Here is a 241,612-nt window from a genome sequence, read left to right as displayed (position 1 = left end):
AAAACAAACTTTTCAAACATTTATGATAATATATTACTAACCATAGTTGTAAAATAAACTATGGCATGCTGAAATTTGCAATTTTTAAATCAATTAATTAATTAAAAAAAAAAAGAACATTTAAGAAAGTCAACAAATGTGAACACAATTGCCAATAAAAAGGGTTTAATAATCCTTGCATGCATATTTCATGTTGTCACTAAAATTTAAATATTGTTATATAATAATGTAAAATAAATTTAGGGTTTTAGTTACTATGTAAATTCAATAGGGTAAATATATATTATATGTATTTCAATAAATAATAAAAATATTATATAATTAATAAGATGATACTTAAATTTATACATTCTCAATATTATTAAATTATGTTGACCAAGTAATAATAAGTATTCCCTCCGTCTCAAAGACGGTGCAATATTTCTTTTTTGATATGTTTCAAACACTTGCAATATTTTCAAAATAGAAAATAATTAATTATACTTAATCGCTGTCCACACTTTATCCTATCACATTACTCAAATAAAAAAATAAAATATACATTTCTCTCTTCCTCGCATCACTTAATTTTTAAATTATCCTACTTAATACTATCCACCTAAAAATACGTGTCCAAAATAAATATTGCAGCTGTTTGAAACGGAGGGAGTAAGATATAAAATTCTTGTCAAAAATATTTGTGGAGACCTCAATTACTTAGAAAAAAAAAAAGGATGTGTAGTATATTAATTATTTGGAAAAAATATGTTAAAAAGAACAAAACCTAAGAAAATAATTGCTTATGTACTAATTTATTATATATTTATATAAATTAGGTAATACTGTCTCAGTCTTTTTTTTTTTTTTTTTTTTTTACGTCTCACAAAAGATGATTTTTTTTATTTTTTATAAGTTTATCAATCTTAAACATACTTAATAAATATAAATTAATTTAATTAAATTTCTAATTTTTTAGACGCAGTTTTCACTCAAAAATCCCTTTATTTCTATCTTTGTCCTCCTTTAATAAATATTTTTATTTACCTTTAAAATTTTTTATTTTTTATAAAACTAATTTATGATAATGATAAATAAATAAATATATTATTTTATTTATTTGTATTATATAAAATTTTATCGTCTACAAAATAATATATATATTGCATATATTTTATTGAGATATAATTTTAAAAATATTTAAAATACCAACAACATTATACGTATAAAAAATAATAAATATTATCTTAACTTATTATTAATAACTTAATAACCTACGCTACCTATAAAATACCTTAAGTTTGAAGCTGGACGGAGGGAGTACGTGTGTGTATATATCTTATCCTACTTATATTAGGAACACATTATCCTATCTTTTTTTTATATTTTTATTTTTTCCTTTTCTTTGTGAATAAAATGTGTACATAATTTTTTACTTTATGAAATAATATGTATAATAATTATTTTATTTTATTTTGCATGTGGGGACAATATAAAATTCACACTATTTTTAAACCTTATCTTTTAGCTTATCCCTTCACCATACCACATGTACCATCCATCAATTAATTTAGAACCATAATATTTAATTTTTCAGACATATATATATATATATTTTGTTTGGTAGACTTTTTTCTGCCATTCAATTTATTTGCATCAAATAATTTTATATAATATTTTAATACTCCTTTAGTTCTTTATTTATATATTTTATCTTAGACACGAGAATTTAAAAGAAATATAACTAATAAATAATTAAAAATATATTAATAAAAATAATTATTATATAATAAAAATAATTATAAATTAAAATTATGATAACTTAGTATAATTAAAATTTAAAAGATTATAAATTAAATTTTTTAAAATAAACTTAAAGTATATAATTCTTTTCCAAAAAAAATGAAATGACAAAATAAGTGAGACGGACGAAAATAGAAAGATGGACATTGAAAGTGAGACGGATGGAGTATTTTAGATTGTTCAAAGTAGTATATTAGTTTTTTTTTTATTATTATTATTTAGTAAATATGATTTCGATATATTAATAAAAATATATATTATATTTTTTTTTTTTAAATTTCATCTAAAATTACAAGAATATCATACTATTTTATGACAATTATATTTTTTGAAAGCATTTTAATCAATATATTGTTACAACTATCTATAGAATGAAATTTTATTATTTAACAATTTAATGTATATTTACACTATAGTAAAATGGTGTATTTGAATCTGAAATTTAGTTTAAACAATAATTAAATATATTATTCGATAAAATAATTTTTTTAAGTTTTGATGTGGGTTTTAAAATTTTGATTTAAATAATATTATGGCTTTTTCTTTTTAAAAAATAATATTTTTTTGCTCGGGAGTAAAATTTTTATTTTGCCATTTTATTCAAATCAAGTTTTTTTTTTTTAATAAAAGTAATTTACATTTAAATACTAAAATAATCGTGTTTTTTACTTTTTAATATTACTTTTCAATAGTCAAATAGACATTATACTCCCTCCGTCCCATAACAAGGTATTCATTTTTTCATTTTAATCTGTCTCGTAACAAAATACCTATTTTTTCATTTTAGTTTGTCTCATAACAAAGTATCTATTTCTTTTTTAGTAATTGTACTATCTACTTAACATTATAAGTACACTTACAACTTCCAATATATTACACAAATGTCATTACATTTATATCACACATACTAATAAAGTTATTTTAGTAATTTCTATTTTATTCCTACTAAATCTCAATATAATACTAATATTTCTAAAATTACATGTAAAAAGCAAATAGATATTTAGTTATAAGACGGAGAGTATTATTTTATTATACTATACATTTATAAAATTTTAATTTACCTTCATCCGAATATAAAGGTCAAATAAAAATATATTAGTGGACCGAGAGTATATATTTTTATTTAAAATTATACTCCTTCCGTCACATTTATATTTTGTGTCATTATACTTAACATTAGAAATATTTTTATGTTTGTATAATTTTTTTGTACAAATGTTTTTCTATTAGTATTACAAGACACTAATGGAAATATTTTGCAATTTTTTTCTTAGTTTTACTATATTTTGATATAATAATTAATATTCAAATATCAATATGCAAAAAGTAAATGAGACCCATAGAACCGGACGGAGATAATATATATTAAATAATATTGATTTACATTTGAAACACCAACCAAACACACCCCTTGTATATGATAGTTACCATTAATACTTGCCATACTTTAAAAATAATTAAATAAATAAATAAAATTATTACAAACTGTTATGCCTAATCATGTTCCAAACCCCAAAGATAATCTTAATTAATTAAATAATTGTCAAGACAGCACTATGAGTTTATTAATTAAATTATTTAATTAAAAAATTATTATAGCCCATTTGCGCTAATTCATGTGATTCTATAATAATAATTATTATCATTATTATTCCTTAATAAACACAATTAGTTGTCCCTAATTTGTGATTATTTATTAATCACATCGTACCCTATTGTAATTATTAATAGTATTAATTATTTTTCTGATTGTGCAATTCTGACCGTCCGATTGCGTACTTTCTCGTTTTATTGGGATGCTGATTGCTGCTTTACACGCCTTTATTGCACTTTGGTCCTTGAGTGAAATTGAAGGATTAGTCCCCCGAGATATCTGAAATTATAAAATGCATTAAATCATTAGGGTGTGTTTGTTATGGGTTTTTTTTTTTTTTGGCTAAATTGTACAAAACCGACTGTGGTTTCACGAAATTGCGTCAATTTATTTATACTTCTAAAATTGCATCAAATTCCCTCGTGGTTTCAAAAGCTCTGCGTCTAACCTTTGGTGGTTCTTATTTAATGGTATTTGACGTAAATGCGTCCAAACTGTGAAAGAATTTTTTAATATCAATTTTTAAATCCCTAAAATTATAAATATATTCATTTTTCTTATATTTACACTAAAAGAATAGCAAATATACTACAAAATTGTTAATTTTCTCATATTTTAAGATTTTATTTTTACTGTTTTTTCAAGCTAAATATAAAAAAATAAATATATTTATAATTTTAGGGATTTATAAATTGATATTCTAAAATTTATTCGCAATTTGAGTGCATTTAGATCAAATATCGTTAAATAAGGATTGTCAAAGTAGTTAGACGCAGAATTTATGAAACCACAATAGAGTTTGATGCAGTTATAGAAGTACGAGGATTTGACATAATTTCTTGAAACCACATGTGGATTTTGTATAATTTAGCCTTTTTTTTTTTCGTATTTATTACTGACTTGTCTCTTAAATTTGTGCTTATATTTTAGTACCTCCGTACGGCTCGAATGGTCTCATTTACTTTTTGTTGATTTTTTAGTATTAATTATTATATTACAATGTAATACAAAAGAAAAAATTGAAAAAATACTTTCATTAATGTCTTATAATATTAATAGAAAGATAAAAAAAAAAATTATACAAATATAAATATATTTTTAATATTAAGTACAATCACGCAAAAAATAAATGTGACTCCCAGAGGCGGACCAATGAAGTATTTATTTTTTTTTAAGGCATATAATTATAATTTGGATAATATTTGCATTTATTTAATAAATATATTTTTTTATTAAAAACTTTCTTATAATTATTTTGTAGAATTTTGTAATACATGGAATGTATAATTAATAACCATCATTTTTAATTAATGTTTATAAATAAAAATTATGTTTGGTAACCTTAATTATAAAATGTACCAATTATTGTGTTTATTTATTTATTTTAAGAATAAAAATATGATAAGACGAATGTGTTTGTTCGAATAGTATTTGAATTCAAATTTTTTATTTTAATTTTAATTTAAATATTCTTTTTATTAAACATAATTTATCAATATTTTATATTTTTGTGTGTACTACCTAATTTGCTTTTACATATTCTTTGTATCAAATAATATTGTAATAAAATATTTATTTATTAAAAAAAGTAAAAATAAAAAGATTTTTAAACAGTTCAATATAATATATGATATTATATATTATAAAATTTAATCTATATTATATTAGTAAAATTTATCAAATATATAAAAAAAATATCATTTATTATAAAACGGAGGAAGTACATCAACTTATAAAAATCAACAATTCAACCCAAAATATTATGTCTTATATAAAATTCTTCATATCTAACATAAAAAAATATATTTATTTAAAATTATTATATAATATAATATTTAAATTACACACCTCTCCCAATTCAAAGTAACAGTTTTACCATTTTTATTTGTATCATTTCAAAGTAAATAATTTTACACTAGTATTAAAATACTCTTAAGACTTTGACAAAAATATTAAAATCTCTTACACATTTTCACTAATTAATAAAATATTACCTATGTCCGGCTCTAAGGATCTCATTTACTTTTTGTCGTGTTGATATTTGAATATTAATTATTATATCAAAATCCAAAACAAATAAAATGATATTTGTACAAAAAAGTAAATAAGACTCTTAAAAAAATTACAAAAAATACTTCAATCAGTGTCTTATATACTAATAAAATGATATTTATATAAAATTTTTTTTATATAAATATAAAAATATTTTTATTATTATATACAATGATGTAAAATATAAATATAACCCTTAAAAAACTACAGAAAGAGTACTATAATTTTTTAATCTAGTACAAAATCCCAAAAAGTGTTGCAGGAAATATACAAAAGTAAAGATTGTTCAAATCTCCATTGCCAAACAGCGTCCTGGTCACCTTATCCCCAATATTATTTTATTCAATAAAAATATAATTAAATAATGAAAGTCCAGCACAGCATCGTACGGCCACCACGTTTCACAAAGCCTTTTCATTTTTATTTTTCATTTTTTTAATTTTATTTTTTTGGCTGTTCATAATATATATATATATATATAATGCAGTAGGACTCCCCCCACACACGTTGATCCATTCATCCATTTCTTCACTCAATCCGCATCCATTCCGTTGTGTTCGAGGAGAGCTTCTCTCGGAAAATGGGCAGAATTTCTTCTCCACACTGTAGCCAGGGCCGTTCCGACGCGGCGGCGGGCGGCGGCGGAGCCGGAGCCGCCGAGATCATGTTGTTCGGAGTGAGAGTCAACGTTGATCCGATGAGGAAAAGCGTCAGTATGAACAATCTCTCTGATTACGAGCCTGCTGATAGCAAAATCGATCCGACCAATCTCGCTGCGGAGATTCCGAAAAGCGTTGCGCCGGAAGAAGGAATCGGCGCCAGCGCCGGCGGTGGTGGTGGTGGATACGCCTCCGCGGATGACGCCGCCTTGCCGCAGGCGTCGAACGGTAGCCGCGAGCGGAAACGAGGTTAGATCTTTGATTTATTGGTTTTTGAAGGTTCTGTTTGTGTTTTGTTCGTAGAGTATGCAAGAATTTGTTGTTGGAGTTGCTTCGATTGCTTTTGATTGACCTGATTATGCTGAATTTGTGCCTAATCTGCTTCGGTTTTGTGTGAGATTTGATTTTGTGTAACTAGAAACTGTATGAACATGACTGAGTTTCGATTGATTTGTTGAAGCAGCCTCTGGAAGGATTCTCTCCGTTAGTATATCATTTAGCTTCGGAAACTAAAATAAGAACAAATTAAAGAAATCTATATTCTCTGCTTTAGAAAATTGAGGGAAAGGAAAACTGGAAATCATATATTTGAAGTGATGAAATGTAGAAGAAGCAACAAATCAATATTTCATAGCATTTGAATCTTCCTCTGTTTAGATTTATGTCCTGATATCTGATCCACAAGCAATTGGTTTGGATTTATCCTCAGGAGTTCCATGGACCGAGGAAGAACACAAATTGTTCCTAATCGGATTACAGAAGGTTGGAAGGGGTGATTGGAGAGGAATCTCCCGGAACTATGTTAAGACTAGAACGCCAACACAAGTTGCTAGTCATGCCCAGAAATACTTCCTCCGCCGGAGCAATCTGACTCGCCGGCGCCGCCGTACAAGCCTCTTTGACATCACCACTGATTCGGTAAATTCTTTTACGCGATTGCTTGAGCAAATAGGCTAATATATGTTTGTTTATTCCATGATTTGGCATGAGCCTATGGGCATCTTCTTTGTTAAAGTATGGAGAACAGCAGAATACATTTCTTTTCAGAAAAAGATAACTTTTTGAAGTGGTAAACAAAGTTGATTTGCTTATATTGTGTTTTCATTCTCGAACTAAAAAATGTTAAAGCATTAATTTAATAATATCCCTACTGTATTATATTGAAGTATGCATAAAATACCTTTCTTCACATTGCAAGTAGTGTCTAATTATGTAATTCTTTTGCAAATAAACGACGTGAAATGTCTTAAACATCTTTCTTTGAATAAACTAAATAAATGAAAGATGAGGGCTGATCAATTTTTCAAAAAAGTTTTGTTCAAGACATTTCACCTCGTTGATTTGTATAATACTAGCAAAATTAGATGTGTATTTACAACAGAGAATGTATTTTGTGCGTACTTTAATATAATAAAACACAGTTGAGTTTTATGTAGTTTTACCTAATGTTAAATGATTCAATTCTTGCCTATATACATATCAAAGATTTTGGATCTGAATTTTTCGAAAACGTGCATAAATCTTTTGGATCTTGTGGTTTTCTGATTAGGTCACTGCTGTCTCTATTGAAGAGAACAAGAACCATCAAGAGAGCATGACCCACCCCATAGTGTCCCAACCCACACACCCTCTACCTGTCGGCGGATTCCCGATCACACCTTTCTGTGCTCCGGGCGCACCCGTTTTATTCTCAATGCAAGGCGGGAATTCGATGGATAATTCAAGAGTTCTTCCCCCGGCCCCGATTCTACCCACAATTCCAACATCCTCACCAATGCTGGATCTCAACCTAAACCTCGGATCAACCGGTCAAAACCGATCGTCGTCGACAGCTTTCTTTGGCTTGAAAAATGGAGGTAACAGCATAAGTGTTGCTTGAGGAAAATGAAATAAAAATGAAGAAGAAAAAAAAGTTAAGTATTAATTAAAAGGTAAGTAGGAAAAGAACATGATCCATGTAATAATAATACTTTGGAATGGGTGAATCATTTGAAGAAGACATAGAGATTCTAGCAGATAATTAATACTGTTTTTTTGGGTAGAAAAAAACCAATGTTTTTTTTTTTTTTTCCATTGTACAGACCTGAGTAAAAACTACCTCATGTTTGTATTTGTGTTGGTTTCTTGGCTGCCTTTGTTTGGTGTTTGTTTATGATTATAGTTTTTTTTCTTGTTTGATTCTTTGCTTTTTCTTTTGTTTTGTTTCTTTATGTGATGGATTTGTCGAATAGTAGTGTATGGATGTCCTTTTTTGCCATTTCTTGTTGGGCCTTATCTTTGACTAGTGGTGGATTGATTCATTATGTGGGGTGGGGTGGGGTGGGGGATAATCTTGAAGATATCTTTGGTTGCTTTTTGAAAGTGTGATTTTGGATAGGAAAATTAGGTTGGTGTCTTCTATGAAATTGAATAGAAAAGTTGTCTTTGGCAAGTTTGGTTCCTTTGGGTGGAAGGAACATTCAATAATCTTGACTACATTTGTTAGTAGGATTTGGATCAAAAAAAATTTTGTTTCATAAGAATTTTTCGTGATTTTAAGTCATCTCTTAAGTGATTTTAATTTTTCTTTTTTCTTTTTTTTTTTTTTTCCATAATAGGTTTTTTGAATTTCTATAGAAAAATTTATTATTTGGATTCATATTTAAGAGAAAAGTAAAGGGTGTGTTTGTTTGTGGGTTTAAGATTTTTGAATAGTAAAATATTAAATTTAAATAGTTTGTGTGGGTTTGATTTTAAATGAAAAATTAATTTTTAGTATAATATAGAAAATCGAAAGTAATTTTTGGTAAAAATCTGTGAAAAATTTACAAAAGAACGCAGCCATCTAATTTTCATTTTAATATATTATAAAATAATATTCGCCTTTAAGGATCATCTTAATTTTTTCTGCACGTTAGTTCTTTAAATAAAAAAAAAAAAACAAATAATGATATTTATATAAAAATAAAATTATACAAAAATATTTTTAATGTAAACTTAAAGATGGAGGTAATAGGATTTACTTTAATTACAACACTTCCTAAATGTATTAAGTATTTATTTTTTTCAAATAGATCTACTATTTTTAACTAATAATAAAACGTACTTCTATTTAAGAAAATTATCATTAACTTTTCATTATCCGAGAATAGTTACGGTGTTAATTTAAAAAACAGATTGAATCAAGTGTTAAAAATGAATTTTGAGCACAATACTGAACATTTACATTTTAATTTGTATAATTATATTATTTAATAAATTAAATTATGTAATTAGATTTTTAAGTGCTTCAGCACAGGTGCTGAAAAAAATCACTACTCATTCCCCAAACCATCATATATAAAAATATATAAATAAAACGTGTATTTATTACTCGTATGATGTCTTGTATGTAACAAATATCGTGTGTTGCATATTTTGTTAATATAAATTATGAATTGTTTGTATTAATATCGTATATTATCTATTATCGTATTTTGTACGATGAAGAATTTTAAAATTCAAAATTGCAAATATAGTCTGTTCTCATTGATAATGACATTTTATGTATGTTTGTTGTAAAAGGCCTTTAGACCAAAGTGGAAGTGTGTGTTGTTTTTCTTACAATAATTCAAATGTGTATATTTATATTCTTCTCTAATTTGGATAGAATAATTATTCTCATATGACTATTATTTTTACAATATATTATTGCTAACCATTAAACAATTATTTTAAATGAAATAATAGATACATGGATTAATATAATTATAAAATAGAATTTCTAAAATATTCTTCAATCACCATTGGTAAAAAGTGTTTAAAGACCACTTTATCAACAAAATCAGTTAGATTAATAAGTTCTCATTTTATTTAATTTTATTATTTTTTAAATATTTAATAAAATAATTTATTTATTATTATTATTATTTTTTAATAATGAAGAAATTTAAGAACAAATCCTAACAAACTTCAATTATATAGAGGGTTTTTGATACTTTAAATAAATACATAATTAGGACACAATGGGAAATAAATGACAAAAAGAAAGAAGTCAAAGACACAAACATAAATAGTAATAAGCATGTTTGTTTGCTCGTATCTTCCTGGTCCACTCAAATGTTTATATTTAAATTTATTTTAAATACAAATTAAACTAAACTATACGTTTATTTATATTCTAGATTATTTGTAAATTTTAAATAAGAATATATTAAAATATAATACATTCAATAAAAAATATATTTATCTATGAAGATTTTATAAGAGAAATTATGATGGATATATTATTGAAAATAATATTTATGTGTAATTGTTAATTTTTATTGAACATGTACAATAATTATTGACTTTTACTTCCTCTGCCACAAATGTGTACTTCTTGATTTTTATTGAATAATATTATTTCTGTAAAAAAAAAAAAAAACAATATCAATTTTGTTCTGATAATGTGAGAATTCGAAACTATTATTTTTCGAGTTTCGAGTACATTTTAAGTAAATATCTAGTCAAGTTTAATAACTTATAAATTAGATCGTCAAAGTAAGTCACATTAGTCGAATCATATACGACGAGTACTACCAACAATCCTATTACCGTTCTACATAGCTGTAGATGAACTTTTCCGCCTTATATGGCTCCTCGTTCAATTTTTTCAAATTCATCTGATCCTTTTCCGCAATAAAATGGTAATATTCTAAGTACCAAACAATACTTGACTCACTACCAAACCTTGTGTTCTTCTATTCACCTGAGCTTCTTCTTCATTGAGAGGGCAGCCATCGGGTCGGGGCGACGTAAGTGTAGCCGGGAAAGTGTTCTCCAGAAGTCGGAGTAGGAGCCGGCGAGTCATCTGCAGGCATCGCCGTCCAGCAGTGATCGAAGTTGGCCGTGCACTCTTGCCCGCTCACATCCGGCTTGAACTTGGGCAGAATCTCCCTCGTCTCGAGTTTCTTCCAGTTGATTGTCCGAAACCATTTGTGGGATTTGATCTCCTCGGCGCCCTTTGATCCGCTGCCCAGCCTTTTCGACGGGTCCTTTTGAAGAAGCTGCGGAAAGGAATCCCAGAAAATGTTGGAAATTGTTTACCCGATATTACTATTCAATCAACTATTTTCCCTTCAAAAACAAAACATCGTATTCAACCATTATTTTTACTTCAATAACGTCGTAACTCAGAACACCAAATTAAATATATAAGACAAACAAACACACATTAGGCATTTTTATTTTCTATAGGAATTTACAAAAGTGTAGTGTGGATGAAGAATAAGTGAAACCGTAAACTAGAAAATTGAAATATATTTTATTCTCTCACAGAAAATCACATCCAATCACTATTTCAACTAAAATGTAAAATCAAATACAAACACAAACCAAACACCCCCTAAGGGTTTGTTTGCCCAAAATTTTCTTCTCGACACGATTTCCAATATATATTTTATCATTTCACCAAAGTAATATTCTAATATAAAATATTATTTTTTATAATATCGATACGAGTTCATATACCTCACATCAAAACAAACAATTCAAATCAAAATACTAAACAAACAAACCCTTATCTTTTTTAGGTTATATATGTACTACGATAATTTTACAGTTTTACAATTTCTCTTTAAAAACATCAAATCTAACATCCAAAGCACAAACAAACACACCGGGTTGTGCTTGTTTGGAGAGTTTTTGGGATTTTTAGTGTTCATCAAATGTTTTCCTTGAAAAAATATTAAATCAAACAAGTATTTCAAATTTTTTATATTATACTTAAAAATTAATTTTATATTGAAAATATTAATCAACATCTGTGTTTTTATTAGATAATGCAATTATTTCAATTCAAAATTTTTGCTATTTAAAACTCAAACCTAAATCCAAACCCGCAAACAAACACATTTATTCCAGCAAATTTTGGGTGTGATTATTTGTGTTTTCAACATTGTTTTTGTTTACCGTCGCATCCAACACATTTTTTTATTTAAAACATCACTTACTACCTCTAATTTTTATTTAAAAGAAAAATATACTATATTAAAAAAAAATTCAATTCAATTTCTATGCATGACCTAAAGGAAGAATAAAAAAGATGAACCATAAATCATAGAAATCAACAAATTTTTCGTACCCCTTTAAGCAATGAATGAGCTTCGCTTGTGAGGCGAGGCGGGAGCTTCAACTTTTCATTGATGATTTTCTCCTGGAGCTTCTTTCGGTTGGTATGTGTGTACGGTGGCTGAGGAAAGTAAACGATAAGAAATCATAAGTACACAAACAAAAGTCGAGCATTTCACCAAAAACATTAATGTCTGGTTCTTGTGATTCTTCACCTGTCCCGTGAGCATTTCATAAAGAAGAATCCCGACACTCCACCAATCAGCATTTTTATTATGTCCTTTGGCAAGTAAGATCTCGGGAGCCATATATTCTGTCGTCCCGCACATTGAATTGGATCTGCTCGATTCATCAATCTCCTTAGCCAGTCCAAAGTCGGTTAGCATGACCTGGAAAACAAGTACCCGGATTAGGAAGTTGACGATTTTGAATTTTTTTGGTTACGGCGTGTGGATAATATTCGAGCAAGATCGTACGTGCCCATAGGCATCCATGAGAATGTTCTCCGGTTTTAAATCCCGATGCACAATCCCACTCTTGTGGAGATGTGAAACTGCTGATACAATCTCGGATGTATAAACCCTCGCCTGGTCCTCACTGTTGCAGAATGCCAAAAAGAAGAATCAAGCCGATGACTGTATCCAAATCATTTTCGGGAGTTATAGCACTTGAGTTCGGTACCTGAAAATCCCTTGTCGATACAAATGATAAAACAGATGGCCTCCATTTATGAAATCAAGAATTAAGTACAGCTTCGACTTGGTCTGTGGATAATCAAAATCAAACTAGTAAGGTTAGTCAATGCACAGGTAAGCTAATGTGTGTGCTCGATCAGTATCCAATTAATCACTTTCGACAAGAAAGCTTGAACAAAAAATTGATTGGTACAAATACCTTCTTTCAAAGATTTTACGAGTAATATTCGGTGGACACAATCCTGATTACTCAAGGTTGTACAACCTTATCTACGATATAACAATATTGAAATATAATATGCGTCGAAAACACTCTCCATCACTTCAAATTTATCACTATTTGTATCAAAGCACACACCTCCACACCAAAATCTCACACTTGCACGTAGATCTACATATAAAAACAATTCAACTACTACTACATGGTTCTACAATCACGTATACGCAAAATGTAATAAAACTATGCATGTGAAATTTAAATTTCATACTATACTTCAAAAAAAACACTATCTAATATGCATCCAAATATACAAATGACTGTAGCACATATGCTTCTCACTCTAAATGGCCTAAACTCTCATTTGTTATTCAATGCAAAATGTAGGAACTTTATGAAAAATTCAATGATTTCCTTATAGTTCATCCCTCATTCTCACCAACTAAATTTCCAGCTATAGTCGATCACACGGCAAATTGACAAGCATATCTAAATTCAGTAATAAATATGCTTCTTATTCTAAATGGCTTAAACCCTCATCAGTCATTCAACGCAAAACGTAGGAACATTACTAAAATTTCAATGATTTCCTCCTAATTGTTTGTCCCTATTTCTCACCAACTATTTTTCTAGCTATAGTCGATCACACGGCATAGTGAAAAGCATATCTACATTCAATGCAAAATGTAGGAACTTTTTGACAATTTCAATGATTTCCTTATTGTTCGTCCCTAATTCTGACCAACTAATTCTCTAGCTATAGTCGATCCCACGGCATATTGAAATATCTACATTCAACACAAATTGTATGAACTTTACGACAATTTCAATGATTTCCTCATTGTTCGTCCCTAAATCTCTAGCTATAGTCAATCATACGGCATATTGAAGAGCATACTACATACATTCCCACGTAAAATCGAACCTCAACGACAACCAAGTACCGAATTCACAACACCTAAACAAAATCAAGATTTTGGACACCAAATGGATCAAACTATCCCTAAATCATCCACACACACAATCCACCATCATCAATCAACACGAAAAACAATCGAAAACAACCTGAAACGAGTACCGAAGCTGCACGATAAAAGGATGCACAACTTTGGTGAGAATATCCCTCTCAGCCCTCATATAATCGACATGGTTGTTCCTAATTATGGTGTCTTTCCTCATCACTTTCATCGCATAAATCCCATCACCATCACAACCATCTCCGCCGTCGCCGTCGCGTCCCTTCATCTTCACCTGAAACACCTTCCCAAACGCCCCCTTCCCAATAACCCTCATTATTTCAAAATCTGCAGGCCCTAATTTCCGCACTTCATCCTCCAATTCCCGATCGATTCCCACGCCGCCGTCCTCCTTTTCGCTTAATTCAACCTTCGAATCGCCATTATCGGAGGAGGAATAAGCGAGCTCGTCCTGCTCGTCCGGCTCGAAATTGGGGAGCGATTTGGAGAGGGTAAAACGGGGAGAAGGCCCGACGAAGGAGTGAGATCTATTGTGGATAATTGGGGGGTCTCCGACGAAGTGAGAAGAAGACGACGCCGGCGGCGAGGCTCCAGCCGGCGGCGCCCCAAATAGGTCTGAAAAATCGAAATCCTGAGAGGAATCGTCGCCGGAAGGAGGAATTCGGAGGTTAGTGAGCCTGGAAGCGAGTAAGGTGTGGGCAGCCTTCTTCTGGAGCGCCGTGGAAGACGAAGAGCTGAGCGTATTGCTGCCTCCGCCGTCCATGGCGATTGGAAGGAAAATTTGAATTATCGTCGGTAGAATCGATCTCGAATCAGATGGATTTGATTGGTTTGGTTGAAAAGAAGCCAGCCGATCGAGGCGGGCGTAGATTTCACGTGGGTTACATTTTTGTTACGGATTTCGGGTTTCTTTCTGCTTCAGAGTCGCAGAGATGTTTTACGCTCAGTTGGGAGCTCGGTTGGGCAGCAACAATGGCTACCGCTTTGGGAATATCGATCCTTTCAAAACGTGCAGTTATCTATTTAAGCCTGCGTTTGTTTGAATATGCAAAAAAGGAATTTTTTTACTAAAATAAAATTCGTTTGTTTAAATGTGATTTAAAATTAATTTTAAATAAAATACTATTAACCTAATTTTTTATTTAAATATACTTCGCAGAAAGATACGGCTGTGTTTTTTAACACTCAAAACTCAATATTATAATTACTATTTGGACTATAAAATTTTTTAAAAAAATTATTTTTTTTTCAAACAAAATATTATTATTTTACTAGTAAATTTAAAATAAAATTTTCTGGAACTTATCAAAATTAGTTAATGCATTATGACACTATGAGTAGTGTTGTCAAAATTATTTGGATTGTGTTTTTTTTAAAAAAATATTTTTTTTTCTCTCACAAAATATTATATCAAATATTATCTTAATATTAAAGTCAAATTAAATATTTTTTTATTTTGTCAGTCTCATAAAAAATATTTATTTTTTTAGTAAGTGTATTTTCTACTGATATTAAAAATACTTCTACAATTCAGAATATATTACACAAATATCATTCTCTATTGTGCAAATAGATAGATTAATAACGGACGGATAGAGAGTATATTTTATCCGATATATTCTACCTACTGTGAAGATGCGTAAAAAAACAAAAACAAACACATCCTAACACATCCATCCGTTCCCAAACGTCGTCGTTTCAAAGGTAAAGCGGTAGACCGTTAATTCAGGTAAAAAAAAAAAATACCTCTCAAATTTCGACTTCTCACAAACCTCCAACCCTTTTCCGATCCATCCCCACACCCAAACAAATCCCGCCACCGCCACCACCACCACCGCCACCGACACGACGGCGAAAATTAACCGCCCCAATTTCCGGCCACCACCACCACGACGACGACGACGATCGATCAGTTACATAATCAATCGATCATGATTTGGGGCATACGTTTCCCGACTGCAATCATGATCCATCCAATCAAACACTCTCCATAGAATCTCTCCCAATCCCCAAATCAAGATCCGATCCCCAAATGTTGTTCATCTTCTTCATCCTCGGAACCCTAGGATTTCTGTCCTTATTGGGGCATTTCGTCGATCAGTCTGTGGGCACATCAATCCGATCCTTCGTCGACGAAAAGTTCGGGGCATTCCCCGATTTATTAATCTACTGTCTTCTCGAATGCGCCGTCATCGTCTTAATCTACCTCGACGCGATCCTATCGTTCCTATCGAACGAATTGTCGCGCCTTTTCGAGCTCCGAATCCCCTGTTTGCTCTGCACCCGCATCGACCATGCACTCGTAAACGGCAGCTCGAATTTGTACTACAACGAGTCGATATGCGACGTGCACAAGAAGGTCGTATCGTCACTCGCGTATTGCAACGCGCACAAGAAGTTGTCGGATAGTCACACAATGTGTCAAGGATGTCTTTTGTCCTCGGCCGCGGAGAGGGATTTTGAATTCGATAAGTATAAGTCGATCGTCGGGATTTTTCACAAGGACAACGTCGTCGATTGTTTTATCGAAGAGGATCCGAAGCTTAGGGTTAAGGCGTCGAAGAAGGAAGAGGTGACGGAGGTCGTGGATGAGAATAATCGAGTTTTGAGGTGTTCTTGTTGTGGGGAGACTATAAAGTCGCGATCGTCGTCTTCGAAGCATATGAGGAGTTTGTCGATGAATGTTCCTATTGCATCGTCTCCTCGGGTGCCTTTGGCGCGGATAAAGAGCGGAATCAATGTGGATTCGCCGCGGGTGAAGTTCTCGGAGGTTAAATTAGTATCGGATCCCAAGGTCGAGCTTCTAGACGACGTGGATACCTCATCGAACGTCGATATTAATGGTGAGTTGAATTTCCCGTAGTCTATTCTTTTTCCGCATTAATTAGAACTAAGCTTGACTCAGCTCGTTAAGAGTTCAACTCAGACTCATTTATAAAGATAATGAGCTAAAATTGAGCTCGGCTCGCGAATAGTTCAATTGAGCTAATTAAAAGGATAATTTTGTCATTTTGCATGCTATCGACAATTTCTTTGTTCTTTTTAGATGTATTTAGAAAATAATTTTGATGTAATATTTTAAACGAAAATTATTTTTTACATTAAAATTTACGGGACATTTGAATTTTTTGATAATAAATTCTATAATAGATATGGCCTCCGAGTCGAGCTTGAGCTAGTTTTGACCTTCTTAACGAGCTGAGTTAAGCCTATGATAAAAATATGTTTGATTTGAGCTCGAATAATATATATTTGAACTCACTCGACTCGTTTATCAACTCTAACATCGATACCTTGTTGAAAATCTTCGATCTTTTTTTGATTTGGTTTGGACAACGGTTAATATTAGCTTTTCGGCTAATTCTTTAGTTGTAAATCGAGAATAATAGAAGCGATTTATCCGACTTTATTAGTTCGTCATATGTATCATTTCTTCGTTTTCGTATGTTTCCAAAAACAGGTCGAATCGATACGAAAGCTGCGACAATGCCATTGCTACCCGACGCTTACGATCCCAACGACGAAGCTGCAAGAACGCCTAATTTCGCAAAGGGGAATAAATTTTTCGGAGCTGCATTGTCAGACACGGTGCAGATGAGTCCACAGTACGGAAACAGGGAAGTGAGAAGACCGATGCTCGAGAAAGTCGACTCTATTCTGGAGTCGAACGGCGCTGCGATCGATCCAGCGGCAGGTGACATCATAGCACGTATGAAGCGAAAAATCGAGTCGAATCGTAAGTCCCTCATGGTTCTGTACATGGAGCTCGACGAAGAAAGGAGCGCGTCCGCGATCGCGGCGAACAACGCGATGGCGATGATTACGCGGCTGCAGGCGGAGAAAGCCGCCGTACAAATGGAGGCATTGCAGTACAAGAGGATGAAGGAAGAACAGGCGGAATATGAGCAAGAAGCTCGACAGATGATGAGAGAGTTGCTGTTGAAGAGAGAGGACGACGTAAAGGCCTTAGAAGGCGAAATCGAGATGTACCGCGAAAAATACGGGCAGATGAAGAATGTCGACAGCGAGATCTGTGAAGTCGACGTCGAAGAAGATTATCAGCAGGACATACGGTCTCAGGCGATGTCAACGTTTAGTGAGAAATCGGAGTGTGGAAGCGCGAATGGAGTAGATCAGAACGAGAATGATAACGAAAATAGTTGCGCCGAATATAGTGGTAAAAATCCGGACGAAGATTTGGAAGGCGAGAGGTCGCATCTTTTAGAACTTCTGAAAAATATTGAGGGCAACGGTAGCGAAAAGGTTGAATCACCGGTCGAGATCGAAGATGATCAAAATAGTAAAGGTAGATGAATTCCTATAGCCTATCTTTCAAGATTTTTTTTTTTTTTTAAATCGTTACATCGATTTTTTGTTATTTTTTTTTATCTTTATAAATTAAAGCGACAAAGAGTTGAATTTTAGCAGATCGTGGCACTAAAGTCACTTTGCCGATTACAATATCTTGTCGCGTATTTAAGTTGTATGACGTCATTTCTTGAACATATTTACATTGCTTTTTTTTTTTTTTGCAGCCGAGGTTCAAAACAAGGCGATGTTCACGAGAGAATTATCGTCGATACGTGACAGGTTAAGAGTGATCGAAGCCGATAGTGGATTTCTAAAGCACACGGCGATGACTCTTGAAAAAGATGGCGAGGAGGGACCGAAACTACTAACCGAGATAGCTCAACACATTCGGCAACTAAGGCAACCGGACAAATTCCCCTCCGAAACCACTTTAGATGAGTAACAGCGAACTTCAACAAATTTTGCGCTTGTTATATGGCCGGAAAATCAAGCTAACCTCGAAAAAATGTGAAGGTAGAATTTTTTTTTTCTTTTTTACAGATTATTCGAACGAAAAATGTGTATCATATATCAACTTTAAGATAGCTCTGACTTCAAATTTTTCGATTCTTAGAGTTATTTTCATTTGTACAATACGGTAGACACCGGTATCGTTGAAACATAACGGTACCTTATTCACTATTCACTTAGCGTCTTTCATTTCATACATTCCGTAATTTTCAAACCGTTTATATTCTTGAGTACTGATTCGGTGATTCACGTCGATATCGGGTCAGCAAAGTTATGCACTCGGAGGCGAAATCCTCCCGCCAATATGATATTCATATATCTAATAATCACTTTTGTCATGTATATATATTTTTTTTATGCTACTTTATCGTATAAGTTTTCATTGTTTGCAACATTATTTACCTAGCAACATTATTTACCTAGAATTTTTTAAATTTGATCTTTGACAAAAATTTTAATTTGAAAATATAAGTAAACAAGAATAATATAAAAAGTAGACATTTGATATGATATATATATTTGTGATTTGATTTTTTTTTCTCTCTCCCTTTATTATGTTAATGTTGTTTTTCAATTACTCTCTATAAACATATTCAATATTTATACTTTATACAAAATATTACATTTAAAAATTACTTCTCCTCAGTTACAAATATCAAAATATAAATGTACAAGAAAATATTTATTTATTTTGTGAAATTGTAGAATTTTTTTTTTTTTTTCACGTACATAAAAATAATGAAAGTATTTAGTGTTATTAATTTTTTTAAAAAATTAATAAGAGAAAAATTTCTTTGACTCAAATAAATGTATTTCAGACTTACATAAGTTAAATCTTTTTTATTTATTTATTTTTTTCTCGAAATATTACATCTAAAATAAGTAGACATATTATTAATTGGTGATAGAGAGTTGACGAGGAGATTGGATATATAAAATTAAAGAAACAAACATTACAATCAAATAATCAATCAATAATATTGCAATGACTTATGACTCTCATAATTTCATTTAAATTAAAATTTTAGTGATGAAGATTATAGAAAATGACAAATAGATCCATTTCAACTAATCTCTCTCTCTCTCTATATATATATAATGAAACATATAAATTATGAATATTAAATATTTATTTTTTTAAATAAAATTATAAAGTGTGTTTGATCAATAACAATTCCTATGGCTTTCGATAAAAATAAATTATTCTTTTTCACGAAAAATTACATTAAAATATTGTTTAAAGCAAAATTCAAATAAAAACTTCAATCTCAAATCCAAATCAAATAAATATTCATATAAAATGTATATGTTCAATCACGTGTATTTAAACATAAAATATCAAATATAAAACAAACCAAAAACAAAACACACCCCATATATATAAATTTAAACACATATAATAATTAATTTTTTATGCATAGATATTAAAACTAGATAGATAAAATACTAAAATTTTCGGGATACCTAATTTATCATATTTAATAGCATCAAATTTTATTGAATTTCTCGGTATACGTATATTTTTGGCACAATATGATTGGCATACTAAAAATTTCAAAACAATACGAATATACAATTTTTGAAAATATTTTGTATATCAGCGCTTATCATTTTTTTTTTTCAATATATCTTTTGGTATAAATAAAAGTTTTCGGTAAATCAGGATGTAAAACTAATATGGTTAAAAAAATTTTAGTATAAAAAAATTCAATACAATATCAATTTTCAAGTTTTGACATACTCTGATATATCTGATATATCAAAAGTTTCACTACAGTATTTGTGTGATTTTTGGTATGCTAAAATTTTCGATCGAATATACAAGATGACTAAATTTTTTTGTATATCATACCAAACAATACCTAATTAAAACAAAACATGTCACTATAAATCAAATAAGGTGATAATTATGGTTCATAATATTGTGTATTTAATTCTTGACAATATTCACTAAACCAATTCACATTCTTCCATGTACTTTGTCACAAAGCAAATTTAATTAATTAATTAATTGAGTGACAAGATTTCAATTGAAAGTTGATTTATATTGACATTTATGTTTCATTGTTTTTAATTTTATTTAAAATGTAAACATTCTAAAATAATCAAAAAGTAGTATATCTCTTTCGAGTTTTCGTTAAATATTTTGTAAGAACATTTAACGGCTTTCATATGATATATATATTTTTCGATTGACCATTTAAGGGTTTTCATATGATATATCAAGGTTTCGGAAATTAACTCCTATCGATAATTTTTCAATTTCGACTCTCTTAATTTTGTGTTCTTTTTTGCCTTCAAGCTTTATCGATTTTGATCTTCGACTGTTTGACCTCAAACTCATGTGCATTGATGGCGCGCCAAAAACTTGAATATTAATTTAATATCTTAACAAATATTATTCAGTACTCGCAAATAAAATTTGAGTTTACCTTTTGAGTTTATCTATCAATACAATGGATTGAAATTTATATATTCATGATATTATTCGCTTGTCTTAATGATTAATCTTCTAACAAATATAAATTAAATCAAATCAAATCAAGCTCGTCAGCAACTTGTTTACTTTATCGTTCGATGTTAATTAGTGAGTGGATAGATAGAAATATGACGACAAAATTTGATGCATGTATGAATTTACTCTTTTAGTTAATATTTTTTTCAAATTTCTACTTTTAATCTTTTACGATTCTATATTAAAATTTTTTATTCATTTTTATAAATTATTATATTTAAACAAAAAATAAAATAAAAAATCGCCAACCAAACACACTTATATCTATAGTGCAAGAATTATAAGATATTAGTTGGGGACTTAGGTAATTAATACTTCAATAATTTTGTGATTGTGACTTGGATTATGTCGATAGTTGTACGTAGTACTTATAAAATATGCTCCGATTGCACGTAGGTTTGGTTGCGCGACTTCTTTTTAATATGTGAATGTGTATACACATCGATTCATTTAGATATATTTATTTATTTTTTTCTTAATTTTCCGACTATGTAGTTCTTATATTTTTCAGAAAAAATACACTAGTTTCTTTCAAAACATTAATCAAATTACTATACAAATATAAATTATAAACACAAATAAAATATATCCGTTTGTGTATATATATACTCTCTCAGTCCGCAATATAAATTACAAACAGAAACGCATTTTTGGTTTCCCAAATTATATAATGTGTCGTCAAAATATATATTATCGGATATATGTTGTCTTCTTTAGAAATAATATATATATTTTTTCTTTCCAAATAAATAGTTTATCTAATTAATCTAAGCAAAATTTCTATATTTCAAATTCCATTAATTTCAAATTTTCCTTTTCATTTTTATTAGATATTTTACCTAAAACAAAGTCACATCAAATATTTTTAATTTTTTTCACAAAATATTACTACTACTATAATATTAGCATTTTATTATGTACTCTCTCCGTTTCAAGTCAAAGGATCATTTGAGATTTTATAGTATATTAAAAAATAATAGTATTTTATTAATTAGTAGAAGTGTGTAAGAGTTTTTAATATTTTTATCATTTGAAGTAATTGTATATATAATGGTATATTTATAATTTAAGTAAAAATTAAAATTATTTTGGTATTAATACATAATTATTTTTTCTTAAATAAAAAAGAAATATTTGAAAATAGACAAACTTTGAATCGGAACAGAGGGAGTATAAAATATTTCAAAATTTTAAAAATATTTACTTAAATACAACTTATTATTCAAAATAAGAAACAAATCTAAAAAAAATTAATAATTATACCACATTACATCATATACTATCCATAAATCATTTCAATAATCCTTCCTAAAACCAAAGAATGGGTAACTAATTAAATCATATATCAATCATAATCATTTATCCCAAATAAATAATCGACTTACCAAAATCCCCAAAAAATTTAAAAAAATTCCCACACTATAAATTAAACCAAATCATTTTTAAAAAATAAAATCACAAATACTTAACAAAAAAACCTTAATCAATCAAACCCCATGGCCACATTTCAGCTTCTCCGATCACTCCCGCCGCTCCTCCTCCTCATCCTCCTCGCCGCCGCAGCCACGGCGGCTCCGGTGGACGACATTTGCCGGGAAACCAAAAACGCCGCGCTCTGCCTGTCGGTTTTAAATTCCGATGCCCGGAGCAAGACGGCGAATCTTCCGACGCTGGCGCAGATCGCCGTTGACGCGGCGGAGTTCGACGCCGGCCAGTCGAAGCAGAATATCGATCGAGCTCTGGTGGCGGAGAAGGACCCGAAAAGGAGAGCTAATCTTTTGCAGACGAAGAATCTATGGATGGATGCGCTGGACGCTGTTTTAGCCGCCGGGAGAGATTTGCCGGCGCGGCGGTACGCCGCCGTGAAGGCCAGCGGGAAGAAGATCAGCGATTCGGTTGCGGCGGCGGCGGCGAAGTGGAACGCCGGCGTGTTTCCGTACCTGAAGGAGGAAAGGAAGATTGAGATCGCCGGTGAGGCTATTGCTGTGATCGCCGGGAAACTGTGATATTTTTTGAAAAATAATAAAATTAAATTATATATATATATATTTATATATTTTAGTTTTATGGAATCTGAGTAATAGTAATGGTATTTTATAAAGCAGATGTTTTTGGTAATCTAAGGTTATGAGTTAGATTAAGTTTTTTTTTTTTTTTTAATTTAAATAATATTTGATTTGATTGTACTAATTTTATGGACTAAATAAATATTAATTTAAATTTAAAATATAAACAAAATGCATCATTATTTATAAAAAAAATATTTTATTTGTCAACTCACTTAATTACAAACATTTTTTTTGAGTAATTATGAAGCTATTTTTTTTTAATTTTTTATAAATACCCTTATTTTACTATTGGAACAAGTATAATATTTTTGTTAAGAAAATATCACATGTTAAACAATATAATGTGTTTGATTGATTTTTTTTAAGTCTTCGCTAGATTAATCAATTTTGGATTATTCCAAAATAGTTCTCGTTATTAAATTGGGCTCAAGTTGACTTGGTTGTAGCTGTCTATTTAGTGACGGGACCGGGACCAGTAGTAAAAGTTCGGGGAAGCAAAATCGTTCAATGTTGTTTTTCTTATTCATAGTATACTTCGACAAAAACTAAAAAGATTGGAAATTTTAAATGTTTTAAAAAAAAATTCAATAAAATTACATAAAATTTAATATTTATTTTACTATAAAAAATAAAATTTAAAGATTAAAAGTATAAATCAACCAACAAATAAATTTTTTATAATTTTTTATATTACAAAATAAAAAATTAGGATGACAAATTACTATAAAATACATCATTTTATTATTTTTAATATAAAAAAATATATATATCTTGAGGGTTGGGTCAATTGACCCTCCTAAGTCCCGTGTAATTCCGCCATTGTGTCCACTTGATCCGTCCAACATTATCAATCAAAACAAAAGAAAAACAATAATAGTTTACTTTCAACATTTTTTAGTTTTGATTTTGATTTAAACAGAATTTTAGAGATGTTCGAGAAAGAATATTATATTTTTATTAAAATTAGTGGGTTCTTTTAGCAAAAAAATAACATAATTTTCCAACAAATTAATATTATACATATATTTATTATTATTTTTTATATTATCTATATAATTTTCTATACTTCACGATAAAAAAATATCTATTCAACCAAACACAAAACAAACAAATGATGTGTTTTAAAAAATAGATTTGTTTGGTTTTGGTTTCAACCTCAAAAAAATGGCATGTTCAAAACAAATAAATTTTGTATCTGAATTATTATTATTATTTTTTTGTGATAATTTAAAAACAAATATTGTTGGATTTTTGTCCTTATGGTCTACCCCGAATAAATACACAAATACACACTCGTCTCGCAGCCCGAGCGCATTCGGGCCTGGCCCATGTCCCGACCTCACTGTCCGTCCGACTGCGTCCCAACTTAGCGACCTGTCCGACTTCACCAACCGCTTGACTACTTCCTGATTCAGGGATCTGTCCTGAGTCGGACCATCCGTCCGACTCCGTCCGACTTCGTCCGACTTGGACCATCCGTCCGACTCTGTCCGCATGACTTCGTCTGATTTCGACCGACCGTCCCGACTTCGTCCTGGCTTGGACCGTCCCGACTTCGTCCTGGCTTGGACTGTCCCGACTTCGACCGTCCGCCCGACTTCATCCCAACTTGGACCATCCGCATACATACTGACAGTCTGACCTTATGCCTCCCGACCTTGACCCACGTCCTGATCCGACCCGACTAGGATCCGCGTCTTTTTCCTTAGCCACGTCCCTGGCCGTCCGATCTGGGGCTTTGATCCTGTCCGTCCATTCGACCTGTATATATATATATACTTGGAGTGTGAGAGAGAATTTGAATTCGATACATCACCCACTCTCTCTCACAAAGCTTACCCTCTCTAGCCTCTCTCTCTCTCGATTGTTTCTCTCACTCTCTCGTCCGACGGCGGTTCACGGCGGTTGTTTGTGCAGTGCCTTTCCTCCTGTGTCTGTGGAGTTCCTTTGGCACCTGTTTCCCCTGTGTGTGTGTTGTTCGCAGCCGAAAGGGGCTCGTTCAACTGTAGGCTTGTGGTTTCTGTTTCCTGTATGCCTGTTACTGTTACTGTGGGGGTGTTTTGTGGTTGTGAGTCGTGGTGTTGTGGCCGATGTGCTTGTGTTAGTCGCGATTCGAGTGTGTATGTGTATATTTTGTGTTTCGAGTGGTTAGGGGCTGAGCCTAGCCAAAACTAGTTAAAGTTTTTGTTCGATTTTCTTAATAAAGAATTTGATCCTTTTCCGCAATTTTCAATAACAAATATATTCTAAAAAAATAATAAAGTTAAAAGATAATTATTATAACATATGCTCTTAGATAGTTTTTGAGAATATATTTGTTTTTAAATTATGATCTAAACAATAATTTCAATAATAAGATTTTGTAAACAAAATACTACTCCATATATATATATACACACACGCGCATATATAAAATAGTAAAAATTAAATAAGAAAAAAATTATAGAAAAGAAACGAAAAACAAATCATAATTTTTTGGATGAATTTTGTAACTTGATCGAGCCAAATGTTTGTTAAAATATTTTTAAAAGTACTTTAATAAAATAAGGTTAAATTACACAAAATTCATACTTAGTTTCACGAAATTGTGCAAAATCTCTCATTCTTTCAAAATAGCGTCAAACTCCCTCGTGTTTTATAAATTTTGCATTTTACCTCATCGGCCGTTCTTATTTAACGGTGTTTGACATGCACGCGTTCAAAATGCGAATAAGTTTTACAATCTTCATTTCTAAATCATTAAATTACAAATATATTCATTATTCGTATTATTTAACCCCAAAAAACAATAAAGATACTCGAAAATAGTTATTTTTCTTTGTTTTTAAAAGTTTTTTTTCAATGTTCTTTGAGACTAAATATAAAAGAAATTAATATATTTATAATTTTAGAAATTTATAAATTAGTAACCTAAAATTTATTTATAAGTTCGTATAAGTCTAACACCGTTACATAAATTTAGCTATAAAATAATACTCCTGCTGCCCTAATAGGATTATTATATATAAATAAATTTCATACAAAAAATACTTGATGAGCAAATTGACCAAATCGGGCTCGTGATTACACATAACTACCTTTTTTGCAGGGGCGACGCTCCAAGGTTAAATCCGTAATTTCAGTTACGCCGCTGAAATTTGAATTCCCGCTTTGCTCGCAGGGTTAGTTTTTCAAACTTTCGAAATCCCTCCCGCTCGGAGATTCTCGAAACCTCCTCCCCGCCATAGCCACCGATCCTTCTTAACGGCCTCACCGCGGGAACAATCACAGGTCAGTCTTTACCGATTTCTTGTGTGCACAAATCAATTATTTGTGATTGGGGTGTGTTTGGAACGGGAAAGTGTTCGGAGGTCAGATGTCTTCCAATTGGGCCGGGTATACACTCTCTGTTGATTCTGGATCGAAGGATGCACCCTACTGCCGCAAGCAGAAGTCGCTCGGTCTGTTGTGCACCAAGTAAGTGATGGGTGATGATTTTTATTATTATCTATCGCATGGAGGATCGATTTGCTAATTTGGAATTCGCAGCTTTTTATGTTTGTACAATCGGGAGGGAGTCGAGACGATTGGGCTCGACGATGCAGCCACGCGATTAGGTAAATTTTTTGAATTAATTTGATATTGAATTTGAATTTATTCCACCTGAATTCATGTTTTGTATGGATCTGTTCGTAGGAGTGGAGAGGCGGCGGATCTATGATATTGTGAATGTTCTTGAGAGTGTTGGGGTAATAGCTTTTTCGTTTGTGAAATTCCTCCTGAATTGAATAGATCTTCAATTTTAAGCTGATTGTTAGGGTTTATGGAAATTGTAAATTTCAGATTCTCGCAAGGAAAGGGAAAAATAGATACTCATGGAAGGGATTCGTGGCTGTGCCCAAGGCTTTGGACGACCTGAAAGTACTAATTTCCAGTTTATTTTTCTGCCTTTTTCCATTGATGAATCAATTGCTCATCTGCTTTCCATTGTTCGTAACTCTTAACTTTATGGTTCTACAGAAGGATGGTTTAAGGGATATTGGACAAACAGCTGATAGTGGCTCTGAGAAAGTATGCATTCTTAATTCACTTATTCACCTATTCCGTGTTATAATTCATAGAGATATATTGCATGTGGCTTAGGATTTTGGAAGATTTCTTGACACATTTAATTTTGGAGTTAGGTTTTGGAGAAACTATGGATCTTATTTCACTTCTTCACCATAGCTCTTAGAAATATATTGCTAAGGGGTTAGGTTTTTGAAAGGTTTCTTGACACATCTATTTTTGGAGTTAGGTTTCCAAGAAACTATGGATCTTATTTCACTTCTTCACCATAGCTCTTAGAAATATATTGCAAAGGGCTTAGGTTTTTGGAAGGTTTCTTGACACATTTATTTTTGGAATCAGGTTTCAGATGATGAAGACGAGATGTGTTCAGATATGAACAACCTCAGTCAGAATGAGAAGTCAGATTCAAATTCCGTCCCGAAATCTGGAAGCCAACCCAAACTTGGTATATTAACCTAACTCATTTCGGGAAGATAAAGCTCTGTTCTATTATATGTGTTTTACTCACTCTGGTGGACTAAGATAGGTTTATTTTCTATGTTCAGGTGAAAATAGAAAAGAAAAGTCACTAGGGCTTCTTACACAGAACTTTGTTAAGCTCTTTCTTTGCACAGAGGTGAGTTTTGATGCTATATTCTTTATGATGTTATATGCTATAATTACTTCTAGCTCTTGAAAGAAAAATAACATTGTGCAATCTAACAAACATACAATGGAAAAAATAAATAAAAATGATGAAAAAAAGAAGAATATTGAAATTATTCATATAAGAGTATAGTGAGATGGTGAGGATGAGGGAAGAAATTATGTCTGGACTCTGATTTAGATTTGATTAACTTTGATTATCTATCAATCAAAGTATATGTATCTAATTATTTTTGCTTATAATTATTTATGAACTACGATTATATATTTTTTTTTTTACTTTTATTAGTTTGAACGATAATTATTATATTAATCTATAAGTTTTATTATGTATATTTATTGTGAATTTTATATAAAATAATTTCTATATTGTATATTTTAAAATTTTTAAATAGCAGTCATTTTGTTATTCAGAATTTTAGAGGTTGACTGTCATGCAATGCTGTTCGAGATTGACAATTATGTTTTCAGCTCATAGTGAACGGTACTGCTCTGATTTTCGATGCCACGTCTTAGAATTATGGGTATGTTCTTCTCCCTTTCAGATGAATACAATTTCTTTAGATGAAGCAGCAAAGATTTTGCTCGGCAATGGAAATCAAGCATCAATGACCACAAGAAGTAATACAATCTTCTTATTAAGTTAAAAAAAAATGAAGGCTCTGAAGTTCTTCTACTGACAATGTTTTTCTAAACTACTTTTGCAGCTAAAGTTAGAAGGTTATACGACATTGCTAATGTGCTATCTTCAATTAACTTCATCGAAAAGGTGTCTTCAATGAGTTATACTAAACTGGATTGTAATGGTTCTTCAATCTTCACTCTTCATCGTTTAAGTGCTCAATGTTAGTTATGAATTCCTTGCAGACTCAACACCCTGAAACAAGGAAGCCTGCTTTTAGATGGTTGGGGCTGAACGGGAAACCGGACAATGGAACTAAGGATTCCATAGTTGCTAGTGAGAGTAATAAGAGGCTGTTTGGTACCGACCTCACTAACACTACTGCAAAGAGAATGAAGACAATGGATAATGCAAAGCAAATCCGGAAGCCGCAGAATCCAATTCGAGTTAAACAAGAGACAGAAACTGATGATGAAAGGACACAATCGGCTGGAAACAGTTACCAGTTTGGCCCATTTGCACCTGCCAATGTCCCCAAGATTGCAACCTCCCAAAATGATGGAAAAGAGGCCATCGATTGGGAAAGCTTCGCCTCTACGTACAAGCCTCAGTATCATAACCAAGGTATTGATTGATGACTGTTAAGACACTATCTTCAATGTTGAAGGATGAAGAACATTCGAACAAATGATATAACAAATGTGTGCATACCTTTTCTTGATTGATTTTCTCAGCCCTGAAGGATCTTTTCTCACATTATGTCGAGGCGTTGAAATCATGGTACTCTGAGGTTGCTGGGAAGAATCCTATACAACTGATGTCCTAACTGGTTTGGTTCAAACCGGGAAGGATTAACAATGAGAGAGCAATTGAGGTAAAGCTAATTGACTAATTTGAGTATTGATTTGTGAAGGCATGATGTATGTTCTCGATGCCTGTCCTTTACAGAAACTAGTTCTTACATGTGATTTTAGAGCAACCCATTGCCGTTGCTGATTTGAATTTGCGATTTCATGTACATCTAGGGACCTTAGCATCCTGCCTATTGTTCTTGTAGCTTTGTGTATCGACCTCCTGAGCTCAATGTGATCGGTATTACATACATTTGGCTTTAGATTTAGAAACATATCTGTGAATGAGCTTTGCTACCTCACTTGAAGCTTATAAATGATCGGTACAAGGCATGAGATCTAAAATTTAACACCAAATTACAAATAACATTTGATGCATTCATAGTCTGTACAGATAACATTGACTATGAATAGCTATGCAAGAAAGTGTTTTAGGAATGATATCTTCGTGGTTGCTGATTGCTTCTCAAAGATCGTCCACTTCATAACTTGTTGGCGAACAATTGATGCTGTTCATGTGGCACAATTATTCTTTCGGGAGGTTTATCTCATGCATGGCCTTCAGTAGTCAATTGTTTTCGACTGTGATACTCACATTTTGAGCTATTTTTTTTGGAGAAGTCTATAGGGTAGGCAAATACTCGTTTGAATTTCAATAGTGCTTACCACCCGCAAAAAGATGGATAGATTGAGGCTGTTAACGGTTTATTGGGCAATATTTGTTCTTGGGAATCCTGTTTAAGTCAAGCAAAATTTGAGCACAATTGCGTGGATCGGAGCGCATGATATTGTCCTTTTCTGGTGGTTTATGTTGTTATTCCCAAGCTGAAGACCTTACAAAGGACCTCCTCGATGTCCATGCACATACTTAACAATGATTACACGCTTTCAATGCTAAATACAAGGAGGTTGCCAATGCTCGCCGTCGCCCTTTGGAGTTGGAAATCGGTGATTTTGTTCGGAGTTGTATATGTATATATATTCTAAAGATTAAGTCAACTTTATTACAAGATCTTTGTGTTTTCAATTATTTGTTAACTGTACAGTAATTTTTTTTTCTCCCTAAAAACATCATATTTTACATTCATGTTTTGTCTAATACAAATTAGGACTAATTATGTACTTATAATATATTAATATAGGGCCTCTAAGAATAGAGTTACTTTAAAAATTTGTAAGAGATTCTTTGTATTAAAATAGGACACATTATATTTGTATAATAAATAGATAATGATATTTATTTTTCAACATTATAATGGAGTTAATAGGAATAGTAATTATTGGTCTTATAATCAGTTTTTTTTTTTTAATTTTTAATTTTTAATTTTTTTTTTAATTTTCCAAAAGATTATCATTGTCTACTTCATATTGATATTAAAAAATATCTCTCGATGTGAATTAAATTATTTCAATTTGGCATATTTAACTTAATCAAAGAAAATACTTTATTGAAATCAACACGTCAAATTTCGATATTGCAACAACACGACTATGATAGACAAGCAATACAATCTGACTGTAGGATGATCATTTCGACTATTTGCGAACCGGACAATATTTTAGGCTGTTGTTTTTTGTGTGGAAGTTTCACTATTCAATTTAATAAGTTTTCTTAGAAGTTCTCCATCTCTCCATCATAAAAAATAAATTTTAAGGTTGAAGGATTCATCCATGGCATATCAAGTAAGTTGTCGAAACTTTTCGGTAGACTATGGTTTCTACTATAGTTGTTATTGCATTAGACCAACACAATTATCATCTATGCAATAGGTTGTCGCAAAAAAATATTAAATAAATTTTTGTCTTTCTTGTTGACAACTTTGGAGAGACTTCGATCTTGGTTTGTTTAAGTGGAACATATTAAGAGGATATCTCCATATTTGAATCTCCAAATATAATTCAATAACCGAACTAAGTTAACAAACACAGTTGTTACAATCACTTGACAATTGCACAATTTTTTTTTTCTTATAACTCTCGTGGTTAATATTTCGCGCGCACACAAGACTTGATGCCATAAATGTCCGTATTTCACACCATATACACGACAAAATATACAATCTTGCTTGCAAAATATATCTTATCACTAAGGCCCGGCACGACTTCACTTCTACATGTTAGTAGCACACCTAAGTATCTCTAGACGATTTTCTTGCGTGCTACATGGAATCCAACTTACTTTTATAGGATTACTTACTACATGAATACATACAAATTTTAGGATCCAACTCCGGAGTTAGTAACAGATCTTGATCATTCACGACAACAAAAAATACTTGTTTTTATCAAATTTATTATTTGATCTTTACAACAATATCACGTAACTTATACACATCCTAAACATAGAATTTACTCTCTATGGTATTCTTTGTGGATAAAATATCGAATGGGGCTATCCTTAACCACTTACACAACTGTTATTGTGTCTTATATAGTATTAAAATGGCTAAGTTATGGATTATACCTTTGATGTTGGAGTTTTTGTGTTTGGACATAGGTTTAGGACTTGGTTTGAGATTTTAGTCTTTCATCAATTTTTTTCCTTAAAAACATTAAATCACAGACTTATTTTTCATTTTTATATTCCATCAAAAATTATTTTTACATTCAAATTACAATAGATCACATAACTGTTCTTATTCAAAACCTTTACTACTCCCAATCCCAAACCCACATCCAAACGCACAGGTTCTTTAATCATTCATATTTGTTTGTATGTTTTGATCATACATAGAAAATCTTTTCCTCTTGGAAAAAGAAAAATCATCAAACAGTTGGGTATTTTTTACTTTGAATTTTGGATTTCGGTTTTGATTTAACTAGTAGCTGGATGTAATAACGTATTGTGATATGAAATAATATATTTTTACATAGACTCGTTAAAGAAATTGAAGCAAAAAGCTCAAAGAGAACATAACCTTAAATTTATTTTAAACCTATTTTTTAATTTAGATTTCACATCTACTAATTATATTTTTATTGCATAAAAGATATATACATTTTCAACTAAAAAACTAATCCGAAACACCACACTAACAAATACAAAAATAAATTTGTTAAATTGGAATCTTCTACCTCTGATTCATTTTCATACATACCTAACCAATAAAATATTTCACTCTTTAAAAATGAAAGCTTCTTTTGACAAATTTTGCTGGCAACAAGTGGTATTAAAAGATTGTTCTTATTACTTCATATTGTAATTTGTCATAAAAAATTTCAGTTTGAATCTGTTCATCCAAAGAAAGCTGAACCAGAAACTGTTTCTTCAATTTTGGTGCAAAAATATATTCATATTAGCTGCAGATTTTAGTTTCTTCAGCAGTCAGCAAGTTATCAGATTAAAAAGGGCTAAAGAGATGGCTGTAGCTGCTTATGCATCGTTGGTTTCTCTTACTCATGTCCTCGACAACATTCATTACCGTGCTCAGCTTCGTCGCCTTCATGTGGACATAACACGGATTGAATTTCTCCAGGAGAGCATCAATTTCTTGGTGGAGTTCCTTGAATTGAACCATGGAAGAAAAGGCCAGGAGATTGAAGATCTTTGGAGACAAATATCTGAAGCTAGTTTTGAGCTCGAAGAAACTTTTGACTTACATGTTGTGAGCCAACTTCAGAAGGAATCTCCGGGAGAAAATAGTGATATGGGTGGGAGAGCATTTGACGAAGATTTGGACACTATGATCCAAAAGTTTGACTATATCAAGCGAGAGCTGTCGATGGTTGAAGAGGCAGTGGAGGAGTTCATGGTTGAAAAGCAAACCAGAGCTTCTGTTCCAGCAGTTGGTTCTTCAACTGCTGCATCCTCCATTGCAAAGAATACTATTGTGGGACTTGGCGAACACGTTGCCAACATTAAGGGTGAGCTAGCAAGATATGATGGCAATCTTCAAATCATACCAATTGTCGGTATGGGCGGTATTGGCAAAACTACTCTTGCTAAAAAGGTTTATGAGGATAAATATGTTGTCGAACGCTTTGTTGTGCGCATTTGGCTTACAATTTCTCAGGAGTATAGTGTCAATGAAATCCTCCTTGGTCTTATCAATGAGGGAAAAGTTGAAAGACATGGTGGAAATTCAGATGTACCTGGAGAAGTATTGCGCAAAAAGTTGTATGGTAGAAGATACTTGATTGTTATGGATGACATATGGACTCTTCAAGCTTGGGATGATTTAAGGAGGTTCTTTCCGAATAATAGGAATGGAAGTCGGATTATTTTGACCACTAGGCTATCACACGTGGCTGGTTCTTTAAGTTCTCACGACCCTTATTCAATGACATTAATGGACATGAATACAAGCTGGAGTTTATTTTGTCAAACTGTATTTGGAGAAGAAAATTGTTCACATCGAGAATTGGAGCAAATCGGAAGGCGGATTGTCAGAAATTGCAGAGGACTTCCTTTACAAATTACTGTTATAGGAGGACTACTTGCAAAGTCGGGCATGAAGAAAGAATATTGGGAATCAGTCGCTAAAAATGTAAGTTCCTTTGGCAATGCAAGTGATGGCGAACATTGTTTCAATATATTACTTTTGAGTTATAATAATCTGCCTATATATCTCAAGCCATGTTTCCTCTACATGAGAGCTTTCCCTGAAGATGCTGAAATTGAAGTCTCAAATCTAATCAGATTATGGGTTGATGAAGGTTACATAACAATAAAAGAAGATAAAATTTTGGAAGAACAAGGTGAGGAATATTTGAAAGATCTTGTTGATAGAAATCTACTTTTTGTGCGTGAACAAAACGAAGTGACGGGGGAATTAGAAACATGCGGCATCCATGATCTTTTGCGAGACCTATGCATTAGTGTATCCACAAAAGTGAATTTTTTTTGTTCTCCAAGAATACAAAACATCAGTCTAAAATCTGATAGAAGATTGTGTTTCCTATGTGGAGGTTTAGTCAAAGAAGAAGATGAATGGGGAAATCTCTTTGCACTTAATGTTATTCCGCCATCAGCTTCGAGTAGCAATCCTCCTGTTTGTGGTAAGTGTGAAGTGACTTATTCACATATAAAAACACTAAGATTTGTGAAGGTCATCGATGAAGTTGGTGTAGCTCATGATTCACTTATGCAACACACTAGATTACGCTATGTCTCTGTCACATTGAATAAGACCCTAATGTTTATAACTCCTTCGATGCTACATTTGCTATGGAACCTTCAGAGTCTATTTTTCCAAGATTCACCTTTGGTAGTTTTACCATCTGAAATCTGGGAGCTGCCGCAACTTAGAACTATTGACTTCAAGGATGTGGTGTTTCCGAAGCCTCCAAATTCTCATGTCGGAGAGAAAGATGCTTTTACTCTGAAGAATCTTCAAAGCCTAGGCAGTGCAAGGAACTTTGAGCTCACTGATGAGATTCTTGATGGAATTCCTAATTTGAAGGAACTAGTAATAAAGTATGATAAGCGTCTGAGAGGGTTGGATACTTCTTTGTGTTATCTTGCCAGATTGCCGAAACTTGAAACACTAATTGTCCAAAATACATTGCAGAACATTGGCTTTCCAAATTCGCTCAAACTGTTGGTTCTGAAGAGATGCAGAATTCCTTGGAGTGGTATGTCCATAGTTGGTTCATTACCAAATCTTGAAAAACTTATTTTGATGTATACTGCTGAAGGCTCTGAGTGGAATCCAACTGAAGGGGAATTTCTTCGATTAAAAGCTTTGATGATTCATGGTAGTGATGTAGTACAATGGGGAGCTGATCAAAACCACTATCCTGTGCTTAAGATTCTTTCACTGTCTAACTTACCTTCATTGGAAGAAATCCCTTTAGGTGTTGGAGATATACCAACACTGCGCGAAATTAATCTGAGCAATTGTAGCAAGTCTGCTGCGGATTCGGCATACCTAATATTAGAGGAACAACTGAGCATGGGAAATGATAATCTCAAGATTGAAGTTTATGAATATTCTGAAGATGAAGATGACGAGTCAGAAAGCGAAGATGAAGATGAAGGCGAAGACACAGTAAAAGATCAAGATCAAGATGACGATTCGGAAGGCGAAGACAAAGAAAAAGATGAAGATCAAGATGAAGATGATGAGTCTACCTGATGGCCTAAGGACAGAAGAAGAAGAAGATGATGAAAGGTATGTATTGAAGGAAGAGTTCTAAATTGATTCAGTAATATCCAGTAAAATTTTTTAGTGGTTTTAGTAAAGAGGAGAATGTTGCTTCTTGCTTGGTATCATTTGCAATGTAATAATAGTGATCAATAAGAGAAAATTGCAAAAAATATTCTCCATGTATACCCGATTATCATTCTTCTCATTTATTTATCTAGCTGGCAAAATATATTATATACGTTTGCAAAAATCGCCATTTATGTACTTTTTTCCATGCATCATGTTAACACGACAACTGTTCTAGGCGCGGCCAAAGGAAAGAAATGATGCATTTTGCAAATATGTAGAATATATTTTGACAGAAAGATAAATAAATCACAAAAGTATTAATTAGGTATACGTGAAGGATATATTTTTGCAATTTTACCTGCTCAATAACATAGCTACACGGAAGTTTCATTATAGCTACACGGAAGACATTATTGTTATGATGTGTGGACGAATTATTTAATGTCTATCTTGGTTTCTTTGCAAATACTATTGGCATCTGTCTTCCTTTTTAACTGTATGATTTAATTAAGTAGCTTTGTAATAATTGCTTTTCAATTAGTGTTTAAACATATAAAGCATGGTTAGCTAGCTGAATGGTGATATTTTGATGACTATATATAATCAAGTACCATGTTCAGATTTAGGGGAAGTAGTGAATGATTTATTTGGGCTCAAAAACTTTAGAACCAAGATTTTTGCGAGACGGGAAGTCTTTAATATCGATTTTACAGAAATCCAGAAAAGATTACTCACTCAAAAGAATTTTTTTGAATTACTCTAGCTTCATATTTGAACTATTATACACAACAAAGTACATTTTCTCTTCACCAAAACACATCCGTGGAAGAAAACTCAGACAACTCAGATGGTCTAACTAAAGGTTTATATGTGACGACGTAGTTTTCTAAGATACATAGAAGTCTGTCGTGGACGAACCTGTAGATGTTGCACACTGGAAGAGCTCATGCTAGTGCAGCTCGATATGATCAAAGAATTGATTGTGATTTCGAAACTTTCTTTTATCTTAAATGATACAAGAGATTATGAACATAAAATGATTTATGAAAAGAAACATAAAATTGTGTATATAAGAATAAGTTTTTCTTTTCTATCGACTTAAATGTTATTCATATTTTTAACATGTAAGGATAATTTTTCATTGTTATTACATCACATATGCACTATTAATTAAACCTGTTATTTAATGAAAATTTCAAAATATCCTATATAACTTTTAGTTTTATATTAAGTGAAACCTAATATCGGATTTATCCTCGAATTAGTGGTTATATTATTAGAATCAGGCCTAGTTTGATTGGAATTAGTTTTAACTACCAGTTGCAACTGTTTGTGTCTTTCTATATTAAAATGGTTGAGCTATTGGTTATTAATCTTTCTCTTATTTTTATATATTTTTTTATATATATAACGTGGAATTTCGCAGCTGCCTATTCGATCAGTGTGCGCTCTGAATTTATTAATATTTGATATTGGAACTTAAGGTTTTTTATTCAACCACTTTTACAACAAAATATTTTTAACTCATCAAACAAAAAAAAAAAAAAAATTCAAAAAGCAATTAATCTTTATTTTAAATCTATTTTTATTTAAAACCTCATATCTAATAATTATAGTTAAAAAATCACATAAAAAAAAATATTCACTACTAAAAAATTTAAAATAAAAAACACCACTCTAATAAACACAAAATAAATTTATTAAATGAGAATCTCAACCTCTAATTCATTTTCACACATACCTAACCAATAAAATATTTTCACTACTCTTCAAAAGTGAAAGCTCCTTTTGACAAATTTTGCCGGCAACTAGTGGTATTAAAAGATTGCTCTTATTTCTTCATATTGTATTTTGTCATACGTTTGAATCTGTTCATCCAAAGAAAACTGACCAAGAAATTGTTTCTTCAATATTGGTGCAAAAATATATCCATATTAGCTGCGGATTTCATTTTCTTCAACAGCTTGTAAGATTTCAGATTAAAGAGGGGTAAAGAGATGGCTGTAGCTGCTTATGCATCGTTGGTTTCTCTTACTCATGTCCTTGACAACGTTCATTACCGTGCTCAGCTTCGTCGCCTTCATGTGGACATAACACGGATTGAATCTCTCCAGGAAAGCATCAATTTCTTGGTGGAGTTCCTTGAATTGAACCATGGAAGAAAAGGCCAGCAGATTGAAGATCTTTGGAGACAAATATCTGAAGCTAGTTTTGAGCTTGAAGAAACTTTTGACTTACATGTTGTGAGCCAACTTCAGAAGGAATCTCCAGGAGAAAATAGTGATATGGGTGCGAGAGCATTTGATGAAGATTTGGACACTATGATCCAAAAGATTGACTGCATCAAGCGAAAGCTATCGATGGTTGAAGAGGTAGTGGAGGAGTTCATGGTTGAAAAGCAAACCAGAGCTTCAGCTGTTCCAGCAGTTGGTTCTTCAATTGGTGCATCTTCCATTTCAAAGAATACTATTGTGGGACTTGACGAACACGTGATGAAGATAAAGGGTGAGCTTGCAAGATATGATGACAATCTCCAAATCATCCCAATTGTCGGTATGGGGGGTATTGGCAAGACTACTCTTGCTAAAAAAGTTTATGAGGATAAATTTGTTGTCGAACGCTTTGATGTGCGCATTTGGATTACAATTTCTCAGGAGTATAGTGTTGATGAGATACTCCTTGGTCTTGTCAATGACGGAAAAGTAGAAAGACATGGTGGAAATTCAGATGGTCCTGGAGAAGTATTGCACAAAAAGCTGTATGGTAGAAGATACTTGATTGTTATGGATGACTTATGGACTCTTCAAGCTTGGGATGATTTAAGGAGATTCTTTCCAGATAATGGGAATGGAAGTCGGATTATTATAACCACTAGGCTATCACATGTAGCTGGTTCTTTAAGCTCTCACGACCCTTATTCGATGACACCAATGGACATGAATACAAGCTGGAGTTTATTTTGTCAAACTGTATTTGGAGAAGAAAATTGTTCACATCCCGAATTGGAGAAAATCGGAAGGGGGATTGCCAGAAATTGTAGAGGACTTCCTTTACAAATTACTGTTATAGGAGGACTACTTGCAAAGTCTGGCATGAAGAAAGAGTATTGGGAATCGGTTGCTAAAAATGTAAGTTCCTTTAGCAATGCAAGTGATGGTGAACATTGTTTGAATATATTACTTCTGAGTTATAATAATCTGCCTATATATCTCAAGCCATGTTTCCTCTACATGAGAACCTTCCCAGAAGATGCTGAAGTTCATTTCTTAAGTCTAATAAATTTTTGGGTTGACGAAGGTTTTATAACAACGAAAGAAGATAAAAGTTTGGAAGAACTTGGTAAGGAGTACTTGAAAGATCTTGTTGATAGAAATCTTCTTTTTGTGCGTGAACAAGAAGATACGGGGGAATTAGAAACATGTGGCATCCATGATCTTTTGCGAGACCTATGCATTAGTATTTCTAAAAAAGAGAATTTTTTGTGTTCTCCAAGAATACAATACTTGAATCTGACATATTATTTCGGAAGAGTGTGCTTTCTATGTGGTGATTCAGCGACAGAAGTAGAAAGGAGAAATCTCTTTGCATTTGATGTTATTTCTCCATCAGCTTCATATGCTAATCCTCCCGTTTGTGGTAACTGTGAAGTGACTTATTCGCATATGAAGAGACTAAGATTGGTCAAAGTCGTCGATGAAGTTGGTGTAGCTCATGATTCACTTGTGCAGCACACTAAACTAAGGTATGTCTCTGTCTCATTCAATAAGCCTCTAATGTTAATATCTTCTTCGATGCTACGCTTGCTATGGAACCTTCAGAGTGTATCTTTCCAAGATTCACCTTTGGTAGTTTTACCATCTGAAATCTGGGAGCTGCCGCAACTTAGAACTATTGACTTCAAGGATGTAGTGCTGCCGAAGCCTCCAAATGCTCATGTCGAAGAGAAAGATGCTTTTACTCTGAAGAATCTTCAAAGCCTAGGCAGTGCAAGGAACCTTGAGCTCACTGATGAGATTCTTGATGGAATTCCTAATTTGAAGGATCTAGTAATAAAGTATGATAAGCGTCTGAGAGGGTCGGATACTTCTTTGTGTTATCTTGCCAGATTGCTGAAACTTGAAACACTAGTTGTTGAAAATACGTTGCAGAACATTGGCTTTCCAAATTCTCTCAAAGTGTTGGCTCTGAAGAGATGCAGAATTCCTTGGAGTGGTATGTCCATAGTTGGTTCATTACCCAATCTTGAACAACTTCTTTTGATTCATACTGCAGAGGGCTCTGAGTGGAATCCAACCGAAGGGGAATTTCTTCGATTAAAAGCTTTGTGGATTAATGGTAGTGATGTAGTACAATGGGGAGCTGATCAAAACCACTATCCTAGGCTCGAGTATCTTTCACTGTGTAACTTACCTTCATTGGAAGAAATCCCTTCGGGTGTCGGAGATATACCAACACTACGGAAAATTCGCTTGAAATATTGCAGTGAGTCTGCTGTGGATTCGGCAAACCAAATATTAGAGGAACAACAGAGCATGGGAAATGATATCCTCGAGGTCTATGTCTCTGATGATTCTGGAGATGATGATACAGATGAAGATGATGAAACTGAAGGCGAAGATGAAGACGAAGACAATGATGAAGATGACGAGTCTGATGGCAAAGACAAATATGAAGATGATGTGAAGATGAAGATAATGAGTCTGCCTCATGGCCCTAAGGACAGAAGAAGAAGAAGAGGAAGAAGAAGAAGAAGAAGAAGATGGTATGTATGTCGACGTCACTTCTGAGGACTTGCCATAATTGTTTTGTGCCATCGAACTTGCTTTAGTTTTAGAAATAAGTATTCAAGTGTTGAAGGATGATTTCCAGAAATGATTCAGTTATCATATGCAGTCGAAAATTTTAGAAATTTTAGTGAGGAGAAATGTTGCTTCTTGCTTGCATTGGTACCATTTGCAATGCAATTATAGTGATCAATAACTTCACTTATTTTAGTTGTTGGAAGTATGTTTTTAGCTAAACAATTTATTAGTGTATATTTTGGTTTCTTTTGTGCTGAGATATTTTAGATATTCAGTCTTAAATTTGTTCTTATATATAGATTAGATTACTTAAATTTGAGTTTATCGACTCTTTTTGTATTGCCTATATATATACCCTTGCTTTGATGATCAATGAACAATATCGTTATTTTTCCCTAAAATTTCTAACACTTTACAATTAGCATCTGTCATCCTTTTTAGCTCTTTGATTTATATAATTAATGTTCTATGATCAAGTTCTATGTTCACATTTAGGGGAAGTAGTAAACGGTCTATTTGGGCTCAAAATCTTTTAGAAATCAAGATTTTTGCAAGATGGGATGTCTCTAATGTCGATTTTGCATAAATCCAGCTAAGATCATTTACTACAATGATTCTTTCTTGAATTACTCTAGCTTCATATTTGAACTATCATAGACAAGAAAATAGATTTTTCTCTTCACCGAAATACATCCCTAGAAGAAAATCCTGATTGGTCTATCTGAAGGTTTATATGCACCAATGTAGTTTTCTAACATAGATAGAAGTATGTCGCGGACGAACTTGTCAGATGTTGGACACTGAAAGAGCTCGTGCAACTGCCGCACGATATGGGAAAAGAATTGATTGTGAATCCGAACTTTCTTCTTTCATAAATAAGACAACAGATTATGAACATAAGAACTTATGGAAAGAAACATTAATTGTATATATATATATATATAGACGACTGCTATAGTGTTGAAAAGCACATCATGTGCTGTCTGACCGTACACAATATTATTACAAACAATATATTGTATATGTTAATATAATATAAATACAACACATGATGATAGTCACATAGACGCAACTGTTGATTTTAGCACATGACATACTATTGTACAACACACATATAATTATGAACAAAACAACACATGCCTTTATTACACACAGTATATATTGTGTGTAATAAGAATATGACTTGTTTGCATCTATTATGAGTATTAATTTGGAAAATCAGCACAGTGCTGAATTTTTCAAATCAGCACCATAACCATTCTCATATATATATATATATATATATTCTGAATGATAAGAAGCATTATCTTATTGAAATGACCAATTGGACCGTACATAAGTTTTTTTCTTGCCCATGACATCAGTGATATTTTTGTTTTTCTTGGCCAAAAGAATTAAAAACAATCAAATTACAAAATATCCTTGCGATATAAATAAATTTTAACTCCCATCAGCTCTTTTAGGATGTCTAGTTGTTGTAAACGTGATAAATATTGATATAATATTTTAAATATAAAATTAATTTTTAATATAATAAAAAAATAAATGTTTTGATTTTATATTTTTGGAAAAACAATTAATAAAAAATAGAAAACCTGAAAAAACCCCGAACAAACAAAACTTGTGATTTTTAAGTGATATACTTTTGCCTTTGAAAGGAACGTCGACAGCAGTGAAGTCCACTTGGATTGGAGGAGATATTCAAATTTTCTTCATAATATTAAAAAGCTGTCCCCCCAATAATTTTGTTCAATTATTGCCACAAACTCTTATTTCTTGAGGCTGTTTATTGTCTTCTCTTCTTTTATCATCTTTTAGATCTGTTAATTCAGTTCTTCCCTTCCTGTATTTGCAACAATTTTGCTACAAATCGAGCCACGATCTGGATTGAGGTACTGCTATAAATATAGAACATTTAATATTACATCATTGTTGTTATTTCTCAATAATCTTAAGATATTAGTTAATGTATTGTTAATTGTCTTCAGGTGCTTGTGGCTGTAAGAGTTTAAATTTCAGAGTGTCGAGAGATGGCCGTTGCAGCTTATGCGTCGTTGGTTTCTCTTACTCATGTCCTAGACAACGTTCACTACCGTGCTCAGCTTCGTCGCCTTCATGTGGACATAAAACGGATTGAATTTCTCCAGGAAGGTGTCATTTTCTTGTTAGGATTCCTTGAAGCGAACCACAGAAGTAAAAGCCAGAAAGCTGGAGATCTTTGGAGGCAAATGTCGGAAGTTAGTTGGGAGGTCGAAGAAATTTTTGACTCACATATTGTGAGTCAACTTCAGAAGGAGTCTCAGGAAGAAAGCAGTGATATGGGCGGGAGATCCTTCGATGAAGATTTGGATACTATGATCGAGAAGATTGACCATATCAAGAGAGAGCTATCAATGGTTGAAGAGATAGTGGAGGAGGTCGTGGATGAAGAACAAACCAAAGCTTCAGTTTCTGGTGGTGGTTCTTCAGCTGCTGCATCCTCCATTACAAAGAATACTATTGTGGGACTCGAAGAACACGTGATGAAGATTAAGGGTGAGCTAGCAAGATATGATGACAATCTCCAAATCATCCCAATTGTCGGCATGGGAGGTATTGGCAAGACCACTCTTGCGAAAGAAGTTTATAGAGACAAATATGTTGTTGAACGCTTTGACGTGCGCATTTGGCTTACAATTTCTCAAGAGTATAGTGTCGATGAGATCCTCCTTGGTCTTATCAATGACGGAAAAGTTGAAAGACAAGGAAGAAGTTCAGATGGACCTGGAGAAGTATTGCGCAAAAAGCTGTATGGTAGAAGATACTTGATTGTTATGGATGACATATGGACTCTTCAAGCTTGGGATGATTTAAGGAGGTTCTTTCCGGATAATGGGAATGGAAGTCGGATTATTTTGACCACTAGGCTATCAAATGTGGCTGGTTCGTTAAGCTCTCATGATCCTTATTCGATGACATTACTAGACCAGAATACAAGCTGGAATTTATTTTGTCAAACTGTATTCGGAGAAGAAAATTGTTCGGATCGAGAATTGGAGAAAATCGGTAGGGGGATTGTCAGAAATTGCCGAGGACTTCCTTTACAAATTACTGTTATCGGAGGAATACTTGCAAAGTCTGCCATGAATAAAGAATATTGGGAATCAGTCGCTGAAAATGTAAGTTCCTTTGGCAATGCAAGTGATGGCGAACGTTGTTTGAATATATTACTCTTGAGTTATAATAATCTGCCCATATATCTGAAGCCATGTTTCCTCTATATGAGAGCTTTCCGTGAAGATGCTGATATTAAGGTCTCCCATCTAATCAGATTGTGGGTTGATGAAGGTTTCATAACAATAAAGGATGATAAAAGTCTAGAAGAAGTTGGTGAGGAATACTTGAAAGATCTTGTTGATAGAAATCTACTTTTTGTGCGTGAGGAAGGCTTACATAAGGAGGAAATAGAAACATGCGGCATCCATGATCTTTTGCGAGACCTATGCCTTAGTGTTTCTAAAACAGAGAATTTTTTGTGTTCGCCAAAATTACAACACAGCAGGCTATCATTTAATAGATGCTTGTGCATCCTATGTGGCGATTCAGCTACAGAAGAAGAAAGGAGAAATCTCCTAGCATTCGATATCGATTTTATTCCTCCATCAGCTTTGCACGGTAATCCTCCTGTTTGTGGTGACTGTAAAGTGACTTATTCACATATGAAGAGACTAACATTGGTCAAGATCATCGACAGAGTTGGTGTAGCTGATGATTCACTTGTGCAGCACACTAAATTACGAAGCATCTCCATTCCATTGAATAAGTCTCCAAAGTTTATATCTCCCCTACATTTTCTATGGAATCTTCAGAGTTTGCTATTTCCAGAATCAGAATTGGTAGTTTTACCTTCTGAAATCTGGGAGCTGCCGCAACTTAGAATTATTGACTCCAGCGATGTGGTGTTTCCTAAGCCTCGTCTTGCTCGTGTTGAAGAGAAAGATATATGTATTCTGAGGAACCTGCAAACTCTTACCATTGCAAGGAATTTTGAGCTCACCGATGAGATTCTTGGCGGAATCCCTAATTTGAAGGAACTACAAATTAAGTATGATAAGCGTATGAGAGAGTCGGATACCTGTTTGTGTAATCTTCATAGATTACAGAAACTTGAAAGACTAACTGTCGAAAACACATTGCAGAACATTGGCTTTCCAAATTCACTCAAATTCTTGCTTCTGAGGAAATGCAGAATTCCTTGGAGTGGTATGTCAGTGGTTGGTTCATTACCCAATCTTGAGATTCTCGTGTTGTGGAATACTGCGGAAGGCTCTGAGTGGAATCCAACTGAAGGTGAATTTCTTCGATTAAAAGCATTGTTGATTCATGGTAGTGATGTAGTACACTGGAGAGCTGATCAAAACAACTATCCTACTCTTGAGTTTCTCTTACTGTCTAGCTTACCTTCACTCGAAGAAATCCCTTCAGGTGTTGGAGATATACCAACACTGCGCGAAATTAATTTGACCAATTGCAGAAAGTCTGCTGTGGATTCGGCATACCTAATATTAGAGGAACAACAGGGCATGGGAAATGAAACCCTTATGGTTGATGCCTCTGATGATTCTGAAGATGACGACACAGATGAAGATGATGAGTCTGAAGGCGAAGATGAAGATGAAGATGAAGATTACAAGTCTTCTTGATGGCCCCCTAAGGAGAGGAGAAGAAGATGATCATGATGGTATATGTATATAACTAAGGTACTTTTGAAGACTTATAATAATTGTTTTGTGTCTTTCTAACTTGATAAACTGGTTTCAGGCTTTGATTTTGGAAACAATAATTCAAGTGCTAAAGGAAGATTTCCAGAAATGATTCAGTAAAAAATCTTAGAGGTTTTAGTAAGAAGGAGAAATGTTGCTTCTTGCTTGGTACTATTTGCAATGTAATAATAGTGATCAATAACTTCACTTAATTCATTTATTATTTTTTTAAGTGAAATTTTCCTTAACAACTTAAATTACTTTAAAAATTGCATGGTGCGACCTTATACTTTTAAAATCATTGCATGAAATCTTTTAAAACATTTTTTGTGTGATGAAATGATGATTTTCTATCTATAGTTTCATAAAATGTTTTTTAAAATATAAGGGGCGCTATACAATTTTTAAAGTACGTGGAGGATTTACGCTGAATTTTAAAATACAATGGAGTTTTTATGACGAATAACTTCACTTAATTTTTTTTTTTTTTTTTTTTTTATCGGAAATAACTTTACTTATTTTAGTTGGATGAAGTATGTTTTTAGCTAAACAAAAGACATTATTGTTATATGTGTGGACGATTTATTTAATGTCTATCTTGGTTTCTTTGCAAATACAATTGGCATCTGTCTTCCTTTTTAACTGTATGATTTAATTAAAGTAGCTTTGTAATAATTGCTTTTCAATCAGTGTTTAAACATATAAAGCATGGTAAACTTGCTGGTGATATTTTGATGACTATATATGATCAAGTACCATGTTCAGATTTGGGGGAAGTAGTGAATGATTTATTTGGGCTCAAAATCATTACAACCAAGATTTTGCGAGACGGGAAGTCTTTAATATCGATTTTACATAAATCCAGAAAAGATCACTCACTCCAAAGAATTTTCTTGAATTACTCTAGCTTCATATTTGAACTATTATGGACAAGAAAGTGCATTTTCTCTTCAATCTTCACCGAAAACATATCCGTGGAAGAAAACTCAGACGGTCTAACTGAAGGCTTATATGTAACGACGTAGTTTTCTAAGATACATAGAAGTCTGTCGCGGACGAACTTGTAGATGTTGCACAGTGGAAGAGCTTATGCTCGTGCAGCCCAATATGAGAAAAGAGTTGATTGTGATCTCAAACTTTCTTTTTTTCTTAAATGAGACAAGAGATTATGAACATAAGATGATTTATGGAAAGAAACATAAAATTGTGTATATAAGAATAAGTTTTTCTTTTCTATCGACTTAAATGTTACTCATATTTTTAACATGTAAGGATAATTTTTCATTGTTGTTACATCACATATGCACTATTATTTAAACCCGTTATTTAATGAAAATTTCAAAATATATATAACTTTTAGTTTTATATTAAGTGAAACCTAATATCAGATTTATCCTCGAATTAGTGATTATACTATTAGAATTAGGCCTAGTTTGATTGGAATTAGTTTTAACTACCACTTGCAACTGTTTGTGTCTTTCTATATTAAAATAGTTTAGCTATTGGTTATTAATCTTTTCTCTTCTTTTTTTATATATATATTTTTTTATATATATCGTGGAATTTCGCAGCCGCCACTCGATTGTGTGCGCTCTGAATTTATTCATATTTGATATTGGAACTTAAGGTTCTTTATTCAACTACTTTTACAACAAAATATTTTTAACTCATCAAAGGAAAAAAAATTCAAAAAGCAATTAATCTTTATTTTAAATCTATTTTTATTTAAAACCTCATATCTAATAATTATAGTTAAAAAAGCACATAAAAAAACATATTTTCTACCAAATAACTAAAAACTGAAAACACCACACTAACAAACACAAAATAAATTTGTTAAATGGGAATCTTCTACCTCTGATTCATTTTCACACATACCTAACCGATAAAATATTTCACTCTTTAAAAATTAAAGCTGCTTGTGACAAATTTTTCCTGCAACTAGTGGGATTAAAAGATTGTTATTATTTTTTCATATTGTAATTTGTCATACGTTTGAATCTGTTCATCCAAAGAAAACTGAACAAGAAATTGTTTCTTCAATATTGGTGCCAAAATATATCCATATTAGCTGCGGATTTCAGTTTCTTCAACAGCTTGTAAGATTTCCGATTAAAGAGGGCTAAAGAGATGGCTGTAGCTGCTTATGCATCGTTGGTTTCTCTTACTCATGTCCTCGACAACGTTCATTACCGTGCTCAGCTTCGTCGCCTTCATGTGGACATAACACGGATTGAATCTCTTCAGGAAAGCGTCAGTTTCTTGTTGGAGTTCCTTGAAGTGAACCATGGAGGAGAAGGCCAGAAGATTGAAGATCTTTGGGGGCAAATATCCGAAGTTAGTTTGGAGGTCGAAGAAATTTTTGACTCACATGTTGTGAGTCAACTTCAGAAGGAATCTCAGGGAGAAAGTAGCGATATGGGCGCGAGATCATTCGATGAAGATTTGGACACTATGATCCAAAAGATCGATTATATCAAGAGAGAGTTATTGCTGGTTGAAGAGGTCGTGGTTGAAAAACCAACCAGAGCTTCTGTTCCTGCTAGTGGTTCTTCAACTGCTGCATCCTCTGCTGCAAACAATACAATTGTGGGACTTGACGAACACGTGATGAAGATTAAGGGTGAGCTGGCTAGATATGATTACAATCTCCAAATCATCCCAATAGTCGGTATGGGGGGTATTGGCAAGACTACTCTTGCTAAGAAAGTTTATGGAGATAAATATGTTGTCGAACGCTTTGATGTGCGCATTTGGCTTACAATTTCTCAGGAGTATAGTGTCGATGAGATCCTCATTGGTCTTGTCAATGATGGAAAAGTTGAAAGACATGGTGGAAATTCAGATGGTCCTGGAGAAGTATTGCGCAAAAAGCTGTATGGTAGAAGATACTTGATTGTTATGGATGACATATGGACTCTTCAAGCTTGGGATGATTTAAGGAGATTCTTTCCGGATAATGGGAATGGAAGTCGGATTATTATAACCACTAGGCTATCACATGTAGCTGGTTCTTTGAGCTCTCACGACCCTTATTTGATGACATTAATGGACATGAATACAAGCTGGAGTTTATTTTGTCAAACTGTATTTGGAGAAGAAAATTGTTCACATCGAGAATTGGAGCAAATTGGAAAGGTGATTGTCAAAAATTGCGGAGGTCTTCCGTTGCAAATTATTGTTATAGGAGGACTACTTGCAAAGTCGGGCATGAATAAACAATATTGGGAATCAGTTGCTGAAAATGTAAGTTCCTTTAGTAATGCAAGTGATGGCGAGCATTGTTTCAATATATTACTTTTGAGTTATAATAATCTGCCCATGTATCTTAAGCCATGTTTCCTCTACATGAGAGCTTACCCTGAAGATGCTGAAGTTCATGTCTCAAATCTAATCGAGTTATGGGTTGACGAAGGTTTGATACCAACAAAAGAAGATAAAAGTCTGGAAGAACTTGGTAAGGAATACTTGAAAGATCTTGTTGATAGAAATCTTCTTTTTGTGCGTAAACTAAGCGAAGATATGGGCGAATTAGAAACATGCGGCATCCATGATCTTTTGCGAGATCTATGCCTTAGTGTATCTAAAAAAGAGAATTTTTTGTTTTCTCCAAGAATACAAGACTTGAATCTGATATATTATTGGGGAAGATTGTGCTTCCTATGCGATGGTTTAGTGACAGAAGAAGAAAGGAAATATCCCTTCGCACTTGAAGTTATTCCTCCGTCAGCTTCGCATAGTAATCATCCTATTTGTGGTTACTGTGAAGTGACTTATTCACATGTAAAGAGACTAAGATTGGTGAAGGTCATCGATGAAGTTGGCGTAGCTCATGATTCACTTGTGCAGCACACTAAATTACGCAGCGTCTCCATTTCATTGAATCAGTCCCCAAAGTTTATATCTCCCCTACATTTTCTATGGAATCTTCAGAGTCTGTCATTCCTACATCCACCTTTGGTAGTCTTACCATCTGAAATCTGGGAGCTGCCACAACTTAGAGTGATTCAATGCAAAAGTGTGGTGTTGCCTAATCCTCGGGTTCATCATGTCGAAGGGAAAGATTTCTATATTCTGAGGAATCTGCACAGCCTTAGCACTGCAAGGAATTTTAAGCTCGCGGATGAGATTCTTGGTCGAATTCCTAATTTGAAGGAACTAAAAATAAAGTATGATAAGCGTATGAGAGAGTCGGATACTTGTTTGTGTAATCTTCATAGATTACAGAAACTTGAAAGACTAACTGTCGAAAAGACATTGCAGAACATTGGCTTTCCAAATTCACTCAAATTCTTGCTTCTGAGGAAATGCAGAATTCCTTGGAGTGGTATGTCAGTGGTTGGTTCATTACCAAATCTTGAATTTCTTATGCTGTGGTATACTGCAGAGGGCACTGAGTGGAATCCAGCTGAAGGGGAATTTCTTCGACTAAAAGTTTTGTTTATTTGGGGTAGTGATTTAGTACAATGGAGAGCTGATCAAAACCATTATCCGAGGCTCGAGACTCTTGCATTGTTTAACTTACCTACATTGGAAGAAATCCCTTCGGGTGTTGGAGATATACCGACACTGCGTGAAATTTGTTTGGCCAATTGCAGCAAGTCTGCTGTCGATTCGGCTTACCTAATAATAGAGGAACAACAGAGCATCGGAAATGATTTACTTAAGATTGAGGTGTCTGATACTGCTGAAAATGAAGATGAAGACACTGATGACGATGAAGATGAAGACACAGAAAAAGATCAAGATCAAGGTGATGATTCTGAAGTCGAAGAAAAGAAAAAGATGAAGATGATGAGCCTGCCTGATGGCCTAATGGCAGAAGAAGATGATGATGATGATGAAAGGTAAATATATCTAAGCACCGGGGCTGGTTCCCAGATCCGCCCCGCCGGTTTCAATCCGGTCCTAGGATCCGGCCTAGAACTTTTTTAAAAAAATAAAATATAATTTATTTTAATAATTTAATACTAAAAAAAAGTAAGTGTTGAAATACCAAACAAATTTTATTTTAAAAAATAAGAATAATCAAGTGTCCGCTGTAGTCCATAGTGATAGTGGTTTGAGGCAGGGCAGGGATTGCGTGAGTCTCAATTGTGAAGAGAATTGAAAAAAAAACAATCGCGAAAATAAATTTAATTTAGAAATTATGATTCTATTTTATATTTAAAATTTTACATAAATATGTAATATAATTTATATTATATAAATATATTAATTTTAATAATTATTACAATATTTGGGTTTGGGTCCGAAGTGGGGCGGGTTTTTAATAAAATCCGTAACCCGCCTCGGATTCAGCCGGATTTAAATTTTAAAATCCATAACCAGCTCCGAAACATATTTTTTAGATTGAATGTTTTAGATTGGAATCTGCCCCATTAAGTGCGGGTCTGGGCTGATCCGGGTTAACCCGTCCCATTTGACATCTCTAATCTAAGCTACTTTTGAATACTTATTATAATTGTTTTGTGTCTCTAACTTGATAAAATTGGTTTTAAGCTTTTAATTTTGGAAACAATAATTCAAGTGTTCAAGGAAGATTTTCATAAATGATTCAGTAATAAGCACTAGAATTTTTTATAGGTTTTAATAAGGAGGAGAATTGTTGTTTCTTTCTTGGTACAATTTGGGGTAAATTGCAAAAAAATATCGACAGGTATACCATATTATCATTTTTGTCCTGTATTTATGTCGCTAATAAAATATATTCCACATATTTACAAAAATTGCTATTTATATCATTTGACCGTAAAAGTCGCAAAAGTACCATCATCACACAATATTTAAACTAAATGATGTCATTTGTCAATTTATTAATGGTTTAATTTGGTTTAGAGGTAATAGTAAAGAGGATATTTCGTGCCGATTTCAATCATTTGCAATGTAATAATAGAGATACATAAACTTAACTAATTAAATCAAGGACAACTTTGTTATATGTCCGGACCAAAACTCCAAATAAATGCACGTGAAAGCGGCCGCTACTATTGAAAGATGTAAGTAAGAAATGTAATTAGTCTTCAAGTGAGATATTGAAGGGATCGAACTAAGGTAAGTTTTGTTGGCGTAGGCCAAATATGAGCATATTGTTTTAACTTTATTCAATTTTAATATATATTTTTTTCGAAGAGATCTTTTATGAAGATTTTGGTTTAGCAACACCCCTAGTGTGGATCTAATGGGGATTAGAATTAGCTAAAATAGATACGGTCCAAAACTTCGATCTCAACCTGACACGAAAAAATTATATTTATGCCTAAAAAAATAAATTAAAAAAAACTCAGAACGTGTCTAGCCCGACATGAGTATGAAGCAAGCTGTGCATAGCCCATCAAGATCGGACAATGCCTGCCTGACCCTATTTGTAAATTAAATATACTTTTAAAAAATAATTTTATAAATATTTCAACAAATGAATTTATGTTAAAAATGAAGATGGAGTTTAATAATTTGGTTATTGGTTCAATTCTTACACTTAATTCATAATATTTTATTAAATTGTTTTAATTTTTTTTTCAAAAAAATACCAAACTAAAATCATAAAATGGGACACGCGGGCCATGCCTATCCTGTCCGAAAATATTGATCAAGTCGGGCCGGCCCGATTTGCCACTTCAGTAGTGATGGAATTGGGAAACCATTTATATGTGCATATATATTGTTATTTACAGTTTTTCGTGTGTTTGTTTGGGAGTTTGGATTTTGAGTTGGGATTTTTGAATAGTAAAAATTTTGAATTTGAATAGTTATATGATGTTATATAAATAGGTGTTGATGTGATGTTTTGAATGTAAAATTAATTTTTAGTATAATATAAAAAATTAAAAATAGGTATTTGATTTGATATTTTGGGGAATGAGATGAATAGTGGATTGAAAATCCAATCCTCCGAACAAACACACCCTAATCTTTATAATATTTGCATAATTGGCCATCTTTTTCCTATCATTTATAATCTTGAATATTGATTAGTTTCCAATTAAAATTTGAAAATATCATGTTAAATTAGGCAAGTAATAAGAGAGATTTATAAAAACATCAAAAATTTTATATACTAAACTTATAATAATGGAAAAGTATTAAAATTTCCAAAAAAAAGTTAGTATAAGGTGACATATTTGGTACAATACATAATTGGTATATAATCTTCAATTGTTCAATATACCTTATAAGTGTATATATTGATACATACAATTATTTGGCATATTCTAAAATTTTCAGTATACTAAAATTATCGATATAAAATTTTGCATATCAAGACAACATAAAATTTCACTACCGTTTTGATATGAAATTTTGTAATTTTGGTATAGTGATTATATATATATATGATGTCAATATAAAATTTCACATCGAAACTGTCGGTCGTATGTTATACGATCGACATCAAAATGGTTTGATCACAATTTTTAATTTGGTTTTGAATTTTGGTTATAAATAATAAATTTTTGAATTGAATAGTGTTTTAAATGTAAAATTAAAATTTAAGATAATATATTTATTAAGTAATTGTATATATATATATATATGACATAATTTTAATAGTCTTTCTAAACAATCTTGTTAGTAATAATTTTACAAATTATATTAGAAAATAAAAAATATATAAATTATATATAAATAAATAAATTGTAAAAAGAATTATTGGATAAACTTTTCTTGAAATTCATGACGCACCAAATCAGTATATCATTGTCCGGCGCGTGATACGCCGACGGCGAAACTAACAAGTAACCAAATAACAAATTTCAATCTCATCCGTCGGATGAGATTTATATCAACGGCTAGGCTTGTGACACTTGTCCTTAATCCATTGGATCCCAGCGGAGGTCCCTTCTTTAACCTTCTTAGCGCCGGCGGACGCCGCCGCCTTGGTCTTCTCCATTTCTTCTTCTCCGACCTTAACGTACTTCGCCGTCTTCCCCAACTTCTTCGCCCACGCCGCCGGGACCAGGCCGCCGGCGGTCTTCTTCTTCTTTTCCTCCGGCGGAGGATCTGAGTACGGATTCGTGTCCCACTGATCTGCCCACGATCGATCCTCCATTTCTGATTTCTAAATTCTAATTAGGGTTTGTAATGTATGTAGGCGTCACTACATATATATGTATATATATGTATGAATAAATACTAAATTCGTCTCATTTAATTTGTCAAATATTTTTATTTCTGTTTGTGTTTTCCTTTTTTAAATATAATTATACATTAATTATATTTTAAATTTTATAATTTATAATTTATAATTTTTAAATTATAATTATTTTAATTAAATCATATTATTTACGTCCAATTTTGAGGATTTTATTTATATTTGATATTTGAATATTAATTATTATATCAAAATTTAATAAATATATCCATTAGTGTCTTACACAATATTAATAGAATGATATTCGTAAAAAAAATTATACCAATATAAATATATTTTTAATGTTAAGTACAATGACGTAAAAGATAAATATGACCTTTAGAGGCGGACGTATGAAGTAATTATTTTAAATAATACATTTTTTAATTATTTACTAATTATACAATATCTAAAACTCGATGTATATTCTAAATAGAAATTTAGCTTAGACCGCAAATTATTAAATCTCCATTTATGTTAATAATTTTAAATTATGTTACCATAATTACAATAATATTCCTTATTAATCGTATCATTATTGCATATATGGTGGATTAATTATACATATAATAAAATTTCAAACAATATAGTAACAACATTATAACGGCAGCAATTACGAATTTAGCACAGTATTGACAACATACACAATACTATAATGTAATATACAATATATAATTTAATTATATTAATGTAATATAAATATGTTATGCGAATTTACAATACATAATATAATTCATACAACATACTATATTTAATTTAAATTTAATTATTTTGATTAGATTAATCCAATTAATTGACGGTCTAAATCAAATTTAGCAATATAATCCATACAGTTAAAATAATAATAATAATAATAATATAAAAAATAAAATATTATTTTATATATTATTAATATAAATTTTATACATAATATAAAAAATGCATTTTTCCAAAATATAGTAGACCCGATCATTTTGGGCAAGTCCATTTTCATTTTGTGCAAAGACAGATCCCACATGGTTTTAATGAGGCCTAATCACATCCGGTTCAAACCGTATCGGGCCGGGTCAGCTCAGTTTTATATATATTTTATTTTATAATTTATTTTGTATAATATTTTCACTAAAAAATAAAATATATTAATTAGAATTTCTACAAATATGGTAAAAAATAATATTTTTTATTGACAATTTAAAATTTTAACATTAAATAAATAATTAGTTTTTTTATTATATATTTATAATACATTGAAAAAAATTAAAAATGTATTCGATAAACCATGTCGGGCCGGACACGACCGATATTTTCAATCTTACCAGGTTAGCCCAATCCAAAAATTATTCAAGCCTATTTTCTTAGGTTCAGTACTTATTTTTCGTGTGGTGCTCGAATCGAATTTTCGGATTGTACTTATTTTGGATTCGTGGATAAAAAAATTTAATCTCGGGTGAATGGATCTGTGGATAAAAAAATTTAAATAAATTAAAAATTATATTTCATCGAGCTTAGATTTTTCTTCACCTACCTATAATTTCCCTCCATGACATGCGAACTTGATCATAAAGGTCCGAAGGTTCCCAAACCTAGAGGAGTTAAACAAATCAAATTGTTCTTGAACTTGACTTGGTTTGGTTTGATTCGGTTGAAATTTGTTTCAGAGTGTAAACGAATCGAACAACATACCATATCTTGTTAACGAGTCCAGGCTTTGTTCCCGAACATTTGTTTAAAAATAAATGTATATAATATTATTAATAAAGAAAATATCATATTACATAATTTAACATAAAAAATTAAATTCATTTAAAAACCTACAATATGCTCTTGTTGAGAGTAAACGAATCGAACAACATACCATATCTTGTTTCCGAGTGTAAACGAATCGAACAACATACCATATCTTGTTTCCGAGTCCAGGCTTTGTTCCCGAACATTTGTTTAAAAATAAATGTATATAATATTATTAATAAAGAAAATATCATATTACATAATTTAACATAAAAAATTAAATTCATTTAAAAACCTACAATATGCTCTTGTTGAGAGTAAACGAATCGAACAACATACCATATCTTGTTTCCGAGTGTAAACGAATCGAACAACATACCATATCTTGTTTCCGAGTCCAGGCTTTGTTCCCGAACATTTGTTTAAAAATAAATGTATATAAAATTATTAATAAAGAAAATATCATATTACATAATTTAACATAAAAAATTAAATTCATTTAAAAAACCTACAACATGCTCTTGTTGAGAGTCGAACTCAAGACCTCCCGCTTACTAAACGGGTGCTCTAACCAACTGAGCTACAAGAACTTTTTATACGTTAAGAAATCGTAGTTTATATATAAATATTTCATACGCACAAATACATTTTTTTTTTTTTTTTTTATTGTCGGCTTCAAATATAGTATTTATTTATTTATTTTTATTTTTATCCATCTCCCACGATAATATATTTACAATAATTCAGTTAATAAAATTATTAACATAAACATAAGTCATGTATTACATAGCATAAATATATAAATAATTTTATTTAGTATTTATTGGAAAATTCACATCATATTAGCCAAAATACTTTATAAAATTTCCTATATGTTAAAATATACTCTTTAGTCTCACTTCAAAATGAGTTTTTTTTTTTTTTTTTTTTTGTAATAAATTAAAAATTAATAATATTTTATTAGTCAACGAAAGTGTGTAAAAAATTTTCACATTTTTTCTTACTTTATATTTAATTTAATTGTATCTACAATGGTATGTTTGAATTTGTTTGTCACAATTGGTTCCCAACACCGAAGATGCGCATGTTACCTTGAGGTGTTTACTTGGCGGACACGTGTGCTTCGGCATGTCAAGAAGGTGCTATGTAAGCATCTCTAACACCGGAGAACCAATTTTGCCAAAAAAAAATTTACATTATTTTTCAAAAATTCTTCTCAATAAAAGTCATATTTAAATTTGGTTTTGGGCAAAAAAAAAAAAATGTTAAATTTCTAACGAAAATTAGAGACCATGCTTTAGCTATGTGAACTTTAGGATGAAATTTATAAATTTCTTTCCTAATTTCATCTCTAATGTTATTGGTAACAGAAAGATAAATTTAGAGATAAAAAAATTTTGTTACAAAAATATTATTTTCTTGTAGTGAGTTCATTCATTATTCAAAAAATTCAAATTCCTCAGTGATATTTTTCATATCCTAGTGGTTAGTTAAAATTGAATTATTTTTTATTTTAATTTCTTTTAAAAATTATAAATATTTGAATAAAAAATAATTAGATTTAATATTTTGAAAGAAACAAAAGAAACGAGCTACGTAATATTTTTAATGAGAACTAGATATGTTTTTTTAGTGTAAAATAATATATTCCTTCTGTCCAATATATGTATCCGCTTACTAAAGATAATTTTACCCATGAAAAATACAATAATGTTAAATTATAATGATGATATTTTGTAATAATATTTAATTTCTAAAGGTTTTTTAAAAATTATGTGTGAAACATAATTATTAAAAAGAAAATAGATACATTAATCTTGGACGGATCAAAATGAAAAAATTGATACATTGATCCAACCACATAATGTATGTGTTTTGTATTTATAATTTATTTTTTTGTTTGGAAAAAAATATAATCATATATAAAATAAAATGTGCTATGGAGAACATTTTCTTTTCAAATTCTCTTAAAGAGTTGTGTCTGCGATACTCACCGACGGACCTACATGGGGTGGCTGACCGTCCAGTCTCCAAAATATATTTATGAATATAATAACTAATAAAATTATATATTTTCTCTGTTCATATATATAAAGTAAATATTTATTTTTGACTTTGTGTTTAAGAAATAATAATATTTTAATTATAATAGGCAGTTAAAAATAGTGTAATGATATTTTTGCTCTTACTTTTTGGCATAAAAGTAATGATGTAATATAAAATATAGGTATTTGTGAAAAAAAAGTAAGTATTTAATGAAATGTTTACTTTAAAAATATGTATATTTCTAGCTGGACGGACCAATTAATTTTTATTAATTTGTCCCTCTTAATTTTTATTTTATAATGTAAAAAATAATAAAAATTTTGTCCATTTGTTGATTTACATTTTTATCTTTGAATTTTATTGTAGTTTTAATAAAAGAAATATTAAATTTTATGTAATTTTGTTGAATTTTTTTATAAAATATTTAATTTTTTTTATCATCTTTTCTTTTTATTTTTTCTGTTTTTTACTTGTATAGAGAGAAATGGAAAAGACAACATTGAATCGATAGAAAAAAAAAAAAAAAAAAAAAAAACCCTGATATTTTGCCCCCCTACCCATCCAGATTTACGGCTGGTTCCGTGGCTTGTTGGTGACACTCTGAATGGAAGATTCCTTTGGGTGATATGTCCATCATTGGCTCATTACCCAATCTTGAGAAAATTTAGATTTGATTTTTCCACTAAAGGGTCTGAATGGAATTCAGTTGAAGGTGAATTTCTTGGATCGAAAGAATTGCGTGATTGCGTGTAAAGATCTATAACTAAATCTATATAAAAATCTCCAATTTAAAGATATATAATTGAATATTGAACATATATTAAATTCTCCAACTATTTTGAGCCCTACAATGGAATCTTATCTCTTTTTTCTTTTTGTTCTTTTCAACCAATGTACAAAATTCATTACAATTCAATAACATGTTAAAGACAATATCAAACCAAAGTCTTACCTCTCATCAAAATCCTCTAAAATATATCTTCACACTTCATCTGTGTTTTCCATCTTCATTACCAGAACTTGTTCTTGCTCCCTTCACTTGACAGAGATGGCTGTTGCTGCTTATGCTTCCATGGTTTCTCTTACTCATGTTCTCGACAATGTTCATTACCGTGCTCAGCTTCGTCTCCTTCATGTCAACATAAAACTAATTGAATCTTTCCAGGAAACTGTGAATTTCTTGCTGGATTTTGTTGAAATTCATTCGAGAAGAGAAGGCCAAAAGATCAACAGTCTGTGGAGGCAAATATCTGAAGTTTCGTTCGAAGCTGAAGAAATATTTGATTTACATGTTGTGAATCAACTTCAGCTTCGATCTGAGGGAGTAAAAGCCTGTTTGGGATTCTCAGCTTTCGACGAAGATATTGGAGGAGTTATCCGAAAACTTGATACCATCAAGAAAGAGCTGTTGGTGGAGGAAGCCTTATTGCAGGATGTTCGATCTGGAAAACAACCAGAAGTTTCTGAGCATGGAACAATTTCGTCCCTTGGCCAGAATACGATTGTGGGATTCGATGATCATGTCAATGCAGTTATGGATTTGCTGATTAGAGACGAACCGGCACTCCAAATCATCCCAATCGTAGGCATGGGCGGTATTGGTAAGACTACTCTAGCTAGAGCTGTTTTTGATAACCAATGTATTGTCGACCGGTTTGATAGACTTGTTTGGCTTACAATATCACAAGAATATACTGTTCAGGACATCCTATCAGCTCTTTTAAATGATGGGAAAGTTACTACTCATGATGGAAGTTTTGATCGTTTGGGGGAAGCTTTGTACAAGCAATTATTTGGTAGACGGTATTTGATTGTTATGGATGACGTGTGGAGCGAGCAGGCTTGGTGTGATTTAAGAATGTGTTTTCCAAATAACAACAATGGAAGCCGCGTTATCATGACTACTCGGCTTGCAAATGTGGCTGGAAGTTTAAGCCCTCAAAGATCATTTTCGATGACTTTCTTGGACAAGAATAAAAGTTGGAGTTTATTTTGTCGAACAGTGTTTAAAAAAGAACACTGTCCTTATCCAGAACTAGAGGAAATTGCACAAGAGATTGTCAGAAGTTGTCAAGGACTTCCTCTAGAGATCATTGTAATTGGCGGGCTACTTGCAAAGTCTAACATGTCTAAAAGATATTGGAAGTCTGTCGCGGACAACATCAGCTCGTTCGCGAATCTTGAACACGACGAGCATTGCTTAAAGATTTTGTCTTTGAGTTATAACGACTTGCCGATCCACCTCAAGGCATGTTTCCTCTTTATGAGCGCTTATCGTGAAGATCATAAGATCGATATCAATGAACTAATTCGGGAGTGGATTGCTAGAGGATTGATTAGAGCTGTTGGTGAGAAAAGTTTAGAGGAGATTGGTATGGAATACACTAAAGATCTCATTTCGAGGAATCTAATTTTTCATTACCGAAATCACAGAAGAAATGGCAAACTAGAGTGGTGCAATATTCATGACCTGTTGCGAGAGTTGTCCGTGAAAGAATTTAACAAGGCGGAGTTTATTCAATCGCCAAAAGTGCAATATACGAATGGAAGTGGATCACGAAGACAATGCTTTCTTTGCGCCAAGTCGATCCACCATGAAGTTGCGACGGATGTCTTGGAATTTGTTCTTTTATCCGAATCACCATCATCGTCACGACTAATTCATCCACCTATTTGTCGCGCTTGCCGAGTTATGTATTCACATTTTAAAGAGGCGAGGCTGGTGGAAACAATGATGTTTGAAAGAACATCGAGATTTTTGCATCCTACTCAAGTGAGGTATGTTTTTCGTTCCATCATTGGAAAGTCGAACCCTTTTTCAAAAATGAACTTACTCTGGAATCTTCAGACACTAAAGCTATGCTCGGAAGGGCGAGTTAATTTCCCGAATGAAATGTGGGAAATGCCGCAGCTCAGGCATGTCATCGTCGATAAAAAATGGATTACTTTGGCAGATCCTAGAGTAATTTCTGCTACTAATGTTGACAGGGAAGGCTTCATTATTCTAAAAAATCTGCAGACACTTTCCGGAATTTCGAATTTCCAGTGCACAAACGATGTCTTGGCAAGAATTCCTCAAGTAAAGACACTGAAAATCACATATGGTAAGAATCTTCACAATCTTATCCGACTCCAGAATCTTCAGTCGTTAAAAATAAGAAATGCTCAGGAGAACATTGCTTTTCCAAGTTGTCTTAAAGAGTTGTGTTTGGAATATTCCAAATGGAAAATTCCTTGGAGTGGTATGTCGATCATTGGCTCATTACCCAATCTCGAGAAACTTGATTTGATTTTATCGACTAGAGAGTCTGAATGGAATCCGGCCGAGGGCGAATTTCTTCGACTGAAAGAATTGAAGATTGCTTGTATGGATCTAGTGCAATGGAGAGCTGATAAGGAACACTTCCCGACTCTTGAGCTGCTTGTACTGTCTTTCAAATTGTTGGAAGAAATCCCTTTCGGCATTGGAGATATTCCAACGTTACGTAGAATTGAATTGCGAGGATGTAATGGATCTGCTATCGATTCGGCATACGAAATATGGGAGGAACAGAAGAGCATGGGAAATGACATCCTTAAGATTCCTATCAGAAAGGATTACAAATGGTATTCAATCAGTGATTTCATATCACTGCAAAAGAAAGATGAAGATGACCGATAGGTACTTCTGAGTAGAGTGGTTAAAAGAATTGAGTAGCTCGTGAGCCAAGCTCGACTTAGTTCTTTTACAGAGATAAACAAGCTGATTTTGAGCTTGAAAATTATTTTTTATAAACGAGCCGAGCTGGCCGCGAGTAGCTCAATTGAGCTCATTAGTGATAATATATTTATATAATATATATAATTTTTTATATCAAAATTTACATTTATTATTAAAATAAAAATATTTTATTATAAAAAATTATGAATAAAATTAAATATACTTAATTTATATATTAAAAAATTATATAGAATATGTATAAAATTCAAATCGAATTCGAGCTTTACGAGCCGAGCTCGAGCTGAAATTTGAGTCTAACGAGCTGAGCTCGAGCCACTATTTTGATTCGAATTCTCAATGAGCCGAGCCGAGTCTACACCGTTAACAAATTCAAGTCGAGCTCGAACAACAGATACTCGAGCTCGCTCGGCTCGTTTAACGGCTCTACTTCTGAGCAACCGTTCTCTAATTTTTGTGATGATTTTCAAATTGCAAAAAATTCTCATTTTTTTATCCCTGAAATTCATGTCACAAGAAATTAGTCACTTGCTGTTCATATTCCTGCTTTCTTATGTGATTATCAACCAATCCTGATTTTTTTTTTTTTTTTCTTGAATGGTTACAAGTGAATAAAAAATATGAAGGAAATTGAGGGTGAACTTTAATTTCGAATGTGTCTGAGTATTTGATTTTTTATAGAACAGCTGTTAAATGGGGAGCTAAGATATTGTATTTTGTACCTCATCACATATAGATTCTGTTACTTATGACATAGAATCTAATTAATGTCTGAATCAACAGAGTTTGCTTTATGGCAAGGAGGGGGCTTTTTATTTACTATTTCATTGTTGCGAAGGCTGAGACAATTATTATTTCATTATTTGCGACAAGTTGCGACAATGAATATTTATATTTTTGTAAAATCTGCGACGTTTAATAATTACAATTTGTTGCAAAAAGACGCGATAATGAATATTTATATCGTTGCAATTTCCCGGAACAATTTGTTGTCTTTCTGCGACAATCATAATTAGCACGAAAAATATGGTATGAAACTACTTCCACGAAACGCAAAAATTTCAACTGTGATAAAATGACATTTTTCTAGTAGTCTGGTAATCTTAATCTACTATTGTCTTTGATTTCTTTTTTAGTAATACCAAAATTTGGATTGCGTTCAACGAAATTACTTAACGAATATAAGATAAGTTCCTGATTATTGCACAAAGTTCACTTATGCTCGGCCTTGTTGGGACAATGGATGTACTTCTATTCTGACTTTCAGGCAGAAGAATCTGATTGTGTTCGAGATTCTTGGACATACTTTAGGACTGCACCCGAACTACAATTTTTCAGAAACGAATTAGATTTGTTTATGATAAATCCTACTTTTGTTCTTTTTGTCCATTCAATCCGCTCACAAGATTATTATTGTTGTTACTACACATAGACTTAATCAAAAGGTTCAAAGCGCCGGTTACGGTTTCTCAAAATATCAAACCGAAATCGAACCTTCTGAATAACGGTTTTAATTACGGTTTGACGGTTTCAATTACGATTTATAAACCAATGGTTACGATTTGAACAACCGGTTTATATACATTCATTTTATATATATATATATTTTATAGTTTCTATTTTTTTATATTTAAATTTTATTTGAAATAATTAAATTTGATGTTAATATTATTTATATATATTTATTATGTAAAAATTATATATATAGATAATTAATTAGATTATTACAATATAATAAATTTAGTTAATAATTAAATTAAATTTTAAATCAAAAATAATTTATAAAAATATTGACCTAAGGAATAATAAAATACAGTAATTTAAATTAAATATAATTATATAATAAAAAAACTAATATTATAATATTATCATTTTTTAATATATTAATAATCATTTATATTATTAATATTAATTTTATTTTTATAAAAATTTACTAATTATTAAAAGAATTAATTATAAATATATCATTATTATTATTATTATTATTATTATTATTATACAATACAAATAATTTTAAATTTTAACCTAATCAACATTTACACATCGCTGCGCAAGAGAGATTTAAAAATAAATAAACAGCCGGTTCAAACCGTAAACCGACGGTTCAGCGGTTTGAAAAAATCACAAACTGAAACCGAAACCGTCATGTGGCTGCGGTTTCGGTTTGAACCGTAACCGTCGGTTCGAAACCGAATGGGCAAGTCTAATTACACAGGCTGAGGCTGAAAGATTGTTATTACAATCTGTCCCGGAACACTTGAAAGCTTTCAAAATCTTTAGGCAGTCTGAAGAAGTAGAAAGTTCATTGACAATAAGTGCATGTGTTTCTATGAGATTTCAAGAGTACTGTTAGTTAATGTGACAGATTTTGGGCTTAGTGTTTAGTTGTCAATAATTTCCAACCATTGGCATATAGTATTTTCTTGTTGAAATAATTAAGAAAATAAAACTAATAAATCTAACATAATTTATTAGCTTAGTAGAATTCGGATCTATGAATTAATTGAGGGTATTGTGTTCTTTGAGCCTAAGATGAATCTCTTCCGAGAAAACCCGAGATTTCTGCTACTTCCACAATGATAGAGATATTAAAAGTTAATGAATGTTATATCAATACAATTTTAAAAAATTTCAACATACAATTATTGAAATGTAAAAAATTAATTTTTAATATAATATAAAAAAAAATTATTGTGTAATTAGATGTTTGTAAGAGAAATTTTTTTAGTACACAGTAGAATTTTAGACCAAAAAAAAAAAATCTAACAAAAGAACGTTATATTAGATTACTATTGATTTCTTTTTTCTATTTTAATTATATCAACTATTATAAATTCAATTTTTTTAAAAAAATATATAGTTAAAAAAATGAAATTATAGACAAAAATAGAAACGTAGACGGGCGTGTAGAATTAATATATTGTATGACAACGTGACCATGTATAATTGTATACTTAATTATACACACCCGTGGCCAGGTTGTTTCCAAGTCAGTTGTCGAGACCAATTTTCGAATGATAAAATTAAAATTGATTGAAATTGTTTATAATGAAAATAAAATTGATAGAATTTTATATTGGGACAACCAAAATTGCTTTTTCCTCATTAAAAACGATCAAGTCATTATGTAAAAAAAAATGTCAACGCTCTAAATTGTATTGGATATGTCTCTGTCCTTTTCGGGTTTCCGTTTTGTTGGATTAATCCAATGTACAGTTTCTTTGCAGGTTCTTGGAAGTAATCCAGAAAGATCATTGTTGGCTTCGTACATATCAGATAAGACCGTCAGAAAAATCTTCACTTTGTCCTAATGCCATTTTGTTAATTTATTTTTTTGACTTTTAACCTACAGAAGAAGATAAGAGGCAAAAATGGTGAAGGAAGACAAACAAATAGTTGGAGCTTTATACGGCAGCAAACACATTAGAACAGCTTTCCAACTGAAAAAGTTGCGTCGATTTCGACACCAAACGGAGATTTGATGTCAGAAATGTTTGACCACAAGCGATCGATTGCACCAACTCCACCGTCCAAGAAAAGACGACCCACTCTATAAATAAGTATGGAAAGAATTTTCACCATCAAATTGTAGCTTTTCAGAATCAATTTTGGCCTTTTTCTGGTAAGTTAATGTTGTTGATGATAGAGCATTTGATTCGATGCCTATTTGGGAATTATTAATTCTTACAGAAAGTGGATGTTTGGATATGTTCTAATTTGTTGCTTTTTTTTTTTTTTTCGAAGGAACAGATGGAAGAATCCAGGATGTTTAAAGGGGCAAAGATCCTTCAAAAAATTGTAATATTAATATGTTTCGAATGTGTATGTTGTGTTCGATGAAATTCTTGAGAGAGAGTGTATATGTAATATAATGACAATCAAAGATAAGAGTATGAACTTCTTGCAGGTAGACGAGGAAATGAACTCGGCGAAGGAGAGGATTCGGACAACAATCAAGGCGTTGGAAGGCTTCGATTCTTCGAATTTTAATGATCTAATAAACTTCTCCTTGAAGGTCGACGAGGAATTCAATACGGTCAAAAAGAGAATTCAGACAAGGATTGCAGAGTTAAGAGTATTCTGAGTCTATAATTGTAAGTATCCGTAGTTTTGTCTTGATGAATATTCATTGTCTGTAGGATCGGAAAAGACATGAATCGGGACTCGCTCGTTGAAAATCTGAAGCTGCAATTTTCTAACAACATTTCTCCGACAATCTTGACGGGCGAGGAAATCAAAGGAGAAGGAGGCGTGCCTATGGAAGTTGAGCTAATCGATCTTAACACAGGAAAAGTTGTGGATGCCGAACCGGAAGCTTCTTTAAGTGTCGAAATATTTCTATTACAAGGAGAGTCGTCTAATGTGTCCGAAGAATTCGAGGAGGTCATTGGGGACAAGGAAGGAAATAAATCCCTTCTTGTAGGAGATTTGGGCATAAAATTACTAAGGGGAGTCGGTGTGATGAAGACCGTGAAGCTCAAACATCGAGCTAAGAAAGTGAATCCGCCGGTGTTTTGTCTAGGGGCGAGAGCGGTTGTCGATATGATCGACAAGGTTGGGATAAAGGCAGCCGTTACGAAGCCCTTTACGGCCAAGAATTATCGGAGAAAGTGTAAGTACAATTTCGTCGCAGTCTTAATTAAGTTTTGATTACTCGTGTTTTGATTTTGTTTCGGTATTTTGAGTTTCGCCATTTTTTTAGTTATACTCTAGCCTCCATCCCACACAATTTGTCCACTCTTTCTATTTCGGTTCGTCCCACATAATTTATTCTTTCTTTTTTTAAAAATATACTTATACGTTACATGATACCTAAAACGCTCTAGCTAAAGTGAACAAATTAGTTGGAACGGATGGAGTAATAACTATTCAATGTAACATTTCTAAGAAAATTTTGTAGATTGAATTAGGCGAAAAATGAGTTTGAAAATATGAGTTAATCTTGGTATTTTCTAAATAAAATAGTTATTTAATGTAATATATATGCTGATTCGGCCAAGTCAGTTATAATATCACATATGTTGTATTATAAATATGCTGACATGTATAAATATTTGTTGGTCACCCTTATAACATATATTGATCCGGTTCCACGCCACATACATATTTATAAAATTTGGTAAATCGGATAAATAAAAAATGATAAAATTGATCATATAGATAGAGGATTAAATGTTCAATTTTCCGCAAATACACTCGAGGAAACATATGTTTTTCCTATGCTAAATGCAAATTCTTTCCTTTTTATTTAGATTACGAAAAGCATGACATCCCATCTTTGAGCGACGAAATCTACCGACTAACAAATATTCGAAAAGGCGGACCCATTTCCCGGCGTCTCCAGGCGAATGAAATCGAGACGGTAGAGGATTTCCTGATTTGTTTCTTGAAAGATCCTGAGGGGCTCAGAAGTGTAACTTATTTACTCTTCACTAGAATATATGCATTTTCAGTTTCCAAATTAGTAGATATTCAAACATCGAGTTAGCGTCTTCCTAGATATGTTGTTTTCTTAATCCTAGATTGTCGCCATGGGGGGAAACAAATGGAAAGACACACTCGCCAATGCCCGGGCGTGCCAAGACCAAAGGATGTACTGTTACGCCGACATTCAGCAAAAGACTGCGAATGTATTCAAAATTATCGGAGAAGATCAGGAACTGCATTTGGACGGCCAATATCTGTCAACGAACAGCGAGGTTTAGTCGTTTTATATTCATTTATGTCTATTAGTCCTTCGTAGATAAATTGAAATAATTATTTCATACGATATAAATAGGTTTTGTCACAATTTGATATATATATATATCATCTGATATTTTGAAAAGGAAAAAAATACTAGGCTCCGTTTGCATACATACTTTGAGAAGTTTTTTTACATTATTTTTTAATGGTAATTTTGTCATAAAAGTCACTTTAAATACTTTTTTACATTCACAACACATCACATCAAATACACAAATTTTTACTATTTCTAAAATTTTTTCTAATTTCAAAAACTTCCAAAACTCTTGTCTAAATGAAGCTAAGTTATTTTATATATACAGTGAAAACAAATGATTAAAAATACAATTCTTAAAAGAAGAAGAAAAAAAATGTACAAATTTGGTTATGTTAGCGACCCTTCTATCATTTTAGTCTTTTAAGTACTATATTTGAAATTAGTTGTCTTATTTCTCATCATTTTAATTGTCCTAATTTAACAGAATACTCGTATTTTCACAAAGGATAACACGTAAAGGATTCATAATATAAGATCATTAAAATTACTAGCTACTAAAATATATGATTATTTTCAAACATGGTCCAAAAAAACCTAAAGTGATTAAAATTGTAACTTAAAAAATAAAATTTATGTTTGTCTATACTTTTCTCCGAACATTTGTCTCTTTTAATTTTTGATAGGCCGAGAAGGCTCGGGAATCCCTATTAGCATCTTCTTATAAGCATTGGAAGAAGGAAATAAAACGCTTCGACAATGAGGATTCTCTTAAGGAACACTTGGCTCATATCCAGAAATCATGGGACCCTCCGGATTCACAAATACCGGATAATTACTTTTCGTCATATTTTGATCCGGGCGGAGAAATTTATGCACACAACTATAATCTTACACTCCACGAAAATTTCATTACGGGGACTCCTCAATATTCCTCTTTTAGTCCAGAAGTCGAGCTTTGGTGTTCTGACCAATGCTTTATTAATTCAGACAGGCAACCTAATAGCGGAGAACACACCAATGCTCGATTTGTGGAATTCCAAGATGTCCGGGATAGACAACCGATGAATGGATGGAAACTATTTTCTTCTGTCTGGAAATGGTCATCTGTCATTAAGAAAAAAAGATCGGCAAGATGCCAAGGAGCATACAAAACAAACGTTCACCATAAGCTCGACTAATTAAGGCCGCGTACTTTTAATTAATATTTGAATTATGATTATGCAGATGTATTCATTTTAAAAGAGAATAGTAGATAAAGATTAATTAGTCTTTTAAAGTAAACATATTTTTATGTGTCGTGTTTACTTTGTACTTTTATTATCGTTTTAGCAAAATGTAATTTGAAGTGTGATTATTTATTGTGCTAGTGTATATATTTCATTTTTTTTTTTATTAAAAACATAAGTAGAGTGTGTGTTTTAGTGTTTTTAATGTATAAGATTCTGAAAAAATATTACACAAACAATACAATATATGCACATAATAATAAAAGTCGATAAATATACAAAAGCCAACAAAAATATACAAAATATCATTTCATATAATATATTCACAATCTTCCATATCTTCCAACAAAAACAAATAAATTTTACATGTACAAAAACTTTATTTTGTGTGTATAGTTTTAGATGTTTCTATTGTTTAGGGTGTATAATTTTAGTTGTTTTTATTGTACGATACAAGAGATTTGTGAATCTATTATATGGAATTATATTTTATATATTTTGGTTGACTTTTGTGTTTTATTGATTTTTATTATTATATGTATGTATGGTATATTTTGGATAATATTTTTGGAATAGTGTATTCCTATAACACACTAATATTTTGTTCTTTTAATACTATTTTTTAATTACGATTCTTCAAAAATAATAATAAATAATACAATTTTTTTTTAAAAAAAAAGCCAAAAAATTATATATTCAATTAAAAATAATATATTTTATACTTTTAATATAACTCCTCATACCACATTAAAAATCAATTCATCTAATAATATTGCGTAGACACAACCTAAGTGAACACTTACTTAAGAAATAAATTAAAAATTGGGACCAAAAAATAAAATAAAAAATAAAAAAATGGACAAATCAAAGTTTAGATAATAGGAGCCAAAAGAACAGAAATAACTGATTTTTTGCAAACACGTAGAATATATTTTGTGAGAGAGATAAATACACAACAAAAGTGATAATGGGTATACGTTAGGAAATATTTTTGGCAATTTTTTCATAGGATATTTTTTAAGAAAATGACTGTGGATGTCAAAACCTTCAAAAGTGTTTATGTAAAACCGATATTATTTTCGGAAAAAAACCCGGCTAACAAGTACACATTAGTACACCATAACACAACCGAACAACATATTCCATAAGTAATATAGTATAAGATTGTGTTAGATTCGACGCGGGGCGACGGCATTTCGCCTTTTGTTCCAACGATTTTGTAAAATTGTGTTAAGGCCCACACGCATCAAGAAAAGATATATATATATATATATATATATATAAGGAGACGACTTGACTTCACTTAGGCTTTATAAAAAGTCTTCTTTTAATGTACATTTTATTTATAATCACTCACCTATTCCTCTGTGGGTTTTTAATTCTGAACATTTGTTGCAAATAATAATTATGGAGCTGTCTGAATCATCTCAACCTCAATCTCAATTGTTTATGGTAAGTAGTTATCCTTTTTCCACTTCATCATTGTTCATTAATGTTCTTTTGAAGAAAAAGAAAAAAGTGTTAGGGGATCTGTAGATCTGATTCCTTATCAGAAATTATTCCAGAAGAAAAAGAAAAAAATAATGGATCTTGTCTGATTCTTGCAGAATTATGAAAAAATGGAATCTTGTCTTGTTCTTTCTGCCTTTGTTTTTTTTTAATTCTTTTTTTTCTGTGGTAATTATGCTGTAGAATTGATAAATTTGGTGCAAATTTAGCCTCCTAGTTATGGTGGGAAGTGTTTGTTTGTGTTTTTTGTTGATAGCTTTCAATGTAAAGATTTTAAGGGTTAGGGTTTGCTTGGTTGGTTTTGGTGTTTTGATATTGTAATAATTGTTTGATATCGTATAAATTTGGTGTAATGTTTAATAATAGAAATTTTAAATCTTTATATAATACTCCCTCCCCTCCGTCCCAGATACCGTGTCTACTGACACGGTATTTTAGGAGGGTGTAATCAGTAGATAATTAAGAATATATTAGTGAAAATAATTATTCTATAATATAAATAATTATAAATTAAGATTAAGATAAATAATTAGTTTAATTAAAATTAAAAAAAATAAAATTAAAAAATTTAAAATGAGATTAAAGTGTGTAATTATTTTAAAAAAAAGGAAAGTGACATGACAACGTAGACATAGTATCTGGGACGGGGGAGTATATTAAATAAATTATGATGTTTTGGAAGGAAAAAATTTCGATTTATTATAAATAATTAATGAAAATAGGGAGGGAAAAATACAAACAAACAAGTGTGTTTAGTAGTTTGTGTTTGTGTTATGTATCTGTATTTGATTTTATATTTAATAATATATAAAATAATGTATTTTTATAGGAATAGTGGAAGATATGTTAGTTTATTTTAGTTTGGTGTTTGAAATTAAATTTTGAGTAAATTAAAATTGATCAGATGGAAGAATGGGGGAGCTTTAAAGAGGCAGATATGCTGAACAGAATTGTAAGTAAAATGGCTGTGGAATCTAGTGCATATCATGTGTTCGATGAAATTACTGATGAATAATAATATCTGCTGCTGATGATGATGTAATGAACTTATTAGGTTGAGGACGAATTGAATTTATTGAAAAAGAAGATTCAGACAAGAATCAACGGGCTGAAGAGCTTCGATTCGATGAATTTCTTCTGGCTCGTCGAAGAAGAATTTAATATGACGAAGAAGAAGATTCAAACAAGAAGTTCAGGGTAAGAATAGAGACCTCTAATTTTAATAGAGTTTGACAATGATATGTTATTATTTTGTAGATAGATTCTTTATTAATTTAAAGACATTTTTGTAATTAACTAAACTTATAGTTCGACAACGATGTTTTTGGAGAAAAAAAAAATTAAATGATAAAATTTGTTCACACAACATTTTTAGATCTAATGATTTTTTGTATATAGTATGAAAAAAATTAGGCAAAAAATATAAAATATATTATTTTAGGTTGAATATTTTGTAATATTTTTTTTTTTTTACTTTTATAATGATTATTTGAAGTTTTTTTTTTCTTTTGGACTTTTGTATAATATATTTTGTATTTATTATTATTATTTTTGGAGATCGCAATCGAAAAATAGTATTGTAACAACGTAGCATAAAAATATAACACAAATTTTACAAACATGTTACACCCGGATTTCTTGAAAATATATAGGCTATATGTTTACTTTGAAATTTTATGTTTTTGGATTTATGTTATGTATAAAAAATCGTGTCGATAATATAAAAAATAATATTTTATGTTAAATAGTCGACTTTTTATGAATAAATAGTATGTGTATATATTATATATTTTTATAATATTTATAAAAAATTGTGCCCACCTAAAAAATATTGGGTGAACAAATCCTCTCTTTTTTTTTTTTACTATGCGATTTTAAGATTTTTTATAGAAAGATGCATATTATTTTCACTAGCAAAGCATTTCTTTTAACACAGTTTAAAACAAAATATATATATACATACGAAAGTATAGTCATCGATGCGAGCTATTTTTCTTGCAGGATCGACAACAATGACGATCACGGAAAACCCTTTAAACAACTGAAGCTACAATTCACGAACAAAATATCTCCGGCGATCCTCACCGGTGATGAAATAAAAGGCGTCGAGGACACTTTCTTGGAAATTGCTCTTATTGATGTTTCTACGGGAAACATCATTGAGGCTTCCGAACCGGAAGCCTCTACAAACATTGAAATAGTTCTTCTAAAAAAATGCGAATGCAATAATCTCACGATCGATGAATTTGATGAGAACATTCTTCACAACCCCGAAGGAAAAGAGTCCCTTCTTGTAGGGAACACGCACGTAAAATTGGAAAATGGGATCGGTGTGTTAAAGCAAATTAAGCTCAAACATCGCACGAAGAAAATAAATCCGCCGGAGTTTTGTTTAGGAGCGAGAGTCGTTGATCCGGTTTATAGGGACCGGATAATGCCAGCCACGACGGAGTCGTTTATGGTACAAAATTATCGCAAAAAATGTGAGTAGTAATTTTAATGCATTTGAAAATTTTACATTGAAATTTTCGTGCTTATGTCGAATAATTTCCTTTTTCCTTTTTTTTTCGCGTTGTTATGATGATTTTATTTTTTTGCCGTCTTTAGATTACAAAAAGCATGAGATCCCTGCTCTAACCGATGAAGTCTACCGATTGGTCAATATTCACAAAGACGGAAAGATCGCCGAGCGTCTTCGAGACGAAAAGATCAAGACAGTCGAAGATTTCTTGATCCGACACCTCTTCGATCCTCAAGGGCTCAAAAATGTAACATCATTAGCTTTTATATATATATATATATATATATATTCGATTCAATAGCTTTGCGCCATATTTATTTTGATGAAGTAAATAAAATTACGGTAAATTATATATATACTACTTTTATTTTCAAAATATGAAATATTACGCCGTAAATTTTATTGCTAACTTATCTTCGTGTTAGCGAAAACTACGCACAAAATGCACAAAATTCTTATTTTGTTCACAACTATATGGATTTTGAACATTGTTTTAACTAATACGAGATTGATATAACATTATATTGTGTGTTTGGTTGGCGTTTTGGATTTGAATTTTGAATTCTAACTATGATACGATATAAATAGGTGTTGAATGTAAAATTAATTTTTAATATAATATAAAAATAGATATTTGATCTGATACAATTGTTTTAGGACATTTTGATGAAGGGTAGAAATCTTAAAAAATCCTCTAACCAAACACAGATCCGGGTCTATCGATGCGGGTAAATAGATTTGTAATTTTCTTTCAATTTTCATTATTCCTAGGTTGTCAGCACGGCGCCAAAAAAATGGAAGGACATTGTCGCAAATGCACGGGCGTGTAGAGACAAACGGATATATTGCTACGCCGACTTTCAGCAGAAGACCGCTGTCGTTTTTAACGTTCTTGGACAAGTTCTCTGGCAGCATTCGAACAACCAATTTGCGCTGACGGATGAGGTTTAATTTCCTACATTTACTGTCTTTGTTCGATCAATCCTTCTTACAAAAATTGCTATTACAACAGGATGAAGCTCGAGAATTTTCACTACAGTCGGCTTATGAACACTGGAACGATGTCAAGCACTTTGACGACGAGAGTTCTCTTGAGGAATACTTGAACAGTTTGCGCGAATCTTGGGGGCCTCCCAATGCGCGAATGATGGAAGAAACTTGTGTCGATGACTATGACATTATTACCAATGATGCCGATATATATTTTGTTGTCCGGAAAAGACATTGGAGGGTGTTTCGGGGCATTTGGAGATGGACTTCGGTTATCAAGAAAAAGATCGGTAAAAAATGTTGTCGCCTAAAGAAGTTGAAAGTTCGTCGACAAGAAAAGTGCAGATTCGAGCGAAGTTTTTCTTAGGAAATTTGTTCTTTCGATTTATACCGTCGTTTTTTTGTTGTTGGAAGATTATATATATGTAAATTAAAGATGTATTTTGCTTAAATAGTAATTTAATTTGATATTTTATAAAAAAAAATAATAATAAAAAATAATACTCTAGCTGTCATTAAAATATTGTCATTTTCTATTTTTGTTGTCCCAAAATAAGATTTTTATTTATAGATAATTGTATTGCCTGTTTAATACTATATTATAAATATTTTTACAATGTAAACACCTAACATCATATCCATATTTAGGGTGCATTTGGCAATTAGTTGATAGCTTTTAGTTGTTAGCTGTTAGCGGATTCAATTAGCTTGACTATCTTCAATTAGCGGTTTGTATTAAAGTGTTTGGTAAAACAACTGTTTGACATTAGCTGTTTATAAATAAAATGAATATTAAGGACATTGATATGTTATTTTTTTTAAATGTTTAATTTTGTTCATTTTAGTTTGAAATTTATAGGAATTTTTGTTATTAATTATTGAAAATTATAAAATTATTATAAAATATTTATTTTTATTTTTATTATTTAGATCTGAGAAAATTATTTTTACTAAAAAATAATATTTTTTTATTAAAATTATGTAAAATATAAAATAATAAATCTTTCTTATATATTTTTTATTATGTTAATTATTGTTTTAATATATATAGATAAATTAATAACTTTTTTTTATTTGATTTAGTTTTAAAATTTTATATATTTTACAAATAAAATAGTTTATATGTAATAATTACTAATAATTATTATTTTAAATTTACAAAAATAAAAATATAATTTATTAAATTAAATATATTAAAAATAATTAGTAAATATATAAAAATATATTTATATGTATAAAATAAATAATTAAATTTTAAAGGTAAATAAAGAATAACTAAAATTAAAATGAAAAAGCTCTTTTAAATTAGTTTTTTTTTTTACCAAAAAAATTCTAAAAAATTAATTTATCAAACACCTAAATTAGCTTTTGACTGATCAAACAGCTAAAAGTTGTCAACAAGTTAAAAGCTCTTAAAAAAATTCTTTCTTAAACACCCTCTTAAACATTTGCCTGCAAAAAACAAATAATCATCTTATTACTACGAGACAAAGAAAATATTTTTTTATTGAAAAATTATATTACCGGAATAGTATTGAAATACATTTAAAAGCACAATCAAACGCGATCAAAATATTACATTTAAATGATAAAAAATAAAATAATAAAATAATAATAATAATAATATCTATAACAATAACAACAACATTCCCAAAATATTTTTAATATAAAAGAAATAAATAAAGTATGAGTTGATTATATCAACGCGCTGCAAAAAAATGATAAAAATAAAATTATATAATAAGTAATTTGGGTTAATTTTTTTAATGGCCAAAATTGTGTGGGTGAGTAACTCACATACCCAATGTTGACTCCCCTTTCTTTTAAGTCTTTCTTAAATCAATTTATCAAATAATAATTTAATATTCTTAAATATTGTTGAAAATGTCAAGAATAATATTGATATGTTTCTTTAATATTTGAATTTAGTATCTTATTATTTTTTTTAAAAAAAAAAATTACTTCAAAATTATTGAATTGAGTATCTAATCTTTATTTAATATATTCTCAAACAAATTAAATTTTAATTTAAAACATAAAATCAAATATTCCCTTGACCCATATCAATATATTTAAAATTTTAATTTAAACGTCTTAAATCAATGTATTAAAAAATATAAATAAAAATAAAATAAAAGCTCTAATTTGTAATTTATAATATAATACAAAAATATTGTGGTTACATTCATTTAACTATATTACAGTATAAATAGGCTAATATTATCTTTTCCTTTCTTGTATTATAGACCCATATAATATTAATATTAAAAAATATATATAAAAAAAATTAAAAAAAATTAAGTTGATATGAGATAAATGAATATTTTTTATATCACATCAAATATTATTTAAATTTAATTTGTTATTATTTTAAATTTTAAATATAAATCCAAATTATGTGTGTATATTTCTTTATTTTCTATTTAAAATTTTATTAAAAAACATTTTTTTTACATAATACTGTATGCAAATTCTAAACCTTCAAATCACATTCACACTGTACTCCGTGAGGGCAAAGGCAGCCCCCTGGCCCCACCCCTAAGTATTTTATTAGTATTTATTTGTTTTTTAAGATATATATATAAATAATTAAATTTATTTTATTTTGGTTTTAAATTAAAATTAATATAATTCAATTTTTACAGTTTATAATAAAAATAGTATTACTATTTTTCTTCTAAAATATCATTATATATAATATTACCTCTGTCGACTGATTTTATTTACTTTTCGTGTATTGATTATTTAATATTATTTATTATATCAAAACATAATATAAATTAAAAAAAAATACAAAAATATTTTTATTAGTGTCTTATAATACTAATAAAATATATTTATACAAAAAATTATATAAATATAAAAATATTTTTAATATCAATTATAATGACGCAAAAATAAATATGACTAACGGTCGGAAGGAATACAATTTAAAAAAAAAAAAAAACTCAAACCTAAACAAAAACTAAATAAATATTTATTTGTGAGAGTTAGAAGATCCTAATTTTTTTAAAAGTAAAATTTTATTTTAAAGGGAAACAATACTATTTGCGATTTTAAAAAATAATAAAAAAATAAATTTGTGATATATAATTGTTTTTGCTATAATTTGTATTTATCAATATTTTTAAAGATGAGATGTTAGGATGTTAAATAATATTACGTGTTGTACTTCAATTATGTTATCATTACAATACGTTGAATTAGAATTAGAGCTATTAACGATTCAAATCGAGTCAAATTTTAAGTGTTCGTTAACGTTCGCGAACAAAGCTCGTGTTCGTTCGTTAAGCTTTCGAGCTCGTTCATAGTATTCGAGCTCAGCTCGTTAAGAATATTTGTTGTTTGAGCTCGTGTTCGTGTTCGGCTCGTTTAGGCTCGATTAAGCTCATTCGAGTTTGTTTGTCTTAATTTTTAAAATTTATATATAAATTATAAAGAAAATTTAAAATTATTTTATTTATATATTTTAAATTAATATTTTATTTATTTATAAATTATAATTTTATATGTACATATAATATTTATAATAAATATATTATTTAAACGAACGTTCGCGAACAAAGTTCGGGCTCGTTCGTTAATCAAACGAGCCTATTTATGTTGTTCGACTCGGCTCGTTAACGTTCACGATCGAGCTTTAATCGAACCGAACCGAGCCGAGTTCACGAACAGCCGGTTCGTTTAACTGTTCTATGTTTAATAAACATCATACCCAGTTTGGTTTTTAAAATATAGCAATTTGAAAAATATAATTCTCTGAAAATAAATCCATTATGTATTGTTATATATATATATATATATATATTGTGTTATTTAATTAGCCTCTCTTTGATCGGATTTTGATTTCGTCACTAAAATGATTAACATAAATTAAAATAAAATTGCTCTTTCAGCTATATATAATTTTCATCTTTTATGATGCAATAATGCAAATTCTACAAAAGCAAACCAATTTTCTATGCAAAATATTGTGTGTATGTTCCATAAAGTTTTGAATTTGGTTCAGTATTGTTCAATCATTTTTTTTCAAACTATCAAATAAAATACTAATATATTTTTAAAAATATCCATGTTTATTCAAAATATTTATTTATACTAAATTGAGAAGGGTAAAATGCCAACATATATCTCTTATTTAATATCAAATTTAAATTATTTTTAAAAAAAAAAAAAAATTACTAATTTTTATTTTTTTATTTTTATTTTTATTTTTTTTTATTTTTTATTTTTATTTTTTATAACATAATGGTAATATTGTTCGTATAAAATATTCGTCATTAATAAATAACGAATTCTCGTTGGAGACGTAAGTGAAGTAAAGCGCAGACGTTGATGCTATTGCTATTTGCTAATGTGCGCCTCCCACATCCGTACTGTGGCATGGCGTACCTGACTTCAGCCTTCCGACACCGCGTTTTTTTCTTGCTCGATATCTCTCTATCACTATAAATATGTCCATGAAACTCAATCCTTTCATAGAAATGCAAAAACGAATAGAATCTACAATAGATTCGTCGCCTTCCTCCATTTGGTCGAAAAATGCAGCTGAATTTGCAGACGGAGGGTGCGGATGGGGCTGGGTCGGACGAAATCAGCACTCCCGAGTATGGGCAGCTTTTTGCGGCCTTGAGGAAGTGAGTGATGATTTGTTAACTGAAGTATATTCGCTTTTTGCATTTTTTTTTTTTTTTTTTGAATTTTGGATTTAGGGTTTGTGAAATTTGAAGTCATCGGAGCTTTAATTGTGGGTTAATTGCTTCGTGATCTTGAAATACCTTATTTATTGTTGAGAATTGGATTCTGTGCTGTCTTGTAGCTCGAGGGTTTGATCATTTATGGTATCTATTGGATTCTGTTTCAATTTTGGTAGGTACTCAAATTGGTAATCATTAAAGTGGTTATTTATTCAATTCATTGAGCTCTGTCCTTATCTTTGTTGTTTAATTGGAATTTTACTTTTCAATGGCCTTTTTTGGCCTTTCGGTTGTTTTTTTATTCTAATAGTGGCTCACTTTTTGGATTCTTGTGTTTAATTTTGTTTTGGTTTTGGCCTCTCTGTTGTGAAGTATGTTGAAGAAGGAAGTTGAGGCGGTGATGATCCAGAATTTCAATGGTGTGATAAGGCCACTTATGGAGGAGTTAGTTCGGAACATTGTGAGTAACCGAAAAGGAACTTTTTTTTCAAAGTTCAATATCTTCAGTTTGCTTGTTTTAAACCGTTATGTGTTTTTGGTGTTATTGTGAATCGGGTTTATGGTTTTTATGGGAAATAGGTATATGTTCTTTGGTAGAGGTTGTGTTTTCAATTCTTCATTGTCACTACACGCATCTACGCTGACTTTTGTTTTGTCCGAAAACATAACTGTCAGGTACCTATTTATATCACGCTAAACCAAGTTGAAACTTTCACTATTCCTACAGCATCAAAACACCAAAAACACGACCAAACAAAAGTCTCCACCTAAAAAGTGGAAAGGGTGTTAAGAGGTTGGTATTGTTACTTGAGGCTTGGTATAATTGATTTTTGGAACAATAACTTAGTGGCTGAGAAGTGATATTTTGGGTTTAAGCTGGTACTTGAGCTCATGAAGATAAACTTTGGTCCGCAGAACTTTATAGGACATGAATGTCTGATTCACCAAGATGTGAAAAGAAAGCATGATTCATATACATGCTTCAAGTGAAACTCAATGAGAGTATATATGCGGAATTGATGAATTAATCTGTAAATTTACAATGATGCTTTCTCTTATGCTTCGGTTTCACAAAACCGGAAACTAATTTTTTTAGCTCAAGTTTGGTTTAGCCAACTGACCTCGCTTGGTAATGGATCATATTCATCGACCAATTTATCATGTAGCCTAACTACATCCTTGTAAATTTGTATAATATAGAGGAATTGAGACCCATATCGTTATTAGAGCCAATCTTGTATTTGATATCCGTACGGAGACTTGTGTCACTTCTGGAAAGAGCCGACCTGGAGAAGCAGATACAACTATATATGCATATATGAGTGCTACCTTGTAGTTTCGATTTGTCCGGGAATTTGTGGGATTAGGTGAGAGAGAGCACAACTAGTTCCACAACAGCCAGAGAGAAGTTACTGGATTGGCATATTAAGCACACACACACATTAACATCTATAACGGCCGGATTTTATAGGCAGACCAGAACCCATAAGCACATGTTTAGGTAAAGCTCGATGTTGGTAAGTTCTTATACCCTGGTAGCCGTTGAATTTATGCTGTGGCGAACTTTCGTGGTCATTATATATACTTAATTTTTCTGTTTCGCCATATTAAAGGAATTTAGGGATATGATGACCAAGCTGTGGCAGTCCATGTTTAAGAGAATTGTCATGATTGACCTCTGAATCCTGGAAATTTTATGTACTATATAGGTTAAAGAAGAAATTCAAGCCGCTGTCGAAAAACTTCCAGCTGGTTGCAGTGGGTGAGAATTTTAGTATAATCTAATGATTTCTTCTCATTTGAATAAAAAATTTCAATGCACTTACCTATATGCGAACCTCTTTCCATACATATTAATTGGCCTCTGTCAGTACATTTTATTGGTGTCTTATCCAGGACCAACACAAATTCCCCAGACATGTCGGATGAAAGAGGTTTAACTCTTAAGTTCTTAGATGAGGTAGCTGACGAAGTTCTCACAGGTAAGGAAATTAAAGGAAAAGGAGGCAATCCAATGGGGGTTGAGCTTGTTGATGAAGTTACGGGGCAGGTTGTCGAAAGTGGGCCGGGATGTTCTGGAAAGGTGGAACTATTGCTTCTCAAATCAAGTGAAAATGATGATGTGCATAACTGGAGCCACCGGGACTTTAACAGTCAAATAATTAAAGAGAGTGACAAGACAAAGCCTCACTTTGCTAAACATTACTATGTATATCTTGAGAAAGGCACCGGCATAGTAAATAATGCCAAGTTGGCTCACGACGCAAACTGGATGAAGAGCTGCAAATGCCGTCTAGGGGCACGATTGAATTTAACTGGTATCAGAGTGAAGGAAGCATGGACGAAGTCATTTGTGGTCTGCGACAGCCGCAGCAAGTGTACGTTATTTGAACTTAAGTCTATGATCTCTGTTTTTTAGGATTTTGTTTTTATTTCGGCCTCTTTTAGAATCAATTTTCGGACTTTATAGCACAAATAGGCTAATTTAATGTCGATAGATTAACACTTATAATTATTTTTTAAAGGCAAAATTATTTATAACTCATTTGTGGTTTAGAAAGTCATGATTTAGAAACTGTTTGAGACTGTTTCGTATATTAATAAACATTTGATAGAATCCCCTAGAAATTGCGTAAGGTCCCTCGTGTTTTCGAAAATATTGCACAAAATCTCGGAAAAAAAAAGGATTTTGTGCAATGTTTTCTAAAACACTAGTCCAAACCACAGATGAGTTATAAATAATTTTGTCGTACTTTCTTTGTGTTTCCGTAGTAGTCTTCTCCATAAGTTATTGTTTTTCAGGCTTGAAAATAACTCATGAATTGTCGGGTGAGAGCTTTGTTTTCAAATGAATATTATTACATTAAGGTATGACATGTAAAACTCGAGCTCTTTCGCTTGACATCTGCTTATGTTTGCAGTGTATGGGAAGTCCTACCCTCCTTCTCTTTCGGATCATGTTTGGAGATTGGAAAAAATCTCGAAAGACGGCGCTCCATGTAAACGTTTGAAAGAGAAAAGAATCACGACTGTCGAGCATTTTCTGTTTATGCTCTCTGTCGATCCACAGAAGCTTCAGGAAGTAATGACTCTTTCTTTTCCATTCTTATATATATATATATATATATATATGCTCTGGCAAAATCGGCTTTTTTTCTTCTACATTCATAATTACGACTATCTAAGTTCTAAGTTTAGATTATAGCTTATGGTGTCGATCCGTGGAGCCAATAATTTACATTGTTCGATGCTGATTGATATTAAAGTGTTGTAATGTACACAGATAATAGGAGTCCGGTCTACTAATGATTGGAAGGCGATAGTCGAACATGCTCGGACCTGCATTATCGACGACCCAAGGATTTACACGTACTATAATGCTTCCTCCGAACATAACTTCCATGTCGTGTTCGATGTTGTAGGAGGGCTGAAGGGCATAATTTACGACTCGCATTATGTTCCGGCTGATGATCTATCTAAAGATCAAAAGGTTTGTTTGTTGAAAACGTTTACGGCATATTATTTAGGGGTGGGAACCGAACCGAACTGCTTGAAGTTCGGCTCGAATATAAATACATTGTATTTAACATTTGTTCGATTCATCTTTGGTTTTTAATATTTTTTTCGGTTAATCGAACCAAATCGAATATATTCATATTATTATGTTTTAAATTTTATATAATAACTATATTATATTAAATTCAGTTCGGCTTGGAATATTTGTAAATATTTTTAGTTAATTGGTATTTTAGTTATTTTTTAATATATTTGTTTTTAAATTTTATTCGATTCGAATTATTTGAAAATATTGCAAATGCTTTTTGTTTACCGAAATTTTCGATTCAAATACGTTTTATGATTTTGAGTATTCGTTCGGTTCGAACATTAAATATCGATATATATTTGCAAATATCTTAATCATACTCACCTCTGATATTATTAGACTAAATATCCGTATTAACTGACCATGTTCACTTCAATTTTCTTGACAGGATCGAGCTCAGAAATTACTTCTCTCGGCATTCGAAAATCAGAAGGATATAACCTCCTTCGACGACGAAATGACTTTTCTTCACCGATTTCCATATCGAGCAAGTAACGATGCCACGGCCATCTCCACCCCGGGTAACTTTGATCCAACTATTATTGAGAACATTATTCATTGTGATACAACGCTTCCTAGTAGTTCTTCTCAGGCCATTACTCCGTACATTGCGCCACCACATAAGGCTAATAATAGCTTTGATGTCGACCTGAGAAGCTTAGAACGATTTGACAGCTTGAACCATGTTCTCGACAACTTTTGGTGTACTGAAGATACAGAACAAAATGAATATCTAGTGTCGACTTCGAATCATGAGGATAGCAACTTTTCCGAGACTCTCGGGAATGAGTTGCGCCCTTGTCGACAAAGTAATGCCGGTAAGTTACCATCCCTAAGGGATGTCGCGATTGCTTTGATTCTGGTAAATCGGGCGAGGGAGAAATTAATGGCTTTGGGGCTTAGACATATGAATCGCTCGAAAAGGAAGAGGATTTAAAGGTTGCATACGAAATCTTCGATTCGTAGTTTGAATTTGATGTCTTATTTTCATCTTTATGAGAAACTTTGGTTTGGTCTTGAAACCTCTCTTGTTTTTTTTATTACAGGTAGCTCGATTCTTCGACTCTCGGAAATGTTTGTTTCCTTTGAAACTCAATGTCGAACCGCGGTGTTGTTGATGCGTGGAAAAGGTTCCGCGCGAACTTGTGCTTGACCTCGAGGAAAGTTGCGATCCTTAAACCTTAACCCGATCCTTATACTTGTGTTTTCTTTTTGTGCAATACGAGAATTTCTCAGAAAGTCTTCCATTTTAGTATTACTTTTGTCCAAGTACGATTGACTTCGGACTTCTGATAGGTTCCGGTAAATTAGGCTGACATGGGTTGTCAGTTAAAGGGTTTTGTAGGATTCAAGCACGAGAAAAGTTGCGAACCCCCGATCTTTGCATGGCTACGGGAAATATATCGGGGCAAAGTATATAAATAGGTATTTATGTGAAGATATTATATTTATTAGATTTTGTAAATCTAGTGACTCAATATTTTATGTAAAGAGTATAATTATATTACATTCAAATCATTATTTAAGTTAGAATTTAAAATAAAAACTATAGTACAATGAGAATTTTTTTCAATTATTTTAAGTACAATTCTTCCTGTTTGTATTAAAAATATAGTATTATTTTATCTCACAATATATGATTCAATCCACTAATTCAACTAATAATCAAAATGCAATCAAAATATAGTATATATATATTCTTTTTATAAAATATTATGTTAAAAATCATTTAAAATCAAAATTGAAAATTAAAATATAAAATCAAACCTCAAATTAACAAAAAAAAAATCAAAACTATCAAACTGAATATATATTTTTCATTTAATATTATTGGTAATATATATATGAAAAAACCAAAAAAAAAACATATTTTTTCAAAAATTAATATATTATACACTTATTATTTTTATAACCTATATAATTTGTTTAAAAAAGAAAAAAAACGCTTTAAAACTAGTTCCCAAAACAAATGACCAATGTGTTTTATACAAATATTTAGAGCACTAGTAGATAATTGTAACGTTTCAAAGAAGGCCCATTTCTAGTTTCAAATTTTTGAATTTCAGACCTGTCATTAATTGACCAAATATAACAAAATATATGCCTTTATTTACATTGCTTGATTAGATAATAATAATAATAATAATAATAATAATAAAATTCAATTTTATTCAATCTGACATTTATTTATTATTTTATTGATAATTGAGTTAAGGGTGTCTGACCGGAGATATTAAAAAATTTGTTTTTGTTGATTTGAAATTGAATTTTTTTTATTTGAATTTTAGTTTAAAATATTTTGATACGATATTTTGTGAAGAAAATAGTTATTATTTTATTTTCAAGAACATTTATGTTCTATTAAAATATATATATATATATATATAGTTGAAATAGTGTTTAATTTTTTAAACAAAAATTGTATTGATTTCTTTTATAGTTTGAAATCATACAAGAATATTCAAATTAAAGAAGCAATCAATTTGAGAAAAAAAAAAAGAATTAAATGACATTCCCAACAATTCTAACGTTTGAATTTGAATTCCATCATCACTTCATCAAGATTTTCACAATAAATAATATTGCAATTCAAACCATTTCCCCATTTCAGAAATGTCATATATATAAACACATTCAAATCAAGAATCACATCGAATAAAAATTCTTGCATAATTAGGGTTTGATTTTGATCCAAGAAAAAAACAAAAAAATCAAAAACCCTAATCTCATTTTTGTGCAAGAAATTGAAGAACATGGGAATCAATAGTTTGATGGTTCAAGGAACAACTCAAAAATGCAAAGCTTGTGAGAAGACTGTTTATTTGATGGATCAACTCAATGCCGATAATAAAACCTATCATCGCGCTTGTTTTCGATGCCGCCATTGCAATGGAACTCTCAAGGTATCATCATAATTTAATTTTCTATAACTTTTTTTTTTGTTGTTAATTTTTCGCGATTTCATATAATTGTATGTTGGTTTGCGGGCTAAAACTTTAAGATTTGTATATGGAATTCGTAGTTTAATTTATTTTGTTCGATCTTAATTGAGTTGGATATTGTTTAATTAATAAGTACTCCTTTGAACGATCATTTAAAATCTTTGGTGAAAATTTTTATGATTTTATAATAGAATTATCAAGATCTTCGATGTAGTGTTTATTAATTTATATTCACTTTTTTCTCGATTCAAAAATCGTCTTATAAATCCTTTGGATTGATGTCCATGCCATAACTATACATTAATTTGTTGACAAAAGTTGTAAGATCTAAAATGGTGTATATTTCAATATATTATTTTGGAATTTAATTTTATTTTTTGTAAAAATGCACCATCCTTTATAATGTTTTAAAATGTTGTAGAATGTTGAGAGATAAAAAGAATGTGTAATTAGATGAGTAAAGCAATATAAATTTTTAAAAGTTCAAAAGTTTAAAATAAAATTATTTATTTATATGTCCTATTAATTTTTGTATTAATTATATCTATTTTATTAACATGAAATTAATTATTCACTTTGTTTCGATAGCTTGGTAACTATTGTTCGTACGAAGGCGTTCTCTATTGCAAGCCTCATTTTGCTCAACTTTTAAAGAAGACAGGCAGTCTAGATAAGAGCTTCGAAGGTAAATATTTATATTTATAATTATATATATATATATATATATATTATTTAAGTTTAATAAATTTAAAATAAAATAGGTTTTTTTTTTTTTTTCTGTTTAAGTTTTTTTTTCAATATATATTATGTATTTTTTATAATTGAAAATTGTAGTATTGTGTGAACACACCCTTACATACAATTTTTTGTCAATATTTATTCATAATAATTTAGAAAAAAGATCAAATTAAATAATTTTTTCTTTTATAAAATATTATATTAAATATTTGATTTTTTTTTTTATCACAACTTTCAAAACTTTTACATAGATTGATATTTTAGCCGTCTAAAATTCTTTCATAGTTCAAATTTATATTCAAGTTTTTTAAGTAGTTGTTAAAAAATATTTTGGTTTTTTCTAGTAAAAAAATTATATCATTTTTATTTTTACTATAAAATGTCAATTTTATTATTTCTACTCAATTTTATTAAATTTCGATGCCAAATATTTTAGCACATATTTTGACGAATAAATGAGGGAGTATATCATTACCCGGAATTCAAATTATGTTCATGAGCTCAGTGCCAAAATTTTCAACCAAAAATTCCGCTTTCCGGAGGCCTTTCGCGAAAAAATTCACGTGGTTTATTCTTATGTAAAATAGGTGCATCAAAGATGGTGAAGATGGAGACGAACAACAGCAAAGTTTCGAGCATGTTTGCCGGAACTCAGGACAAATGTGTTGCCTGCAACAACAAGGTTTACCCTTTGGACAAGGTACGACGCTTTAGATTCGTCTATTAGGATTCGAATTCTGTGCTTATCATCTTTTACGTCTAGCAAAAAAAAAAAAAATTAGAATTGCATATTATTAATAATAAAATAGATGTCTATAAATAGGGACGAGACAGAGCTCGATATAGACATAAAAGCATTAATATGATGTAATATATATAGCAAAATAAAAATCTAAACTACCTAAAGATGTCTTTCGTTACCGGTTAAGTTTCAAGTTTCAAATTAGGTTAAAGTAATTTATTTAATTAATATTTAATTTCTAACGTAATATATCTAAATAAACTAAATTCAAAATATCTTTAAATATTTTAAAATTTATATTTCAATAAAATAAATACAATATATATCATTTAACAAATAATAAAATATTATATAATACAAATAAATAAATAAATATATATATTGTTATTTATGATTAACATAAATTAATTTTACAAAAAAAATAAAATATTTTAAATATTTATATTTATTAAAAAAGAGAGATGGAAATAAAAGATTTACTGCGTCTTATATTTATATAAATTTAATTGTATTAGTATTACAAGACACTAATACAAGCGTGATTATCATTTTTGTACTACGTTTTAATATAATAATTAATATTTAAACATCAAGTCGCAAAAAGTAAATGTAGTCATTTATAAAATAAAAATTTAATGTCAATTGTAATTGAAATGGTAACCAAATACGAAGTCAATTTTAATTTAACCAAAAACATTAAACTAAATCTAAATCTAAAATATCTCAACATGATCGATTTTGTACAGTTCTGATAGCAAATTTCCGTACAGGTTGCAGTTGACGGCGCGGCTTACCACAGATCGTGCTTCAAGTGCTGCCATGGCGGCTGCGTTATAAGTCCATCAAACTACGTCGCTCACGAGCATCGCCTCTATTGCAGACATCACCACACGCAGCTGTTCAAGGCGAAGGGAGATTTCAGCCGATTAGGGAAATTCGAACAAGGTGAGACTGCAATCAGAGCTCTCTGAAGAACAGATTTGTCGAATTGGTTATTTTTCGGTATTTTTCCTATTCGGTTCTGAATCCGGTCGAATTTGTGGAGTTTTGTCCATGATATGATCATTTGTTGCTGTTTTCTGCATGATATGTTACATACTTCGGAAATTTCAAATTTGCGTGTTATTTTAACAATAAAATTAAGAGCTTATAAATAGATACGATATATAATAATAGAATATAATCAATATAATCAAATAATATTGACAATGAATCTAAGATAATAGAAATCTAATAAAAATTATAAGCTAGATATATAAAGTCTCGTAGATAAATTAAAGTTTACAATAGAAGAGATGATGTTGACAAAATTGTCAGCTATCCACTTAACATTACAAATATCCTTACAATTTATAATATATTACACAAATATATATTACATTTATATAAAAAAATAAATAGATACATAATTATGAGACGCGATAAGTATTAGAAATATCTGCATCATAAATGAGAATATAATTTAGTCTTTGTAACCCTAATTTTTCCCTCTTTTATGAATTTGAATCAATTTGTGGATTTTTCCCAACCCTAATCAGATGCAACCCCAAATTCAACCTCAAATTCAAATCTCCCGAAGAAAAATCTCTCAAATCTTATCCAAACGCCCTCCCCTTCCCCAAATTAAGCAAATCCACGCCCAAATCATCACCCAATCCCTCGGATCACATTCTCGTTCTTTAATCGATTCACTCATCCATTGCTACCTTCATTCCGAGAATCTGATCTTCGCCAGAGCGTTGTTCGATTCCTATCCATTGAATCCACCAACATTGCTATGGAATCTCATGATTCGTGCTTACTCGAAGCTCCGAGATTCTTCCGATTCCATCTCTCTGTTTTGCAGAATGTTGAGCTCTTCATCCCCACCCGACGATCGAACATTCAATTCTGTGATCACTTCATCAGCTCGCCAGGAATCAGTTCTCTTCGGACTATCTGTTCATTCCATGGCGATCAAAAATGGCTACTGCCTCAATCTATATGTTGCTAATCCTTTGCTTAATATGTATGGTGTTTTTGCAATGGTGGATAATGCAGACAAGGTGTTCGACGAAATGCCTGTGAAAGATGTCTTCTCCTGGACAACTTTACTCGCCGCTCATGCCAAGCACGGTACCGTACAAAAAGCCGAGGAATTGTTCGAACAAATGCCGCAGAGGAACAATGTGTCGTGGGCTGTAATAATCTCTGGTTTTGTTAGCCGGGGCATGTTCTCGGAGGCCATTCGATATTTCGACCGGATGCTGTCCGAAATAAGACCTAATGAAGCTGTTCTTGTGTCGGCTATCTCGGCCTGCGCTCATCTGGGATCGTTGGATCACGGAAATCGGATCCACGGCTATATCAACGCGAATGGTATTCCAGAAACTTCTAACATTCGGACTGCGCTAATCGACATGTACGCAAAATGTGGCACGATAGATCAGGCGTATCAAGTCTTTAACGCAATTGCGACACCAAATATTCAGAATTTTTCGAGTTTGATTTCCGGGTTATCAATCCACGGCCTCGGCGAGGAAGCTGTACGGGTTTTTCGACGAATGTTGATTAAAAGTATGCGCCCGAATGAAATTACGATCTTGGGAGTTCTCAACGGGTGCAGCCACGCCGGGCTTGTCCAATCGGGAACTTCGATTTTCTACAACATGGAAAATCGGTGGGGAATTACACCCGGGATCGAGCACTACGGTTGCTACATCGATTTACTCAGCCGTGCCGGGTATTTGGCGAAGGCATTCAGTATCGTCAAACGAATGCCCATGAGTCCCGACGACGTAGTTTGGCGAGCTTTACTAAGCGCATGTAGAATTCACCGAAACGCGGGTTTCGGCGAGAGAATAATGCGCTACTCGGAATATTCCGGAGGCGACGTGTTGCTCTCAAACACGTTTGCGTCCGTAGGGAAATGGGAAAACGTCGCTCGATTGAGGGACATGATGGAAGACGATAAGCGACGGAGTCGATCAAATATCGGGTGTAGTTGGATCGAGACGAATGGCGTCGTTCATGAGTTTCGCGTCGCGGAAAAGCTCCATCCGCGGATAGAGGAGACTCGGGGAATGTTGTTAGAAATATTGGAAAGGGTTCGACGAGTCGGGTACGCGATCGATGCGACGCGTGTGTCGTTCGATTTGAGCGACGAGGATAGAGAGCACGCGACAGCTTGGCATAGCGAAAAGCTTGCGGTGGCGTTTGGGATTTTGGATACTCGGCCGGGAGATACGATTCGGATAGCGAAAAACTTACGGAGTTGCGAGGATTGCCACGCCGTGTTTAAAGCGATTTCGCAAGTGTACGAGAGGGAGATTGTTGTCCGAGATCGCGCTCGGTTTCATGTTTTTAGAGACGGGAAATGTTTGTGTAACGACTATTGGTGAACAAACAATGCGTCGTAAACATAGCCGGTTTTTTCATGTCGGGTTGATAAGAGGTCGAGGGCCTCGTCGTTAGACTACCCCTCATTCTCAATTTGTTAATATATTTATAAAAAATTTATTTTAAAATATATTTATTTACGAAACACCTGGCTAGCACAATCCGAAAAATTTTCGAATTTGTTTTTAGTTATAATTTTTTTGTGCTGAATTCAGATGGAATCTCTAAAGTAAACGGAAGACTGAGAAGAAGTAATATAAATTTGAGGGACAAAATAAAATAGCATATTTAAAACAATACTTTCATTTAAAATAGCTAGAAGTTTGTTTGCTTGGTTATATGTCTATTTTTATAAAGAATTATCATTGCAACATAGTAAAAGAAAATTGAAATTAAATACCAATAAAAAAAACACACCCAAATTTAAATCAAACGAAAATTGTTATGTAAATATCGAGTAAATTGAATCAATTATATAGTTTTATTAAACAATAAATAAATTTATTTCGATGCATAATGCATGAAGTGTCTTTAATGTTTATAAAAGTTTGAATATATATATATATATGACACAAATAAAAATAAAAATTGCAATAATTTCAAGAGCACCATAAAATTCAATAAATTGTATAACGAAAAGAGTCCATTAATGCATACCAATTCCATAACTTTCCCATTTATTGTGAAAGAAGAAAATGTAACGCAATGTATAAAATTAAATTAATAGCCTATAAATAAACTTGCAAAATTTCATCAAAATATTTAACATTATAGAGAAAAATAGTATTTGTTAAAAATGACAATGTTCAAATTTGTCCCACTTTTTTTCCTCATAATAAATGTCTCTTTTGCATCAGCAGCTTGGAACCCTTTTAAGGTTTGGGGTAATATATAACTCATTTAAGTTCTTTTATTTAATTTATGTTATTTTAATATGCATATTATGTTAAGATCAATCGTAATATATATATATATATATATTTTGTGAATTATTAGTTCATATCATAATATTTGTGTTATTAGCACGTTGAGTTATTACCAACTCAAACTAAGTTTAGCTTTTCATATTTGAGTTCTGCTCGTTTTTATTTGTTAATAGATACAAGTTGAAATTTTTATTTGAGTTTGACTCGATAGATAATTTCTTTTGTTTGTGTTCGAAGATTTTTTATTTAAATTTAAATTCAATTAATAATAATAATTACTATTGTTTATTAATAAAATTGTGTAAAACTTAAAATTAAGTATAACATTATAAAAATATATTTTTATAAAAATAAATAAATATATATTAATTTAATTTAATTTTTTTAACAAATACTGTCGAGTCTAGTGAATAAGTTCAAGTTAATTCCTGAATGTAACAAGCTAAAAATTTGTGACTCAGTACTAAACTGAGTTAAACTCGTACTCATTTGTGACTGTAACGAAGTAAAATTTGTGTTTATGTTTAGATCTATTAGTTTAGTAAACGAGTTTAAATGAACCAAATGGAGTTGAGCTTGCAGATAATTCGTTTGTTTTATAATTTTATTGAAATTTGTTATATGAACTATTATCGTATATTGATTAGCTCTAATTAACACTGTTCCAAGTGTTAAACAGATAAAGAGCCAATAAGCTATGAAGGAAAGTGCTACAGTGGAGTGACAGGAAAACCTTTCAGAGGCCAACAATGGTGTGAGAAAAGATGCCAATTTTATGATGCTGTTGGCCTCTGCAATTGGTTCTTTTTGTGGGGTTTTTTAGAGGGTGACTGTAAATGTTACATTAAGATCAAATAAAATCAAATATATATACACCAAAATCAGTCACTTCCAAACTTGAAAATATCACAATCCTAAATAAAATACTATTATTTAACCTCTGTCAAACATTGTCCAATAATTTAATTACACTGCCATTCCATACATATATATATATATATATATCATATTCTCCACAAAGAGCATCTGTTTTCTTCTCTAACACTCTGAGGAGAATAAACTAATGAGCTTTTTTTTTCTGTGTTTTTCATCTTCTTCAAATTTTCCAGAAATTATCAAAGCCCAAAAAAATCCCAAAAAAAAAAAGAAAGAAAAAAATTATTTAAAGAAGAAATCAGCTTCCAGCCTCAGAAATACTTTTCAATGATGGCTGCCAGGCCCTGGATTTAAATACAGCTGAATTTCCAGGTGTATGGTTCCCTGATCTGTGTTTTTCTTGCTTCACCTGAAATCAAGGAATTTTTATTGAATTATTTACGAAAAAAAAAAAAATAATAAATGAGCTGTATAGAGTAAATATTGCATAAATTAAACACACAAGTGGTGTACTAATTATATACATACATACATACACACAATCTGGTGGGCATTTTCTTGATCCAGAAAAAGAAAAATTAAAATTTCCCAAAAGATATCTAATTAGCCAGTAGAAATAATCATCAATATGACTGCTGAGTGGTGTAATAATTATATATATATATATATACACAATTTGGTGGGCATTTTCTGGATCCAGAAAAAGAATATTTTTTTTCCCAAAAGATATTTAATTAGCTAATAGAAATAATCATTTCTATGACTGCTGACTTGCCTTCTTTAATTTGATGATTATAATTGATGTCAAGAATGATTCCAAGATCCACAAATTCTGAACTCCCAATTTGCAATAATATTCAATAAAAAATAAAATAAAAAATAAAAAAACAAACCTTGGTTTTGTGAGCATCACTTTTCCCCATTGCAGCTTCAAAATCTGAAGTTATATCAGCCATAATTTGGACATGTTTCTCAGCAGAATATATCTGATGTTGCTGCTTCAATTTGGCTTGTTTCTTAGCCCACAATCCCTTCATCACTTCTGTAAACAAAAAAATTAAAACAAAATTCATTCCAACCCGAATCAAATCCACAAAAAAATTCAACAAAAAACAGTGATCATCAAATCAAATCAAATCAAATCAAATCAAATCAAACCTTGATATGTAACAAGTCTGTAAACATGGCCAAGAGCAAGTGTATCAGTAGGCCTAAGAAGTTTAATCCTTGTTATCCTAAGTGGGATATTGCTGCTGCCATTTTTCTTCCCACTTCCGGCGGCTGCCGCCGCCGCTGCCGGAGTGGTTGAATACATAGTGGTGGTAAGCAATAGAGCAACATAATGGCCAGGATTCATCTTCATAACTTCACCAGCAGAAACAGGGCAATAATGGCTATCCACTTTACCATTTGGATGTTGAATCACTAAACTTGCATTATCAATGGCCTGGCAATTGCCCATTTCTTTGATCTTCAAAATTTATTTTGAAATGAAGAATAAGAACAAAAAAAATTTAGAAGAAACAAGAATTATGGATGTATGGAGAAGAGGAAAATTGAGGAAACTATAGGAAGGAGAAGGATGCGAATGTTTTGGCAGAGTCTTTATAGCCACACCCCACCACATGAAGATGACCTGACTGACTCAGACAGACCCCTTCTCTATATGCCAAAACAGCCCTAAGGGTGCGTTTGGTTGGGCGTCTAAGTTTTGGTTCTGAATAGTAAAATTTCTTAATTTGAATAGGTGTTTAATATGATATAAATAGATGTTAATGCGTTATTTTGAATATAAAATTAATTTTTAGTGTAACATACAAAATAATAAATAGTAGGGTGTGTTTGTTTGTGGGTTTGGAATTTTGAATAGTAAAAAATTGAATTTGAATAATTGTTCAATGCGATAGATGTTAATGTGATATTTTGAATGTAAAATAAATTTATAGTATAATATACGAGAAAAAATAATTGTTTAATTTGATATTTTTAAAAAAATAATAATAATAAAAAAAAATTGTGATAAAACCAACAAGAAAACACAACTTAAGAGTATAATTAGATGTTTGAGAGGAGGGGAATAATGAATAGTAAAAATCCCTCTAAAAACCCCAATCAAACACACCCTTGTGTTTGTTGGGGGGGGGGTTTAGGTAACCATTTTCACTATTCAATTTTTTTTATTTTTCTAAAAAAACTCGAATTAAAATTTCTATTATTTATTTGTTATGTTATATTAAAAGTCAATATTAGATTTAAAACATCATATCAATATTTATATAATAAAATAATTATTTAAATTTAAAAATTTTATTATTCGAAACCTAAGTCCACAAACAAGCACACCCTTAAGGGTCCCACAAAGAAAAGAAAAGGAATCATGCTAGAGAAGAAGGGAAATGCAAAAATATTTAAGAAATGATTAATGGTGGCTTTGTTTCAAGTCAATGTAATGCAATGCAGCAGCTTAGGACCACTTTGGGATACTAAATTATGAATCCAATTTGCCCTTTTTCTTTTCACATGTTCAACCTTTTCTTACCATTTTCAAAACACTAGTGTGTTTTGTTTCCGTTCCAATTTTATTTTTGTACTATTCATTGTACCGTAATAGTCTCTTCGTCCGTCAAATTTATTTTCACTTTATTTTTTAGTCCGTCCATTAAATCAACCTCTTTTAGCAAAGTCAACAAATCTAATATTCAACTATTATCCTACATTCAATACTTATTTACAACAAATATCATTACTTTTATTACCTTATCTCTCATCATTTTTTAATTTATAACTAAATTTCCAAAAATATCCCTAACTACTTTTTTACTTTTATAATTTTTTCAATAAAATATTAACTTTTTTTAATTTTCGTGTCGGATTCAAATGTTCTAATATTCTAAATTAACCGGTCAGATGGAGTATAAAATTATTTCCCTAATTAAACATGACAATCCATATCAAATTAAAACTCTATTTTCTACACAAAACAACGACTAATTTCGAATTTTTTTATCCAAAAGAAAGCCAAAAACCCAACCAAACACATCAAACTTATTCTTTCAACCTTATTTCCGTATTCGTTTAATTCATTATACAGTGATATATAATTGTTTTTCGAAGAAAACATGACAACCAACATCACATCAAAATTCTATTTTCTATACAATGCGAATAGCTTATTTATTGGTTTGAACTTTATTTTCATACTATTCATTATTATTATTATAATTATTTCTCTAAAAATACATGACAACCGACATCACATTTAAAATTTATTTTTTATACAAAACATCACGTCAAACTAGTTCCATTACCAAATTTCAAATTCAAAAGAAACTCAAAACACAACAACCAATCACATCCTACTAGTAGTATTTCTAGTGGCCCCTTTTACCTTGTCACAAGAATCTTCAATCTTTTCGATACATAGATGCAAAATTGTTAGGGATTCCTATTCATAGTTAAAATTAAAAGCTATTTACAGGGGAATTTCATCAAGCAGGTGGTGTGCAATTAATTTCATCTCTAGCAACATATATTATCATCCAAACCATGAAATTGTTGAGATCAGAAACCACAATGCCCAAAAATCACAACAAGAACTCATCAATCGAAAAAAATATATATTAAAATATTAAAATAAAAATAAAAAATTAACAAGAACCCTACCTCCCCCAATTATTTCTGTGCCCGAGAATTTTTCACATGGAATTGATGATGAAGACACAAAATCGAGTAGGAGAGAGACACTTTCCCCATTGCCCACCAAACACAGGCGTGAAACCCTATGGAAACACGCCCCAACACTTTGTCTGAAACCCTAATTTCATCAGAATTCAATTTAATCATAAAATACTCACTTCTTTAATCGGTTATTCAGATTCGATTAGAGCGATGCGGAAAAAGAAAATTCGAAATAAAAAACAAGGATAATAAGCATGCAAGAGATCCCACACACAACAGCAATAAGTGGTTGTCGCATGTGAAGGTTTGGGCACTCATTTTACCTTTCTGGCTGGGAGAGCTCTGCACGATCATATGCCCTGCCCCCATTGGATTGGAATATTAATAAAACAGGCGCAGTTCCTGTCCCTGCTTTGATCCAACATTTCCTGCAATTCTGATCAGGTTTTCCATTTTTCCCCCAAATTAACAAACCCTAATTTCTCTTTAGCCCCTTTATGTCTCCTCCTCCTTCCCCACCTTGTCAACATAACACAGTAAAAAACTAACCCTAAATTCTCATTTTAACTATTTGTTCAAATTTATTTAAAATAAAAAGATATTTATCATATTTGGTTTTTATGAAGTACTTCGTCCGTTCTAATACAATATACAATAGTGTTGTTTATAATTTTTGTTTGTTCCAAAATAATAGTCTTATTTTTTAAAATAATCATATCACCGTACAAAAATCTACTTGCAAAAAATAAACGACCTTCTAACGAAATCGGAGGAGTAATTAATATTCAAATATCTAACAAGTCTGTGATACTCTTGTGGAGATAGTATTTTTATATATATAAAATATTATATTCATTTATCCTAAAAAAAAAATTAATACTTCCTCCGTTCCATATAATATGTTCTTATTTTCTATTTTCGTCTGTCCCACGTGTAACTTGTCTTTTCTATTTTTGGAAATATAATTAGTCACTTTAATCACATTTTAAATTTTAAATTTTATAACTTTTTTTAATTTTAATTAAACTATTTAGTTATCTTAATTTTAATCTATAATTATTTTTAGTAAGTAATAATTATTTTTACTAATACACTTCTTAATTACCTACTAATTATATTTTACATAAATTCTCGTATCTACGGTAATAAGTTCAAAATACGTGGGACAAGGGAGTACAATATATATATATATATATATATATACACCTTCTTTGTGGGTTTATTTACTTCCTATTTTCCAATGTTAAATTAGATAAAGTGTATTAAAAATATAAAAAATAATATTTGTATTTACTAGGTAATTTTTTTAACCAAAAAAATTTATATACTTTTTTCAATTAATATTATAAATAATATAAATATATAAACAAAATTTATAATAGTACATATTTTGTTTAAAAAATTAATAATGCAATATAAAATATTAATTTTTATATTATCGACATTTTTTTCATATCTAATAAATAATACCTGGAATTAAATACACAACAAACACATCTAGATACTATTGCTACTAATATATTGAACAATAATTTCCCATATAATATGCTCGATGTAATTTAAAAATATATTAAAATACATTACAAAATGATATTTAAAAATGCAATTTTCTTGCTACTAGATATAGATATTGTTATGTTGTGTTTTTATTTCTTTGGAACTATATAATATATTTAATAAAATATATTTTTCATGAAAATGTCATAATCAAACTAATATTTTTTTTTATTAAAATATTATATTAAATTCTTTCGTATTAAAAAATACAAACAAACAAAATTCAAAACACACCCTACAAGTTCCATCTAATAATAGATTTTTTTTAACAAATAATTTATTAATTTTATTATTTTTACAAGTGGCACTATCTATGAAAAAATTATTTAAATTGGATACTATTGAGAATTGAATGAAATAATTAGCTAGGAGTGTGACATATCAATCAATATTTGTCATACTTAGATACAAAGTTTTTAAATTTCCACATGGCCTTATCTTTCATCACAAATATATTTGATTTTCCCCTTCTCTAAAGGCATCTCATTCTCATAAATTATATTTCATTTAATTATTTAAATCAATAATTATACCCTTACAATCATACCATAAAATTGATTGAATCATTTGCCTTCGAGTAGCTTTCATTGATATAATTTTGTATTAGATACACGAAAATTATAAATTATAAGTAATATTTTCAAAAAATAATAATAATTACAAATTGATGTCAAACTATATACTCCTTCCGTCCCAATATAATAGTCTCGTTTATCATTTTTGTCCGTCCCAAAACAATAGTCTTATTTTCATAAATAACCCTATCACTATAAAACTACCCCTACTTTTTCATTTTTATTACATAATTGCTACTACTTTTTACACTAATATATTCACAAAAACAAAAAAATCTTTTATTCATACTTTTTATCAACTACGTGCCAAATCCAATTAAAACTATATTTATGGGACGGAGAGAGTATTATTAAATACAACAAAATAGTACATATAACTGTACCTGATAAATGTCCGCGCCGAATGAGAAAATTACCGTAACCAGTGAATTTGTAATCACAAGACAAATATTCACGTGTTGACTGAGTCAAATCAATTCAAGATTCATTTTATCAAATCAATGCCCTAAACTACTTTGAATCTATAAATATATGTGTATATATATATATATCATTGTATTGAAATATGATTGTTTTATATTTATATTTTGTTTATTATAAAGCATCACATTAAATATTTAATTTTTTAATCATTTTTAAGTATTTTATATGATACTTTTTATTATTAATGAATAGCACTAACGGTGATGGAGTTATTCCGTCGAGAAGGCTAAATAATTTCGTTGAGATAAATATATATATATTTATTTATTTTGAGTGAAATTAATAGTAATATATATTAATCTATTCAATTAATAGAAAAATATTAACTTAGTAAATATTTAAGAGCTCGAGTCACCCTAAATCCTTATGTAGTTTTGCCACTGATTACTTAAGCTCCTTAAAAGTGTATGTATGTATTTGTGAGTTCGTATTATTTGTTGAAATTTGAATAGTAAAAAAAATTGAATCAGAATAATTGTATGTTGTGATATAAATAAATGTATTTTGAATAAAAACTCATTTTTAGTATAATATAGAAAAAAAAAATAGATATTTGATTTAATATTTTTTTTTAAAAAAAAATTTGAGTTAATAGAAAACGTATGAAAATTTTTTATAAAAGAACACTTCCTCTTAGAGCCGACAATGGATCGATTCGTGTCGGGTTGAATACTTTAAACGGGTTAAATTACTAAATCCTAACCAAACCCGTTTATTATCGTGTCGAGTTCGGGTTGACTCGTGTTGACCCGTATACATAATTATGTCAAAATTCTTGATTCAAATTAAATTATTTTTTGTGGTGTTATGTTAGTTTTTATTGGTTTGATTGTAAATTAAGTTGAATTATTAAATATTGAACTTAGTTTAAATTAATTTATGAGAAAATTATTAAATTGTGATTATTTTACATATATAATAAATATATTAATCAATATTAATATATTATAATCGGGTTGTCATGTCGGGTTTCGAGTTGAGAGCCTTAACTCTAACCTGACTCGTTTATTATTGTGTCGGGTTCGTATCAATCTATATACATAATTGGATTTAAATATTTAACTCAAATCCAATCATTTCGTGTCGAATTGTCATGTCGGAACAGTTTTTGTGAGCTCTACCTCCCGTATAAAAACAAATTGTATTGTGCATTTAAATCAAGCCGTGAATTTGTATGGCGTGGATTTAATCATGTTTGTTAGATGAACGGCTGAGATCATTTTAAAAAGATACGAATAAAAAACTAATGGAAGAAGACAAAGATCATCTCCAATAATTTACATTATATATATTGTACGGATTAAAAAGTGAGGTTGGTTGGTTGGTTGTAGGAATCTTAATTTGTTCAATAATAAGTTAATTTTAAAATTTCAATTTCTTCCTTGAAAATAATTGTTATTGTTTATATATTTTTTTTAAAAAAAAGTTGGGTATTATTTATAATTTTTTCAAAAAAATTATATCAAATAAGTATTTTATCTTATAAAATATTATATTAAATATTTAATTTTTCATTATTTTTTATTCCAAATATATCTATTCAAATTGGATTATATATATATATAGATAGATAAATATATAATATTAACCACTCCAATTAATTATTTGTATGCGTAGGGTGTACCAACTTTAATCCCTGCTTATTTAAATTTTTTTCTAATTTTATTTATATTGATTTAATAAATATAGGAAAAAAATAATAAATTTGGTATTTGTAGTTTAAAAGACTAATTTTTATGTCCCATTCAAGTAGCTTTTTCATAATTCAAATTAATTTTCAAATAAAACACAATATTAAAAAAAATAAAAAATCGATTCATATGCAATTCGAGAATTACCTCATTCTAATTTATTTGCTATTATTTTTATTTTGAGTTGTCTCAATATATATATATATATATATTACTTTATATTTAGTTTTTTCTTATTTGTTTTTATTAATACAATTTAAAAAATCATTGCAAGTAAATAAAGAAAAAAAGAAAACAATGACAAAATGTTTAAAAACATATTAAATTTATATCACTTAAAAAATGATGTCAAAATAAAATTAGCAAATAAATTGAAACATTTACTATTATTATTATTATTATTATTATTATTATAAAGTGAGGTCCACAAACTATGTGTGGCCGACAAAACCAAAAAATATTACTCCCTCTTGTGGAAGGTAAAAGACTAAAATAACCTTACTTTTTGAATGATTTTAAAAAGTATATTAGAGTAATAATTAGGGGTAGTTTGGAAAAGTAAGAATAATTCTGTTATAAAGTGAAGACCACAATTACTAAATAAGGTTGTTTTGGGACGGACGAAAATAGAAAAATAAGACGACTCTATTGGAACGGATGAAGTATATATTATTATTATTATTATTATTATATCATTAGGATACTACTTTGGATCTCAAATATTAATTAATATATAACTTTACAATTTAATAGTGATTAGGTAGAGAGAGTACTAACTAAAATTTTTGTATTGAACTATGCAAGAAATTCATCGAACCATATAATTTATTTAATTACAATGTTTAACAATATATAATTATATATACTTCTTTAGTATATATTTAATTTATCAATTTTTATTATTTTCAATTGTTCACAATTAATATATTCATTTTTTTGAATCTATATGTCAAATGTGATCTTCATAACTTAAAATTACCATTCTACTATTATTTTATTATACAATCTATGCAAGAAATTCATAGAACCATATTATTTATTGATTGGTTTAGTCAGCGTATATAAAACAAACTAACAACAAATATTTTAATCGAGAGAAATGAATGTTACAGTATTATTTTTATCTTTTTAGTACTATTTACTTTTTAAAAATTTAAAAATTATATTATTTCAATTTTACAAAAATCACGTTAAATTTATTATTCAAATATTTAATTTTTACGATTTTTTTACAAAACATTGTATTTAATTTATAATTTTTTAAAAAAAGTTCAAAAATATTTTTTTCATAAATTCTTACATTAAAACTCTTTTTTTGTCCAATTTATCCGTTATTCTTATTCGATTCATTCAAATAGTTGTAATTTTTTTTACATTTTTCAACGAAATGCCTCCTTGTCCGACATCAATATCATGCATTGTCAACCTTTCTATCGTATGATGTCGGCTTTGTACTAAAATTTATAATTCGACATAGTAACAACCCTTATATATATTCTTACACACTAGTTGTCACATGTACTAATATTTCATAATTTACATAATGAAAGTAAACTTATAAACACAAAATAAAGAAAGGGAAAGAAACAAAAGATAGGCATGAAGAGGTTTGGTTTGAAACCCCAAATAAGAGACCAAACAAAATCAGACAAATTCATCTGTCCTCAAATCAAGACAATGACAATCCCAGGTGGTATCCACTACCAAATATTTTTTTAAAAAATAAAAATTATTTTTTTAAAATATTAAAAATAATAATAATAATAATAAATAAATAAATAAATAAATAAAAAAAAACTTTTTTACTAACCATGTTTCCAAATCCCTTTTTGTTCTTTGTCTATATTAGTATTTTTAATGGAGTGTATGTGCATGAACTGCAGGCATCAGTATAATTTGGTCACATTTTATAATCCCATAAGTAAATTAAAAATTAGATCACGTCACTGAACCAAAATCTTCTTCAATTAATTTATCTATTTTTTTGTGTTCATTCTCTAATTTAATTTTGAATTTGAATCTGCCTTTTTCTTCAACTGCTCTCATCCACTTTGTTATAGTTTGTTTAGTAATCGTGTGTTGTGTTGGGGTGCAAACTCAAGTCTCACATCAGAAATTGTGAAAAAAATTTCACATCTTATAAATCCCAAGTGAACTCCACTATTACGAGGCATTTTGGAGGAACGCTCAGTCCAAAGCGGACAATATCATACTAGCGTTGAGTTCATCTAGTTCCCAACAGTGGTATCAAAGCCCGGTTAGATGGTGAAGTGGACTGGGTGGCATTAGGCATTGGTTGTGGTGGTGGACTCGCCATCGTGACCTGCGGATGTGTCTTATGTCGAAAGTCTCCTGGCGGTATTAGGTCGGTCCCGATTGAGGTGGTCAGACAACATGTCTCTTTGTGATAGGCGGTACAAGATTCCAAAAACAAATCCGTGCAGGAGCCCAAAACGGACAATATCATACTGTTGAGTTGCCCAGTCCCAACAGATCAATACTATAGCCTTAATTTAATTTAATTTTTTTTGTTTTTGAAAAAATAAAATTTATGGGTATATTCAATCAAATAAATAAATATGAGCAATTGGGCCTGAGGATTTCCAATGGGCTACAAGCTAGCACGTGGATTGAAGCCCGATGAAGAAAAGGTTACAAGTAAAACGTATAAAATTTTAAATTTGAGTTATAATTTAATATGTATTTGATTAGAAATAAATTTTAAATATACTTTAAATATTTTAAACATTATTTTTTTGCATAATATAAAATTTCAAAAAATATAAAATAAATTAAAATGTATATATATTTTACATGATTAATATAAATTAATTTATAAAAGATCAAAAATTTTCAAATGTATATAATATTATTTATTTATTTATGAGAATAATAGAAAAAAGAAATTACGAATAAATTTCACCTAAAGAATGGTAGTGGTAGTAGTACCAATAGACGCTTCAAAATAAAATAAATAATTACTCAAATGCGGTTACAGTAGTGATAGTACAATAATATATATCAAATAATATATTACATAGGAAATAGAAATGACAGCATATACTTATATTTTATACAACATGTATTGTTTGTTGTATTTTTTATGGTTATTTATAGTATTTTCATGTATTGGTGAACAATCAGCATGGTGCTAATAAATTCTCAATCACCACTCTAACTCAAACGATTTATCACAACTTGAACTAGGAAAGGACCCTATGTCTTTGGTGTCTAAATGACGAATTGATTTTGTTTAATTGTGTTTTTTCACCTTGTTTTTATAGGGTATGTTCATCTAATAATTTTTATCGTGATATAATTTCCTTTAAATGTTATTAAAGAATACAATATATACACTCATATTATATTTTTTTTATCCATTCACAAAAAGATCAAAAATTCTACCCTACTATGTGTGACTACAATGAACAAATATAACATTTCATTAACTCAAAAGAAAAAAACAAAATATAATGCATAAAAATTCGAAGAATATGCAATAATTTATTCAATCTGAAAACCTCACATAAAAAACAATAAAATGCATAAAAATTCCAAGGAATAATTTAGGCTATTCAAAGAAGAAACTGCATTGTCACTTGCATCACACATTAATTAGTTATATTTGAAATAGATCGATCACGAAGATGGGAAATATTTGTTGAGATTCAAAGGAAGTTTGTAAAACTCCTCACTTCGGCTATCGGTATTGAATGACCAAAACTTATCCCACCAATGCCGGCCTCGGTCCTTTCGCACTTGTCCGTCCTTTTTCTCCAATGTGTTGTCAAAAAAGTACGAGAGTGTGCCTGCAATGAATGCCTTCGACGAGAAGGGCACATTCACGATGTCGTTGAACTGCCAACAACGAATATCCATCATTTCAGCAAAAAAAATATATTAATTGTCGCAAATATTTATAAGAACTTTTAGAATTCAAAATAAATATTTGTCTGCAAGTATAATTAGTTGGGTGTGTTTAATTTCATTTTTCCAGTGAGATGTTTCATCATTTTAATCTTTTTAAGTGAATCGTATCTAAAAATAATATTTTATATTACTATTCATCATTATAATGGTCTTATATCTACGCATAATAAGAAACATGTCTAAGTATTGCACACAAATATAAAAATGTCTAAGTATTTCACACAAATATAAAATCATTATAGCGGTGACAAATGAAATAAGTCTATTTGAGGGATAGTTCATGTAAAAAAGACTAAAGTAATCAATAATATCACTTTAAAAGAAAATTCAAGTTTTTTTCTTTGATATTCTTTATTTTAAATTTCAAAAGACATATACTTCAAGTACGTATTTTGGAAAATATGTGAGTCTCACACCTAGATATAAAATCATTATAAACAGGACAAATGAAATACGACCATTTCAAAACAATGATTCACGTAAAAAGATTTAAATTAATAGATAAAATCACTAAAAAGAAGCAATATAACATATTTCTCTCTCTCTTTTTTTTTTCAAAATGTTATACTTCAAGTATTTATTTTGAATAATATGTGAGTTTAGCATACAAATATATAGATCATTATACCGACGGAAAGTGAAATATGACAATTTCAAACCTCAAAGCATGATTCATGTAAAAAAGACTAAAGTAGTAAATAATATCATTTAAAAGAAGTAGAATCATTTTTTTTCTTTTTAATTTTTTCTTAATTTTTAAAATATAAAATTAAAAAAAAATTACCCATCGGCCGGATGTGTGCACGGGGCCGTGTCCCTTAATGGCCGTGTACTCATTGAAGTACGCCGGGATTGTGAAGCCAAGGAACGTCGGGATGGCTAATATAAACTTATTACGGAAGCTATTGAGTTGACAAAATTGGAGGAAACCTAATCCGCCAACACCTACATTGTACAGTTACACCAAAAAAAAAAAAAAAGAGTCTTCGTATCATATCTATATTATAGAACGATTCAAAGATTTTACTTATAAACTTACCAACATATCCGAAGAAGATGCAATACAAAGCCGCAAAAATAGGAGTTGGAATCGATGCAAAAACCGCGCCAAATTTCCCTACCAAGCCATCCAAGCCAATCAATATTTCCAAGAAATATTAATTAAATAGTTACGACTGTGCATTTTCTTCAACTATATATACTTAAAAAGAAAAGAATACCAAGGACGGAGAAGAAGATCATGAATCCGGCGGATATTTGCACAACTCTTCGACTTCCAACGCGTGTTAGTCCTATGAGGCCAACGTTTTCTCTATATAGAATGTAAGAAAACTTATTTATAGGTCGGTTCCATCATTCACCCACAAAAATATATAAAAATCTATTATAGTGTCTTACACGGCCACGGATGATCCATTGCCTGTTCCAAATAGCCCGGATAGCAAGATTCCGATGCCCTGCCACCCTACGCCGCGGCTGAGGATCGATGGTGGTAAGGGGGTTGCGCTAGCGAGTCTAGAAGCGCTAATCATCGCACCAGTGGACTAAAAGTACCAAAACAACGCACAAAAGTTAAACAAAAAAGATAATTCTCTCTCAGTTTGGGTTGGGCCGGTTTTTTTGTGTCAGATCAGCCCGACCGGATTCCAAACCGTGTTGGGCTAGCACGGCCCGGTTTGAAACCACTGGAAATGGGGAATTGGACTCACAACAAAACATATACAAGCCAAGAACTTTACTATCAAAACATGTTTTAATTTTTGTTCTTATTTCAAAAATTAATATATATTTATTAAAATTTAAATAATAATTTTTAAAAACAGGGTCGGCCAAAGCACGGCCTAACTTTTATGAGCCCAGACACAACCCAAAAATTTTCGAGCCTATTTTTGGAGGTCCAAGCACAATTTTTTTGTGCCGTGCTCGGACTGAGCTTTCAGGCCGTTCTTATTTTTGCCGTTCTTATTTTTGCCACCCGTAATGTAATTTATCATAAAAAGAAAGGTCTATAATTAGTTCCTTCGAACGAACCTCGACGAGAGTAACGAAAGCGGCCATCATCATGGCGAACGCTTCGCCGGCATCAAAGGAAGGAGGCCCCCATTGGAAGGGGTATGGGATGCTTATCCTACACCACACAAAATCGATGGTTAAACTTGGGTATTTTCAAAATGTATTAATCCGACTAAGCAAATTTAGCGCGACTACTTGCCATGGAGAGGCATCGATGAGTCCAACACGATCTGTCCTACAACTCATTTGCGTCTGTAGGGGCCTCCCATTGTATGCCCCGCCCACGGTGAGTACGAAGGCGTAAGTCCACACGAGCGCTACCGATATAAGTACTGCAAATCGCTCGTACACATTCTTCCCCGGCTTCACCATGTTCACTAGATACTACATCGAATGTTTCGTAGAGTTAGTTTCTAGGGTAAACTGATTTTTTAGTTCTATAACTGGACACCTTTATCATTTTAGTCTTGTAACTAGAGCATGTCGCAAACTAGTTCCGTAAGTAAATTTTTTTTGCAGTTTTAGTCCTCCGGAGCGGAGATGCCTACGTGGCACCCATGTGGCTCACCGGGAGACACATGCCCGACAGGTCGGCGAAACCTAGCGGACACATGGATTTTTATTTTTTTTAATTTATTATTATTGTTGATTTTTTTTTAAATTTGAATTTTTTTTGTTGAAAATTTTTAATTTTTACAAAAAGGAAAAAATAAATAAATAAAATTTATTTTTAAAAAGTTTAAAAAATCTATGTGTTCACCAAGTCTCGCTGATCTGGCAGACACGTGTTTTCCAATGAGCCACGCGGGTGCCACGTAGACATCTCCGGTGCCAGAGGACTAAAAATGCGAAAATTTTCCACTTACAGGACTAGTTTGCAACAGACTCCACTTACGGAACTAAAGTGATAAAGGGTCCAGTTACAGGACTAAAAATTCAATTTACCCTAGTTTCGATGATTGTAAGGGACGAGGCGACGCTTTTGAAATGTCAACAAAGATAAAAAATGAGCTATTCGGCACCTGGTTGAGGAAGATCACTAGGACAATCACCGGTAACCCGATTTCGACACATCTTCCGACCTATTAGCATAAGCAACAGTTTAAAATAGTACAACTTTAAATCGAGGAAGCCTAAAACCTTTGAAATGCTCGTACCCCCGGAAAAGCGAATTCATAGAGCCCGAAACCGGTAAGGAGAATCAATGGGACGACGGAGATTGGACTCAAATACCTACATGGTTTTTAGATCGGTTAAGATTAGGACAAACACCGGCACAAGTTAACACTACAATAATAGAGACAAACCTCGCCATGTTACGCCATAGACCGCTAAAACCGATGACAATTTGGATCGCGGAGGCGACTATGAATGCGCCCTGCGTTGCGCGCATTGTTTTCTTGAACTTCTGCATAATAAAAGAATACGATTGAACATACTTATTAGTCGATTTAATTACAACGTTATGGCAAAGCCTTCCTATGTATACACATGTAATAACAAAATGAACAAGTTTTCCCTTGCACGTCTTCTTGGTCGAGCCTATCACACGGGGTTTTTCCAATGTGGCTTACGCCATTGGTGTGGTTTGCAGGCTATTAAACTCGACTCGAGGGCTTACTTTGTGTTTGGTTGAAGAATTTGTAAGATTTTTACTATTACCAAATTGTTTTCTTTTTTTTAAAAAAAAAAAAAAAAACTTAGGTTGTGTTATTTTGTGGGTTTTACCACAAATTTTTGCTATTTAAATTCTTTTTTTCCTCCAAAAATATCAAATCAAATCATTATTTTTCTTTTTTATATTATAGAATAAATTTATTTTACATTCAAAATATCACGTTAACTTCTATTTAAATCATATCAAACAACTATTCAAATTCAACTTTTTACTATTCAAAAATCCAAACTCAAAAACTAAAACCCACAAACAAACACACCCTTATTTTTTAAAAATTTTATCCATAATACTAAAAATTAATGTTATATTCAAAACATCTTATTTACATTGTATCGTACAACTATTTTAATTTAATCTTTTAATATTCAAACTTCAAACTCCCAACCAAACACATCACCACACACACTAACAGTAACAAATGCAAATTCCCACATTATTAAAAAAATAAAATAAATAAATTGAATAAGTTCACAAACCGATATAGGGTCCGGATCGCTCCATCTATTCGACAAGATGATCGAGATTGTGGGCGCGATGAAGGTGTAAGAACCTCCGATGACAACGGGGAGCCGTGTTCCAAACCACGATTGCAAGAACGTGTTTAGCCCCGCGACGAATAACAAAGTTTGAATGACTCTAGCTTTTTCCTCCTAATTTTTTTATTTTTTAAAAAAAAGAGCAAATGATTGATAACTTGTCCGAAAACTTTTGAGATATTGAATCGAACAAAATACATCGAAGCGTCTCACAATGCCGCCTCCCATCTGAGGAACGAGCGCTGAAGGTATCATAATCGTCGTCCCGAGCATCACGATGTAATGCTGGAATCCGAGAAGGATGGCCTCAGCTGTTTGAAGGGAAAAAGAAAGACATTAACGATGATTTCATGTCTGTTTTTTACATGTAGACTTTATATATGTTTTCTTGCTAATGTTACAAAGAAACTCATGTTTGTGTTCTTTTATTCGAGCATATGGTTTCAAAACAATCATTTTAATATGTATAAAAAATCAAATATTTATCATTTTAAAAAATCTAAAAAGAATTATTTAATTTTAGGGTAAATTATATCACACCTATTATGTTTTAGTAAAAATGTATAAAACATCCTGTATTTTATTTATTGTGTCAAACCCCATGTGTTAATATAAAGTTTGCATGAAACACCTTTATTGTCTAGAGCTAATGTTTGGTTCTAAATAAAAACCTAAATTACGCAAATTTTATACAAATAAAAAATATAAAATATTTTAAATAATTTTTTTGAATAAAATAAATAAATAAATAATTGATTAATCCTTTATTTTATAATTTTTGGGAGACAAATTGTTATCTGATTTATATATATATAAAAAATTATAAAAATAAATGATTTGATCAATTATTTATTATTTATTTTATTAAAAAACTTATTTAAAATATTTTACACTTTTTATTTGTATAAAATTTGCATAATTTAGGTCTTCATTTAAAACCAAATATCAGTTTTAGACTAAGGGTGTTTCGTATGCATGCAAACTTTATATTAACACAAGAGGATTTTCACGCAATAAATAAAATACGGGGTATTTTATGCATTTTTACTAAAACACTAGTGAATGTTATATAATTTACCTTTAATTTTATACATTATCTTCGCAATAATATAAAAATCAAATATTTATCAATTTTCAATTCAAATATTTATCATTTTCAAAATATCTAAAAAGAAACACTTACAATAGATTCAAAAACTTCGCTTGCATCCGATCAAAAAATAAAAATCAGTTCCATTTTAAAAGTCATCAAACTTCAAGGCCTTGTTCACTTGTAATTTGATTTCAATCTTTACTTCATAACTACGATATTTTATTATTTTCTATCATAAAACATTATACTGTCAAAGCTAAAATTCAAAATCAAACTTCAAGTAAACAAATACCGAATCATTCAAAAAAACAAAAGAAAAAATTTAAATTTAAATTTCATCGTCCGTAAATCCATTCAAACGACCGAGCCCTTATATTCATTAGTTTCGACAACGAACAAAGGTGAAAGTTGAAGTGGAAATAAAAGTGATGTACTAACGCCATGGAGGAGGGCTGGTGATGCAGTAAGAAACATTCGGGAGCTGATCTTTCGGAGGATGTGGCGGTGGTTCATCCGGTGCCTTCGCCATTTATATATATATATATATATATATATATATCCTTCTTTTTATTACAACCTTAAATTTGTAGAACTCCTATAGATCTCAAAAAACTGTATACATATATATATATATATGTATATGTATATTATTGTGTCTTTTTGAATGAATGAAATTGGAGAAGCTAAAACAGGAAGAGAACTATGGAGGACTTATATGAATTTAAGAATGCACCAAAAGAAGCAAAAGATACAGTGAGTTATAAGCAGTGTAAGAAATGGGAGGAAAAGAAAAACCCTTTTTTTTTTTTTTTAAAAAATTTATGAACCCTAAAAAATTAATCAAAAACAAGAAATTAAAAAGGGAAGAATCTAAAAATGAAGTGAATTGAAAAGTGAATGGGAACCTGAAAAAAAGTTTGGTTGTAGCCAAAAAAAAAATAAAAGAGAGAATTAATTAAAGGAGATGACTTTATGGATTCTTCACTTAATGTAAGAATTCGAAAATGCACGGGTTGTGTTCACTTTGCATTTATTTTAGATCTTTTTACTATTCGTATATTCATCTAAATTAGTTTTCATAGGACGATATATTTTTTTTTTACATAATATTATTTAGAACAAAACTCAAATTAAAATGAAACATAAAAAAAAAAAAATACAATTATTTATTTTAGTTGATTTTTTGAGTTTTTTAATAATCAGTATGTCCGGGTGTCTCATTTACTTTTTACTTTATTGTACTTAATATTAAAAATATATTTATATTTGTATACATTTTTTAACAAATGTCATTATAATACACTAATAAAAGTATTTTTGTCATTTTTCCTTAATTTGTATGATATTTTTATATATTATTTAATATTAAAAATCAACACAAAAAATAAATAAATAAGAGTTTTAAAGCCGGACGAATATAGTATGTAATTCTTATAATATTTCATATAAAAAAATAAATATTTTTTTTAATAAAATATACTCCCTCCGTCCACCTTAAAAGTTTACATTTATTTTTTGCGTGTTGCTCTTTAAATATTAAATATTATATCAAAATATAGTATAAATTAAGTAAACAAGACAAAAATACTTCTATTAATGTGTTATAATACAAATATAATGATATTTGTATGCAAACTTATACAAATACAATAATATTTTTAATGTTAAGTACAATGACGCAACATGTAAATATAAACTTTTAAAAAGCGGACGGAGGGAGTAATATTCAACCAAAAAATAGTAAACTAAACTTCAAATAGGTAAAATAAAAAAAAATAAAAAAAAAAAGCAATATATATTTCATTTCAAGAAATAGAAATTAAATGCAGTTCACCTAAACCCTAATAATAATATTATGAAGAAGATAAATTTACAGACACATTGGTCTGATTTTAAGAGAGGGACAACTCAGGATTTGAATTTCCTGCTCTATATGTTGTCAATGTTTTAAATTTTTATTAGAAAAAGTACTATTGAATCTATTATAAAAAAAAAAAAAAAAAAAATTAAAATTTAAAATTAAAATTAAAAAAAATTAAAAATTAAAAAAATGTGTGTTCCGCATAAATCACAATCACGAATTCATCTCTACACTGTCAAATCATCTTTTATGAGAATCTTTCTCACCTTTTCTTTATTCATCAAATATTCAATTATGTTATTTTATGACTCTGTTCACCTAAATTACAATACAATAATAATACAATTTCAATATATATAATGTATATTATATTTTTTTATATAGAAATAATATTAAAAATATTTGATACGATTTTTAAACTTTACTTTAAAAAAAAATACTTTAAATTAAAATATTAAACAAATACACAATTTTACATAGTAATTTTTTATTATTTATTAAATAAATTTAATTTTAACCTCAAACTTATGAATTAATTTTTAGTGATATATCTATTATATTATTATTAGCACTTTATATTTCATTAATTAAAGTTATTCTTAAAAAAAATCAAAGGTGTGTTAACCTAATGTTTTTTCCGTTAATTAAAGTTATCAATTCAATATAAAATATTATTCTTTTTTTATATTACGGATACAATACATAACATCAAAAACACAAAGTAAACATTCTCTGAATTACATTTCAAATGAAATCAAAATATATTAAAAAATCAATTTTTATTATATATAAGTATAATTATACTAAATGTCTAAAAGAAGTACTCTCCGTCTCAATATAATATTCTTATTTATTATTTTTATTCGTCCCAAAATAATAGTCTCGTTTTCATAAATAATCATATCACTGTAAAACTACCATTATTTTTTCATTATTATTACACAATTGTCATTATTTTTTACACTAATACACTCACAAAGGCAAAAAAAAAATCTTTTACCCGCACAACACAACCCAAACTATAATTTTAAAACAGAAGGAGTAATATTTTAGATATTTTATTAAGAATAATTAATAATACTCAGAGTTGTACTATATTAATAATCTTAAAATTTGTTATTATTATATTAGACTTATAATCTTAAGTTTGAATATATTAAAATAAATATAAAATTGAATAAACTAAAATAATCATAATCTTATATGGTAAAGACACCTTTAATTAATTATAATTTGGTTGGAAGAGAGGGCATCATATTTATTTTTGAGCAGTTTGTGCAGTGAATGAGAATTGCAGCAAATAAGTGAGCAATGATACTTGAATATTATTATTATTATTATTATTATTATTATTATTATTATTATTGTATCATTTGCTTACTATTACATATACTCTTACAATTTACAATATATTACATAAATGTCACTGTCTTTATATCACATTATACTAATAAGATTATTTTAGTCATTTCTACTTTATTTCTATTACATCTCAATATAATATTAATATTTCTAAAATTACGTGCAAAAAATAAATTGATACTTAATTATAGGACGAATGAAGTATTATTATTCCATAACATAATTATTAAGTACAATCTTTTTAAGATAATTCGTGGGAAAAAAAAATAAGATAAAAGTCATAAGTAAAACAATTAATTTTTTTATATTTGAGCATATTATGTAGAATATGTTTTTTTTTTTAGTGTTTTAGTTTGAATTTTTTATTTTTTTTATAAGGTATAAATGATTTTATCGTATTATAAAAAATAATATTTTGTGTTAGAATTTTTATTTTTTTTTGTAAAAAAATACTTCTTTCGTCAACTTAATTAGTTTACATTTACCTTTTGCGTTGTACTTAACATTAAAAATATCTCTTTATTTGTATAATTTTTTTTTATCTAAATATTATTATATTTGTATTATAAAACACTAATAGACGTATATTTTTGTTATTTTTCTTTGATTTGGCATATATTTTGATATAATAATTAATATTCAAATATCAAAAGCGCAAAAAATAAATATCAACTCTGTAAGCAACTCTGTAAGCAGACTGTGGGAGTATATAATATAAATATTGAGAATAAGTATCAAAATAAATTTGGGTGGATGATTTTTTTTAATGAAAAAAAAAATTATTCAATATAAAAATTAAAAAAAAAAAAAAAAAAACATATCCAAATGAGATTGCTTTCCATTTTATCTCATACAAATATTCTAAGTATTTATTATCCCAATATATAGTGTGTAATAAAAAAAAATAAAAAAGAAAGAATGAATATTCCTTACTTTCCAACTCTCAAAATTCCCTACTTTTTATTGCTTTGTCACAGATAATGTTACTTATTATTTAAAAAAAAAAAACGCTACAAAAGCGTTGTAATAGATTTTACATTGGTTGGATAGTATATATATATATATATATATTTCGTGTCAATTCAAAATATTTTTTTATTATTTTTATTTTTCTTATTTAATTTTTTTATTTTGGTAAAAATAATCATAATTAATAATAAAATATTTTTAAATTTTTATAAAATTTAAAATATATCATTATATATACAACTTTTTATAGGTAAAAATATAAATTTTTTTTATACATTTTCATTAATCAGTAAAATATTATTATATTTTAATATATTAGTATTGTATTAAATATATATTGAAAAAATATTTGAATTTGTAGATTCTCTTTATATCAATGAGTTGTTTACTTTGTATTTTTGAATAAATATATTATTTTTATGTTAATTATGAAAAATTATAATATACTTTTTTTTTTTATTTTTTGTCTTTTTTAAAATTTAATTTTATTAAAAAACAGTTAATTTCAATTTTGATTTTATTTAGATATATATGTATTATTTATATTGTGTAAAAAATTATGGGTTCTTTCATTTTATTTTATTTTATTTTTATGAATCTATTTTTTTATAGTAGAACTGAAAATTTAAGTTGGTAATATAAAATATAATATTTTAGATTGAATTTTTAAATTTTTTATAAATAGATAAATTTTGAATTTATTCACTTTTGTATTTTTGTGGACTCTACTGTTCCCTCAACCATTCGAACCGGCGGTTCATGGTCGGAGAAAAAAAAAATTCAAAATCAATTTTTGGTTACAACCGCATGTTAAAAATAATTTAGCAAGTCTAAGTTTAGCTGATAATAATAATAAACAGATATAATTATTAAATACAAATAAATATACCAATGTGCTATTTAAAAAAATAAAATAAAATATTATAAATAAATTGTATAAATAAGTTGTGGAAAACACAAATAAACAAATTCTTATTGGTTCAAAATTTAATTATTTTTGTTTCACTCAATGGCCCAACTGTGCAGCTTAGAGTCAGCTTTTCAAAATAGCCCAAATTATCAAAAAATGGTCCAAACAAAATGGGCTTTTAGAAATTTGTTATTTGGGCCAATAATAATAATTATTATTAATTATTTTTTCTGTGTTTATTTTGTGCATTTCTTTCTTCCTCCGCCTTCGGCCCTGCGGCGGCGACGCACTGTCGATCACCCTTTTCCGGTGAGTTCTATAGCTTATTCCATTTGATTCGCGAACGTATTTACATGTAGTTTTTAAGCTTACCTGAAATTGGGTGTGCAGGAGAGATTTTGGATTGAGGGAGGTTTTGGTAGGGTTTATACTTAATACCGATTTTGAGATTCTGGATTGTTAAGAAAATGAGATAGATTTCGGTTATTGACGTGAATGTGGATTTACATTTCGTATTTTTGTAGGGGAAATTGCTCGGAAAGAGCTTAATTTTGTGTGTGATGAATTACGGTCTGGACTTGTCAATGTTTATTAATTTGTCGATTTTTATTTTTTTGTTTTGTTGGTGCAGAGCGCTATTTGCCTCTGAAGAAATGTTTCTGAGACGAGTATTTGGAAGGACTCTGTTTGCCGCGGCCAAATCGGAGGCTTCAGCTGCTCCGGCGGGAGCTGCAGCTGCAGCTTCTTCTACAGCTCCGCGTAATCCACTTGAGGAGTTCTTTGAGGCTGATAGAAATCCAGAGAACAAGAAGCGTGTGATCTATGGTAAAGAAGTTATTTCTTTGGGTGATTTGGGGCTATTTTGTGCTATTATTGATTCTTTAGATTGTGTTGCTTGTCTATACATTTTGTCATTTTTCTTAGTTTTATAAGTTATGAATATAGGAGCAAGCTCCCATCATTTTTCTTAGTTTTATAAGTTCTTTCTTTGGGTGATTTGGGGTTATTTTGTGCTAAAATGTATATTTTAGTCAAGCAAACAAATTTGCGAAATGCATTCGACATTTTCCTAGCAAAGCTATTCTTTTTTTTTTTTGTATTACAGAATAGGTTTGCATTTTTTGTTCATGTTTAGTAATTGAGCTATGTACCAATTCAATATAGAGTTGATCAGAGTTCGATTGCATAGATTTGTATGAACAATGTTATTTTTTTAGTTAAATGATGTAAAATATAAGAAAGTTCTCTGTATGTCTTGAAGTTGGACTGTTTTTGAGGTTGCCTGTACAGTTTTGGGCCGAGATTATTTTGACGCTTGTTGTACTTTCTATGAAATTGTGACTAAAAACACTAGCGAAAATATCTGACTTAGCCATCCCCAGACGGAAGTTCACTACACTGCTCACCAAATTCTTGTTTTCGTATGTGTTTTTCATCTTGATTTCTAAATTCCGTTGCATGTTTGAATAAATTAAACATGAAGAATATTGTCGTTGGTATGCCGTGGATCTTTTTAAATAGTCAAGCTTTAGCCAATTAGTTTCATTTCATCTTTTAAAGAAAATTATAACTGAAGGACAATTTTAAATTTTACTCAGGTAGGAGTTGGAAGGCATCGGAACTACGCCTCAAATCTTGGGATGACCTCCAGAAGCTGTGGTATGTTCTGCTAAAGGAGAAGAACATGTTGATGACTCAGCGTCAGATGCTGCAGGCTCAAAACCTTCGGTTTCCTAACCCTGAACGAATTCCCAAGGTATCTTTAGTACTCTGATAACTTTGCTTCGCATGCCATTTGATGAAGAAATAAATTTTATTCACATCCACATAGTAATAGATTACACTCGCGAATAGTTTTCGTGCTCTTGGTTGATGTAGAATGTGGCTGTTAAACCCTCATAGCATATACACATTTAATCGGAACTATAACATTATTAGTCACACTAGAAAGCCTCATTTCAATTTCAATATCAATATCAATTTCAATTTCAATCCCAAAATTTAATTATTTTAATATCTATCCTGCAATTTATGCTTGTTTCAGATTAAATTCAATTTGAAGAACTCCAGATTTTTGTTATGTATGAATTTTGCTTTGAGCTTTACATGCACATGTATGAAAAAGAGTGATGGATAGTAAACTGTTACCGGGAATTTGATTACAGTTCTGTTTTTTTCAGCAAAAATTTTTTTGTGCAACTAAAATTGATGCATTTTGGACTTGAATTGAAATTTGATGTAAATTGTGGGACTAGAATTATAAGCCATGAACTTATGCAATTAAAATTCAAATGAGCCCTTGACTTAGACCAAAAATGTCGGTGTGTACCTTAGTATTTTGAATTTTGAAAATTATGATGTGAATGTGTGCACTTAATGTAATATTTTGAATGAAATTGGCGTAGGATGTGTTGTTTCGCTAAAGGAAAATTGAAACTCAACTGTAGATTGAATAGTACGAAAATGAAAATGATAATACAAATAAACACGACTATATTGCTATACTTAATGGTTTTTAGGATATTGCAATTGTTTATGAGCGATTTCAAATATACAGCATTTGCAATAGTTATCTATATCAATGCTGTTTTTTTCTTCCTTATGTATCGATTATTTCTTATTAGTGAATTCAAATTCATATTATTTTAGAAATATTCGTAGCGGGACATTCCATGTTCGATCACATGAACTTTAGTTGCTTTGCCGTTATCACGGACACATTTAATCAGAAAGAAAACGACTATTAAGCTGACAAAAAAAAGAACACTTCATATGCACTCATCATTTCTATATATAACTCATTTGTGCCTTTGGTCTACCATTTCTCGTCTATCTTGTTTTGTTGCGCGCACACAATCCGCAATTAATGACATCCATGTAATGATATCTTGCCGGGACTCGATTTTGACTTTCACAGGTGCGAAAGTCAATGTGTCGGATCAAACATGTGCTCACCGAGCGAGCCATTGAAGAACCCGACCCTAGGAGGTCCGCGGAAATGAAAAGGATGATCAATGCCTTGTAAGTTCCTCCTTTCATTTCAATATCTCCTCTTTTTCGCCGCCCCGTCGTCGCCGACCTCGTCAGAAATTTAAAAATTTAAAAATTTAAAAATTTTAGATCTTGAGAATTTACTACTTTCTTCAAATTTCTACATTGATGCTGTGATGAATTTTATCTGATACTATCATTGAGCATCTGCAGCTGGTAATACTGTTACACTCAGGGTACAACCATGGTTGCACAGGGTACAACCTGGGCTCATTTTTCTTTACTTATTGGGCTTGGGCCTAATTTATTTTGGGCCGAAATAAATTCGTACGGGTCTGTTAAATTGTGTTTTAGGGTATTTTGAATTTTTAAATATAATACTTAATGGAATTAAATTTAAAATTGAATAATATTTTCTTTAATGTAATTTTCAATATTTATTACCATAGAATACGATTAGACCCACAAGAGGAATCGTAATAAATATTAAAATCAAAATTTTGAAAAGGGGAAATAATTATTATGTCACACTCATTTACCATTTATTTCTTTTTTCCACTTTATTGATAAATGCGATCCAATATCCTTCATAATTAATTCATGACTTGAAGCAAAGGTACGTTTGTTCTTGTTTTAACCATATTTTTGTATAATTTGATTAATAATAGATTCTTTTATTTATTTACTAAAATATATTGTGTTTATAATTAAATTTAATATATCAAAGCACTTACTATTTGTACGTTAGATTTTGATTTTGATTTTACTATTTTTATTTTTTTTTTATTTTCAAAAATATTGAATTAAATATTTATTTTTGCTTATTATATTGAATTAAAATTTAATTTTATATTCAAAATATTAAGTTAATACATATTTGTATGTCATTGAATAACTATTCAAATTCAAAATTTTCATATTAAAAACCAAAATTCAAAACAAAAAAATTCCACACACAAATACACCCTTAAATTGTGTTTGCCCTTTTTATTAAAAAAAAAAAAAGAAAAAAAAAAAGAATACTATTTTTTAATTTAGAGTTTGCACTACTTATTTACATATTATTATTTTTATATTAAACAATAGTAATATGAATAATTTTATTTTTTACTACAAATTAATATTTAAAAATTTACTTGAAAAAACAAATAATGCTAAGGAAGTATCAGATTTGATGCATACAATTTTGTCAATACAAAATTCAACAAAATATTCATGACACAACTGTAATATTACAATTATGCAAAAAGTAAAATTATTTTATTACATAAATATACTATCCAATTAATGCAAAAAAATAAAAATAAATCTAAACCATGGTTACTTGAGGCAACCTTTTTTTGCAAAGCAGGTCATGTGCACTAAAGTTTTTGTCCCATAACAAAACTAACCCATAGTAAGGGGAGACAACCTTAATGCCACGTCACATGCCACCACACTGTGTGTCCGAAGTGAAATACCAAGAATGCCCCTGCTGGCGGTGTGGACCCGCGGGTGACGCTATCACGACCCACCATAGAGAAGAGAAAACCAACAAAGAGCCCAGATTTGGAAAATTCCAAAACCCGATAGTAACAGTCAACTCAGTGCCCTTTTCAGTGCAGTCACCGTCCGCCGTTGGGTGCCTCCGCGGGTGAGATTATCATTGCTCTTTAAACCCTGCCCGTCCTGCCCGTCCTGCCCGACTCGGCAATCGGTTGGGAGTAGTACCCCGAAGTACAACTCCACAGCACAACCGGGGTCGCCTTTTGCCGTCTGACGAGACGAGTCCCACACGACGTCGTTTTCATTTTTTAGTTTTTTAGTTTTCATTTTATTTTATTTCTTTTTATTTTTCTTTTTATTTTTTTCACTCACCTATACATACAGCGGCTTGTCTCTATATCTCACCACTTTCTCTCTCTTTCTTTCTCTCTCTATCCCTCTGGTATCTCCCCGATGTTCTCTCCGTTGCCAAATCGAAAAAAATCCGCAGGTCAAGCCTTCGATATCTCTATTTTTCTGCCCTCTCTCTCTACTTATCTGCATCTCTGTCTGTGTATCTGTGTTTTTGTGCAGGTGGATACTTGTTTGTGTGTTCACACTTGTTTTTTTTATTTGTTAATCGCTTTTGGTCGGAACCTTTCGTTTCGTTGTTGTATATGTGTTTGTAACTGTTTTGGTTGTTCGATTGGTGTTGTTTGATTTTCGATCTGAAAGTTTTGAACTGGAATTTGATAGGTTTTAGATCGGGGAAATCGAAGCCCTAGAATGTGGTGAAGTAGGGTAAGTTAGGGTTTCGTTGTAATTGGAGCGATCTAGGGTTTATTCGGTGGCTGGTTTCGAAATTCCTGTTGGATTACGGCGAATTGAATAGATTTTGGTTTTTTGGGGGTTAACCTAATCGGGTTACCGCAAGCGTGAGGATTTGGGTGAAGTGAGATATCAGTTTGGGGACGAATTGAGGGTTTTTGTGGTGGAGATTGAGGGCGAATTGAAGGATTTGATATTTGAAGTTGGGAATTGGGAATTGGGAATAGTTGGGAAAATGCAAAAGAGCAAATTTTATTATGCGTGGGAGGGTTCAGCGGGAGGTTTGGAGCTGTAGGAATTTGAGGACTAGTAGTCAGCACATGCATTCGGCCCTTCCCTTGGTGACTTCCGAGAATAGCGTAGCTGTATCGAGCAACAATCAATCTGTTCCTGCTTCCATCACAAGAGTTTCGAGTGATTCCTTCTTCAAGGTATTGACTTGGTGGGTTGTTTAACTTATTCTTTAAGTGTTAATGCTTTAATTGGTTGTATTGGCTGTTTATTTGGTTATTATGATTTGGCTGACGCACGATGTCTTCGTATTACATGCGAGTATGATGATGATGTGGGTGTATGAGATGACTATGAAGTGATGTTTGTTGTGTTGTCGTAATTGTTGATTTTAATGTTCGACGTGCCTGCTTGAAGTTCTCGAATAATGTTAGCGTCTTTGTTGAAAGGGTGCTTGCTTACACTGTTGAAATGATGATATGCTTGCGCTTTGACAGGGTTATTGTTTGATGAGTTTTCATGATCATTCTTCCATATGCTTTCTATGTCGTAGCGTATTGTCCTTTCAGTGACGCATCTGTTGCTGCCATTTCACGCAATACGTAAAGAGAAATGTGATATGATTGTCGTGTTTTAAGTTGCTGACGACATAATATATTTAGTATGGTCAATTGATTTTTCTTCTTTCCTGTGTGGAGAATCTTAAATGTGTTTGAAAAGGGCTGATGTTAATGAGTTTTGTTCGTTCTGTTGGTAATGTTGGTGACAAAATCAATGGTTATGGGTGTGTATTTATTTCAGTATATCGCACTTTCTTGAATATTTCTTCATTTGAGTATATATGTTCATTCAATGGTCCTGACCGCTTCTTCACTGAATTTATATGAAGCGCCTATTGGTTGCGCAAGGCCGAAATTTATTTGCGAATGTGATGTCAGCGTAATCATGTGCAATTACCCTAAACAAAGCGCTCCGGTGGTGGCGAAAATGGAATTTTATTTGCCAAAATGAAAGTAAATACAATCTCTTGGTGCATACAACCTAATTAAGAATTCATTCTCCACCTCAGTCACCCTTTCTTTCAATGTTTCCTTATGCATTTGCGTGTTGGTTACGGAGTCTTCATTTCCAACATCTTAATCATTGTTCTATTGTTTTTTAATGCTAATTTCATTACAGTGAAAGTGTATTTGAACTTAGGCGATTAAGAAAATTATAGTGAATCTATGTTTTTTGCCCTCTATGCATTAGCAAGCTAGCTTTCTTTGAAATATTGAGTATGTGCAACATCCTTAATCATCTGTATACTTACTTTCTATACCATGTTTTTATTTTACAGGCACATATTTCATGGAGAATTAATTGTTCTTCCACTTCTTGCAGGACGGTCGGAAGATTAGTGTTGGAGATTGTGCACTTTTTGAACCCCCGCAAGATTCCCCCCCGTTCATTGGTCTGATTCGTCGGTTTGCAGAAAGCAAGGATAATAATTTGCTGTTAAGTGTTAATTGGCTTTATCGACCTGCTGAAATAAAGCTTGGTAAAGGCTTTGTTGTAGAAGGTGCACCAAACGAGATATTCTATTCATTTCATAGGGACGAGATTCCTGCTGCATCTCTACTTCATCCGTGTAAAGTTGCATTTCTTCCTAAAGGTGTAGGACTTCCTGCTGGGACAGCATCTTTTGTTTGCCGAAGAGTTTATGATATCACGAACAAGCGTTTATGGTGGCTGACAGACCAGGATTATATTAATGTTAGTTGACATTCTTCTTTATCAAATATTTCCCATATTTCTATGAAGTGAGTGCGTGAATTGGGTTGGTGGCAAGTAGGGTGTTTTTTAGGATTTCTGTGCCTTTGGAATATAATTTTTTAGTACGACTTACACTTACTGATAATAGCATCCTTTACCAATCTTACAGGAACGACAAGAAGAAGTAGACCAGCTTCTGCACAAAACAAGGGAAGAAATGCATGCTACATTGCAACCTGATGGCCGTTCTCCAAAGCAAGTACATGGTCCAACATCGACCTCACAACTGAAGCCTGCATCTGATAGCGGTCAGAACAGTGGTGCCTCTTCACATTCTCAAGTAAAGGGGAAAAAGAGGGAAAGAGGGGATCATGCGGAACCTGTCAAACGAGACCGCAATCTAAGGAGTGATGATGGTGACTCTTTTTCGAATAAAATTGATAATCTGAAATCGGAGATCACAAAAATAACAGAAAAAGGAGGACTTGTGGAGTTGGAAGGTGTTGAGAAGCTTGTCCAATTGATGCAGCCGGATAGAACTGAGAAAAAGTTGGATTTGGGAAGCCGTTCCATTCTTGCTGGTGTAATAGCTGCAACTGATAATGTTGATTGCCTAAATTGGTTTGTGCAGCTTAGGGGTTTACCTGTATTGGATGAGTGGCTGCAAGATGTTCATAAGGGAAAGATTGGAGATGGGAATGGTTTGAAGGTTTCAGATAAATCTGTGGAGGAATTTCTTGTAGTGTTACTCCGGGCACTGGATAAAGTTCCAGTTAATCTTCAAGCTCTTCAAACGTGTAACATTGGCAGATCAGTTAATCATTTAAGATCACACAAGAACTTGGAAATTCAGAAGAAGGCAAGAAGTTTAGTGGACACATGGAAGAAACGCGTTGAAGCTGAAATGATTAGTATCGATGCGAAGAATACAACATCACATGGTCCTGTGTGGCCTCCAAAATCACGCATTCCAGATGCTCCTCATAGTGGAAACAGAACACCAACTGGGTCTGATCCAAGCCCAAAAGGTTTGGTTTCACAGAATTCTGCATCGAAAATTCCTTCAGCAAGGTCTCCACATGGGGACAGTAATATGAAATCTGCTACTTCATCTCCTGGACATGCGAAATCATCATCACCTTCATCTGGTAAGGAAAGCCTGCCAAGAATTTCTGTCGGTGGCACTCCTGATTCTCCTGTTGTTCGGGAGGACAGGAGTAGCAGTTCTAATCAGTCTCATAACTGTACCCATTCTGTCCCAGTGAAGGAAGAAGGAAAAAGTAGTGCCGTGGCTCCAGTGACTGGTAATAAAATGTCTGGCAGTAGCACCCGTAGTCGAAAAGCTAGTGGTTTTCCTGGGTCACCAGCAACTGGAAGTCAGAAAGAGATAACCTCCACTAGAAGTTCTTCTACACAGAAGAGCACTGCATCAGAAAAGCTGTCTCATCCTTCCTTGAGTAGTGAAAAGGAAAAGGCTCTTGAGGGGCCTCAAACTGAGGGGGCCAGTGGCAATAAGGTTATTGTTAAGATACCTTTCCGAGTACGCAGTCCTGCTCATGGAGCTGTTGGAGAGTCTCTAGAAGATTCTTCCACTGTAAACAGCCAAGTTTCCTCTCCTGTGCATCCTGATAAACAGGAGCAGTTTCACCGCCCATCAGAGGACAAAAGAGAGACTCACCGCGATAATGTTGGTTCAGGCATGAATATGAATACATGGAAAAATGATGATGTAAAAGATGCTGTGACAGGATCTGCTGAAGGTGCTATATCACCTGCACCTCTTCCTGATGAAGAACAAAGTATGACCACTGAAGACTCGGTGAGGTTAAGTGAAGCACCCTCAACAAATCAAGTAAAATCTGGAAAGCTTCACCCATCGTCTTTCAGTCCCATGAATGCTTTGATTGAGAGCTGTGTTAAGTATTCTGAAGCAAATACCCCATATATCGAAGATGATGGTGGAATGGACTTACTTGCCAGTGTGGCTACTGGAGAAATGTCAAGATCGGGCTTGGTTTCACCTGCTGATTCTACTGAACAAGGTACACCTGCAGTTCAGGAAGTTGGTGATGAGGTAAAATCTAAGCCTTGCCCTGAAAATAATGCTGAAGGAGTTCAAATCCAGTTTGGAAATGATGCTGAAAGCAAAGACAAGAAGCCAGCTGTTTCAGATGGTGGTTCGTGGTCTGACAATGGATTGCATTTATCTAAAGATGCACTACCTGGTTACTCTGGCGACAGAAAATGTGCTGCATCGAAGAGTTCTGAAGAACTTGTTGGAGAGGGCAATAGGCAATTTGATTCCAGCATGGATGCGGAAGGCAAGGCTGATGTTAAGATGGAAATGAAAGAAAAGTTGAATCTGAAAACCGGTACATCTCTGGCACCCTCGGCACTTGCAGAGAAAGTGAGAGGTGGTGAACCAAATGAAGGACTTCAGGGGGTAAATGGGACTTCGTGCTCAGCTGCTAGTGATAATATTGTGAACTGCAAATCAGGTGGAGGTAATTTTATGATTAGACAGGAAAAAGCGATTGTGGATACTCTAGAGGAAGGAAAGACAGTTGCCGGAGATGTAGCGTCAGATCTATCATCTCATCGTGAACAGAAAGATGACACAAATGAAGGGCAGGAAGCGAGAAGTTTACAGCACACTATAACTTCTGAGTTTGCAGAAAGAGCTAATGATGAAAAATTGAAGTCGGTGTTGGAAGCTAGTGATCATGCCAAAGATGAAGAGCGTAATGAAAATGATTCGAAGAATAGCTTAGGGAAGTCTGACAAATTGAAGCTGGAGATGGAGGTGGATGGCAAAGCAGCTAGTGAGGTCCATAGCTCAGTTAGTTTGTGCTATTCATCAAATGAACTGAAGAATCATCAGAAGGAGGTCAGTGGAGAAAACAAGGTAGTTCTGGAGCATATTTCAGTCTCGGAGATGGTTGGTACTACTGAACGTGAAGACTTGAAGGACAAAACGAAAGGAACCAGACCTGTCAACAAGCAACCAGATGAAGCAGATGGGCATCCGTCCTCTGCCGCTGCAACAACATCAGATGTTGATGTCAAAATGAAGTTCGACTTAAATGAAGGGGTTGTTTCTGACGAAGGCAAATTTGGGGAGCCTGTTAATTTATTGTCCTCAGACACAGCAACTGTCCAAATGATTAACTCTCTGGCATTCCCTGTGAATTCCACCCCCAGCGGCCATACTGCCTCCATTACTATTGCTGCGGCAGCAAAAGGTTCCTTTGTTCCTCCAGAAGTGCTCAGAAATAAAGGGGAACTTGGATGGAAGGGATCTGCAGCTACCAGTGCATTCCGGCCTGCTGAGCCCCGCAAAGCTCTTGAAATATCATCGAGTTCAGCAAATATATCATGCCCTGAGGCTTCTAGCAGTAAAAGTGGTCGATTTCCATTAGACATTGATTTGAATGTACCAGATGAAACAGCTCTCGAGGAAATGGCTTCCCAAGATGCTGCTTTTGCTGTTGCCTCAACAACTAATTTTACTAGCAATCGAGCTCTGCTATCCAATGATGCCCCAGGTTCTTCTACAACAGTTCGAGGCTCATCAGGTGGGCTGGATCTTGATTTGAATAGAGTTGATGAAGCAAGTGATAATGGGATCTGCTCCACCAGCGGCATTTACAAAGGAGAAGCACCTGCTGTGCATGTTAAGCCTTCCGGTAGTTTGCCTTGTGGTGACACCCGGAGGGATTTTGACCTCAATGATGGGCCTGGGGTCGATGAAGCTTGTGTTGAACCATTCTCTATCAATCATCAAATCAAAGGTGTTATGCCACCTCAGTTGTCTTCGATGGGCCTTAGAATGAACACAGCGGGGCAGGGGAGTTTCTCTTCTTGGTTTCCAGCTGGGAATACTTACTCAACCATAGCAGTTCCTTCGATGTTACCTGATCGAGGGGAACATACTCTTCCAGCTTATCCACAGGCTGCAACTCAGCGACCATATGCCCCTTCCGAAGTTACTGCATTTGCTCCAGATGTTTTTCGAGGATCAGTGTTATCATCTTCTCCTGCTGTATCTTTCCCCTCAAGCTCCTTTCCATACCCTGTCTTTCCTTTTGGCACTAGTTTTCCTCTCCCTTCGGCTTCTTTTTCAGTTGGGGCAGCTCCATATCCGGATTCTTCCTCTGGCCCAAGGCTGTTTGCACCTCCCGTACATTCACAGCTTCTGGGACCTGTTGGTTCAGTTTCTTCCCAATTTCAGAGGCCTTACATGGTAAGCCTTCCTGACAGCAGCAATCATGGATTGGAGAACAACAGAAAGTGGGGCCGACAAGGCCTGGACCTGAATGCGGGACCTGGAGCTGTGGAAAGTGAAGTCAGGGAGGAGATGTTTTCTCTGTCATCAGCTCAACATTCGGCTGCCAATTCACAAGCGTTGGCTGAGGATCAGGCTAGGATATATTCAGTTACAAGTGGCGTTATGAAGAGGAAGGAGCCCGAAGGAGGGTGGGAGAACGAGAACTTCAGATACAAGCAGCCTTCTTGGCAGTAGGAGTCTGAACTTTGAAAATTCATATCCTGATGTCCTGTAAGTACTCTTCTTTCCATTCCTAAATGCTTTCTACGCTAACTGCCTGTCCTACATAAAGTTAATCCCATCAATGTCATGTCATATTATTAATACTCCATTTCATGTGTGTGGACAAACTGTTTTACTGAATTCAAATGCTGAAGAAAGTTTGCATGCTCTTACTTGCCATAAATAAGCAGCCCGACCGTGATGTTTAGTTATGATATGTCTCTAACATGGAAATCTTGGTTCCTTCCATTGTCAAGGATTGCATGATGCTCTTACTAATGTTTTCGAATGTTATTTTAGTTGTACGATGGAATTTGGTTTCTGGCACAATCTTTTCTTTGATTTTGCTAATCTTGTGATTCTCACAAGTTTAAGTGTCGTTTTGTTTTTGTATTGTTTTTCTATTCTTCTTTGGGGATAGCTTTCTTCCTGAATTTTTGTGAAATCTTTATACATCCTCTAAACCTGTTAATTTCTTTCTCAATTAGAAGTATCTATGTATATTGTAATTTGTAAATGCTTATAGAATTATTGCTAAAAGTTGTGTAAGGTTGTAACACAATAGATGAAAATTTTGAATGTGATGTTAAACATTTGTTCGTCAAGGTTTACCAACTACTTGTTCTCTAGTTTGGGAGCAAATCTGTAGACCCTTTGATGGATACCTTGGAAGGCTGAACGCTAAGTGATTCTAGTCCGATAATTGAAAATTTCTCATGTCTCTGCATATTGTCTGTTCCACCACCGTCCTCTATTTCATTTGCTGTATGTTTCAGATAGATTGACAACAGTTATTGCACTTATCTAGCGATTATATCTGATTAGTTAATGATTCTTCTGTTTTACAGACAAGTGGATTGTGAGCATGCCGTGTTCAGTTCATGCCCGCCTCTTCTGCATGTCTACCATATAATCTGCTTTCCATACTGCCCTGGCCTGTAGATATTTTCGGTGCAGAAAGAATTAACTTTCTTCTGGTGGGATAGAGGGTACTGAAGATGATTTGATGATGTGCATAAATAGTTTGTTGCAACATATCTCTCTGGCTCCTAATTATTTCTGAGGATGCTGTTTTATCTTTAGAACTGAGAAGAGCAAAAAAAAACAAAAAAAAAGTCGAAGCCCCTGTGAACTTCATATTTTTGCTTTTTCTTTTTAAACTTTTTTTCCTTTTATCCATCATTAACTTTGATACACCTCTTTTTTCATCTTAAATTAGATTTTTTAGCTTAAATTCGATACTAATCATTCTCATTATCTTTCTTTGGTTTTACATTTTATTTTGTCGTATATGCTCATCTCTCCTGGAATATTTACTTTTTATAGTGTAAGAGGTTCGAAACAACGTGCTCTGTGTTAGACAGGATAGTTTTATGCAGGTTTCGACTCTTTCTAGTCCTGAAAATGGCTCGGCTAGTGTGAGGTGGATTTGAAATTATGTCGCAATTGGTCTTGATTGGTTCCGACTTTTTCTAGTCCTAACTTACATGGCTAGCGCGAATCAAGATAAAAATTTTGTGCAAGTTTCAATTGTTTTAGTGTAATGAGTTTCTTACTCTTAAATGTTCTAGCTAGTATAGAGTGAGATTGAAATTTTTGTGTAAGTTTCGATCATTCTTTCTTGGTTTCGACCTTTTCTACACCCCTAAGTGGCTTGGCTAGTGCCAAGCAAGAGAGAAATTGTGTTAAGTTTCAGTTATTATCGGCGCTCTCTAGTTCTAAAATGGCACGGCAAGTGCGAAAGTGATGGAATTTAGGGAGAATGAAGTTTCGACTAAGCTTCATATCTTCTTGATTTTGACTTGCCCTGGCTAGTTCCAAGTGGCATTCGAATATCTTGCAAGTTAAATTGCTCTTAATTTCGGCTCAAGTTTAGGTGTCGAAAACTTGCATCTAACTTTAGACTAGAGATATATGCATAAGCTTTGTAAGGCTTTTTGGCTTCACAATCATGTGTAGGCTATCGAACCTTACACAGGGATAGCTTTCATTTGAAACACGAAGTTCTTCGCACGTATAATGCTTAAATTAAATGGCATTCGAGCGAGGTTAGTGTTCCTATGATCATGGTTCATCAGATTGGCTGAGTCAGACCTCCGGAACTGAAACGGTGAGGACGGTTCTTACTGTTCCGGTATAAAGAAAAAATCGGATTTTTTTACAAAATTCTTCTAATTCACAAATCTTATCCAACACATCACATATATGGTAAAAATAACTCTAATTTTTTTTCATTCTTACCGAGTTTTGGTGATCTCTTATCTGTTCGTCTTGCATTAATATTTGGAAAAGAGTGTTGGGAAGAAAGGTCGGAGAAGAAACGGGTTGGAAAGAATTGGATCGTGGTAATTTGGGCAATGGCTCAAATTAATTATCTTATTAGCTCAATTAATTTAAATTTTTGTAGATAATAGTATAAGATTGATTTGTTTACTTAATTTGTTAGTATAATTACAATAATCATGCAAATTATGAAATTATGTATATATATATATATATTAATTGAGTTGAAATATTATTTATTTTAAATTTTAATTTACTATAAATTAGTATAATATATTTTCTTTAATATTATATATTTTAAAACTAATTATATTATGATTTTATATATTTTAATTGATTATTATCGTTTTTTTAATAAATATACTTTATATAAACATTTGTTCACTTTCATTTTCAATAATATCTCAATATTATTTATAATATATATATCTAAAAAAAATATTACATTGCACACATTTTATCTGCAATATTAAAACATGAAAAAACATATTTTCAATTAAATTATTCTATACAACAATTATTTTCAGTCAAAACTTTCATATTCACTAAGCAACTCAATAAACTTTCAAAATATGTCCAAATGGCCGAAGCTTCTGCTGAAAATATAACGTTGTACTATTGTATTAGGGTGGAGATTTAAATTTGATTTAAATAGTATTTTGATATAATATTTTATGAAAAAAAAATTTAATATATTTTTTATTAGTATTTTCTTTTTTTGAAATAAAAAATAAACACACCCTAAATAAACCTATGTCTAGATAAATTTTTGAATATATTAAAATTTTAAAAAAATTAAAATAATAAAAATTAATTTTTAATGTGATATTTTTAAAAAGTTAAATGTAAACTATACTTGCTATGATATTTTTTCTTTTTTCAGCAATTAAGTTTATTGGGCTTTTCAATAAGCCAAAAAATTAATTTCCTCTTTGGATTTAATTAAAAATTTTAATATTAAAATAATATTTTATTTTTTTAATATATATATATATTTTATTAGTTCATTCTATATGTTAACGTATATATTTAATTATAATTTTACTACTTTACATAAATATTTTTCTTTTATCATGGTTTGATTATTTTTATAAAATATAAGAATAAAGTTATTTTTATATTATTTTAATTATTTATTTTAATTAAAATATTATTACTATATCTTAAACTTGCGCCAAAAATATACATTAGTGCGGCAAGAAGGAAGTATACAAGGCGTGTTATCTTTATTATTATTATTTTTATATGTTTTTAAAAATACTAATATATCTAGTAGTAATCATTCAAATTATTTCACAAAATAAATTTAATAATATTTTAAATATAAGAAAATATACTTTCTTCGTTCTGTTGTTAATTTTATTTTTGTCAAATATTTTTATATTTTTCACTATAATTAATTATAATATTAATATTTAAATAATAGAATTTGGTAGTTTTCACCTATACAAATTCATTACTTCTGTTACAAAAAGTAAATAGTATCTCAACTTTGATTTAATATTTATTCAAAACATTTATTACCGACAACAGAAACGATACGTCGTCGTTTTGAAGAAAGCTTTGTTCTATTATAAACCCTCGCCTCTACGCCTTATTCAATTTTTTCCCTCCGTTCTTCGCATCTCCGTCCCTCCAGCGATGTCCGGCGGGACCCAATTGAAGCGCAAGCGCGGCCGCCGGCCAAAGAACTCGTCGCCGGAGCCTGCCGTGATCGAGAACAACAAAAATCCAGCGACGAACGCCGCCGCTTCTGCGGCGGAAACCGACGTTGGCGGCAGCGCGGAGCACGCCAGCCCCGCCGTGCAGCCGTCGTCTTCCGGCCAAGACGGGCGGCGCCGCGGCCGGCCGCGTAAGAACCCCAAGGTTGAGCCGTCCGTCAGCACCACAAATGCCAAAACCCTAGCCTTGGCGGTGCCGCCTATGGCGAACGGCGCTCTTCCTAACTCGATCGCTAGCGTCGATAATGCGGTGGCTAGGGTTGTCCCCGCCATGGACGCCGTCGTGAAGGTTTTTTGTGTTCATACCGAGCCGAATTTCTCGCTGCCGTGGCAGAGAAAACGGCAATACAGCTCGAGCAGCAGTGGCTTTGTTATTAAAGGAAGGAGGGTTTTGACAAATGCACATTCTGTGGAACATTATACGCAGGTTAAATTAAAGAAGAGGGGTTCGGATACTAAATATTTAGCCACTGTGCTGGCAATTGGGACAGAATGTGATATTGGTGAGTTTTATTTCCATTTTAATTTTCAAGTTTGTTTGCTAATAAATCTTTTGCATGTTTATGGATCCAATTTTTTCATTGCATAGATCATTTAGATGAAAAATGGGTTTTTATGTGAAGTTGTGATAAGCAAGTAAATCACATTTTGCATAAGCCTTATTGCCATCATTTAGATATGTGTTTGTTTGGGCTTTTGGATTTCAAGTTTGTGTCTTGAATTGGAATATTCTTTGTATGTGATATAAGTAGCGATAATGTGATGTTTGAATGCAAAATTGACTTCTAGTATACTATAAAAATATTGATTTAATATTTTTGGAGTGAAAATTTTGGAGCTCAAACAAGCACACCCTAAGTTTCACTTTCAGACGTGTAAGAGGAAGTGTTATAATGAGGCTTCTCTTCCAAGATTAGAGGCAATAACTTTCTAGAACTACAACTTCACATATATGTTTTGTAAGCATCTTGATTTTAGATGCGCATCATTTTTTATTTTATTTTATTTGGAAGTGAAAATAATTTATTGTATTAGTTTGATCATTTTTGCAGAAGGAAGAACCATAATTTTAGCGGTACAGCTATAGACAAATAGAGATCACGTCACTACCATGTTCACTTATTTTAGCAAAAGTATATGCTCATTAGTGCTCCATGGAATATATTGGTTGATACCAAATCAGTAAATGTGGCCCTATCTGAGATATGATGCAATTGTTGTTGACAAGTGTGCTCGGTCTATTAGTGATTATTACTCTTATTCCTTCTAGGGAATTGTATAAGTTATCTAGACATCTCAGTGGAGACGACATAAAAATATTGCAATCAGGTCAACCTTTTTTTTAAAAATAATTGCACAACTGAAGTGCTTGCGTCATGAAACATTTGGACATTCTTTAGCTGGTACCTATTTTTATACTAGTTTCTTGTTATTTTGTATATGGTTGGTTCCGTGACGTAACATTTCTGTTTATTATAATGATTTCAAATATATATGCTGTGATGAAGAATCAAAATGATGCATACAAATGCATTTAATATAATATTGTGCAAGCTAATACAGTTTCCGGAAGTAAGAACTATAATCTAGGGTAAGTGGTGAACAATGTTCACTAAAGGTAAAGCGTGTTCTGAGATAGAAAAGTGTAAGATTTGTTTGACTTATTTGGATTCTGAATAATGGTGGCATTGCTTTATAATAAAGCTCTTCCATTGCTCATCGTTAGAGTTATAGATTCTTCTTTTTGTTGCTTCCATTTTCTTGTAATTGTACTATTAGAATTTGAATAGGGATTCCTATTTGATTGGTCATGTGCTTTTTGCTCTCAGATAAATGCAACATAATTAAAGCATGTATTTAACTTTGATGCTATATACATACCTCAAAACATGTTGAAAGATTTTAATAGGGAGGACAATGAAGAAAGTTATCCTTGGTGGATGCTGATGTAAAGTAGTTGATGGAATGGCATTCCATTTCCAGTTGGTCCTCATGTTAAATATTTAAGATTTCTCAAGTACTTTACTGAAAGTTTTCTTCATAGGTTTAGAGCTCTTAGAAACACGGTAAGATGCTCTTATAAAAAGAGTCTATGTTCCAAAAGAAGATCCTTCAGCCAGGGATTGGATGATGCCTTGTGTTTAGCTGAGTTGGAAGACTATGATATGTAATATAATGATGCATATCCCTACAAACTTTTTGATGATATGGTCATTTAACTTGGTATCAGAGTATAGGACGTGTGTGCATGTCTAATTCTCCCACCGTCCTCCGTAAAAATTGTCTTCATGCAAGATTCATGTGTGGCGTAAATCTACCTTGCGCATGAGGGAACATGTTGGGAGACTATAGTATGTAATCTAATGATTAATATCCCTGTAAGTTTTAGGTTTTTAGGTGACATGGTTGTTTAACAAGCTTTTTTTTTTTTTAAATTCAATTTTTGAGGCTAAACTGAATGCGTTATGTGGTGTTGCAGCTTTGCTTACAGTGGATGATGATGAATTCTGGAAAGGAGTGTCACCTGTAGAATTTGGGGATCTGCCTGCACTTCAAGATGCTGTTACTGTTGTGGGTTATCCCATTGGGGGTGATACAATCTCTGTAACAAGCGGGGTTGTGTCACGCATAGAAATTCTATCATATGTTCATGGATCGACTGAACTTCTCGGTCTACAGGTAGTTAATTTCTACTTCAACCCTGTTCTATCCTGATGTTATGAATAAAAATGCAATTACGTTTTGGAAATTGTTCTTTTGCAGATTGATGCTGCTATAAACTCTGGAAATTCTGGAGGTCCAGCTTTCAATGACAAGGGAAATTGTGTAGGTATTGCTTTCCAATCACTCAAGCATGAGGATGTCGAGAATATTGGTTATGTCATACCAACACCAGTGATCATGCACTTTATCCAAGACTATGAGAAGAATGAAACATATACTGGTAATAATCTCATAGCTCTTCTCTTCGTGTCGAAATCAATGTTTTGGAGTTGGTTTGAACTATGATATTCTCTTCATATGGATAGTGCCGGTGTATGATTACATAGTGGATCAATGGTGGATTTCTGAGTGGTGCAAAGTAGGAGTATCCAAAAACTAAATATTTTTAATGCAATGCTATGCACTCTACTAAATGTTGATGGTGGCTAGATTCTAGCATAAAAGGCTAGCTTGTTTAAATCTGCTCCTACGTACATATTGTATTGCTGTTTGTTTCTTCAAGTTACTGATCTCTTCCTAGTTTTGGCTTGTTTTAAGTTATTGTTTATGCATTTTAAAATTAGTTTGTGCTTAGTTTCTTATGTTGGCTTACGACATCTCAAACAATCAAGTGGTTTTGCCTTTGTACTTACAATGGGTGTTACTTATTGTAAGTTATTCACAGTTCACACATCTGCTAGTATTTTAGTTTTGGTTTCTTTTGAATCTTGGATTATGGGTGTTCAAATCAGTTCAGGTTTAGCTTGTACTGTTGGCTGACTGCATCTTATAAAAGATCAAGTTCTTTTATCCTTATGCATACAGTGGATATCTTCCATTGTAAGGTACTTACACCCCTGTTAGGTATAATGTTTCTATGGCCCCTTTTGTTTTTGTAGTGATCTGATGCATTTTGCAGTTAATGCAAATGAATTTCTGTTATTGCAGCACAAAATGCAATGTAGAATGAAAGCTTGTTTGTGCTATAAATTATCCTGTGCTTGCTTGCCATGGTTTAGCTTAAAAGTTTGTGCCTTCTATCTTTTGTGATAATATTTTTGCTCTGATGCTAGTTGTAGGAATGTAACCTTATGCACTCATTCAATAATTCAGGAAGGGGTGTATATTCATAGTGTAGATAGCCCATGTACAAGGCCATTTTTATTTTTAATAAAAAGTCCAGTGCTTTAGGTTCTTACAACATTTTAATTCGTACTTATTTAATACCTTTAGGAGTTAGGACACTAGAGTGCATATTTAGCTATGAATAAACTCTCGTTCTGAAGAAAGTTGATAATGAATATATGGGAAAGGGGTATGTGATTGATGTATTCCACTGCACTAATTTTTTCCCAACAGTCGGTACCTTTTTATTCAAGAAATGTGTCTTATTTATTTTCTTTTAATTTTTTCCAAACTCTTGTTGGTTTATCTTGTGGTTCGAATTTAAAAACATTCACCCTTCCTCAACATCATATGTATATGTGTTCATAATACTTCCTCTTGACCAGATGTTTTTTTCCCTTTCTTATATTTAGTTGTTGGTAGTTTGATGTTCATTAATTAATCAAAAAGTCCTGCCTTTTACTGTCTTCTGCTATGAATGCTGCTGTAGGTTGCTATTGCAGTAGATTTGCATGTTTAGGTAGCATGTTAGGTGCTATCAGTACCTATCTTTTCTGCTTTCTCAGACTGTTTATTGTTATATGGTAGGTTTTCCTATTCTTGGGGTTGAGTGGCAGAAGATGGAGAATCCAGACTTGCGTTTGTCCATGGGGATGAAACCTGATCAGAAGGGTGTGCGTATAAGAAGGGTTGATCCGACAGCTCCAGAATTTAGTGTTTTGAAACCATCAGACATCATTCTTAGCTTTGATGGGGTTAATATTGCTAATGATGGAACAGGTATGATTCGCATTAAAGGTTCTGTGATCACACTCATCAATGGATTTACAGCATGCATCTCTATGCACACTGACTTTTTTATGTTTGCTTGTTTCATCTGCTCTTATTATTATATTCAACTTGTATATATATATATATATATTGTAAAACTAATTTAACATAAAGACCTTGGTCTGTATGCTACGTAACAAAAATGTTCCATTCTTTTGGAAAATTTTGACTATTGAATGAGTTGATGAGATATCATAGTACTCAGGCAAGGGAGATATAAGGTCATCTACATGGCATACCGGAAAGTTCAATACGAAACATTAAAGTTATTTCATGCGCCCTATATGGGCTTTAGACACTGGACAATTTTTCCTGCTTAAATGGCAATTTTTTTTAGGACAACTCATTTCATGTTGTTCTAAACTCTTAATGAACCTGTATGCATACAAGTGCTATCCTTGATTTTCTTCTTAAAAATAGTTTAGCATTGAATGTGCTGGTGGTTTTTTATATTATAACTTATCCAATGATTATTTGCTTCATCTATTATTAACAATGCTTAGCTAGTTTGTGCAAACTGTAAACTCTCAAGCATGAATGGGTGTTGAATAAAATTACATGGACCAAATTCTGAGCAAAAAAAATAAACAATTCTATTCTTATGGCATCAGCATTTCTAGCACTCCTCGAGTTGGGGAATAGAGGCTGTAGACAGTCACGCACCTTGTTACATGTACAATCGGTTCTATGACCTCCTAAGTGATTTATTCATATATATAAGAATTGCATTTAATTTGAGAACTTTGCAACAAGATACCTATCTTGAATATTCTCTTAGATTGAATGACAATCCACATCAACATGTTTGGTCCGCTCATGAAAGATTTGGATTCAAGTGATGTTCATTGGTGCAATTGCCATAGAGACCAATATCATTCTAGAAATAAATCCAATCTTTTTATACCATGTAAAATCAAAGGGTCGGAATGAATCACAATGAGAAATGCTACTGGAGTCTGGAAATGATCAAGTTAACTGTAACGCACTGAACTGTTTGTTGACATATATACATTAATCTGGCAATGGAAGTTCCAACATATCTTTTTATGATTGAAAACTTCTGTAACCAATAATCGTTGCAATAGATGCTTTTTAGAAGCACATAATGGTCCTAAACAGATTCTCAGACTTGTAATCTTAATGTTCTTTTCATGCAGTTCCATTCAGGCACGGAGAGCGCATAGGTTTCAGCTATCTTGTCTCCCAAAAGTATACTGGAGATAAAGCTGGTATTGAAGTTCTTCGTAATTCTTCAATACTTAAGTTCAATGTTAGACTTGGCACACACAGAAGACTCATTCCAGCTCACAACAAGGGAAGACCTCCCTCATATTATATTGTTGCGGGATTTGTTTTTACTACTGTTTCTGTCCCATATCTCCGGTCTGAGGTAAGTTGTGCCTTTTAACATTTATGTAGATTTAATTGGAAATATATTGACAATTTATATCAAAATGATTACTCTATGTATTTGTAGTATGGAAAAGATTACGAGTATGAAGCTCCAGTCAAGCTGTTGGACAAACTCCTGCATGAAATGCCTCAATCACCCGACGAGCAAATTGTTGTCGTTTCCCAGGTCAATCCTTGCACTTCTCTAATTCTTATTTTGCCATATTTTAATTGGAGGCTACCGCTCAATCTGTTGTTAAAACCATTTTTCTTGTGAAATTAATTACAGGTTCTTGTGGCAGACATTAACATTGGTTATGAGGAAATTGTGAACACTCAGGTTAATCTCTCACTTTCGTTCAAACTGGATAATGCTTTTACTGCAAGTTCTTACCTTCTCTTCCATCACTTCCATGCACTTAGGTCCACGCCTTCAATGGTCAGCCCGTGAAGAATCTGAAGAACCTGGCTAACTTGGTGGAGAAATGCAAAGACGAATATTTGAAATTTGATCTGGAATACCAGCAAGTAGGATCTTAATATAGAAATTTTCACCTATTCTACAGTCATTCGGCCACTTACTTTCCTAATTTTTGTCAAATGTAGATTGTAGTCCTTCAGACAAAGACAGCAAAAGCAGCGACCTTGGACATCCTTGCTACCCATTGTATTCCCTCAGCCATGTCCGATGATCTCAAGGCATAAGACGTAGCATCACTTGGGGTACGTCATTTATCTTTTTGCTATCGATTGGAGATCTTTCTACCTGCTTACTAGCTTATAGCAATACTTAATAGAAAAAAAATTCAATTTCCAGCAAATTCAGTTAGTTGCCTGGAAAATTGGCCCTAAATTACACCTATTGGAGCTGTTCTTGACTGGTATTATCCTTCGGCTTCTATCTCGGATCATTTGGAGTATTTTGAATAATCATGTTTTTATACTGAAATTTTGATGTGAGAATTGATTATTACTTGGTTTGGGAATTTGAAGGAACATAATGCACAAAGCCATTAGTTTCTTATTATTAAACATAAATGTCTGTTTTGAATTATGGGATGTGATATTATTTGTCACATTATTTGATTTGATTGTGTCAAGGCTTTGCTTAATGCTTGATGATATGATGGAAATTTTTTTGACAATTTGATTGTTTCATTTTAGAGAAACTATTGTATTTTTATTGGATGTCGGTTAGAGTTCTGATTTGACTCAATCAATATATATGATTAAGCATATGTATTGTGCAATTTTATTTTTGTACTGTGGTTAGAGTTAAACAAATTGAGTAGCTCGTGAGCCAAGTTCAATTCGAGTTCGAGCCTTACAAGCCGAGTTCTTGCTTGAATTTGCGCCTAACAAACCGAGCTTGAGTCACTATTTTCGTTCAAATTTTACAAATGGAGCCGAGTTTGTACCGTTAACAAGTTCGAGTCGAGCTGGAACAACCAATACTTAAGCTCGCTCGAACAACCAATATTCAAGCTCGTTCGGCTCGTTTAAAAGCTCTGTCTTCTATATTATGTGGAATTATATTATGTGCGATTCTATAATCTACCATGCCTCCATTTAATTATAAATGGTATAGTATTTGATTTATCCAATCTTATTTTGAATGATAAAAGAATGAGTCCTTATTTTTTTTTTCCAAAATATTACATTGAATATCTATTTATATTGTGGTAAAAATTTGTCTCAACAATTTTACTATTTTGGCCAATTATTTTCTGATTAAAGAATATCATTTAGTTGTTTCTAGTAATTAGAAGATTCTCTATGAACAAAAATGGTTTTCTTTGCAGCAATATTAAGTTCATCTACATTGTAGGATATTTCATATTGTCATTTCAAGATTATGTGCAACAAAAATAAGTATAACAAGATATATAAATAAATATAAATAGGTGTTCTTCTAAAATTTGATTTTACTTTTGTCTTGATTTGTTATTTGAATAATGATTTTGTTGTGATGCATTGTGAAATTAAATATTTTATCTGTCTTTTAAAATGATATTATCCGTTAAATATGTGTTTATTTTATTTATTAATAAATAATTTTATTCATCTATGATTTTACTATTTTAGGTTAACAAATAATTAATTTATTATTATTATTATTATTATTATTATTATTTTTTAAACTTATTCTACTTTTTTTTATATCAATTTTTAAATAATTTTTTAAATACTCTCAATATATTTATTTATTATTATTATTATTCCATCTCTATACAAATTTAGATAAATTTACCGAAATGAATGAGTAATATTTTTTTATAGAAAATTTATAATGATTGCACAGTAACTACAATTTTAAAAGTAAAACTAAATTTAAAGGGAGCAAAAAACAAGAAACGCAACTCCATTGGAACATTAATTTTCATGGGAAATATGAAGTTTTTATTAAAATATGTATACAAATATTGCATCAATTTTGCAATAGTGAAACCCCACTTAGATAACATTTTATTTTGTGTTGTGGTCGTGCTTCTTTATATTATCTTCTCTTTATTTGTTGATAATATTTTTAAGTACAATTTTAGCCTTCCATTATATGTTAAAATTTCATTTCACTTTTGATTGTGACCCATCACAAAAGCACCTTTTATCATTTTAATTGAGAATATTCCCTCCGCTCCGATAAAAAGGATTTCATTTTTCATTTTTATTCGTTTCAAAATAAAGATACAATTTTTTAATTTAGTCATTGTATTACCTACCTAATATAATAAATATCATTCTAACTGCCTTTATATTACACAAATGTTACTATCTTTATATTACGTTGGGGTGCAAACTCAAGTTGTGAAGAAAATTTTTCACTTTATAAGTTTCAAGTGAACTTCACTGGTACGCAGAATATCCAAAAACAAATTCGTGCGGGCTCAGCCCAAAGCGGACAATATCATATCAGTGTTGAATTGACCCAGTGACATTAGACATTGATTGACCTGCGAATGTGCCTTGTGTCTTGGGTCGGTCCCGATTGAGGTGTATAGGGAATCTTATAAGTCCCAAGAATTTTATTAGTACGAAGTCTTTTGGAGAATATAAAAAACAAATCCACATTCCCAACAGTATTAATAAATAGTATTAATAAGGATATTTTTGCTCCAATATAATACTAATATTTAAAATTCTATGTAAAAAAAAAAAATTACTCTTGATATGGAATGGAGGAAATATATAAAACTTTATGATAAAAATTATCAAGAAAAACTATATATATAGTTTATCTGGCATTGATTTCAATTGAAATCATCATTATTCATGTCCACTCAGCATTTATCTGTCACTCATCTAATGACACTTTTTTTAAAAGAATTATGTATCTTATTTACATTTTAAGTTTTTTAATTTATAATTTTTTTTTATATTTTAATTAGAATAATTATTTCTTTTAATTTTAATCCGTCACACACATCTAACGACACTTTTTTTTATAAAGAATTATAAATCTTATTCACATTTTAAATTTTTTAATTTATAATTTTCTTTATATTTTAATTGGAATAATTATTATGTTTTTAAAAATTTAAAATTATAATTATTGTTACTAATATATTTTTAAGTATTTATTAAGTATATTCTTTGTAAATTTTAATTTTTGAGTCTTCAATAACTAACTGTAACACTATACATGGAACAAAAAAAAAAAAAAAAAAAAAAAAAAAAAACACTATACATGGAACAAAGGAAATATCAATTTTCTATACAGAATATTAAATGCAATCACGGATTCACTTGAAAAAAATATAACAAAATTCAGAACCTTTGAATTTTCAACCGTAAAAATTTTTAAATTTAAGTAATTATTTAATTTAATATTAATATAATATTTGAAATATAAAATTAATTTATAGTACTGCCATATAAAAAATTAAAAATACGAATTTTAATTTGATTGAAACTATTGACTAAGAGTGAAAGTCTTAAGAAAAGACCAACTAAACACAACCTAACATACAAATCCTTTTAACTTTTGTTCATGAAATATTGACAAAACAAATAATAATAATAATAATAATAATAATAATAATAATAATGCTATATAAATATTTCATAAATAAAAATAATAATGCTACTTACAATATCTAAAGCCAATTTGATATTGAAACCTTATTGCATTTTGGTAAGTAAATACAAATCATCAAATTCAAAGGCCCCAAGAAAAAAAAAAAAAAAGAAAAAGAAAAAAGACAATTTTTTTTTAAGAAAAAAATAAAACCAAAACTTACACACATTAATATTTAATTTGTAAAATTTTTCTTACATATTTCATAAGTCACTCACCACACTACTCAATTAATTACATTATTAATAATCACACGAAAAAATAAAATAAAATAAAACTCCAATCAAACTTACAGCGAAAACCGACCAGCAAAATCCCATCCGTCCACCGCGATCCGACGGACGGTCCAGATTAAACTGCCGCAGGACCTTCTTCTTTCCCGAGGTCCATGGACCCTCTGGCGTACCTGGACGAGAAGTTCCGAGAACCGTAGAAGTACTCATCATCCGCTCCCTCCTCGAAATGACCGTTTTGCCCCGGCCCTTCGTCGAAATTCATGGCGTAACTCAAGGGGTCGTAATGTAAATTCACGTTCCTCCGCCCGCTCCGGTTGAACCGCCGGATAAACGTCTTCCACCGCGGTCCGGCGACCAGTTCCGACCACTCACGGATCTTCTTCAACGCGCCGACGCCGCGCCGCCACAGGGCGGTGCCTCCGCCGCCCCCTCCGTCGACGTTCGCCGTGCGCAGCCGATCCAGACAGGGATAGAAGCAGGAGCAGCACCACCGCCGGCGACTGTGGAACAGCGATTCCGACGGCTCGTCGGCCGGATCCGTCTCCATCCTGAATTAAAACAGACGAATCTCTGGAATATTCCGGCGAGGAGGATTCCGATCGGCGGAGGAAGAATATCTTCGGGAGGATTTTTGCGCTTTGGGGATTTATTATTATTATTATTATTATTTATTAATTTATTTTATTTTGGGTGTGAAAGAAGGTAGCGTAGATGAGGCAATGGCTTGCAGAGACTGGCCAAATATATTGTTGTGATAGGTCGTAAATGCCCCTCAAATTGGATAGTATTTTGGCAAGTTGTGAGGATGGAATGGTAACTTCAGTTTGTCAGTTAACGCTCGAACCAAACATGGTAACGCCGCAATATGGGTGATTACGTGGCAGAGGATAGGGTTGAGCTACCTACCAAAATTTTTAATTATTAGAATATTTTAATTAATGGAAAATAAATATGTATATATACTTACATCACGTCTATATCTATTCTTAGTTTCGGCTGTCTCTAAATGTTTCATTTATTTTTATTAAATAATTATATCAAAATATAATATAAATTAAAAATATATATAAATATTTTTATTAATAAATTATAATATTAATAAAAAAATATTTATAAAAAAATTATATAAATATAAAAATATTTTAAATTTTAAATACCGATAAATGCGATCCTTAAACGCGAATAGAGTATTACTTCTCCTCTATCATCGAAAATACAGGGTATGTTTCTTCCGGTCCGGTTTGGGAGAAAACACTCTGCAAACACTGTTTGCATATTATTTTCTCCCAAACCGGCCCAGCTCCCCCATTACCGAGATTGGCTACCAAATGTATTTTAAATTTTTTTTTTCAAATTTTATATTTATTTAATATTTATAATAATTATATGATAAAAAAATATATATATGTCATTTTGTAGAGAATAATTTTTTTGATGATACGAATAAATAAAAATTTAAATATATATGTTTGGTATAATATAAATTTATAATCAAATCATACAATATAAATTTTATCAATTAAATTTAATACACATTTATATTATTTTATTAATTATCCATCGAATCAATACCCATCAAAACTCTCAAAACTCTAATCAAACCCAAACAAAAACAATAAAATTCAAATCCATCCCAAAATTCAAATAAAAACCAAATTCAAACCCCTCTAAAGAAACATACCCACAATTTTTATCAAAATAGTTTTTAATTTTATAAAAATTATAAATTTATTACTAAATATACAATTAATTTATGCATATAATATAAAAAAAAAAAATCTAAATGATCATATATATTCTTTAATTAACTAATAAATATTATTATTTTTTAATTTAATATAAAAACATAAAAAACTATTTTGAGGTAGGACAAAGATAATTTATTTTTATTTTTTAATTTAAAATATTATATTTAAATCATTATTCAAACTTTACAAAATAAAACAAAAAAGTATGTTTTGTATTTGAAGTGTGTTTTTATTTCTTATTATTTTTTTATTGAGTATAAATATGTTTGTAAAAGTAGATTTCATTATGTCATTACTTTTACAAAAATAATTTTGCAATAGTATAATGTAAATATTAACGAATAATACTTTGTTTTTTATGGAAAAGACTTTGAAAAGTATGTTACTATCAAAGAATAAAACAAATACACGGTTTTGTATATACCAACTGACGTGTTTAAATTAAATTTTTATTTAAATAATAATTCAATGCTTTCTCCGTCCATTTATAATTGTTTTAAAGTATATTTTGTATATTTTTAAATAATTGTCATTTTAGTATGAATTGACAAATTTATTATTTATGATAAGTTAGAGATTAAAAATATAAATAAATTAAGGGTAAAAAAATAAAATTTGTGTTTAAAAAAAAAAAAATATGACAATAGTTATTGGATGTTTTAAATAGAAAAATATGACATTAGTTTGTGGACGGTGGAGAGGGTGTATTATATTTTGTTTTTTTTAGAAAAAAGAATGAATATTGTCAAAATGTTTTTGAAATTAAAAACAAACAAATTCTTTTATTTCTAATTTCACCGTACAATTAAAGTAAAATACATTTTTCTTTTACAATCCTATTTTCATATAAAAAATTCATTTCAAATAAAAAACAAAAATAAAAAATAAAAATAAAAATATAATAAAAACATTCCCCAAAAACACAGCACAATTGCTTTCGGTTCCCTAACTGCCAAGAAAACTCCTTATTTAGGCACTAACACAAAACCTTCGTTCAACCAGAACGCGACACGTCATCACCACGCCAATAAACCAGCTCCTTAACACCGCCCTAATTTCCCGAATCTCACCCGCCCTATTATAAATACCTCATTCCTCTTTCTTCTTCTCCCACGCTTTCCGCATTTTCTTCAATTCTCTTAGCTCTGCATTTCGCGCTATAGCCGTTCGCCATGGACACTTCTTCCGCCAGTAACGACTCCACCGTCACCTCCGACGGTCACGACTCCGGCAAAGCGCCGACCGCCGATCCTAACGCCACGCTCGGCCGCCACGTGGCGAGGCGTCTGGTCCAGATCGGCGTCGAGGATGTGTTCTCTGTACCTGGGGATTTTAATTTAACTCTTCTCGATCATTTGATTGCGGAGCCTGGGTTGAACAATATCGGTTGTTGTAATGAACTGAATGCTGGTTACGCTGCGGACGGTTACGCCAGGGCGAGAGGCGTGGGTGCGTGCGTGGTGACGTTTACTGTTGGGGGATTGAGCGTTTTGAATGCGATTGCTGGGGCGTATAGTGAGAATCTGCCGGTGATCTGTGTTGTAGGAGGACCGAACACGAATGATTATGGTACGAACCGGATTTTGCATCATACTATCGGTTTGCCGGATTTCAGCCAGGAACTGCGTTGTTTCCAGACGGTGACGTGTTATCAGGTAACTGTAATTGCTAGCGAAGTCTAGAATGTTCTCGATTTATCATTTTTCGCTGCCATAGATATCAGTATAAGGCCACTGTGAGTAATGTATATGAAAACTGCGTGAAATGTATATATATATATGTCTGTGGATAATTATTAGGTGGAACTTTGTTGTTTCCGGACGGTGATGTATTATCAAGTAACTGTAACTGCTAGAGAATTCTAGAATGTTATGGATGATTTATCATTTTTAGCGCCATTGATATCAGTATAAGGTTACTGTAAGGAATGTATATGAAAACTGCGTGAAATGTAATATATATATATATCTTTGGATAATTACTACGATGAACTATTTGTTGCTTTGTTTGACTGATTTATTTGTCGAAATTTACTGAATAAAGTGAAGAATCATCATGATTTCTTGTTTCCATATTCATCAGGATTGATGATTTTTGTCCAAGCAAAATTGTTTCGTCATGCTTATAATTTAATGCACACTAATTTTCTCTTGTTACTGCTGCGACGGTCACATTTTGCAGGCTGTGGTGAATAACTTGGACGACGCACATGACCAAATCGATACGGCCATTTCCACAGCTCTGAAGGAGAGCAAGCCAGTGTATATAAGCATCAGTTGCAATTTGGCAGCAATTCCTCACCCAACTTTCATAAGAGAGCCAATCCCCTTCTCCATTACACCACGGTATACTTCAACTTGAGAATTTTTTTATGAACGTTCATTACATCAATATTGTTAAGGGTATCATGATCCGAAAACACAATCCGTTTGATCTCACAATTTTTATTTTGAGTTTTTAAGAAATCAGGTCCACTAGCTCAAATCCAAATCCAATATGATTTTCAATAATAATTAATAGTTTATTTTTACTTCATTTCAAATTAAATTATATTAATAAATAAAAAATAGTATTAAAATATAATTAATAGTGTTTTTTTTACCAATTTTACCAATTTTGTCTGCTTGGTTAACGTTTACTAAAATTACGAAGGGAATATTATATTGTTAAGTAAATTTTGTAATAAAAATATATAAACTAAAGTTATTATTATCCATTCATTTATTTTTTTGTCATATTCCTTTTTATCTATATCTTTTTATTTGGTAACTTTTCCTTCAACTTATGTGAGTATATAATTTTTAAAAATATATATATTTTCAATTTTTCATTTTTTTTTTAGATGTTGTAGGGTCTATTTTATTTTACTATTTCGGCTAATCGGTGATCCAAAATAAAATTATATTGACTTGAAAAATGGCGTTCTTGTTGTGTTCGGATTTGTAGATTTTTTGTCTCACCCATTGCTTAACATAGAAAACATCCTACAGATTGAGCAACAAACGCGGGCTGGAGGCAGCAGTGGAAGCAGCAGCAGCCTTCTTAAACAAAGCAGTTAAGCCAGTCCTGATAGGAGGACCAAAGCTCCGCGTCGCCAAAGCTTCTTCCGCCTTTGTGGAGCTAGCCGACGCCTGCGGCTATCCATTGGCCGTCATGCCGTCGGCCAAAGGCCTTGTCTCCGAGGAACACCCTCACTTCATGGGCACATATTGGGGCGCCGTCGGCACCGCCTTCTGCGGCGAGATCGTAGAATCAGCCGACGCCTACCTCTTCGCCGGCCCCATCTTCAACGACTACAGCTCCGTGGGCTACTCTCTCCTCCTCAAAAAGGAGAAGGCCATCATCGTCCAACCCGACCGTGTCGTCGTCGCCAATGGTCCTGCATTCGGCTGCATTCTCATGAAGGATTTCCTGCAGGAACTTGCCAAGAAGGTGAACAAAAACACCACAGCTTACGAGAATTACAGGTAAAAAGCTTTTAAATATACCAAACTGTTCGTGAACTTGGTTCAGTCTGGTTCGATTTAAGCTCGTTAATGAACGTAAACTTGCCAAATCGAATAACATAAATAGACTCATTTTGTTAATGAACGAGACTGAGCTCTGTTTATGAATATCCGTTAAATTGACATATTTTTAATATATATATATATATATGAAATTATAAACTAAATGAGCTTTAATCGAGTTGAATACAAACATGAGCTAAATGAGCTTTAACGAGTTGAATACAAACATGAGCTTGAATACTACAAACAAGCTCGAGTGTTTAACTAACAACCACGAACTTCATTTGTTAAACTTAACGAACGAACACTAACATTTCAAATTCCATTCGATTGGGATAGCTAACGGCTCTAATTACAGGAGAATCTTCATCCCGGATGGGGTGCCTCCTAAAAGTGAGCCTAAAGAGCCATTGAGAGTCAATGTGCTCTTCCAGCATATACAAAAGATGCTGACAGGCAACTCTGCAGTTATTGCTGAGACAGGGGACTCTTGGTTTAACTGCCAAAAGCTTAAATTGCCCAGCGGATGCGGGTAAGTCTTGCACCTCTACTCTTTAGCATTTGCAACAATTATGAATGATTCAGTACGGTATACCGAAAATATAATATTACATATTGTTAGATCAGATCAAATGTGGTGTTTGCAGGTATGAATTCCAGATGCAGTATGGATCGATCGGATGGTCTGTCGGCGCAACGCTCGGCTACGCTCAGTCTGTCCCGAATAAACGTGTAATCGCTTGCATTGGCGATGGAAGCTTTCAGGTCTCAGAATTTTGGCAAATAGCAAATGCTTCACATTGTTTTTTGATTGAGAAATTGTAGTAGTAGTAGTAGAACTGATGCTGATCCTACCTCAGGTTACTTGTCAAGACATCTCGACGATGATCCGGTGCGGGCAGAAGACCATCATTTTCTTGATAAACAACGGCGGATACACCATCGAAGTCGAGATCCACGACGGCCCTTACAACGTGATCAAGAACTGGAACTACACTGCATTCGTCGATGCCATCTGCAACGGCGAAGGGAAATGCTGGACTACAAAAGTACGTTCACATTACTTCAAATCCCCTCCCCCGCCCTAACATGACATCTATAATATACGAGACCGATTAGAATGCTGATTCGGAAAAATCAACATTATGTCCCAATCATCACATGAAAAACTAACAAACAACAAATATTTACAAATAACACGGCGCGTTATTTGCAAATATGTGTTGTTTGTTCATATTTATAAAATGTGTTATATGTATATATATTATACGCTGAAATCAATAGTAATATGTGATGTGTAGACTATTATGGTTAGTTCATGTGCTACATTTATATTATATTATGCAATGTCTCTCTGTCATATTATATTTTTCTATCATAATCTGATGTATTATTAACTCTGTGTTTAATTATATAATTAAATATGATAACTGCAGTCATATAGTAATATATATGGATATATATAGAGAGAGAGAGATAGAGAGCTATTACTTAGCTAATTTGAGAAGAGGATTCTATTTTATCTACTATTTGGTAAATATATAGCATATATTATTTAACCATATTGTAAAGTTCAGTTACCTTACTTTCAATGTATTGTGTTTTTTTCTATATTGATCAATTACTTTTCGTCATGTGTATTTTTAAAACAAAAAGAATTAGTAGAATAAAAAGTTTAAATACAAATGATGAAAAGTGATTGATTAGTATAGAAGTGACACAATACATTGGGGGTAGGGTAAGTGAACCCGACGATTATTAAGTTGAGATTACTCTTGACAAAAGTTTTGGTAAGTATGTTTTCAAGTTCAAATTCAACTAGGCATACTTGGGGGTGGGTATACGTATGTATGTAGTGATAGTTTTGAGAGCAATTTGGCACGTGACATGCAGGTGTACTGCGAGGAGGATCTAGTGCCCGCCATCGAAACGGCGAGTGGAGAGAAACAGGACTGCCTGTGCTTCATAGAGGTGATTGTTCACAAGGATGATACAAGCAAAGAGCTTCTGGAGTGGGGGTCCCGGGTCTGCTCAGCCAACAGTCGACCCCCCAACCCTCAGTAGGAAGATCTATCTCTGCATTTTCCTGGTAAACAATACTACTACTTTCTCATGCATTATTATTATTATTGTTAATAATAATATCGTTATTATTACAAATTTTTTTGGGCTACACCCCAATGCATCTCTTCCCACTTCTTGTTAGCTTAGCCCAATTGATTATAGGCTTGAGAGAGAGAAAGGCTTTGTATGAAAATTAGAGAAGATAAACTTTTTTAAATAAAATTTTGGGGAAAGGTTTGTTTGGCTATTTATACTTTTTTTTAAAATAAAAAAAACGTGAGAAATGGGAATCTGTAGCGGCTATATTTTTTTGTTATATGATCTCCGAATATATAGAAAAAGGTTAGAATGCTAATTAGAACGAATTAAGATCATATTTCTGAATTATTAGCTCTAATCAGCCTATGATAATACAACACAAATAGATTATTTCTCTGTATTGTATTAATATACTTATGTGCTAAAATCAATTATAATATATATATATATATATCGTAGATTGGTTGTATAACAACAACCTATTGGTATAATTTATTATTAATATGATTATTATTTTATTTTTTTTTTTTAAAAAAAAGAAAACTAGCAGTTTATTGTAGAATTAGCTTTGAAAATAATTTTGAGACAACCAAATATACCCCTTGAATTATTGTTAAATAAAATAATCACTTTTAATTCTACAGATTTGATCTGATCAATAATTGAAATTTCTAGAAGAGTAATTAGAAGAATTAGCCTCTAAAGCGTTCACTATATATTATTTATCTGTTATTAGGTGATTAATGATTAAGCATAATACTTACAAGAATGAGATTTACATCTACTAAGCTTGTGTAGTAAATCTTCTACTTAAGAAAATGTTAAATTATAGAGATAGCCCAGTAAAGTCTATTTTCATGTCAGACAAAAAAAAGTTAATATGTCCTAATCAATAATTTGGATTTACTTGATCATTCTTCCTAATAAAGATATGACTCAGAATTATTTGTCAATATACGTTTCATCAAATAATCTGTCCCTAATTTGTTTTTTTATATTAATAATTAGAATGGTAGAACAAGGTACACATCATTGACTGCCCACCTGTGATGCTTACTTGCATTAGGAATTTGGTTAAGTTTGAGAGAGTTCACACTCAATGATTGAATTATTAGAGCATTTTTAAATATAAGTATTATTTATATGTGTGTCTAAATATCTTACGTACGTGTTCATAGCTATCTAAGTGATTGTCACAATCCTCATCTATACAACTTGTTTATGTTAACATCAACACTATTTATTGCATTTTGGACACCTTCTCGATTCTTCTATTCATGTCTTAATATTACTATTATAAGTTTTATTGACTTTGTTTTTCCTTTTCCTTTTCCTTTTCTTAATATTATAGTATAATATACTATATTATTTAGTAGAAAAATAAAATATAACGAAAATCTTTTAGCTAATGGTACAAATGGCCACAAGTAGACTTTGTGCGAGTATATAATAGTTACAAATTTACTTAGGTATACTTCAAGATACTATTTAATTGATTTTAGATTAAATGCTAAATCACAATACTCAGTATTATTTGCATATATTTCAATAATGTCCTATATTAGTAAATTAGTTACACCGTTTAATATACTTTCATTAAGCATACAAGTATATATAATTCAATTATTTTTTTTTTCAGCTTTATTCCTATTAAAATTGAAAATATTAATGTAGCCAAAGAAACAGGCAATATTCTTATATTGCATAAACCTGTAACCAGAGAATTATGTGAATTTCATGATTTCACCTCATTTTTTTCCTCTTCACATCATCGATTCCTGACTCTACCAATTCTGAATTCAAACAAAAGAAAAAATGAAAATAGTTATCATAAAAAATGCATTCTCTTGTAATTCATGATATCACTCAAGATCAAAATGAGGTGGAGTGTATATGTGTATTTGTGCACCCATACTATTATCACACTACATATGCATAACAATCGATCAAAACCTCCAAAACAATGACAAGAATAGTAGGCAACATTAAATAACTTGAACCCTTTTCATGTGTTTCTTCCTCATTTGCTTGCATTTAGCAATTTTTTCCCCCTAAAATAAATACATTTAATTCTAAACTTTTTATGGCAAACTATAATCACGTCACATATATGTCAAATAATAGAGCTCTTTTTACTAAGAGAATGAAAATGAAATAAATTTAAATGACATAACACAACCTTGATGGATTTCAAACTCTTGGTCATCTTCAAATATATCAACCTTCAATTCCTCAACGCCGGCCTTTGCTTGCCATTCCAATCTTCACAAAATACATAAACACAACAATTACAAAAAAACCCCAAAAAAATCAAACATTAAAAAATAAAAAGTACACGAGAGTCATGTGCAATAAACAAACAGAAATTCAAAATCAGAGCGTAAGAACATACTTACATTAGTTCCCCAATCCTTGTCCCGCTATTGGTAGTTGATACCTCCAAAAACGACGTCGTCTAGAGAACATTTCGCAATTCAGTCCCTACACAAAATGAAAACCACACTTCCCTCCCCAACAAGGGAGCAGCAAATAAAGAATATCCAAAATCACAATAATAATAATACTAAAAAAAAAAGAATCACAAAGAAATACACCATTTACTGTCCCAAACAGGTATTCACCTCACCAAAAAACTCGAGCAAATACCATCAATGGCGTCAAAAATCAACCCTAAAATTATACACAAAACTATATATATATATATATGTGTGTGTGTAGATATAGAAAAAACCTTCACCGAATCACCGGACATTGATGGACTCTTCCAGCCTCCTCATCTCCTTCACCACGCCAGACGAACTCGTCTCGCAGAACTTCTGCAGAACCTTAATCAACGACCTCGCTTTCTTACCGGCGTGCGACGTGCCGTCGGTAATTAGCGAGTACAGCCCCGACATCAGCGTCGCATCCTTCGCCATCACCGGAACAACCTCAGCTTCGCAGCTCTGGGAAAGAGAAAGAAGGATCGACACACAATACTCCTGTCCGGCAGGACTGTTGATCGTCTGCAATAACCGTAGAATCAGCTGCAAACCAGACGGATAATCCCTAATTTCGATCGACGCTTCCGAGCTATCCGAAGTTAATGTCGATAGAACTGCCAGAGCGTCCGTCTTCAGCTCGGATTTCTCCGGTGAGTTTAACAAGTCTAGAAGAACTTTCACTGCGCCGGCGGTTATGGCGCGGCGGCGGTTTCTGTGGTTGAAAATTAGAGCGAAGATCGCCATTACTGAATTCTTCTTACCGCAGGGAGTTCCGTCTCTGATTAAGGATAACAACGCCGGAATTGCGTCGGAGAATTCTCCGATCATTTTCCGGTGAGACTTCGCCGCTGCAATGTAGAAGATCGTCGCAGCTGCGAGCTGCTTCGATTCTAATTTCAATCCGTTTTTCAAGACGGCGAGGATCGGATGCAGACCTCTGTTTTGGATTATCGCTTTCTGCCCTTTCGTCTGCTTCGATAGCTTCGATAACGCCGAGATTGCGTTCTCTTGAGTCGCCGCATCGGAGGAGATGATCAGTTTAATCAGCGCCGGAATGACGCTGCCGATGTCGATCAAGCAAGACCGATTGAATAAACTCGACTTCGATAATAAACGAACTTCATATGCAGCTTTCGTTTTCTGCGAATCCGATCCGTAGGCTAATCGTAGCGCGAGGAATTCCGATAGAAGATTGATAGCTTTCTCGTTTGCGGCGCTTCCTGGTAGGATTGTTCGGGAAATGTCGCGGTTGTTGTTCACGGAGCTCGTAAATGAAATGCCGTACTCTGCGCAGTATTGTTCAATGAGCTTTCGAAGGCTTGTGTTAGGGACTAATTCTGTAGTTGTGAGCTTCTCCCCTGTTTTTGGACAGACTAGATTCCCCGATTTCAGCCATTTTTCAATCGAAGATCTGTCGTAGGTCTGTCCGGTAGAGATCGTCACCGGATCGGTCATTAATTCGAGGGATATCGGACAGCGGAAATCCTCGGGATTCAGACGACTGATCGATGAAAAACTGCTGGCTCTCTCTGCTGAATATTGTTCGGAAACTACGTTTTCCCAATCTGTAAACAGAGTTCCTCTGCAGTAGCTTAATAGACCGACTAAACTGCTCAGCAATGGAACTTCTCGATCGTTCTTCTCTGAATACACAATTGTAAGTTCTTCGTCTAGGAATAGAATCTCTTTGTGACATTCTGCGTGGCTGTTGATCTTCAAATGGCTGAGGATTTTCCGAATCATGAACGGATCAGGTTCGAGTTTATTCTCGAACTGATTTAAAACTACGATTACTCTTTTCATTGCGATTTCATCTTCTTCGGAAACCTCCATTTTCGACCTCCGAGATTGGTTATACACCATTTGAATAAGCTCTTTAACCTCCTCCGAAACTTCGATCTGATTCAGAGGTAGAAGAACATCGAGCGTGGTTGCGATAACGTTGATTAAGTTCTGGAATTGAGTCGATACGAAATAGGATTTCATGAGAGTTAGAAGCTTAGCGTCTTCGCGAGTGCAGTCTTCTAGAAGGAATAGAAGCTTCTGGAAGGCGACGTGGAGCTCCGATAAGCAGAGAATGGACGATTCCGGCAACGTCGGGAGGTTATTGAGAAATTCTTCTAGAAGAATCGAGAGAATTGATACTTGCCTTATTGTTTCGCGAGCGTTCCGTCGTTGCGAAGGGAAGAAATTGGAGCTGTAGCTGCAGATGGCGGTGGAGGTGGTGATGAGAGACTGCAGCAACGTCGCCGGAGATATGCCTTCGCAGGGACGGACCGCCGGAAATTTGAAGATCCGGCGAGCGCTGTTGCTGCTCCGGTGGTCGGAGTTTCTGGTCATTTTTTTTAGGCTGATCTTTTGCTAACTGAAAATGAAAGCATTTGAAATTCTATTTTTTTGGAGGATATTTATGTAGGGTTTAGCCTCAGGGCAAGAGACACGTGGCAGAAATCTAACGGTAGATTGGAAGATACCTGGAAGTGAAGACACAAAACCTTCTATGGACACGTGTGAGAATCGTATTCGCTTATGGTGGTTCTTAGATTATGCCGTGTTTGGTTGGTATAAATAAAATAAACTTATAATAAAAATTTTCTTTTCAATATTATAGTATTAAATCATTTTTTTAATTAATAATATTATCTTTCCATGATACTATTTACATTACTATTTTTAAAAAAATAAATTAAATATATATTTTTTATTTTATAATATTTTTATTCGGATCTAAGGTCTCATTTATTTTTTATTTATAGATTTTTAAATATTAGTTATTATATCAAATTATAGTACAAATTAAAAAAAAAAATTACAAAAATTATTTTCATTAGTGTCTTATATACTAATAAAATGATATTTGTACAAAAATTTATAGAAATATAAAAATATTTGTAATGTTAAATGCAAAAGATAAATGTAACTCTTAGAGAGAGACACGATAAGTAATATTCCCTCCGTTTATATCTATCTATCCGTTTGTTTTTATAAATGTTAATGTTATATTGTGATATAATAAAAATAAAAGTAAAAAAATTAAATTAATCTTATTAGTATTGCATAATATAAAAATTATGACATTTGTGTAATATGTTATAAATTAAAAAAATATTTATAATGTAAAATAGATAATATAATTATTAAAAAAATTTAATATTTTAAGAATGAAACATACTTTAAAAAAAATTGAATAATTTATTAAAAAACGAAAAAGAAAGTATTGAATTTTTTTTATTATTATTATTCAAAATCTTAGCCCAAAATTTAAAATTTCAATAAAGTATTACATTCTAAAATTTTAGAAGATAAACATTATTATTATTAGAAAATAAATAAATGTGACAAGACCTCTATTGATCTCCACCATGCAAACAGGTGTACACGTGTCAAATGCATAGAGTAGCTGTAATACAAGGAAAGTTGTTACCTTAAGACCAGCCACCGAAAGTGACTACTTATTAATTAAAATTAGGCAAATTAATCCTTTATTTGTTTTATTTTTTATTTCATTATTCTTATTTTAAAATTTGGTTAGAATCTAAGTTTTTTTTTTCTTTTTTCAAATATGGCATTTTATTGAAAAATATAAAATATATAAGTTGTATTTTACAGAATATATTGAGTTATTTTGATAAACTTTTATAAGTTTAATTAAATTTACTATATAAATTACATTTATAAGTTTATGTTATTTAATAAATATAAGTTTTGAATTTTATAAAAATTTATATATTTTAATATTTTATCTTAAATAATCAAATTAGATGTTTTTCTCTATATTTGATTTTTTTATTATTATTTTTATATTTTTTTAGTTCTAAAATATTTGCTAAATTATTATAATTATTTTATTATTTTATCAAAGACTTTATCATAAATATAGAGATGAGCATTCGGGGACTTTCGATTATTCAAATCCATCAATTTAAAATTTTGATTTTATTTGGAAAAATTAACTCAAATCGAAATAATCGAAATTAAAAAATAAAATAAAATTGTGAAATATTATTTGCGATTGCTCGGATATCGAATGAGAATAAAATAAATAAAGTAGATGGACACGACTTCAATGGATTTTAAAAAAAATTTGTGTCACCGGTCTATATAATATATGATTTATAATAATTTTTATTTTTTATTTATAAATTTATTTTATATTTAAATAGTTTGTAGATATCATCTTTTATCGAATCAAATTATACATACATATATATTTTTTTTGTAATGAAATATAGAAAAACTTAAGTAAACACAAGTAAAAACTCAAAAACTCTAGAAATAATTTAAAAAGTGGTTGTATTATTTTTAAAATAAATAAATAAAATAAATTATGTGATTTACAAATAAGCTCTACATCCCTATTTATATACAACACATTCGTAATCATTTCAATTTGATGGCTACTATCGATTCTCTAAAATATTTTGGACTATGTCGTATTCTAGATATGATTTTATAGTGTTATAGTAGCCCCTCCGTCTCCTATATTTTAGGCGCGTTAATGTAGATACATGAATTTAGGTAAAATATAATTAATAAGTAATTAAAAAGTATATTTAGTAAAAATAATTATAGATTAAGATTAAGATAGATAAATAGTTTAATTAATATTAAAAAATTATAAAATTTAAAATGTGATAAAAATGGATAATCATATTTTCAAAAAAAAAGCACAAGTTATATGAAACAGACAGAAAATATAAAATAGGGACAAATATTAATATTTTTTAATATTAATATTATATGCGGCAACTAGAGTGCTGACTTGATTAATGGTGAAAAAATTTGAAAATAAAATTAAAGATAAAATTAGGCGTAGAATTTTCAAGATTAAACCATTTAATATCTCTTCAACTAGGCGTTGCAATTTAAGGGGTCGAAAGGTAGAGATATGAAATCACGTGCAAAGAGAAAATGGAATATGATAAAACATTGATTCGGTTTTCATCTAATCAACACATATATAATAAGACAATAACGTATAATTGACAGTATGTAATAATATTTTCTAGCACATATATAATAAGACAATAATACATATTTGACGGTATTTAATAATATATTCTAACAACACATAATATAATTATATATGTACATTATATTATTGATTTTAGTATAATAAATATATTTACACTTAACAATACAATATATAAAGTATAAACTATTCGGCACATGCTTTTATACATAGAACATATACATTGTCCGCCTCTATTTTATGTGCCGATCGGGTCTAATTGCCCGTTGATAGAACATAGCAACACACGCAAACAATTACGAGAGACAATGGTGGCGGCGCACAATCAAACAACGATGATCCGTAGTAAACCTGTACACAAATATAGGGTATGTTCGTTTGGTAGATTTTTTTAGAATTTTTATTATTCATTAATTTTTTTTTTCAAAAATATCAAATTAAAAATACTTATTTTCTATTTTTATACTCCCTTTATCTCAATACAATAGTCTTATTTACCATTTTTGTTCATTTCAAAACAATAGTTTCATTTCCATAAATAACCATATCACTATAAAACTACAATTACTTTTTCATTATTATTACACAATTGTTATTACTTTTTACACTAATATACTCACAAGGACAAAAAAACTTTTTATCCATACTTTTTATCAACTACCAATATAAGATCAATATTTCTTAAATCTCGTGTCAAATACAACCCAAACTATAATTTTGAGATGGAGGGAGAATTATACTAAAAATAAATATCAATAAAAATATATTATTTACACTATTTTTTTTTAAAAAAAAAATACAAAATACATCCAACATTTTATACAACTTTTCTTTATTTACAAATATACTTTTCTCATATTACTATTCCAAATCCAATTTATAAAACTATTTGAAATAAAACTAAACATAATATTGACGATAGAATTCGTAATATTGCAATAATAATAATAATAATAATAATAATAATAATAATAATAAGCATGTCGGCAAAATTGTAAGGAAAAGTAGTATGAATCTTTGCTCTTACGCAATATTATAGTTGTAGATTTATTGTAACATATATAAATAATTAAATTATTAGACAATACAATAATATATAATTGCATAAAAAAATAAAAAAATAAATTAATAGAGATGAATGCAATGTTGACAATAATTAATGTTGAATTACGTAAACATGGCATTGTGGGAACGATTGTATGGATGTAAGTGGACCAATCACCCCTCACCACACGCGCCTATTATTATTATTATTATTATTATTATTAATGAATTCCCAAATTATTGAATGATTGCGTTTTAGAGATATTTTGAAAATTTTATAATAAATATACTTCAATATGTTATTTAGTGTAGAAAATAAATTTTTTAATATAATATTTTAAAAATTATTTAAATACTACTCCCTCAGTCCTATAAATATATTCTTAATTGGATTGGGCACGTGATTTAAGGAATATTGATATTATATTAGTAATGGGTAAAAAGTATGGATAAAAAATTTTTTTGTCCATGTTGTATTAGTGTAAAAAGTAGTGGCAATTGTGTAACAAAAATGAAAAAAAAATATGGATAGTTTTATGATGATACGATTATTTATGAAAATAAGACTATTGTTTTAGGATGAACAAAAATGATAAATAAAACTATTGTGTTGAGATGGAGAGGATATAATACTAAATATATATATATATATATATAAATGACATGATTACGAACTAAATTTTAAATTCATTACACTGCTGAATAGTTAACTATATGACAATAGAAAACACATTTTTTATATTAATATAATAAAATTATATATGATGTGATATTTTGAAGAAAAAAATTCAAAAAAATGCAGAATTCAAACAGTAGAAATTTAAAGTTTAAGGTATAAAAAAACACATCAAATAATCTGGAGTCGAGATGTGCAAGTGGGCCAATTCGACTACGCCTAGGCCCAAAATTAATTGTCGCTATTCAATAATGTGTCAAAAATATTAATTAGTTGGCATGTATTAGCTCATAGTGATTTTTTCGATGGGCCGATCCTGGGTCAAGTTGTCGATATTCTTTTATTTTAATCTCATTAACGAGTTTAGAATGAGATCAGGCCTGTTTCAATACAAATAGATCCAGAGGCCCAATGGAGACAATTAAGCCCAAATTTAAAACAAGAACAATAAAATTTATCTTAGAATTTGTTTGATTCTTGTTTAAACTTTTTTTTTTTTTTTGGTTTAATATAATTTAAATTTAAGGGGTATTTTAATACTATTTTTTATAATAAAAAATAATATATTTTGATAGAAAAATAATGTACAAAAATAATTTGAAGTTCAAATCATTTGGTTTTCAAAACATACAAGGCTATGTGCCACTCAATGATTTTTAGAGACTTTTTTATTTGATTATGTTGATATAATATTTCGTAAAATGATTTTTCTTTTTTTGATAAAAAAATTAAAAAGAAATTGAATGTTAAATTTCTCCTTAGTGGAAAGAGTAATATAATTTAAATTTGAACCATAATTATAAAAATTATAATCCACCACTAAAAATAAAAATAACACATAATTTTAAACATATATCTGAATAGTTAAAAAAAATTCCCACAAAATTAATAATGAATTAAAAATGAATAGCCCAATAAATAATTCAAAATAAATATTAGCCCTAATTTGCCGTGAGCACAGTTCACCTTCTTCTCCGTCCCCCTTTTCTTCTTCAGCAAGCTTCGAGTTATACAGCGCGCAGAAAATTGTAAGTTCAGTCCTTTTCCTGCTTAAAGATAACAAGGTGTGAGAATCTTTCAATCATATGCAGCAATTTTATTTTTGTTTTTGTTTTTTCAAATTTTATTTGAAAAATTTGTATATCGGAGATGATTCTGAAGAGATCGTTACGTTTTTGCCGTTTCGGAATGTCTCCGGTGTAAACTCGTGGAATACTGATCGATCTACACCGACTGATTCATGAAATAGTTGAATTTTTCAAGTATTGAGTCTCACGATACAGATCTGTAGTGGCCAAGTTGGCTGGCCGTGTTCAATTTGTTTTTCGATTTTGGGGGTTTTTGTTGCCTTTTTTTGTTTTGGTTTTTGGAGTTTGTTGATTTGATTTTCTTGAAATTCTTTGCGTATACAGATTGGAATGGCGACCGAGCAAGCAAAGCCTGCCGCAGAGGAATTGAAACTGGATCTATTTGAAGACGACGACGAGTTTGAGGAGTTTGAAATCGATCAAGGTCGGTGTTAATTTGTGCCGAAGTTTGATCAATTTGTGAATTCGTTCATCTATCTGAATATTTTCGTTAGTTCACTTGGATTGTGGTTTATTTGTTCATCTTTAGTATTCAAATTTTTCTGCATTCATGATTTCTTGCTGTTAGTGTATGTTTTTGGTATAGAGAATAGAATGGTAGAAAGATGATAATAGTTATAGAACAATAAAAAATTAGAATTGATTCTTCATATGTGAAAAAATGGATAATTAAACCCATAGATGTAATGTAGAAGTGAAGCAATATAGATGAATCGATCCGGAGGTAATATATATTATGTTTTAATGGAGTGAAAAAAAGAGGATGAATCAATCAGGATGAGACGATGGATTTGGTTAAGAGAAACTTTTAGATGAGTCGAAATCCGCATAGAAATACAGTGTGTTTAGATGGTTATTTTTTTGCTGGTTTTGTTTTTTGATTTGAATAGTAATTTGAATGAAATATTTTGTGAAAGAAAATAATCTAATTTTATAGATAATTGTGAAATTTGAATAGTAGAACAAACAACAAAAATTACCGAACAAACACACCCTATACTTTTGAATTTTCATTTCTATGTCTCTGTACCAAAATCGGAAAATGGTCACTGCTGTTATACATTGAGTTGAATTTATCCTCTTGGAGTTGAATAAATGTAATTTTCTACGATTTTCTGATTTTTTTCTATATCCATAAGCTTCAAGAGAATGTATTTGCACCATAAAGATTGCCGATTGCCCTGTTTCGTTCCACAATTTCAATTGATATGTTCTTGAAATTGGCAGAGTGGGATGATAAAGAAGGCAAAGAAATTTCTCAGCAATGGGAAGATGATTGGGACGATGATGATGTGAACGATGATTTCTCGCTGCAGCTCAGGCGGGAATTGGAGACCATCCCTGAGAAGAATGATGCTAAGTCCACATAAATCTCCTCTTGTTGTTATGCAATATGAGTAAGAACGCTTAAATGTTTCTTCTACATGATCGATACTTTCAGCTTTAACCTACTAATATTTGGAGAAACTTTTTTTTCGGATTTGTAGTATATTAAAAATCGATTCTGAATATGGAGTTTTTCAGGGATGTTTGTTAAACTGCAGCTTTTTCTCGTATGTGTTTATTTGGCTTATCTTTGGATTGCTTCAAATATATTTTTTTAAATAGTTTTGGATCGGAAGAGTTTTTATGTTTTTTTTTTTGGCCGTAGATTACTTTCTTTCGTAGAAGTCAAATGGGAATCTCTTATGAGAGGAAATGAAAGTTTAATTCCATCGAAATGGGACAAAATTTTAATCAATTTAGTATTATATTAATATAAATTATGTATTGTCAGTTTATATACTGGATTTGTATTATGCTAATATAATAAATCATGTTGGATATATTTGGTGTGCTATTATCACTATGCCGAAAGTGATGATTCAACATCAAACAATAGCCTTGTAGATGGGATTTCTTGATAACCAAGGATTTTAGGGAGGAAAGAATCGAAACTCGTAGGAGCGATAATTTGATAGTGAAACAACGTAAGTGGTACTTACACTTGCTTACATTGTTCTTGTAATTATTTATAGATTACGTGTTGATCGAATGATGTGATATGATATACATATACGACTAGCCCGTGCTAGACTGCTAGTTGTTTTTATAGGATGCTTGATTCTCGGAGATGAATAAGTTTGATCTCCGGTGATGGTCGAACATTTGAAATCTAGATTTACATGTCCTTTTCTTTTTATTGGGAAAGAGATATTTGATATGCATCGCGTGTTTGAGCTACAATCCACATGTAAATTACGGCAAAACAAGGGGGAATGGGTTAATGTACTTGTGTAGCTTCAACATAGCTCGATTGAATCCGAAATCCGTGGTACTCTTTTGTATTATAACCGTAGTTTATCATCTCTTTTAGGGCTTTGACAATGTGTCGATTCGTGTCGGGTTCATATTAATCCGTTTATTATTTGTCGGATTTGTTTTGACCCGTGTATATAATTAAATCAAAATTCTTGATTCAAATTATATTATTTTGTCATGTTTTCGTGTTATTCTAATTTTTGTTGGTTCTAATGTAATGTGTATAATGAATTAGGTTAAATTATTTAAAATTGAACTTAGTTTAAAGGATAGATAGACTTATATTGATTAATACTGATATATTATAATCGGGTGATTGTGTCGGATTCGAGTTGACTCGATCAGTCTATTATCGTGTATTGGGTTGTATCATATCTCGATACTTAATTCAATGTCAATTTTATTATCACACTTGAAAATAAAAAATTTCTTCAAAATATAGACACCAATTAGAAGAACACTACATAGAAATAATAAATTTACTATGACTAATTATTTGTCATCGTATTTGTCATTAGTGCATGTCTCTCAACCAAATTAATATTTAATACTTCTTTCTAGGATGATTATGTTTATTTGGTTGGGAATGAACATTATTTTAATATAAAAGTAAGATAAATAAAAAATAATGTAAGAATATTATATTATAAAAATTATTAAATAATTAATTAAAAATAATAGGGTAGATTGAATAATTGGTAGTAAATTGATTATTATTTATTAAAATATAAGTACTAAATTCTAGGTGAATATTTATTTATAAAAAATATATTATGCACACAAATCTAGTGATAATTCAAAAAATATTGACATAGTATTGTAATTATAGTTTATAGTAAAACATAATGTAAAAATAATTTTGTTCATATATATATATATGTATATATTTTTAATGTAAAATAATGATTCGATTGTAGTTAGTATTTGTATAAAAATTGAAGCCTATAGTTATTAAAGAAAAATTTAATTGAATAATCTAACATAAAAATATATATATTTTATAAATATATATTTTTAAGTACAGCCGACATCGAAATATATAAATAATCTAAGTTATTATTATTATTATTTTTTTTTATTTATATTTCTTTTATTATTATTATTTGACTGATGATAACGTTGTCTATGATAGGGGCAGCCATATCTGCAAGACTGCAATATGTCAATGGTCGTATTTATTATATACCCCCTCCATTCCAAACAAACGTCTTATTGAGAATTGATACGCGGATCAAAGAATAATAGTATTTAATTGAAAGTAGGTATAAAATAAAATTTAAAAGACTAAGTATCTTTATTTTTTGAAAGATTTTAAAAAGTAGGTTAGAGTAATAATTAGGGATAGTTTGGAAAAATATGAATAATTTTGTTATAAAGTGGGAACCACGATTACTAAATAAGAAAACAAAACAATTGTTTTAGTACAAACGAAAATGAAAAAACAAGACATCAATTAAAGTGGGAACCACGATTACTAAATAAGAAAACAAAACAATTGTTTTAGTACAAACGAAAATGAAAAAACAAGACATCTCACAACTCTTTTGGGATGGAGGAAGTACTTTATATATATAATATTAAATTTAATAATTATTTTATTTCAAAACATAAATTATAAAATTAGATACAAAGTAAATACACTATAAATTATTTAACTAAAATTTATTGATAAAATAATTATAAATTAAGTTTTGTTCTACTATGATTTTAAATTAAAATAATACTATTTATTTTTTTTACTATCTTTTAATAAGAATATAGTATTATTTTCTTTACTGAGCAATATAATATTATTTTAACAAAAACAAATAAATAGTGTATTTTATATTAATTTTAAATTACAATAAAATAAATTCTAAATATGTTTATGTTTCAGAATTTCACATATGAGTTTTTTCGATTTGATTTTCTTTTTCTACTTTTTGTTTAATTAATATTTTGAATATGATATTTTCTTAATGCATCTCCAACCCAGCGCTGGATTGACTTTTTTGACGTGAGTTGTCTCCAACTCACGCCAAGTCCAACGCCAAAAATTGGCGTTGTTTTATTTTTTTATTTTTAAAAATTTTTTATTTTAAATTATAAAAATAAAAAGTTATTTAAAATAATAGAAAAAATTAAATATTAAATATTTGAAGAATAATAGTGAAAAATGGAGTTATGATTGGAGTAAAATTACTATAGTAATCGCATATTTGGAGTTAAAAACTTAGATGAGTTAGAGATAGCCTTAGTAACTAAATAATGTATTTTTTATAATAATTATAATACTTAGGTAGACAAAAAAAAAAAAAAAAAAAAGAACCAAACTCCAAATTACAAAATATCTCATTTGTTTCAACTATTTATGTAAATGTGTATGTGTGTATATATATATATAAATATAACAATTAATAATAATTATTATTATTAGTCAACCTACAAAAATGTCGTTGACCGCTGGACTTGTCTACTTGGGGGCGGCGGGGCTTGTGCCTGAGAAGCCGCCTTATAATAATAATAATAATTAATATATTAATTAATTATTATTATTATTAATGGGGAAACGGTCGCCGGCATTCACCATCAGTGGTAACGTCCTTAAGAAAATGAAAAATCAACAAATAGTCTTGTTCAAAAATTGAATGGATCAAAATGAGTTTTTATTTATCGACTAAATAATTGTCCTTTCGTGGAATTTTTATAAGATTTTTATTGTTTATTTGTTTTTTTAAAAAATATCAAGTTAAATAATTAATTTTTATTTTTTACTATATTATATTATAAATTAATTTTATATTCCAAATATTACAGTATCTATTTATATTACATCAAATGTCTGTTTGTTTAGTAATTTGATTTAAATTTCTTTATCCTACCTATGTTATAACTATTGAATTAGTCTATAATCCAATGAATTAAAATTAATCAATATGGTGCTAGTTAAGAGTAAAATAGAACAATACATATAAGGTAGATATATAGTATAATTTTATTTTTTAAAATTCATATAAAAATATTACTCCATCCGTCCGCAAATTTAATAACAATCCTTTTGTAAATTATAAAAGAAATATTACTAATTTTGGAGAAAATATATCAAGTGGATGTAGGAAGTATTTGTTAAGATTTTTGTTACAACTAATGCTGATAGCATATAAACAAACAATAAAATTATTTTATTCGTTCAAACTCAAAGTATTATTTTTATAATTTTCGTCTATCCTACTTTAAAGTATTATTTTCTATTTTGCTAAAAGTTTTCATACACTAATACTGACGCATTCTTAACTTTTACTCAAATTACAAACATACTATGACATATACAATTATTTTATATATAAAATGAAATGACAAAAATATTAAAATCTTTTACCTACTTTCACTGACCAATAAAATACTGATATTTTTTAATTTCTTATTTCATTTATTAAATATAAATTTACGGAGTGAATATTTTATTTTAATTTTTTGGTGATGTGATAATTCTCACCCTTAACTATTTGCATTGAGTAAATTCATGAACAGAATAATCTACAAATTAAGCTAGTAAAATAAAATGTATTAGACAAATATTAATATAGTTTGTTTAATTTTGATATAATATATTTGGGAACGATTACGATGCTGGATTGATTAATAAAAATATGTATTATTTATTTATAATTACAGATATATTATATATATTATGTTATGTGTTGAAATAAATTTTTGGGTGTACCGTATAATATTATAGCATGTCTTGTTAATTCATGAGCTGAGCTGGATTTGGTTTATATAAACTTACAGTGTCTGTTTACCATGGTGTCCTGTTAACACACAGTAACCACCGGTAATATTTTTATAACAAAATAAATATAACAAAATGAATAAAAGATACACTGAGATAGCTTTTAATATCTATAAAACCCTACATGCATTTATACTTCTTATTACATTACAAAACTCCTCTCTCTCTCTATCTCTCTCTCACTCTCTCTCTAAAAAACCTTAATATCCACAAATGGGATCTCTCCCACCACCCCACGGCGGCGATAATGGCGGCCGTCACCACTTCGTGATTTTCCCCTTCATGTCCCAAGGCCACACCATCCCCCTCCTCCACCTCTCCCGCCTCCTCCACACCCGCCGCTCCGCCGCCGTCACCCTCATCACCACCCCCGGCAACGCCGCCGCCATCCGCGCCGCCCTCCACGACCTCCCCGCCATCTCCGTCGTCGTCCTCCCTTTTCCCGACGACATTTCCGGCGTCCCCGCCGGCGTCGAAAACACCCACAACCTCCCCTCCATGGCCGCCTTCCTCCCCTTCGCCAAATCCACCAAATTCATGTCCGCCGCCTTCGAAACCGCCCTGGATAACCTCCGGCCGCCGCCCTCCGCCGTCGTCTCCGATGCCTTTTTGTCGTGGACCTTGCCGGCGGCGGAGCGCCGCCGCATCCCCCGCCTCGCGTTTTTTGGCATGGGAGCTTTTTCGACGCTTATGCATCAAATTTTGGGCAGAGAAAAACCCCACAGATTTGTTAAATCGTTAGACGAACCGTTTTCCATGCCGGGATTTGATCATTTGAAGTTCACCGGAAATGACTTCGAGCCGCCGTTCAACGCCGTTGACCCCGCTGGAGAATACTTCGACTTCATGTCGGAAAATTTAATTTCGGTGGCGCAAAGCTTCGGAGTGATTAAGAATACTTTCTACGAATTCGAAAAAGATTTTGTCGATTGTTGGAATGAAAAAATCGGGCCCAAAGCGTTTTGCATCGGGCCGCTGTGTCTGGCGGCGCCGCCGCAGGAGAAGACACAATTGGCGGGGGCGGAGACGGCGGCGACGGCGGCGGCGATTGAATTTTTGGATGGGAAATTGGGGGAAGGGGTTAGGGTTTTGTACGTTTCGTTCGGGACTCAGGCGGAGGTTTCCGGCGAGCAGGCGGCGGCAATCGCCGCCGGATTGGAGGCGGCGGGGGTGAGTTTTTTGTGGGTGGTGAGGGAAAATTGGACGTCGGAATTTTTCGGGGGGTTTAAGGAGAGGACGAGGGGTAGGGGGGTGGTGGTGGAGGGGTGGGTGGATCAGGTGAGGGTTTTGAACCACGGCGGCGTCGGGTGGTTTTTGAGCCACGGCGGGTGGAATTCGGTGACGGAGAGCGTGGCGGCGGCGGTTCCGGTGGTGGCGATGCCGGTGATGGCGGATCAGCACGCGAACGCGCGGTTTGTGGCGGAGGTGGCCGCCGTGGGGGTGCGGGTGATGGCGGAGGGGGGGTCGGTGAGGGGGTTTGTGTCGGCGGCGGAGGTGGAGAGGGCGGTGCGCGAGGTGATGGAGGGTGGGGCGGCGGTGAGGGGGAGGGTGGCAGAGTGGGGGGCGGCGGCGCGTGGGGCTATGGAAGAAGGGGGGTCGGCTATACGCGCGTTGGATAGGTTGATTGAGGAAGTCGGGAGATACAATAAATGCTAAGGTCGTGTAATACTAGTCTATTAAATAATAATCAATTATTATTAAAATATATGTGGCATAGTTTGACTTTGAAAATCAAAATAGAAATTTTTAGGGTGTGTTTGTTTGGGGAATTAGATTGAATTTACACTTTTTATCCAATTTTTTTTTCCTAAATAAATCAAATTAAACACCTATTTTTTATTTTTTATATTATATTAAAAATTAATTTTACATTCAAAATATCACATCAACATCTATTTATATCACATCGTACAACTATTCAAATTCAAAATTTTTACTATTCAAATCCCAACCTAAAATCCAAACCCCCAAACAAACACATCCTTAGTATTTTTTTTATAAATATTTATACTTTATCCAATATGTACGAATTATATTAATGGAGTTTACATGTATTTTATAAAGTGTAGATTTTCTTTCTAAAAAATATTTGAATTCACAATCAACAGACAATTATCACATCATTATTTTTAGATAAGAGTGATCACACCTATAAAAAATATAAAATGTCAAAGAATAAAATTTTTGATTATTTTGAATTTTTGGGTGGTTCGGATATTTTAAATTGAATTTTCGAATTTTAAATTTTAGTTATTTTATTTTGGGTGGGATCGATTTCTTCAAAAAAAAATCCAAAATTTTGAATCGGTATTGAAAATTCGAATGGTCACTTCTAAATTTATTTACATATAATAATATTGTTGCTATTTATTTATAATATTTTCTAGTAAATTAAATATTTATATTTAAACTTTCTAGACTCTCTTTTTACAAATTTAAAAATTAAATTTTATTTATTTATTTATTTTTTAAAGATAAAACATGCTGCACGTTTTGATGAAAATTTTTGTAACAAACGTCTTTTTTTTTTTGACATCTTTCTGTACACGATTCACGAAGCTTCCTATTATTAAGATTGCAGGAAAAATAAAAAAAACAAAAATAAAAATTGCGGATTAAAATCATTTAAAACCATTGCTTCCTTATCTCCAACTATTTTAGATTGTACATATTTTTTAAAAGAAATAGCATATATGTCAAGTTAATATAATATGTTGTGATTTCAGTTCAATAAATTTATTATATAATACAGTATATAATCTACACAATAAATATTAATATAATATGTAATACATATTTTAAAAGTACATTATATAATTTCATATAGTACAATATATTACAATTTTAATATAATAAACAACTTATACAACATAACGTAATATATAATCCTCATTCACAATACATAATTTTATATAACACATCATATATTTTTTCTTTGCGATAAAAATACTAATTGCTTCAAATTGATATATTAACTTTATCAAATTAACTCGATGGTGAATAAAGTCGGTACCCTAACCGCCGCCCGTCTCGTATAACATGTTTTCAACTAATGTTCATTTATTACAAATTTTTTCTTAGAATGTAAATTATAAATTCGCACCATATGAAAAACATTAGCAACTATACGATGTTTTGTGAAGTTCAAATAGGAACTAGGAAGATACCATAAATTTAGCCTCTTGAGCATCAATCCGTACAAGAGGTGTGCCCCCGAAAGAAAATTTTGGTCGTCAGTACAATTTATTGGACCGTATGATAAAGTTTTGACCTATATTTTTATATATACTTGTGTTTGTTTGGGGATTGGATTGGATGTACACTATTTATTCAATTTTTTTTTCCAAAAATATTAAATCAAACATCTTTTTTTTATTTTTATATTATACTAAAAATCAATTTTACATTCAAAACATCCCATCAATACCTATTTATATCAGATCATACAACTATCCAAACCCCCAAACAAACACACCCTAATATATTCTCTATAATACATATCCAAAATTATTAATAATAATATTTGGCTTGATCGCTCAGACGTAGATTATTCTTTGGATCAACAAATTTTGTGTTCTTTCATGCTTTCTTGATCATTCTTGATTACCTCATTTCCACAACATTATGTATAAACTAATCCATCAAAAACTCAATTTACCTAGGTAAAATTTGAAGTCTTGAGTAGTATAAAATGACTTTTTGACCAATTTTAAACTTCTTTTTTAGAGTTGTTAGGTCATAAAATATTTTACTCTTTTATTTGTAAATTATAAAATTTTGTATGCAGCATTTCAAATCTCCTTCTATTTTTGCGGTTGCAATTTTCTATGACTCTCTACTTTTTTTCAAATTCATATTGCATTTTTTTACTATTCAAAATATTTAATATTCGATTTTAATTGGAAAATGACATTAGTTTCTAAACACCAATCAATCCAGAGATATCTTCATGAGTATTTTTATATACAGTACGATGTGCCCACAAAGCATCTTTCAATCGCGAATATCAATTTTATTTTTTTTAATTTTTAATACAATCTCACCATATTTTCCAAATCGACTTAATTTCTCTATTAGAGACCTCGGCTTGTGCATTCATTCGTGGATGGTAAAACATGAAAATTGTGTAAAACACCGTACTTTGGAAAAGTGCTTCCATAGATCTATTGCAAAAATTAGAACCTTTATCACTTACAGTGACCCTTGGCATCCCAAATCAAAAGAATATGCAAGATTTTAACAAAAATGATCATAGGAGTTTGGAAATTTTGACTTTGGGGCAAATATATTTTCCATTTTTTTTACATTAATCACATGATCTACAAAATGAATGAACATCCTTAAGAAATGTAGGCCAATATAGTTTTGTATTTGAGTACCTTATGCTCTGTAACGGTTAATTTTCTTTCACACACTGAAGTATGATAAAAGGGCGCGGACTAGGTATTGATCCAATCAAATTAGCATGTTGATTTGATCGGGTTAGCATATCGCATAAAGATATATAATATATATTTTTGCATAACATAACATACATTGCATTATAAGATATCATATGTTAAGTCATAACATAACATATGTTGTATTATAAATATGTTATGATAGCATATAATATATGTTGATTATCTTTATATGACATGCTGACTCGACCAAATCAGCACCATACTGATTTGATTGAGTCAGCACCAGATCCGCAGTCATGATTAGAAAGTAAAAATGTTTATGATATTTGTCTTGGTCAACACCCTATAGGATTATTTGATCGACACAATATTTCCATAAATATGGATCAATCCAAATATAGTACTCCCCTTGTCCCGGTCCAAAGGGCCCTTTGGAGTTTTGTAATAGATTAAGAAATAATAGTATTTTATTAGTTAGTAGAAGAGTGTAAAAGATTTTGACATTTTTGCACTTTGACTTTATATAAAACGTAATTGTACGTGTAATGGTATGTTTGTAATCTAGGTAAAAGTTAAAGATATTTTAGTATTGATGTATGATTACTTTTACTAAAATAAAAAAAAATAGGACGGACTATAATGGTAAAATTGATACTTTGAGTTGAGTAGGAAAAATAATTTGGTATCACTATTTGTTTTTCTTCAAATTGGGCTAACTTGAACGAAATTCATTAGTAACGCAAATATTAGTGAGAATCCAATGCCCAAAGATCCGAAGTCAAAGAGATTTTGATACTTTTTATATACTCCATTCGTCGTAGACACGATTTTTATTTTTGTCTATCCTATAACAATTGATACATGGTAAAAAATATTAAACCAAAATATTTTTAACAAATATAAATCAACTTAATTAACTACATAACATACAACATCATAAATGACATAAGACCCACTCAAAACCCCTTTATTTCTACCTCTTTTCTAAAAAAATAAATATTTTTATCTATATTTAAAACTACACGTCTTTTATAAAATTGATTTATATTAATTATAAATAAATAAAAATATTTTTTTATTTACTTGTATAGAAAATTTTATTCTCTACAAAATGATATTCATATTGCATATATTTTTTAATTGCTATATAATTTTTAAATATTTAAACATATATTTTAATTTTTTTAATCATATATATTAAATATACTTTAAAACTATAAATATTATTAATTATATAAACATAATATAATAATATTATAACTAATTAAACATTTTCACCTTAAATACGTGTCCTTAATCAAATGGTTTAATTTCGATGGGATTGAGAGAGTAATAAATAATTGAATAAAAATAAATATTATTATAATAACCGTATCTTTTTGCCTCTAGTTACTTAATAATTAATTAAGTAATCACTTGCTAATATAAATAATTTAAATGTATAACTAATAATTTATATTTCGTTATAAAAATTGTGCCACGTGATGTGAAAATTATTGAAATAAATAATTTATCAGGCAGTTGACTTATTCCATGCTTCTTTTCCTAGAGAAATATTTTATTTTCAAAATATATATATATATATATATATTTAAGGACTGGCTACTTGTTGCTAGTCTGTCTATATATTAATGGTGTATTTGTCTCTCTGGAGTTTGAATTTTGAGTTGAGATTTCAATAGAAAAAAATTTGAATTTGAATAGTTGTATGATGTGATATAAATAGGTGTTGATGTGATGTTTTGAATGTAAAATTAATTTTTAATATAATATAAAAAATAAAAAATAGGTGTTTGATTTAATACTTTTTTGGGCGAAAAATTGAATGAACAGTGAATTGAAAATCCAATCCCCAAACAAACACACCCTTATTAAAAAATATATATATCTATATTAATTGTTACACATTTCGAGATCCAACCGTCTATCTATTATTGCAAAATAATTAGGATCTACATAAAATATGTAATATCTCTCTCCCACATTAATGATTCACTTTATATTTTAGACACTAAGTTTTTATTATTGAATAATTAATAAAGAATTAAAAAATATATTAGTAAATATAATTATAATTTAATAAAAATAATTATATGACTAGATAATTTAATTATAAAGAAAAAATAAATTATAAATTTTAAAATATGATTGAAATATATAATTATATTTTCAAAAAAGAAAAAGATAGACACGTCAGACTAGACGAATCATGTGTAGCAAATGACCTGAAGCGTCGAGACCATGACCTCACGATTACAAATCCAACCCTCACACGACACCCGGCCATCCTTTATGAGATCGCTACTATCTATCTTTTGTTTACTATAAATATGGATTTTAAGTTAAAAAATATTTATTATTCAATTTTATACTGTTCTCAATTATTGGAAATTTCAAAATCATAGATTCTGTTTACATAGACCAGCTTTTGAAAGTTTAAATAATATACATACGAGAATAGTTTTTATAAAAAATATCGAATCAAATATATATTTTTTTTAATAAAATATAATGTTGAGTACTCAATTTTCGTTTTTTCTTTTTAATTTTAAAATGTGCAAAAATGAAAGTAACTACTACAACTACCAATAATATAATGTGTGGGCTCAAGCATCATAGGTATGAAAGTCCGATTAAATTTGCTCTTGGGCTTTAGCAATTTTTATAATGGGCCTACTTAAAGCCCAATAATGGGATCTTGGATATATGTTTTTTTTTTTTTTAATATATATATTTTATAAATTTTTACTATTGATCAATCATATCAAATATTACATCAAACAAAAACTAAGATGTCCTTAAACCTTCACCTTTTTTCGTAAAATTTTATTAAAATATTTTAGAATGTGTAAATTTGTGCACATTTTCAATGTTACAATAGTAAGAAATTCAAGTCTATAATATGACTATAATTTATATATAATATAATATATGATAAAACATTATATGTTTTATTTATCGCTAATATTTTGTAACAACTAGGCTTCGTTTTTTCTTATGATCATAATTATTTACAAAAGTAATGTGTTATTTACTTATAATCTATAACATGATTCAATATTTATGACATATGTCATAGTATATTATAATAATATCACATTTTTAAACTTATCGTCTATAAAAAGGATACTTTCGTATTATAATTAAAAATAGCTTTTTATTACTCCATAGATAATGATTGATTGTATTCTTTTATTTAATGTATCGAGTATCAAAATTATATATATATATATTTAGTATCAAAATAATTTGTTGTGCCGTGTACGCTACAAGAAAATATTATTTTTTTAACGAGATTTTTTTGTAATTAAATTCACTTTTTTCCGTTACTAATGATATTAGAGACGGAATTAATGATGGAATTACGTTAGCTACGTGATTTTTAGTGACAGAATTCCGTTACAAATATACTATTTTTTTTGTAGTGGTATTAGCGAATTGCAACGGTAAGACTCGATTATCATCGACAAGTTCTAATTACATTGGTCGATTCTTGAATTTTTTATTGTTGTTTTTATCATTGATGATATTTTATCTACTCTAAAGTTCTCTTTGATATATAAAAACACGATTATAAATTTATTTATAGATGCATTATTTGATTATGATTAATTATTGCTATGATTAAAAATACAAAGTTATATCAAACGGTTAAAAAAAAAAGAAAAAGAAAAAGGAGGAAGAGGAAAAGTATATATCTTTATAAATAATATGAATAATATAAAAATTATTTTTAAATATATATATATATTTTTAATTTTCTTGTTTCTTTTACAAATAATAATACTATTTTTTAAATAGAATATCATATTAAACATTCTATCGAACACTATAAACAAGATTTATTTATAATAAAATGTAACCAAATAAGTTAGATTAAGTGAGTTAGTGTGTTTTAAAATTATTATTATTTTTTTATTTTTTATATTCAAAACATTTTATATTACATAAAAGATTCTTTAAATTATATTTTATATTACTATTTATGTACAAAACATCAAACTTACTTCCTTTACACCAAAACATATAAATTATTCAAATTAATTACAAATGTGACAGCTACTTTTGTAAGTATACGTTCTTATTTTTAATTGGATTTGGATTAATTAAGATGACATAGGATGCTTCCAAAAATTGAATTCACATTGACAAAATTGTGATCATAACTTTTGAATATTATATATTAATTCGGAATTATTGAACAAAGAAAAAAATAAAATTGTCAACTCAAAATTTATTTATTGGTTCCAATATTAATTTTGAAAATATAATATTTAAAATATCTACTTCATTATATTTTATATCTGACTCAATATAGGAGTATAAAAATTTTAATAATAAATTTTTATCAAGATTAAATATTTTTGGTTCAACATTATATTTTAAAAAATTAAATATTATTTAATCATCTTTTATATTATTCAGTAATCTTTTTCTTTATATTATTGATTGTTTAATTTCTTGTTCAATAATTGTGGCAATAATAAAATGGTTCCATCTATTAATTCCCCTATAAAAATATTTATTTTATACTTCTATATATATTCTCATATTATTTAAACATTTTTGAATAAAATAAATATTCTTCTAAAATTGACTTCCCAATGAATTAAATCAAATTATATATATAATAAAAAAAATCATTAATATAACATTTACATTCCACTCTACCCTTACCATAATCTCTACTGTTCCTTTTCCTGCAATCTGTACAATTCCTTCAAGAACTCATTCCATGGCCGCCTTGAAATGACCAAAATATCCTCAAACTCAGCAGCCAAAGGAATATTTTGATATTTTCCCAAAATTTCATCACAAACAAGAATCCAAACCATCAATATATATATATATATATAATTAAACTCTTAAGAAATAAAAAAAAAAAGGTTCCATGTTGATTAGTCGATCCCAATCGTCGGAAAAGATCCAACAGATATAGTACAATAAAAGTAACGATACAATAGTGAAAAATAGTGGCAAAAATTATATACAAACTATACTTAATATATATATATATGAATGAGTTGATCTTAAGAGTCGATACAAACCTGAAAAGAAAATAGAGAAAATATTCAAATAAAAAATTTTTGAAGGCGAAGAAGTAAAAGGTTCCATATGAACAATATGAATTAGTCGATCTTAAAGATCGGAAAAGATCCAACAAATTGTACAATAAGAGCAACCGGTGTAGATTTTTATGGTAGTAGAAAATAATGGCGAAACTTTCATTAGACTTAAACTTAAAAACTATGGATGAATCGATCTTAAAAATCAAAAGAAATTAAACCCGACAAAATAATAAGTCAAATATATATATTCAAATGAAAAAATTTGAAGGCCAAAGGAAAAAAAAAAAAAGTTCCAAATGAACAGTACTTACAGATCGATTAGTCAATCCTAAGAGTTAGAGAAAACTCGAAAGAATTAATGATTAATTCCTACACCATATCACGACCCTCTTCTTGTCTGAATTGGGCAACACTCGTCCTACAAACCGGACAAGCGCCGGTCTTCATAAGCCAAGAGTCGATGCATTCGATATGAAAGCAATGGCCACAAACAGGCAAGATTCTGCACCTATCACCAACCCTAAAATTTTCCAGGCACACTGAACACTCCACAGTTAAAGTTCCTACAGTGCTCTCACTGTGATCGAACCATGGCAGGTTCTTGACGGCCTCCGGAGCCATGGCCGGAGCCCTGTCACCCTCGCCGGAGACAGAATCTGTCCTGGAATCTTCCCGGAAAGCCCGGCCCACGACGCAGACATGGATGATGAGCAAAACACCTATCCCTACAAAGAGAAGAACCACTGATATCACTATTTCCATGGCCATACCCATGGCCAGCGCTGGATTTTTTTTTTTTTGGATCAAGAAAATTATGCCCTTTGATTAAAAGGGATGTGTTGTTTTTGGGAGTTTAATCTCATTTGGAGAAATGGGACAATAAAGATTTGGATTGGGGAAAAAAAAAAGGTTTTGGAATGGAGTTAGGGTTTGGTTTATTGAATTGGGAGAAGGTTAGAAATCAATTTGGGTTACTTATATATATATATATATATTATTAAGTTATGACAATTGGGAATTATTTTGGTTTACATAATATATATATATATATATATATGTAGGTTTGTGTAATGATCAACTTGGTGTGGGTTTAAGTATATTGGAAAATAACATGATTCAGCAATGATTAAGACATTGATAATGTATAGTGTTTAATTAATTAGTTTGAGTGATTGGGAAGTTCTTTGAGAATTATTTTTTGTTTCTAGTGGGAAGTTGGATTTTAATTTTGTCAATACATATCTTAATTTGTACATAATTTATAAATTAAATCAAATGGGAAATTACATCTCTAATAACTATAGCATTTGTTTTATTTTTATTTTATTTTTATTTTTATCATTTTAAATTTAAATTAATACTATTCACTCTACATCATGTTTAATATAAATATATTCTTTTTGTTTCGGATAAATTGTTCACGTCATAATTTAATGAGTAAATAATTAAAAAATGTATTAGTAAAAGTAATTATAAATTAAAATTAAGATAATTACAGAAGATGAACCGAAATAGAAAAAGTCAATATTTTATTTAGGACAAAATGAGTATTATTTTTTCTTATAAAATATCAAATCAAAATATTATTTAAATAAAATATAAATCTAATTGCTCCACTGCAAATTCAATTCCAAACCACAACAATTTTTTTTTTAACAATTTATTCCATAAATCAATAATATGTTATCATAAATGAAGTATATTATACCTCTATATGTACATAAATTCCTAAAAGAAGATGGTTTTATTATTATTATTATTATTATTATTATTATTATTATTATTATTATTATTATCAGAAATTTTGAAATATTGGTTTGCAAAACATTAATTTGAAGATTATGAAGTAAAGGTTGACTTATTTAATCGGTTGACCATAGTTGTGACTCAGAAAAATCCCAGAAACTGTTTAACGAATTTTTTATTTTTATTTTTCTAACATGCTTTATTTGACCAATAACAATATAGTCCAAGAGAGACTCAAAATTATTCACTAGAGAAGTCCTCGTTAAAGAGAAAATTTACTAATTATTAGAAAAATAAAAAGAAGATCCAATATATATCACTACAAAAAAAATATATATATATATTTGTAACGGAATTTCGTCCATGAAGTTCACGTAACTAACATAATTCTATCACTAATTCCGTCTCTAATATCATTAGTAACGAAATTTGTAGATTGATATTTTCTTGTAGTGATATATATATATACACATATTTAGATTTGTTTTTCAACTCTGAGTTGAGTATTTTATTTTTTGAATTCAACATGATTTCTAGCTTAATCAAACTTGATTTTCCTTAAGTAAATACATAAGCTAAATTCATTAGTTTTTTTATTATTTTTTTATTTTATTTTATTTTTTTACGATATTAAAACATTATACAAAAACTGAAAATTTATCATCTAATTGACCTTATATGACTGAAAAACTATTCAAATAATTTTTTAAAGCTCGAGTTCGAGCTCGAATTTTCTTGATTCTTAACTAGCTTTCTATCGGCTCGACTTTATAATAACTCTAATACATACACAAATTTTGGTTGGCTGTTAATAAAAAAATTGAATTTATTTTGGGAAGTTAAAAGATTGGTGTTTCAAGATCTAAATCAATTATTAATTTGAAAGACAAAATTAAAGAATCAATTATGTTATGGTTTGTTGAGAAGATAGGTGATAAATCATCATCATTTTATAAATTTAATAACCCCTTTTATTTGTCTTCTTTCAAACATATATATAATTTATCTAATAATTTATGTAATATAATATTTGTGACTAAACAATGAATTAATGATGTGTTCATAGAAAAGCATGTTATGGGACATCTCAACTATTGTAATTATTTTATCATATAATTTTTAAATTCTTTAATCACATAGATAATATAATATTGGATAATTGGACTTTACGTTAGTATTATTATGACAGAACTTGAAATTTTAATTATAAATTATATATATAATGCCAGATTCCAAATTCTTGAGTCAATCAAAATAATGAGATTAAATCAATTTTAATTGAATAAATTTTAATTATGTTTATTTTCTTGAATTTTATTTTTCATTATGAATTGGATATGTCATAGAGTCAAAAATATGGTGCTGTGGGTCGTGATTGATGAATATTATTAATTGTTGGACAAATATATCATAAATTTAATTATAATGCAACTATGCATAAAATAAAATAAAACAATTTGTTCTACTATACATATTAACTCAAAATTTACCTAATATAATAAAATATTTTATATAAGGAATTACTATGGTTGCATTGTACAAAAACAAATCTAAATTAATTTTTTTATATAAAAAAAATAAAATCAGAACTTCTCAAATATAATTTTAGGGAAAAAATCATTTTTATCCCGATATAACCAAAATTTATGGTTCAAATATAAAAATCTTATCAATTTTGCTCGCAATATAATCAAAACTCATCATTCTTGGTCTCAATATAAATTTTTTATCAATTTCAGTATAATATAATAAAAACTCATAATTTTTTGTTCCAATATAATCAAACCTTATTTTTTTTTATCCCATCATCAACAAACCGACAGAAAACGTGGACTTGCAAGATTGTGCAGTTTCTTCAAATATAAATATAAGGTTTGATTTCTTTTTACGTCAGCATTTTCCGTCGGTTTGTTAACGGTGGGACCAAAAAAAATAAGGTTTGATTATATTGGGACAAAAAATGATGAGTTTTTGTTATATTGGGACTAAAATTGATAAAAATTATATATTGAGACAAAAAATGATGAGGTTTGGTTATGTTATGACCAAAATTGATAAAATTTTTATATTTTGATCAAAATTGATAAATTTTAATTATATTAAGACTAAAAATGATTTTTTCCCATAATTTTATTATTACCAAGTCTTTTTGGGGGGTTGAGTGTTTCAAGACAGCCACAGATCACTCTATTTTCATGCCTTAAAAATTAATCTTAATATCTTCACACTTTAATCTTCAAAATTTATTATCCATACATTGAAATCCAAATCCCAAATTAAAACAGAACACATTCTATTTTCATCCAAATGTGTTCATATAAATATATTGGTTCAGCAAAACACAACACACTGAAATAATCTGTACAAAGTTATAACACACATAAAAACTCACAAACATTAATGTTGTATGTCTTAATTTGTTAAGTTTGATTTGATTTAATTTTGTGTTTTTCTTTTTTCTTTTTTCTTGGTGGTTTTAGAGCAAGGCCTTGTTGCAAGAAAACCCTAATTTTTTATGTACACATTGCGTCGTTGCTAGACGTCGTATTTTGTTTTCATAAGTCATTCTATCCGTATAATTTTTCTTCTTCTTCTTCCTCTAAAGTTTAAGAATGAAATCGTCCGAAGTGAGGACCATAGTCGGGATCTTAGGTTTGTCATTTTTCATGCAAGTTTTGGCAAATGCGCATGTCCTAACACACATTATTATTATTGTTATTATTATTATTATTATTATTATTATTATTATTAATTAATTAATTAATTAATAATTAATTAATTAATTATATTTTTTGGGCAGGAAATGTGATCTCATGCTTCCTCTTCCTTTCCCCAGTGTAAGTTTACATTTGAATTTGCATTTCCTTTCTCTAAAAAAATTTTCAAATCCCATCTATAATTTTGTATGATTGTATTTTGATTTTGTAAGCTATAGAATATCACTTTTTACATTTTTAAACTCACATAAGATTCATGTGATATTTCAAATTTAGGACAATAAATAAATAAAATTCTCTAATTTACATAGATCAAAATACAATCAAACAAAATTACAAGTAAAATTTGATGAATAGGCACATATACGATCAAAATTAAAATTCGTTATATATGTATACATTCTTACAAAGTATTCGTACGAATGTAGGCCAACCTTCGTGAACATATGGAGGGCAAAATCGGTGCAGGCGTTCAAGCCAGATGTATACATTGCGACAATACTCAATTGCGCCGTGTGGGTGCTTTATGGTCTGCCCTTTGTGCATCCCGATAGTGTCCTTGTCATTACAATTAACGCCATCGGATTAGTCATTGAATCTACATATCTCATCATTTTCTTCATCTACTCCGACATGCCAAAACGTGTAAGTATACACACACATATATATATACATACACGAGAAAGATATAATTTAATTCTATAAATAGTACTCATACAAAAACAGTCTTGTAGTACCATATAAAAGTTATTCTATAAATACTATGTTAAGTTAGTGTCAATTTTTGTACATTGACATGTGACATAATTTTAATAGACACAAAAAAAAAAAAAAAAAATCGTGTCAATATATTAAAATTAAGACCAATGTCTTTCACAACAAATAACTTTTATAGAGTACCATGTATCTTTTAGTTCTATTTATGCACATGACACTCGTGTGCATTTTTGAAAATTGTTCCAAAATCATGTGCGCATTGTTACATATACAATTAGAACCATTAGAGTGGAAATTGATAAATTATACGATCTTTTCAACATATGGTTTACTTGGAACAAATAATAAGGATACTATTTATATGATCATATTGCAAATTTGGTTTCATATATTGTTCGCAATTTCATTAATTCGCCAATCAATTCATATAAATCATTGATTTTTTTCATGTTTTCAGAGGAAGATTGTTATCGCGCTCATAATTGAGTTGATATTTGTGGCTGCCATAGCCGTGATAACGATGCTTTGCCTTCACACGACAAAAAATAGGTCTATGCTGGTTGGAATTTTGTGCATCATTTTAAACGTCGTGATGTATGTTTCGCCTCTCACAGTCATGGTAAGTTTATTTAAATTGTCTAGAAGAACATTATATATCGGGCAAATTATATATATTTGTATTTTAATATTATGTGTACATTTTATTATATAATTTACATTCGTATTAGCAGAATATTCACAAAATTTTTAGTTTTTATTTTTAAAAATGTCACAAGTGAAAATCTAAAAATTGTTCTATATACTTTTTCGTGATTTTGAGTAAAAAGTAAAATGCTTATATTGAAATTTTGATTTTTGTTTGTTTGTTTGTTTTTCTTACTACGATCTTAGCGCAATATTCTAGTAGTATTTGTCATGTTTTAATTGTATTGATAATATATATATATTTTTTCAGAAACGAGTTATCAAGACAAAAAGCGTGAAATACATGCCATTTTATTTGTCACTCGCCAATCTCCTAAATGGCATTGTTTGGACCATTTACGCCTTCCTCAAGTTCGATCCTTTCATCCTGGTAAATACGCACACATGCATTCTTATCATGTATATATGTATATACATATATATATATATGATTATTAGCGAATTGAAATACCAATTGGTAAGCGAGAAAGAAATAATAAAAGATATATATGTCAGTCGCGAATTGATAATCCAGTCCAGGAATATTTATTTAGTGGGATCGTTAACTAATTTTTTTTGGTAACACAAATTTATTTTCTAAGACTTATTTAGTAAACTTTTTTGGTCAAGAACTTGTTTTCGCGAGAAATTTATCTCACGATTTACCAAGATTATATTACGGTCCTACAAGTTCAAGGCTTTGATCTAATTATATGTTACACAAGCTTCACACAAACTTACTTTTTCATACATTGTTTTGCCTAATGTAGTTACAGTTGGATTCATGGTTTTCTTAAAAAATAATACATTAAATTCGGGTTATTAATTCAAAACATCTCATTTAAACACCTATAATTCTTTCTAAATATCACATCTTCAATCTCAAAAGTTATTTTTCATTATAAACATCTCAAATAAAATACACAAAACAAATATATATGTATTATTCTGTATCTATTTATCGCATTAAAATTACTATTCAAATAAAAAAACAAACTATAAAATGCATGTTCTCTTTTTGTTGAAGATTTTGAATTTTGTTATTTTTAGGTGAAATAGTTATTGAATATGAAGTATTTATTATATAAAAAAAGTATATATTTTTATGGAAAATTGTAAAATAAACACTGTATTTATTTGTAGTTTAATTAAACTTGAGTTGTGTGGATGCATTGCAGGTTCCAAATGGTTTGGGAACCATTTCTGGATTAGTACAATTGGTGCTCTATGGAATTTATTACAAGACAACAAAATGGGACGACGACAGATCCAGCACTCAGTCGAGTGTCGAACTCCAACCCTAATTTCTCAAAAAAAAAAAAAAAAAAAAAACTACAAATACATATATATATGCACCATATATATTATCTATGATGAATGTCCCATACAAATACATGTTGTTCATCGGGCCATTCTATCACATGCCGCGAATCGTAGTTTGATTTGCTCAATAATGGCGGAAATTGAGAATCGCCGCTTGAAAAAGCTAGCTCCGGAATAATTATATAGAGTTCGATTTGGGGCTTTTAGACAAGTTTGAATCTTTTATTGTATATGTTCGTGCAATAAAATTATAGCACGGCGTGGCGTGCATGCTTGTACTCGGGAGAAAAAAAGAATAAAATATGAGCGCGAAATGGATGTAACGATTTTCCTTTTTTGAGGGGTTATCGATGTATTAGCTGAACTATTAATTCATTCGATCGTTTCTTTGAATGTAATAAGTTGAGGCTTGTTTTTTTAAGGTAACTTTTGTGGAAATTGAAGAGATTGTTTGTCTTTTTCGATTGATACTTGTTTAGTTTAAAACTACTATGATATTATTATATATTAAAATACTTATTATTTTATTTAGGCATAATTACTTATAATTTGCCTATAGTTTGAAGAATTTGTAAAATTATCTCTTATGATTTAGAAACTATGCTTTCAGTTGTTTAAAAGACATTGCACAATATTATTTAAAATGCCAGAAATACACACAAGGTTGCAGCAATTTGTACTTTCCAAATAAACTTAATTTTTAATAAATTTTCGATCATAACATGAATGTTTTATTTGTTCACCGATATTATAAGAAATAGTTGAGATGAATCACTTTTTTTTTTTTTTTTTTTTTTTTGAGATTTTTACAGTTTGTTTGCTATTCAATCCACACAATCCCGAACAAAACATTAATCACAAACACAAACCAAACGGGCTGAAATCATTAGGTTGTTTAGCATTTTTCATTATCTACTCGAAAAATAACATGACGTTGAATTATGGATACACAAAATATAACCACGAAACAAAAGTACAAATACAAACTAAACAAGTCCCGTAAGATGCTCCGGTGGTATGTTATAAACTCGTGACCGTATCGGATTTGTAGACAATTAGATTCAGTCGGAAGTTTATCCAAAACATATTAAAAAAATAGAAGCAGCAAGTTTCTGCTTCAAAAAAAAAAAAACTGAAAAAAATAAAAATAAAAACATAATCCTTCACAGTCTAGAATACCATTTAAGTTAGCAGGGGCGAGGGTAAATTAATAATTGAGTATAAAAAATTGGGTAAAAAATATTAAAATAATGAATATGTATAATGTATTAATTTTTTTTTAAAAGCATAATAGAGAGAACAAAGCCGAGAAACCTAAATAGCAAGTAAACTAATATCAATGAAACAGAAGGAATAAATGAAATCTATGAAAAGTGAATAAAATGAATTATTCTAAAAGCTTTAATTACAACATACAAAAGATCAGATCATTATTCATCAGCCTTTGTAAAAATCAGACACAAATAAGTTCGATCTTGCTGAGGAATTCATGTTGTTTTTTCTTGGCACCCTTTCCATTTTCATTCGATTTTCTTTTTTTATCGGAAAAAGTATTCGACAACACTATACATAGAAAATCTACTCATCCGTCGAGCTAAGGACCAAAATACTTGCCGAAGCAGAGACAACCTTGTTGCTGGTCGAGGGGGATCATCCCGCTTCCTTTAGAGGGATCGATAGCTTCTAACATCACAACAACCTCGTCCATTTCTGGCCTCTTGTCTGGATTTGCGTCCCAACATCGCTTCATCACGTTGGCGAGCGCACTCGGGCAGCATCTTGGTATTTCCGGCCTCAAATTCTGCAGACATTTTGCCAATCAAAGCATAAATAATATTTCAAAGCTCATCGTTATCCTTTTCAATTTGAATTCGATTTGTAATAACCACGCAAAAAAAAAAGTTGAAACAATAATCCTTAAAAACTCATTTACGACACCTTTATTACTTCCTTTGTCGTCCAATTGTGTTATCATATTTTTGGACATATGTGAGCATTTATTTTATTACTTTTTTCCTTTTATAGTAAAAGAAATATAAAAAGTATTACGGCTTTTTACTTCAAAAAAAAAAAGGGAAGATCTTTTATGACATCTCAAAAAGAAAAAGAAGAATAAAATTGGATGATAAATGGAATATGAGTTATTAACACTGTCGTTGTTATGTTCGGAACTACTAATTTAAGTTGCAAAAGATCGATTTAATTTTTCAAAAAAAATTAATATAACAGGATTTAGTCATAATAAACTTAACACTTCAGCTCGGGATGAAGGTTTAGTTTAGGCTACGAGGAATGTTACCTGCCGGACAACTGCTGATGTCACCTCAGAGAAGCTAAGGTCGGGATACGGCATGTCGCAGCAGTATATCTCCCACAAACAGATTCCGAAGCTGTAGACATCACATTTTCGGTTGTACGGTTGTCCGTTGAGAACCTACAGTTCAATGTTCATACACACAATTGAGATGATCACTTTCTTTCGCCGAATCCTTCTTCAATATGTCTGATTTTAGCAGCAAAAATTACAAATTTAATCCTCACATGCTATGCCATACAAAAATCATTTTTCTTGTCTCCGAGGCTCTGTTTTCATACACTTTTGACACTTTCGTTACTGTTCATCAACGGTATCTTTTTTTAAATAAATACCACATCAAATACTCTTTTTGTCACATACCAGACAATATTTCCAAAATAGAAAATAATTAACTACATTTTATCTCATCACATCACTCAAATAAAAAAATAAATATACACTTCCCTTTCATCACATTACCTAATTCATATTATATTCTACTTAATATTACCCATTTAAATACCCGTGCCGGAAACTAAATTTTGCATCATATTTGGGATGGAGATAGTACTTTTTTCTTAAAAAATATTAGTTCAAATATCAACTTACTATTTCAGAATTATCTAAAACTTTCAAAACTTTTGTCGAAACGGAAATATTTTGCAAAGTATGAGACCAAAACACAACAAAGAAAATATAAGGAACAAAAGTGATAATCGATCTTAGGTACGACTAAAATGACATTTTTCCGAATTAATCACAAATGGTAAAATAAAAGGAGGAGACGGGAGTCATTTCATACCTCGGGAGCCATATAGCCGAGGGTTCCTGTTTCCCCAGTCATATCATGTGGATTTGAGGCTTCAACACGGGCAACTCCGAAATCGGCTATTTTGACCGTACGTGACCTGTCTAACAACATGTTTTCGGTCTTGACGTCTCGGTGGACGATCTTTTGAGAGTGAAGGTAGCTTAATCTACAGAGCAAGAAAAGCTTCTCTTAAATTCCATAGATGACGATGAAAGTAATATGAAAATTTTTGAAGAATTTGGAACCAATAAAGGTACCCTCGAGCGAGATCAAGCGCCATTTGCATGACAACTTTCAATGCAAGCTTCCTTCTCCGGTTCTTTATGAGGTACGATTTCAAGGCTCCGCCAGGAAGATATTCGACAACAACACAACATATATTACTAGGCATCCCGATTTGGCCATTCTCGGTTTGAATGTTGAGATCCGAAGAGCCCATTGTTGCCCCGATAAACTGGTTGGATGAAGACAACATTAGCAGCAACAATGATGTAAGAAATTCTTGGAGCCGTCATAAAATTTCAAGGGATCAACAGAAATAAAATGGACTCCACATTACAATATATGAAACCCAGAAAGCTGGAAATAAAGATTTCAACCTTTGTTACGTTAGGATGGTCGAGCTTATGCCAAACCGCGACTTCTTGAATAAAAGCCGCTCTTAAGGAAGCTATCTCAGCATCTGTTCTGTGGCCCTCTTCCCCCCAGTCGAGCAGTTTAACTGGAGAAAATATAAAGACACTGAACTGTTAATGAGGACTATTTACATACAGCAACAAAGAACATAGGCAGCCAAAACCTTGTAGCAAATAAACGCCAACCTTGTAACCTCAATTTCCACAAATGCCAAGAGGATTACCGTTTGACAAACATTGTAACGATATAGAAGGCTTCACTTTGGGCCGCGCACAAATAATTCATGTGCACAAATCCATTCTTACCCATTTTTGGCAACTTTTTCATGTTAAACATTAACGGATAACAAACCTCAGCCAATTTATCTCTACTTCCTACTCGACCAAATCAAATGATATGAAATAAACTAACCAACACTATAATTCATCGTAGCCGAACAAACACATAGTGCCAATCCATTCGTATCCGTAAAATTTTTCTTTACACCTAAGGAAAAAAATTTTACCAATAAGAATGGATTAATTTGACTTTAGTTCCTTCTCGAGCAAATTTATTAATATGCAATTAATGAACAAACACTATAATTCGTCATAGCCGAACAAACACACACTATACATAAAATATTCAAACTTGACTCTTCACAACAACAAAATTTTAGAATCTAACTTATGTTATCTCATGCCCGAACAATTGCTTTCCAGTTAGCCTCACATCTATTTTTTTTTTCCTTTCAAAATTCATTTTCGAATGCTCTAAAAAGGCAAAAGCAACCGTCAAATTAATCCCTTATCACATTTATTAAACATCTTACTATCCAAACATATCCAGAACATTAAAAATAAACAAAATCTAACTTTCTATTAAAAAAATTTCGAATTGAAAACACCACAAATCACATGAAAGTAGATAAACAGCAGAGCATGGTGTGATTGTGTCCCCCCCACACCCACCCACCCCCCAAATTCAATCCAAACCCGTGTCCCAAGTCACGGATTTCACAAGAATGCATTCATTGTACTTTCCCTAATAAATATGTAATCAAAATAAAAAAGAAAAATCAATAAGAGCATCTTCACATAAAAGAAATGATCAAAACTAACATAATCACTTCTTATCACATTATGATCATCTTCTTCACTTACTCTCATGATTTCGACAACAAAGAAATAAATTTTAATTGTCTTATCTGTTCATAAAATCATTAATCATAACTAGACGGAAGATGACAAAAAAGTTACTGTAATAATAAAAAAAAAAAAAAAAACTTGAATTAAATAAAATATATAATGAAAAATAAATAGTATTGAAGGAGACGGCGGCGACTGACCGGCGACGTCGAGGCCGTCGTAGACGCCACGGTGGACGGTACCGAAGGTGCCACGTGCGAGGACGCTTTTGATAATTAACTTCGAGGGATCAATTTCCCATTCCTGCCTCTGTTTCTGCCTCCTGAGAGGATTCCCTGCGGCGGCGGCGGTAGCGGGGACGGCGGCGGAATTAGTATCTTCATCGTCTTGATTCTTCTTATTGTTCTTCTCCATCGTCAGCGCTCGATTCAAGTGACGCTCGAGCTGCTCGTCCAAGCTCTTCAAATCGATCTGATCTGCCCTAACGAATCCGTTCCCGTTCTTCTCCATTTCTGAGGTCTTGCTCCGGCGGCTGCTCAAACGGTGCCGATCGATTTGTTTGTGTGAGAAAATTGGGACATGAATCGGCGCTGTAGGGCTTCGATTTCGCTGAAATTGGAACTAATTTGGGGTTTTTCTTGGGAGGGTTAGGAGTTAGGGTAGAGAGTTATTGGGGAAGAACAGAGTTGAGAGTGTTATGGGAATGGGAGTGAGCGTCGCCATGTGGGCAAATGGAGTTGCCTGATAGTGTATGAGACGTTAATTGTTTGTCACTCCTGGGATCTTAGATCCCGAATGGCCATGACTTCTTGTTTGTCGCTATCGGGTGTTCGAAGTCCCGGCACTCGGAAAGAATTCATACCCTACCAATTATTTCATGTGAAGATTAGGGCTTAGCTTTAATTAAAAAATATTAATAATATACATACATATAGATATAGTAACACATAACTAAAATTAAAATAGTTATTGGGTTGATTATTATTATTAGTTTTTTCAATCACTTGATAATCTACAATTGCTATCAGCGGATTAAACTTTCGGCCGAATCTAATTTATAGTAAATTAAGTTCAATAAGATAAATCATACTATGTAATTTATCTAAAATAAGTTCATTTAATTTTGATGTAAAATTTCATGCTATATATATTTGTTGAAAAAGAAAACAATTTTATTTTTTATAAATAAAAAAGTGATTATATTCCATGAAAAAAAGAATATTAACATACAATCTTATGTTGATATGGTGTATATGGTATGTATTTTTACACTGATCCACCATTCTAATCTATCCACTTTCTTTCATATACTATATCAACCCCAAATTCCAATTTATTTTATTTTATTATATATATAATATATATATATATATATATTTACTTTTGATACAATTATTTTAAGTAGTATAATATAGTAATCTTTTATCATTTTTTTTCTTAAAATAATATACTTAGAAAGATAGAAAAAAAATATAAACAAAAGAATATTGCAAAAAATTAAATATTATAATAATAGAAGATAATTCGAAGCAATAAACATTAAATTATATTGGCTCCACTTAATAGAAAAATAATATTTGAAGTAATATTTTAAATAAAGATACATATATTTTTAAATAATATATTATCTTAAAATATATATATATATATATATAATAAAATTTTTAGAGTAGCACGAGCTGTATTTTATGTTGGATTGCTCTCCATAGCTCGGCCAAGTAGCTTAATTCCGTTCCTCGATTAAATATGAATCATCCCATTATTCCACCAATTTCTTCTTCTCTCATCAAGTAAGATTGACGTTTCGTCTATTTATTGATTTCAAACAAGACAAAAACAAATATTTCAATTTTGGTTCTAGAAATTACTATATCATTGTAAAAAAAAAAAATCCACGGCTTTACAAGGAAATTATTGCAAAGACAACATATTTCCTCGTAAAATTTGTTTGCAAGAGAAATTGTGAGGATTCTACAATTCCTCACAAATTGTGAGTGGTAAAAGATACGACCCGGACGTATGTCCCTCACAAATTATATGACAAGGGTACTATCATAAGTCCACTTAATGAGTTTGTGAGGGAATACTTTCCTCACAAATTCGGTCATAGAAAAATATTTCCTAACCTTCCCAAATTATTTTTTGATTTTTTTAAAAATGTCTCAAATAATTGCAAGTTTACAACACATGTCACACAATATTACCAATCCATATAGTACTCATTACAACCATAAGTTTAGTAATCCTAACGGCGTCGTAAAATTGTATCAAGTCAATAGAACAAATAAGTACAAATATAAGTAGGTCGAAACTTACATCATGCGACAGGAAGAGCCCTTGCATCATCATCGGGTTCATAGTGGTCCAATCGAGCATGGATCCTATTCAGCTGCTCCGTAATGGTCATATTCTGATAAATGAGCATTTGTTGGTACTGCTTCATGCTCATCATTCTTTCGTCGATGTAGTGAATTTAATCATCGACCAGCTGAAACAGAGTATTAATATTATCTTGGTGCTAATTTACATTAGCTCTGGAGAGGCCACGGTTGAGCTATTTTTATACATAGTTTATTAAACGGATCAAAATACATTTATCCTTATAAAATAAAAGAAAAAAAAACATCTGTATACATTTAATAATTATAAAAATGTGTATATATTTTTTTAATTTTGTTAATATTATCACATGTGTTTGTAAAATAATTGCTTAGAAATAATATAACCTGAACACAAACCATAAGAAATTTAACTTTTAAATATGAGCTATTAATCCCTAAAACTTTTAACCAAATCAACATAAAAAAGGGTTATAAATACAAACACAGGATGTACGAAATTAAAACTTTCAACCACATCTATATATATATTAGTTAATAATTTTTTCAAATCTTCATTCAACACTTATTACCAAATTAAATCCCGGAACTAATAAGACAAAAATAAATACATAAGTAAACTATAAGTACAAAAAGTGCCTTAGATATACATACCATAATCTTCATCATCATCTTTGTCTGTGTCTGTGTCTGTGTCTACACCTTCGCTCTCAGACTCATCTTCATCTTCATCTTTGTCGGTGTCTACATCTTAGCTCTCAGCCTCGTCATCTTCATCTGTATCATCAAAGTCAGAGTCTTCTTCAGAGACATCAATCTTGAGGATATCATTTCCCATGCTCTGTTGTTCCTCTAATATTTGGCATGCCGAATCCACGGCAGACTCGCTGCAATTTTGCAAAGTTATTTCACGCAGTGTCGGTATATCTCCAACACCCGAAGGGATTTCTTCCAATGAAGGTAAGTTAAACAATGCAAGAGTCTCGAGCCTCGGATAATGGTGTTGATCAGCTCTCCATTGTACTACATCACTACCCCAAATAAACAAAACTTTTAGTCAAAGAAATTCCCCTTCAGCTGGATTCCACTCAGAGCCGTCTGCGGCATTCAACAAAATGAGAGTTTCAAGATTGGGTAATGAACCAACCATTGACATACAGCTCCAAGGAATTCGGCATCTCTTTGGCCTCTTACTTACTGTGTACGTGTTCCAGCTCACGTCTTTCCTCGTTAACCCAACACATATTAATATTTCTTTTTATTTATTTATTTTTAATAACGTTGTAATCCAACAACCAACATAGACACTATATAAATGATCCACAACCACTAACCGGAAGTAAGCACTGGGTAAAGATAAAGTGCCAACAACCAAAATATGCAGAGGAAAAATATTTATCACTATTGTTAGATTGCAACATTTCTCATCACTGCATATTATTATTGAATCACTTCTGGAAATCTTCCTTCAACACTTGAATTCTTATTTCCGAAATTAAAGCATGAAACCAATTTAGCAAGTTAGAAGACACAAAAAATTATAATAAGTCACTAAAAGTACCTTAGATATACATACCATCATCATCATCTTAATCTTCATCTTCATCTTCGTCTTCGAATTCATAGTCAGAATTATCAGAGACATCAATCTCAAGGATATCATTTCCCACGCTCCGTTGTTCCTCAAGTATTAGGCATGCTGAATCCACAGCAGACTTGCTGCAATTTCGCAAAATAATTTTATGCAGTGTTGCTATATCTCCAACACCTGACGGGATTTCTTCCAATGAAGGTAAGTTAGACAGTACAAGATTCTCAAGCACAGGATAGTGGTCTTGATCAGCTCCCCAATGTTCTAAATCACTACCAGCAATCGCCAATAATCTTAATCGAAGAAATTCCCCTTCAGTTGGATTCCACTCAGAGCCTTCTGCAGTATCCCACAACACAAGAATTTCGAGATTGGGTAACGAACCAACCATTGACATACCACTCCAAGGAATTCGACATTTCCTCAGAGCCAACCTTTTGAGTGAATTTGGATAGCCAATGTTTTGCAATGTGTTTTTGACTGATAGAACTTCAAGTTTCTGTAATTGGGAAAGATTATTCAAACAAGAATCCGACTCTCTCATATGCTTATCATACTTTATCCATAGTTCCTTCAAATTTGGGATTCCATCGAGAATCTCACAGGTGAACTCAAGATTCTTAGCACAGCCAAGGAGTTGCAGATTCTTCAGAATAAAGAAATCTTTCTCTTCGACATGAGCATTAGGAGGCTTTGGAAAAACCACATAATTGCATTCAATAACTCTAAGTTGCGGCAGCTCCCAGATTTCGGATGGTAAAACTACCACCTCTGACTTCTTAAATTTCATACTCTGAAGGTTCCATAGCAAATGTAGCGTCGAAGGAGATATGAACTTTGGAGGGTTATGCATGGAAACATAAACGTAGCGTAATTTAGTGTGCTGCACAAGTGAATCATGAGCTACACCATCTTTATCCATGACCTTGACGAATCGAAGTCCCTTCATATGTGAATAAGTCATTTTACAATGACCACAGACAGGAGGACTACAATGCGAAGCTGATGGAGGAATGACGTCAAGTGCAAGGAAATTTCTCGTTTCTGTCACTGAAACGCTACATAGGAAACACACTCTTTCCTCAGATTGTGGACTGATCTCTTGTTCTCTTGGAGTACACAAAAAGTTCTCTTTTTTAGACTCACTAATGCATAGGTCTCGTAGAAGATCATGGATGCCGCATGATAGAATTTCCTCAGTGCCAAACTCTCGGTCACGCACAAAAAGTAGATTTCTATCGAGAAGATCATTCACATATTCCTTTGCAAGTTCTTCCAAACTTTTATCTTCTTTTATTGTTATGAAACCTTGATCAACCCATACTCGGATTAGATAGGAGACATCAATTTCAGCATCTTCGCGGAAAGATCTCATATAGAGGAAACATGGCTTGAGATATATAGGCAGATTATTATAACTCAAAAGTAATATATTCAAACAATGCTCGCCATCACTTGAATTGCCAAAGGAACTTACATTTTCAGCAACCGATTCCCAATATTCTGTCGTCATGCAAGACTTTGCAAGTAGTCCTCCTATAACGGCAATTTGTAAAGGAAGCCCTCTACAGTTCTTGACAATCACCCTTCCGATTTGCTCCAATTCTGGATGTGAACAATTTTCTTCTCCAAATACAGTTTGGCAAAATAAACTCCAACTTGTATTTGTGTCAAGAAATGTCATTGGATAGGGGTCGTGAGAGCCTAATGAACCAGCCACTTGTGATAGCCTAGTGGTCACAATAATTCGACTTCCATTCCCGTTATCCGGAAAGAACCTCCTTAAATCATCCCAAGCTTGAAGAGTCCATATGTCATCCATAACAATTAAGTATCTTCTGCCGTATAGCTTCTTACGCAACATCTCCCCAGGTCCATCTGAATTTCCACAATGTCTTTCAACTTTTCCATTGTTTATAAGACCTTGGAGGATCTCATTGACACTATACTCCTGGGAAATTGTAATCCAAATGCGCACATCAAAGCGGTCGACAGCATATTTATCTTCATAAACTTTTTTGGCAAGAGTTGTTTTTCCAATACCCCCCATGCCAACAATTGGGATGATTTGGAGATTGCCATTATCTCTAGCTAGCTCACCCTTAATCTTGGTCACATGTTCCTCAAGGCCGACAATAATATTCTTTCCAACGGAGGATGCAGCTGTTGAAGAGCCAGCAGCAGGAACAGAAGCTCTGCTTCCAACCACGACCTCTTCCACCATTGATAGCTCTCGCTTGATGCGGTCAACCTTTTGGATCATAGTGTCTAAATCTTCACCGAATGATCTCGCGCCCATATCACTACTTTCTCCCTGAGAATCCTTCCGAAGTTGACTCACAACATGTAAGTCAAAAATTTCTTCGATCTCAAAATTAACTTCAGATATTTGTTTCCAAAGATCTTCAGCCTTCTGGCTTTGACTTCTATGGTTCTTTTCAAGGAACTCCAACAAGAAATTGACAGCTTCTTGGAGAGATTCAATCTGTTTTATGTCCACATGAAGGCGACGAAGCTGAGCCCGGTAGTGGATGTTGTCGAGGACATGAGTAAGAGAAACCAATGATGCATAAGCAGCTACAGCCATCTTTTACACTGAAGAAATAAAAAGCGGCAGCTAATATGGATATATTTTTTCACCAATATTGAAGAAACAATCTCTGCTTCAGTTTTCTTTGGATGAACAGATTCAAACTGAACTTTTTTATGACAATTAGATCATGAAACAATAAGAACAATCTTTTTAATTCCACTAGCTTCAAAAGCAGCTTTCATTTTTAAAGATTGAAATATATATTTTATTGGTTAGGTATGTGAAATGGAATCATAGCTACAAGATTCCTAGCTAACAAATTTATTGTGTTTGTCAGTTGGTGTGGTTTTTGATTTTTAGTTTCTGGTAGAAAAATATGTTTTTTTATATAAAAATTTTGAAATATAATTATTAGATATAATATTTTAAATAAAAAAATAGGTTTACAATAAAAATTAATTTTTAGTTGATTTTTGTTATATTTCCTTTTATGAGTAAAAAGTATTTTGTGGTATAGGTTTCATTAAAGAACCTTAACTTCCAAAATCTAAGATTATTAGTCAAACTAGGCCTCAATCCACTAATTCGAAGGTAAATACGATATTTGGTTTCATTTTAATGTTAATTATTCGTAGACTATGCATTATATATTCCTTTGAATAGTTGTTTGATATAATATAAATAATCTTAATACGATGTTTTGAATGTAAAATAAATTTATAGTATAACTAAAAAAGAAAAAAAATGTAATTATTTGATTTGATATTTTTTGAGGAAAAAAAAAAGAATTTGAATAATAAAAATTTGTACTAAAAACCACAAAAGAACACAAGCTAAAACTTTTGACTTCATTACATCATCATCATCATCTTCTTCTTCTTCTTCTTCTCCTACTTAAGGCCGTCAGACAGACTCATAATCTTCATCTTCGTCTTCATCTTCAGAATCATCTGAGACATGAATCTTGAGGATATCATTTCCCATGCTCTTTTGTTCCTCTAATATTAGGTATGCCGAATCCACAACAGACTCACTGCAATTGCTCAAAAGAATTGTACACAGTGTCGGAATATCTCCAACACCTAAAGGGATTTCTTCCAATGAAGGTAAGTTAGACAGTCCAAGAATCTCAAGAACAGGATAGTGGTATTGATCAGCTCTCCAATCTACTAAATCACTACCATGTATAAACAATCTTTTTAATCGAAGAAATTCTCCTTCAGTTGGATTCCACTCAGAGCCCTTTGCAGTATACCACAGCATAAGAACTTCAAGATTCGGTAATGAACCAACCATTGACATTCCACTCCAAGGAATTCTGCAGCTCATCAGAAACAAGAATTTGAGTGAATTTGGAAAGCCAATGTTCTGCAATGTCATTACGACAGTTAGTCTTTCAAGTTTGTGTAATCGGGAAAGATTACACAAATTAGTATTCCACTCTTTCATACTCTTGTCATACTTTATCCGTATTTCCTTCAAATTAGGGATTCTACCAAGAATCTCATCCGTGAGCTCGAAATTCCTTGCAGTGGTAAGGCTTTGAAGATTTTTCAGAATGAAGAAATCTTTCCCTTCGTCGCGAACATTAGGAGGCTTAGGCAACACCACATCCTTGAAGTCAATAATTCTAAGTTGCGGCAGCTTCCAGATTTCAGTTGGTAAAACTACCGAAGGTAAATGTGGGAATAACAAAGTCTGAAGGTTCCATAACAAATGTAGCGTCGAAGAAAACATGAACATTGGAGGCTTGTACATGGGAAGAGAGACGCAGCGTAATTTAGTGTGCTGCACAAGTGAATCATGAGCTACACCAACTTCATCGATGACTTTCACCAATCTTAGTCCCTTCATATGTGAATAAGTCACTTTATTGTCGCAACAAACCGGAGGATTACCATGTGAAGCTGACGGAGTAATAACACCAAGTGTAAAGGGATTTGTCCTTTCTCCTTCTTTTACTAAACTGATGTTTTGGATTCTGGTAGAACACAAAAAATTCTCTTTTTTAGATACACTAATGCATAGATCTCGCAAAAGATCATGGATGCTGTATGTTTCTATTTTCCCGGTAACGGCATAATGTTTATGAAGACAAAGTAGATTTCTATCAACAAGATCCTTCAAGTATTCCATTGCAAGTTCTTCCAAACTTTTATCTTCTTTTGTTGTTATGAAACCTTCATCGACCCAAAATCTGATTAGAGTTGCGACATGAATTTCAGAATCTTCAGGGAAGGCTCTCATGTAGAGAAAACATGGCTTGAGATATATAGGCAGATTATTATAACTCAAAAGTAATATATTCAGGCAATGCTCGTCATTACTTGCATTGCCAAAAGAACTTACATTTTCGGCAACTGATTCCCAATATTCTTTCTTCATATCCGACTTTGCAAGTAGTCCTCCTATAACAGTAATTTGTAAAGGAAGCCCTCTGCAATTTCTGACAATAACCCTTCCGATTTGCTCCAATTCTCGATGTGAACAATTTTCTTCGTCAAATACGATTTGACAAAATAAACTCCAACTTGTATTTGCGTCTAGAAATGTCATTGGATAGGGGTCATGCGAGCCTAAAGAGCCAGCTACGTGTGATAGCCTAGTAGTCATGATAATCCGACTTCCATTCCCGTTATCCGGAAAGAACCTCCTTAAATCATCCCAAGCTTGAAGAGTCCATATGTCATCCATAACAATCAAATATCTTCTGCCGTATAGCTTCTTGCGCAATATTTCCCCGAGCCCATCTGAATTTTTACCATGTCTTTCTACTTTTCCGTCATTGATAAGACCTTGGAGGATCTCATCGACACTATACTCCTGAGAAATAGTAAGCCAAATGCGCACATCAAAGCGTTCGATGACATATTTATCTTCATAAACTCTTTTAGCAAGAGTAGTTTTGCCAATACCCCCCATCCCGACAATTGGGATGATTTGGAGCTTGTCTTCATATCTAGCTAGCTCACCCGTAATCTTGATCACGTGTTCCTCAAGTCCCACAATAATATTCTTTCCAACAGCGGATGCAGCAGTTGAAGAACCACCAGCAGGAACAGAAGCTCTGGTTTGTTGTCCAACCACGACCTCTTCAACCATCGATAGCTCTCGCTTGATGCAGTCAACCTTTTGGATCATAGTGTCTAAATCTTCATCAAATGATCTCGCGCCCAGATCACTACTTTCTCCCTGAGATTCCTTCTGAAGTTGACTCACAACATGTGAGTCAAAAATTTCTTCGATCTCCAAATTAACTTCAGATATTTGCCTCCAAAGATTTTCAGCCTTCTGGCTTTTACTTCTATGGTTCACTTCAAGAATATCCAACAAGGAATTGACACCTTCTTGGAGAGATTCAATCAGTTTTATGTCCACATGAAGGCGACGAAGCTGAGCACGGTAATGAACGTTGTCAAGGACATGAGTAAGAGAAACCAATGATGCATAGGCAGCTACAGCCATCTCTTACAGGCTGCTGAAGATAATAAAAATCAGCAGCTAATATGGATATATTTTTGCACCAATATAGAAGAAACAAACTCTGCTTCAGTTTTCTTTGGATGAACAGATTCAAACTGAACTTTTTAATGACAATTAGATCATGAAACAGTAAGAATAATCTTTTAATGCCACTAGCTTCAAAAGCAGCTTTCATTTTTAAAGACTGAAATATATATTTTATTGGTTAGGTAATAGGTATGTGTTAAATGGAATCAGAGCTAGAAGATTCCCATCTGGCAAATTTACTGTGTTTGTCAGTTAGGTATATATTTATTTAATGTCGATCGTGGTTTCTTTGCAAATACCATTCCCATCAATCATTCTTTTTTTAGCTCATGATTTAATGAAGTAGCTTTGTAATTTTTCCTTTTTAGGGTGTTATGCATAAATCATGGTAACTTGGTTAGTAGAAAGAAGTTTCCAACATCAATTTTGCATAAATTCAGAAGAGATTACTCCAAAGATTTTTTTTTTTTTTTTCTTGAATATACTCTAGCTACATATTTGAACTGTCGTAGACAAGAAAATAGAACACATTCGACTCACCAAAAAAAAAGTCCAACCCTAGAAAATAACACATTTTTTCACTATGCAACACACAGATTTCTATAGTATTTTTTCGTGCAAAACATGATATCAAATAATTATTTTACCCAAACAATCAAAACAAAATAAGGTACCAATTTAATTAGGCGGTAATTTAGTTGGTGATATTTTCTATTTTGGTTTTTTATTCGAATATTAATTTGAATGTAATATTTTGTAGAAACACAAATAATATTCCCTCCGTCCGCGTCTGAGATCACATTTATCTTTTGCATCTTTATACTTAATATTAAAAATATCTTTATATTCGTATAATGTTTTTATACATATATCCTTCTATTAGTATTATAAGACATTTATGAAATTATTTTTGCAATTTTTTTTTATTTGTACTATATTTTGATGTAATAATTAATATTTAAAGATTAAGACGTAAAGTAAATGGGACTTTAGAGTCGGACCGAGTTAGTATATGTTTCATAGAAAATTGTAAGAGTTGAATATTAGAAAGAAAAAAATACCAAATGAACTCACTATGTATTTTGGATTTTTATTTCTATAGATTTTTTTGTACATTGAAGAAAAATGAAAATAAAGAATGAAAATTCATTCACTTTATAGAGAAGGAGAAACTGTTGAATATGATCCAAAGTGTTGCTGAATACTTTAAGCATTAAAGTTGGTTATTTAGAAAAGGCAGAAGTCCACTTAATTGGTGGGGAGAATATTAATAATTTCTTCATGAATTTTTTTTTTTTTTTAAAAAAAAGAAGTTGATCCCCAATAATTCTGTTCAATTATTGCTACAAACTCTTCCTTCCTTAGGCTGTTCATGTTTCTTCTTCTTTTATCCTTCACCAGGCTTATTCTGTTAAAATCGAAAATTCAGTCATTCCATTTTATTGGCTGTTCATGTTTTATCCTCTCCTTCAACTTCTTCTTATTTTATCATCACCAGGCTTCGACTTCTAGAATTATTCATCTATACTGATCCCGATTAAGGTAAAGTTCAAATATAAAAATAGAACTTAATGTTACTTCATTGTTGCTATTTATCAATTATTTAATTGTTATTTTTGAGCTAAACTTAGGTGTCTGAATTTAGTTACTTTCAATTTTAGTTTATACAATAGATTTTTAAGGCTGGAATCTTCAACCAGTCCCCCTTTAAACAAATGAAATAAACTCATCATAGCTGTGGACTCATGTCTTCAGGTGCCTGTGGCTAAGAGTTTAGATTTCAGAGCATTCGAGAGATGGCTGTTGCTGCTTACGCATTGCTGGTTTCTCTTACTCATGTCCTCGACGACGTCCACTACCGGGCTCAGCTTCGTCGCCTTCATGTGGATATAAAACGGATTGAATCTCTCCAGGAAGGGGTCAATTTCTTGTTAGAATTTCTTGAAGTTAATCACAGAAGTAAAAGCAAAAAGGTTGGAAATCTTTGGAGGCAAATATCTGAAGTTAGTTTGGAGGTCGAAGAAATTTTTGACTTCCATGTTGTGAGTCAACTTCAGAAGGATTCCCAGGAAGAAAGTAGTGATATGGGCGCAGGATCATTTAATGAAGATTTGGACACTATGATCCAAAAGATTAACAATATCAAGAGTGAGCTATCGACGGTTGAGGAGGTTGTGGAGGATATTCCGGTTGGAAAACAAACCAGAGCTTCTGTTCCTGCTGGTGGCACTTCAACTGCTGTGTCCTCGGTTGGAAAGAATGCTATAGTGGGACTTGAGGAACACGTGATCAAGATTAAGGGTGAGCTAGCTAGATATGATGGCAATCTCCAAATCATCCCAATTGTCGGCATGGGGGGTATTGGAAAAACAACTCTTGCCAAAAAAGTTTACGAAGATAAATATGCTGTCGACCGCTTTGATGTGCGCATTTGGATTACAATTTCCCAAGAGTATAGTGTCAATGAGATCCTCCAAGGTCTTATAAACGATGGAAAAGTTGAAAGACATTGTGGAAATTCAGATGGACCTGGGGAGGTGTTGCGTAAGAAGCTATACGGCAGAAGATACTTAATTGTTATGGATGACATATGGACTGTTCAAGCTTGGGATGATTTAAGGAGGTTCTTTCCAGATAACGGGAATGGAAGTCGAATTATTGTGACCACTAGGCTATCACAAGTGGCTGATTCATTAGGCTCTCACGACCCCTATCCAATGATATTTCTAGATCCAAATACAAGTTGGAGTTTATTTTGTCAAACCGTATTTGCAGAAGAAGATTGTCCACATCAAGAGTTGGAGCAAAGTGGAAGGAAGATTGTCAAGAATTGCAGAGGGCTTCCTTTACAAATTGCTGTTATAGGAGGACTACTTGCAAAGTCTGGCATGACGACAGAATATTGGGAATCAGTTGCTGAAAATGTGAGTGCCTTTGGCAATGCAAGTGATGGCGAGCATTGCCTGAATATATTACTTTTGAGTTATAATAATCTGCCTATATATCTCAAGCCATGTTTCCTCTACATGAGATCTTTCCGCGAAGATGCTAAAATTGATGTCTCCTATCTAATCCGAGTTTGGGTTGATCAAGGTTTCATAACAATAAAAGAAGATAAAAGTTTGGAAGAACTTGCAAAGGAATATGTGAATGATCTTCTCGATAGAAATCTACTTTTTGTGCGTGACCGAGATCTTGGCACTGAGGAAATTCTATCATGCGGCATCCATGATCTTCTACGAGACCTATGCATTAGTGAGTCTAAAAAAGAGAACTTTTTGTGTACTCCAAGAGAACAAGAGATCAGACCACAATCTGAGGAAAGAGTGTGTTTCCTATGTAGCGTTTCAGTGACAGAAACGAGAAATTTCCTTGCACTTGACGTCATTCCTCCATCAGCTTGGCATTGTAATCCTCCTGTTTGTGGTCATTGTAAAGTGACTTATTCGCATATAAAGGGACTTCGATTCGTCAAGGTCATGGATAAAGATGGTGTAGCTCATGATTCACTTGTGCAGCACACTAAATTATGCTACGTCTCTGTTTCCATGCATAACCCTCCAAAGTTTATATCTCCTTCGACGCTACATTTGCTATGGAACCTTCAGAGTCTGATATTTAAGGAGTCAGAGATGGTAGTTTTACCATCTGAAATCTGGGAGCTGCCGCAACTTAGAGTTATTGAATGCAAATGTGTGGTGTTTCCGAAGCCTCCTCATGCTCATGTCAAAGAGAAAGATTGCTTTGTTCTGAGGAATCTACAACACCTTACCTGGGCAAGAAATTTTGAGCTCACTGGTGAGATTCTCAATGGAGTCCCTAATTTGAAGGAACTACAAATAAAGTATGATAAGCGTATGAGAGAGTCGGATACTTGTTTGTGTAATCTTGCCAGATTACAGAAACTTGAAACTCTATCAGTCAAAAATACACTGCAGAACATTGGCTTTCCAAATTCACTCAAATTGTTGGCTCTGATGAGATGCAGAATTCCTTGGAGTGGTATGTCAATGGTTGGTTCGTTACCCAATCTCGAATTTCTCGGGTTGTTTAATACTGCAGAAGGCTCTGAGTGGAATCCAGCTGAAGGGGAATTTCTTCGATTAAGATTATTGGCGATTGTTGGTAGTGATTTAGTACATTGGGGAGCTGATCAAGACCACTATCCTGTGCTTGAGAATCTTTTACTGTTGAACTTACCTTCATTGGAAGAAATCCCGTCAGGTGTTGGAGATATAGCAACACTGCATAAAATTGTTTTGCGAAATTGCAGTAAGTCTGCTGTGGATTCAGCATGCCTAATACTTGAGGAACAACGGAGCGTGGGAAATGATATCCTTGAGATTGATGTCTCTGATAATTCTGACTATGAAGTCGAAGACTTTGATGAAGATGAAGATGAAGATTAAGGTGATGAAGATGGTGGTATGTATAGCTAAGGTACTTTTAGTGACTTATTATAATTGTTTTGTGTCTTCTAACTTGCTAAATTGGTTTCAGGCTTTAATTTCGGAATAAGAATTCAAGTTGAAGGAAGATTTCCAGAAGTGATTCAGTAATAATATGCAGTGCGGAGAAATGTTGGAATGTAACAATAGTGATAAATATTTTTCCTCTTCTTATTTTGGTTGTTGGCACTTTATCTTTACCCAGTGTTTACTTTCGGTTAGCAGTTGTGGATTACAACCTTATAAAAATAAATAAATAAAAAGACATTATTGTAATATGTGTGGATGATTTATTCAATGTCTATGTTGGTTTCATTGCAATTACCTTTGCATCTATCATCCTTTAATTTTTTAGGTCTATGATTTAATTAAGTAGCTTAGTAATATTTGGATGAAGATGAAGATGAAGACATAGACACAGACATAGATGAAGATGACGAGTCTGAAGTTGAAGACACATGTTGATATATATATTGTATATATATTGTATATATTTATATATATATATCCTACCTAATATATCTCTTGTATAAATATAATATTGTACCATAATTATGATTCAACGAAAATAGAGTTTATTCCATAAATCGTAACATGGTATCAGAGCCATGCTTTTTCCCGACCAAATCGAAACAACCCACGCATTCCATATAGCATATTTCCGACCACTTCCGACCGTCACCGCCACCACCATCGTCTTCGCCGTCACGAGACCGGCCGGACACCGGAACAGTTCGGCGAACGGCGGCGCGTGAGCCTCACACGCGCCTGACGAGTTTTCCGGCCGGACGCCTCGCCGGCGCGTGGAGGCGCGTGCGGCGGCCGTTGGCGGCGATCTTTGCACCGTCATGTTCGGAATTTGATTTCCTCCGTGATGGTATCTTCACTTCTTCCGTTTGAGCAGTTTTTTGTATCCGGTTGACTTTTTTTGTTTCGGGTTTGATTCGGTTTTTGTCGTTTCGGCTTTCGGCTTGAGGTTTGAGATATTGTTTTCTCTTGAGTTTCTACGGAAAAGATGGATGTACATATTCCGATCAATGTTGTTCTGTCCGGAGATAATTACAGTTTGTGGGCACAATCAATGAAAAGTTTTTTGATAGGTCGGAAATTGTGGCGAATTGTTACGGGAGATATAATTGCCCCAATTGCTCCGGTTTCTATAGGAGAAGTTACGCCTACCGCCACAGTTATTGAATCTTATATTGAAAAATTAGAGGATTGGGATAGTAAGAACCATCAAATTCTCACTTGGTTGCGCAATACTTCCACTCTGGCGATCCATGTTCAGCTTGCCCAATTTGACACTGCCAAGGCAGCGTGGGATTTCTTGGCAGTCCGCTTCCGTGCTACTGGTTTGGCACACTATTATCAGTTATTGAGCACTCTCCACGATCTAAAACAGGAACCAGGACAATCTATCAACGACTTCCTTGCCCAAGTGCAACCCCTTTGGCATCGGTTGGATCAAGCAGAGATCAGTCCTGATCATCTTCGCCTCATTTAGGTCTTGATGGCTTTGCGTCCAGAGTATGAGGCAGTTCGTGCCTCTTTGTTACATCGGCATCCACTTCCTACCTTGGATGCAGCTATTCAGGAGATTCTGTTTGAGGAAACTCGTCTCCACCTAGCTAAGGCACCTCAGCTTGATTCTGCTCTTGCGGTCACTGCCCGAACTCCTACTCAGAGTCGTTCTCATCGTTGCAAAAGATGTCAGTCTTCTGATCATGACTTCGGTCATTGCCCAAAGGTGGAGTGTCACTACTGTCATGTTTTAGGCCATACCATACAGTATTGCCCCACTAGGCCGTCTTGCTCTGGCAGTAGTAACTACAAGCCTCGGCATTCTTGTGGACCTCAGTCTGGTACTTCCTTTGTCACAGCCTCTGCCACGCCTGCGCCTGCGCCTCCTACGATTCAGGACCTGGAAGCTCTTCTTAAACAGGTTCTATCTTCCAATACCGCCATGTCTACCACATCAGGTAACTCTCCTTGGTATTTTGATTCTGCTTGCAGTAATCATATGACCTCTGATATACGCCTGCCTTATGACCTCCACATCCATCGCACCATCCTTACCTCCTATCCTTACTGCCAATGGTACCCATATGTGCATCACCCATACCGGACATACATCCACCTCATCCTTATCTCTCCCCGACACATACTGTATCCCTCAATTAACCTTAAATCTTATTTATGTTGGTCAATTAGTTGATCAAGGTCTCACCGTGATATTTTCTTCTACTGGTGTGCAGGTTCATGACGCGCAAACCGGGCGGACTCTTGGGAAGGGCCGGAAGACGGGCCGCTTATTTGAACTTACGTCACTCCAGGTCCCTCGTCCCTCTATCTCGGCTGCCACCACCTCTACACCATCCTGCCTTCAGTAGCATCATCGTCTCAGTCATGCGTCTTCCAATAAAGTCAGGTCTTTGATTAGTCAGGGTAGTTTGGATTCTGTTAAGTTTGAGTCTTTTCATTGTGTGGATTGTTCGTTGGGAAAACAACCTGCCTTGTCGTTTCCTCATAGTACTTCCATTGCGGATACACCGTTTTCCTTAGTTCACTCGGATATTTGGGGACCTTCGCCCGCTGTGTCTATGAATGGTTCTCGTTATTTTGTGATTTTTATTGATGACTATTCTCGTTTTACATGGATTTACTTTCTGCGGCATCGTTCTGAACTTCCATCTATTTATATGACCTTTGCTAAAATGATACATACCCAATTTTCCTCTACCATAAAAACTCTCCGCACAGATAATGCTATTGAGTGTACTGATTCATCATTTCTTAGTTTCTTATCTGATCAAGGTACTGTTGTCCAACGCTCTTGCCCATACACCTCTCCACAAAATGGTCGCGCCGAACGTAAATACCGACATATCCTCGATACAGTCCGCACCCTTCTCTTATCTGCCTCTTGTCCGGATCGCTTTTGGGGGGAAGCCGCACTCACCGCTGTCCACACTATAAATCGTGTCCCTTCCTCTGTCCTGGGTAATGTCAGTCCTTTTGAAAGACTATTTAATCGTACCCCTGATTATAGTCTTCTCCGTTCTTTCGGTTGTGTCAGTTTTGTCCTCCTCTCTCCTCATGAGCGCACTAAGTTAGAACCTCGCGCGCGTCTGTGTTGCTTCCTGGGATACGGGTTAGAGCATAAGGGTTATCGTTGTTGGGATCCCATTTTGGGAGGATACCAAATTCTCTTCCTTGTCCCACTTCCGAGTCCCCTTTGATCGTTCGTCTCTGTTCTTTGCCTTGTCCTCTCCACCTCTATTCCCCTCCGGTGACACGGCTCCGTCTCCGTCTCCCGCTCCTGACGCTATCCCGGTTGCGCCTCCTGAACCGCCGCTGATCCCCGAGCCTACTCCTACTCTCCACTCCGATACATCACCACCACCAGAGCCTGACACGACTTCGATCTCAGCCCCTGATCCTGGCCCTCGTCGTTCCACTCGGGTTAGTCACCTTCCTACTCACTTACTTGATTATCACTGCTTCTCTGCCACCTTGTCCCATCATGAGCCCAGGTCCTTTCGTGAGGCGTATGCGGATCCGTTGTGGCGGCAGGCTATGTCTGAGGAGTTACAGGCTTTGGAGAAAACCCATACGTGGGATATGGTTGATCTTCCCCTTGGCAAGAAACCTATTTGGCTGCAAGTGGGTATTCAGAATCAAAACTCACTCTGATAGATCCATCGAGCGCTACAAGGCGCGTTTGGTAGCCAAAGGCTACACCCAGCAGTATGGTATCGACTATGAGGAGACATTTTGCCCGGTTGCTCGTCTCACCTCTGTCCGCTGTCTTATCGCCATCGCTGCCGCTCGTCGGTGGCCCCTGCATCAGCTTGATGTCAAGAATGCGTTCTTGTATGGTGATTTATCCGAGGACATCTACATATCTCCTCCTGTTGGTTTTCCTACATCTTCCAAGGTATGCAAACTTCGCCGTGCCCTATATGGTTTGAAACAGGCACCTCGAGCTTGGTTTTCGAAATTTAGCTCTGCTCTACTCCAGTTTGGCTTTACTTCTAGCGATCATGATTCGGCTCTCTTCCTTCGACGTGGGTCAGGTGGAATTACTGTTTTATTGCTTTATGTGGATGACATGATCATTACGGGAGATGATGCATCAGGTATCTCCGAGTTGCAGGCTCATCTACACCGCCACTTCGAGATGAAGAGTTTAGGGCCTCTTCGGTACTTCCTAGGACTTGAGATCTCCGACACCTCCGACGGATATTATCTCTCTCAAGCCAAGTATGCCTCCGACCTCCTATCTAGTGCCGGTCTCACTGACTCCAAGACTGCTCCTACACCTCTTGATTCTGACTGTCGTCTTACTCCGATGGACGGCGTTCCCCTTGATGATCAGACTTTGTATCGTCAGCTGGTGGGAAGTCTGATCTACCTGACTGTCACTCGACCGGATATTGCTTATGCCGTCCATATCGTCAGTCAGTTTATGTCTGCTCCTCGGACGACTCATCATTCTGCTGTCCTACGGATTCTCCGGTACGTCAAAGGTACCCTTCTTCATGGGCTTCATTATTCCACTCATTCCTCCTTAGTTTTGACCGGGTATTCTGACGTTGATTGGGCGGGAGATCCCTCTGATCGCTGCTCGACCACCGGGTTTTGCTTCTTCCTTGGCGACTCGCTTATTTCATGGCGCAGCAAGAAACAGACGGTTGTCTCCCGGTCCAGTGCAGAGTCCGAATATAGAGCCCTTGCCGATACCGCTGCCGAACTTCTATATCTTCGCCGGCTGATCTTGGAGTGCCTCAGCCCTCTGCCACTATTATCCATTTATTGCGACAGTCAGAGCGCCATGAAGATTTCGACGAATGATGTCTTCCACGAGCGTACAAAGCACATTGAGATCGACTGTCACCTTGTACGTCATCACGTTGCTCATGGAAGCATCTCCTTGTCTCCTATTTCCTCTGCTGATCAGACGGCCGACGGATTCACCAAACCTCACCTTCCCGGCCGTTTTCAGTCATTTTTGAGCAAACTCAAGTTAGATTCCACCGTTCCACTTTAAGTTTGAGGGGGGATGTTTGATATATATATATTGTATATATATTGTATATATTTATATATATATTCTACCTAATATATCTCTTGTTTAAATATAATATTGTACCCTAATTGTGATTCAACGAAAATAGAGTTTATTCCATAAATCGTAACAACACATACGGAGATGAAGATGACGAATCTAAAGGTGACGACAAAGATGAAAACAAAGATGACAAGTCTGAAGGCAAAGATGAAGATGATGAGTCTGTCTGATGGCCCTAGGTATGTATGTATGTCTAAGCTACTTTTGACTACTTTTTATCATAATTGTTTGGGTAAATCATATAACACCCCATTGTGTTTTAGTAAAAATGCACAAATCATCCTGCATGAAACCTATTTGTCCAAAACTGATATTTGATTGTAAATAAAGACTTTAATTATTGCAATTTTTGTACAAATAAAAAAACGTAAAATATCTTAAATAATTTTTTTTAATAAAATGTCAGTTTTGGACCAGAATGGTATTTATTTACATTAACACAAGAAAATTTTACCCAATAAATAAAACACAAGCTGTTTTTTTGTTTTTAGTTGTTATATAATTTACCCTAATTGTTTTGAGTCTTCTAACTTGCTAAATTTGTTTCAGGCTTTAATTTAGGAAATAAGAATCAAGTGTCGAAGGAAGATTTCAAGAAATTATTCGATAATATGCAGCCGAAAATTTTAGAAGTTTCCAAGAGGAGGAGAAATGTTGCTTCTTTGCTTGGAACCATTTGCAATGTAATATATAATAGTAATAAATCACTTTACTTATTTTAGCTGTTGGAAGTTTGTTTTTAGCTAAACAAAACATATTATTTAATATACTATCGGCCATAAATCCTTCTTGATCACGCCCATAACTGCTTTTATAGTCTTGCCTTGATTAACACCTCTAATATCTTCTGAGTTTGAACCAGCGATAAAATTGATTTTAGAATGAAAATGTCCACTTAATCATGCACATGACTAAACCTGTTGTCTGCTTTTAGACAAAAGAAAATATGTCTGCGAATTCAACAAAGAAAATCAAAACAGCTCATGGAATTGAAATAAAATAATAAAAAAATGAATTAATCGAAGACTAAAAGAAATAAGTAAGTGAACTTATATTGCTTTAATTTGTAGGGACTCGAAGACTTCTCTTGTAGAAGTTGAATGCTCTTTCTCTCCTTTGTCAAAACTACGTACATCATTTGTATTAGAATATGAAAATAAAATTCTCTAAACATTATTTGAATTTGAAGGGATGTTGGAGATATTTCATATTCTTAATTTATATGGTTTAAATTATGTAATATTATTATTTGAGTATGTCCATTTTGTATCTCGTCTACCTATAATATTAATAATAAACAATTTTGAAGTTCTACAAAAACATCACAATATGTATCTATGTGCAGCATGTCATCAATGCATGTTAAGCCGTGTTCATCAAGAACGTGAAAGTAATCGACGCTTCCTATTATTATTAGCAATACAAGAAATCCTTTCGCATAAAATTATTCGCACATGTTTGTTGACTCCTGTAAAATATAAATAAATAAATAAACGAGGTGTATTCTATAAGCTTACGCTTTTATGTGAGATTGTTATTTACTTTTTTTTTCAAATTATTTAAAAAAAATACATCAAGTATATATAGAAATTTAAGTGAAAATCACGATCCAATAAAATATAAGGACGGCCAAAAAACTTTTCTCGAAAAGCTAAATGTATAGTACCTCTCAGGCTCCAACTTGAACTTCAAAATAGAACAACTTTCTCCCTTAAATTTATTTTGAAATTTCATATTTTGATTCTAATATCTAATACTCCAAAATGATAAATTAGTATAATACTCTCGACTTTTTATTTCAAAATTTTAAAATTAAAATTAAAATATATAATTTTTTTTAAATAAAATAAAATATAAGACTGAAATGATGACACCATACCTAGAACAAAGAAAATATTTGATAATGTTATATATTATTTTTTTTACGTATTAATTTTTAAATATTAATTATTATATCAAAATATAGTATAAATTAAAAAAAAATTACAAAAATACTTCAATTAGTTTTTATAATACTGACACATATATTTTTAATGTTAATACAATGACGCAAAATTAATAATTATTTTTTAATTAGATTAATAATTATTGTCGATATCAGCTGTGGTAAAGATCATTCTACGATTCTCAAAGAAAGAGAGACTATTAACAAGTCAACTACACAGGTCTCCCAAAGTCAAAAACAAGAACTCACGTGCCAGTCACGTGGCATGAACAACAGAGATTCGAATTTCCAACCACCAGAAAACGGCCATGGATAATTCCCATTTCCCCGACCACTCAAAAGATGCTCTCCACGGCATCCTCTGCTGCCCCAAATCCAAATCCGACGGACAGAATCCCATCATCTCCGAACCCTAAATCCGCCAAACTCGCGGCGGCAATCGATCGCCGCCGCCTTCTGCAGTCGGTGGCCGTCGCCGCCGCGATTCCGTTCCTGGCGCCGCCGCAAATTATCAATCCCGCCGCCCGTTATGCGGCGGAGCTCTTCTCTTTGCCGGTCTCCGATGCCCGTGGCCTCTTCCAAATGCCTCCGCTTCGCCTCGTCAACAGGTGATTTTTTAATTTCTTTTTTTTTTTTTTTTTTTTCTGCACATGACCTGTTCGATCAAATGCCTGTCTTGATTGTGATACTCCCTAGTGAGGAATAATTTATATAATTCATTTATAATAAAATAATTAACAAATTTGTCACAATTTTTCTATTTATCCTATGTTTTATTAATTAATTTAATAAATACTTCCTAATTATACTTTACCTAAATTCTTGTATTTACAGTAAAATGCCCATATTATACGGGACGGAGGGAATATAAAATATCGGACACAAACATTTGTATTCGAATAAGTTTTATCTCGCCAATTGGTAAAAAAAATCAAAATGGGTTGTTTGTGTCTCCATTTTTACGCTTGAAGATTGTTGAAAACTTGTGAGGTGGGTTTCGGGTGCAGGTACTATCTGGTGAGAGCAGGGGAGTCTGAGTACGAGAGCTCGGGCATAATCAACACAAATCCGGTGGCGAAAACATCTGTCGACAACGGTTTGTCCGAAAAGGGGAAAAAACAGACGGTGAAGGCCGCGTTCAAGTTGAAATCGATGGGCGCGTGCGATAGTAATTGTTGGATATGGCCTTCCATCACTCAGAGGGCTTATCAGGCTGCCGAGATCATTGCTGCCGTTAGTGGGATAAATCGAAGGTATTTGACTTTCGCCATTTGTTCGAGGTTTTACTTTTTGAAGTTTATAGCCCATCTTTGCCGTGCAGTCATATTGTGCCGGAATACAGCTTTTTGGATGCTCGGGGATTGGGAGCGTACGAAGGGAAGTCTCTCGATTCTATTTCCGAGGTAATTCTTTTTCGAAGTGTCGCAACTCTTTAAAAATGCATCGAAATTTTGAGAAAAAAATGAGCTTTTCTAAATTGATCGATATAAAGGATTAAAGTAGTAAGTCTTTGTTTTCATGGATACTTTTAAAACTTTTGGCATTATTCATAAAGGTAATTTTTTAAATAATATGATATATTTTCTAGCAAAATATTATACTATCTCTGTCCACTGTCAATCTATTCATTTGCACGTTGTCATTTTTTTTAATATTAAAAATATTTTTGTTTTTTTTTTTACAAATGTCATTACATACTAATAAAAATATTTTTATTATTTTCTATAATTGTACAATATTTTTATATAATAATTAATATTAAAAAATTAACGTGCAGAAAGTGGATGGAGCTAGTACTAAATACTAATTTTTTACTATTTTTAAAATTTTTCAGAATGTCAAAACCTTTAAAACTTCTATTCTCCTAAAATAGTCGGGAAGTCGTCATCAAATAACGTCATGCATCACCGCAACTCTTCAAAAATGCATCGAAATTTTTGGGAAAAAATGTGCTTTTCTAGATTGATCTATATAATGGATTGAAGTAGTAAGACTTTGTTTACATAGATACTTTTGAAAATTTTGACATAAAACTTTTGAAAATTTTGACGAAAAAAAAAATCAATAGAAAATGTCACAGAATTATTTTTTTCTCACAAAATATTATACTATCAAGTACCAACTTTTTATTATTTTTAAAATTTTTCAAAACTTCTACTGTTCTGAGATAGTCGAGAAGTAGTCATTAAATATCGTCAATGCATCACGGCGCAAACTTTATCGTATAGTTGCATAGTTCCTAAGATATTTTTATTTCAAATGACGATGAATCCGATAGGACGTTCAAGAACACTAGTAACCGTATTCAGGTCTACGCCTCGGACAGCCTTTCTCCGGCGACCAAGCCGCCCCCGATAGGCGACGGGACGCCAAACGAGAGCATCCAGGACGTGTTCGTCCGCGTAACCCAACTCATGTCGATTCTCGAGACGCAATATTCTGGCGACACGGTCGTTATAGTGTCGCCCGACTCTGACAATCTGACGGTGTTGCAAGCCGGTTTGGTCGGGCTTGACCTTCGAAGGCAAGCGCCTCGGCCCGACTTGTGCATTTTTTAATTATTTATTGATTTTTGACGCGCTTCTAACTATTTATGTCGAATTTTTATAGGCATATGGACCTCGCTTTCGAGCCAGGGGAGGTGCGGATGGTCGACCCGAGTAGCGTGCCGAGGTACAAGCCGCCGGCGTCGGCGGTGTACAAATGTTTTAATCCCCCGAATTGCACCTGAGTTTCTTCGATGCTCTTGTGTATGATCGATATCGAAATTAAAATCGGAAAAATTATGTATAGGTGAAATTGTAAAGTTCTCTATAATTTTGATCAATAAAATGATGAACGTTTCAAAAAATTGGAAAAATTAAGGGTTTGTTCACTTACAAATTTTATCATTTTCAGCGGGGCAAATTATATAAAATCTGTTTAAAAGTTGTGTTAGACTTTTTTTATATTTAATTAGCAGTGATTGTTCTATACAATTAAAAGTTTATATCAAATTATTATTTTAATTCAAAATTTTACTGGTTAAAATTAAATTTTAAAATTTAAACTTCCAAATTATTACTTTCCTCACCTCTTATATTAATTTTTTTTAATATTACATACTTCAATTATATTAATTAATTAATTATTTTAATTTTAATCGATAATTATTTATATAGTGTTGTTATTATTTTAATTCATATGTTTTTTAATTATTTATTAATTTTACTATTTATGTATATATTCACTGTTTTTACTTAAATTAAAATACACTTTTACTTAAAAAAAAATAAATAAATAAATTATTTTGATCTTATTGTAAATTGCAATAATCAATTTTAATTTTATTAAAAAAATAAATAAATTGATTAATTTTGATTTTATTTACACTAAAATTAATTAATATTAAATTAGACCAAAATTAATCAAAAAAAATTAACAAGACTAAAATTAATTATTGTGATTTAGAATATCATTTTCTCCTTTAAAATACATACTTTGTACCGTTACTATTAAAATTTTAAAATATCAATATTAATTAAATTTCAGGTCAAAAAATATGTACAATATAGTACATCCATTATTATTTCTTTTAAAATTTTAATTTTTTTATCTCAAGAAAGAAAAATAAAAATTCTTTTTCATTTCCACCCACAGAGACAGATTAAGAAGAAAATCAAAAAGGCCAAAATATGCCTGCAGCTGAGTATCTGTATCTTTCCTTTCTCTGCAAATCTTTCTTCCAGAAGATCTCTGTTCTTTGCCTCTTCTCCATTACTGTAATTACTCTTTCCATCAACATTCTTGCAGCAGGGTTCCTTCACTTCATCCTCCCCCACCGCTTTTCTTCAATTCTTGGCGGCCTGAGAGTGATTTCGATCGGCAGCGGTAACTAGTTGGAATGAGAATCGAATCTCGGATTCAGAGTTGAGGCTTTAGAATGGCGATCAAAGGCGTTGATTTCAAGTGGTGAGTTGGACTTAACTTTGCGAATTTGGATTTTAAAGAAATGGAATTATTTAACTGTTGATTTTGACAGTTATGGATTGGGGAGTGAAGTTTGTAGAAATTGTTAGGGTTTATGATTTTAGGGTTTTGATGGAGGTAATTGTTGTCTTGATTTTGGGGTTTCTTGCAGGTACGATGGATTCTTCCTGTCTATGCTTGCTACGAGCATGTATCCTTTCGATTGTGTTCATCTTCATCTTCTTCGATGTTTTTGGATTCCAATTTGTTGTAGGTTCGGGATGATTTCTTGACTGATTTTGTTAGAATCATTGTGGCAATCAATTGGGATAGATACCATTTGTGCACGTATCCATTGCACATATGGATTGTGGTAAGCTAAGCATTCAATCATTGTTATCGATTCGATTATATTTTCGAATGGATTTTTGGATTGCATATGATCGTGCTGTTTTTGGACTTTGTAGGTTGACTATACCACAGTGTTTATTTTCCGGCTCTTGATGTTCGTGGACAACGGATTAGCTTCGGGAATGGGATTGTGAGGACTCCGTAACTTTAACAATTTATTTTCATTGCTCTTATGATCGAATGTAGTATGTCGAAACTTGTTTTAACATCTGTCTCAAGCATTTTACTAGCGTGCCGACAATGATGATGTAACGCTGCGCGGTTTCTTGGCATTTTAAAGCTATTTGTATGATTTATCATCTTTAGTATAACCTTGGTGTTTAATTCTTGATTTTTTTTTTACGTGGTGTAAGGGATCTCGGCTCGCAGCAGAGATACGCGCGATTTTGTGGAAGGGTTGTTGTATTGTCCGTTCTTGTTGTGTTGCTTTATCCGTTCCTTTGGGCCTGGACGGTCATCGGTACTCTCTGGTTCACTAGTGCCAGAAGTTGCGTAAGATTCTTTTTCTTCGCGATTTTTCCTTGTGTATTGGTTATGCGGCAGTTTGGAATTTATGGTTACAAGTTTTAAATTCGTATCAGCTGCCCGAAGATGGTCAGAAATGGGGCTTCTTAATTTGGCTGCTTTTCAGCTACTGCGGACTTGTGTGCATCGCTTGCATTTGTTTGGGAAAGGTTAGTGGTGGTTTAATTCAATTATACTCGACTTTAGCGTTCACTCATTTTATTAATCCTCGAGATCTTCCAATTTTATGTAGTGGTTAACGAGGCGGCAAGCGCATCAGCTCCGCGCACAACAAGGGATTCCTGTGTCCGAATACGGAGTAAGCACGCTTTGTGAATTTATTTTAATATCGATTTGATGCTCCTTCAAGTTCGAAGATGTTTTACATAAATCCGTTTATTACATCTATCGGTTGACTTCTCCTTTTAGGTCTTGGTTGACTTGGTCAGAGTTCCCGATTGGGCAATTGAAGCGGCCGGACAAGAACTGAGGGTGATGGGTCAAGATGCGGCGACGTACCATCCGGGACTTTACTTAACCCCTGCTCAGGTAACAATGAACGGATATTTGCACTAATATTTGCGTTATATATTTCAAAATTTTCACTAAATGGTTTCTGTTTTAAACTTCAGAGAGAAGCAGTGGAAGCACTAATCCAAGAACTTCCGAAGTTTAGGATGAAAGCGGTCCCAACCGATTGCAGCGAGTGTCCTATATGTCTTGAAGAGTTTCATGTCGGGAATGAGGTAAACACCTTACCGCCTTATCAATTCAATGATTTGCGTATGAAAACGAAAAAATACTTAATGTTGCCCTCTCCAAGCCTAATTTGCAATTATGTCGAGCTTTACTTATTTGACCCTCTTAGTTTATTACTCCACCGTAGCGCAAGCTCGCTAAAATGGTGTTTGATTGACCTTAGGTTGTGAGATTAAATTGTCAGTTCAAATTCAATCGCAGCTCTTTTAAGCTAAACCATTTCGAACGAGCAAATTCGCACTATTAAAACTATCAAATGATGAGTAAGATTAACCCGACCATACAACCCAACCGAGCGTTTGCAAACAAGTTGAGTAGCGCTCATCAAATAGCCAAGTTTTGTGATTGAATTGTTCGTTTATTTTTTCGAACAAGCTTAACCGAGTTTTGTTTACAAATCGTTTAGGTTTTGAAGCTCAACATAGAATATAGTTGTAGACTCCGCTCAGATAGAAACTTTTTGAAATTCGGAAATTTTTAAGAAATAGTAAAAGATTAGTATTTGATACAATGTTTTAGAGAAAATTGTAAAAAATATCCCACATATATACGTCATTATCACTTTTATCCTGTATTTATCTCGCTGGCAAAATATATTCTACATATTTGCAAAATTCGCTATTTATATCCTTTCTGAATGTCACCCGCGGCTAAAGGACATAAATAGCGATTTTTGCAAATATATAGGATATATTTTGCCAACGAGATAAATAGAGGACAAAAAGCGATAATAGAGTATATATGAGGGATGTTTTTTGCAATTTTCTCCAATTCTTTATACCGTTGATGAATAGTGTCAAAAAACTCCAAAAGTTGCGTAAATGGCAATATTTCTATTACAGGTTCGCGGGCTCCCCTGTGCGCACAATTTCCACGTGGACTGCATCGACCAGTGGCTTCGCCTAAACATAAAATGCCCAAGATGCCGATGCTCGGTATTCCCCAACCTTGATCTGAGCGCGCTATCGAACATCCACACGGATTCAGAGCGCACGTCGTCAAATCTTTTATCGGCTACTCCCTACGTTCGAAACCAGTCTCCGACTCAGAGCTACCTGCTGCGGCTGCAAGGATTGCTCCGTCCCGTTCGGTCCGAGAGCACCGGTTCAACCACCAGCACGAGCAGCGGCAGCAGCGAAACGGAAAGTGCGGAATCGCCTGCGGATCGCAGCCCCGAAAATGTGGACTCCGTTGAAGTGGTGGTCGAAGGTACTCCTCGTCGCTTTTGAGCCCCGCCGCTCGCCATTTTTTTTTTTACTTTTTTCGATGTTTTTGATGGTTTGTTCTAACTTGTTTGGAGGATCTGATCTGGTAACGATAGCATCATCACCCCTAATATGAGTTCTTGTGGTTTTTTTGGTCTGACAAAATTTGGAACTAATGTGATGAAATTTGTTTTTTTGGGGGATGGATGTCTATGTTATGTGTATAGGGTTAGGCTCTTTTGTTTCTTTGCTATGAAATACAATTTTAAAAATTGAATGGGAAAATACAATTGTATTATATGACCAGAGCAGTTAACAGAGTCGAGTCGAGTCAGAACAAAATTTTAAGGATTTGTATTTGTTTTTAATGTTTGCGAGTAAGACTTGTGTTTGTTGGTTAAGTTTTCGAGCTCTTTTGTAATGTTCGAATTTGGCTTGTTAAAAATTTTTATTGTTTGAACTTGTATTTCGTGTTCGGCTTGATAGATTCAATTAAGTTAGTTCAACCTCGTTTGTCTCATTTTTTTTTAGTTTATATATAAATTAAATTGAAATTTTGAAACTATTTTATTTATTATTTTAAATTGATATTTTATTTATTTATAACATATAATTTTATATGTATATAATAATATTTATAATAAATATATTCCCTCCCTCAAGTTTAGGTTTCTTCGTTAATATTGGCGAACTTTTAACAAATCGAACCAAACGGAGTCAAGTTTACAAATGACTTGATTAGTTTAAGGGCTCTAATTATATCAATTGAATGTGTCACACCTAATCCATAATTTCTTAGATAATTCTTGATCAATATTATACTCCCTCCGTCGCAGATACCGTGTTTGCTAGGCACAGTATTTTAGGAAGGGTATAATTAGTAGAAGGGTATAATTAGTAGATAATTAAGATTGTATTAGTGAAAATAATTATCCTATAATATAAATAATTATAAATTAAGATTAAGATAACTAATTAATTTAATTAAAATTAAAAAAAATTAAAATTTAAAATGAAATTAAAATGTGTAATGATTTTTTTTAAAAAAAATGACATGGTATGTGGACGGACAGAAAACGTGAACATGGTATCTGAGATGGGACGAAGAGAGTAAATAATATTTTTTATATTTAATATAAAAATATATAATAAACTTAAAAATAAACGCGCTATTTTGTTACTCCGTGAAATTGCAAAATTTTAATAGAATTTTGAGAAAAAAACAGTTAATAATAAATCAAAGAAAATTATATAAAAATAAACACGTATTTTGCTTGTTATGTGTTCGGGATTCTATTCCAAAATTACTATTTATCAATTTTTTTCTTAAAAAACATCAAATTACACTTATTTTTTATCTTTTATATTATATTAAAAATTAATTTTACATTAAAAAAAGTGAACATCTAACACCACCGATTTATATCCGCATCATACCACTATTTCAATTCAAAATTTTTATTATTCAAATTTTGTATTCTATTTTAATGAAAAATTTGTGATTTTTTTTTTCTCAAAAAGTATATATATAATAATTATTTTGAGCAATTGGATAAAAGATAGCCAATAAAATGGGTTGGTGTGTTATGTGTGTACACAAAGTGATTAGGCGGCGGCCATAGACAGTTCGACGAAGGACACAGCTTTGCTTTGGGATGAGCAACGAAATTCACCCAACCATCATCCGCTTTTCATCATCTTGGAGGTACCTCTTTCTCAAAATTTCGATTAATTGCCCGTATTAATCGATGTAAAGAACCGCCTCTGTTGTCGAATTTCAGTCGATAAGAACTGGAACTGAAGATTTGTGGCTATGGCTACTCCGCCTGATGGTCCGCCGAATTCCAACGACGGGAACCCCCAAAACACAGGTTTTTTTGTTTTTTCATTTATTTTGTGTGGTTTTACCTATATTATTGTTTTCGTTTCTTAGATTTGTGCTTGGGTGGAGGAAGTTAAGTTAAAGATTCAGTTATCTAGCTTAGATTGATGCATATTCGCCGAATTTGGTTTCTGTTCTTTCTAATTTGTAGGTTTCGCTGGTTTTTCCAATTATGATTTCTTGCTTTTCCCCATAGCAGAGTGATGAACAGCTCCATATGTGGTGGTGTTTTTGTGCTTTAAGATCGATCAGCCTTTAAAAGTGTTGTTTGTCATGTTGTGGGTAATATATTGATTCATTGTGATTTTGAGAAAGTTTGGATTTAAGTTTGTGGTTTGGGAATATTAAAAATTAGAATGGATGTTTGAAGTCATACATAAGTGTTTCTTTTTCGGTCGGGATTGGGTTTGAAGTTTTAAATTTTAAGTATTTTATTTAAATAATTTTTGATACGATATTTTGTGAGAACAGAGAGTGCATTCACTTTTGTGGGTTTTTATATGTATGTGTTTTTTTATGTTAAGGTACGGTGAAATGTCTCGGCAATATATAATATTTTGTATTGAATTATTATTTTCTGTAAGTGATAGAGTATATTTATTATATATATTGTGTGAGGATGTATATATTTTATTTTTCGGTAATATTGTCATGTTAAAAAAAATTGTTGGGTTAAGACACCTTGTATTTTTTTCGAGAAACGAATTTCAAATATTAAAAATAAGGATAAAAACTCTAAAGATACACGTGATATTTCGAAAGAAAATTTAATGTTTTTTGTCATATATGACGTGAACATTTGGTGTTTGATTAGATAGTTTCGGTAAGAAAATTTTGAAGAATAGTGATAGTCAAAAACCAGACCTTAAAGAAATAGACATCCTAGTTGAAAATAGACAACTCCATTCAATATATATGTCCATAACTTAGCTATTTTTGATGTTTTGATGTATGCTAAAGGTTCGCCGGCAATACAACCGCCTAATGTTGATAAGCAAGTAGAGCCTGCGAAGGATAGCGCTCCCACGTCAGTATTTGTGAACTCAGAGCCCATTCGAGAAGATCAGGTACAGAATGCGGTCAAGTTTCTTTCGCATCCTAAAGTTAGGGGGTCGCCTGTTATGTATAGAAGGTCATTTTTAGAGAGGAAGGGTCTCACTAAGGAAGAAATCGATGCAGCCTTTCAACGTGTTCCTGTAAGTCGTATACCTCTACCGTTCTTGAATAGAAATGATGAAAAATATGTTAGTTCTTGAAAAACCAATTGTGAATTATAGACTGTGAGTGTGTATTTGTACTGGTTTAAATGTTTACAGGATCCGACCCCAGCAGCTGCAACAACGCCGGCAGTTGCCACAAATCAAGGTGATTGATTCTATAAATTTTTGTTGGCGTTTGCGCTCTTTTATCGTGGTGATTCGAGACTCGGCCTATTTCAGTTGTTTAGGGTGTGTTTGTTTGAAGATTTGAATTTTGAGTTTGGATTTTTTAATAGTAAAATTTTGAATTTGAATAATTATTTGATATTATATAAATAAGTGTTAATTGATTTGAGTATAATATAAAAAAAATAAAGAATAAATGCTTGGTTCGATGTTTTTGTAAGGAAAAAAATTAATTGAACAGCGAAACATCTTGAAAATTCCACAAAATAATGCAACCTTAGAGTGCTAATTGTTATGAATTGTCTCTCTATTTCTCGTGCATATAAAGACGGTCAGGGAAGATCTTCTGCAAATGTTCAACAGCAACATTCGACACAAGTGCAGCAGTCTATGTTGCCGGCAGGCAGCGATTCTAAAGTTGGAATGTTCTCTCGTTTCCGCTGGTATCATGCTCTTCTTGCCGTAGGTTTCCTGGCTGCATCTGGGGCTGGTTCTGCTCTACTTTTCAAGGTAAATGTTGAATTGGGATGCATCTCTGCCGTCATTGCAATCTTATAGCTAAATGTGGAGTTACAAGAAATAACTTATTGTTTTAACGGTGTGCTTGCGACAGAATGCAATATTACCCAAGTTAAAGTCATGGATTCGGAATTCTGTATTGGAAGGAGATGAAGAGGATAAGCAAAAGCAAAAGAAAGCAAAACCCAGCGTTGCAGAGGAAGCTGCAGCCGCAGCAAAAGCTGCTGCAATGGCTGCTTCTGATGTAGCTCGTGCAAGCCAGGAAATGTTATCGACTAAAGCTGAAGGTTGGTATAGTCGTTGCGCTTTATTACCAGTTACATTCCCTTGCAGTTGGTTTCAATTTCAAATCGATTAGTAATTTAATATTGAATATTGCCGTTGTTTTTAGAGAAGAAGTGCCTTGAGGAGCTCATCAATGTGCTAAATGTGCAATTACGGGAAATGAGATCAATGAGCAGCGCAATACATAAGCTGGAAGGAGGTAAGTTGTCGTAGCCACAAATTCATTGTTACGAATTCATCTCTTCCCTCATTCTTTTCGACATAATGCTGATTTTGATTTTGTAGTTGTTTTTATGTGGATTCGACCATTGTTTTTGCTCTTCTAGTTGTATGCCGATTACAAATCATCTTTCGATGCGAAAGGGTACTGACAAATTACTATTTAAACTAAATTCCATTTCACATGAACCTTCCGTTTTTTGCTGTGGTATAATTACCAGGGCAAAATGTGAACGGGAGAATGTCCATGGCGGATCTCGACTACCAAAGGATGTCGGCGATGAATTCAAGGGTGAGTTACTCAATGCATATACATAAATATGCCACTGAAAATCTCTGAATTTTTGTTCTAATAACATATCTTTGTTTTCCAGCCACGATATGCCAATGGTAGAGCAGACTCTGATTCACGATCAGGTTTATCCATTGATGAATCTATCGTTTTCTCTAAATCAATCTTGTTACACTAATAATTTCAAAATGTTGGATTGTTGCACGCAGTGAGATCTTTATCCCCACCAGCGCCTGTCGAACCTTCTGTTGCTCCTCCTCAGAAATCGTACATGGAGGTATTTCTTTACCTCCATTTCTGCTCAATGTTTCTCCGAATTAAAATAGAAATAAAAAAACTGAGCTTGCTGTCGCCTGCTGCTTCACGCCTAATTGTCCAGTTTTTTATTCATAACCTGAATTGTTGCTCGACAAGAAAAGCGCTGAAAAAATCTAATTATCAGTGAAAATGCATTAGTTCGATTACCTTCATTTCTTTTTAGCTCTAAGTTCAGTCCCGACATCATTCAAATTTCGAAGAAGATAAGGTAATCTTTCTCCACCTTCTCTTACTTTCGCGGCTAATGTTTAGATTTCTTTCGCAGCTGATGGCTATGATACAAAATGGTGAAAACCCATTCAATATCAGGGTTAGTCCATTTATCTTTTCGACCAAACTCCATATGCCTTATCCATCCTTCAGTTTTTTAACGGCTGCTCTGTTGTTGTTTCAGGATACCAACGATGCGCTGCCAAATCCACATTTAGCACAAAAACCCCAGGTTTCGCAATTAAGTTTTGATTCTTCTCTCATAATCGACCATATCCTCTCGATATTTTGCTTGCTTGCAAATGTTTCTACTGTTTGCTTTTAGTGAAAATCATTATCAGAATTAGACATTGAAACTTTTCGAATAAAGTCATAGGGCGGCACACGGTAATACTACATAAAACACACATTATAAATGGGGCTCTTTGAATCTAATTTTTTTTTAATCAAGGTTTTTGAATGAAATCTAGATGTTTCAACATGATTTTATCGCTTTCTTTTTTTAAATCAAGAAATACCTAAAAACGTACCTTCTTCAATGGTGAAAATTCATTTGCAGTTTGTACATTCAGCGTTTTTAGATGAATTGATTTTTTTCTTTGTGGTATAGGGAACGATGTTGCTAATATAAAAATAATATTTTGTGACGAATAGTTGATTATGAGTAGATGATATATATTATATTAATGTGTGTGTATATTTGTATTCTTTTAATAATATTTATGGGAAATTGTTCCATTGGTATTTTCCTCGATAGAAAATTTATAATGGTAACATTTTCTTGCTTTCAGACATGGGAGGTAAGTCAAGCTCCAATTGGCGCGGCAAACACAACTCAGGCGAGTAGCAACGGCGTCACTTATGAGCTCCCGGACAACAACAATGGAGACGATGCCGTGCCCTGGTGGCAACGGAAGAACGTCAGAATCACAGAAATGGACGATCAGAAATCCGGAGGAGCGCCGATTCCAAGGTCGTCGTGGGTGCCTCCACAGCCTCCTCCGGTCGCCATGCCTGAGGCGGCAGCTGCCATTCGACAGCCAAAGAAATCTTCATATCAGACTGAACAAATGACTGACGAGCAGGTGCTCGGCCGTTCTGTCGATGGAACCGACGAGCTGCAGAGAATCACCAGAATCTCCGAATCCGGCGGCGCCTCCTTGGAGAATCACGGCGACAACTCTGGGCTCGACTCCATTGATGCTCAAAACGAGTAAGTCGAACCTAAGGTACTTTTTCGACCGTATAACTTTACAAAAAAGGAGCTTATTCGTCGCGAATGGATGGGATTTTATTACTTTTATCGATATCGTGATATATATATATATGTACGCTCTTCTGTTAATATATATTTTGCGTTTTGTCTCCTTTTTTACAAAGCGACTTATGAGGTTTAGAGGTGGATACGGTTCTGATATTTGCAAATATGCAAGTATTTGGTATTCGAATTAAATCGAACAAATACTCGAAATCGCGGTCAGTATTCAAATTGAAAATTTTGATTAATTAAAAATATTTACAAATAATTCGAACCGAATAAAAATAAATAGAAAATACATTAAAAATAAAAATATTAATTAAATAAAAATATTTGCAAATATTCCAATCCGTCGAATTGAATATAATTATTAATATAAATTTTAAGATATAATAATATAAATATATTCGATTCGGTTAATCGAACAAAAAAAATATTAAAAACCAAAATAGAGTCGAATTGAACAAATATCAAATATACAATGTGTATTTGAATCAATTTTGTTCGATTCATTGAAAATTCGATTCGATCTGGGGGATCCACCCCCAATAAGGTTTGTGTGAAATTCTAAGTTTTATTTATAGAAAATTATTTTAGGGATTCGGTAAATTTTTATTTTTTTTTTAGGAAATGAATTGGAATGAGAAAGAGTGAGAAGTTCTCTTTGATTGATTATTGTGTGAGATTGTTGGAAATCTCCTTGTATAATGCAATTCTAAATGATTTTTAGAATTTTCATGTGGTTATAACTTTGTTGAAAGAAATCTCATTGTTAAATTTATTGATCCATGTGAATATATATATATATATATGTTTATGTATTATAATTTTATTATTTCTATTTTAATAAATAAAAATTGATTTGATATTATTTTTTATTTATTTTATTGTATTTTTAGTTAATTTTTTTAATAAAATTTTCATATTATTTTTAATTATTTTATTTTATATTAAATTTCTTTTTTCATGATTAAGAAAAAAATTATAATGTTAAATAATTATTTTATCTAAAACTTAATATTTACAAGATATGCACAATTATATTTTTATTATATTAGTATAAATCATTATTTATAGTTATAATATATACCCCATCCGTTGTTCAAATTTATACTTATTTTCCTTTTTGATTTGTCATCGAAAAATATTTTCATTTTTTATTTAAGTAAAAAATCATTCCACTTTTGTATTTTTTTTACTATAAAAAAAATAACAATTATTACTCACTTTTATTAAATATTATTTATGAGCATACGATATCACTATATTATTATAAAATTCAATACAATAACAAGGTCATATATATATATATATATTATTATATTTTATTTTATTTTATTTTATCAACCTAACTAGCCCAAGAGGACTTGACTTGAATTCAATCTGATTTATGTGTATAGCGTGATTAACATGTGATTGTGATATGATTGGCCAATTTTAATTAATAAATACTACTCTCTTAATAGAATTTATAAGTAAATAATTTTTTTTTAATAAATAGTTAAAAGTAGTATAAAGATAATTATATTTTTATTTTTTTATATAAAAATAATTATGCTAATAAAAATAAATATAAAAAAATATTTATTTAATGAGATATTTTTAAATTAAAATAAAGATATTTTATGAATGGACAGAAAAAATAATAATTAAATAGGACTATAATTTTGTAAATATTTTCATTCACGCATTATATTTCCAAATGAAATTAATTAATTACTTACACATTTTTATCATTTTTCTTGTCTTGATAATTCATTTTGGTCAGCTTTGGTGGTTCAATAATTAAAATTTCTTTTTGCCCAAAAATAAAAAAGACACTAAAAAGAGGAATTAATAAATTGTTTTTCTTGCTATAACATTATTATATTTTAACTCAAAATATCCCAAATTAATCACTCAAAAACCTATTTTTATTATCCCTAACTGGTCAACTATTTGCTGCTGTTAATTATTACTAGGACGGCTAAAAAAATTATATCCAAATTTTTTATAATTTAAATATTACTTTCGTTCACCGCTGATCTATTCATTTGTATTTGGCGTCATTATTTTTAGCATTAAAAATATTTTTATATTTGTATAATTTTTTGTAGAAATATCGTTACATTAGTATTATAAGACACCAATATAATTATTTTTGTCGTTTTTTATGAATTTGTACTACATTTTAATATAATCATTAATATTTAAAGATTAACGTGTAAAAAGTAAATGGATAGATTCGCGGTGGACGGAAATAGTATTTTTTTTCTTGTAAAGTACAGTGTAAATATCCTCTCTTTTATCCCTTAAAAAATATTCAATTTTCTATTTATTTCGTCGTATAACAAAATATTCATTTTTTTTTAGTAACTATACTATCTACGTAATATTACAAATATGCTTACAATTTATAATATATTATACAAATGTCATTATCTTTATATCATATAATAATACTAAGGTTTTCGTTTAGTTTTATACTTCCTCCATCTTTTAACAATCTATCTATTTTTTTTATTTTGGTCCGTCCCATAACAAAGTATCTATTTCCTTATTTACAATATATTACGCAAATGTTATTACATTTATATCATATAATACTAATATGGTTAATTTAATCTTTTTTTACATTTATTTCTACTTTATCCCAATATAATACTAATATTTCTAAAATTTCATGAAAAAAACAAATAGATATATAGATATGGGACAGATGGAGTACTTTTATTTCTAATATATCTCGATATAATACTAATATTTTTAAATTTTATGAAAAAAAAACAAACGGATAAATAAATATGAAACGAGAATATTAAATTTAGACGATAGGAAATATATATATATATTTGAATATTATTTAAATGTGCTGAATTTAATGAATAACATAGGATCTAATTAGTAAAAATAATTCAAAACATTTATAAGCACAAGATTCCAAATCTACTATATATATATAAATATATATTTATCTTAAGATCCAATCTACAATATCAATTATTTTAATTAAATGTTTGTTTAAATTGTCTATACGTGTAAATGTTAAATAAATCTATTGCTGAAATTGCAATCATAATATTTACTTATTTAAATATAATTTAATATCTTTTGGCAATTCAAGACAATGATAATATAAATAAACCAACATGAGTGCTGCATGCACTCCTTCAATTTAATAATAATAATAATAATAATAATAATTTATTTTTAAAAAATTAAGAATATAATTGATGCAACAAATTCATTTTTTGGGCTTAATGTGACACATCGATTTTTCAAGACAGATTAATTTATTTAATTAAAAAAATAAAAAATTGGTATGACTGACAATTGATTTTATTGTATTCAGCAATATTATTAAATAGTACTGATAAATATATATAGTTGTTATAATATAATTACTATTTAAATATTTTAAAATTGTGCTCTTTTGTATTTTTTTCTCCAATTATTATTATTAAAACTATTATTTTTTTTAATAATATTTAATAAATATTTTGCATACTAATCATTAAACAATTATTTTTAAAACATAAAAAAAAAAATCAAAATAACAGTTTATTCATATTATTATAGAAGTGTAATTTTATCTATATACTCTCTCAATTTCATAACAATGTATCTATTTACTTTTTGTTATCTTTAAATATTAATTATTATATCAAATTATATTACAAATAAAAAAAAAATGATAAAAATATTTCTATTATTATCTTATAATACTAATATAATGACATTTATATAAAATTATACAAATATAATAATATTTTCAATATTAAATACAATAACACAAAAGACAAATAAATACTTATGGAATTATATATATGTGTGTTTGATGTAAACACTCAACTAATGTGAATAATAATAAAATAATAATTACTTGAAAAAAATATATTTAAATTCAAAATAAAATAAAATAAAATCCCACGCACTCCACGAGATATTCTTTGAAATCAATTATATATATGATGCAAAATTAAATAATTCCAATAATTAATTAGGCTACATATATAATATATATATATAATTAGCTAAGTCATTATCACTAATGCAAAATATAGTTGAAAAATAAATAATGATGCCTAATATTAATTCTACAAAATTTTAATTATTGCAAATATAACTAATAAAAAATAACCTAAACAAGTATAAAAAAAAATTATGGGTATTTCTATTACTATTTTTGTTTCATTTCAATATAATGACTTTTAAATTTTATTTTTTATGTATAATTATATATTAAATTTAGTATTTTTCTTAATAATAAAAAATATAGATGTATGGAAATGAAAATTTTAAAATAGTAATTCAAGAATATCTATTATTTTTTTCAAATAAATAAATTAAGAATTAACTAATATTAGGGTTTTTTTTATTTCAAACCTAAATTTATACTATTCCATCTTTTATGATTATTAATAAAATATATTATTTTTTAAAAATATTATATCAACATATTATTTAAATCAAATTTCAAAATAAAGAAACCAACCAAACTCGTAGTTTACATTATTATGTTTTTTGAATGACGTGTGAACCCGCCGCAGTCGCTACCCGAAAGTGCGCACTGGGTAAATCCTCGACCGAACCTAATATCTTGCAAATCAGGTCCAACGAAAAAGTCACATTAGGCGAACCATGTGTGGCAGGTGATCTGAGACGTGGGTTTGACCTCGTAGTTTACATTATTATATATATACTAGGTATCTCGTTAATATTTATAATTAGTTGTGTTATTATTATTATTATTACTATGTCTTCAAATTAAATAGTATTTTTTTAAAAAAATATTTAAGTAAGTAATAAATATGATATAATTCAACAAAATAGGGAAGTAAAAGTCATGTACATCCCAATTATTTTTTTCCTATAAAAAGGGACAATATTAAGTTAAGTTCAAAGTTTTACTCAAAGTCCAAATAATTCAACTTACATATAAAAAATTAGTAAAATAATTGCAATTGCAAAGTTAGTCAAAAAAAAAAAATAGATGTAGATAGTTTGATATTTTTGTAAATAAGTGTAACATTAAATTGAAAGATATAAATCAAGAAGTGTTTATAAAGTAATATTTTGAAATTATGATATTATTAATTGATTGTAATTTTTATCATTTATAAATTTTTTAAAAAACTTCTTTTTAGAATCTTTTTTATTTAATGTAGAGTAATTCTTCTTAAAAAATCATTTAATAAAATAAATGAATCCTTTTTATTCCATTAAAAAAAATAAGATAAAATAAAATACACACAGTCCCAAGTGGTGAAGCAAAGACAAAACCAACTCAGCAAGGATCAGACTGACTGTTTATTTATTTATTTATAACCTCAAGAAGCAAACCACAATTGAATTCAATTTAATTTAATTCAATAAATTATAAATCAGAAATTGGAATTTGGAAATTGGAAATTGGGCAAAACCTGAACTTCCCATTTCCTATAATACACAGACTTCTTCTTTGACCCCATTATTATTATTATTATTATTTATTTATTTATTTTTCAATCACCCAAAATATTAAAATCTCCCACTTTCTCTTCTCTTCGCTATCCCTACGCCCTTTCTCACTCCTCTCTCTCTCTCTCTTCTCCAGAACTAAAATCTTTGGGTGAAAAAGGATAGAAAGAAAAGCAATTTTTTGTGTTTCAATTTTCAATTTTGGAGTTTAATTTGAATCAATGGCTCTGAATTTGTTGCCTCCTGGAGAAATCAAGAAACTTTTTTTCTCACAATCCAACTGCAATTTCAGCCTTGTCAAGAACAAAGGTAATATATACATACACATATACACATATATATATATATTTATTTATTTATTTATTTTCGTGTTTGAATTTGAGTTATGAGAGCTTCAAGATTATATATTAGGGTTTAATTTTTTATTTTGAAGAAGATTTTGATGAATTTTTGTTTATTTGTATAGTGGGGCTGCTGAATTTTTAATATTTTAAATTAAAAATGAGTATTTGAATAATGGGATTTAAATAAAATGTGAAGAAAGAGGATTATAGATTAGTATGATCAATTTCAAGATTTGGGGAATTTTTTCTTGTTTTACTTTTGGAGATTTCAATGGCTGAGAATTGATGCAGATGTTTTGTTTGTGCAATAAATATTTTGTTTGTTCACTGCAAAAAGATCCCTTTTTTTTTGGTTTATTTGTTTAATTTGTTTTACATTTCTCTGTTTCTTGTGCTAATAAGATTCCGAGCTTTTGTTTACTATACAATTTTCGCCATTTTTTTATTAAAAAAATATATTATTTTATCTCATAAAATATCACGTGAACACATTTGAAAAGACTTTTTTTGGATTTCTTTGTTCCATTTTTTTTTTACATTTATGTTGTTTACTATAGAATTTTTGTTATTTTCTATATAAACGAATATATATTATTTCATTTCGTAAAATATTGTATTGAAAACACTTGAAAAGATCCATTTTTTGGATTTCTTTGTTCTATCTTTTTACATATATGTTGTTTTTTGTGCTAATAAAATTTCGAGCTTTTGTTTACTATGCAATGTTCACGATTCTCTGATTAGAAAATATATTATTTTATCTCATATTGCATCGAATAAATTTGAAAAGATCCCTTTTTTGGATTTCTTTATTCCATTTTTGTACATTTATGTTGTTTTTTGTGCTTATAAGATTTCGAGCTACTATTTACCATGCAATTTTCATGATTTTTTTGAAAAAAAACAATATATTATTTAATTTTATAAAACGTCGTATTGAACACACTTGGAAAGATCCATTTTTGGATTTCTTTGTTCCATTGTTTTTACATATATGATGCTTTTGTGCTTATAAGATTTGGAGCTTCTGTCTACTATGCAATTTTCACGATTCTCTGTAGAAAAAAAAAAAACATTTTATTTAATAAAAAGACATATCGAACAGTTGAAAAGATCTTTCTTTTGGATGTTTTTGTTCCATTTTTTTTACATGTATGTTGTTTCTTGTGCTGATAAGATTCCGAATTTCTGTTTACTATGCAATTTTTTATGATTTTCTATAAAAAAAAATTATATATTTCATTTTATAAAATATCATATTATATCGAACATACTTGAATTAAGTTAAATTTTCTTAAGGTGGATTTGCTTTGAAGAGGAATGAGAGCATATTCACTGCTGCAAAGAAAATCCGGTGCTCGGCGCAGCCGCAGCCGCCTCCGGCCTGGCCAGGCCGAGCTGAAGTCGAGCCCGGCCGCAAGACATGGGATGGCCCGAAGCCAATTTCGGTTATTGGATCCACCGGCTCGATCGGAACACAGGTGCCGAGTTCAATCAAATTTTATGATGGTACGATGTTTGTAATGAAACCTCGTTTAGGACTACTTATGGATTGAGGTTGTCTTTGTGTAGACGCTCGATATAGTCGCAGAGAATCCGGATAAGTTTAGAGTCGTCGCGCTTGCAGCTGGTTCGAACATCAGCCTCCTCGCCGATCAGGTGATTCTGCGCCCATAATTTTATACATTCGATATAACTTACTATATTTGTCGAAGTCGAAAAGTGAAGGTTCTGTTTACACAATATTTTTGGAAATTTTTATTTTCGGTAATTTTTTTCAAAAATATTAAAACTCCAAAAGTCTCTGTCTAAAGGAAGTTGAATATGTTGAATATTTGCGCTTAGAATGCCGATTTAAAGTACAATATGGTGATACAGATACGTTCCGATAATACCTGTGATATATTCGTATAACTATTTTGTACTTATGCTTAAAATAATTCGATGGACAGGTGAAGACGTTTAAACCGCGTTTGGTTTCTGTCCGAAACGCTGCTTTAGTCGACGAGCTTAAAGAGGCTCTGGCCGATGTCAAGGACAAGCCGGAAATCATTCCTGGAGAAGAGGGAATTGTCGAGGTTCGATCTCTTTTATACGATCCTTCCCGGTCTTACAAACAACGGCTAGTTTTCAACACCTGGTAATGGAATTAAATTCTCGTCCAGGTCGCGCGCCATCCCGATGCTGTCACTGTCGTCACAGGAATCGTCGGCTGCGCAGGTTTGAAGGTAATAAACAATCTTGCCGGATTAACCTATTGTCCTGAATTTCTCGACGCCAAATGATTAAAAAAACATAAAAATCGACTTTCTGCAGCCTACGGTAGCAGCGATCGAAGCTGGAAAAGACATTGCGTTGGCTAACAAAGAGACACTAATCGCCGGGGGGCCGTTCGTCCTCCCTCTCGCTCACAAGCATAACGTCAAGATTCTTCCGGCAGATTCCGAGCATTCTGCCATATTTCAGGTAACAATACGTAGATTTGTTAAACGAATCGAATAGCTCGTGAATCTAGCTCGACTCGGCTCATTAACAGATCAATTTGACATGTTTATAGAGATAAGTTAGCTAAATTCGAGCTCAGGAATTAATATTTTTGTAAATGAATCGCCTTCGAGCTTATTTTGCGAGCAGCTCGACTGAGCTTGTTAGCGATGCTATATTTCTATAATTTTATATATTAATATATATATAATTTTTAATATGATGTTACTTTTTTACTCGAATTCTAATCAACAAATACTTGAGCTTGCTCGGCTTGTTAAACAGTTCTAATAGTACACAGTCGAGAAAATATTGTCGATTTTTACTCATAGTTGACGTCGAGCATATAAAATTTTTTTTCTTACAGTGCATTCAAGGCTTGCCGGAAGGTGCATTGCGGCGCATAATTTTGACTGCGTCGGGAGGCGCTTTCAGGTACAGACTGCAATTAGACATATCGAAAAAATTACGATTGATCGCTATTTGGGTATTCGAACATTTTTTTTCTACGACTGATCTTAATGTGAAGATAATCCGATGGCAGGGATTTGCCGGTCGAGAAGTTGAAAGAAGTTAAGGTAGCGGATGCATTGAAGCATCCGAATTGGAATATGGGGAAAAAGATTACCGTAGACTCCGCGACACTCTTCAATAAGGTGATTTTAACGCTAAACCACAGTAAAGTTGGATATGCAAATAATCTAATGAAAACGTCGCGAAAAATTAGCCGTGGTTTTCCATATTGCAGGGTTTAGAAGTAATTGAAGCGCACTATTTGTTCGGAGCTGAATACGATGACGTTGAGATCGTCATTCATCCCCAATCGATTATACACTCAATGATCGAGACACATGTATCTAATCCTCATTAATTTTTAAGACGAATTTTTTTTTTTTTTTTATCAGGTTAAACTTTTAGGTGAATTGATCGTTTCGAAGCTACTTTGATACCTCATCTCATACGTTGGATTCATCTTCTTGTTAGGATTCATCCGTGTTGGCGCAATTGGGGTGGCCGGATATGCGTTTGCCTATTCTATACACGATGTCTTGGCCGGAGCGAATTTATTGCTCTGAGGTCACTTGGCCTCGTCTCGATCTTTGCAAGTAAAAATACTATGCTCAAACCGTCGACTATATGAGCACTTAATTAAATTCTCCGAGCGCATCGATTGTTAAAAAATAATGTTTTTTTTTTTTTGTTCGTCTAGGCTTGGCTCGCTTACGTTTAAGGCTCCCGACAATGTGAAGTATCCGTCGATGGATCTTGCCTATGCCGCCGGTCGAGCTGGTGGCACCATGACCGGCGTTCTTAGCGCTGCCAATGAGAAAGCTGTTGAAATGTTCATCAATGAGCAGTGAGTACTTTTCTTGATCTTTCTCTTTAAATATATTGTCGATAAATAATTTTTCGTCGCTCGTGACTTTATAAAAAATGCTACATATACATGAAGAACATGATAACTACGCTCGATCTAACTTAGCTAAGTTATACGATAAAGAAAAAAATATATACTCCCTCCGTTCGAAATAATTATACTTTGTTGAGGTTGGGTACGAAGATTAAGAAAAAAAATAGTATTTTAACGTAGACATTAAACTTATGTTGTGTGTTAAAGTAAGAGTAATATTTAAATATAAGTTTGGCGAACAGACTTAAATGGAAAGTGTACATAAGTTTTGCGGACTAATTTTGATATTGTAAATAGTAATTTCTATGATTTCTATGATTTTGATCTTTTACGTCGACTATTTATGAAAGTTGTATATTTCTAACTCGTCATCTAAATCTTAACTTGTGACGCGCTTTTTTTAGTTTAGAACGACGACAAGTGAGATGAAAACTATTTATATATAAGATTCGCCTAAAAATTCAAAAAATAAAATGTGTAATTTACATGACCAATTTTTATTTATTTTGGTTTCCGGCGACAAATCACATGTTTGATCTTGCAGAATCGGGTACCTAGACATATTCAAAGTGGTGGAATTGACGTGCGCCAAGCACCGGGAAGAGCTTGTTGTGTCGCCGACCCTAGAGGAGATTGTTCACTACGACCAGTGGGCGCGGGACTACGCTGCCAGCTTGCAGCCGTCGGTGGCGGCGGCCGGAGTCAGCCCTGCACTTGTATGAGAAAAAGCAACCATTGAAGCTGCAGAGATGATGATCATAGAATAAATATGAATGATTGTTGTTGTCGCCATAGCCATTTTCAAATGAAGGTTTTGATGATCTTTGTTTAAACAAGTTCTAATAAATATCCAAATTTCATCATATTCTTGTTCTTTTCTTCTTCTTTTTTTTTAAAAAAATAAAATAAAATAAAACAAAATAAAAATTAAATTTTTTGGTGCTTATAATATATATAATTTGGTGTTGATTAATCAATACATAATAATAGTTTACAAAACATAAGTCGGAATTGAAGTCACCATAAAATATATATTAATATAACATAATTGGTAAAGTGTTCATTTTTTTTAAATATAATTATACACTTAATTTTTTAATTTTAATTAATTTATTTAGTTATTTAATTTTAATTTATAATTATTTTTATTATACTATTAATACGTAATTACTTACTAATTATATTGTACCTAATTTTTCGTATACAACGTGGATACTTTTAGCTGGACGGAGGGCGTAAAATATATTACACTTAATTTTATATAACATAAATATATAATAGTTGACCATTTAATCTATTGAATGATATATGTATATATATCAATTTCAAAAATCGAGTGAAATCACATATGAATTTTATTAAATCCATAATTACGCGGTATAAATCGACTAAGTTTGATCCCTTAGATGATTGAAATGATCGTTTCACTTAAAAATTTGAATGATTAGATATACGTATCGTTAATATTTTTCTAACATACATAATTCCTAACACATAATTTAGTAAAATATTTTTTCCTTAACGAAAAACACACCCATAAATTTTCAATTAAAATCAATTAACATAACACAAGGTGTAAAAATAATGGTTGAATTAGGCACTTGTCATGTCCCCTTATTGAGGGACAAATGGGCAAAATTAGAAATTATTCCAAACATACCAATAATTTGCCCTTAATCACCAAATTGTGCGAAATAATATTATGTGTTTAATTTAAAATAAGATCTTTATTATTGTCTTATATGTTCATTTACTTTCACATTAATATAATATTTAAAATTAATATTTCATTAAAACATGTAATCAAGACATGATTTTTATGAATGTTTTCTTTATATTATGTATATATATATATTATATATGATAATTTTATCGTTAATATAAAAATAGTAATATTTCAATGGTATAAAAATCGTCTCATGAGTGATTTTTCTTTTTTTGCACAATTGATCCTCTAATGTCGGAAATGTGCACGTAACATTTGTCTGGCATGCCAGAGCACACGTGTCCGCCGGGTATGCGTCACCGGGCGGACACGTAGAATTTTTTTTTTAAATCTCGTAACTGACTCTTTTATCATTTTAGTCTCGTAATGAATTTTTTTTACGTTTACCTGGCGGACACATGTGTTCCGATATGCTAGGTGGGTGATATGTGCGCATCTTTGGACCGGAGGACTAATTGTGTAAAAAAAATTAATTTACGGGATAATTTTTATAAAAATTCTAATTATAAAACTAAAATGATAAATACATCAGGTAGAGTACCGAAAAACGGTTTATATATATATATTCATATATGTATATATAAGTATGAAAACATGACATGTAATAAAAGAATGCCTTTGTATAAGTGTAGTGTTAGTTGTGTTGGTTCCACATACACTTTATAGGAATAAGTGTCCGAAAATCATGCCATTGCTTTTGCTTATTTCTTCGACTTCATACATTTTAGATATGATTTTTGAAATTTTTCAAATTTTAAAAATGAAAAAAAAAATAAAAAAATAGGAAAAGGGTTTTAAAATTATGAAGATGATATATATATATATATATATATAGTAAAAGGGTAAATATCTTATGTGATGATTGTTTTAAAAAAAATATGTATTCATGTAATAGTTTTTTAAAATATTATTATAGATAGATAGTGATAAATTGATTTTTTTTATTATTATTAGACAGAACATTCATTTATTGTTTTAGATCCCTTTTGATTTTATAAAAATTGGATACCAAATTACAAATTAGGATTCGATATAATGAAATATAACCTAATATTGTCATAAATGACATGATGATGAGCAAATTAAAGTGATAATCATTATATATATATATATATATTTGATGTACTCCATCCGTCTCAAACACTCTGCAATATTTTCTTTTTTGTACGTCCCAAACACCCTGCAACATTTCTAAAATATTAAATAATTAATTATATTTAATTTCTACTCTACACTTTATCCCTTCACATCATCCAAATAAAAAAATAAAATATATATTTCTCTCTCCATCACATCACATTATTTCTGAATTATCTTACTTAATACTACTCATCTAAAAACTCGTGCCTAAAGTAAATGTTGTACTTTGTTTGAGACGGAGGGAGTATTTTTTATGTTACGATTCTCAAAATTATTTGGTAAACCCCAAAAGTAGATGATCAAAGTGGATCAACAAATCTTTGTATTCTTTTATGTTTTTTTATTGTACTTGATTTTCTAATTTTTGTGACAAAGCAAATTAAATTGACAATCATATGTTTTTTTTTTCTTTATATTGATGATATTAATTTTTTTAAATTGTACATTTGGAGTTTGAAAGTATAAAAAAAAAATTAAATCTATCATAGTGTTATTGTAGATAATATGCCAAAACTATGCCCTCTTTCGAACACTTTCCCTTTCTAATATATATACTCGTTCCGTCTAAAAAGTAAGTACATATTTGTTTTTTGCAAGTAGTTTTAGAAATATTAGTATTATATTACAATATAGTAGGAATAAAGTAGAAATGACCAAAATAACCTTATTAGTATGTGTGATATAAAGGTAATGACATTTCTGTAATATATTGTAAGTCGTAAGGGTATTTGTAAAGTTAGGTAAATAGTACAGTTACTAAAAAAAAATGAAATTGATATTTTATTATGGGACGGACTAAAGTGAAAAAATGAATACTTTGTTATGGGACGGAGGAAGTATTAAAAGTATTTTATTTTATTTTTTAAATATTTCAATTAAATTATGATACATAGTGAATTAGTGATGAATATTATATTAATTAGAAAAGGGATTCTTGTGGGTTTTCCCATTTTCCAAAGGACTTTTTGGCTTTTTTAAAATTTGTCATTGAAATTGATTGACACCAAAAACATGTTATGAATTTTGGTTATTATTATTTAATTTGCACCTTAGTTTAGTTTGTCTACTTTTATTTATTTATATTTTTAGTTGACTTCATTGACTCAATTTGAATTTTTGTGGGGAAATTTTGTGTTTTGAATTAGACTTTTACTTAAGGGTATCTTTGATTTTTTTTTATTTTTTTTTCCAATTTCGTTATTGTACAATCTTATTATTTTTTATAAAAATATCTTATTTTATCTTATAAAATGTGATTTCAAAATATTTAAATACAAAATACAAATACAAATATTTTCTCCATCCAAGAAATTGAAATGTATTTTCAATTAGTAATGAAAAATAAAATTTTAAATAGAATTTTTTTTTTTTAAAAAAAAAAGGTTTTAAATAATGTATTAATATGATATTAATCAATATTTTATCAAGGTTGTGTTAGTATTAATTTAGAAATTTTAATATTTTTGTTAGCTATTGTAAACTATAAAAATGCTATTAAAATATTTGTTTTTATTTTATTATTTTTAGACTTTGTAAAAGAAAATAGAGTATTGTTTTTATTAAAATTCATGTGTGATAAAGATTGAACCCAAAAATGTTTTGAATAATATGAATTAAAGTGGAAAACAAAATTAAATAAATTCTAAATAATAATAATAATAATAATAATAATAATAATGATAAGTGCATGACTTGAAAATGACAAGCAAAGAAATAGTATTAATTACTTGAACTAGAAATTTTTTATATTAAAATGATATATAATATTTGATGAATTTATTTAAAAATAGATTATCCAAAGTGGGAGTAGTTCACATAGTCATATTCCAATTCCAAATCTTTATTGACATTTAATAGAATAAAAAGAACATTCCACCCTTAGCTATGAGACTATATAATAATTTGTAGCTACAGTAAGTTAAATAAAATATTATTATTATTATTATTATTATTATTATTATTATTATACAATTAACAAAGTTGTTGTAGGTATACTTACCACAAGAAAATTGTTCAATTACAATCAAACTTGCAGCTAATATCACTATTTTTTTTAGCCACATACCACATCACATAAGTAAATATCCATTTGTTTTTTCACGTAATTTTAGAAATATTAGTATTATATTAGAATATAGTAGGAATAAAGTAGAAATGATTAAAATAACCTTATTAGTATGTGTAATATAAAGATAATGACATTTGTGTAATATATTGTAAGTTGTAAGGGTATTTGTGATGTTAGGGTAGATAGTACAGTTACTAAAAAAAAAAAAAGAAATAGATACTTTGTTATGAGACAGATTAAAATGAAAAAATGAATACTTTGTTATGGGACGGAAATAGTATAAAAAATAGTGTATTTTTATTAAAATATTCATAAATGTTTGTATTATAAATTGTAGAAATAATAACCGGATTGAGTTTTGAAAAGTTTGAAGAAAAAGCAAAAACCACAAATAAAAAATATTAAGGTTCACTTGATCAATAATTTTTATTGATACAATTCTCAATTAATATTAATAAAAAAAAACTGCAATAGATATATCTACATAATATAAATAATACATATTTTATTTTTTTCACAAAAAATTAATAATTCAATACAAATATTATTCTTTTATATTATTATCACAATTTTTCATATTTCACATGGAAAAAAAAAAGATATATTCATACATTTTAAACTTAAAACACTAAACAAATATACCCTAAATATCTAATATAGTATTTATTTATTTTTTTAATAATAATATTTGATGTGACTTTATAAAAAAAAATAAAAAAATGTAACACTTCTTTACATATGTAGATTATTTATTTTGAACTTTAGAGTTTTATTGTTGCTAAATAAGTAATAACTTAAGAATATTATTTACATAGGTTTGTCTGGTTTTGATTTGAGCTGATATATATTTCGAGACTGTAAAATTTATAAATAAATTATTTTTAGAAAAAATATATATTATTTTTTATATCATTTAAATGTATATCTATTTTTTAGGACTGTTATATAAAAATAATAATAATAATAATAATAAAATATTTTTTTAATAAAAATATATTATCTTCGTTCGGTTCAAATGGTCTCATTTAATTTTTGTGTGTTGATATTTAAATATTAATTATTATATCAAAACGTAGTAAAAATTAAGAAAAATTTACAAAAATACTTTAATTAGTGTCTTATAATTTTAATTAGTGTCTTATAATATTAATAGAAAGACTTTGTAAAAAAAAATATACAAATATAAAGATATTTTTAATGTTAAATACTAAAAAGTAAATGTGATCTTGACAGAGGGAAGAAATATTATTTTTATAATTTTCTAGTATAAAAAAAGTAATATTATTAAAATTAATGTCAAACTAAATTGACATTTTTATTATGCAGGAAAGAATAGTATATATATAATATAAATGATTTTGTTATATTGCAAAAAGAAATATTAATAACACTTTGATAAATATTAATAGGGTGTGTTTACAATGTTTAATTTAATTGATTGTTGTATAAAATTATTAATATTTTGTAATTATATATTATAAAATTAATATTAAATAAGCTACAAATGAAAAAAAATGAAATAGTATTTTAATATTAATATTAATATTATTTTAGTATTATTTAATCTCATTATAAGAAAAAGAATTAATAATTCTTTTACTTTATTTTGGATTATAACAATACCTAATAATTATATGATTATATTGGATAAATAATATTATCAATTCTAATTATCTAAAATAAACATAGAACATTGATTATTTTCAAATTTAACAAATAAAATGTTAAATTATATAGCTTAAATATATTAAATTATATTATCACATTTATTAAGGTTGTATTCTTACAATACTTTTTAAAATTTTTATAATTAGTTACTGAAAATATATGAAATGTTAATAAGATATTAATTTTTAAAATTTTATGATAAAAATAATATACTTTTATTTAATATAAGATATAATATATTATAAAAATGAACAAACACATATCTATATGATTCAACAATTCAATTGACTTTTTTATAACTAAAATTAAATATCTTTAAAAAAATTTCTTTAAAAAAAAAAAAAGAAAAAAAAACATTAGTGTATGTTATGTAATTTTTGCGTTCTTTCAAAAAATGTTAAATAAATCACCATGCAAACATAATATACTAATATATAAAATAATATATTTTACTTTTTTTTTTTATTATTTTATAGGTATACTGAAAAAATCAATGTGTATACATCACTATGTAAATATACGCAAATATATATTAAAGCAAATTTGTCGCATTTGCGTCGAACTTGATAGAATCGAGGCGAGATAGCTTTCGAAACTATCTTTTTTTAGAGCGGCAAGTTCTGAATCCTACCGAACTTGTTCTGAATCCCGTTGTCGTCATCCCTATTAATACTACTTTTCTCACAATATTATTGCTTTTTTAAGAGAGGAAAAAAATGCGTGTTTAGTTTGTATTCGTATTTTGCATTTAAATAATATATATATATACACACAAGAATCTTTTAAAAAATATTTATATTATTTTTTTTTCAAATTTTTTTAATATAAATTTTAAAGCTATAACTTTTACTCTTTTATTATTATTTATATATTTTATTACTTCCTCCCAAATAAATTATGTCATTTTTTTTTATCATTCGTTAAATGTATAATTTATTTATAATAAATAATTTAATTATTTTTTACTTTAATGGAAGTAATGACCAATTTGCTATTATTTTTTAATCAATTATTTAATAAATCTCATATAGTATTCACATTTTATTTTTTATCTATCTCACTTCAAATTCATATAATTTGATGCGATGAAAATAGTAGTTTATAAAAGCATTTCAAATAATAATAATAATAATATATTTATAAACTAGTTAAATCATCATTTAAAAGTACCAAAACAAAAAGTTAAAATTTATGAAACCAAAATAGTATGTTACTCTCTCCATATTGTATAACTTTATTTTACTATTTTAATTTGTCTATTGAAAAATATATATCAAATTTAATGATTATTATACAATTAATTTTTAAATATTTTATCCATTGATTTTCTATTTATATATACCTTATTGCTACTTATGATCTCATATAATTTTTCACGTTGATCGAAAAATTATACTCAATAATTAATGACTATATAAAATATAAAAGTTTCAATTCTATATTTGTAAAAATGTGTCTAAAAATTTTAAGAATATTTTTACAAAAATGAGAGTATTTGCGAAGGTGTATATATATATATATATAGATTTCAATCTTTCTAAATGTTATAGTAATATTTAAAATTAATATAAAGACAAATATAATTAATTTAAAATACAAACATTATAAATATAGAATCATTCAAACCACCATAAATTTATCCGCATTTAGTATAATTTCTTCCACACACGAAATGGAATAAAAATAAGCAAATAATATCCACACAATTTATTTAATTTTATTTAACACCACATATATATATATATATATATTCACATACAAATACATTGAAAATAAATAAAAAAATAAAATATAATTATACAGGTCTTTTTCTCTACTTTTTTTTATTTATTTTTTCTAAAAATACTAAATTCAAAATTTTCAAAAAAGTAAAAATAAAATATCTCAAAATGGCTGCAAATTTTTACCCAAAGCATTTACATTGCCGAAAATCCCAGCCAAATCCGGCTTGTACGGGAAGTACGAGCGCCGCCTCTCTCCACCGTCACTCGGCGGCGGCGCCGCCGCCGGAACCTCCGTCGGTTTCACATTTCCGATGGCCGGAGAACTTGCTTTAACTTTTTCTTCATTGTGCGCCTTCTTTCTCCCGCTATTGCTAGAACTGAAAATTCCGACATTATCCTTACCGCCGTCAAGCGGCGGAGCTTCCGTCGGCTTCACTTTTCCGGTCACCGGAGAAGTTTCCTTAACTTTTTCCTCATTGTGCGCCTTCTTTCTCCCGCTATTGCCAGGACTGAAAAATACGAAACCATCCTTACCGCCGTCGCTATGGCTTCTGTGCAGAAAGTTTTTGAGCTTCCACCGCCTAGAATTCGAACCGCCGGCGCCGGAGCTTTTGCTTTTTTTGCACCGTCCTTCCGCCGCCTCCTTCGGCTGCCAGACGCAGTAACTGTCCGCCGGAACTCCTTCCAGCTCATCCGCCTCCGACGAAGAGCTCGACGACATCGTATTCGTCACAGTCGTTTCCCTTTCCTCAATGAATAGCTTCTTCAACGGAAGCCTAATCGCCTCCACCTTCTCGCCGGAGCTCTCATTTCCGATCTCCTTCCGATTGTCCTTGTGAACCAAATCTCTGTTGAGAACAGGGTAAACAGGTCGGATCTGGCCGTTGTGGAAGATCTCATCCGCGGAAATCGGAGAAGACAGTTCAGAACCTCTCATCACAACAGCAAACTCAAATTCCTTCTCCTCCTCCTCCTCATTCTCTCCTTCCTCCACAACGCCACCGCTTCCTCGCTCTTCCTCCTCATTCTTCTCGAAGTAAAACTCGTCGTAATACTCCTCCGAACCGAATTCCTCCACAACTCGCGCTGCAATCTCCTCAACCTCACTGTTCGAATACCTGCTAAAACTCCTCGGCGGCGCCGAAATCGCCGAACTCCCCTGCATCATAACAAAATCAAAACAAACCACGAACTGATCAATTCATCAAAATCAAATCCTCTTCAAAACCGCCGCGATCGTTCCAATTCCGATCCTCGCAGAGTGAGAGAAGAAATTGTGATTTGTGAGAGTCGGTTGGGAGGGCGGAAAGCATGGAGCCGATGACCATTACATATATATATATATAAGAGTGGAATTTATAGCTGTGAATAAATGTGAATAAACATGAACTAAGGAACGAAAAGGCAAACGCGCCACGGGGAGGGTGTGATCGGGTGAGGTACGGTGCAGAGTAAGATGCAGACACGTGGTCAGCCATTTTCCTTAAATTACATTTCGACCCTTGATTTCTTGAATTATAGCATATTCCAACCCCGAAAGTTACCCTCCTTTTCATTTTCCTTGTTTCACACGTCTCATGCACTTCCACACTGTTCACACGCTGTTAGGGTGTGTTTGTTTGGGGGTTTGGATTTTGAGTTGGGATTTGAATAGTAAAAATTTTGAATTTGAATAGTTGTATGATGTGATATAAATAGGGTTTGATGTGATGTTTTGAATGTAAAATTGATTTTTAGTATAATATAAAAAATGAAAAATAGGTGTTTGATTTGATGTTTTTGGGGGAAAAAAATTGGATGAATAGTGAGATTTTGTCCAAATCTCTCAACCGAACACACCCTTAATATACATTTAACTATGTTTACATTTTGAATTTTTTATATTAATTTTTTTAAAAATTACATCTAAAACTTTTTTTTTTTAAATAAAATATTTATTTTCAAAAATTTCTATTTAAATAAAATCTTAGCATGGGTTGTATTGTGAATTTTTATATTTTAAGGTAAAATTATTTTCATTTGTATGGGTTTGTTTGCTTCCTGAAAATTTTTCGAACATATTTTTTTTGAAAATTAATATATTATATATATTTATTATTTTTTTAATTATATGTATAATTTTTTATATTTTATATCAAAATTTCTTTTTTTAAACGAAAACACAAAACAAATAAATCTTATATTTTGCCTAAAAATAATTTTACATGTTACTTGGTTTTATGTTTTTTTTTAAAAAAAAATTAACATATGATATTTCTTTTATTCCAATTCACTGTATATTTTTTATTTTTTTTATTTTTTTCACTAAAAAAAATATGTTCTCTTTATAATAATAATAATAATAACAATTTATATATAATTATAAAAATAGTTCTAGTTTTTATAAAAATATTTATTTCTGTAGTACTTACAAAGGTAAAATTATATCAAATTTATCTTAAATAGTTGCTAGATAAAATATTTTATATAAAAAAATACTTGTTATACTTGATATATTTTTAGAATAAAATTAAAATATTAAGTAATAAAAATAAAAAAAAAAAATTGTTTTAATACAAACAAACTTTAAAGTCGAAACTCTGGATCTGTGCATAAAAATTAAATAGTGTTGCGAAAGCTTCATAAACAAACAAATAAAAAGACAAAAAACTCGGAACACCAGCTCTGATCCGCTCTCGTATATATTCTATATATATACATATCGTACGTAAAATATTAATAAAAGATATTTTATATAAATTTTATTACGCAGACAATTCATATTAACAAAAAATATACGTAAAATCTTTTATACATCGAGATATTTTGCACTATATAGTAATTTTATTCACTATATTTGCTAATAAAATAAAGAGCTATTCTATAAATTCTATAAGTATATATATTTTATATATTTACATTAAAATTAAAATGAGTATGTGAATTTAGTAAAATAAATGAGTACAATTTTTTTTTTAATTTAATTTTATATTTAGAAATATATTATTTATCTTTACAAACTTGTTAGGTTGAATCTATCTTTAAAAAATAAAATGAAATAAAATTAATAAATAAATTCTACATATTATTATAATTAATAAAATTAAATTAAATCAAAATTAGTTTGTTCAATAATTTTATTATTATTTTTAAAAGTACATATATCATGAATATAATTTACTTTTTGTTTCGTACATAAATATTAAATGCCACATATATTTTTGAGAAAATACATTATAAACTAAGTAATGAAAAAATAAAAATAATTGTACTTGTCTATTTTTATTGAAAAATTTAATGCCATTATATTTAAAATATTATTGATTTTAATAATTGACTTTGTTCACTCAAATAATTTTTATATTACTTCTCAATATATATATATATAATATTCTATTTTTTCATAAATATTATTTTTTATATTATCAATATAATTTATCACAAATTATATAAAATAATTATTTTAAACTTAAACACTCTATAATAATAAAAATAATAATAATAATATCACCATGCATACCCTAATAACACAATAATAGTCAAATTAATGTGACTGGTTTGTATTTTATTTTATTTTATTTTTGTCTTGGGCAATAATTAATAGGTCAATAGAAATTATGTAGACAATATTTTCTTCTTATCTAATTTTCCAATTGTTTCTAGAAAAAAAAAATAAAAATAGAATGATGAGTTGCAAAAAAATCATTTTTGTAACAAAATATTTTTGTATCTAAATCTACTTTTTCCGTTACTAATAACACTAGAGACAAAATTAGGAATGAAATTACGTTTACTACGTGAACTTTAGGGACGAAATTCCGTTACAAATATATTATTATTATTTTTTTAGTAAACAAGCAAATAATATTAAATAAGACCATTGAAATAAGATTGCTATATTATATATATTTGGAAGTACAATATAAAATTGTTTTTGTTGATATTCGTAAAATTTCTATGAAACATATCTTTTTATTATTATTATTATTATTATTTTATTTTTTTATGATGTCTGTAGTCGTTATTCAAAATGTATTTTGATTTATTGTGTGATTGTTCGATTTAGTGACCATAAGATATTTATGAATCACTTTAAAATTTTATGATAAGATTTCAATAATCCCATATAAGAATTAACAAATTATAATTGATTTCCATGTGAACTTTTTAAATGTGTATAAAAATATTTGTTTATAAAAAATATATAAAATAATATTTAAAAATTAGATTGAAAGTATAATGCCAATTGAAATCCAACCTTCGACTAAAGAAACTTTTTATTATTCAATTAAAATACATCTTCTCTTATTTAGGAATAATTCTCTCACTTTGAGAATAATATGAAAAATAAGAAATAATAGTAATTTAATATAATAATGATATTGGTAAAAATTAAAATAAA

The 241,612-nt window shown here is 31.2% G+C and overlaps 38 protein-coding genes and 1 non-coding gene across 56 annotated transcripts; 27 read left to right on the top strand and 12 right to left on the bottom strand.

The window, feature by feature from the left end:
- The first annotated feature begins 5,916 nt into the window (after positions 1 to 5,916).
- Positions 5,917 to 8,267, top strand: LOC127246028 (transcription factor MYB1R1). Its single transcript, XM_051267204.1, has 3 exons — positions 5,917 to 6,336; positions 6,797 to 7,005; positions 7,637 to 8,267. Exons 1-3 carry the CDS (start codon positions 6,009 to 6,011, stop codon positions 7,964 to 7,966), a joined length of 867 nt encoding a protein of 288 aa, XP_051123161.1. The 5' UTR covers positions 5,917 to 6,008; the 3' UTR covers positions 7,967 to 8,267.
- A 2,268-nt stretch (positions 8,268 to 10,535) lies between these two features.
- LOC127246027 (serine/threonine-protein kinase AtPK1/AtPK6-like) lies at positions 10,536 to 15,048 on the bottom strand. Its single transcript, XM_051267203.1, has 6 exons — positions 14,134 to 15,048; positions 12,838 to 12,920; positions 12,633 to 12,753; positions 12,372 to 12,545; positions 12,170 to 12,277; positions 10,536 to 11,093 (listed from the first exon to the last, which is right to left on the bottom strand). Exons 1-6 carry the CDS (start codon positions 14,806 to 14,808, stop codon positions 10,809 to 10,811), a joined length of 1,446 nt encoding a protein of 481 aa, XP_051123160.1. The 5' UTR covers positions 14,809 to 15,048; the 3' UTR covers positions 10,536 to 10,808.
- Positions 15,049 to 15,777: 729 nt separating this feature from the next.
- On the top strand, positions 15,778 to 19,119 carry LOC127246026 (probable myosin-binding protein 5). Its single transcript, XM_051267202.1, has 3 exons — positions 15,778 to 16,888; positions 17,506 to 18,351; positions 18,581 to 19,119. Exons 1-3 carry the CDS (start codon positions 16,078 to 16,080, stop codon positions 18,796 to 18,798), a joined length of 1,875 nt encoding a protein of 624 aa, XP_051123159.1. The 5' UTR covers positions 15,778 to 16,077; the 3' UTR covers positions 18,799 to 19,119.
- A 3,739-nt stretch (positions 19,120 to 22,858) lies between these two features.
- On the top strand, positions 22,859 to 23,387 carry LOC127246171 (uncharacterized). The gene has a single exon (XM_051267421.1). It carries the CDS (start codon positions 22,878 to 22,880, stop codon positions 23,385 to 23,387), a length of 510 nt encoding a protein of 169 aa, XP_051123378.1. The 5' UTR covers positions 22,859 to 22,877.
- Positions 23,388 to 26,598: 3,211 nt separating this feature from the next.
- LOC127246101 (E2F transcription factor-like E2FE) lies at positions 26,599 to 29,910 on the top strand. The gene is made up of 11 exons (XM_051267313.1): positions 26,599 to 26,906; positions 26,979 to 27,046; positions 27,126 to 27,178; positions 27,273 to 27,350; positions 27,450 to 27,500; positions 27,840 to 27,945; positions 28,046 to 28,116; positions 28,691 to 28,766; positions 28,853 to 28,914; positions 29,013 to 29,391; positions 29,502 to 29,910. Exons 1-11 carry the CDS (start codon positions 26,806 to 26,808, stop codon positions 29,591 to 29,593), a joined length of 1,137 nt encoding a protein of 378 aa, XP_051123270.1. The 5' UTR covers positions 26,599 to 26,805; the 3' UTR covers positions 29,594 to 29,910.
- Positions 29,911 to 32,977: 3,067 nt separating this feature from the next.
- LOC127246170 (putative late blight resistance protein homolog R1A-3) lies at positions 32,978 to 36,112 on the top strand. The gene has a single exon (XM_051267420.1). It carries the CDS (start codon positions 32,978 to 32,980, stop codon positions 35,693 to 35,695), a length of 2,718 nt encoding a protein of 905 aa, XP_051123377.1. The 3' UTR covers positions 35,696 to 36,112.
- A 1,661-nt stretch (positions 36,113 to 37,773) lies between these two features.
- On the top strand, positions 37,774 to 42,582 carry LOC127246169 (putative late blight resistance protein homolog R1A-3). Its single transcript, XM_051267419.1, has 3 exons — positions 37,774 to 40,538; positions 42,411 to 42,470; positions 42,567 to 42,582. The coding sequence occupies exons 1-3, from the start codon at positions 37,774 to 37,776 to the stop codon at positions 42,580 to 42,582; spliced, it is 2,841 nt and encodes a 946-aa protein (XP_051123376.1).
- On the top strand, positions 42,329 to 45,552 carry LOC127246137 (putative late blight resistance protein homolog R1B-16). 2 transcript variants are annotated; one of them, XM_051267376.1, is made up of 3 exons: positions 42,329 to 42,470; positions 42,567 to 45,298; positions 45,379 to 45,552. In XM_051267376.1, exon 2 carries the CDS (start codon positions 42,609 to 42,611, stop codon positions 45,258 to 45,260), a length of 2,652 nt encoding a protein of 883 aa, XP_051123333.1. In that variant the 5' UTR covers positions 42,329 to 42,470; positions 42,567 to 42,608; the 3' UTR covers positions 45,261 to 45,298; positions 45,379 to 45,552. The 2 variants fall into 2 exon arrangements, with proteins under 2 accessions (XP_051123333.1, XP_051123332.1); XM_051267375.1 differs by having other exon boundaries at positions 42,567 to 45,552.
- Positions 45,553 to 47,279: 1,727 nt separating this feature from the next.
- LOC127246138 (putative late blight resistance protein homolog R1B-8) lies at positions 47,280 to 49,645 on the top strand. The gene is made up of 2 exons (XM_051267378.1): positions 47,280 to 49,489; positions 49,584 to 49,645. The coding sequence occupies exons 1-2, from the start codon at positions 47,451 to 47,453 to the stop codon at positions 49,621 to 49,623; spliced, it is 2,079 nt and encodes a 692-aa protein (XP_051123335.1). The 5' UTR covers positions 47,280 to 47,450; the 3' UTR covers positions 49,624 to 49,645.
- Positions 49,646 to 49,649: 4 nt separating this feature from the next.
- LOC127246168 (uncharacterized) lies at positions 49,650 to 50,171 on the top strand. Its single transcript, XM_051267418.1, has one exon. It carries the CDS (start codon positions 49,650 to 49,652, stop codon positions 50,169 to 50,171), a length of 522 nt encoding a protein of 173 aa, XP_051123375.1.
- Positions 50,172 to 52,972: 2,801 nt separating this feature from the next.
- On the bottom strand, positions 52,973 to 53,391 carry LOC127246125 (uncharacterized). The gene has a single exon (XM_051267356.1). The coding sequence runs from the start codon at positions 53,365 to 53,367 to the stop codon at positions 53,101 to 53,103; it is 267 nt and encodes an 88-aa protein (XP_051123313.1). The 5' UTR covers positions 53,368 to 53,391; the 3' UTR covers positions 52,973 to 53,100.
- Positions 53,392 to 55,671: 2,280 nt separating this feature from the next.
- On the bottom strand, positions 55,672 to 55,745 carry TRNAT-AGU (transfer RNA threonine (anticodon AGU)). Its single transcript has one exon. It is a non-coding gene; the product is annotated as a tRNA-Thr (tRNA).
- A 2,366-nt stretch (positions 55,746 to 58,111) lies between these two features.
- On the top strand, positions 58,112 to 61,815 carry LOC127246002 (putative late blight resistance protein homolog R1A-10). Of its 2 annotated transcripts, none has more exons than XM_051267157.1 (2): positions 58,112 to 59,979; positions 60,190 to 61,815. In XM_051267157.1, exons 1-2 carry the CDS (start codon positions 58,250 to 58,252, stop codon positions 60,860 to 60,862), a joined length of 2,403 nt encoding a protein of 800 aa, XP_051123114.1. In that variant the 5' UTR covers positions 58,112 to 58,249; the 3' UTR covers positions 60,863 to 61,815. The 2 variants fall into 2 exon arrangements, with proteins under 2 accessions (XP_051123114.1, XP_051123113.1); XM_051267156.1 differs by having other exon boundaries at positions 58,112 to 60,117.
- A 2,308-nt stretch (positions 61,816 to 64,123) lies between these two features.
- Positions 64,124 to 67,981, top strand: LOC127246023 (calmodulin-binding protein 60 A-like). Of its 5 annotated transcripts, none has more exons than XM_051267198.1 (7): positions 64,124 to 64,541; positions 64,670 to 64,717; positions 64,827 to 64,987; positions 65,059 to 65,531; positions 66,172 to 66,332; positions 66,442 to 66,618; positions 67,325 to 67,981. In XM_051267198.1, exons 2-7 carry the CDS (start codon positions 64,670 to 64,672, stop codon positions 67,817 to 67,819), a joined length of 1,515 nt encoding a protein of 504 aa, XP_051123155.1. In that variant the 5' UTR covers positions 64,124 to 64,541; the 3' UTR covers positions 67,820 to 67,981. The 5 variants fall into 5 exon arrangements, with proteins under 5 accessions (XP_051123155.1, XP_051123157.1, XP_051123153.1 ...); XM_051267200.1 differs by having other exon boundaries at positions 64,670 to 64,741; positions 66,172 to 66,281; XM_051267196.1 differs by having other exon boundaries at positions 64,670 to 64,741.
- Positions 67,982 to 69,187: 1,206 nt separating this feature from the next.
- LOC127246009 (calmodulin-binding protein 60 A-like) lies at positions 69,188 to 73,406 on the top strand. Of its 2 annotated transcripts, XM_051267166.1 has the most exons (7): positions 69,188 to 69,319; positions 70,281 to 70,328; positions 70,431 to 70,573; positions 71,378 to 71,859; positions 71,984 to 72,144; positions 72,669 to 72,842; positions 72,910 to 73,406. In XM_051267166.1, exons 1-7 carry the CDS (start codon positions 69,275 to 69,277, stop codon positions 73,252 to 73,254), a joined length of 1,398 nt encoding a protein of 465 aa, XP_051123123.1. In that variant the 5' UTR covers positions 69,188 to 69,274; the 3' UTR covers positions 73,255 to 73,406. The 2 variants fall into 2 exon arrangements, with proteins under 2 accessions (XP_051123123.1, XP_051123124.1); XM_051267167.1 differs by lacking the exon at positions 70,281 to 70,328 and having other exon boundaries at positions 69,193 to 69,319.
- A 3,794-nt stretch (positions 73,407 to 77,200) lies between these two features.
- LOC127246112 (calmodulin-binding protein 60 A-like) lies at positions 77,201 to 82,653 on the top strand. Of its 4 annotated transcripts, none has more exons than XM_051267335.1 (9): positions 77,464 to 77,524; positions 77,957 to 78,044; positions 78,260 to 78,377; positions 79,294 to 79,346; positions 79,481 to 79,962; positions 80,506 to 80,666; positions 80,868 to 81,074; positions 81,577 to 82,127; positions 82,235 to 82,653. In XM_051267335.1, the coding sequence occupies exons 5-8, from the start codon at positions 79,503 to 79,505 to the stop codon at positions 82,123 to 82,125; spliced, it is 1,377 nt and encodes a 458-aa protein (XP_051123292.1). In that variant the 5' UTR covers positions 77,464 to 77,524; positions 77,957 to 78,044; positions 78,260 to 78,377; positions 79,294 to 79,346; positions 79,481 to 79,502; the 3' UTR covers positions 82,126 to 82,127; positions 82,235 to 82,653. The 4 variants fall into 4 exon arrangements, with proteins under 4 accessions (XP_051123291.1, XP_051123292.1, XP_051123293.1 ...); XM_051267336.1 differs by having other exon boundaries at positions 79,456 to 79,962; XM_051267334.1 differs by lacking the exon at positions 78,260 to 78,377 and having other exon boundaries at positions 77,201 to 77,524.
- Positions 82,654 to 83,748: 1,095 nt separating this feature from the next.
- Positions 83,749 to 86,709, top strand: LOC127246119 (LIM domain-containing protein WLIM1-like). Its single transcript, XM_051267350.1, has 4 exons — positions 83,749 to 84,091; positions 84,719 to 84,815; positions 85,456 to 85,568; positions 86,381 to 86,709. Exons 1-4 carry the CDS (start codon positions 83,942 to 83,944, stop codon positions 86,579 to 86,581), a joined length of 561 nt encoding a protein of 186 aa, XP_051123307.1. The 5' UTR covers positions 83,749 to 83,941; the 3' UTR covers positions 86,582 to 86,709.
- Positions 86,710 to 87,148: 439 nt separating this feature from the next.
- LOC127246104 (pentatricopeptide repeat-containing protein At5g66520-like) lies at positions 87,149 to 89,074 on the top strand. The gene has a single exon (XM_051267318.1). It carries the CDS (start codon positions 87,149 to 87,151, stop codon positions 88,988 to 88,990), a length of 1,842 nt encoding a protein of 613 aa, XP_051123275.1. The 3' UTR covers positions 88,991 to 89,074.
- Positions 89,075 to 90,818: 1,744 nt separating this feature from the next.
- Positions 90,819 to 94,953, bottom strand: LOC127246006 (uncharacterized). The gene is made up of 5 exons (XM_051267162.1): positions 94,792 to 94,953; positions 94,454 to 94,604; positions 91,949 to 92,261; positions 91,684 to 91,832; positions 90,819 to 91,199 (listed from the first exon to the last, which is right to left on the bottom strand). The coding sequence occupies exons 3-5, from the start codon at positions 92,250 to 92,252 to the stop codon at positions 91,089 to 91,091; spliced, it is 564 nt and encodes a 187-aa protein (XP_051123119.1). The 5' UTR covers positions 92,253 to 92,261; positions 94,454 to 94,604; positions 94,792 to 94,953; the 3' UTR covers positions 90,819 to 91,088.
- Positions 94,954 to 102,258: 7,305 nt separating this feature from the next.
- On the bottom strand, positions 102,259 to 108,726 carry LOC127246129 (nucleobase-ascorbate transporter 6-like). The gene is made up of 13 exons (XM_051267360.1): positions 108,463 to 108,726; positions 107,145 to 107,242; positions 106,872 to 107,045; positions 106,025 to 106,125; positions 105,875 to 105,950; positions 105,740 to 105,799; positions 104,917 to 105,101; positions 104,736 to 104,832; positions 104,103 to 104,248; positions 103,925 to 104,016; positions 103,744 to 103,821; positions 103,489 to 103,649; positions 102,259 to 102,632 (listed from the first exon to the last, which is right to left on the bottom strand). The coding sequence occupies exons 1-13, from the start codon at positions 108,551 to 108,553 to the stop codon at positions 102,414 to 102,416; spliced, it is 1,578 nt and encodes a 525-aa protein (XP_051123317.1). The 5' UTR covers positions 108,554 to 108,726; the 3' UTR covers positions 102,259 to 102,413.
- Positions 108,727 to 113,355: 4,629 nt separating this feature from the next.
- LOC127246097 (uncharacterized) lies at positions 113,356 to 116,503 on the top strand. The gene is made up of 4 exons (XM_051267306.1): positions 113,356 to 113,435; positions 113,758 to 113,951; positions 114,725 to 114,882; positions 116,044 to 116,503. The coding sequence occupies exons 2-4, from the start codon at positions 113,780 to 113,782 to the stop codon at positions 116,149 to 116,151; spliced, it is 438 nt and encodes a 145-aa protein (XP_051123263.1). The 5' UTR covers positions 113,356 to 113,435; positions 113,758 to 113,779; the 3' UTR covers positions 116,152 to 116,503.
- Positions 116,504 to 117,965: 1,462 nt separating this feature from the next.
- LOC127246005 (uncharacterized) lies at positions 117,966 to 126,178 on the top strand. Of its 2 annotated transcripts, XM_051267161.1 has the most exons (6): positions 117,966 to 118,092; positions 118,338 to 118,840; positions 120,024 to 120,201; positions 120,295 to 120,395; positions 120,565 to 124,953; positions 125,793 to 126,178. In XM_051267161.1, exons 2-5 carry the CDS (start codon positions 118,667 to 118,669, stop codon positions 124,915 to 124,917), a joined length of 4,806 nt encoding a protein of 1,601 aa, XP_051123118.1. In that variant the 5' UTR covers positions 117,966 to 118,092; positions 118,338 to 118,666; the 3' UTR covers positions 124,918 to 124,953; positions 125,793 to 126,178. The 2 variants fall into 2 exon arrangements, with proteins under 2 accessions (XP_051123118.1, XP_051123116.1); XM_051267159.1 differs by having other exon boundaries at positions 120,024 to 120,395.
- Positions 126,179 to 128,811: 2,633 nt separating this feature from the next.
- LOC127246116 (protease Do-like 9) lies at positions 128,812 to 135,985 on the top strand. Of its 2 annotated transcripts, XM_051267346.1 has the most exons (10): positions 128,812 to 129,451; positions 131,428 to 131,627; positions 131,712 to 131,892; positions 133,365 to 133,556; positions 134,765 to 134,997; positions 135,085 to 135,186; positions 135,289 to 135,339; positions 135,423 to 135,527; positions 135,606 to 135,722; positions 135,817 to 135,985. In XM_051267346.1, exons 1-9 carry the CDS (start codon positions 128,869 to 128,871, stop codon positions 135,702 to 135,704), a joined length of 1,746 nt encoding a protein of 581 aa, XP_051123303.1. In that variant the 5' UTR covers positions 128,812 to 128,868; the 3' UTR covers positions 135,705 to 135,722; positions 135,817 to 135,985. The 2 variants fall into 2 exon arrangements, with proteins under 2 accessions (XP_051123303.1, XP_051123302.1); XM_051267345.1 differs by having other exon boundaries at positions 128,813 to 129,451; positions 135,606 to 135,985.
- Positions 135,986 to 139,221: 3,236 nt separating this feature from the next.
- LOC127246095 (uncharacterized) lies at positions 139,222 to 139,993 on the bottom strand. Its single transcript, XM_051267303.1, has one exon. The coding sequence runs from the start codon at positions 139,855 to 139,857 to the stop codon at positions 139,426 to 139,428; it is 432 nt and encodes a 143-aa protein (XP_051123260.1). The 5' UTR covers positions 139,858 to 139,993; the 3' UTR covers positions 139,222 to 139,425.
- A 2,192-nt stretch (positions 139,994 to 142,185) lies between these two features.
- On the top strand, positions 142,186 to 146,659 carry LOC127246076 (pyruvate decarboxylase 1-like). Its single transcript, XM_051267275.1, has 7 exons — positions 142,186 to 142,713; positions 143,240 to 143,403; positions 144,049 to 144,525; positions 144,926 to 145,099; positions 145,215 to 145,332; positions 145,428 to 145,616; positions 146,461 to 146,659. Exons 1-7 carry the CDS (start codon positions 142,231 to 142,233, stop codon positions 146,629 to 146,631), a joined length of 1,776 nt encoding a protein of 591 aa, XP_051123232.1. The 5' UTR covers positions 142,186 to 142,230; the 3' UTR covers positions 146,632 to 146,659.
- Positions 146,660 to 149,207: 2,548 nt separating this feature from the next.
- On the bottom strand, positions 149,208 to 151,519 carry LOC127246075 (U-box domain-containing protein 19-like). The gene has a single exon (XM_051267274.1). It carries the CDS (start codon positions 151,491 to 151,493, stop codon positions 149,412 to 149,414), a length of 2,082 nt encoding a protein of 693 aa, XP_051123231.1. The 5' UTR covers positions 151,494 to 151,519; the 3' UTR covers positions 149,208 to 149,411.
- Positions 151,520 to 156,743: 5,224 nt separating this feature from the next.
- Positions 156,744 to 158,506, top strand: LOC127246008 (protein DELETION OF SUV3 SUPPRESSOR 1(I)-like). Of its 2 annotated transcripts, none has more exons than XM_051267164.1 (3): positions 156,744 to 156,873; positions 157,258 to 157,357; positions 158,161 to 158,506. In XM_051267164.1, exons 2-3 carry the CDS (start codon positions 157,264 to 157,266, stop codon positions 158,301 to 158,303), a joined length of 237 nt encoding a protein of 78 aa, XP_051123121.1. In that variant the 5' UTR covers positions 156,744 to 156,873; positions 157,258 to 157,263; the 3' UTR covers positions 158,304 to 158,506. The 2 variants fall into 2 exon arrangements, with proteins under 2 accessions (XP_051123121.1, XP_051123122.1); XM_051267165.1 differs by lacking the exon at positions 156,744 to 156,873 and adding an exon at positions 156,891 to 156,909.
- Positions 158,507 to 163,025: 4,519 nt separating this feature from the next.
- Positions 163,026 to 165,089, top strand: LOC127246007 (UDP-glycosyltransferase 90A1-like). Its single transcript, XM_051267163.1, has one exon. It carries the CDS (start codon positions 163,220 to 163,222, stop codon positions 164,660 to 164,662), a length of 1,443 nt encoding a protein of 480 aa, XP_051123120.1. The 5' UTR covers positions 163,026 to 163,219; the 3' UTR covers positions 164,663 to 165,089.
- A 6,985-nt stretch (positions 165,090 to 172,074) lies between these two features.
- Positions 172,075 to 173,433, bottom strand: LOC127246127 (RING-H2 finger protein ATL56-like). Its single transcript, XM_051267357.1, has one exon. The coding sequence runs from the start codon at positions 173,250 to 173,252 to the stop codon at positions 172,848 to 172,850; it is 405 nt and encodes a 134-aa protein (XP_051123314.1). The 5' UTR covers positions 173,253 to 173,433; the 3' UTR covers positions 172,075 to 172,847.
- Positions 173,434 to 176,836: 3,403 nt separating this feature from the next.
- Positions 176,837 to 179,646, top strand: LOC127246167 (bidirectional sugar transporter SWEET5). Its single transcript, XM_051267417.1, has 6 exons — positions 176,837 to 176,876; positions 177,025 to 177,061; positions 177,370 to 177,586; positions 178,116 to 178,277; positions 178,614 to 178,733; positions 179,521 to 179,646. Exons 1-6 carry the CDS (start codon positions 176,837 to 176,839, stop codon positions 179,644 to 179,646), a joined length of 702 nt encoding a protein of 233 aa, XP_051123374.1.
- A 1,399-nt stretch (positions 179,647 to 181,045) lies between these two features.
- Positions 181,046 to 185,253, bottom strand: LOC127246152 (serine/threonine-protein kinase STY13-like). Its single transcript, XM_051267397.1, has 6 exons — positions 184,736 to 185,253; positions 183,372 to 183,493; positions 183,030 to 183,226; positions 182,764 to 182,938; positions 181,965 to 182,099; positions 181,046 to 181,466 (listed from the first exon to the last, which is right to left on the bottom strand). The coding sequence occupies exons 1-6, from the start codon at positions 185,043 to 185,045 to the stop codon at positions 181,260 to 181,262; spliced, it is 1,146 nt and encodes a 381-aa protein (XP_051123354.1). The 5' UTR covers positions 185,046 to 185,253; the 3' UTR covers positions 181,046 to 181,259.
- Positions 185,254 to 186,797: 1,544 nt separating this feature from the next.
- Positions 186,798 to 191,177, bottom strand: LOC127246150 (putative late blight resistance protein homolog R1C-3). Of its 4 annotated transcripts, none has more exons than XR_007837703.1 (3): positions 188,436 to 191,177; positions 187,529 to 187,972; positions 186,798 to 187,023 (listed from the first exon to the last, which is right to left on the bottom strand). XR_007837703.1 is itself a non-coding variant. In XM_051267396.1 (2 exons), exon 1 carries the CDS (start codon positions 191,050 to 191,052, stop codon positions 188,464 to 188,466), a length of 2,589 nt encoding a protein of 862 aa, XP_051123353.1. In that variant the 5' UTR covers positions 191,053 to 191,177; the 3' UTR covers positions 187,463 to 187,972; positions 188,451 to 188,463. The 4 variants fall into 4 exon arrangements, 1 of the variants encoding a protein (XP_051123353.1); XR_007837702.1 differs by having other exon boundaries at positions 188,451 to 191,177; XR_007837704.1 differs by having other exon boundaries at positions 187,529 to 187,905; positions 188,451 to 191,177.
- A 636-nt stretch (positions 191,178 to 191,813) lies between these two features.
- Positions 191,814 to 194,558, bottom strand: LOC127246120 (putative late blight resistance protein homolog R1B-16). Its single transcript, XM_051267351.1, has one exon. The coding sequence runs from the start codon at positions 194,461 to 194,463 to the stop codon at positions 191,902 to 191,904; it is 2,562 nt and encodes an 853-aa protein (XP_051123308.1). The 5' UTR covers positions 194,464 to 194,558; the 3' UTR covers positions 191,814 to 191,901.
- A 1,312-nt stretch (positions 194,559 to 195,870) lies between these two features.
- Positions 195,871 to 199,265, top strand: LOC127246013 (putative late blight resistance protein homolog R1A-3). Of its 2 annotated transcripts, none has more exons than XM_051267175.1 (3): positions 195,871 to 196,050; positions 196,264 to 198,918; positions 199,009 to 199,265. In XM_051267175.1, exon 2 carries the CDS (start codon positions 196,305 to 196,307, stop codon positions 198,915 to 198,917), a length of 2,613 nt encoding a protein of 870 aa, XP_051123132.1. In that variant the 5' UTR covers positions 195,871 to 196,050; positions 196,264 to 196,304; the 3' UTR covers position 198,918; positions 199,009 to 199,265. The 2 variants fall into 2 exon arrangements, with proteins under 2 accessions (XP_051123132.1, XP_051123131.1); XM_051267174.1 differs by having other exon boundaries at positions 196,264 to 198,933.
- A 7,054-nt stretch (positions 199,266 to 206,319) lies between these two features.
- Positions 206,320 to 208,904, top strand: LOC127246122 (uncharacterized). The gene is made up of 5 exons (XM_051267353.1): positions 206,320 to 206,640; positions 207,040 to 207,285; positions 207,354 to 207,435; positions 208,342 to 208,556; positions 208,643 to 208,904. The coding sequence occupies exons 1-5, from the start codon at positions 206,375 to 206,377 to the stop codon at positions 208,761 to 208,763; spliced, it is 930 nt and encodes a 309-aa protein (XP_051123310.1). The 5' UTR covers positions 206,320 to 206,374; the 3' UTR covers positions 208,764 to 208,904.
- A 779-nt stretch (positions 208,905 to 209,683) lies between these two features.
- On the top strand, positions 209,684 to 213,271 carry LOC127246121 (E3 ubiquitin-protein ligase SIS3). Its single transcript, XM_051267352.1, has 10 exons — positions 209,684 to 209,983; positions 210,153 to 210,191; positions 210,287 to 210,353; positions 210,448 to 210,521; positions 210,745 to 210,883; positions 210,973 to 211,065; positions 211,149 to 211,214; positions 211,325 to 211,444; positions 211,528 to 211,641; positions 212,497 to 213,271. Exons 1-10 carry the CDS (start codon positions 209,955 to 209,957, stop codon positions 212,881 to 212,883), a joined length of 1,128 nt encoding a protein of 375 aa, XP_051123309.1. The 5' UTR covers positions 209,684 to 209,954; the 3' UTR covers positions 212,884 to 213,271.
- A 1,153-nt stretch (positions 213,272 to 214,424) lies between these two features.
- LOC127246082 (peroxisomal membrane protein PEX14) lies at positions 214,425 to 219,348 on the top strand. The gene is made up of 13 exons (XM_051267284.1): positions 214,425 to 214,564; positions 214,641 to 214,730; positions 215,702 to 215,937; positions 216,058 to 216,106; positions 216,455 to 216,636; positions 216,740 to 216,932; positions 217,037 to 217,129; positions 217,371 to 217,441; positions 217,524 to 217,566; positions 217,651 to 217,718; positions 218,025 to 218,069; positions 218,154 to 218,201; positions 218,761 to 219,348. Exons 2-13 carry the CDS (start codon positions 214,673 to 214,675, stop codon positions 219,184 to 219,186), a joined length of 1,512 nt encoding a protein of 503 aa, XP_051123241.1. The 5' UTR covers positions 214,425 to 214,564; positions 214,641 to 214,672; the 3' UTR covers positions 219,187 to 219,348.
- Positions 219,349 to 224,719: 5,371 nt separating this feature from the next.
- Positions 224,720 to 229,770, top strand: LOC127246105 (1-deoxy-D-xylulose 5-phosphate reductoisomerase, chloroplastic-like). The gene is made up of 12 exons (XM_051267319.1): positions 224,720 to 224,975; positions 226,310 to 226,491; positions 226,583 to 226,669; positions 226,963 to 227,088; positions 227,176 to 227,238; positions 227,327 to 227,476; positions 227,862 to 227,929; positions 228,039 to 228,150; positions 228,243 to 228,347; positions 228,479 to 228,600; positions 228,705 to 228,851; positions 229,450 to 229,770. The coding sequence occupies exons 1-12, from the start codon at positions 224,888 to 224,890 to the stop codon at positions 229,625 to 229,627; spliced, it is 1,428 nt and encodes a 475-aa protein (XP_051123276.1). The 5' UTR covers positions 224,720 to 224,887; the 3' UTR covers positions 229,628 to 229,770.
- Positions 229,771 to 237,216: 7,446 nt separating this feature from the next.
- LOC127246093 (uncharacterized) lies at positions 237,217 to 238,554 on the bottom strand. Its single transcript, XM_051267301.1, has one exon. The coding sequence runs from the start codon at positions 238,397 to 238,399 to the stop codon at positions 237,392 to 237,394; it is 1,008 nt and encodes a 335-aa protein (XP_051123258.1). The 5' UTR covers positions 238,400 to 238,554; the 3' UTR covers positions 237,217 to 237,391.
- Positions 238,555 to 241,612: the final 3,058 nt, after the last annotated feature.

Source organism: Andrographis paniculata, unplaced genomic scaffold (genome assembly GCF_009805555.1).
Source record: "Andrographis paniculata isolate CXL003 unplaced genomic scaffold, ASM980555v1 Contig26END, whole genome shotgun sequence".
Lineage (NCBI taxonomy): Eukaryota > Viridiplantae > Streptophyta > Magnoliopsida > Lamiales > Acanthaceae > Andrographis > Andrographis paniculata.
This window is presented reverse-complemented; position numbering and strand designations above follow the sequence as displayed.

What these genes read in the sequence shown, in the direction of transcription:
- LOC127246028 (XM_051267204.1), top strand. Translation starts at nt 6,009, where the DNA reads ATGGGCAGAATTTCTTCTCCACACTGTAGCCAGGGCCGTTCCGACGCG. An exon ending in TAGCCGCGAGCGGAAACGAG is followed by an intron (nt 6,337 to 6,796) that starts GTTAGATCTTTG and finishes ATTTATCCTCAG; the next exon opens with GAGTTCCATGGACCGAGGAA. An exon ending in TTGACATCACCACTGATTCG is followed by an intron (nt 7,006 to 7,636) that starts GTAAATTCTTTT and finishes TTTTCTGATTAG; the next exon opens with GTCACTGCTGTCTCTATTGA.
- LOC127246027 (XM_051267203.1), bottom strand. Translation starts at nt 14,808, where the DNA reads ATGGACGGCGGAGGCAGCAATACGCTCAGCTCTTCGTCTTCCACGGCG. An exon ending in AGCTTCGGTACTCGTTTCAG is followed by an intron (nt 12,921 to 14,133) that starts GTTGTTTTCGAT and finishes GATTATCCACAG; the next exon opens with ACCAAGTCGAAGCTGTACTT. An exon ending in TCATGGATGCCTATGGGCAC is followed by an intron (nt 12,546 to 12,632) that starts GTACGATCTTGC and finishes CTTGTTTTCCAG; the next exon opens with GTCATGCTAACCGACTTTGG.
- LOC127246026 (XM_051267202.1), top strand. Translation starts at nt 16,078, where the DNA reads ATGTTGTTCATCTTCTTCATCCTCGGAACCCTAGGATTTCTGTCCTTA. An exon ending in ATCGAACGTCGATATTAATG is followed by an intron (nt 16,889 to 17,505) that starts GTGAGTTGAATT and finishes TTCCAAAAACAG; the next exon opens with GTCGAATCGATACGAAAGCT. An exon ending in AGATGATCAAAATAGTAAAG is followed by an intron (nt 18,352 to 18,580) that starts GTAGATGAATTC and finishes TTTTTTTTGCAG; the next exon opens with CCGAGGTTCAAAACAAGGCG.
- LOC127246171 (XM_051267421.1), top strand. Translation starts at nt 22,878, where the DNA reads ATGGCCACATTTCAGCTTCTCCGATCACTCCCGCCGCTCCTCCTCCTC.
- LOC127246101 (XM_051267313.1), top strand. Translation starts at nt 26,806, where the DNA reads ATGTCTTCCAATTGGGCCGGGTATACACTCTCTGTTGATTCTGGATCG. An exon ending in AGCATCAATGACCACAAGAA is followed by an intron (nt 28,767 to 28,852) that starts GTAATACAATCT and finishes CTACTTTTGCAG; the next exon opens with CTAAAGTTAGAAGGTTATAC. An exon ending in GCCTCAGTATCATAACCAAG is followed by an intron (nt 29,392 to 29,501) that starts GTATTGATTGAT and finishes TGATTTTCTCAG; the next exon opens with CCCTGAAGGATCTTTTCTCA.
- LOC127246170 (XM_051267420.1), top strand. Translation starts at nt 32,978, where the DNA reads ATGGCTGTAGCTGCTTATGCATCGTTGGTTTCTCTTACTCATGTCCTC.
- LOC127246169 (XM_051267419.1), top strand. Translation starts at nt 37,774, where the DNA reads ATGGCTGTAGCTGCTTATGCATCGTTGGTTTCTCTTACTCATGTCCTT. An exon ending in AGAAGAAGAAGAAGAAGATG is followed by an intron (nt 40,539 to 42,410) that starts GTATGTATGTCG and finishes CTGTTAATTCAG; the next exon opens with TTCTTCCCTTCCTGTATTTG.
- LOC127246137 (XM_051267376.1), top strand. Translation starts at nt 42,609, where the DNA reads ATGGCCGTTGCAGCTTATGCGTCGTTGGTTTCTCTTACTCATGTCCTA.
- LOC127246138 (XM_051267378.1), top strand. Translation starts at nt 47,451, where the DNA reads ATGGCTGTAGCTGCTTATGCATCGTTGGTTTCTCTTACTCATGTCCTC. An exon ending in TTGAAGGAACTAAAAATAAA is followed by an intron (nt 49,490 to 49,583) that starts GTATGATAAGCG and finishes AAGACATTGCAG; the next exon opens with AACATTGGCTTTCCAAATTC.
- LOC127246168 (XM_051267418.1), top strand. Translation starts at nt 49,650, where the DNA reads ATGTCAGTGGTTGGTTCATTACCAAATCTTGAATTTCTTATGCTGTGG.
- LOC127246125 (XM_051267356.1), bottom strand. Translation starts at nt 53,367, where the DNA reads ATGGAGGATCGATCGTGGGCAGATCAGTGGGACACGAATCCGTACTCA.
- LOC127246002 (XM_051267156.1), top strand. Translation starts at nt 58,250, where the DNA reads ATGGCTGTTGCTGCTTATGCTTCCATGGTTTCTCTTACTCATGTTCTC. An exon ending in TGGGAAATGCCGCAGCTCAG is followed by an intron (nt 60,118 to 60,189) that starts GCATGTCATCGT and finishes TAATGTTGACAG; the next exon opens with GGAAGGCTTCATTATTCTAA.
- LOC127246023 (XM_051267196.1), top strand. Translation starts at nt 64,670, where the DNA reads ATGGAAGAATCCAGGATGTTTAAAGGGGCAAAGATCCTTCAAAAAATT. An exon ending in CAAGAATTATCGGAGAAAGT is followed by an intron (nt 65,532 to 66,171) that starts GTAAGTACAATT and finishes CTTTTTATTTAG; the next exon opens with ATTACGAAAAGCATGACATC. An exon ending in ATCTGTCAACGAACAGCGAG is followed by an intron (nt 66,619 to 67,324) that starts GTTTAGTCGTTT and finishes AATTTTTGATAG; the next exon opens with GCCGAGAAGGCTCGGGAATC.
- LOC127246009 (XM_051267166.1), top strand. Translation starts at nt 69,275, where the DNA reads ATGGAGCTGTCTGAATCATCTCAACCTCAATCTCAATTGTTTATG. An exon ending in CTCAATCTCAATTGTTTATG is followed by an intron (nt 69,320 to 70,280) that starts GTAAGTAGTTAT and finishes AAAATTGATCAG; the next exon opens with ATGGAAGAATGGGGGAGCTT. An exon ending in AATTTGCGCTGACGGATGAG is followed by an intron (nt 72,843 to 72,909) that starts GTTTAATTTCCT and finishes CTATTACAACAG; the next exon opens with GATGAAGCTCGAGAATTTTC.
- LOC127246112 (XM_051267334.1), top strand. Translation starts at nt 77,430, where the DNA reads ATGCAGCTGAATTTGCAGACGGAGGGTGCGGATGGGGCTGGGTCGGAC. An exon ending in CTGCGACAGCCGCAGCAAGT is followed by an intron (nt 79,963 to 80,505) that starts GTACGTTATTTG and finishes TTATGTTTGCAG; the next exon opens with TGTATGGGAAGTCCTACCCT. An exon ending in ATCTATCTAAAGATCAAAAG is followed by an intron (nt 81,075 to 81,576) that starts GTTTGTTTGTTG and finishes TTTTCTTGACAG; the next exon opens with GATCGAGCTCAGAAATTACT.
- LOC127246119 (XM_051267350.1), top strand. Translation starts at nt 83,942, where the DNA reads ATGGGAATCAATAGTTTGATGGTTCAAGGAACAACTCAAAAATGCAAA. An exon ending in ATTGCAATGGAACTCTCAAG is followed by an intron (nt 84,092 to 84,718) that starts GTATCATCATAA and finishes TTGTTTCGATAG; the next exon opens with CTTGGTAACTATTGTTCGTA. An exon ending in TCTAGATAAGAGCTTCGAAG is followed by an intron (nt 84,816 to 85,455) that starts GTAAATATTTAT and finishes TATGTAAAATAG; the next exon opens with GTGCATCAAAGATGGTGAAG.
- LOC127246104 (XM_051267318.1), top strand. Translation starts at nt 87,149, where the DNA reads ATGCAACCCCAAATTCAACCTCAAATTCAAATCTCCCGAAGAAAAATC.
- LOC127246006 (XM_051267162.1), bottom strand. Translation starts at nt 92,252, where the DNA reads ATGGGCAATTGCCAGGCCATTGATAATGCAAGTTTAGTGATTCAACAT. An exon ending in CAGACTTGTTACATATCAAG is followed by an intron (nt 91,833 to 91,948) that starts GTTTGATTTGAT and finishes TTTTGTTTACAG; the next exon opens with AAGTGATGAAGGGATTGTGG. An exon ending in GTGATGCTCACAAAACCAAG is followed by an intron (nt 91,200 to 91,683) that starts GTTTGTTTTTTT and finishes CCTTGATTTCAG; the next exon opens with GTGAAGCAAGAAAAACACAG.
- LOC127246129 (XM_051267360.1), bottom strand. Translation starts at nt 108,553, where the DNA reads ATGGCGAAGGCACCGGATGAACCACCGCCACATCCTCCGAAAGATCAG. An exon ending in AATGGATCATCCGTGGCCGT is followed by an intron (nt 104,017 to 104,102) that starts GTAAGACACTAT and finishes CATTCTATATAG; the next exon opens with AGAAAACGTTGGCCTCATAG. An exon ending in GATCTTCTTCTCCGTCCTTG is followed by an intron (nt 103,822 to 103,924) that starts GTATTCTTTTCT and finishes ATGGCTTGGTAG; the next exon opens with GGAAATTTGGCGCGGTTTTT.
- LOC127246097 (XM_051267306.1), top strand. Translation starts at nt 113,780, where the DNA reads ATGTTTCTGAGACGAGTATTTGGAAGGACTCTGTTTGCCGCGGCCAAA. An exon ending in CAAGAAGCGTGTGATCTATG is followed by an intron (nt 113,952 to 114,724) that starts GTAAAGAAGTTA and finishes AATTTTACTCAG; the next exon opens with GTAGGAGTTGGAAGGCATCG. An exon ending in ACCCTGAACGAATTCCCAAG is followed by an intron (nt 114,883 to 116,043) that starts GTATCTTTAGTA and finishes TGACTTTCACAG; the next exon opens with GTGCGAAAGTCAATGTGTCG.
- LOC127246005 (XM_051267159.1), top strand. Translation starts at nt 118,667, where the DNA reads ATGCGTGGGAGGGTTCAGCGGGAGGTTTGGAGCTGTAGGAATTTGAGG. An exon ending in CGAGTGATTCCTTCTTCAAG is followed by an intron (nt 118,841 to 120,023) that starts GTATTGACTTGG and finishes CACTTCTTGCAG; the next exon opens with GACGGTCGGAAGATTAGTGT. An exon ending in CAGACCAGGATTATATTAAT is followed by an intron (nt 120,396 to 120,564) that starts GTTAGTTGACAT and finishes CCAATCTTACAG; the next exon opens with GAACGACAAGAAGAAGTAGA.
- LOC127246116 (XM_051267346.1), top strand. Translation starts at nt 128,869, where the DNA reads ATGTCCGGCGGGACCCAATTGAAGCGCAAGCGCGGCCGCCGGCCAAAG. An exon ending in TCCCATATCTCCGGTCTGAG is followed by an intron (nt 134,998 to 135,084) that starts GTAAGTTGTGCC and finishes ATGTATTTGTAG; the next exon opens with TATGGAAAAGATTACGAGTA. An exon ending in AGGAAATTGTGAACACTCAG is followed by an intron (nt 135,340 to 135,422) that starts GTTAATCTCTCA and finishes CCATGCACTTAG; the next exon opens with GTCCACGCCTTCAATGGTCA.
- LOC127246095 (XM_051267303.1), bottom strand. Translation starts at nt 139,857, where the DNA reads ATGGAGACGGATCCGGCCGACGAGCCGTCGGAATCGCTGTTCCACAGT.
- LOC127246076 (XM_051267275.1), top strand. Translation starts at nt 142,231, where the DNA reads ATGGACACTTCTTCCGCCAGTAACGACTCCACCGTCACCTCCGACGGT. An exon ending in CCCTTCTCCATTACACCACG is followed by an intron (nt 143,404 to 144,048) that starts GTATACTTCAAC and finishes AACATCCTACAG; the next exon opens with ATTGAGCAACAAACGCGGGC. An exon ending in GGAAATGCTGGACTACAAAA is followed by an intron (nt 145,617 to 146,460) that starts GTACGTTCACAT and finishes CGTGACATGCAG; the next exon opens with GTGTACTGCGAGGAGGATCT.
- LOC127246075 (XM_051267274.1), bottom strand. Translation starts at nt 151,493, where the DNA reads ATGACCAGAAACTCCGACCACCGGAGCAGCAACAGCGCTCGCCGGATC.
- LOC127246008 (XM_051267164.1), top strand. Translation starts at nt 157,264, where the DNA reads ATGGCGACCGAGCAAGCAAAGCCTGCCGCAGAGGAATTGAAACTGGAT. An exon ending in GGAGTTTGAAATCGATCAAG is followed by an intron (nt 157,358 to 158,160) that starts GTCGGTGTTAAT and finishes TGAAATTGGCAG; the next exon opens with AGTGGGATGATAAAGAAGGC.
- LOC127246007 (XM_051267163.1), top strand. Translation starts at nt 163,220, where the DNA reads ATGGGATCTCTCCCACCACCCCACGGCGGCGATAATGGCGGCCGTCAC.
- LOC127246127 (XM_051267357.1), bottom strand. Translation starts at nt 173,252, where the DNA reads ATGGGTATGGCCATGGAAATAGTGATATCAGTGGTTCTTCTCTTTGTA.
- LOC127246167 (XM_051267417.1), top strand. Translation starts at nt 176,837, where the DNA reads ATGAAATCGTCCGAAGTGAGGACCATAGTCGGGATCTTAG. An exon ending in GACCATAGTCGGGATCTTAG is followed by an intron (nt 176,877 to 177,024) that starts GTTTGTCATTTT and finishes TTTTTTGGGCAG; the next exon opens with GAAATGTGATCTCATGCTTC. An exon ending in TTCCTCTTCCTTTCCCCAGT is followed by an intron (nt 177,062 to 177,369) that starts GTAAGTTTACAT and finishes GTACGAATGTAG; the next exon opens with GCCAACCTTCGTGAACATAT.
- LOC127246152 (XM_051267397.1), bottom strand. Translation starts at nt 185,045, where the DNA reads ATGGAGAAGAACGGGAACGGATTCGTTAGGGCAGATCAGATCGATTTG. An exon ending in ACCATCCTAACGTAACAAAG is followed by an intron (nt 183,227 to 183,371) that starts GTTGAAATCTTT and finishes TCATCCAACCAG; the next exon opens with TTTATCGGGGCAACAATGGG. An exon ending in TCGGCTATATGGCTCCCGAG is followed by an intron (nt 182,100 to 182,763) that starts GTATGAAATGAC and finishes ATTGAACTGTAG; the next exon opens with GTTCTCAACGGACAACCGTA.
- LOC127246150 (XM_051267396.1), bottom strand. Translation starts at nt 191,052, where the DNA reads ATGGCTGTAGCTGCTTATGCATCATTGGTTTCTCTTACTCATGTCCTC.
- LOC127246120 (XM_051267351.1), bottom strand. Translation starts at nt 194,463, where the DNA reads ATGGCTGTAGCTGCCTATGCATCATTGGTTTCTCTTACTCATGTCCTT.
- LOC127246013 (XM_051267175.1), top strand. Translation starts at nt 196,305, where the DNA reads ATGGCTGTTGCTGCTTACGCATTGCTGGTTTCTCTTACTCATGTCCTC.
- LOC127246122 (XM_051267353.1), top strand. Translation starts at nt 206,375, where the DNA reads ATGCTCTCCACGGCATCCTCTGCTGCCCCAAATCCAAATCCGACGGAC. An exon ending in CTCTCGATTCTATTTCCGAG is followed by an intron (nt 207,436 to 208,341) that starts GTAATTCTTTTT and finishes AACCGTATTCAG; the next exon opens with GTCTACGCCTCGGACAGCCT. An exon ending in GTCGGGCTTGACCTTCGAAG is followed by an intron (nt 208,557 to 208,642) that starts GCAAGCGCCTCG and finishes GAATTTTTATAG; the next exon opens with GCATATGGACCTCGCTTTCG.
- LOC127246121 (XM_051267352.1), top strand. Translation starts at nt 209,955, where the DNA reads ATGGCGATCAAAGGCGTTGATTTCAAGTG. An exon ending in CATTGCACATATGGATTGTG is followed by an intron (nt 210,354 to 210,447) that starts GTAAGCTAAGCA and finishes TGGACTTTGTAG; the next exon opens with GTTGACTATACCACAGTGTT. An exon ending in TCACTAGTGCCAGAAGTTGC is followed by an intron (nt 210,884 to 210,972) that starts GTAAGATTCTTT and finishes AATTCGTATCAG; the next exon opens with CTGCCCGAAGATGGTCAGAA.
- LOC127246082 (XM_051267284.1), top strand. Translation starts at nt 214,673, where the DNA reads ATGGCTACTCCGCCTGATGGTCCGCCGAATTCCAACGACGGGAACCCC. An exon ending in AATACATAAGCTGGAAGGAG is followed by an intron (nt 217,130 to 217,370) that starts GTAAGTTGTCGT and finishes TATAATTACCAG; the next exon opens with GGCAAAATGTGAACGGGAGA. An exon ending in ATTTAGCACAAAAACCCCAG is followed by an intron (nt 218,202 to 218,760) that starts GTTTCGCAATTA and finishes TCTTGCTTTCAG; the next exon opens with ACATGGGAGGTAAGTCAAGC.
- LOC127246105 (XM_051267319.1), top strand. Translation starts at nt 224,888, where the DNA reads ATGGCTCTGAATTTGTTGCCTCCTGGAGAAATCAAGAAACTTTTTTTC. An exon ending in CCGGCTCGATCGGAACACAG is followed by an intron (nt 226,492 to 226,582) that starts GTGCCGAGTTCA and finishes GTCTTTGTGTAG; the next exon opens with ACGCTCGATATAGTCGCAGA. An exon ending in GCGTCGGGAGGCGCTTTCAG is followed by an intron (nt 227,930 to 228,038) that starts GTACAGACTGCA and finishes ATCCGATGGCAG; the next exon opens with GGATTTGCCGGTCGAGAAGT.
- LOC127246093 (XM_051267301.1), bottom strand. Translation starts at nt 238,399, where the DNA reads ATGATGCAGGGGAGTTCGGCGATTTCGGCGCCGCCGAGGAGTTTTAGC.